The sequence below is a fragment of the Anoplophora glabripennis genome, unplaced genomic scaffold (assembly GCF_000390285.2).
Source record: "Anoplophora glabripennis isolate ALB-LARVAE unplaced genomic scaffold, Agla_2.0 scaffold333, whole genome shotgun sequence".
Classification (NCBI taxonomy): domain Eukaryota; kingdom Metazoa; phylum Arthropoda; class Insecta; order Coleoptera; family Cerambycidae; genus Anoplophora; species Anoplophora glabripennis.
In genome coordinates, this window is record NW_019416412.1 from 245,801 (window position 1) to 533,420 (window position 287,620).

Consider the following 287,620-nt stretch of genomic DNA (forward strand, 5'->3'; position numbering starts at 1 on the left):
GTCAATATTCCCTAATTAATCGAACTTTTGTACATCAAGTTGGAGATTTTGATAATTTTTTTCTCTAAAATGGTTGAATTTAGGACCCATGTCATGTAAGGTTTTTTTGTTTATTTTAATGTATTTTATCGTCTGTTAAAATTAAGGCAGACAAACTTCTAACAACCTGTATATTGTGAGAGAAAATAATTAAAATGTTTGTACCGTAGGGAAATTATGCCTGTTTAAGTTTATTTCTTTTTTTTTAGAAATGTACTGCTGTATTTATTGTTGTATGAAGAGTTTTATAAAGTTTTTGTTTTTACAAATGTTTTATGACCTACAGCCTTGATCGAGGTTATAGGATTATTATTTTTTTTAATGTAAATGTACAATTTTATTTTTATACAGTCATTTTATTTGTATATTCTTTATGTATATGTATATTTATTCCAATGTAAATTTTAGATAATGAGAATTATATTGTTATTTCCTTTTATTTGTTTTTCTTTTTATTTTTTTAATGTTTAAAAAATTGATGAATTCCGAACTGCTGCTCTCAAAATAATGCGGTTTTAAGTGTTTTTTTCTTTAACTCCCATATGGGCAGTAGAACTGATGGTAGAAAATTAATGAAAATTTAAATTAAAAAAAAACTGGGAAGTGTCATAAATATTTGATAGAAAGAAGATATGGAAAAGGATAAACTGAAACTTGTGAGACAACACATTTAATTTTATGAAAAAATTACTATTTTGAAAAATTGTTCTTATTTACAGTTGTCATTAGTTTTTCAGTAGTTACTTACACCATAAAGGAGGTAAGTATTATTTACCAGTTGAGGACGATTTTGCGCCCGAGCGGAGCTAGGGCTGGCAATAGAGTCCGAGACAGAGTTTTTGAAACTAGAACATCCTGAAACATATACAGGCCGAAGAACATTGGCAACGTTACAGGCTAATACAGGAGTTGATGTATTAGTAATCAAGAGACATGGTGGGTGGAAATCAGCCACAATTGCAGAAAGTTATGTTGCTGACAGTTTAAGTAACAAAAATGAAATAGCCAACAGGAATATAGTCTTTATGTCATTATTCTAAATTCAGGGTTTTCTGGGGACTAGTGTCCTTAAGTGTCATTAGTTTAGGAATTAGTAGGTACCCTGATTAGAGGTGTGCTAGAGAATACTTAATTAAATTTTTGATAACGTGACTCTTATGCACTCTTCAAGCAAAAACTTTGATCAAGAATGCCTTTTTTTCGTACTTTACAAAATAAGGTACTTATGTTTACTCTTACGCAAAATAATATTTTTGTGTTTTTGACCCACCCTGTACAACAAAATTGAAAATCATCGTGGTGATTCGTATTTTTTAAACAAGCAAAAACTTTTATCAAGAATGACTTTTTTTCGTATCTTTCACCTTTCGGTCCATTTGTCCTCTTGTAAACTCAATTCACGGACGTACTATATATACAGGTTCGGAAAGTCCCCATGGTTCATCGGCCGTTACGTGAGAGCGATAAAGCAAGTCATAGAAATCCGTGCGATAGACAAGGATGGTTACATTGAAGACGTTTCATAATCTGAATAGTCACTCCCACTTCTAACCCGAAACGGGTCTGGATATTTCAGATAACACTACGTAGAACTCTGTATATTTTATGTAGCTTTCAGAACATCTGTTATGAACAATTAACACTGTTCACGAAACACATTTTCGTAAATTTCAAGTAAAAAAATATGTATTTAATAAATAAAAATTTTGTAGTTTGAATCCGCCATTTGTAATTCGTGATGACAACATTGAGTTCCTCCACTCTCATTCATCTCTGTTCATTCCACATAAAGTTACTATTATTTTATTTATTAAATACATATTTTTTTTAGTTCAAATTTGGGAAAATGTGTTTCTTAAACAATGTTGATTGTTCATTACAGATGTTCTGAAAGCTACATAAAATATATAGAGTTCTACGTAGTGTTATCTGAAATATTCAGGATAGAATTTTGTAAAAATTTTTTCTCAAACACTGGGTTCGAGCGCACAAAAAAACCCTCAGATTCGTGTTCAGCACCATCGAAAATAGGTGGGTAGATAGAATTTTGTGAAAATTGGAGAGGGTGCCACTATAGTAAATAATTACCATTGGATTCATGGATCTAGTTCGTGTTTGTCTGATCCTGATTCAATGGTCATGATTCAAAGCTGAGATCAAAAGAAAATGGTTAATATCTGGATCTGCCATTACATTACATCTCGTACTAACTACTACCAACCCCTGAAACATATAAACACTAAATGGCGCCAAATTTGAATGAACAGAAATAACACCTACAACATTTTCAGTGGTTCTGCAGAGATGATAGTTGTAATTTTTTCTGAAATGTTATCTCTTCTTGGAAAACTGCATAAAAATAAGATGAGGAGTTATAACAAAACAACTATACTATTCTTAAATTTTATTGTAAATTTGTACAATGCACAATAAATAAACATAAATTACTAAGCAAAATGCAATATAAATCTTCCCAAAGTGTAAATTAGCTTTGTCACCATCCCAAAATTGGAAATACATTATTTTTATTCGAAAGACATTTAATAAATGCGGGGTAGCATTTATGAAATTTCTTTTTAAAAATATTCCCAATAAGCTTACAAAATGTAAAATTATGTACAAATCCTTAACACTAATTTAAAAAATACTTAATAAATAGGAATACATAAATAAATAAATAAATAAATAAATATTATTTTTAAACTTAACAACCAATTAAATAGAATTAACTACAAAACTACTTATAATACTAATAGGTATATGAAATCAGTTATAAATTATAAAAGTATTCCATTTTAAATATGGATAATGCAATTAACGTATTTACAGATAGTTAATAAAAATTATGAACTTATATTTTTTTCTAGTAAGTGAATTGAAGAAATTTGAGAATTTCGATATGTTTTTGCACCATTCACCGTTTTTCCTTAAAATTATGTAAAATTCTAAGTCATTCAAAATTTCCTCTCGCTTTTGGTGGATTAAAAATATCTTCACATAATTTGAAGATATGATGATGGAATAAACTGACTTAAGTCATTGCTATGTGTCATTTCCTTAATTTCGTTTGGTATTAAATCTGCGAGCAGGAAAATATTTACAGATGTTGCAATAAATTTTTGAACTATAATCACGCTTTGGCCATAATTGCAATTTCAATTACTGCGTTGTTGCTCTTCCAGTATATCCAGATTCAGAATATCTACTACTTTCCCTAACCAACTCATCGATATTTTTGTTATTACTAGCTGCTCCCAACAAAGCGGTGTGCAGCCTCGTTGCCAGCCAACACATAATGAAAGCAGACAAGAACAGCAAACAGCCCAAAATGGCGGCTATGACCAAAAATGTACTGCAGCTATTCTCCATTGTGGCGGTCCTGTGATAGAACTCTCCCGGCATCAGGACTGTATACTCCAAGTTGCCTTTAATCCTAGTAAACTGGGTTGAACTGTTGTAATGGTGCAAAGAATCTATATCCGACGCTTCGACAATTTCTATAACTTCAGCGTCACGCTTCCTTCTGCCGTGTCCAGAGGGTTCGAAAAGATCCAGGCAGAAGTCCGGCTGACAGTCGATTATGTCCATGCAGGCCTTGATCTGGGAGTGTATCCACAGGGTGGACCGCTCTTTCATGGTGCTGAGGAGGAAGGCCTCGAAGTCGAGGAAGACTTCATTGTGTCTCTCCCTGTAGCGCGCGGGTTGGTGGGGGATTATTGACGCAAAGTCTCGGTTTCGACACCTGAAAGACGATTGAACTGAATTAGTATTAGGAACAGAAACAGTTTATTTTATGTTAAAAGATACTCAACTAATTCAAATCAAATCAATAAATTTTCTTAAAATTATCAGCTGGTTAATTATGTAATTATTAATTATATTATGAGAAACAACTACTCTGCGAACTAAAGCCCCGTCCAGCATTGAATTGCACCAGCAATATCCAGAAATCATGTTACAGTTGACCCTTTGAGAGTTTGCGAAAGGATATAAGATTGCGATATTTGTAATTCTTCAGGTTTAATTTGGTTAAACAATTTCATGAGTTATCTTTAAAGGAAATTTTAATTGGTTGCCATGTCATTGGTTTTAACTTCTTCATGTTTCAAGAGAGATGTTATTCTCGTCTTCATCAAAGCTCTAAAACTTCAATACATTAGCCTACATCAACACAATATTTATCAAAGTGATATACAGGGTGACCAAATGAAAACGAAACAGAGCCATTTTCAGGAACTGCGTCAAGATTTTAGAAAAACGCTCAGACCCGTCGATTTTAGATTAAAGGGGGACATTCTTTGCTGGTATTGTTGACTCCACCACTTTCACCCCCAAGCAAGGGTAAGCATCATCCCAAAATATTTAAATGGTATTGGGGTTAAGTCATATTTCTTTTCAAAGCTCTTACAATTCTCTTTTCTTTACAACAGACTTTAAATTTTATAATTCCGCCCAATACTTATTAAGAATTTTGATTTTAAAGTTGAAACTTACTTACAAACAATTAGTAACGGTAAAAATGTCGGTCATTCGAGTTAAGTACGCCAATGGTATAAATTTAGTATTTCTTGCGTTACATTGGTTTTTGGCGATTTGTTATCACTTTCGTAAAAAAAAAAACAGAATTGTAAAAAACAGAAATGAATGCTATACACACACAATGAATGTAAAATTAGTGGATTTCAAATTATTTTCTAGTATCATTTGGAAGCGTTGGTTGGTAGTTTATTTAATTGTGTTTTTGAAAATTAAACACTACGGTTTATTCCATTGCGGAAAGGGTAGATATCATTTCGCTTTACTTTATGGACAATAAATGTGCGAATAGATCAGCTCAGCTATTTAATGAACAACATCAAGATCGACATGTCAGGAGGAAGTATGTTCTAGAGTTAGTAAAAAAATTTCAAGAGACAGGGAACGTAGCCAATAAAAAACGAGAAATTGAAAAACCTATAGTTAATGAAGCTAGTGAAGTTGCAGTTTTGAGACAAGTTCACTTTGATCCTACATTAAGTACGAGGCAGCTGGCATCTGTGTCTGGGATCAATCGAACTACATACAAACCATTTTGAAGAAGAATAAATTCCATCCATACAAAATACATCTAGTCCAGGAATTTCATGACGATGATTATGACCGCCGTTTGCAATTTTGCGAAATAATGAGTGAGCGAGCAGGGAACGATCCACAGTTCCTTTTTAAAATCTGTTTTTCTGATGAATGCAGTTTTTTCTTGAACGGGACGGTAAATCGTCACAATTGCCGCTATTGGTCCGATTCAAACCCAAGAGTTTTTCACGAGGTGCATACACAGCAACCGGAAAAATTAAATGGCTGGAATTTTTGGTGACCGGCTGGTGGGTCCTTTTTTCTACCTGGTCATTTGACTGGCCAAATGTATTTGCAATTACTGGAAGACGCTATTGACCCTGCCTTGACTGATATTATTGAAAATGTTCCAGAGTATGATGAAGATCATTTGATTTTTCAACAGGACGGTGCTCCTCCGCATTATGCGTTAATTGTCCGTCAGTATTTGTACCAACGTTTTCTACGGAATTGGATTGGGAGAAGAGGCAGCATTGAGTGGCCTCCACGATTACCGGATTTATCGCCCCTTGATTTCTTTTTGTGGAGATACCTAAAAAGTAGAATCTATAAAACACAGCCAGCGTCGCTGGAAGATTTGCGTCAAAGAATTGTCGACGAATTGTCGAATCACTCCGGAAATGCTTTGGAATGTGCGCGAACGTTTCGAACAAAATCTTTATTCTTGTATGGAAGCGGGCGGTTATCAGTTTGAACATTTAATCAACTAAGTAGTAAGTAAGCAACTAAACATAATTTAAATTTTAAAATGTAAATTTTTTTCAAAGTATTGGGCGGAATTATAAAATTTAAAGTCTGTTCTAAAGAGAATTGTAAGAGCATTCAAAAGAAATATTACTCAACCCAATGCCATTTAAATATTTTGGGGTGATGCTTACCCTTGCTTGGGGGGTGAAAGTGGCGGAGTCAAAAATACCAGCTAAGAATGTCCCCCTTTAATCTAAAATCGACGGGTCTGAGCGTTTTTCTGCATTCTTAACGCAGTTCCTGAAAATGGCTCTGTTTCGTTTTCATTTGGCCACGAATATGGAATCAGATTTTCATTGTTACATTTTGCATTTCTGCAACTGTGTTATCTTTTCTCAAAGATGTTGTTATTTATATTTTCAATTTAAGAAACTCCCAAATGTTTTTGGGGAATTTTTTGGGAACACATGCACAACATAAAACGAAAATTAGCTCATATCTCAACAGTAAGGGTAAAACTATGAATAGCAGACAAAATAAACTTTTTCTCATTGTTAATTCATTTTATCCCTACAAGATTGACATCAAAGTCCCGACAGAAATGTCCGATGAATTACCAATCACCATCAGGAATTCAATAAATCGAGTATAAATAAACCGAATCGAATCCGTTCCGCTTTAGAATGCAAATGCCCCACATTGATAACCAGAACACAATTCAATTTACAAATTGCACATATTTCCTCGCCTCCATGCAGGCTTTTTGCTCAACATAAATACTGCCGAGATCTAGGTGAGATCAAGGAATTGTAACTGTCGCACAGTCCACAGCCAGAGGAAGTGTCGAGTGGTCATTAACAACGCATGCTTAACAGGTTTAATTACGAAATGTAAATGTCCGGTTAAATTATGTCATATATTTAATTGCCGCTAAACGTATTTTCCTTGCACTGGTGAGGTACTTTCTTGACCAACGTGAACTACGGCAACGAACTCTGAGCAAAAGTAAGTTCAAATAAATTATTGTAAACTAGCTGGTTTGGCTAAAAATCAGTATATATTTAATTGTATACATTGGAAATCATGTACACAAAATAGTCTTTTCTTCATTTACATTCATTTGTTTCTATACAGCAGTAACATGTCTTTATACTCATTCTTACCATAATTACCATATGCGCATAGTATGTCTCAAACACCGCTACTATAGTGACATGGTACACCAATTTCCGTTACAAGTCAAGTCGCATAGAAAACAAAAACCAATTTTCTTTTGACATAATGCCACTAAATCAACACGACATATTATTATAGAGGTAATTTTTTTATGCATCTTTGTTTTATTACATTCAAAGGCAACACGTAATACCATTGTACATAGAATTCTAAAAAAGAGAAGAAAATAGGAAGTATAAAGTTTAAAGTTCAAGTATAGGAAATAGAATATCTAGTAATTGAACTTGCTTACCCATCCTTGACCAGCGCGACACTTCCAGCCATGTGGGGATCATCAGGATCGGGACTCACGGTGACCTCCATAAGCTTAACGAACTTCCAAGCGGAGTCGGGGCTAATCCTCGCCCGCAGCTGCAGCTTCGTGCCTATTGGGACGGCTTGGTCCACTGGCAGCTCGCTGCCGCTAGCATTGCTGATGCGCGTAGCTGGTGCCTCTTTGTAGAGGGCCACCTCGTACTCCAAGCGGCCAGGGGTCTCCTCCACCACACCCGATACTCTGGCACCGTGAGGACTGGGGGAAATAGCAAAGTTTAGACATATCTTAAAGGTTGTAAATAATATAATAGTCACTATAATTGCTCATCTTTGAATATAAGAAAATGTAAACAAAATAGGGAGGTGTACTGAGCAGCATCCAATGACATTGTCTTCTTATAACTGCGATAGACTGATATGTAAATCAACTATCTCATCAATTAAATTCGTCTTTAAAATTATCTAAACGCAACATTTTTATTTAAACTTCAACGACTTCCACATTTTCATAGATATAGTTTGTTAAGAAAATTTGGTCTCATACGATTCAAGGAAAAACCTTTAGAAGATATGACCTGGACTTGAAATTGCTGTTCTATCAACATCTTGACCAAGTGGAAGTGGCAAAATAACAAAAAAGAAAAAAATAATAAAATATGGGTGTAATATTTTGCAGAAATACATATTTGGAAGATATAATTAAGCATGTTTTATTATTTACTCCAATAGTTATTCATCTATGCTGATGTAGCCAATGAATAATGATGTAAAGACAGTCTTAATATAGTGGTAAGCTCATTTGAAAAAGCATGTTGGAACAAACTGAAAAATTACTTGCTGTTTCAGGTATATATTTGTTACAACCCATGTTTCAGTTCCAACAAGATAGATTTCATTTGCAAAATAAGAAATTTGACTCACAAAAAGATGAAATTAATTTGAGAGGTTAAATTTGGATAATGAATAAAACATTGTTCCTTTATATACATACACGATTTTACAAATATACTTTTACACCAATTCTGCAAAGAGAAAAATAATTTGGTTATTTATAATAACTGTGCATAGGATTTGAAATGTACTGTTTCGGAATTCATAACCACAACCAAAAAAATTCGGTTCCTTTTGTCACAAGCGGGTAATTACATTTAAAAAATGTTAGATTTCAAACCCGAGCATCCATTCTTCCATAACGAAAGAATCAGACCTAACGGACCTTGCAAAAATAGACCTAGTTTATAGCTGTATTTATGAATGTGAACCATTATTAAGTCATCTGCGGCCGGACCTACTACTAATAACAGTCAAATCTCGACATTTCGTGACGCTGTACACCAAAAATTAAAAAAGTAAATTATGCTACTTTCTTTTTATACCCACCTAATGAAATAATGTCCCATCATCGCTTATATTTACGTGCTTACAAGATTTTGGATGTGATTTAAATTTTGTTATTAAAAGTTAAATTGTTACTTACAAACTTCCGGCAAAACCAGCCGCCTTGTTTTCGATGACAGTAGGCTCGGGAGGCTTGCACATTATTATAAGCTCTTGGTCAGACTGCATTACGACACCAGGAAACTGTGGGAACCAGACCCGAACGTGGACAAAACCCTAGAAGCAAAAGAAGTGAACCAGAATTGTCTCTGGAGTTTGTTGAAAGCAATACAAGAACTACAACCTTCAGTACAAGCCTTTGGACAAAGAACAAAGCATTACAAATTTGAAAACAAAACATTTTAATTAAACATATTTGGCTTGAACCTACGTTAGTACGTTAACAAATTGTTTTCTCCGTGTACACTTTAACTTTTTTAAATAAAACAGTTGTGACATTAATACAGTACATTTTCGCTTGGCTGATCAAAATTTTATCTAGTCGTGTTCATTTCGTATAGAGCTTTAGCTTAACCTATTTGATACTTCACGTTCTCGTAGAAACGCGTAAGATTTACATAAAGATAACGAAACGGTTTTAATTTTATGTCTTAGGAAAAGCGAGGAACTAATTTTGTGTTCGGTATCGCTAAACAAGCGGTTTTTTTCTGCAGTTCTGCAGATACTCCGCTGCTTATATGGCTGTGAATGGTAGGAGTCGTATAGCTTCTCGATATAATACTTCGATAACAGGGAATTGCTGGAGAAATATGTGGTTACGCTTGAAAGGATAGGCCGGTAAAAGACATCTAAATGTATCTCTATGAGGTGACAATGTAAATGGTTGATTTTAGAGATAAATTTCAAATGGACATTTACTTTACCCTGACATAATAATATATTTCGGACAACGAAGAACATTTGTTTGGCATTATAGTCAAATCGAATTAGTATAAAATTATTAGTAGACATTTTTTTGCACTTTATAACGGGGAAGGATATGAAGAATGATAATATTTAGAAACTAACTAAATACCTGTATATTACTCAGAGTCAGGCAGAAGCCGCTCGAGAATTCGCTCTTTTTACATTAAATTGTACTTAGAAGTTAAATAAATGAAATATTAGATCGAAAAACAATATTACTCAACGAATAGTCGTTATTATTTCAACGAAACACTAATTTCTTCAGAGGTACATATATTTGTTTCATTTACTATTTATTTATCTTTACATTATTACTGTTTTTGTTGTAGATTAACTAATACATATTACTTACGTTTCGTTTTAACACCCCACATCTGGAGAAATCCGAGATTCTCAGATTGTACTTCAATCCAGACGGATCAGAAGTGTCAGGCCGTATCTGGCAGGATAGGTCGCTTTCAGGATCAACACCCCTGTCGTCCGCGAACAGGGGATGTCCTTTAAAACCGTCGGGTTTCCTCAGCTTCGCCACAATCGAATCCCTTGTCCCCGCGTTGCTGCTGATGGCGAACGTGCACTGAATCTCCGTGACTACAAAAGGAATTTCCTGTTAGATGTCGTTCACTGTGAAATTGTTTTTTTTATGGGCCCAGTTTTTTAAGCAGGCGAGGAGCGTGACATTAAGTGAACGGCAAAAAGATGGTCTATTATGGTGTATAATTGGGTCAATATGATATGCTTTAAAAGTCTGGAAAAGTGTTATTAAGGACAGTTTTTGAGAATAATTATTGGTAAAAAATGAACGAATTGACGAATTACTTTTTCCTCGTAAGGAACTTGATACAGTTAACTTATATGTTTCAGTAACAATCCTTATATTAATTAAAAAGGAGTTTTTCATATGCCGACTTCCATTTTGGAAACGTTTTCTTTTGAAAGTCTACTAAAAATTACTGTTATAGACAATAGGATATAGAATCGATATTTTGGCGAAGGAGCCGGTGAAAATATGACTAAAAATAAATGCGCTTTTATTTATTTATATCATAGTTAATAAATTACCAAACCTTATAATTACTTTACTAAAACGCCTCATTCAATCAAGAACACTGTACTATGAGAGCTAGGGGAAATAAAGCTTTTAATTAATGGTGTTAATGATGAAACTTCTCTGCGGACTAATGCCTCAACAAACAGTATCTAGTAAACCGCTCACCATTGAATATGCAGCACACTCTGTATGTTGTATCTCACTTATACTCACACCATAGTGGACATATGTTAAATCATACGTCAGTTGTCCCTCCTGTGGCAAAGTTGTGATTACTAATTAGTTCTAAATCGATATGTATGTCTGCTGGTTATGCACAATATCGTTAATTAAAAAATATCTTCTGATACCTTCCTCCTTTCTTTGAATTAACGTTGCAATTTGTAAATGACTAATATCAGTTAACACTAGGGAGGAACAGATTATTAGTTGTCCAAGCCTATTAGAAGCCACCAAGTAAAACAACCGTTCCCTGATTGAAGATGCCTCTCACCACATAATAATGGCACACGATAGGAACTTGTTTATTATTGCTTTCGGTGTTCACGGTGCGTGTTCTTCCCGGTTACGCATATAATTTCACATGTAATAACCAAGTTCAGGGCGATCTCAATCTTCGAGGTTGTTATTAACATTTGTTGTCAGCTGTTACACTTTAGTTATCCTGCGTTTACTAACTGGTTTTGGATCATGAATCTACGAATGCAGAGATTTGGTATTTTTTATTAATAATGTTACATTACTTTTATATAAATAAAATCAATTAAATGTATCTATATATTTCCAATATTTGCATTGCTAGTCAAGGTAAAACAATTAAAAAATTTTATTATCACATTAAGCAACAAACGACTGTTGTTTCTACAACTTTATGCCTAAAACAAAAGATGTTTTTATAGCACATTATTCAAGACACTGCATTACACTTCTTTCTGGCTTTAAACTGAAGACAACCGACATTGTCCTAAGTATTATTAATATTATTACGTCATTTAAGTGTTCGCTTGAACTTCAGATTAACCCAAGACGTTATTTCCTCACTCCTGTCACTGTGTTGTCACAGAGAACTCGAAAAGATCTGTGTTATGCTAATAGCGGCCTTAACGGATGCCTTGAGTAGGTTACGTACCTACACGCGATATATTTCTTGTTGCATTTTATATTAGTGTCTAATTCAATTCTCGGTATGTTAAATTACAAGGTTGGATGGCGGATTAGTGAAAGAATGCACAAAAACACCTACCGAATCTAGATCAGGAACATTAAGCTGCAGAAAGAGAATGTATCCGAGATATTAAGGTGACGCGTTGGGGATAGAAAATTGTTTTCAGTTATTCTTCTGTGAGTTTTGTCGTTAACTGTATACGCCTAAGGTATTTAGATCACTTATGATGGTGATGAGAAAAATATACCACTATAGAAAAGTTTACAATAAATTTTTGTCAATTTAAGGACTTTACTAGAAACTCTTTCTGTTGCTTTCCAGTGGTTAAATAAAGAAATTTCTGGTTAATAGTAAAATAAACAAATGTTCTTACCTTCGTAATCTTGCGCTGCAACTATGCTCTGAAACAAAAGGAACCGTTAATAGCTACTTTCAAACCAGATGAAATTATTACAAAATACGCCTTAGCCTTAATGGTGAAGATTAATAATACATATCCTCGTTTTATTTGTGATTAATTATCTACTTTTCGTTGGGCAATAATTTATCGTTACATGATTTGTTTAATTAATCAATTACATGATGAGGATGAGAAATTCTTAACAACGACATAAAAGACAGATAATTCAACGGCAACAAAAAAAAAATAAAAAGGATTGAAGCTCGTTTTTGATTTCAGAGAAGTATCTAGAGCAAGTAACTGTCCTCCAAATTAATAAAATTTTGTTAAACTGACGTTTCAGTAAATGAAAGTTTCTTTTGATTACATTAAATAAGCAATGTCATTTAATGTAACCAAAAAAAGTGTTTCCATGTTTCCACAAATATTTTTTTAAGTACCTAGTCAATGAAAAGGTGCACATTTTTACAGAAAAATATAAAATATTTGAAGAATTTCTTGACAGTGATAGAGCTTTTTGAGAAATAGAGCTTTTAAAATTGTCGGAACATATTTAATATGAATGAATATATCTATTCCAATAAGTTGAAGAAAATCAGTAAAAGACTACCTGTCTTATTGGACACGTTTGTAACTTGCATTTACATAAAATTTTCTTCGGAGCTATGAGTACCATGTCCACGCACTTGGAAAATTACATCCATTTGAATGGATCGATTAAGTCGGAGCAAAAATCACGATAAGATTGTTAGTAACAGTTTTAATAGGAGCTGATTTTCCACGGCGACTATGCGAAAAACCACTTCCATGAAGTATGATTTCACGTGGTTTACGAGGATACAGAGTACATAAAAATACGTAAATGCAAGTAGGTAGGTGCAGAAATAAAAAAGTAAAAAAAAAATGATTTGATTTTTTCAATCAATTGATGATTGAATATAATTAAAAATGGAAACGGCGCTTTATAAAATTAATATTTCTAAAATATTTTTAATTGGTTATTATGAATAATTGTATAATATTTTCTGCCTAAGGGATTTTTTACAAATTAATTTGTCAATATCTATCTGCATTGAGATATAGAGATAAACCATATTCACTTGAGCTCTGAGAATAGGATGCGCAGTGGCAAAGTAGAGAAGTGGGGTTACCTTCTGTCTACATTTTCATCCCTTTCTACATCAAGCGTGATTCTTTTTGATTTGCGCGAAATTTGCCCTGTTGTGTATGTTAACAACTTAACAAGAAATAAAAAAGGAATTATAGATTATTTTCTATAGCTTTGTTGACAATAACTAGGTATTTATTTAAATAATTCGTGTTAGTTAAGCGTATATTTGAAGAATTTAAAAAAACCTTATTTAAAGTCTCGAATTTATTTAGCTTTTTCGTTAAATGTTCCTAACTATTGTGGTTTCTATAATAAACTCCATTTACCGTATTCATGTCCAATCTTCAATACAATACCACTAATTAAATTCTGAATAAAATGTAGTCCATAGCATAATGTTGGTGATTTCATTGTATAAAATGTGGAATAATAGAAACTGACGAGCGTAACAGATACTGTGGTTTTCTGTATACTGTATACCAGATGCCCAGGTGGTTCAATAGTTAGAATATTTATGAAAATTAAGACCACTGAAGACTGTATATTCAGATTCTGTCCTCGATTTCCTAATTAGATACTGTATTTGAAACTACTTTCCATAAATTCTTTTAATCCAATTTAATCAGGATGATTCAACTGTGAATTGCGAGAGTAAGACGGTAAGTTTAGTAGCCGGATTGATTTGTCGTTACCAGTTCGGTGAATAGCTCATGTTTCAGGAATACAAGTCAATGTGATATTTTTAATTTAAACACTATATCTCGAAACCAGTGACTTTATATCCTTGTATTGTTAAGGTTTTTTGGTTTAAGACCCAAAGAAAACTCTTCTGAAGTTACTACATAGATTTAGAAAACACCTTGTGTATTCATGTCTTTATCTAGATGGTTTGCAAATATCAAAGCAATATTTCAGAACTATAATAATTTGTTTCACTTCTGAAGACACAGCAGTGTCACATAAATCCTTAAAAAAAAATAGGAAAGGGCTCCTTAAGAATTTTGTCCGGCAACGTTTCCTTAATCCTGCCCTGATCCTTTGTAACCCCATCAGCATTAGTTTAGAAAGGAAACAAATATTACTCGACATTTTATTTTTTTTAATGCAAATGAGTTTAGTTAACGATCCTTACGATAATTAAACTGGTAAACGTTAAGTACCTAGTTAATTACGTGCAAGTTCAATAAATTTTTGAAACGTTTCCTGGGTTTTTCAACACATCTTTTAACATCATTGAGGACTCATTGCAAATATGTAGGTATAAAAATAAACTCTCCTCCGGGGCTTCATCTACTGACTTCCTACGCTGGTTCACTTTAACATCGAACGAGCTGCTGAGCAAATTATAGTTATTTCCATGGAAAACAGAGCAGATAAACACAATAAGAAACTGATAGCGTCCGCGAATAGAGCACTTCCTTATTAATTTCATAATTTAATACAATTATGCTAACTTTTAAACAAATAGTAATTAATGCAGAGATAATTGCTTAATCTAGAGATGATTTTTTAATGTGAGTTGTATTTCTAAGATAAGTTAAATATTCATAAGTTTCATATTAAAATATTCATATATCTAGCAGCAAAATTATTTATAAAATAAATACATATACTACAGATTAAATATTTCAGCAGCAAATATGTATAAACTAATTTGGAAATTGTAGTTACTGTAATTTCTATGCTACTTATTTCAACTTGTTTTTAATAAGTAGTTCTATTGAATATATTTATAAGGAAAAGCAGAAATTAGTTATCAAAAATCTTTTAAGATAGCGATAAAAAAAATTCTCGCAATTCCTTGAGATCCTTGAGCAGAAATATTCGATGTTTATCTCACGATCTAAATAACTACAGTGACGTTGCAACTTGTAATAAAAATATTTTCCTTTCAATTGCTTTTTAATGAATTATCAGTGACACAACTTAATGAATGATCTGTACCTTTTAAGCAAGTAATTAATATTTCACGATTCAATAAATTAACGATAATTACGGTGGGAAAACAATAAGACGTATTATTATATAAGTTTAATGTTAATTATCTTGCACTATAAATGACCACTCCTTAGAGAAAAATCGTCTCAGTGGTAAATACCACATTACCGTAAACTTTAAGAAAGAACAATAAGGACTATAAGAGCAAGAAGAAAAATACAAAGAGTTAAATACATTTCTTACAACTTTTCTTGCAAAAAAGGATTATAATTTTGGATCAGTTAAGGGTTATTTTTATGAAAATAGCTTGACGTTTCGAAAATCATTTTGTTTTCGTCTTCTAAACTGACAACTTTTCATTTTTAGTTATTTTTACCAGTCGAGAATTAAATCTAAGTATTGAAACCTCTGTTAAAACAGTAAAACCATACTGTTATCGAATAAATATTATCGAATTGGAACGTAATATGAACTGCTTCATATATTACGCTTTGATTGTCCATTCCTTTAGGTTGGCATGTGCACAACGCAGCTAGAAATTTATTTGATTGTGTCCAAGTTCCAGTTATCGTCATGGTCATAAACCGTATAGCTCCATTACACTCAATGCGGAAAGGGAAAGACGCGACAATAAATTTTCTTTTTTTTTGTGATAATGAGATGTTTATTGTCTTGACATGGAAGCCTATAGGTGGCAAAAGTTGGACAATGAAAAGCATAGAATTGTTGGTTATAGACTACAAGCCCATCGGAAATTTTCAAGGGGTCATTTGACCCAGCACGAATTACTTATAAATCAATACTACCACATATAACAACACCGTTAGAAACTATGCCGCCAATTCTTGTTGGTGTAGGTGAGTACAAAGGTAAGCTAAACCTGTCCACCAAGGGGGGTGGTTTTTGGGAAAACATTTTTGTACGGTATTTCTAAAGTATGTATATAGGTTATGCAAAAAAATTAACCTCGACCTAATGCCGTACAAAAATAGCAATACCGGAAGCCAGGAAATTTTTTGATTCCAGCATAAACCTAAAATTATTTTAGTGGTATAAAAATTACATTTTTCATGAATTATCTTGTATTGTATTGTATTGCTAAAAATGTAAGTACATGAGGCTGAGATCTTGCGTTTTTGTTGGTGTATGTGTAGGATAAACACCTATTTTTCTTAAATTAATACTTCTTAAACTGACCAAGACAACTTTCCGTAGAAAATAACGAATTCTTTCATTTTTAAGGACGTCATTAAGACCTCAGCGCATACCTTTCAAATTATTTAATAATAGGATTAACTCTTCCTCATTTTTGCTCGTTAAGACAACGGGGCACTCGTGCAAGACACTTCCCAGCCAAGAGAATTGTTCAGTAAATAACAACTTTTTCACTCGTCATAATCGCCAAGCGAGGCAGATCTGCCACCTGCTCCATATCAAACGGGGTGAAAGTAAATCCGTAACAAGAATCGCGATCCCTTGCGTATATAGCGAGAATATGGTCGATGGCGGTATCGGTGAACCATCCTCGAATAAGTTCTTTTTATGCCGAGTTACAGTTTACTTTTACTGTTACGTAAGACGACTAGTTTTCAATTAGTGACATTATTTTATAGTTGACATTACAGTTTCACGTCTCACAGACATCGCAGACCGTTTGTTCCTTGTATTATCATTGTAATAGGGGGATTAATAATCTTATTTACCGATACTCTAGCTTTTTATTGCTTCATTAAATATTAAAAGATATTCCACATAGTCTGCAAGCTGTACCGGTTGATAAAATAAATAGATGTCGGCCGTAGTTTACGAACTGTTCATGCACAGGTACTACTTGAAGCGAATTTTTTAAATTACTAGAAGGACAAAGCTCAGGGAACATACTATAACCCTTTCTCCGTGTATTAACAGCAACAAGCAGTCGCGGCTCAGTAAATGTGATAAATGATACCATTGTGAACGCCTTTACTGAAGGCTAAGGACAAAAATTGAAGCAGAGGCCGATCCTCGTTACGATAAAGGATCGCAGTAGATTTACCTTTGATTTTGCACCCATTCCTAACTGTAACGCGAAACTGGTGCTATAGATTTAGAATAATTGGATGGAAAAGTTATTACGTTCAGTTCTTGAGCTGGCCTCATTCAGATATTGCATAGTTGCAATGGAGATGATGATTTGAATTATGTATATGGAGCGCATTTAAATCACCAGCGGACTCCAAATTTGGTTCGTTCAATTTATTCCTTTGAGGTTACGCCAGTTTCTGCATAGAATGGCATAACCATGTATTAAAAATACTTATATCGATTAAGATAAGAATCTCTGAATTTAGCAAAAATTAAGATATGGCAATAGTGAGGACATTAAACTTGTTGCACTTGTTTTAAAGACTTGCACTGTATTGTAATACAGGGTAGCCAAATGAATACGAAACAGAGCCATTTTCAGGAACTGCGTCAATTTGTAGAAACACGTTCAGACCCGTCGATTTTAGATTAAAGGGGGACATTCTTTGCTGGTATTTTTGACTCCGCCACTTTCACCCAAGCAAGGGTAAGCATCACCCCAAAATATTTCAATGGCATTGGGGGTTGAGTAATATTTCTTTTGAAAGCTCTTACAATTCTCTTTACAACAGACTTTAAATTTTATAATTCCGCCCAATACTTTGAAAAAAAATTACATTTTAAAATTTAAATTATGTTTAGTTGCTTACTTACTACTTAGTTGATTAAATGTTCAAACTGATGACCGCCCGCTTCCATACAAGAATAAAGATTTTGTTCAAAACATTCGCGCACATTCCGAAGCATTTCCGGAGTGATTCGACGGCATTCGTGGTTTATAGATTTCAAGAAAAAACTACATTCATCAGAAAAACAGATGTTAAAAAGGAACTGTGGATCGTTCCCTGCTCGGTCACTCATTATTTCGCAAAATTGCAAACGGCGGTCATAATCATTCTCATGAAGTTTGTGGGCTAAATGTATTTTGTATGGATGGAATTTATTCTTCTTCAAAATGGTTTGTTTGCTAGTTCGATTGATCCCAGACACAGATGGATGTAGGATCAAGATGAATTTGTCCCAAAAGTGCAACTTCACTAGCTTCATTAGCTATAGGTTTTTCAATTTCTCGTTTTTTATTGGCTACGTTCCTTGTCTCTTGAAATTTTTTTACTAACTCTAGAACATACTTCCACCTGACATGTCGTTCTTGATGTTGTTCATTAAATAGCTGAGCTGTTCTATTCGCACATTTATTGTTCATAAAGTAAAGCGAAATGATATCTACCCTTTCCGCAATGGAATAAATCATAGTGTTTAATTTTCAAAAACACAATTAAATAAACTACCAACCAACGCTTCCAAATAATATCAGAAAATAATTTGGAATCCAGTAATTTTACGTTCGTTGTGTGTGTATAGCATTCATTTTTGTTTTTTACAATTGTGTTTTTTTACGAAAGTGATAACAAATCGCCAGAAACCAATGTAACGCAAGAAATACTAAATTTATACGATTGGCGTACTTAACTCGAATGACTGACATTTTTACCGTTACTAATTGTTTGTACATAAGTTTCAAATTTAAAATCAAAATTCTTAACAAGTATTGGGCGGAATTATAAATTTTAAGGTCTGTTGTGAAGAGAATTGTAAGAGCTTTCAAAAGAAATATTACTCCACCCCCAATGCCATTTAAATATTTTGGGCTTACCCTTGCTTGGGGGTGAAAGTGGAGGAGTCAAAAATTTCAGCAAAGAATGTTCCCCTTTAATCCTTTATTCTAAAATCGACGGGTCTAAGCGTTTTTCTGCAATTTTGACGCAGTTCCTGAAAATGGCTCTGTTTCGTTTTCATTTGGCCACCCCGTATATTATATCATTAGGCAAATTTTTAAACGGAGTTTGATTAGGTATGTCCAAATATTTTTTATTAAACTGACCAAAGTGGCCTATTGGATTTTGTCGAAGAAATGTATGATACTATATAGTTAAAACGTCCAATCTTCTTAATTATATACCAACATCGAATCTCCAAGGTGTTGACTAGATTCGAGACTTGGTGAAATCCGAACCAAACCGATGATTAACCCTTTCTTAATACTTGAAAAGAGGCAGCCTCATCACCATACACTTATCAGGCTTGTGTATATATTAGAATTCACCACGACTGGCCTAGACACCGAATAAAATTAAACGTATCGTAATTATTATGGAACAAAATAACAACATATGTTTGCGTCAGCTGTTGACAGAATTTAACGTTTTTAGGTCAGGTCGGGTAAAGATTTAAATTAATTCGACACAAAGCACGATATTACAGTAATTATTCCAACGGTTCTTTTTAAATATTGCCTATTATTTTCGGTTTTGAAACGTAACCGGTTAGAATGCCATAAATCCGCAAATAGCTTAGCGATTTATATACGAGTTTAGACACGAGATGTGTATCTTTGGCTAGACTTAATAATTTAAGTACCCACTTGAATATGTGTGACGTGTAATATGTCGGCAAGTAAGATAATCTTCTCTATTTATAGCAAATTCCATAACCTGACATAAAATTAAAAAAAAATATTTTAAAGAGCCATAAATCCCAATAACATATTTTATTATTTCCTTTTTCTGGTACAATATGGGCTAAAAAGTCAATTAGGTACTTTAAAACTTCACGGAATATCATTTGATATTACAAGGATTATATCAGTCCATTTTATATAACCCTATAAAGGATGTATTTTTCAGAGAAATCAATTATTTCTTACAGAAAAAAAATTTTCGTGGAAATTTTTGGATATAAAAAAAATATGTATGTTGTCTGTTGTTGATCTTATTTAATTTTTGAGATGCGACATGTGTTAAAAGCAATATGATCTAATAGTAGTGTAGATGGCGCTTGTTTTTTTATCGAATTGACACGGTTGTGGGTATGCGGAATTTTTAATTTCCACTGTACAAAATATGGAAATGTTCTCTAGATTTATAGTTATGTATTTCTAATTAATCATTAATTAAACTGTCAACAGAATCAGTAATGGTTCTATAAAGAAACAGTGAGGAAACAGTTCTTTTTATAAAGAATTTATGCTATATGTGATAAAGTTAGGATTAATGGATTATAGTTCAAAACATTTAAAAAATATGTTTAAAGTTGCCACCAATTTTTCGCAGCGTTCATTCTTTGGTTAAAACTATGCCATCTCCATTTTGTTCAGTCTAACAGTGTTTGGAAACGAGTTCCCAACAAGGTAAAGATATTAAGGCACAATATATAAATTTTTTAATGCTTACTGTTTGAAAATGAACACCTTTCCCACTTTATTGCCTGGAATGAATGAATTGTTTTAAATTAAAATACGCTTGTCTTTATATTGCAACGCTCAACAAGGAAATTCCTTTATAGCAAGTTTCAATTAAGGATGTCTATTAATACATATTTTATATATTTTTGTTTATCTGTGAGAGAAAAACGTTTTTGCTGGAATTTACACGAATCATTTTGAAACCATTTTATTAAAAAAAAAATTTCCTAGAAGAAAATACTATTTTCTATAAAATACGCGACTTCCGATTTAAAGCGACTTACCAAATGCAGCAAGACAATGCAGAGAGAACAAAACAAGTCAGTCCTTAACCTCGGGAAGCGGTCGCACATCTTCAGCCACTCAAAACATCAACAACTCGATCCAAAAAAAAGCCACTACCGCACAACCTCGACCGGAGCGCCAAACCGTCACACTTCTTCAGAGAGACGAGACGAAGGCTACTACGATGCCACCAGCACCTGTCGGTTCAGTCAATGAGAGGCGATCCTCCACTTCTGTCAAAGAACTGAAGCAGCGGGCTGTTCCGCGTGTCTGCCGAAGCCGTTCCGCCCCGCCACGCTAGAGCCTCTGGCGGTACTGTTATGTGCGGTGTCGAGAGAAGCCCATTTGGCCGATATGCTACTGTATACAAGGCTGGAAGAAGTTGGAGAAGGAAGCACACCAAAATCTTTCTTAAAGATCTCCGACAAGACATCCTCCAGGTCCATGTAGATTGGTGCAGCGATTGTGATCCCATGATCGTAACATTTAAGAGGGTTTGAGAATTGTTAAATGCAGAACATCAAATTGCTATGAAGATTTTGGTAGAAATTGGATTATTCGACAGGTAGGTAGGTACTTTCTTGTTTGTACTAAATTCAACAATTCTGCCCTTGTTGCCAAAGATGGCCTGCTTCACTTTTTGTCCATGGAGAGCGCATTATCCATGACAATCAATGCATTATGTTCTGGTCAAACCTTGGAGGCTAACTTAAGGTTATGATTAAGCAATCAATTGTGTTTTCAACAAGCCCAACTTCATTGAAATCGGTTTACGTAATCCATAGTTATCTTACTTTTTGTCATATGAAATAATTTCCACCCCCCTTCCTTTATTTTTTAAGATTGAGAAAAATTTTTCCTACAAAAATTTTGAAGAATGAGCAGATCTCGAAAACATTAAGTTGTATCTATCCTTCCATTTGATTTTTTAAAAATAAAGCAGCTTTTTACTTTTATTTTAGAAAGGCGACCTCTAGCGGCCAAAGTTAGAAGTTAAAAATAATTTTATTGAATTTTTAGTGGCCACATTAGTCATAAATTTTTTTCCTCGAAATCTATAGGATAAATAGTTTAATGGGACACCCGGTATAATTAAATGCATTAAATTTATTTGGCAACAAAGCTATCGCTACAACTGCCTCCTATTACCCAGTAGAAGAGTTACCACCCTAAATTTTACTGCTGGATGCCGGCTAACAAGACCCTGCATCCATTTTAGGTTGCCAATTTCCAGCATTAAAACGCGGTCTGTGGCGAAAGCTATATTGTCTGTGTAAATACTTAAAGATTACCCATTATAGATTTTAAAAAGAAACGAAAAACTCTTTAATTTGCTTTGCTTTATGGTTAAAGTTATCGGGCAAACAAAAGTACTACATATATTTTACTTCAGTGGAATTGTATCAACATATTTAAAGGATAATCACTAGTATAAACATGAATGTTATTTTATTGATCGATTTTCAAGAAAGAAGAATGAAAAACCTACAAAAATTCCGTAACAAACAGATAACATCTTGAAGATGCTATTTCCATATAAAAACACCCATTATGGTACAAATAGATAAAAATTCCACACTATTAAACATATCGACACAACTATGTTTCGTCTTTAATTTAATATAACTAAAAAAAAATAAATTGGTCTTCTTCAAGATAGACACTGTGACAATGCCAATAAGCAACGGATACATCTGCTGTCCATCAGAAAGATACATCAGAAGGAATTGTGAAAAAAAAGATGATAATGATTTCATTAATCAAAGAGGGATTTGACAGACACATCTTTCTATTTCATTGAAAGTAGTTAATTATGTTATTCATGAATCGGTACTGACATCATTAGAAAGTCTGTAAAAAACTGGTATTAGGTGCATAAACTTTGACTGACCCGGTAAGCAAGAAATGCGATTACAAGCGAGAAAACCGAGACCGCCTCCATTTGCTACCGCATCAGCGAACTAAACCTATCATTTAGATCTGTCTCCGATAACGGAAAATGGCATTAGGCCTTAATTCGAGACCCCAATCCGGCAAGTCAGAGACCTAAATAGCCGCCAATAAGTATCGATTTCGACATTGAAACACACATTTCAGGCGAATTTATGTCTACAGCTTTCTCCATCTAATTAGAATTTGCCTGGGAATACTGTCGAGATAAACTTTGCCCGCACGGGACGACGGCATGGGGGACGTGTTTGCATAAAATTGCATTTTACTGGACGTTATCTGAAGCAATTATTAGTAGTGGTGTACGAGGTGGCCAACAAAACGTGAGAAAAAATGAAAAATTTGTACTCGGACCAATTCCAATCAAAACTTTTGTGTTATTTCCGTAAAAGTGACAGTTTATGATTAAAATCAAAGAAGCTTTCTGAGTTTTCTGAAGTCGCACGTAATGTTCTTTTGTAGATTTAGTACTTAGGTCATTTCCAATCAAAACGTATGTGCTATTTACATAGAACTGACTATTTATGATGAAAGTCCAATAGTAGGTAGCAGCATCATCACCTATAAACAGAATTTAATTTTTCTTCAGAATCTTATTTTTTCAGACGACACAGTAAGGGGAATCCCATTTTTCGTGTATTCTAGAATAAACGAAACAGTTTAGTCAAAGATAACAAATCGCGACGAAAAATATTATTAATTCCGTTTTAATATTGCAGAGATCAAATAATATATTTCAAAGTGACGCAACTACAGGAATTTTTGCAGGCTTCTATACCTGAATTTAATTTAATGAGAAATAAAAGACGTTGTAGGATGACATTTTCGATAGAGTACATCCTGAAAATCTTTCAATACAGCAGAAAATGAATGATGATACTGGATTCCAAAAATGTTTTTATGCAAATGCTTACATACAGTTTTCATATACATGTTTCTGTCACGGACAATAGTATGCAGATCTGGACCAGGCTTTAAATAACATCTGCTAGCAAGAATAACTGATTTTACCTAATATTAAGGTAACATTTAATGAAATCATTAGATGTCATTATTAAGCCAATGTTTATTGAAATGCTCTGTAGCTTGCAATACATCTAGGAGTAAAATTTTCCTTAAATCAGTCCTTGGCCTTATTATATATTGCTAATTTTAAATAAACTTTTGCATTTATACTGTCTGAAAATTTATTATCAATAAATAGCCAGCTAATTTATCATTCTCAGTCAAGTTCAATTAAGTCGAGCTTCAATCTGAGGTAAAAAATAGTGGAGAGAAGACTAATATGCAATAATATATTACATCCCTAACAAAGATAGACAGTCGACACCAGCTTATTCATTCTGATGAGAGTTGTCAGCCACGAGAGAGGTAAATGGCGTACGAAATTGCAATGTACTCACGGAGTTTATTAACACAATTAAGCTGAGAAGCGGGTTAAGTGGATTCCAGGCGATTAAAAAAAATTCTAGCGATGTTTTTGCTGACTTTCTGTTTCGAACGGTACACGGCGGAATTTTTATATATGTACACGACACGGCATATTTGTAATTTAAATTTATTTTACAATTGTGGCACGATGCAGTTGATAAACATTGCTAGGAGTCCTAGTGAGAACACCATAATAAATGGTGCCTACCTTTCATATTATGTAAATTATGGACGAAACAGCGTTGAATTGCGACAGGTGAAATATACGTCTATTTATTTAATGAGGAACTGGAAAGCTCGTTCTTTGGATTGAGGCTGGGTTTTGACTGTATGTAATACGGAAAATGCATCAGTGTCTAAGGAGTTTGTCGACTTTGATTTAGTCTATTTGAAGAACCTAACTTTATTTGGACTACAATACTGATACTGTATATAACTTTTCAAATATTCGGGATATACCAGAACTTTTTAAATTACACGCTAATGGAGATAGATATTTAATGTAACCACATGTTCTTGGGTTGTTGATATCTCATTTAGTGATATTATTTGAGTGCAATGTCCCCCACCATACCTCAACTGCACCTCTCCCACTCGCTCCTACGAGTTAAAAGTGTTGAGTTTACTGGAATTAAAAATAAATTGCATGACCGACTTACGCGTCTCTGAAATTAACTGTGGATTGATCTACATATCCGATTTCGAACTTCGTGATTAATAAAACGCTTTGGAAGTGCTTAATTATTTACATATGTATGTGCGCGCTCTGCCTACGTATACGTATATTTATTCATATGATAATCTGTAACGGGCATGGCACATACTTCATTGAAATTTATTGTAACTGCGTAAAGATGAACGGAATTCCATCTTATGTCATATACTCTATGTATTATGATACCACTCAAAGCTCATTTCTGTAATTGTCTTTTCTTCTTTTTCGATTTTTGTACAAACTTTTATTTCATTAGTCTTAAAGAATTTATCAAACGACCCTCGTATTTTTACATTAACTAAAAAACCCGCATTTTATAGTTTTTAAAAATTAACACTTTACCGTAAGAGATAAATAAGACATAAGTTAGACATAAACTTCTGTATTAATATTATAATAATAGCTAGGTGTGTAGGTACAGCGTTTTTTCACGTAAAATACCACTCCTCAATAAACTGTGTAAAAACGTTTTCTCTGCACAATTACGACTTGTTAGCTTCTGTAAGTAACAATACACATGGTCACAAAAACTTGTACTATCTGTCGAAACATAGAAGTATCATAATAGAATAATATCCACAAAATTAGATTTTCAGAAAAATCGCTCCCAAAACATACGCCTATATAAAGTTAACATTTTAAATCAGAAATCGGACTGTACTTTAGCGAAGATTTTTGATGCGCTGAATCAGAATCCTCATCTCAGAATTACTCCATCACAGTTTTAGATATATCTTAATCTAAAAGTATAGTTTTTAGCAGTATTTGTGAGGAAAATTACTCCATGATGTAAATACCGTGTTTGTCGCACTTTTATATTCGGATATCTTGAAAATCTGACTTGACGAAGTAATTTTGATGTCGGCTTCAGAATCTGCGTGTCGAAAATTTTCAAAACTGGTTCTTAATAGGCCATACTGTATATAGATATTTAATCTAGTTGAACTTTCTGTATAAACATTAATTTTCTTTTGAGTACAGAAATACCAATGTGTTAAAAACCGTAGTAAAAAAAAACATTTGTAGATTATCACGGTGAGTAATTACGTTAGAGTGAATTTTGCGAGGACGCTTCTTTGCCAAATTTTATCACGTTCTGGTCTAGTTCATCACAATAAATTTATTTGGTAACGATGTGTTTGTCACGAGTGCAGTTAAGGACATGAAGAATAACTGTGCATACCGTATTAATGTCAGTATTTTACATCAATTTAACTTTCACATTTCTGAAGTCTCAAATATAATGAAAGAAATAAACCGCTTGTTTAATTGCCATTCACGAAAATGTCGAATTAATGAAAACTGTAAATTCATTTATTTCAACCTTAATTATGTTGCCGAGGTAATTTATTTTAATTCTAGTTTAATAAACGGAAATAAATAGATAAATAGCAAATATTTAAAATGCAGGCATTGAGTAAATAAAGGAAAAAATATTCGATTTTACATAAGAATACGTATTATTTACTGATTAAATATCTTCTTCCTTTAAAAATCAATCTTCTATCTTTTGTACAAAGATCAGCACTAGATTCGTCCACTTTCTGTAAACCATATATGACTTTTTCCAACCAGTTCATTATACACACAAAAGTGTACCCATACGAGAAATATGCTATTAATAGATATTCAATTTTTTTCTCTTGGAACATTTTTTTCTTACAAAGACACAATTCCTCGCCCGAAAGTATTCCACATAATTTTAAAGTTGTTTATCGAAGCTGTAACTGTACAACGATCCAGATTCACTCAAAGATGCACCAGTGTATTCTTCGGAGAAGCTTTTTGTTAATTGAAAAACCATTCGTTTGTTCCCAACAATGAGTCCCAAGTGGCCACAAATGAGGCAGCAGATTAAGATAAACTATGGCACATTAATTCTCAATTGGATGCTGATGCACGAGCGATAAGTCACCAATAGATGTTATCAGAAGTATTTTAATTTTCATTAAACGCAATGTCAAATGACGACTCATTTCTCGGGCAGCTGTTAACCGTTATGCTCGGGGTATATGGGTCAGATTGACGCTGTAAACAAATTTAATATAGCGATAGAGGTTTTGATAAAAAAGTGAATTTGGAAAGAACACCCCAGTGATTTTCGTTAAGAAGAAACAAAAAAAAAGGGTAGAATTTCTTGACAAACGATTCATAAGTCTCTATTGAACCACTGAAGACAGTACAATTCAGTTTTTAAGTAGCATTTATCAAAATTGGGAACAGTTCACGAAAATTAAAGTGGTAGCCGTCATTGATCAAAAGTTAAGCAGTGGCGTCGGAAATAGAAAAGGGGTTTCGGGGGGGTTTACTGTAAAAAAGTTACTAAAAGTAACAAAACATCTCTTAAAGATTTGGATAAATAATTTTCAATTAAAATATTTTATAATTCTTTCTCTATAAAAAATTTAAATGTGACGCAAATGGGAATCAGTATAAAAATGGATGAATGAATAATAATTATACAAATGTCAAATTCAACCACCTTTCCATTTTTTTTGTGAGAGATTCATTTTTTTATTCATAAATGAATGTATTAATATAATTATAATCGTTGGGAAAAAAAGCAGACGCAGACTAATTCGTCTTTGTCTGGCAGGATTTTCCCACTATTTAAATCATAATGTGACCTTTCAGGTACGATTTTCTGCTGCATAGACACATTTAAGTTATAATTAGAACGATTTTGGAGCTATAACGGACAGCCAAATTAACATATTCTATTGTTATAAAAGTTCGTTACTTTTAAGAATAACAGTATATTAATTTGGCAAGTTGTAAAAATAAGTGCAGAAAATTAATTATTTCAAAGTTATTTCTTCACTTATTTCCATTTTATTATACTATACACACAAAATTCAAGATAATTATTTTTTCCCTTAATAGATCTATTACAGAGATGAGTTTTTTTGGTTCTTTTATTTGACTTTGAATGTAAAAGTTACAAAAACAAATTAATTAATTAAACATAACATTTTCTGAATATAAATCCTCACAATTTATAAGTAAGCAGCGAATAGAAATATTAATTTTCAAATAAAAAAATTGGTTTCCTTAAGAAAAAAGTAATACGGTTCTGGCTTGCAATCTAAAGGCAGATACGAAACATTTTCAAAATTGTAAAAATGTTAAAAAATTAAAAAAAAAACTATTTTATCTGATTTTTTTACTTATATCTTGGAACCTATGCATTTCGGAAGAATATTGAAGGGGAAAAAAGTTCCAGAATTGAATTTTGCATAATACACTGTGTTAGAAATGTTTAAATTTATTACCAATGTTGCAAAATGGCAATAATTGATGAAAAAAGTCAAAATAAGTTTTTTTTTTGGATAATTTTTTAAAAATATTTTAATTGCTTTGAGGGCATTCTAATTTTGGTAAAAAAACTCGGTTCTATAGTTTTCCCAAAATAATTTTTTGAAAAAATTTTTTCGAATTTTGAAAATGTTTCACAGCCTCAAATAAAGAATCTAGATATTTGAAAATTTTTTCACATAGAAAGAACCGCTCAACCTTTCAAATGGTTTTTGAAAAATTGAAATCGGTTGATTAGGAAGGCCACAGTAAATTTTTAAACTTAACACTCTTTTTTTTATTTTAAAAAAAATTTTGTTTTAATCTGTTTAAACAAAAATGATTTAAATAATTGTAATAATTATAACTAAATACATTCAAATTCAGAGTGTTGAAATATATACGTAAACAAATTTTTTCATTGAAAAATTGTACAAGTTATAGGGTAAAATATACAGTATATGTATTTAATGCATAAATAATAAACTTTATTTAAACAAAATATGTGTAAATTAGACAGTTGGCATTACGATATTCGAATTCCTTGGCTCGCGAGACATCGGATTAAAAAGAAGATCGAAATTGGTCCATTAGAAGCCGAGATAATGCAATTTTTTTCGTACCTTCGCATTTTGAACCTCCGAATTCAGTCTCGGAGCGAAAGCCCCCTCCCCCACTTTTCGTGTTTTGGGTCACTTTTAGCAGCAGCTTTTTCGCTGATTTATCGATGTAGCCTATGCGAAAAAATTTTGAAAATTTGCAAATTTTTTTCAAAATTTTTTTCAAATTTTTTTTTGGCGAAAACTATCTAACCGATTTTAATGAAATTTGGTATGTTGCCTTATTATCCTCTAAAGTTTTTTTCACCAAAATTAGAATGCCCTCGGAGCAATTAAAATATTTTTAAAAAATTATTGCCTCAAAACAGATCCGCCCTGGTCTATGGGCTTTCCTTAAAAATCTAAAAAAATGCCGGGACAGATACCTGAATCGTACCACTATTCAAAAGTGTTTCATTAGCCACCATTTTCTCAGGAATTAATGATAGCGTACTCCTTACAATTAACTGATGTAGATCGAATAATCATTTTTATTTATTCGGTATAGTAATAATGTGTTGTTACTTCCGATATTGGTTTACGGTCAGACAACCAACAATTAACTTTATCTTGACCATAAACATGTTGCGCGTAAACTCCAATTATCTCTTCATGGTATCGGGAGTGAGGCCTTCAATTTTCCGGAAGCAAACCGAACAGGTGCAATACTCTTAAATGAACTAAAATATCGGTGCAGAACTAATGAATATTTATAACAAAAATCGCCTTATTCTATGATTTGCGTGCTAGGCTGTGTTGGAAACTGTACTTGTACCGTAAAATGTATTATATCAGGCTGGTCGTGTACTGGGTAATGGTGTGTTATAATTAATTAATATGTAATTATATATTCACGATGTGAATGAGCTAATATAATGGCTGAGAATGGAGAGTAGATAACATTTTCTCGTCTGAAATGACAACAATAAGAGAATCGAAGAACTATCAGTGTCGCGACCTAAAAACTTAACGCCCAGTATAAGACAATATAAATCGTAACAGTTTTTGTTAATATTATTTCATTTAAGGCCTTGTCATATAACTTTTAATCAAACAGATGTCCTCTGTATTTAGTTTTTTTAATATCTAGTATATTTTGTACTACTACTACTACTACTTACTCTGTTTCAGCGTAATATAGAATACTTGATCAGGAACCTGAACACGTGTTCTATGTAATTCAAATCCGTTGCAGGAATTCTAGTCAGCTACGCATATAAATATATTCCGGAAATAAAAAAACAGTACATTGTTCTAAATATATATTTTTTTCGGTGAATATAAATTATGACGAAATTGTAGTTCTTATTTTCTTAACGCTGGTGTATTATATTTACCGTTTTGTTATTATTTATGTACTTTTTTATGTTGTGCATTCAGAATTTGAAATTTATTGGGCGCACGTTATCATACTAATGAAAATTTTAATTTCACTGTCGGAACAACGTAAATAAGGAATAAGGGCGGTAAACGGTAAAGTATTTTTCTTCTTGCGTTTATCACTCTGACATTAGATATATATAGAGTGTCCCTGAAAAGGATGGACAACGCTTGACCACAGGTTCCTTGGATGAATATAAGACTATTTAGCCTAACTTACCTATATACAAAAGTGCACGCCTACTGAGATATAGCCTTCTAAATATAGAATAGATAACCTAGTTTTAATCAAATAATGTGAATACTATATTTCTTAGAAACTTCAAATTTGGTACACATATTTTTTTATATAAGGGCAATGTAAATAAAGAATTTGGTGAGAATACATATGGATATTCTCTTTCTAGTGCCTGTGCGCCACTGGCTATCCCGTAACATTTTTATGTTTAAGCCAGGAACGACAAAATTTATATTTTTAAAAATTAGCACTATTTTAGAAGATTTTTTGCCTTTTACAAAATTTTGATGTCGTTTATGGATTTCGAGTAAAATTGGCATTTTTTATACATTAAATATAGGCACAAATTAATAATAATTTATAACTGCAGCCTCAAAGCAGTGAATAATAATGAAAAAACTTCACTTAAAGAAAACAAAATTAACTACACATGTTTTAGTCTTAGTATTATCAATCAATAAATCAAAAAATCAATATCAACTAATAATACAAGAAAGTAACATTTTAAATAAATCTAAATTGATATTTGTAATCACATTAAAATAATCTTACGTGTGCTTTCCTTGTTCTTGAACGCAGGCATTAATTTTTTTCTTAGGAAATTAAAATGAATTTTATCCAATAATTGTGCATTACCTCTCATAACATTAATTTCATTCTGTATTATTTCCCATAATTCGTTTCTGTATTTACTGAAAAGCTATAAACTGTGGTCCTCCCCAAAGGAAATAATGACATGGGTTTAGGTCCGGAGATCGAGACGGCTATTTTAAAAGGGCATTATTTCCTCTACCTATCCACCTGTTAGGGTAGTGCTCATCTAAGTATTGTCTTACCGATAAGGCAAAATGAGGAGAGCCCCATCATGCATGAAAGTCGTATTCATTCGTTATTGGTAACTCTTCAGGCAGATAAGGTAATCTCGTTTGGAGAAATTCCAAGTAATTTCCTGCGTGCAATGTAGCAGGTAATATAACAGGACCACAGGGTATAATACTAACCCAAACATTAACCTTAAATACTTGTTGGAATCATTTTTTACAGTTTCCATGCGGATTTTCATTACAATATACATGTTCATTAAGTGAATTAAAAATATCCCTTCTTTTAAAAGCGGTTTCGTCCGTAAACAGGATTTTCTTGTGGATATTATCGTCTCTATTTCTGAGTTCCTGAATATTTTGACTTAAAGCAAGACGAGACGGAGGAACTATTGGTAGGTAAAAGTTATTGAACTCATTGAATGGAGTGATGGCTGTAATAATTGGTCTTTTAATAGTCTATTAACAAAACTTTTTGCAAAGCAAACAGGAGAAACCATATTCTTCTGAAACGCAGCAGCTTCATTGAATCATAGATATTGATGCGTTTTTATGTGCAGATAGATTGGAACTTCTGTCAACGCAGAGAAATAATTGCAAGGGCATATTAGTTCAAGGGAACAAGATACGTCAAAGGTCGAAATAACATATATACAAAAAAATTTATTGTATTTTCAAGATACAGAAGATATTAGATTACTAATAAAAGCAACAGCTTTGTACTTTTATCCAAAATTACTCAAATATTATGTTCCTTATACGCGGAATATTGGGACACCTTGTATATTATTAACTTTTTTCTTCCACGAATAAATATTGCTCTCTGTTTTTCTCTCTTTCTCTGTAATGTATACGGTCGACTTGGTTACTTGGTTCTGTCATTTATTTACAACTTGTAGCAAGTATGTAGGTTGCGTTAGACAACTCACCGAGTAGGTACTACAAAAGGAAGTACACAACTAAACATAGACTACTCGTATCAGATCACCAAGACCGCAGTGACTGTTTTGTTTCTTGTTAAATAGTTGACAAGTGTTTTTCCAATTCATTTTCAAATTAGAGTATAATTGTACTACGTACTATGTGCTTTTGTAAGCTTAACAATTGTTCTTTCATTTAAAATGTGAAAGGACTTGAAATGAATGAATTCTATTCATAAATTGTATATTAAGGTTTGTTTACAGTATCTTCATGTTTAGTGTCAAAATTACATCTACAAAAAGCAATTACTAAAAGTAATTGTTTACTTTCAGTCGACTGACTATTTGTAGCTGTTAGCAATGATACGACAAATGTTGCGTTAAAAATGTCTCAAATACACATACAGGGTGAGTCCGGAAAATCGCAACATGGCATAACAGCAGTTGAGTTTTTTCTTATTATTTTGACGTGGACAATCCATTCCTGAAACATTTCTAACAAATGATTTAAATACTCGTACTTTTAGATTAAGTATGTCTTTTTCATCTTTAGGCATTAATTTATTTTATTGGTTGCTGGTTACGACTCCAATGTGCGCCCAGTATATAAGTAAGATCGTTTTGTATAAATAAAATTAACATTTAAAATACAATAAAAAAAAACTCCAAAATAAGACATAATTGCAGTAATTTGTGGATGCTAATTGAATCATCAATTAGAATGTGTCTTCAACTGCAGATCTTTAAATTTGTTAACATTTTTGTTGCTTGTTTACAATCTGCATTAATTTAAATAATTTTTATTTGGAAAGGATCGCCATCAATAAAAATATACAGTCTACAAGAGTGTTACCAAGGAGAGAATATAAATGTGTATTTAAAAAATGTTATCTGTTAGCATCTTATTTAAATCTATTGCATCAGAATTTCATTATACACATAATATTTCAATCCAAAAATTCTAACGTTTCTTAATTCCTTATCTAATTCACTAGATTTTTTTTATAACAACAATATTCGCCCGACACAATTCTCTTTGTTTACCAATTGCAGATAAAATCGGATGCCAAGGAATCCGCTTTAGTCTTTAATGATCCTGGCATGACTTGGACATCGTACCGACAGTAATTGGTCATTATTTTGACAACTTAATCTTATGCTTGCGTAATCCTTAATAACTTAACGAGTTTTGGTCATATTAGGTAGCCGATCTGGACGAGTAATATTGAATTTAATTGGAGATGTGTCGTAATAAAATTAATTTTTGAAAATTGATTGACCAGTCGTAAATATAACAAGATTTATTAAAATTTTCTTTTGTTAGCGTTTTAGGAAGCATAACCAAAAGTTTTAGGAGGAATTTTAAAACTCTGAAGTGTGATTTCTGATAAAATCAGTTTAATTTAGTCAAAACTTTTTCAGTTATTATATTTAATACAAAATTAAATTAATTAACTGCGGCAATTTGTAACTATTTTATCACCTAACTCAATTCAGCCCTTCAGATGCCTTCTTTTTGATCAAAAATGTTCATAGTCTATGAACATTTCTATGAGAAAAAGTACAAATCCAAATGTAAACATTAAAATGCACATATTGGAAATTCTATTGCAAATAGCCAAAATTGTATATTGCAACGCTAAAACTATTAAATTACTGTGCCACAATTAACCTTATTTTAGCTGAATCAAGCAGATTTGTTTCTCGGTTATATTTTTAAACGTCGACGTCGGTGATGACGAGCATTGTCCCATACAATCAACAAAAGGATTTATTTAGTAATATGTACAGAGAAATTTATTAACAAATAATTTGAATAAGTGAAAAACTTTGAAGGAATATTGAAGTCGGAATATACAACATAACACGAAGGAGACAATTTCTAAGTAATTGAGAAAAAGCTTTAAAATACGGTCAATCTGTTTTGCTATCAAAATTATTTAGATAAGGTACATTTCCATTTTCTGAATAATTGCCCAATTACGGTCACAATTGGAAATAAATCGATGATGCTCCGAAAAAATACCACGCTTTCTGCTCTTCAAAGACATTCTCACAGCCACATAGTGATTCACTGAAACGATAACCGCGAACTATTCGAATTATCTCAGCAATAGACAAATCAACAAAGTATAACTGTTTACGATTATTTACTCCAATTAATTAGATGAATGAACCCAGATACACGAAAAGCAGATTGTCAAAGACAATGTAAAATTTTGGGAGTATTATAGCTGAAGACTGTCGGTGCATAACTATATCGGCCTACATGTCCATTCCTCGAAACTAAAGAGTGCCACAAGCATTAGCGTAGCGTTTCTTTGGTTTTTAGAGGAGTTTAATGAAAAAAAAATGTAATAAATTTTATTCTTAGACCTGTATCACCCTGTAACTTTTTTATTAACATTTTCAAACACGTGTTTGAAGGGAACCTTTTGTTTAAAATAACATTTCCTATCCCCTATTTCAATTTTATACCACATTTGAGAATCTTCCCCTATACTCTATAGTGTCAATGATGGAATGAAAAAACTATCTTTTACCTATGAAAATCAAAGAAAACGGTAGATTCAAGTGTTTTCTGTCTTTCGTACTTTAAATTCCCATAAAAACAATTTTTATAATTAGAAAAGTGTTATAACGTGACATCTTAAAAGTTTTTTCAATTTTACAGTTAGGTACTTTATTTTTCAATTCTCACTTAATTCACAATTAACATTAAATTATTAACGGTGTACCATTGACTTAAATTTCATTACCCTGTGACGACTATGTTTATTAACAATTTAACTGTATACATCCTTAAATGCCCGCTGCTGCAGCGTTATAGCGATAAATTACACTCGACAATAACATTCGAAATAAAATATTCAAAAAAATTAGCATTATTCGTATAACTTCATGTCTTGGTTTCTTATTCTCATTAACTGGGTTAGCAGGAGTAAATTAAATGAGGTCTCTTAAGTGATGCATATGTAAGTTTAATGTTAAGTGATGCAAAAAGTTTACCTATGATATAATCGGCTGGAAATATTACATGATTACCATATAAGAATACTTAGAAATAATTATCACTACCGTATTATTATTAAATATAAATTTTCTATTTATATGTAAATATCATGGAAATTATTTTGTTATGTAAATTAAATGAGTGATTCTGCAAAAGGTATTTTGTAAATTCAGGTTTGTTTAATTGATATTAAGAAGATATTTTATTATTTAATGCTGTGATGCTTCGAATGCGAAATGTTGAACACCAAAAAGCTGAAGATTTGCCAAGATTCGCGCCTTAGAAAAAGAAAAAAACATTTTATATGAAGTATTTACATGAAATGGGATCATACTTAGGAAGGTTGGGATGCTCACATAAAGCAAGGGAAACAATCAAAACAAGACTAACTCGAAATACCGATGTACAGACTTGTCAAAGAAAAATCTTTTTCGTATCTTGCTTAAATTTCTGTTACTATAAAAGCTTAAGCAATAATTCACTCAATATCTGCTCAGGAATTGCAATGTTTATTTTATTGCTCAGTTATCGTTATCGGAGTTCTTATCCATACATAGTGAAAATGATTTGCACTGAAAGTGGAAAGCTCAGTGAACTATGCTTGGCGGAAATATAACTTGCAGGCTTCGTTCTGAGCTCAAGATAGAACGCATTGTGCATAATTTTTCTGGACCGAGTTCAACCGCATGAAATATCGACCTGAATTTCCACTGAACTTGTGTCTCGTAATCTATTTCAGCTATAAATAGACATTTAAGACTATAATAAGCTTAGATATTTAGCTGTGTCATTCTATCTGCAATTAAAGATCATTTCAAAAAGCCATGTATGTACAGCAATTAATTTATTTGGTCGTTCTAAATAGTTTTACATGCACCGCTGCATAAAATCTAGATGGATTTCTAATTTCTTCATTTTAACAAAAAAAAAAAGAGTTCTTTAGTCTTTAGTGGAACAAAAAACCACTTGTTTTTTTGAACATTTTAAGGATTCTGAGAACATTTGTACTGAAATCAGAATAAGTGAAAGTAAAACAGTAAGAAAAGTGGATATGTAAATAACTTAAATAATAAGCTACAATTCTGACATTCTTTTCTGCATAAAAACCATGCAAAAATGTAAAAAGTTCATGTAAAGTTCCACAATTTTTGTCAGTGTGCGTATTCTTTAGCGTCAAAAATGTGTTTGCTTTGTTACCTACTTAACTAACCATTTTTTTTAAGTACTGGCTTTGAAACAGCAAGAAAGCTAACAACTTAAAAATTGCCAGCAAGATTTATATCTAAACGTGACTGGATAACGGAGTGAAGAATTTTATTTCATTCGTTTTAATAATAAATAATAACTTGACTTTCAACTCCTCGCGAATATACCTACACATTTTCGTAGCAGGATTTAAATCGCAAGTTAAGAACTTTTAAGTAGGTCTTAAATTTTACAATCTCTATATTTATGTACAGTTGATTCGATTTTTGTTCATAAATACACTTTAAATTCAATTTCATGGAAAAATTCTTATTTTTGAAAATAGTAACATATTTAAGTAGATATCTGGTAAGTTTTAAAACGACTAACAGTTATTTAAAACCAAAAAATAATTATCCGGCTCTCGTCGATAAGACTAGATTACATGAAAAAATAATAATTCTACAAAATGCTAATGTGGCCACTATATCTACGGTAGTTTAAACATTACTTTCTTCTTGTGTAATAGTCAACCAGTAATACACTATCAATGCTTTGAAGGTTGATGTTTTAATATTCAGATGAATGTTTTCTTAAAATTTTAAGAAAAAATACCTCTGTTTATAAATTCAAAATAAATTAACGTTTTCTCATCGTGTTTTCAATAACTGGCATTATTTAAATTTAACGAAACTTACCAGATTATATTTTTTATCATACTTTTCAAGAGAAATGCGTTTAAAAAAATTATGACGTCATAGAAATTAACACAGGTCGTTCATGGTTGCATCATTAAAACATGCTTAGAAACAAAATGCGGTGGGGACTTTATGGCGGTATTTTTCATTCTATTAAACGTCAACTGTCAAATATGAGGAAAAGAAATATACAACATAAAAATATATTTTGGAGTTAATTGAATAAACAAGATATTGTTAGCATGGACAGTGCAACACAAGAAATATATTTTCAGAAAATACAAGAATTAATCCAAGATGATGATAAAATTGTGAGTAGTAAATTTTGGTTAAATTAATCTCGTATGTTATACATTTTCAGGTAACTGTATCTTCTCTGGCAGCAGATCTTGGTGTTTCTATTCATAATTCACGCAATTTAATTTCCAAATATGTTGAAGACCAACGAAAGTTGAAGCCAGACGAACTAGCAGTTACATATGTTGTATCGGGAACACTGAAAGAGAACGCAAGAAAAGGTGTTTTTATGGTTAAAGAGGTTGATTTAAAAGAAAAGAAGAACATATTTGAGGCTAACCTGTGTGAAGTAATTTATAGCGTTCAGAAAAACAAAAATGTGGACTTTAATATTATCGCTCTTGTGGATATGTTTAATTCGACTAAAATAAGAGAAACAGCACTGTAAGTAACAACGATTTGCATTCAGAACCCTGTATTATTCCTAACGTTTTTTACACAGACATGGTTCGATTGTGAGTAAAAACTGTACTAAACGTACACTGAAATTTAGAAAATTGCCTTCTCCGGCTCCTCCTATTCTTAAAGGAAAATCTTCCTTCTTCGTACCGAAGGTTGAAGCAAGTGCATCGTCAGAAAAGTCAACAGTATCTCCTAAGACTGAACAAAAGGTTGGTACTTAGAATTCAATAAATCTTTACTAATTAATTTTAATCAATTTGTAGAGTAAAGCTTCAGGGGCGATAGCAGATTTATTTAAAGCAGCCGCATCGAAACCCAAAAATGGTAAGGGTTCCGTTTCTAAACCGAATAAACCTGCTGATAAACCCAGAGGTCTGTCAGGATTTCTTAATAACGGTGCATTAAAATCGTCGAAAGAGAGCAATAAAAAAGATAAAATAAAAATCGAAAGTAGTTCTAGTAATGCTGAAATTCAAACTAGTTCTAAAGAAGAAATTTGGGATGTTATAGACGATTCCAGTGAGGAACTCGTAACAATTAAGGAGGAAAGTAAAGTGTCGAAAAAAGATCATACAGTTAAGAATGGAGAAAGAAAGAATAATAGTCAAGAGAAACCGAAGAAGGCAAATAAAAGGCGGAGGGATAAAAGTAGGGAATTGCCCTCAAAGAAGAGGAAAAGGATAATAGAGAGGAACAGTTCCGATAGTGATGGTAAATATTTTTTGTATTTAGTTTGTTAGTTACTGGGATTTTTCTTTACCTACCATTTTTTTTTAAACATAAGTGTCAAAACTTGAAGAATATTGTGCATTAAATTTGTCTTTCAAAAATAATAAAAAAAAATTTTATATCACTGAGTTGAGACTTAATTTTTTCATGTATTTTTTTTTTCAACATTTTCATATATTTAGAAAAGATTTATGTCGGGTTTCACAATAAAAAGTATCGTTTAATGTTGCTTAAATAAAGAAGCTGTCTGGTCCATGGTCTGGCTTAGCTGAAAAAATTTTTTATGTGGACTCCGAAAAAAAAAATTGCAAAATTTTTTTGTCACGCTATTTCTTAAAATTGCATGATAACCGTAGCTCTTAAAAATTTTCAAACCGAAAGATCTAAAATCTAGGATCTTAGATTTTTTTTTAATTCCCGATACGACCATTTTTCACCTAATTACAGTCCCTTAACCCTTTTGACCCTTTAATTGTTTGCATTAGTGTAGAAGAAATTAACGACATTTTTAGATATGTTCGAAAAAGACAACGATGAAGACATCATAGAGAGGTCCGATGAAGAACCTGAACGAATACCTTCGCCAGTCGTGCAGAAACCAATCGTGCCTAAAAATAAAAGGAGAAAAGCCGTCACAAGAAATTACGAAGATGAAGAGGGCTTCATTGGTAAGAATCCGTTATTAAACTGACTGCCAACATTTAATTTCTTGATTTTGAAAGATTTTGCATTGTGGAGCAAAGAAAAGAATTCCAATTTTTTAACGTTTAACCATTCTTGTTACTGTCGTAGTATAAAAATTTATACTACACGTCCAGTAATTTGTTATGGAAGTTTTTATAAAATTTAAATTTTTTTTATAGTTACAAAGACAGAATACGTGTATGAAACTGCTTCGGAAGATGAAAATGTAGAACCTGAACCAGTGAAGCAAGAGAAAAAGGAAGAAAAACCGATTATAAAATCAAAAGCTGCGGATAAGAAGAAACCCGTGAAAAACCAGGCAACTTTAATGAGTTTCTTCACAAAAAAATAGCGAAGACGAAGAATTTTACTGCGTATTTGTATTTTTAATGATTATGAAATTTACGTAATAATAAAAAGGATTTTCGAGGTGAAAATAGTGAATACTTTTCTGTAATTGTAAATAAAATTTAAATATACCGATACTGCCCTTTTTTTAATACACACACATCAGGCCATTTTTAAATAAATAAATCAGAAACGACACAAAAACTGATGCAGTTTAGAACACAATAAAATTTTTTTAAATGCAAATTTCAGGATTTTCACTCCGTCGGGATCAAAGTATTCAAATATTTGAACGACTTAATTATATTAATTTAACTACAAATACATAAAAAAAATTATAATTTTACTCCTTCATACAAACTAGGCGCGGCAGGTTTACCGAGTCCCATAACTATTTCAACGTTTGGCTTTTCACCATCTTCGGTAATCCTATATTTTGTTTTCCTGCTTATTCTATTATAAACAATTTCCAGTTTGAGCTCATCAGTGGCGTCACTTCCCTCAGCTTTCATATCTCTTAAAATTAATTCTTTCATGACTGGCGGAAATTCGAAGTATTTGGGGAAAATTTTGGTTTCATCCTTCACAACCGTTTTGCAAAACTTTTCCTCTTCGTCTTTAGGAATGAGTCTATAGTCTGCTTTGTAAGTTGCTGATTCCATAATGATTGGACTAGGAAATACCTTGCCACGAAAAGTTTTTTCCACCCAAACTCGCACTTTGCGAACGTTCTAAAATAATTCATAAATTAGTTTGTATATCCACTTACTTTTTCAAGTACTTACGTCGAATGAAACCGTCTCCGGATTGGGCAATGTTTCTACTTTCAGTATCTTAAAATATGATGGCTCGGGGTAGCGTTCATACATTCCTCTTGTAATTATTCTACCAATTCCAAAATTCTTTAAATTCCCCACAATTTCCCATAGCGTCTTGCCTTTAAAATCTGTAGTCCGACCAATGTACTTATAGGGCATTATAAAGTGATTCTTGTTATTTAAAAATAAAATATTGTATATAAAACGTTAGGTTATAATTTTTGTACAATAGAACAGTATTATTAAAGATGCTCGCTCCATGGTCTAATATACTGTCACAGATAGGGCATTTCTGTTGAACGGTAGATATTAACCAATGCTCATTTGCGACCAAATGACGACAATTCATCACATAGAGTGGTTAACAAATTCATGTAAGGTACTCTATGTCAAATACAGTTGTCATTTTTTAGTACGTTTCTAATTTTTTATCACTGCGAGCTGTTGCCCACAGCGAGTTGTTTCCTTTGTCTGTGATTGTGATACTTGATAACACTAGTATGAATTTAACGAATACAACCGACGTTAAGAGAATGCTTTCAGATTCAAAATTTACTTCGGAATCAAAGACAGAATTATGGCGCGTAATGCTAGAGGATGATGTTATTGATAAACAGGAAACCGAGGAATACATAAAAAAGAGAGATTTAGAAAAAGCTGTGTCAAGTATTGACGACACATTTTTAATAATTATAATTCTATTCTACAAATTTGCATTATAGATCCAGAGGTGGAGTATCTAAATGAAACCGTATTTCCATCACTGAAACGAGCCTTAATAGAAATGCTGTTGAAAGTGAAAGAGGATAATAGCTTTACTGTATGTACATAATTTTTTTCAATATCTTGATGTAACGATAAACATGTCAGAAGAAATTATAGTACATTGTTTAATGCTGATTTATTATATATATGTATTTGAAATTCTTTAACTTGTTTTTTCGTATTTGAATGTTATTTTGTTGTTTCGTCCATATTATAATTTTATTTTGAAATATTCATCAAGTGCCTATTACAAAATATTTTTCCGATACATTTCTTAGTAGCAAAATGAAATTCATACATTTTAAGCATCCTAATGGTACTTTAAATGGGCTGGATTATTTGAGTGAAGTTTTATATAACCGGAATCCAAATCATCCCGAAAGGGAATCCAACTGGACTTATATATTCGACATGCAGTGGGTGCAAGACTATTTAGATCAACAGTAATGGCTAAATTCTTGCGTAACTGGCATAGAGCAACCTGTAAAAGCTTTTGTTTTAGTCCGAGACCACGTTATCCCTTCCGTCTCATATGGACAAAGGATTTTGCAGCATTAAAGATACAGTCTTTCATGAGAGGTCATTGGGTCAGAAGTAGACCGGATGTTCAAGAGCTTCGACTGTTTTGGAAGGTGATTGTATTAATATTATAATTAATCGTGATTATTTCATATCTTTTAATTTAGTTTTTATCAAAAACACTGTATTTGCCATTTGCAATTTTTTAATTTTTTTCAGACGTTAAAATATGATACACCTTAGGGCAACTTTTTTGAAGCTGGCACTGGTATTATATGAATGCTGTATTTAGCGAAATATACATATTTTATATTATAAGCTATAGTTTTACTTCTTCAATAGAGCAAATAAAAGGAAGTTTCTTTTATATTTTTTTATTTCTAAGTACAAATAGTAGATAACAAATATGCTTTTTACAAGCTTGGTCTACTAAATGCTCCGAGTCTACTATCACAACAAGAATATAATAAAATTAAAATAGTGCTTATTATTTACAAAAATAAGTTAGGCTTATTCTAAATGACATAAATAAAATATAACCTAATAACTTCAGTCAAAAGTCATTAGCAAATATTGCCGTACACACAATCTCTTAAAATGAATATACTAAAAACGTTCTTGTTATTTGGCTACCACAGAGGAAGAGTTACTATTTAAAATTCTCCTCTTTTCGTGATACTAGTTTTTATGTACGGAGGTATCAATATCTCTGGGTGATTTGTTTTATCCAGTCGAGATAGTGAGCCACTTTAACATAGACTCCTGGCACGCCAACTTGTCCACAGCCAATACCCCAGCTGACGACACCAACGACTTGCCAGCTGCCTCCACGTTCACAAACCATAGGACCGCCTCCATCTCCTTTACAAGCATCTTTTCCCTCCTCTCCTCCAGCACAGATGAAGCCTGGGTGAAGTTTAAAGTCATACCCAAGCCTAGTCTGCTGAAGCTGTCTTTGACATACTGCGTGGTTGACTACTGGTACGTCCACCTCTTTGAGGATGTTTTGGTATTTTCCGTAGTCACCAAAAGCGTCTTTACCCCATCCGGTAGTCCAGCAACGGGTACCGGTGTAGTCATCGTGGAGTTGGGGAAGACACGCGGGGCTGATGTGAGGGTGTTTGGACCAGTCTACTGGCTTGTCCATTCGCAGGATGGCAATGTCGTTGTAGAGGGTACCGGCATAGAATTCTGGGTGGACATGGACCGACTGAATATCGCGTTCGATGTAAGGGTAAAATTCGACGTCGTGGTTTACATCCCATTCTCCCAGACGAACTCGTAAGTCGAAACCAGTGTAACTGTAACAAATGTAAATGAATCTACAAGTCGGAAGGGCAAGAAATAAAGTAAGAAAACGTAATTTAAGGTTTAATTTTACAGTTGTGATAAATACTGTATTTTACTTACGTTTTTACGCAATGTGCAGCAGTTATCACATGAAGAGGATCAATCAAAGTGCCTCCACAGACGTAAACACTTTCTTTAGGATCCTTTTTCAAGATGGCCACTTGCCAAGGGTATTCCCCAAATTCACTATCTCCATCGACATAAACTGGGTTCTTGATACGTCCGTTGATACCTTGAGCATGTCTTGAACCACATTGGCGGTTTGCCGATTGTGGTACTTGAGGGCGATAAGGTTTCCTGCAGCAAACATGTCTCGGTCCGCAGGTTTGAGGACGACCAAATGCTCCACTAAACTGACGCTAGAGAAAAGAAGAATGTAGAATTATTTCAAGGTGCTATGAAAGAAAGGCGAAGTAAAGTTCGGGATACTCTACCTTAGTAATTTTGCTTTTTACTGTCTGGTCTTGCGTAACGTCTCGTTTCTTTCTACTAGAAGGGAATTTTATCGGATTGGAAGGGGATGAAACTCTTAAGCTTTTACCACGCCTTGAATTGCTATGAGAACTGTACTCGAAATCGTTCGTACTTTGTCCGTAATCTAGATCATTGTCGTTACCATTTAAATTTCCATATAAGTTTTGACCATTGTCGTACTGTTGCTGGTATTGGTGTAATAAATTGTTACCAGCAACATAATCTGAATTATTTCGGGAATCTCGTACATAGAAGGAATTTTTATAGTCTATATCTCCATCGAAAGTACCTCCATAATTCAATGGGTCATCGAAATAGGAACCGTGTTCAGGATATTGATGATCTGGATAAGAATGGTGGCCTTGATCGTAATCATAGTTTCCATGATCAAATACAGGACCTGGAGGAAAAGACGGACCATCGTATTCGACATGGCTAGGGTGATGATCCTGATACGATTCGTGAGGATAATGATGGGAAGGATGATGAGTATGGTAGTGATAAGGGCGATGGCCCTTGTGGATATGATAGTGTTTATGTTTATTAAATATGACTGCCTTTTTATAAGATAAAAGGTCTTCAAACTTATGAACAAGATAGTTATTTGGAGTGACGTGCAAATTGACGAATGGTTTTATCTCTTTGTTACCATAATCGTCTTTTGTAACTTGAATGGATACCAAGGGATTTACAGAAACCAGCCCTAGGTTTATACCCGCGCCTCCGATGGCGCCATTGTAAGGATTGACGTGGGGATTGGGACCGTAAGGATTGATGGGATATCCACCGCCTCCTTGTTGGGGTAAGCCAAAGGAAATGCCTAAAGTGGGTTTGATTTTCTTCATGTCAAGAGATCCGTATTGGCGCTGCAAAAATTTCACCGTGTTTACTAATACTGGTCTTAATTTACCTAAACCATCACCTGGAGGAAGGACCTTTGTTATCTACAGTAGCTCGCTTAGTGATTTAGTCAAAGAGGCGGTGGTAACATGTCATACAAGTATAGTAGGGCACAGGGAAGTTGTATTTGTGGTTTCTTTAGTCGGATGCTAACTAGTCACCTTTATTTCTTTTTTGCCGTAGTCAAAGCGAATTGCATGGTTTTATAGTATATTTGACTTTGTTCGTAAAGTAATTAAATGGTAACCTATTTTTCATTCTTATTTAGTGCCAGATTTTTCCTCACAATTCTCTACGAACATAGCTTTTGTCAATACAGGCACAAAATAAATAATTTTCTTTTGTTAATCTTTAAATTACGTTAAATATCCATTGTTAGTTCATAACATAACATCACATCAAGTTAAAGGTTAATACTTTAGTATAATTAGTTTTAAAAAACAACTATGGAATATATTAGCTGATGTATATATGAAATATTTACTCAATTCATAAATTCCATGGTTATCAAGTTCCTAAAAAAATTAAAAATACTTACAGCTTCAGGTTTGGCACTGGTATTCTCCGTTGTCTTATCATTAGGTGCTTCGCGTTTGCTGATTTTCTTTCCTTCCGTATCTGTCGTCTGGCTGTCCGTCGCGTTGAAATTCGCTCCTTTTGGAATCCTTACAATTGTCATAGTACCATTTCCATCTGTAATAACTCTCTCTTCTTCAACGGCAGCTTCTATATCACTCTTCAAGCTTCTGGGATCTAGAGGTAAGTACAGATCATCTTTACGACCGATAATGTCATGAGAAGGGCATTGGTTGTAGGGTACACAAATGCAATCGAAGTTTTCGGTTCTAGCAGATTCGACTCCTTGATACTTGTCAGCATAGTTAGATTGAAGGTAGTTATTGTTAATGGAATTGACGTTAAGTTCCTTCTTGTACAATCCTGAGGAACCATAGGAACCTATTGACGTTCCAAAGTTTTCTGACACTGGTTTAATGGAATCGAAGGAATTAACGCCAAATGAAGAGGATCCTCCATAGTTTGCTATGCTTTGACCTCCATAGGAACTACCAGTTAAACCTCCTACTGTTGGTCCAAATGCTCCTGATGTTCCTCCAATGGTAAAACCGCTGCCGGGACTATCGAAATTGCCACCAAAGTTTCCTGAAGAAATTGGGATGAAATCTGGTTTACTAAAGGATTCTGAATTGCCTTCAAAGGATCCTGAGTTGCCTCCAAATGAACCTGAAACACCTCCAAACGATCCTGAACTGCCACCAAATGATCCTGAACTTCCTCCAAATGATCCTGAACTACCTCCAAATGATCCTAAACTGCCACCAAAGGATCCCGAGTTGCTACCGAAGGAATTTGATAATGATTCTGAGGCGGATGAAACTGCAGCAGCTGCAATCGGTATTGGATTCTTTTCTCCATTGAGATTATGATGGTAATGATGGTGGACGTGCTCTAAAAGACCTGCTCCAGGTCCAGCAGTTGATGCTCCGCTAGCTGTAGCTGCACCGCCTTGAGCGTTGACTGTTATTTCAACTCTTTTATCTTTATGATGTCCCGTCTGGAAAGCACCTTGTTCGAATTTGTAAGGGCCTTCAGGAGCAAGGGGTGGGATGAAATCCCCTGGTGCAAAACCTGGAGGTTTCGACAGATACTCAGGCCCTTCGAAATATTCTCCGTTAAGGGTTGGTTTGCCATAAAATGGTTTACTTGGAGGTCCTGGAGGGCCATAGTGGCGACGAGGTGGTTTGCCTTGTGGACCAAATTTATTTAGCGGTGGTCCGAATTTTCCGGGTGGTCCTCCTGGGCGGGATGGGTAGTGTACAGGTTGGGGTGGGCCGTAACCTCCCCTGACTCCTTTCACAGGAATGGTTGGGATAGGTTTGCCCACGGGGTTTATCGCCACGGGTTGTGCGTAGACGAGTTCTTCGGGAGCGATGAATGGACGTTTTCCTTCTATGTGTTCATCACACTGGAATACAAATAAATTGATAAATTCAGTAACACAATTATCGTCGGGAATAATATGCAACAAGTTCTTGGTGTAGATACGATAGTAGCTAGAGGGTTAATAGATTTATTTCGAGAATGAACTGCAAAACGTTAATTCAATTCTAGCTTTTGTTAGGAAATGAAGATGATAAGTTACAGAAAACAATGATTTAAATCTACAAGTGACCAAAGAAGATTTAAAAATATCTTAGGAAGGTTATTGAATTGGAATTATTAGAATTTAAAGATTTGGCGAAGCTCTTTTATTATCTTGTTTCAATATCCTACCTGCATAAGACCTAGTGAGCACAACTTCTCCTTGATAATGTTCCTTGCTTCTCCATCATCGCCTTTTTGTAGAGCGTCTTGGATTGTTGGATCGCTATAGACTTCTCCAAATCCATCCAGAGCCCTACCCTGCCTGGTGGAAGTTAAAATTTCGTCCACGACTTTCTCGACGTCGGTTTCGTTAAGTTGCACTGGGCTTTCTACGTATTCACTGGCAGAAGGCTGATATTCCTCAAAATTATTCAATTCTTTCTGATCAGGTTGTTGAGCGATTTGATCATTGTTGTCGCCATTCCACGACCAGTGTTTGTCTTCGCCCTGCGTGCTATGCAGAAATAGAATTACCGCTAAGGCAACGGTGTACTTCATTTCTGAAACAACAAAATATGTAAAATTGCTGTTGCCCGGGATATAAACATCTATTTGTAAAGATATTATTTAATTAAATTCTATTACCACTAAAGTTCTTTTATAAGTCAATCGACTTTCTTTTTCGATTAATTATTATAGACACCTACCTAAATATAATTGTGTAGACATTTAAACTTTTAATACTAATTTACATCATTCATTATATTTCCCTCCGAGTGGACATAAGAAAGCGATATTGATCATGTCAAAAAAGTGAAATTGCCCAACTCCTCCAGTTTGTAATATTTAATAGCCAATTCCAAGAAATTGCAAGAGTAAGTAGGCCAAGCTACTTTTACTTTCTACACACTTTCTTCGAATGTTTTTGTTTTCGAAGTAACAGCCTGTGGTCCATATGATGTCATATTTTATTATATATTCGGTTGGTAATTCAAGATTAGCATATTTGTTTACGTAATGTAAATTAGAATTTATTAGTTGTTGAAATTTCTTCACTTTAACTTTCTTTTAGTTGTATCTCCAGTATAAAGTAAATATTAGAGTGGAATAATTGTTTATATTTTAAAACATTTCAGTGTTAAAATAATTAAAATATTAAAAACTTTTTTGCGTATCTACTTTTGCGAATAAATTGATAATATAAGGTGTTCGGAAAATGTAGCCAAAAAAACCGAGGTGATTTTATTCGGTAAGAATACTATTTAATACAAGATTCCAAAGTACTTTTTCAAAGACTTAATGTTAGCTAAGCTACGTAATAACGTATTGTAAAACTGCAAATAAAAAAGTTATGAACAACTTTCTAATCAATAAAGACTTTTAAATCATTCAGTCTACAAAATTTTGATAATTTTTACCCTAGTTTTGAATAGTGGCTACTGATATAGTAACGCTCCTATCATTTACGACTTCGTTGCAACATTTGGTTGCTTCTCCATTACACTGTAAACATTGCATCTCGTTCTTTTAATGTTAATGAACCAATGGCCGTGACCGTATCTCTCAAGACAAGAACAACATCGTGAAAGTGAATAGAAAAGTGGACTGTTGTGTTTGTCATACACATAAAATTAAACCATGAACTGTTCACTTTCACTCAATTTTATTGGAGCCATTTGCATACAAAAGATGTCTTAACTGCAACAATTAAACGAATTAACTTGTCTAAATGGGTAGAAATTGTTGTGAAATGTGTCGAGCCCACCTTCTATTGTTCGATGGTTTAAAGAGAGCAAGACTTTTTTGTTTGGGATGCTTGAGGGCGTAGTTTACAACTATTCAGCTCTATTTAAAATTAAGAAAATTAGGGTTACTATAGAAGACTTGAAGAATAGAGAGCAAAAAAAAAATAACATGTAAGATTATATATTGGATCATATTTGACGGAAACCACATATTTGATTAGAGGAAAGGAAAGTGTTCGAAGCGAATTCCATTTATTTTTAAGAAATAAGATCTTTCCTAAAGATTACACAGTTTTAAACGAATTACCTGAATAAAGAGGTAGTAATTCTTGCACAAAAGTAGTAAACAGTTTAGATGAAATCGAAAATACTGATGTTTCAATAGATTTATATACAGTGCGTTTCATTTCAAACGAATACAGAGCCATGCTTCTTTGACAAGGGAGATAGAGAAAAAATATTTTGACTGTTGCTTAAAGGCCATCTTTGTGCACTTTCAGGTACCAAAGTATGTACTCTCGAGCTATGACGTCACGCAGAGTGAAGAAACAAAATGGCCGATAAGAATAAAGTAATATCATCGATGGAGTAATAATTTCACAATAAAATTATGAATATTGATAAGTCTTCACAAGATGTGCAATATATTGACAGTCGTAACTTTGGAAAACGTTATGCGAAGTGTGTTTGAATGACGGGTATTGAACTCCAAATCCAATAGCTCTATGTTACTCTATTTTCTTCAACGATTCCTATCCACTCTATTTTCCAATAATTTTAATATTTTACGTACTTTACTTCTACATTTAATCAGAAAATTGTCCGCCATTTTGAAAATAAACTGTCTAGTCTACTGATATTAGATCAAAATAAATAAACTAAAAGCATTATGTGTTTATAAAGCACCATAAAATAGAGGTATATATTGACTTTATGTACAGCTGCATAATATCAATAAAAAGCAATCTTCTTAAGACATATTAATATGCCATTAGAGAAATATGTTGTATTCCTAATATGTCGCTGAAATGTAGTAGATTTATTAAGAAAATATAAATTATATCGGAAACATTCTTAAATTGAATTTCTTTCATTTGTATCAGCAGTAAATTGATATACATATAATTTATCCAGAGTAATTTTGGTTTTGAATTCATTGTTATAAAAAAATATCTGTCAATTTATTACTTGCGACATGTAAACGCATCTTTTACTTGATGCCTGTGGATAACTGATACGGTCTAATAAAAAAGCAAATATATAATTTCATGAACTGCGGCTATGCTATACTATTTACGAACATTTTTCATATAAATAGAGCATATCTAGCTAAAGAGCTATAATTAGTTGCATCAAATTTCTACTCTAATTAATGCAATAATTTGGTAACACCAATTCAATTAATATAAAAATCTTAAGAAAAATACAGTTTGTTTTAATGGTGGAAACTAATTTTTTAATTTTACAATAATCCAATGCCAGAAAAACTTTTTTTTTGTGACTTATTTTTTTTTTACTTGTGTTATCCTAAACTTTATATAATTTATAAACTAATTACAAAAAAGGTACCAACCTAATATTTTATAATCACTGGTTGGAAGGGCACTGATCACTGTCTAAATGAAGAGCTATTTTTCACTGTTATATGGTTATATAGATTCCCTCCACTGTATCGTGGGTTGTCACTTTCTACCAAACGCAAGTAAAGTTTGGATCTGCAGGTGATGAACTCACTGCCATTGCCGGTGTAAGTAGTGTTTATATATCGCCTTCTTCAGGAGTTGTGACGTCAGGAGGGGTTGCAAAAGAGATTTTCTGAATCAACGGGAGCATAAAACGGATCTTAGATGCGATTTCAGTTATGCAATTGGGCTTTTGGCTGGTCTGTTGGTTGTTCAATTTTTCTTTTTTGCTCTTAGCTTATTGGGTTATTGGAATAGGATAAGGATAATGCGGTTTTGATAACGAAATTCTTTAAAATTTCTGGCTTGACTAACAGTATGTAGGTTTTTGTTTAGTAGATTGGATGACTGGACCCAAATGAATAGATTAGTAGATATTTTTTTATTGAAATAAAATTTTAGGTCCGCGTTTACATGAATGCCAATACTGTAAAACATTGAAGAACTATATTACTACACCTGGACTGCTGGAAACTTAGTCTTTTTTTGAGCTTAAACAATTCATAATCATGATTAAAATGGAAAAAAAAATTGAGTTTATTCACATTTTTACCGCAAATAACAACGATAAAAAACGACATTTTGAAACGAACTTGTAAAAAGCCATAAACAAGATTAGATAAAAAAGAAGTGTTTTTCTGCCTAACAATATTTTGTTCTCTTTTACTAAATTTGTTTTTAAAATACATTCATTATCAGCTCTTGTATTATTTACTATTCTTTAGAAAAAATGTTTGAATATATTTGATTTAGCTTGATACCTAGAGTAAAAAATACGACAACCGATAGTGCTTTTCTTTCAAAGTTTGATTTTCAAATTAATTAAAGCATTGTGGATATATTTAGCAATAAAGAAACAAACGGGATTCTCCTAATATCTTATTTGGAAACTCACAGATATATTGTTTCGAAAAAACATGCCCTTATAAATAATCAAAAATGCGAAAACTTGTTTTCCTGCCATAATAACTAGATATATACTAAGGAAAGTTTAGGACGTTCATATACAGGGTGTTCTAGGATTTGAGACAAAAACAGGGGAATAAGAGGTAAAGTCAAAATAATTTTGGGACTTACGGGCTTCTAAAGATATTTTGTTTTAAATTAATTTGTTACTATGTAATTATTGATAACAAACTACTCTTACCAGAAATTATATCAAAATTCTCAATTTCTATAAATAATATATTCTATATTTCAATAGAAGAAAATTAATTATAACTATTAATTTCAAAATAATGGCTATTAAAAGAATCTTAATATATATTTCTTTAAGTTTGAATACTTAAAAACAAAATTTTCTTGACGTTCAATATTATTGACTTGGAACAAAATAAATATTTTTAAGATTTTTTTATTTATATTTGTAACTAAATCGTTAATTTTTAAAAAAAATCTGCATATCAATCCGCTTTAGTTGAAAAATAAGTTAAAGCAGAAAAAATTGTGTTTTAGACTGTGTGTTACAAATATAAATTAAAATGAATAATGAGTAGCTTGTCTTATAGGCTAAATGTTGAGGCACCATTTCAAATTAATTTAAACTGTTGTTAAACATTAAAAATACAACAAACTGTTTAGTATTAAACTTTCTACATTCAAATGCTAGAGAATGTGCTATATCGTTATTTAATGAAAGGTAAATAATTCTAGTATCAAATTCCGATTCTTTTGTGTACCCTACTACCTCTACCGTAAAAAAATATATCCCTCATATTCCAATTTATTTAACATGCAAAAAAAATCTATATTTATTTCCCATAATTTACTATTTTGTTCTGTTGCTATCTGGAACACTTACATTTTACAATTTGAAATACCTAGAACAATTTGAAGTCTTTCTTACTAGAAAATTTAGAAAAATGTTTTCGCAGAATGATCATGTAGGTCAAAGACACTAGTATTGTTTGGGTTTTTTATATTACATAATAAAAGTTCTGTAGTGAACGACTTCAGACTTACAAATGAATGAAAATTTGGGGCAGGGAATACCTACCTGTCTTTGGTATGAGTAAGAAATGTCTTCGAAGGCTACCACACCTATATGTCAATACAAAATAATTGAATTCATTCAAAGTAAACATGTTTGTACAATAGTTTGTTGTAACTTACTTATTATTTGTGAAAATCGGTTATTAACTAAATTATGTAACAGATTAATATCAGAGATTTTAGTTAGTATAAAAAAATTTAACTGCTGTAAAAATTATTCTGAAAATAATTTGTATTACTTATACAATAAACATTTTTTATAAATATTTAAAAATGCTAAAGCTTTTACTCATACACAATCTAACTTCTCAATAATTTCGAGACAATCTAACTTCTCAATAATTTCGAGAGAAATGCCCAGAACTAAAAAACAATTAAACTTTTAGCCCCATAAGTAGGGTCCACAACTAAATAATTACATTTTGCTAATACTCGAATATGATGAATAAAAGACAATGAACAACAGAATATCTACATTAATTCAAGTATTGTTTTTACTATAACTACAAGTAATTGTAGTAATACCCACTACTTCTAATTCTTAAAACTTAAAATGAATGATTTGTGGTTTGTACCATGTCCATTGTGAAATTGGAATTTTGATATAAACACTAAAACATTCTTCACAAACTTAATTTATTCTTCTACTGGCTTGGGAATCCCTAATGGTTAGCGCTGCAACAGTTACATAACAAGTAAAAGAACAACTAGCGGCAACAGGTCGAGCTAGTATTGCTTTCCTTAGCTTTATGTACACGGTGACGCGCTATACAGCCGTCCTATTCAAAATTTGCTATTAAAAAAACTAATTCCATCATTTCAAAACTATAAATTCGTTACATATGTAGCTAGGTATTGTAGTAATTACAGTTTTGTATTTTTTCTGCTTGTTTTGTGCGTTGCATTCTATATTATGGGAAAAGCAAAAGTTATTTTTACATGCCGATATTAAATATACCTTTGTTGCTATAATGTTCCTTCAAAAAGGATGTAAAGATTAAAGTCAATAGAATTTATTAGACTACAAAATCTTTTTGTATAACATAGAAATCCTGAAATATGTAGAAGGTCTTGTTAAATATAGGCAGTCCTTAGACAGTAACGGTTATGTAATACTTTTGTAACAAAATTTATCGATATTAAAAAAATAGTGAAAGTTATATTATGGGTTCTTTATATGGATACACTATGTCTTTAATTTGTCAAAATATTCTGGTAACAGCGAATGATCTTTACATTTAACGTATTTAATCATTATTACACCCCAAACACACAACTAGTATATCTAAAACATTAAAAAAATTTGGATATCTTAAAATAAATTACTCCAAATAAAGGCATAGTATAAAATCAGAGTATAAAATATGCTCATTATTGCTCATGTTTATTTATTTATTTATTTTAAGTCCAAATATGGTCTCTAAGGACCATTAAATATACGAACACATCAAATATTACATGAAATCTGACGTCTGTAGTAGAATTTTTGTCGATGTAAACCCGTATCCTCACGACATTGCACGACATGACACCAAAATATGTCGCCTCGTTGTTGCATCAGTAAAAAATTTTTATGATATAAAGAAATTTTTAGTGGTAATACGTGTTATAGTTTCTTTCATGCTATATAGTGCCTTGAGCTACTTCATTTTTTAGATACACAGTTGCAACATTGACATTACATGTCGTTTGAATGTTGTGTTGATGTCGATCTGATGTAGGATCCATGTAGCTTCACGGAAATACGATGTAAGAGTCTAAAAATTAAATAGTTTTACTGAAACACACCGATCTAGTTTGTATACAAGGAGGAACTTGATGACTTTTTCAATAAATAATGTCGAGATTTCTTAACTCTAGGTAAAGTTACCTGAAGAACGCCCTAATACGGGTGAAATTATTGAATTTATATAACACCATCACATCAGTATGGAAAAGAAGAATCACGCTGTATGTACACGAGACGAAGAACGAAAGAGAAAGTGGTTGCAAATGGGTTCTTATGTGACTGGGATTCCCGTGTGGAGTACCACTTAGGTGCAGTAATAAAGGAACTGTTTTTTTTAAATGTCTGATATATTTATTTACTTCTATACCTAACGTAATCTAAGGAAATTGAAACGTGATGTTTTCATTAAAAAATAATTGTTTTACGCAAATACAACTTCGTTTTTTGGGTATATATTTTCAATACAAACATCGAAATTGCTTTTAACAGTTCGCTTTTTAGTATGCAATTTTGAAAAATTTAGGCATACCTATAAAACATGTATTTTGTCTACTTTCAAATATAATGAGAAGTATATAAATATATGAATGTTAGCACTAGCCATACTATATTTTTTAATTTGTATTGTTATTGTGGCAAAATGCTTGAAAATTAGAACAATTTAAGAAGTGTTATAAACTTTTAGACAATATCTTAATAATAATGGGTATAATGAACCTAATTGAAAATAAGGTATAATAATATCACGTATGGAATATTATTGGTGAATTTAAAGACAATATTATTCCCTCGTGATTCGATACTTGAGGTATAGTTTTGTGTGGGATTTATTGTACGCAAGAGGATGTGAAAGAGAAGTGATTCAAAAGTTATACGGAACTTCCTTTCCTAATACTTTCAAATATCATCAGATTTACCGCTGTTCATCCATTTAGCATTAATGTTCTAAATGAATATATCTATATCTAGGTATAATTTGTCATATACATATATTTCCTAATATATATTTTAATGGATATAAAAGTATATTCAAAATGCGACTATTTCCACCTCTTCAAATTTTAAACAAACAACAATGTAGGAAATAGGGATGGAAAGCTTCACAAAAAAATGTTTTAGTCGCTCGTCTCAGAAAAAAATCGGATCTGTTTCAATAGATTTCTGTACCATATTTTATTCTGCCATATTTTGAATTTAATATGAACACTATACCTATATTCCAAATAAAAATAAATTGTTAACGTTTTTTTGCCTATGTTTATCTATTTCTGTAATTAAAGTTCCATTTTGTAATATTGAAATAGTCAAACAAAATAAAAACTACGACATAATTCGAATTTATGAAAATTGTAACAGATATGATTTGGTAGGTCGATTGGTTAAGTCGCAAACAAGTGTTAATATAGTAGCAACAATGTTATAATCATCCAAATTCACTTTCGTTAGTGCCGTAATTTTCTTAGGAATCTAGTCACGCATGGCGTGACGTATCCGATTATGATAGCTGGCCTTAGGGGAGACTTAACAATTTTTTTTATCCAGTGGCGGAGGAGGATTGATTTTTTCTTGCAATCAAAATAATAAGAGAGTTAAATTGTACTGAAATATCTGAAGTTATATTTTTGTCCTTTTAAATATTATTTTTATGCATACACTGAAAGAAATTATAATGTTAAAAATTTTGTCACCGCCGTTCTTGGTGGTGAAAATTTTAAATATTTGGAATTATTCAAATTTCGTGGTTGAAAACAAACATAGGTATTGTATTTTCGCAACCGAGACAGATACATTAACCAAATTTGAACAAGACATAGTTAATAACAATGCGAAACATCATCTTGCTGTTAAATATGTTGTCACAGCGTTTTTTGGTGGTGAAAATTCTAAATATTTGGAATTATTATTATTATTTTAGTGAAAAATACTCATTCCGTAAATGACATATGTACATGTAATTAGGTACTCATATTTTCTTTCAATTAAATAACCCAACCTTTGACCGGTGTGGTCCACCCTATTTCTACGCCCATGCTGAGGCTGTTACGAAGAATAATTTCTTCTCCGCTTCTTGCGCGTGTGGCCATAGCTACGCGGGGAATAAAGTTCTTGTATTTCAATCACTTTCTCCCGGAGCCGGATCTACGTTTGAACTCTGATGCACTCTGTGGCGCACTCACCGAAAGAAATGTTTTCGTTTTACGCTCCAACGATCCTATTGTACAAGCTATACTCCCCTGATGAATCATTTAATTAATATCTGAGTGTATAAATTTCAGTATTAGTTAACCGTCATCCAAATACTAAGAATAAATCTACAGGCAGAGTAGAAAAGATCTAATTGAATAATATTAGCATTTTCGTAATATGCTCGTTCGGTTCTTCTCTTTTTGATTCATTATAAACATTTTAATTTCTTTCCTATTAGTTTGGGTTATTATGCCATTAGCAGGGAAGAATAAAAATCAGTGGAAAATAATTGACTATACAAACTAACAACAAATGACAGTATTTTCGTGTAAGACTAAAAATATCAACAAATTTTCTTTTAAGTCATCGCATCGTGGCAAATTGAGGACAAACATTACATTTTAATTTATTTCATCAATCCGTTTACAAGATTACAAGACAAAAACAATGTTTTACGAAAATTTTAACAATATAATATTATTATAATATTACGTACAATGACATATTAGTTTCCACAGTCATAAAAATGGGGGGAAGATTGTTTACAGGCTGGTTAATTGTATAATTTTTACGTAAATTCATGTTTTTCGTTTATAGCTTTTTTCCGTTCATTTCCACGAGAAAGCAGTAAAGTACTTTTTTTTTCGTCTTCAAAAGACCTACAAAACTAGCCCTCTAACGTAAAAAAATATTGTTAGATCAAAAGTTATATACAGAAGAAGTTTATATATGACTTTATGAAATCTAACATGAAAAAAATAAGTGCGATTGTGGAAGATGCTTGGGATCGTCCAGACTAATAATTAGTTAATTTGTTTATAAGGCCATAACTTGTAAACTTACCGATTCCAGATTTCGTGTGAGTTATTAGACAGTGATAAGGAATGAGAGGATGCGATGCCAAAACGTTCTGGTAATAATAACGCGGTTTATAAATTCAAAAGTCATAAATACACTTCTTCTGTTTATAACTTTTGGTCTAATCAATATTTTTTGACGCTCGAGGGCTAGTTTTGCAGGCCTTTTGAAAATAAAAAAAAGTACTTCATTGTTTTCTCGTGGAAATGAACGGAAAAAAGTTATAAGCAAAAAACGTGATTTTACGTAAAAATTATACAATTAACCAGCCTGTAAACAATCCTCCCCCATTTTTATGACTGTGGAAACTAATATTAATTGTACATAATATTTGGCATAAATTTTGTGTACCTAAAATCCATCTCTTGAAAAGAAAGAAATATCAATGAGACTAATTTATTATTTATGTCCCAGCGCATTCGCCATTTATTAGAATAGAGATTTCAATGAAGGGTAAAGACAGGAAATTTTCAAATTTCTTTTTAAAAATTAAGTTTAGACATAGTGTCACTAGTATTTGCTAATCTAATTTAGAATGTGTTCTAGCTGCTGTATTAAGTTTATATGAACAAGAAACAGTTACAAAATCGGGTTATCAGAAATATTGAACTTTAGTAAGCCAATTCTTATGCAACCATTAATACGACTGAGGCTATGGATTAGTCTAACAGACAAATTAGTCAAAACTAATGCATTATTTTGATATCCAAACATAGCTAATACAATGCAAAACATCGCCTTGCTGTTAAAAATGTTGTCACAGCCGTTCTTGGTTAATTTCGAAATATTTGGATTTATTCAATTTTCGTGGCTGAAAACATACCTACATAAGTATAGAATTTTAGTTAGACCCTGAATATATTAAATATGTTCCCTTAATACCTAATTGTATATCAAATAAGGTAGTAGTTAGAAAGTTGGCAACCATTATTGTGCATAGGTTTAAAATGTGTTGCATATGTATGTAGCTGTATTTAATGATCCTTCATCTACTATAGGTATAGGCATGTGTTCTGTTTTAGATGTAACAAAAGTACAAATTGCAAGAGATGTTCTTGAAATTTATGAAATTTACAATAGACCACGAAAGGAATATGTCGATAATTTTAAATATAAGATATATTCTCTTTAACTTTTTTTAACTACATTGCAATTCGAAATATGTTTTTATACATATCGAAGGAACAGGAAAGCCTTCTATTGTTTTTATTATGAATTTTTCTGCTTTTTTACCTCTTTTCTAAGAGTCATTGCTTTGTTTTCCTTTCCACTTTTCTGTGTAATTTTATAAAAAATTCATTTTTTTTAACTTTCACTTTTGATTAACCTCTTTCCAAATCCTGTATATGATTTGCTACAAAATAATATAAAAAACTTTCTTTGTATTTTAAGATATAATAAAGGTTTTTAGCAAATTCAGAATTAATAATAATAATTACTATGTTAAAGCGGATATTGGCAAATCAATATAACAATTATTATCTAAAATGAAAACTAAAATTTTTGGTAACTTTGATATCCACTAACTTCTAAATGAAGCAATTTGGGTTATAGGTAAGTTTAGTTAAAATTACTATGCCAAGAATCTGTAATAGTTCCATATACATGGAATAATGAGACACCCTGTATTATTGTATTCCCGAGACTTTTTTCAAATAGGTGCCTATATAGATTTATATTTTTTTTTATATATAAATTAATGTTATTAGCTGTTGAAATATCTACATGCAAGGAGACGAAAATTAAATACTATTAATACAAGTAGGTACCTTTCTTACTATTTTTACTAAGTTATGAAGTTCAGTCGTGATAAAACTATTTTGAAATGCTAAATTCTTATATATTAATTTTTTTTATAATTGATAATTAATCCAAGGTTCATATTCACCAATCAATTACTAAAAAACTAAACAACTGCAATTGCTGTGTTATTTTAATTTTTTTAGGTTTATATAGAAGTCAGGTACATGTGAAGCTTGGTCACGTCCACTGTACAAATATTAATAATTTGAATAAAAAAAGTTGTTACTACAAATCACTTCAAGAGTGTTACGAAATAATTCGACCACTGTGTTCATTCAATTCTCGATACCGGACTACCTGACCTAGGAAAATAATATGACGTGCACAAATTTAGCAATCCGCAATTAAGTACTCGTTACCGCATAAAAAGCAATCAGACCCACCCAGTACGAACGTTTAATAATCTTGCACAAAAGCGTCTACATGTGTAAGGTCGTATTTTTTTTTCGCCACAAATAAGGAGATTTGGTACCGGGTTCAAACGGGTTCTACTCTTGATAATGTTTTGTCAAGATCGACCTTGCCCAAAAGAGTAGTAGATGCCACACCCCGCTCGATGTGAGGTTGAATTCGGCATAAGATGTGATTATAATGGTGCAAATATATTTTTAGTAGCCTATTTGAATATCATAACCATAATCACCATGAATAGTAATAACCACTTATTTGTATAATAAATAAAACTAATCATTTCAGTAAATTATATTGCCTCGAAATAAACAATTATTTGTTTATTGTATCTTAGTTAGCTGTCTAGTTATCTAAATATATGAGTTGAGCAAAAATTGTATTAAAATTATGATAAAAACCCAACAAAAAATTAAATACTCTCTTGACAATGCATTAAAAAAAACTTCTTGTACATTTCAATCCACTATTTGTGACAGAATTCTAAATTTCATGATAAAAGTTCTGATGATTTCGATCTGCCTCACTATTTCGTAGAAATTTGGATATTTTCAAAACACTCCTTACGTCCTTTTTTATTAAGCTCATTCGAAAGCATGAGTGTTGTTTTAAATAAGTAGCACAACTACTTTACCATATATTTAGCTAATAACTTGCGCTATATTTCAAGTTAAATCAACAAGGTTAAAATTTCGCACAGAAGATTTATTTATCGTAAATGCGGTACCTCGAAATTGTTGTCAAAACTGACTACAAGGTAACAATATGCATTTATTTAAATTGCCAATATGTTTTGGAATATGAAGCCAGTTTTATACAGAGCCGACAAAGTAAAGAGACATACGTGTTCATACATTATTGCCTTAGTTATTTGTTAATATTTAAAGACAATTTTACAAATTTTTGAATATGAAATCTATATTTTCATGACGAATACATTTTGATAAATTTGTTATACATATTAATCGGGCTGGTGTGCATTAGATAAGAAAATTACAGTAGCATTCTCAATCCTTTAAGAGAAAAACATTTATAAATACTTAAATTTGTTATATTATTATATTTTATTTAGGTCATAATTTTTATATTATAAGCCTACTGCGCCCTATTATCCTGCTCGTATTCTGACCAAAGGTCTCATGATTACTGTTCAATTAGATGCTAAATATCTGTGTCAATACCGCCGACTACTTTGCAGAACCAATGAATTTCTCAAGGTTTACCACATAAATTAAAAATTTCTGCACGAAAGAATATAAGGTATCAATTTACAATTAACAATACACCCAAACCGCAGCTAAGTGTAATATCTCAGGAATCGAGATATTTCGATTGAGCCTCAGGTTCTATAAGTTTTTAAAATGGTACTATTTTTAGATTACAAAATGAACTTTGTTTTAAATTATTTAAAATTTAAATTTTAAAAACTTCAGCTTTACTACATTCGAAGAGCGTGAAGTAAACAAATCAGACTTTCAATTCCCAACGGTATCTATTTCACAAAATTTTGTTGCTTTATATTTCAAAATAATTAAGTTAAAACTACAGATTACGCTATACAATGTACTAATTTTGTTATGACTAAACTGAGACCGATCAATAGAAACATTTGTCAGTCAGGCTTTGATTTATATAAAACTAGGTACCTAATACGTTTTTTTATTTTTGAACAAGCTTAAAATGGTGCAGTAATTGTATCCAGAAGGATATTTTGAGAGTTTTTATAGAACATAAATATCACTTTTCAATAAATAATTTTCATATTTCCTTTTTTCGGCATTAAGATTGAATTTTAATTATACCTATATGAAACAACAAATTTAGAAAAGCAGAGTTTTACTAAGCGAATATACTCCTAGTTTTTGAGTACGAGCGAGCTCAGCGAGCGGCTCATTTAAAAGCTACATGAGTTTGGTAAAATTCTTTTTTTACGATAAGCTGTTGATATTACCATATATAAGAATTTTCTCGGAAATCCATATGTTTAAAAAATGGGAACAACTTCCATCAAACCTGGCAATTCTTCTTCGAGAAAATGCCGGTAATTATGTATTTAACATCTCATGAAGAAAATAGGGTCCAATTAAATAATCACCGCATATTCCAACCCATACGTCAACGGAAAACTGCCCCTGGTGACGGGATTGCGTGTGGGTTTTCTTCAGCCCAAATATGATTGTTGTGGAAGTTTTGGATGGCGTTTCTGGAAAAATTGGGTTCATCGGTGAATAAAATTTCAGTGTCAAATAATGGATTTTCATTCAGTTTATGAAGAAACCATTGGCAAAAGTTTATCCGTAATGGAAAGTCGCGAGGTAATAGAGCTTGAACCCGTTGGATATGGTAGGGATATAATAAAAAGTCATGGAGAATTTTCCAAATAAGAACATGTACATTCAAATTTTTCCCAATTTTCTTGTACTTAATGGATCTTCCTCAATTGAATTCAAAACCGCTATCTCAATTTCTGGAGTTCTTACAGTACGGTGTACTCCTTTTAGATGATTGTCTGGTTAAAACTTCCCTTTTCGCACAATCTTCTATGAATGTTTGAAAATGTTCGCGCGTCCGAAATATTTCTATTTGGAAAGCAGTCTTCATACAAGCGTCTGGCTTCCAGTGCGTTACCATCAGCAAGCCCATACATGTACCTAGTGCATGTCAGCAAACTCAGAATTCGTATATTGTACCATGTTTTTTATATAATATTGTTAATGTTAATGACTTTAATACGTGACAACTAGACTGGGTAGACAACTGTCAAAACTGTTTATGTTTACAAAACAACATCTGCTTTTTACCTACTAGATCGTTTTTAATTCTTATTAGTATCTAATTTCATAACAGCGTACAAATGAATGAATTTTATTTTTTATGCGAAAAACGTACGCCAAACGAAAAAATTCAAGACACCACATTTGCTCAGAAAGGAATGAGAATTTCAAAAATGGTTTTTACTTTAAGAAGAAGCAGTGGCGTAACATCTTTTTCTTCAAAAATATTCAATACAAAATCTGTACCACTGGCAAAAATAATAAAATTGTTTGTACATCAGAAAATGCATCTTGATGAATAGAAGGCGTGTACCAAATTTGAAAAAATACCAAAGTTATCATAAAAAAATGTTTTTTCATAAAACTTTAGCACCCTGTAGTTCAAAAATTAAGTCTTAGGAGATAATATGTTCATATCAAGTTTTTTTCTTAAAATGGACCCAAGAATAACCTCCTTAAATATTAGCACGTTATTAAGAAACACCCTGTATATCACTAGAATTTGAAAATCTGAAAGTAGTAGTAGGTACTTAGAACGTAGTAGAAGTAAATACTATAGAGTTGCAACTGATAATCTAAAAATCTCTACCATGTTTCTTTTAAATTTTTTTAAAAACATTTAGTCCGGACGGTATCCGTTTCAAAGAGTCCATATTTGGGTGAATCGTATATCCACTGAGATTTTTGCATTTTTGGCTTTCAAATAGGTATCACTGGAAATAAAAATTTTTCTATACGCATAAAAAAAACGTGGGCTTAACTTTTGACGGCACAATTTGTTAAAAAATTTGAAAAATGTCATATTTAATTGTATCTTTTCAAGAGTTGATTTTAGGGGAAAATTTAAGAGGAAAAAAATGTTTGTAATTAAATTTTACAAAATGTGACTAGGTACAAATCGAACGAATCATGATTACTATTGTAAAAATCGAAAAAATCGCCAAAAATTGGGTTAAAAACATTATTTTTTAGGAAATTTTTTTGGGGTCTTTAAGTTGGGTATAAGACCTTCATACTTGGCTGAAGAAAAGTTCATGTTATGTAGAATCATCACCCCAAATTTCATCAAAATCGGTTCGATAGATTTTGCATAATAATTTTGCAATCGCGATTTAAAAAAAAAAATTGCAAATTTTCAAAATTTTGCACAGCAAAAACCAAGGCCCTTAGATACTTGAAAATTTAATCACATATAGAATGGTTCTCGAGCTTTCAAACGCTTTTTGAAAAATTCGAATCCGTCAATTAGGAGTGCTCTGGCGCTTGTTTAAACATACATACACCAAAATAGATACCGCTTGGTCTAATTGGAAAAATGTATTTTTGAATTTTATCACAATGTAACTTTTTTACGGGACGTTTTTAGATCTGTTTTAAGAAACTTTTTAGTTACAAAGGAAAAGGGAAGGAAACAAAACATGAGCTAATTATAAAAATTATATTACAAATGTAGGAACAAAAATTTTGAATCCAGATACAACAGACCAGACAACATAATTTGTCTAATGCTCTCACTGCTTTGCTCCTACGTTCTCACAGCTTGTTCAGTCTTGTCTAATGATGAGCTAAAAATCCATGTCCGACCAGGGCGGGGGCGGCGTAAGCGGCGACGACAGGGGCGGCGGCAAGAACGGGGGCGGCGTGGACAACTGGTGCGGCGTGGACAACTGGGGCTACTAGGGCGGCACTGTGCACGATAGAGCTGCTCTGATGGCTGATGGAGGTCGGTACGGAGCCCACGACGGCGGCGCTGTAGACCGTGGGGGCCAGCAGTCCTGGACGGGCTGCGGCTAAAGCAAGGAGAGCGGACAACACCACCAATTTGAACATCTTGCGTCGGTAGGTCTGTGTTGTGCTGTAGACAAACTAAGACTGATGACTTATGGACTAAGTTTTTTCTCTTTTATAGGTAGGCGAACGCGTGAGGCACTCGATTAATCTTCGATTTCGTGACGTGAGGGATACGGGAAATGAGACATAAAAATTCTGGCCTTGTCCAGGTTGACGCTGAATTGGCGATCGGGTGGAGAAGCAGAAGCCCTTGACATGAGTGGCCTGCAAAAATGTAAGGCGGATCAAGGGATCTGTCGCGTATTTTTTAAAATTTCAAGGGAATTATTTAAACGTTAAATGTTATTAATAGTGAGTAAAGTCTAAGAAAATATAAAGTAATTAGACATATACCTACTGCATTCTACAGGATGTAACATATCAACGTGCCAGAAAACGAAAATCCAAATCTAATGATATATTCAATTTGTTTTATTAACCTGGTAAGGTATAATAAAACTGCAGATATGGCATTAATTTTATAAAAAATACTCTTTCCCTATAATACACTACAAGCCCATCGGAAATTTTCAAGGGGTCATTTGACCCAGCATGAATTACTTATAAATCAATACTACCACATATAACAACAACTTTAGAAACTATGCCGTCAATTCTTGTACAGAATTTCTAGAGTATATAGGTTATACAAAAAAAAATGAACTTCGACCTAATTCCGTACAAAAATAGCAATACCGGAAGCCAGAAAAATTTTGGTCCGGGATTTGGTGATTTATTACAGTACGGCATTTACATAGATAAATTTTTAAGCCACGCCGTACATACTTGCTGATACAGGGGTTAGGAATACAGGGTGCAACCTTCTATTTGTAAGTAGCGTATGGTGGGTGATTTGAACAAACATCAAATTCACTAATTTTAATTCTATTTTGTAAAACAATAACATTTTTGGCAATGCCGTACATTTTTCATGAAACGTGTGCTTACTATAGGAAAATTAATTTCCCTCTGAAAAGTAGGATTTCACTGTGAAAAATTTTTGTACGGCATTAATATATTTTGCTAATACTGACAACAATAATCAACAAAAACAAAATGCCGTACAAAAAAAATTGTTCTAAATGGCTTGAAATATATTTTTGCAAATAAGTATTACTTGCAAGAATTGATTTTATTTTTACTACTATTTTCTCCTTAATACAAATTAGTTACTACTGTACGGCCTTTCTATAATCTATAAGACTTACAATATAATATAGAGATATTTTTCAGGAATGCCGTACATATTTGTTGTTACAGCAGTGAGAAACCCCTATATTCTGATTCTTATGGTTTCCGATCATTGAAAAATTGTCGGTATTGTTGCTAAAACATTATTTAATGGTAAAATAATAAAGTACTAAATATGCCGTTAAAAAGCGATATAAAAATTATTAATTTTATAAATTTGAAAAGCTTATATATTAATATTTTTTTCACAAGAACATAAGTAATATTTTTTCAAAATTCAAAAATTTATTATTAAAAAATCAATAAAAAATATGCATTCGAATATTTTTTAAAAAAATTTGGAATTAATTTTATTTTAAAATTAAAATTACCTCTTCGAGATTCTAGCTGGCCATCGAAACATCTTCTTTCTTTGTCTCTTTTTTCTTTTCGGTGTGTAAATTTTTATGTGGTTTTATTCATGTTTATAACCAACAATCTTAAAGTTGTTTTTGTAACAAATGCACTTTTAAATTATTTTTACTAATTTTAAATATATATTGTATGTTAATAGCTTCATCACAATTTTTGCATAAATAAATTGTTCAAACAAAAGCTGCAAATATGCAAATGCCAGGGTACTGTTGCCTCAAATCATATATTATATCACTGTTTTAAATGTAAGTATTTATATAGGAATTATCATGAATATTGAGTTAAAATTAATTGTTTATTATTATATTTATTTAAAAATAATACTTTCTTGCACGTCATAAAATTTCAAAATTTCTCAAAATATTTTCTCGATTCTCCAAACACAATTTTTTTTTAACTTAAAGACAATGCTATCATAATTTTTACGTTATAAATTAAATTTCCTTGAAATTAGGAAGACCTAAAAATGTAGTAAAAATTTAATGAAAAATATTATCTGCTATGTAAAACCACTAGTTAAAAATGTACGGCATTGTTTTTTTTTTTATTTTTTTACTTATGAAAAACCAATTACAGCCAGAATATTTTGAATATAACATTTTTAGTTTATAACAAGGAATTTTCAAAATATTGTAAATTTTCACAATTTATTTATTTGTTTTTTCATTCGAATTTTTAATTTGTACCATTAATTATAACCGGCCATGATTTGGTACGATAGTTTTTGGTTATATTTTATCAAAAAAAGTGGTTGCCGTACAGGCATTAATGATCTTATCGAAAAAAATAAAACTCAATTCCAAAAGGTAATTGTTTATAAACTTATGCATTAACCATAATTTGAAGACGGCATAGTTGCTAAGACTTATTTGGAGAGTTAAATAATCCTGTGGAATCGATGCCGTACATTTTTCAATGACTTGAAACAAGGGAGCTAAAATAGAGGGTTGCGCACTGCATTTCTAACCCCTGTATCAGCAGATACGTACGGCGTCACTAAAAAAGTTATCTACGTATCAATCCGAAACTTGCATCATAAATGCCGTACCGTAGTAAATCACCAAAAACCGGGCCAAAATTTTCAGAAAATCAAAAATTTTCCTGGCTTCCGGTAATTTTTGTACGGCATTAGGTCGAGGTTCATTTTTTTTTGTATACAAAAATATTTTGCCGAAAACCACCCCCCCTTATTGGTTATAAGTAATTCATGTTTGGTCAAATGACCCCTTGAAAATTTCCGATGGGCTTATAGTCTATAATTGACCAATTAAATGTTGATCAAATAACACAAACATTTTTTCACAGTTTTCATTTTCCTTTCTTTACACTTTTGGAAAAATTAGTAGTTACCGACCTTTGGTATGACAAATATCATTCAAAAACTGTTTATTATTAAAATTATTCAAATCGTTCACTGGAACAATAGAAAGCTTATTAAAATTATGACAATAACCTGAAACGCGACCGAGATGAGAGTGAAACCACCACAAGTTGAAGGTTAAGGTTACAAACGAGAACGAGAGTTAGGAAAGTAGGTGTAACATCATCGTGAAGACATCAATCACAATTGAGATTATGACACGATACTTCTGGTGTTTCGTAACGATTCGAACATTGCTTGTGTAGTTAACAGTCGCAGTAAGAAGTGAATGTAAAAGTGAAAAACGTGGCGAAAATACGCGTGATGGTTATTTAAATTTGAAAATGTAGTTTGTAATCGTTACATAAAATCGATTCTTGTCTAGATATATGTATATGAAGATAAAGAATGTCATGTCTAAACAAACTTTGGTTGAGTATTTCTGAAAAAATAATCATAGTAATTAAGAAATATAACGTATATTAATTTTAAAATTTAGGATAAAATTGAATTTAACGAATTTTATTGTATTCTCAGATATAAAGCACGCAGATAAGGGCGCTTTTCTAAAAAATAGTTCTTTCTTTAATATATCTCTTTCTTTTCTACTAAGCAATGAAATATACGTAAATTCTTAATTTGGGTGAGGTTTTGTATTCGTTCTACTTATATTTTTGTTTTAAATATGACAAATTAATTATAGAAGTTTATGTTGAAATGCATATTAGGTATAGACATACATAGTCAATAGCCTTTTTGAATATTCTTGTTGCCAATAATGTATATCGTTGTTGTTTATAACTTCAATTATATTTAAAATGTCTGATCTTGAAATTACACTGATTTTCCTGCATTTCAAGCCTCGGAAGACCCATCCAGTTTAGGTAGAATTTTTTAATTTTCTGTAATTTTGTTACGGCTTATCAAGGTTTTTTAATTTTCATAAAAACATTGAAATTAACATAATTATATCAAGTGATTAGTTAAATTGATTTTTATCTAATTTCGTTTCGGGGTAAGAACACAACATTCACAAAGTTGACGATTACTACATTTTTCTCTCGATCGAAAGGTTTTTTGGAAAGTGGTTCAGCATTTCGAAATATTGAAATAATCGTGCATGTACACAATTTGTTTTCTTTTTATTTAATCGTTACGCTTTGTGAGCAGCAAGTGAATAATTTTGAATAAGATACTCGGTCCGATTTTAAAATTCACCGTTTTGGTTGGTGCTCTCGATAGAAGCAGTCGCATTGCACACGATTATTGTGACATTAAACAGACTTCCTTACAAAATCGGAATACTTATATCCATTTTGATGTCAGGCCGACACAATAAATGTGCCATTCATATCCTAGAAGGAGATAGATACTAATCTCTCATTGAACATTTCACCAAATCAGATGGTTTACTGCGACGTAAGTGGGTCGCCGGTTTTCGAAACAGCACAGGGTGGAATACATAAAAAATGTCTTCAAAATTCATTATAATCTAGTGGCATAGAATATAAAACGATTTTGAAGAATTAAGGGTTAAACCAATGTTAAATGTATCTAATAGAAAATAATATCTAACCTCTACTTTCATTTAAACAAATATGCAATTTTCTACTTTTACTTGTTTTATATTTATAGAGTATATTGTTAAGTGGATCACCCCGTATATAAACATCGTACATTAATAATTGTTTACGTGACATTCTCTACACATATGCATAATGTATGTATTGACGTTTTTACGGTGAAATGTCTCAAGGTATCTACATATTTCGACAATACGAAACGGACGATCACTTCACGCAACCAACATCGTCATCCACTATTTGTACAAATAAGTACATATCCTTTTCCATGAGCTATACAATTCTGGTTATGATAGACGCCGTATACGACTTTCACCCATTTTCATTGCATTGCCTAACTCGAGTGTATTATCATTGTTACGCTTTAGTGAACTAATTAATATAAGACATACACAAGTTATAGACTATTTGCTGCAAATTGTACATTTGCAGGAAGTTTTAATAACGAAAGCCTAAATTCGCGATATTTAACAGTTCAGTGCCTCAAAGAAATAAATAGTATCTGGTTGCACAGCTACAATGTTACCTTGACTAAGTTGTAGGAATGCAATTATAATTCTCAGATTGAGAGATTCAGAAGCTGTAAAGTTTACTTTTAAATTCAATTATTATTAGTCAGAGACAATCTAATTTAGATATAAGAAGCATTTATTTATTATTTTTATGTAAATAAATATTTTACTGTGCTGAAAATTGACACAGAAGTATCATAACACGTTTTGATTTCAATAAAAAGTAGTTCAAATATTAAACAAATGATTTTACTTTAAAAAGTCCAAAATAATACATTGTAAATACAACTTTTAGTAAAAGCAACTGCATATGTACATAAACTAAATAATATAGTCAATAGGTATTACTATTTGTTTAGAACATTTAACACATTTTTCAAGAAAATTTTCTCAAACGTAGGCTAAATATTGTTAGGTCATTATTACAACACGTCTTTTCTAAAAATAAACAAATGGCTGTGCTTCAAGGTTCTCTGCTGCTTTGTGGTACTTGAAAGGATTCATGATTTCAAAGCTACATAAGTATACAACTCTTTTGTGTCCGGAACAGACTCTATTACAAAATAGATACATAGTATCGTGAACCACAAAGTTAAATAATGATTTAGGTACTATTGTTAGAGCAAATGTAGTTTTGAGAGAAATAACGTCGTGCAATAAGCTACGAGTGCTTTCATCTAAAAAAAAAAAAACCGTCAAGAGAAATGCTGTACTTCAAAATTTAATTATCATGTATCCAAGCAGATAGAAATGAAAACCAAAACTCATCGAAAATTCTCTGAATATCTTTCTTGATGAGCAGCACTAATACAAAGAGAAATTATGTGAGATTATATTATGTTGGTATTAAAAACAGAAAAGTAAATAGTAATTGCCAACATGTCTTACAACAATTCTGTTATTCTTCATTCACATCTCTACCAAACGAAACAAATGTAAGAGACACTGAGAGAGACGTAGTCGAAATTATATAACTCGGATAATATCCGAGTAAAAATATTAGTCTTAGTCAACATTTTTGTGATTTATCAATTTAACAATTTTTGAAATTAGTAGCGTTGTATAGTAATGTTAATGAATATACATTGTGATAGTTGTATTTTGTAAAAAATAGTTTGGATTTCTTGAGATTTATAATAACCGCTAAACCAAAACAGTATGTTAGCTGCACCACATTGTTTGTATTTCTGTGAAGTGCGGAACAAAAAAAACGTTTTATTAAAGCGTGACAACACGATTACCATGACTAAGCAAAGTACATGCGTTCGCCTTGAACTCACGTGTAGGTTGCAGGATATCAGTCACGCGCACAAGGAAGCAAAATACATCCCGATTAATTGAATCAACAGAGAGACGAAATGCAGTTCTGAATTTATGTAATAGGAAATACTATGTTTCAATTTGTGGACGTTTGGGTTTTATGCCTTATTGTGGCATCTTTACTTTCTCGTTATTTATTGAACTATTTCACGGTTAATCTAAAATTGCACAGCAAAATTAATCACAGTGAGGAAGGTCCTGTCTTTACAGCAACTTTGTAGAACCTGAGTAAAACTTCTTCGCAAAAGAAGATATTGCAAGGGAATGAGATCATTATAAGAATTAGCAAAAATTATTTAAATTTTCAATTGAATTTCACAGTTTCACAGGAACTTTTTATCGTTAAATGACCATGGTCAATAATTTAAATTTGTTGACCAAAACGAGTCAGTTCAAGATTGTTATTAAGAACGAACAGTGACCAGTTTACGTCTGCATTAAATCATGTTTCTACAGTGCGAAAATATATAATTTCATTTTAATTTTTGGAAAGGTTATATACTAGTATTCCCAATACACATCCATTATTCAATTCATTGTAAAATTTTAATGGATTATTACTGTCACGTTAATTGTATTGAGTAAAGAGAGTACATATTTACGTCCTTGAACTCACGTACATGCTACCGGAAATCAAATGGACTAGGAAGTAAAATTTGAAACGGTGATTTGCAGAGAACAAATTGAATTGCATTTTGTATCTTCCTATGAAATCGGAAATTCCAGAAAAATCTCTAGTACGTTCAATGGAGTTTCTAGGTACTTTTAAAAGAGAAATAATATACAGCGTATCCCACTAGTGCGGGAAAGTCCAATATCTATGTTAAAATGAGGAATATATGGATTTTTCTTTTTACTCTGTTGCAAAAGTTCTCGGAATGTACAAATTAAAAATATATTCAACTATACAGGGTGTTCCACTTTTCCTGGCCAGACACCAACTTTGGTTTTTTAAATGGAAACAAACATTTTTTATGTTTTTTTCGGATTCGACATCAGAAATAAAGAGTACTTTGTGTAGAATAGTTCTATTCAAATATTCGCGGTTTTTGAGATATCTCGCTTGAAAGGTTTTTCTAGTCGATATTGGCTGCTTACATTTTCTGATACTGGCAGGTTATACTAATAGCTACTAAGCCCATTTTTTTATCAGATGTTCAGTAAGGATGACTCTTCCGAATCATGCTCCAAAAACTGGACTGCGTTATACAGGGTGACCAAAATATCATGTCAAAATTGCCAATTGAAAAATTGAAAAATCTCGAATTTTTTAAATGCAAAACCCTGTATATTTTCATACCATGAGATGCAGAATTAAATTCTCTACAACTTTGCTATACCTGCTCCTATACCAAAATTCATTAGTTTTTCAAGAAATCTCATTTCTATGAAAAAATGCGAAATTTACAAATAGCTTATATGTAAAATAACGTAGTAATCTCCTGTGAAAATATAATATGGAAAATTTTCGATTCACATAAGGTTTAATAGAAAAGCGACAGTAATAATTGTAAAATGAATTACTCTAAAGAAGAATTAGTAAATATGGTGTACGCCGTAGGAGAAGCTCATGATAACTGTTTATTGGCAAGTCGTATTTACCAAGCTAACAATCCAGATTTACAAAGATATCCTCGTACAAAGTGTTTTGTAAAACTGAAGGAGAAGTTTGAAAGAACAACAAATGCAAATTATGAGAAGACAACAAGAACACACGCATGCAGTAATCAGGATAGTCAAATTGACATTGTTATTAGTATTATTAGAAATTAGTATTTCCAAAAGTGTGGTTAATTGAACGTTAAAGAAAAACAACTTCCACCCCTATCATTCTGAGCATTACCAATTCTTAACACAGCAAGATTTTCAGAAGCGAGTACAGTTTTGTCAGTGGGCAACTATAAAGCTACAACAAGATGAAACTTTTTTTTCAAAGTGTTATTTACTGACGAGTCTTCCTTTGCCAATACTAGATTAATAAGACAAGACGATCATCAACACCGCTTTAAAGTCAACGTTTGGGCGGGAATATGCGGAGAATATGTACGGAAATCATGAGAAACCATTTCTGTCTGTTCCAATTATTTTTTATATTATGACACCTGCACAAATCTTAAAATTTACTTTTTTAATTTAAAAAATAAATTGAACATATTTCACTATTAGAGTAATTCGTCAGAGATATGTATTGTATTATCGTACATATTAATTATATGCATTATTTTCATGATTATTTTGTTCCTCCGAAATAATGAGTCAACATATATTTCTATCAATGTAATACCTAAAGATTCATATTAGTGACTGCATTATTTGTTTATTATAAGTATATTTATACTTGACACTTAATAAAAACCACGAAAATGCATTCTATTCTAATGTATTTGTAGATCTTTGCATTTTAAGAGATTGTGGCTAAGTTAAAGAACTTGGGAATAACTATGAAAGTCAGGAATTGTTCAGATTATCCTCCTTTATTATTGCTATTTTTAAATAATCTATAGATTTGAAAAACTGTAATATTAACGAAGATGTAGTTGAAATAAAACCAACTTTGTATTAAATATATTTTTTATAATTTGAAAAATGCCATATGGACATAAACAAATGGTACTTTCGAAGAGTATTTCACAAAAGTCCGTTCGTCCTTTCCTGGACCAAAGAAACGGAAGTTCTTTATCCAAAAGGTGTTGATACACGGGTTTCCCCAACAGACGTCTTCTCAACGCCTCCTAAGCCTGCCCTCACGACCTCCGTTCTTTGTTCTGAGACAGTTGAACTAGCCACTCCTGGAGCAGCTATACGTCCTACAACACCAGCTCTCAATTGACCCATAGGAGCCTGGTCTTCCATAGTCTTCACCACTTCAACAGCGTCCCCTAAAGGAGTTTCAACTTGCTTTTCGACTACGGTTTCGCTCCCTGCCACGTTAGGTCCAATGGTTTCCTTATTCTCTTCAACTACCGTTTCGTTTGATTTAGGTGCTGATTTCTCGTCTACTAACATTCCCATCGTCCTAGTCCCGTAGACACCGGTCATCACAGTTCCCACGCCCATTCCTGGCATCATGCCTCCTCCGTAGACGCCGGGGCTGACGACAGACGTTCTTCTCACACTGACGGTGCTCGTGGAAGTGCCCATTCCGCCGTAACCCATGCCACCGGGATATATTGGGCTGGCGACCACCGCTGCTACGGCGACTTGTAGAACGACAATTTTGAACATTTTGATGATGTTGGAAGTCACTGTGGTTGATTTGACCGATGAGCGAAAACTGGTGATGAGTTTGGAAGATGAGAGCTTTTATATTTGATCCTAATGCAGGATGTGTAGGGAATAATAGGCGTATTTTCTGAAAATGCATCGGTGTGTGAAAATTACTAGTAACGATCGAACTTGACTGGTTGTGCGAAACGCATGGGTTGACCTTACATCAACGGACAGATTACTTAACTTTAGGGGATTCCTCGTCACGAAATTATGTGGTAATGGTATTAGTTTATTTTTTCTTATACATGAAAAAATTAAAATTTCAAATTTACCAAGACTTTAATATACGAAACCAGCAATATTTGTCATTTTTGATGTTGTTTTACTTAAAAAGTAGAATTTGAACTAAGCAGTGTCTCTGTTAGACCTTACAGGGTAAGTCAGATTTAAGTTAGGTTGTTTCAGTGCGTGGTAGTGCTTTTGAACATAAATACTTTTTGTATAAATTTCCAAAAATGGTGCCTCTTTGAGACGTTAAAATTTTATTGCAAAAGATCGTTAATAAACAATTTTAAAGAAAGCAAAAATATAATATTTTTCTTTTTACCCTTTTAATAAAATAATTTAGACACACTGTAGATATATTCATTATTAATAAACTTTATTGTACTTAAATTTTCAAGTTTTAACTAAATTATTTTATTAAAAAAGAAATGCAAATCAAAAAATCTTATTTTTTGCTTTCTTTAAAATTGTTTATTAACGATTTTTTGCATACAATTTTCTTTTACATTTTTTAAATAAACCATTTTGATGATAAATTCAATTCTCTACAAAATTTTTCCTATTCGTGCTATATTAAAAAACTACAAAAGTGCTTTTTCACCCCTATCTTCAATTTCAACCCTCTAATTTAATAGCACCACGCAGTTTTTTAATTTTTGATGACCTTTCGAACAAGTAATGTGATGAAAATCCTTGAACGACTTATTTCCTTACTTTTTCGCAAAAAATGAGAATTAAAACGTATAAGAGTAAACGCGACGAAAATCGAAAAATAGGCTAATTTCATCTAATATATCAGTCAATTTTCATCCAAAAATACTTTACAATCTCTTGTTTTGAAGGAAGTTTTATCTACTTTTTTTTCTATGAAGCAATGCTTATACCTATCTTTACTCAAAAAAAAACTAGAGGCAAAAAAGTAAAAAAAAATCAGAAAATCAAATTTTTCGCATTTTTTCAAATTGTTTATTAACGATTTTTTTGCTAAAAATTTTGCTTTTAAATTTTTTAAATAAGCTATTTCGATGGGAAATTCAATTCTTTAAATAATTTTTACTATGAACTATAGCAAAATTTTGCTTCGTTTTCGAGCTACAATTAAAAAGTTGAAAGGGGTGCATTTTCACCCCTATCTCCAATTTCGACCCTCTAATTTAATAGCACTCCGCGGTTTTTGCATCTAAAATGACCATTTGAACGATTCATGTAATAAAATATCTTGAACGTTATAGTTCTTTTTAAAATCATATATTCAATAGCCTATATTAATATTTTTGGAAAGCAGCAAAATAATTGCGAAACAAATATTCATCCAGATATTAGTTTGTGCGGGAAATATGTTCGCTCTCAGTTGCTATTCGGCAAAAATTGTTTTTTCATATAGAGAAAGCATGTGCTAGGTGTGTATTAACTTTTTATAATATAGGATTGTTATGCAAAATATATTTTTACTTATGTGATAATTATCCACTTCCTTAATTTTAAATAAAACAATAATACATACTGCTTCCTTTTATACAGGGTATATTTAAATCAATGAAAGGAATGTTATTTTGACCACATCAGCTCAGATGTGGTTAAAATAACAATCTTTGGCTCAATCTTAATTTAAAATTGCTTAATTTGCTTATAAGGTGTTTTCGTTCAGTTTTCTAGTTGTTCAAAAACTTGTAACTGCATTTCTAACGAAGATATGTATACTTATTCCAATTATCATACTTTGACTTCTACGTTTTCAGTTCTACACTAAACTGCAAGGCAAGGTTTGTGGAACATACCGAATTTGTTTGCATTTATTTATGTTGTAGTTGGAAAAATGTACAAAATTAGCGGATTTTTCTTTAACTTTGGGAAAAGGCGCAGTTTTTGAAAAATGTTTATACGAAAAACCTTGTTTAAAATAATTAAAACGCTAATTCGTCTTTGATTAAAAATTTTTCATTATACCTCCTTCAACTTTATAGATTTTCCGAAAATAAATCAATGGAAGTTACATAATGTACGAGTACACATTTCTTTACAGTATGACATAGCAGATTTACAACTATTTTTGGTAATTTGGTCAAACATCCTGTGTTTTGTGTTACACATTAATGAATAATCTAGTGGAATTTCCACTGTATTGGATATCCCCGATAATTTCGTTCTAGTAGTATATTGTGCCAACATTAAGTAAATAAAAAATGTAACTTCTTGCTAAAAAAGTAGTACCTATATTTATTTTTATCTATAATTTCATTTACAAGTAAATTAATATAATGCATTTTTAATTTTCTGTGACTGTAGCAAGTTTACATCTATATGTGTGGTAAGTATATTAATTATAAAATTTTATTTTAAACTAAAGTAATCATTTATGCCTAATTTATTGTCACTGATTTAACAATAGGTACAATTAAATTTTGTGTATACCTACTAAATGTGCATTTCGGTTGTTTCCCATGATGAGGAAATTAACTGTTCCAATATAATCTTTAAATTTGTGAACAATATGTATCAAAAATGTATATATGGAACATGTCAATGGAAACGAAACATTGGAAGGCAATAATCTTCATTCTTAATACACTTTGTAGCTGTTAAATTCCGTCTGTGTAGAATTTATTTGCAGTTGTTTTTAATAAAAGAAATAATAGAACATACTTTTACAAATATGCTTGGTCTGCTGTCTAATTCAAACGTAATATAACAAGGAAAACTAATTCAGGAACGACAGATCGTGACCTAGCAAGGTCGATAGACAAAATTCGTCTTAAGGAATTGTACCACAGCGTGCAATCATTACGTCACATCTCAAATTTTCAATGTCTCGAATGTTTATTCAACTAAGTATATAAAGACAGTCGAATTTGTAATAAAATATCAGTTTCTTTCAGTCAGTTTTACAACTCGCAACACAGACCTACTTAAAGATGTACAAGTTGGTGGTGTTGTCCGCTCTCGTAGCCGTCATCATGGCCAAACCCAGTGGAGTCGCATACTCCGGCCTGGCTTACTCTGCTCCTGCTGTTCTTTCAGCTGCGGTAGTGCCATCTGCCGTCAGCTCTTCCTACAGAACCGACATCCACAGCAGCCCCTTGGTTGCCACTTATGCCGCCCCTGCCATAGTCGCTGCTCCCGTCGTCCAAAAAACTATCCTCGCCGCTCCCGTAGCTGTACCAGCTGCCGTCAGCTCTACCTACAGGAAGGATATAATAACTCCATCAATCACCGCTTACGCTGCCGCTCCAGTGTTGGCTGCTCCAGTGGTCCACAAAACCGTTGTAGCCGCCCCTGTTGCCATTCCCGCCGCTGTCAGCAGTTCCTACAGGAGCGACGTCATCGAGAGCAAACCTGTAGTCAGCGCTATCAGTTACGGTGCCTATGCTCCAGCTGTCAAGGCCTGGTGAAGAGAGGGCTGATTGAACTGTGACCATATCTGTATATAAAATTGTGCTATTTATTATTAAAACACAAAAAAATATTTATTTATATATTTGTTTTCTTTATTTAATTTGTTTTAGAAGAGAGAACAGTAAGTCACACGATGATATAGAGCTTAACAGCATTTTATAGAAAATTTATTCATGTTCGTATTTGTTGAAAATATCAGTCTTACAAGATTTATTCATTATTTTTACACTGAAAATCATTGTATAGAGGGATCTATATGTACAGTGTGAGTTTTTTTCGGTGTTTAGTGTAGGAATCTGGGAAAGTAGCAGAGATACAAAAAAGAGTAAATGAGGAAAGATGTGCAGTTTTATGAACCTTATTAAATGTTACTTCTATTTTTTAAAATAATAATAATAATAATAATAATAATATTTATTTTACAAAAAAAATTTTGCAGTGTTATTAAGACAGTGTGATCAAATTGTTCGTGTGCACTTTCGTTTTCAAGTTATAACATAAACCTCAAGTTTTTTAAATGTAAACCATATGAGCTAGAAGCTTATGCTTTCCAACGATATATTTGGTATGGTCATTTTGAAAAATGGGAGAACTGCAGCTGTTTGGCTATTGGGATGTCTATCTATCGACATGCTTTAAGTGTGGATGGGATATAACCTAGACAGTAAATGGCGTATCTTATATGTCATTACTGACACAAAGCATTACCTTGTACCTACTGACAAAGAGTGATCTACTTAATAAGTTCGAAACCGAACTATATCTAGTAATGCTGAAGAATGAACTTTGTAGTTGTTTACTAGATATTAGGGGTGTAATTCAATGCTGAATGGGACATGTAGCTCGCAGAGTAGCTGTTACTCACAATATTATTAGTTAAAAAGCTTATTTTGCTTAGTGTGACAATAGTTATCCTTGTATAGAACCTACAGATTGGTAGGTCGCTCTTTGCCAGGAGGTACAAAGTAAAGCTTTGTTTCAGTAAGCATTGTGTCGCAATGGCATTTAAAATATGATATATTTTTGAGATTATGTACACAAGAATAGCTTTTCTCAAAAAAATGTTAAAATATATTTTACTCTGTGGATCCATGGGTCTGTAGCATTGGTTTTTGCAAATAGTTATTTTTATTTTCATTGAATTATATTTTGTGTACAATTTTATTGATCAGAAATGAAGGCACAAAAGAACTAAATTTATTTTCTTTATATCTATTGAAGTAAAACAAGTATATCTTACTTATTTTGGAGATAAGGACTGAACCAAAACAAGGACGTCTCTGGAATAAGTGAAACACATTCTCTTCGAAGGTTGCGGTAGCAAGCAACACGTTACGAAGTTTTTAATCATAAAATCCGTGATATAAATAGTTAAATGGACTGACGGAAACAGATACCAAACGCTAAAAATGTTTATCGGCTACAAATAATTCAAAATAATAGACTTTCTTAACCAATAATAATAATAATTAACCTTGTCTCCTGAATCACAATTTATTTATCACAACCCACGTTTATTTAGTTAAGTATATGGTATAAGCATTAATAAAATTACGGTAAGTAGATACCTATTCTACTAATAGATTCTTTAGTACTAGGAATTAATTTAATACCGAAGTCTAGAAGGAAATAAGTCTCTAAAAATTCCCGTGTATTAAATTTCGTTGAAATGCCTTAAAAAATATTGAGGTTATTATCTTAAAAGAATGGAAATAAAAGATATTTGTTATTTTAAGAATGCAAATTTTTTTTAGATAACTTGACCAAAATTGGTCTATTATCATTCACTTCTGTAAACCCTGTAGATTTAAACTGTTAATCAATTATCTACTAGCATTATTAAAAATATTAAGACTGCTTTTTATTTCATGAAATTGTTTGTTTTAAAGATTAGAGATCTAATGCAGTGATTAGTGAATCTATAATAAAATAAACTCTCTTATTTATATATACATTTTAATGAAACGTTAATTTAGATCAATCAGAATTATATAATTCAATATTCAATCCATAATAGAGTCAATTTCCATTACTTCACAAAGTAATCAGCAAAACATAATAGAAATAGGTTTAACCTATTACAGATGAATCCGTTTTTATGGTTATTAATAATTATCCATAAATAGTTGCAATTTGGTTTTTATATATCTCAGTCAATAGATCTGAAACTAATTTATTTAATGGCAAAATTCAGAAAGAACTGTTGGCAATTGTCAAAATTACAAAATGTATCGTTTTGTTTTTTCAAATATCTTGACAATCTTATGTATCAGATCTCAGATAGGCTGCGTCTTTTTATAAACAGTATTGGGAAATTAGCCTGCAATATTTTACTTGACTATTCTACACATCAGGTAAGAGAAAATTTATATAAACTTAGTCCATGAAATGTCTCCTAAAAGGGCTATAGGTCCTTAAAGATGAACTTTTCTCTTCTTTCCTTTTTCCAGTTACCTTTAAAACTGACATGAATCAAAATTAGCAAGTGGTTATAGAATGCGTCGGACAGATTTTATGTTTGCTTACAAAGTACATCATGTAATGAAAACGACAACTAAAGGTTTTATTAAACCGCTTTCAAATAAACGTCATTCATATTTGTGTTTTGTAAATATCGTTATCTGAAAAGTTGATAAATATGACTGTAAAAACAATATTTCAACTTGTTGACTATATTTTAAGTAATCAATCAAAAGCGAGGGGGCTGAATACAATTTAGGGTAAGGTCATCTAAAAATTAAGGTCAAGTTGAATCAACTTTCGATTTTATTCCATTCTCAAATTTTAGTATCACAAAATTTTATGAACAATCTGATAAAGATAATGCTGCAGTTGTTCATAACTAAACAATCTATGATATACAGGATGTTCGCAAATTTCACCGACAACGTTTGACTGCATATTCACGACGATAAATAAATACGATCTACGAAAAGAAAGTTAAATAAAAATTCCTAAAGACACTACAATAATGACATTACCTGACAGCCACAGCAATCAATATTTTGTTTTCATCACCTACTGAACTCAAAGTTTTAAATCTGTGACACCGCTACGCAAACCGAAACATACAGACCTGCAAATAATGCCATTTTTCTCAAGAATGGCTTTCTGTAGGCGATTTTCTCAGGAGACAATTTTTTTTTTTAATAAAACGACCTTTTCAATATTGCGCCATAATAGTCCAAATAAATGTGTCAAATTTTAACGCGATCGGCAAAAGGGTTCTGAAGTTATTAATTAAATTAGTTTTATTTTTGACAACTTTGAAGGCATGTAACTCAAAAACCAAATATTTTTTATTTAACTTTTTTTTTCGTAGATCGTTTTATATATCGTCCTGAATATACAGTCAAACATTGTCGGTGAAATTTGCGGACACCCTGTATAAAAATAACTAATTTAATTAGTGAAGGAAATTAACAAAATTAAATAAACATTTAACCAAATCAACAGAAAACCAAATTTACAGGATATTGGATGACCTTTTTGGCACAATTTCATTAGTTTTTGAGTGAAAAAATACACAATAAAGAAAGCACAAACCAGAAACTTACAGGAAATACCAAATAACTGAAACAATTATAGGTGATTTTTTATACTTTTTAATAATAAATAGCACGCATTTCTTTATATACAGATTTGGATTCAGTTCTATCAGTCCTCTCTTCACCAGGCCTTGATAGCTGGAGCATAGACACCGTAGCTGATAGCGCTGACCACAGGTTTGCTCTCGATGACGTCGCTCCTGTAGGAACTGCTGACAGCGGCGGGAATGGCAACAGGGGCGGCTACAACGGCTTTTTGCACCACTGGAGCGGTCAACACTGGTGTGGCAGCGTAAGCGGTGATTGATGGAGTTATGATGTCCTTCCTGTACGTAGAGCTGACGGCAGCTGGTACAGCTACGGGAGCGGCGACGATGGTTTTTTGGACGACGGGAGCAGCGACTACAGCAGGGGCGGCATAAGTGGCAACCAAGGGGCTGCTGTGGATGTCGGTTCTGTAGGATGAGCTGACGGCAGAAGGCACTACTGCAGCTGAAAAAACAGCAGGAGCAGAGTAAGCCAGGCTGGAGTATGCCACTCCACTGGGTTTAGCCACGGCGACGGCTACGAGAGCGGACAACACCACCAACTTGTACATTTTTAAAGGAGGTCTGTGTTGCGAGTTGTAAAACTGACTGACAAAAACTGATAATTTGTTACAGTCTTTAATGCGTTTTTATACAATGATGAAAGTACTGGAGACATTGAAATTTTACTCTTATGACGTAAATTAAAGAGGTGATACAGTTTCTTAATATATTTTAGTCATTGTCCTTGCTAGAATACCTCGTAATTATCTTGTATCACATAGAATAAATATATGTTAACTAGTTAAATTTTTTTTTTACTATTTACTAATTCTTTTTAGCAATTACTATATAATTTAGAAGTCTACATACAGGGCGTTTACTAAAGAATGAGCCATGCTTTAAGGTTAGCTTCCTTGGATGAAAATAAGGTGATTTAAATCAACTTACCTTAGTACCAATTTATTTATAATTTGGGTAATTTTACTTAAATTTTGGAAAAGTAGGTTAATAAACACGAATATCTGTTGCAATATGCAACAAGAATACGTTTTAAAACAAATCGAATGCTGTTTTAAAATAACTAATCATTTTCCAAAAATATCGATCCCTAAAAAAATCTGAAGGAAACAATGTAGTGACAAGGGTGCTCAGAACGTCCTGTATATTTATCGCAAAAAACAAGCAGATATTCCTGTTCATAACACACAATATTACCATTAAGATATTTGTAGTAAATTATAAGGCGTCAAATAATTAGAGATTTTCATGTAAGATAATAATAAATTAACGTTAACTAAACATTCTGTTGTTGTACTGGATATTTAAAAAGTATTGCATCAAGTGAATCCATTCCCCAGAAATGTATTCGTCTGAAATTCAAAGTTATTGTCTACAGTACGTTTATTAAGATGAAATACTTTTGAAACTAGAAACGCAATAATTTTTTTAAAAAATACTTATAATGCTCAATATTATATTACCAAATTAAGCCTACAAATTGTTACTGTAAGAGAAAAATAATTTCATATTTATTTCTATTATTTTGAAAACGTTCACTTTGGTCTTTGTAAAAGTTTTTGAATAAAAAAAATTGAAATTCTGCCGTTATTTTCGGGTTGTCATCATATTTAACCTCAAAAATAAACTAATTAAAATAGAAATAACAAACATAAGAGCGAAGCGTTTATGAAATAATAGTTATAATGTTATTTTTAACAAAATATATATTATTATGCAGTACTTTTAATAAACAGAATATAAAATTATCTGCAAATGATATCGTAATATATTACGATTCAGTTAATCTACTTCCATAAGCTACAAAATAGTATCATTAGTTTTCATTTTCTTAGCAACAATTTCAAAATTTAAATTTCCATTAATATCATTCAACCATCGATAGTATTACACACAACGATACATTCCAATTAACTTAAAAGAATACTGTTGCTCTTGAGTAGTGCGAAGACAAGGTCATCGACTAAAATGTTCGGTAAGAAATTGTATCGGTTCGTGTAATTACTACGTCATACACGTGTATGATTCTATTTTCAATGTCTTGAATGTATCCGCTATTATATAAAAAGACAGTCAAAATTCCGACCTAGTATCAGTTTCTGTCAGTCAGTTTAACAACTCGCAACACAGACCTCCTTAAAAATGTACAAGTTGGTGGTGTTGTCCGCTCTCGTAGCCGTCGTCGTGGCCAAACCCAGTGGAGTAGCGTACTCCGGCCTGGCTTACTCTGCTCCTGCTGTGCTTTCAGCTGCGGTAGTGCCATCTGCCGTCAGCTCCTCCTACAGGACCGACATCCACAGCAGCCCCTTGGTTGCCACTTATGCCGCCCCTGCTGTAGTCGCTGCTCCCGTCGTCCAAAAAACCATCGTCGCCGCTCCCGTAGCTGTACCAGCTGCCGTCAGCTCTACCTACAGGAAGGATATCATCACTCCATCAATCACCGCTTACGCTGCCGCTCCAGTGTTGGCTCCAGTGGTGCAAAAAGCCGTTGTAGCCGCCCCTGTTGCCATTCCCGCCGCTGTCAGCAGTTCCTACAGGAGCGACGTCATCGAGAGCAAACCTGTGGTCAGCGCTATCAGCTACGGTGCCTATGCTCCAGCTATCAAGGCCTGGTGAAGAGAGGACTGATAGAACTGAATCCAAATCTGTATATAAAGAAATGCGTGCTATTTATTATTAAAAAAAAATGTTTGCGATACGTGTTTAATTATTTTCTTTATACTTAGGGCCCCTGAACCGTACAGTGTATAAATATAATTCCAATTTAAGTTCCTAAAGATATTGAAGTAAGGAATACTTTTCGTGAATATTAAAAAATATTAAAATCAATGGCCATATCGCCAATATGCCAAAGTAAGTCGATATTTTATTAAAAAGTGAAATAATTACATGATCATATTTCACATGTGGAACCACCATAATGCCACATATTTTCACTTAATGCAGGATAAGGTTAAGACAAGCAAATTCAGATATCTTAAAAATTCAAGAAAGAATGTTGTTAATTGTTAATCCAGATAATACATTTAGGATTTCTATATTTTCAAAACACAAAGTCTTGTACAAGTGAGCTAGTATTTGTTGGGAAAAGTCTAAAGTTTGTTGAATATTTCTGAATTATTTGTCATTATTCGATTTCGTATGCCACCGAAGCAATGTTAATTTATCAAAGATGATTTCAAAATCTAATTATGTCGGAATACGTTACTACATTTGGTGTCCCACAGGGTTCCTGTCTTGGGCCCTTACTGTGTCTCATTTTTATAAACCACATAGTTAATTTCATTGACAGTGACTGCCTTCTGTATGCTGACCATCTGAAGCTGTTTTTACAAATTAATTCTTCTCAAGATGCAATTACTGTAAACTTTACTTGACAAACTTAATATAGTTAAAAAATTATTCCGAAAATATGTATAGCTATAATTGACTGTGCAAAACATACATACAATAAGTATGAATTTTTCAATTTATTATCTTTGATTCTATTTAGTAAAAATCAAATTTTACGTTAATATAAAGATGTTAAGTTTCTTCAAATTAATTCTAAAAGTTTATGCTAAATATGTAAATAATTTCGTAGACAAGCTTGTTAATAATTAGAATTAGAATTGAATTGAATTTTTGAAATATATATTTTTTTCTTTTCCACATTACGCCGCTAGTAAATACTTATTTTTTTCTGGGCTTCTTCAGCTTACTTTGAAATTTATCTTTGTCATATCATACATCTTAAATTATTTATTACATTTATAAATTATTTTATACCAATATTTCCAACTCAGTCGCGTTTTTTTAAAAGAATTAATGAGATTCAATGAACAAATTCAATTTATTGTATGATATACCAATTCTTTTTGCTTCTTTTTCAGAATGTATGATCACCTTTTTTTTGTTATTTTTATTTGACATACTTTTTAATAAAACAGATATAGTAGTAAATAGGGTTTTACTAAATAATAACAGAGAACCATCGTAGATGGAATGGAAGCTATTTGTAGGAGTCACTGTGAGCTGTGGAACCTGCTGAGGGTAAAAGATAGATGGTAGCAATAGAAAAGGTAATAACGATAAAATAACCTTATATATAGTCAACAATAATTAATTTATGAAAAATGTGGTATACTATTATCTTGTACTCAAACATAAGACATAAGAATTTCCATTTTATGTGACCAGTTGATTTAAATGAATAATCAAGAATAATCAAATTCCAGGAAGTACTTTAGCACTCTTTATTAATTAAATATATTTAATTTTAATTAATCACTATTTGATAAACTAGAGTGGTTTCAAAAATTCTCATTTATTTTTCTGGATTACTTCCGCATTGTTATTTTGGAAGAAATAAAAGCTTTTCTATACCAAATTGTACCAATGTATAAAAAGAATGAAGTTAAAACAATTTTTTGATGGTCTATACCCTATTAAAGAAGAAAATTGTACTAAAACAACTAGAATTGAATTATTTTCATTGAATAAACATACTCTTATATAACACTTAGCTTAGAAACATTGACGGTCTGCTAGCGCAGTTCATGCTAAAAAATTGTGCAAAGAAAGATGATTCCAATGCGCTATTGGAAAGCTATTGTTACGTCCTAAGTCGTACAAGAGGGTAACCTATAGTTAAATCACAAGCTTTGTTTTATTGTTTAATTGAATAGGAAGAAATCCTGAAATAAAAAAAGTTATACTTACCGGCTCTAGCTTTGGCTTCGAAGAACCTAGAGATGTTCACATGTTACACCCTAAAATCCACGTTTCGACAGTTCAGCTGCATTGATTTTTTTGGTAATTTGCCGACAAATTGGCAACGAATGAAAATGACTGTTATTGGAATATACAGCATGGATTTTTTTACTTTTTAATAAAACTGAATATAATTTGATAAGGCTTATATATTTCAGTAATTTCTATTTCAAAATTGTGCATATTATATATTTTTTTCAAATTTATGACATTATATCAGAAAAAAAGTTGTTATATAGCGAGGTCGAATAATTTTTTTGGACCTGTTCTTCATTTAATGACTAACTACGATGCCGCTCTATTGAAATTGTGACTCAAGCCGTTATTAAGTCATCTTTGCAGAATGCGTACCATATGAATTATAAACTCTTATTAAATAATTCATTTAAGCAAATCAACTGTTAACAAGTGCAATTTATAACTCGTTAAATATAAATTTATTATAGTAAACGGCATAATATATCAGAGATGAGAATATAATGTTCACTAAATTATTCATTACAACACTCTTGTGAGTGTGTAATCATAATTTTAATGAATCGTTGTGTTTCCAGTACGACTACTGAACGTTACACCGTAGAATTTTGTAATAACTTACACTTATCGAACCAGATTGCATTCTTTCTTATGGTAATTGACTCGGGCGTGGACCAGGAAATTCAAAATATCAGCAACTCGTTTCGAAGAGAATCGTTAAACAAATGGAGCAACACACACAAAATATCCAGCCCAAGGTCAAGGATCCGTGACAATTTCGTTAATGGATCTCATTCGCATGCTAAAGTCGTCGTCGAAAAGCAAAAAGGTGAACCTGATACAGATTCGTCGGCCCACACCTAGCCTTAAATTTGTATAAAAAGCACAACCGAAAAGTAATTATTATCAGTTTTCGTCAGTCAGTCTCAGACTCGCAACACAGACCTCTTCCAAGATGTACAAGTTGGTGGTGTTGTCCGCTCTCGTAGCCGTCGCCGTGGCTAAGCCCAGTGGCGTAGCATACTCCGCCCCCGCGGTGGTCGCCGCTTCAGTAGTGCCAACAGCGGTCAGTTCTTCCTACAGAACCGACGTCGTCAGCAGCCCAGTAGTCGCCACATACTCAGCCCCTGCTGTCGTCGCCGCCCCCGTCGTCCAAAAATCCGTGGTTGCTGCCGTACCAGCTGCCGTAAGCTCTTCCTACAGAACTGACATCATCAACCCGTCAATCACCACCTACTCCGCAGCTGCCCCAGTAGTAGCCGCTCCCGTAGTGCAGAAGACCGTCGTATCTGCCGCCCCTGTAGTACAGAAATCTGTAGTAGCCGCTCCCGTAGCTGTCCCAGCTGCCGTCAGCAGTTCTTACAGAACTGACATCGTCAGCCAACCCGTCGTGTCCGCTTACGCTGCACCAGCTCTGTCGTACGCTGCTCCTGCTGTGTCTTACGCTGCTCCCGCCGTGTCTTACGCTGCCCCCGCTGTGTCTTACGCTGCTCCTGCTGTCTCCTACGCAGCTCACGGTCTTGCTTACAACGCTCCTGCTGTTGCCTACGCCGCCAGCGCACCCATCGTTAAAGCGTGGTAGAGAGGACTGACGAATTGCTCTTTTAACTTCACTTATTTATTTGTAAATAAATGAAATTATGAAAAAGTTGTTGTTTTACTGAGTATTAAAATTTGCAGTCTAAAGTATAAACATAAAAAATATGTTTTTCAAACAAGCTAATTGAAAAAAGGTACAAATTCTAGGCAAGTCCATTACTATGAGAATTTACAGAAAGTAAATATTTTTTACATTTCTCTATTTCCATTGTATTTTTCGAAGTATTGAATATTTACAAATGAAATTTGATTTCTTTCTAATACACCCAGCAATTCTTCAGATAATTAGTTGAAATTTTCCTCTACAGGGTGTCCCATTAATATTGCGAAACAAATCAGAGGGAGTTTCCTTCACCAAAAATAAGAAAGAACGTTCCTATAAACCTATGTCCGAAAATGCTTCGCTTTGGAGATACAGGGTGTTGAAATTTAGAGAAAATACAAGGTTTTTACTAATATCTGGAGAACCCTAATTCCGATTTTTTTGAAATTTGGTACGTTTGTTTATAAAAACGGTAGACGTCTTCTGACGTAATTTGATTTATTTTATCTATTCCAGCGGTGTCCGGGGACTCACTCCTGTTGATATTAATAAGTAAACATATGAGACGTCACTGTTTTTTCTTAGGTGTCATATTTTTTTCTAATTATGCGATTAAAAATACAACTTTTTTGTCTCTTTACTTTTTTCGATTTCTTGCTTCGTTTTCGAGCAAAAAATTAATAGCTTAAGTGTGTGATTTTAATAAATACTTGAACTGTGTAGTTGTCAATTCCTGCTTGTCAAAATGAATTACACAAATAGCAAAACGTGCGATAAGCATTTTCTTTATGGCCTTGCCAATGGTAATGCATTAGCCGCCAGGCACTTCTATGAGCAGAAATACCCTAATCGTATAATTCCTCATCATACTATATTCACCAATCTTCATCAACGTCTTAGTGAAACTGGAAGTTTTCGAAAACTTACCGCAGGAAACGGGCAACCCCGCACAGAAATAACCCTACAACTGGAGGAAGATGTACCTACTTACCTAAGAAAAAGCAGTGACTTCTCATATGTTTACTTATTAATATGAACAGGAGTGAGTCCCCGGACGTCGCGCCGGAATAGATAAAATAAATCAAATTACGTCAGAAGACGTCTACCGTTTATCACAAAAATGAATGATACTGAAAGAGCAGCATGGCTAAGTTTCAAGAAAGTCACTCAGAATTACTTGGGGAATCAGAAGAGTGAGGATTACCAGGATTTAGTTGAGGAATTGTAGAAAATTTCCAAACAATTGTCTGATGAACTTGAAATTGCATTTACTAGAAACTTATCTTCATTACTTTCCGGAGAAGCTAAAATTAGTTAATTTAGCATATTTGTTCCAGTTTCAAATCGTACCAGCAACCCAGCAACTTGATGAAATAAAATATTGTTTCTCGGAAGTTCCAGTTATGATTTGAAATTCTAATACTAAACTAATACATACATGTAAGTTGTACTCGGTATATTAAATAAGTAACATCTAATACTAAATAAATAATTGTAGACACTAATCGTAAGTAGAGCATTATTTGCCTTTAATTCTTTCAGGGTTATTAAGTATATATGTTTTTACGTAAAAGTCTCCAAATAGAGCAATCATAAACATATTTTGGGGGACATAAAATATAGGTACTAAACTTGGAAAGTGGCAGTCCGTCTTAAATAATAATCTTCCGTAAATCAAAATATTTGCAGCAAATTGCACCTAAAAGAAAAATGTATATAAATAGTAGCTAAATTATGTAAGTTAAGTTTTGAAGACTAACCAATCCTTATCGTGTTTTAAACATTTTTTGTTAATATTTTCATAGTCATGGTGACTTACCAGCTGCAGTTGTGTGAGTACTTTTTTCACTGTTAGGTACGTCTTCCATTTGCTGTCTAGAGTTGACATTAGATAATAAAAGTACATGACCGAATGAACTATGACGTTTAAAAATCCTGTCCAAAAAAGTTCACCACCTGGCATGAATTTTGCTGCAATAAAGGAACCTAGTGCAACCGCACAATGATGGTAGACATGAAGAAAAGTAACCTGTCTCGTATTTTTTCTCAGAACGATGAGTATCTAAAAAAAGTTTGTACTAGTGATTGCAATTGATATTAAAACTATATTTGTCTTATTTTAATAAATATTATAAGTTCTCAAAGTTTACTAGACTACTTTTTTTATAGTGATGCATTTTTATTTCTTATATTTCAAAGTAGTTTGTTAAAAACAACCTCTTACTTTGTCTATTTACTTTTTTAATATTTGAATTTTCGGTATGATAAAATCTGCACTAAAAAAATGTTTCAGAAATGCCACAGGCACCTAAACAGAATAAATATTTCCTGAAAAACTTCTAGAAAAATATATAATTACTCTATTTTTTTTTCGATAGAGTACATAAGCTAACTTACTGTGTCCAATAGGTCGAATAACTTTAAGAGATAATAGAAATAAGTCAGCCTTATAAACTCTTTTCCTTTTGACGACAGAGTATAGTCGATAACATTGCAGTTAAGGTTCATGTGACTTAGTGCTTGGCATCCCTAAAAAGTCAGAGAAAAAGGGACATTTTAATAGAATTTCTCTCTCAAACTAAATAGCACACTTGCCATAAACAGCATTAGTAAATTAAACACAATTTGCGAAAAATTGTACAATGCCAGAATTGATTTCAGTTGAAAAGGTTCCTTGTCCTTCATTAACCTAGGACCCATTGAAAGTACGAAATAAACATACATTGTCAAAATACCGACAGGTATCAATGGGGATGATAGGAGACCATAATCCTGCACTCGAGTATCTAAAATGAATAAAAATGTAATCGTGACGTACATATCTTTATTTATTGTAGAAATTACATTTATTTTCTATTACCAAAATTTGTAACAGAGCTAGCAAATCACCCTGTCTATACATTTCCGGTGTCTTCCAAATATTTCCTTTTAAGTACAACAGTTAAACTCAGATTTAAATACGTAAAAATTAGGTAGTATGCTTTGTTTGAGTGGTAAACTATTTTTACGGAATATTCATTATCGTATTATTTTACCCAGCATGATTATTCATGTTATGGAAAATTAATTTAATTTCAAAACAATGGAATATTTGATTTACACACGCCTTTTGGTGAACATATATATCGGTAATATTACTAAAATATGCCGTTTGAGAAAATTTGAATAATTGTTATTGCATTCGACCAACTAAAATATTTGGTCAAACTTTAATAACTTGTTTCTGTAAATATCTGGGGTGTTTTGGAAATGGATACCACAAATGTAGGTACTGTCAGTACATCCAAAATTAAGTCTTTTCTACAGCCTATGAGCTTATATATCTTATTTCATATTTGGGATATGAAACGTCAAAGAAAATTCTTTATAATCAAATTTTAGCCATATCCTTGGAAAGATATGGCCACAATTTGATTTTAGGAATCATCTTTGGCCTTTCTATCTCAGAACTAGGAGACGATTGGTCCATAGGGAAAAATCCACTTATTTTTTAATGTTCAACCATCCAATGAATATAGCAATTCTGGTACATTTTTCTAAAATGCTCCGTATAGACCCTATGTTTCGTTTTCGAGGTACAGATTGGTCAAAATTACTAAAAAAATGCGATTTATTTGAAGCTACAAACAACAATTGACGAATAATGTCAGAAATAACAAATCATGACACTTTTAGCAATAATTGTTATGCCATTTTGCCGTTTATAACGCAAATGATTAACCCTAATGACATGCACCAACAATATATGTTTTTGTAAAGTACTTTGTGATTTATTACATCAGCAAATTTAATGTGAAATATAAGTATTGCAAGAAAAAAATGGGAGAAAAATTACTAAATCTGTTCCACTCTACCTATACCAGTGTCGAACATGGAATGTAATTTTGTGAAAAAGAGAAAAAAAAACATAAGTAATTAAGCTCAAATTAAAAGATAAAAAGTTTATAAAGGAAGTTTATTTTGTATCTAAAAATATTCGAACGTTTAAGTTAAAGCTACAAATTTTCTAACTTACCGTCTGACTTTATAATTTATTAATTGTAACAAACTTACCTGCTATTTCATCAAATAGCCAGAAATATCCTGTATACATCCTTTTCAACACCAAAGCCATTTTGAACAAACAAAATGCAAAACAATTTTTTTCAACTTATTTATACTGTGTAATTTACATTTATTACAATAAATCCATTGTCATTTCACCGGGTTGACTGCTCTTGATGTAATGTCAAAATGGTTGGTGTATAATAATCTTTCCATTTGGAAACCATTATACATAATTATTTACAACAGCAATCTGCTTAAAAAATTGTAGTCACCACACAAAAACTTTAATCACTAACTAATAGTGTTGTATTTAGTACAATCATTGAAGTACTACAGTGAATATGATAGATGATACATTTAAGGATATTTTTTATGAAGACAATCAATTAAATTTGAAGATTTATTTCTATTGAAAATAGAAGATTAAGGTATGAACACAAAAATACACTTCGATATATACATAATACACATAATAAATATATTTGCCATAGTAGTACCTGAGTACATTTCTTACCTAGTCTAGAAAGGAGGTGTGTAACAAAAAACTTTCTATATTCTTTAAATACTTGTATATCTTTGAGTTTTAAAATTCTGTTCTTATATTTAATAAAAGAATCACGTGCAAAATCCGACTGTCCTTTACAATATCATTCCTTTTTTAAATAATTATAAGAGCTTATAAATAATAAAAATTAGCATCTGTAAATGTGCATGAATTTTTAATTATTGAACGAGCTCGTTATGCGTTGACGGAGGAGGTGGTAAACAAGATTTCTTCACTTCTTTATTAGGTAAAATTAGCGTACATTTTTCTTTTTGTTTTATTACTATATCGTAATTATATTGATTATTTTTTGACGTTTCTTAAAACCAATGAAATGCTTCTTTATTTGTCACAAGGGTAAGTTTCAACCAATTATGTCATTATTATAGTGGGAATAAATCTCTTGTGATTATTCTCGGCAATAATCACTGTGGCTTTTATTTGCGTAGCAAGTGTCAGATAGTTGTCAAAATAATTACCTAATTGTGTCAACGCGATATATAAAATGGGTGAAAATCATCGGTTTAGTACCTTTTCTGATGCAGAAATAACAAAAAAGATTGTAGAAACTACTTCGAAAAATACTCTAATAAGTAATCAGTCTATATGGAGACAATTTAAGACCTTGACCAAAGAAAGAAATTATATTCTGGATCAATCTACTACAACAGCTACTCTGGCATTGATTTTGAAAAATTGGGCTTATAACATGAAAAGAAAAGACGGAAATGATTATAAAGAAGCAGTAATAAAGACAATGTGGAATAAAACGGCAAAATTAGTTCAAGAACTTTACTTTAATAAGTATAACAGGTCCTTTGATCCTTTCCATGATATAGAATTCAAAAATGCTTGAAATACAAGAGATGCAAAAAGAAAAATTTTACAAAAATATCCTGAAAAGCACAAACAAAGTTCTGTGGCACTTTCTAATACAGAATTGTTGCAAATTTTTAACTATTGGGACGAAGATACACCTTGTGTCTAGTTCATTATTTTAAAAAAGAAACCGACATAATAAGATTAAATACTGGCCGCATTGAATACAATCCCATCTTTACAAAAACTGCACAGGATGGACAAAGGGGCGCTAATAGTAAATGGTTGACTCCAAACATAAATAACCCAGATATTTGCCCTGTTCGTCTTTTTGAAAAACTAATGGGTAAACGTGAAGAAAATATTAAAACCGAACGCTTGTTTCTTACTCCAAATCCGGCTTGGCAAACTCATGGTTCTTGGTATAAAAACGTTCCTGTGGGAATAAATTCCATTTCAAAATGGATGAAAGAATCCGCAGAAAAAGTAGGTCTAGACACAGTTACTAAAAAAATAACTAACCATTCTGCCAGATCAAGTGCAGTAAGTAACCTTTCAAAAGCTGGTGTAGGAGAACAAGAACTAATCAAGGTCACTGGTCATAATTCTGCAAGTTCGATTAAACCATACTTACAATTGAACCAAGAATATCATTCAAATATAATAAATAATCTTAGAGAAAATACGCAGGAGGAAACACTTAATATAACAAGCAATTCCAAATCCTCAATAAATAATGGCTCTCGAAATATTTTTAATAATTGCGTTTTTCATTGTACTAATTTAAATTGTTAATTCTTTTAATATATTCACAATGTGTCAACGATATTTTCGTATATTGTAATAATTAATTAAATTAAATTTTTCAATAGTTTTATGATAGTTTTATTGATCTTTTTTATTGTGAAAATTTGTGAAAATCAAAAAATAATCTAGTCAAAAATAACTCGCGAGTTCCATAAATTAGAAAATAATTTGACAGATTTTGTTCAAACTTGTTGCCATTTGGAAATAGCCACTCGAGCCCTGCGGGCTCTCGTGACTATTGCCTGGCAACAAGTTTTCAAAAAATCTGTCAAATTATTTTCAATTTATTCTCTCTTGTTATATTATTACTGAAAAAAGAATATTTAAAGTAAATAAATAATTCACATCCTTAATGACGTAATTTCACAAAACCAGTTCGTTTTCATGTACTAAGTTTGATATAAAAAAAAAATTAAATCTCATTGCCACTTTGGAAAATAAATAAATAAATAAATAATACAATTAATATATCTCATAACTTTTAAATTATTGTAGAAAACTACTACTCAAGACTTTTAGAGAAAGACAAATTATTTTAAAAAAATTCTTAAGAATTCTAAAAGATATTTCGTTTCAAGTAGAAGAATATTTTCTAAGACATAAAGAAAAGAAAGTCAAAATATTTATTTAAAAAAAACTTTTTGTGGGATAAACAAGAACATAAATTTCATTACATTCTTCAAATTAGTACACATACACACATGCATTAAAATAAGCAGTTACTAAATTGTATACAATTAGGTTATATAGATTTAAAGTACTTCTTTAGTTAACTGTTACTTCTTTTCTTCCAGAGTTGCTGAGTATGTAAGTTTTTATGTAGAAATCCCCAAATAGAGCCAACATAAAAATATTTTGAGGAACGTACAAGTATGATGCTATACTTGGGAAAGGACAACTTATAAAAAACAGTCTTCCGTACATTACTATGTTTGCTACGAATTGTATCTGAGGGAAAAAATGCAATTAGGTTTTCATAAATCTAGAATAAGTCCCTAATTATTTGTTTGAGGCGTAACTTTTTTTGTCTTGCAATAAAGGATCCGAATCATTATCAAAATATGACCAATTTAATTTTTATCACTAGCCGCCAATAATGGTCGGTCGGAGAAAAAATTGCATAAGACTGTTTTTTCGCAAACTGTAAGGGTTTCCCTAATTCACTTCTGTTATTCTGAATATTTTCTTATAAATTGGAATAAACAATTTTTATATTAAATTTTGAAGCCACAAACAAAGAATAGGTACTGTTTGAGTTATGCTCGACGCGAAGAGAGCTTACCAGCTGTATCTGCGTAAGAAACTTCTTGAATAACAAGTTTTTCTTCCATTGACTGTCTATGGATGCTAGTAGATAGTAAAGGTACATGATCGAGTGAACAATAACATTAAAAACACCTGTCCACACTATTTCACCTCCTGGGAAGAATTTCAATGTTATAAAAGTAGCTAATATCATACCACAGTGATGGTAAACGTGAAGGAAAGTAATCTGTCTTGTATTTTTCTTGAGGACCATGAAAACCTATAAAAAGTGAAAAGTTATGTGATTCATTATGGAAATTTTTAGAGAGTAAAGTATCAAATCAGACTATATTATTGCTTAAGATAACTTCTTTTTTGAGAGACAACTAAAAAATAACAATATAACAAAAGGAGTACCATCGGGTATCTACTCAAAGAGTGTCACTTTCTCTCATTCCGTAGTTAAAAATAAAAGATTACAGTAAAAATCAACATTTGACCTTGAACTGACCTTGACCTTTGACCTTGAGGTCACTGTCACATTCGGATACAGAATTTTGCTCTTTCCAGTTCCGGCGGTTGAAAAGGAGGGTCGACATTTAAAAAAAACCGACTTGACCTTGACATAACCTTGAACTTTGACCTTCAGCTCAAGATCAAGGTTACCATCGGATGTGCCGTTTCGTTTATATTTGCCTTACCCTCGTAAATAGACATCGCATGCTATAGTACAATACAGGATGTTCCATTTAAAATAGGGAATTTGAGTATCGGGCAGCTGATTGAGAACACATGTTAAACATATTTTTCTAGAACTAATGATAACCGGGATAAAGAAGAATATCAGACGGAGGACACATCCTGTACATCAAACTTACCGTATCTGTTAAGTCGAATATTTTTAGAAGATGAAAGTTATGGGCCAACCCCAAAACTCGTTTCGCTTCGGGTGACTGGGAATAGTCTACGAGATTACATCGTAAGTTCATTCGGAACACATCTTGCATAGCCTAAAAATGTTTTAAAAATATTAATGTTATAAATAATAGGTCGATTAACACACACGGTGGCAGATACTAATATCAAAATTATTGTATCTTATAGTTAGAATTCGGGTGAAGAATAAGACTCCAAAAGTGTCTATTAAGTAACAACCATAATTATTATTTTATTGATGCCGCTGAGTGTTTTTAAGGAGTTTAGACTACAAGCCCTTCGGAAATTTTCAAGGGGTCGTTTGACCCAGCATGAATTACTTATAAAACAATACTACCACATATAACAATAACTTTAGAAACTATGCCGTCGTCAATTCTTGTTGGTAAAGGTGAGTACACAAGTAAGCTAAACCTGTCCACCAAGGGGGGGATGGTTTTCGGCAAAACATTTTTGTACGGCATTTCTNGGGGGGGGGGGGGGGGGGGGGTCGGCAATTCTAAAGTATATAGGTTGTACAAAAAAACCAATGAACCTCGACCTAATGCCGTACAAAAGTAGCAATACCGAAAGCCAGGAACATTTTTGATTTTCTGAAAATTTTGGCCCGGATTTTGGTGACGCTGTACTTGCTGATACAGGGGTTGGGAATACAAGGTGCAACCCTCTATTTGTACGTAATGACATTTTTGGCCATGCCGTACATTTTTCATGAAACATGTGCTTACTATAGGAAAATTAATTTGGACAGGTTTAGCTTACCTGTGTACTCACCTGTACCAACAAGAATTGACGGCATAGTTTCTAAAGTTATTGTTATATGTGGTAGTATTGATTTTTCAGTAATTCATGCTGAGTCAAACGACCCCTTGAACATTTTCGGTAGGCTTGTAGTCTGGTTGTATTACCATCACTTACCACATATAGTAAGATTAAATTTGCAATGACTTGAGATAAATTATAAATTATAAGAACGGATTTCAGTCGAAATGGTTTTCTGTTCGCCATGAATTTAGGACCCGCCACATATATAAAGTATAAATAACTTGCTATAAAAATTATTGGCACAATTGGGGATGACCCTAAGACATATTCCCTTGCTCTTGGATCTGAAACAGGAGGAGAAAAAAGTTAATAAAAATTAAGAAATATATGTTATGGGGATATTTTAAAATTAAAGTGCACATGCCTGTTTTTTCAACGTCATCATCTTCAGCGGGTCATAATTGAAGGTGTATCATATTCTGTTAAAAAGTGTATGAAAAAAATGTGTGTGGCTCTGTAATTATTAACGACCAGATTATCTAAAGTTGCTTCTTTATTTCGCACATAAACATCTAAATAACTCACCTGATAATTCATCAAACAGGAAAAAATATCCTTTATATAATTTCTTTAGCACCAATGCCATCTTAAAAAGGAACAATAATGGTTAATACTTAATACGAGTACATATTGCGTCAACTTATACTTTAAAGTTAGAATACATTTCAATAAATAAATATGAAATTTTGGAATCTTTTAAATTACAGAGTGTTAACAACAAATAAATACTTTTTGTTAGTTAACATTTAGGTCAATTCGTAGGTAATTCAATAAAATTTATCAGAAACTGTAAGGTGTTAACATCAATGGAACGTCCATTTTTAAGTAAGCACGAGTAGATAGAAAAGAGTAGTTTAAGAAAATTCAAATATGCTTTCATATTTTAAAGCATACTACAAATAATTAATATACACATATGTACAATGTACAATAAGTAAATGTTCATTACTTTTCCAGAGATAAAACTAGAAGCTAGTAGTAGTTTTATATGTTTCCCACGTGCACGAAAATAGTAATGCAATTGCTTAATGTAATAAACACTCGAACTTACTACACATTCATAATAATAATTATTAAATTCAACAACATCATAAAAACAAAGACGTACTGATATGCCAAAGATTATTAATTATGTCACGAAATACGGTGGAACTTATTTTAATTAGGTAAATACTATGTATTAGTTATTAAAATTTAAGTGTAATGTAAAGTGTGGTGAATTTGTGCTAATAGTTTAGACAGAAGCAAATTTTTTAAATTCCTTTGTGTTAGCACTAAAACCATAATTTGTTGGTAGACCACCATGAACCTTGTTAACCTATAAATTATGCATTGATATTCCTTTGATAAATAGTTCCAAAAGGAACAGTGAAGGGGTCCATTTTGTCTAACCACGAATATCTTACACAATTATTTATTAGCACTGTGATACATGCCAAGTCGTTAACGTTTCGAAGACTCATCTATTTGTAATGTAAAAAATGTTTTGTAGTTTTTAATTTTTTTAACACTGTTTTTTAATATATATTTCAGACGGTAATTTTAATAAGGCACATTCGTACGAACAGTTTTTTTATTTTTATTAATTATCCACATAACAGTTTCCGAAATCTTAATATTACCACGGATGTCCAGAATAAGCAACGACAGGCGAGGCAGCGTAAGCGACAGGGGCAGCTACGATTGTCTTGTGAACTAAAGGAACTGCTACTATGGGTTTGCTGATTATATCCGCCCTGCAAAAAGTAAGTAAATAAATAAATATATACCATTTAAGTCTGTTATAAGTTACAGAAACTTTAGAAGTAATAAGAAATATAATGAAAATGTCGGTCTGTCTAAATTATTTAAGAAAAGTAAATTGATGATGGTTGCTAAAAGAAAAACGAAACGTTGCATTGGAAATTTGATTATACAGAGTGTCCCTAAAGGTAGGGAATTAAGTCAACTAACCTATATACAAAAGTCAACGCCTATGAAGATATAACATAAATGTGGAACAAAATAACATTTTCTAAAACGGTTTGAGCTAGAAACTTCTCGGAATTCTATTTTAATTTGTATGTAACCGAGAATATGTAAAAAATGGATGAACCTTATCCCCTTGAGCATTCCGTAACATTATAAAAACTAGTTTTTAAAGGTTTTTAAGTCTTCTGTTTATATCTGATTTAGTGAAATATATAAATAAAGTTTCTATAAATATAGTTTTATATTTCTGAAAGAGCCCTTAGAAAACATTTTTTTTGAGTGTATAATTATCATAACAATTTACAGGAACGGACCCTGTACCTTAATATATTTGAGGTGAAAGACTTTTTCAATTGAAATAAATTCATAGCAGAAATCAAAATTTTAACCGATTTTTTACTGAATACATTTATACCGAATACATTTAAACTGAATACATTTATACTGAATACATTTTAAGACTGATTTTATACCGAGTGAAGTAGGAGTAAGTAGAAAAGATTTCGAATAGTTCCTCAAATAAACAAGGAAAACAATAAATTCAAAATAATGCTACATATATACTAAACACATACTGTATAAAATTGCGCAAAACAATGGAAACTGCACGTATTAATTTTTTATTGTGATTTTACGAATCGTCGAATAATTAAAACTAAACAGTCTTCCAACTGTTTTAGTTACCTGTAAGAGTGGCTAACAGCGGCGGGCACTGCGATAGGAGCAGCTACTACGGGAGCAGCGATTGCTGAATACCCCAAACCTCCGTGGAGGAAACCAGGTTTGCCCAGGGCTAGGGCAACTACGGTGAACAACACCACCAATCTGAACATTTTCAAGAGGTCTGTGCTGCTTCGGTATAACTGATGATTAGACATCTTCGGCCTTCTTTTATATTGATGCCAATGTAGTAGAAGGAAATACATCGCGATGGGTGAAGAATGGCGAGGTTAACGCTGGCTGCAATATCGCTTTCAGAGAGGAATTGTTTCCTCAGCCTTGATATGTCTACCAGAAATGTAGCAATGTTGGTCGGGAATATTGTACATGTACATATGTGTTTTTCTACTCGTTTACTAATTTTAAATGAAACTCATTTATAGCTACCTAAAAATACTGACAAATTGAGATGTGTGGCATGTACAGGAATTAATATCATACGCATACAGGGTGTTCCAATATTCCGTGGAATTAAGCCAATTCTACTAAACTTACTTAGTAGTCTACTATTCAGTTTTACTTACTACAATAGGAATCTGGTTATAGGTAAGGTTTTTTTCGTTTCATTTAATAATATTAACGGATATAAGCTAGTTTGTAGGAAACACTAATTTCATAAACGATTCCTGGTTCCAGAAAATTTAAAATTGAATTAGTTGAAAATAAGAGTGCTTTTGCTTCACTTTTTTTGTATGGAGTGAATATATATTTTATAGGTTCTCTATTACCTCACGAAAATTAATATTGCACAATTTTTTAGGTATTTTTTCTAATTTTGTTAATGACATTTACAGTAGAGGACAAGATACCTAAATCTATTAGCAAATAATTTCTAATACAAGTGTATAATGAATTTATTAAATACTATTAATGAGTCTAATATCAATTCATTTAAGGCAATTAACTACAGTTAAGTAGTAAAAAATTAAGTAACATTTCCTAATTAGGCGGTAATATATTGGCATATTTCATTTTCCATTGCCAAGGTCTTGCTACTACATAGGTACACATATTTCACATTAAATTTACTGCTTCGTCACTTTGCAATCCAATATTCAATTTCCTGCAACAAATTTATCAACTCAATGTCATTACTGTGAAATCCTCTTCAATGGTTAATTTATTCATGGTATCAGAACAAACTACATGGGTTTCATTCAGCCCAGTATACCTGACCGTTTTCATAGGCAATGATGTAGTAAAAAAATGTATTAGTTCGCTTCAGTTGGTTGTTTTTGCCTGAGAATAAATTTAGTGGTTGTATATACAGGGTGGTCCCGAGGTAATGGACCAAAATTCATGGGTAGATTCCCTAAGTAAAAATATTGCGATTTAGCCGAACTTACCTTAGTCCAAAAGTTGATAGTTAAAAAGATACAGGGTGTTAAATGTAAAATATTATTTCAGTTTTTTTTTTTAATTTATTCCTTAACAAATGCAAATATCCTCTCAAAATTTTGGGGATTGGAGTTCTTTGAGTAGAGGAATTGAAATCTGTTCACATTTTGGTTAAAGTTCATAGAGGGGTTCATAAAGACATAACTTTTTTGTACTTTAAGGTATCTCATCTTTGGTAACAAATTCTTATTTTTTAACTTTTTTTACATAAAAAAGGTATACTTTATTAGAGTAGCTATCTCGCACCGTTTTCGAGATATTTGGCTTTGAAGCTTCCAACGCTGTTGCATTAAATTACAATTAAGTACCTACAGGTATTATTAATTTAGCGATAAAGTTTCTTAAGTAGGATTTGGACGAAAATCAAATAATTCACGTCTTCCACTTCTCTTATTGCTGTCATTTGTATGCTAATTTCTATTAAGTATTATTCGTATCTAATTAAAATTACATCTTAGCTTACAAATTCAATTGTATACTCGTATACATAAATGTGAGCATAGAATGCCGAGGTTTTCGTTTTTGGAGTTACATGAAATCAGTTGTTTATGGAGAAACTATAAACACTTGAGAAGAACTTCAGTAGCAGGTTTTAAATGCTGCAAAGTCATTTCGCATTAAGGATTTATACTTTAAAATAAGACAATCTTTTAATAAACGTGTTGATAAATGTATTGTTAGTTGTTAGTATGTAAGTTAGAGGTGAACATTTTGAGCAAATATTGTCAAAAAGACATATTTTTTACTAAAGTTTACTATTTTACTTTGCATTACAATTTTTAATTCTAAATAAACCCTAGTTTTTGACATTTCTAAATTATTTTAATTATTTCAACTATTAGCATTGGAAGTTTCAAAGCCAAATATCTAGGAAACGGTGCGAGACAGGTACTTTCATAAAGTCTACCTTTTTTGTGTAAAAAAAGTTGGAAAATAAGAATTTGATACCAAAGATGAGATACCTTTAAGTACAAAAAAGTTATGTCGTTTCCAACACCTTCAGTCTACAGCAGCTAGCGCCCTCTATGAACTATAACCAAAATGTGAACAAATTTCATTTCCTCTATCCAAAGAACCCCAAACCCCAAAATTTTGTGTAGATATGTGCTTTTATTAAGAGATAAATGGAAATAAACTAAAATAATATTTTACATTTAACACTCTGTATCTCTTTAATGATCAAATTTGGGTTTAAGGTAAGTTCGGCTAAATCGCAATAATTTTGCTTCAGGAATTTACCCATGAATTTTGGCCCATTAACTCGGGTCCACCCTGTATACCACACAATTCTAAAAATTTTAATAAACAGCAAAATGTATTCATAAATAATATGTGTTTATAATCATTTGTATCAATTATAAATAAACTAAAATAATATTTTACATTTAACACTCTGTATCTCTTTAACGATCAACTTTGGATTAAGGTAAGTTCGGTTAAATCGCAATATTTTTGCTTCGGGAATCTACCCATGAATTTTGGCCCATTACCTCGGGACCACCCTGTATACCACACAATTCTAAAAATTTTAATAGACAGCAAAATGTGTTCATAAATAATATGTGTTTATAATCATTTGTATCAATTATAAATAAACTAAAATAATATTTTACATTTAACACTCTGTATCTCTTTAATGATCAACTTTTGGATTAAGGTAAGTTCGGCTAAATCGCAATAATTTTGCTTCAGGAATTTACCCATGAATTTTGGCCCATTACCTCGGGTCCACCCTGTATACCACACAATTCTAAAAATTTTAATAAACAGCAAAATGTGTTCATAAATAGTATGTGTTTATAATCATTTGTATCAATTATATTTATCAATTATAATTTACGACAATTAAATTATTCATTGTCGTTTGATTATTTGTGTTTGTTTGTATGTGTTAGGGCTAAGGAGAAGCTATTTATAAAATGGAACATGTAATATGACACCAAGATATACGAAAAATGATTTTAATTAATTCTTTCAGTCTCAACATACAAAATAATAGACAAACAGTCAGCAATCACAGTTAATACAGAATATTTTACAAGAATTTAATTCATTCACATTTCTGTAATGCATCTGGAAATAAATAAGTTAGGGAATCACAATAAGTTGAAGTTTAAAAGTCATTCATGGACTACCGGTGATGATCACAATCGGGTCCGTGGATGTGAACAGGAATGAATTTTTCATGCCCATGACCACCTATGTGGTCGAACATTGGTTTGTGCCAAAAGAAATCAAATCCGTGATCATGATCGCGATGTCCGTGGTCGTGTCCATATTCATGTCCATGTTTATGTCCGCCATGCCCATGTTTATGAATATCATGTCCATGTTTGTGGAAATCATGCCCATGCTTATGTTTATGGACGTCGTGACCGTGCCTCCCTCCATCTTTATCTTTATGATTAGTCTCGCTATCACCCTTATGGCCTTTTTCATTATGATTCCCATTCGCATCTGCATCCTTGTCTACCCCTTCGTGAATGTGGACGTCATGTTCATGATGGTCCCCTTTACCATCTTTGTGAACATCATGGTCATGATGGTCCCCTTTACCATCTTTGTGAACATCATGGTCATGATGGTCCCCTTTACCATCTTTGTGAACATCATGGTCATGATGGTCCCCTTTACCATCTTTGTGAACATCATGGTCATGATGGTCCCCTTTACCATCTTTGTGAACATCATGGTCATGATGGTCCCCTTTACCATCTTTGTGAACATCATGGTCATGATGGTCCCCTTTACCATCTTTGTGAACATCATGGTCATGATGGTCCCCTTTACCATCTTTGTGAACATCATGGTCATGATGGTCCCCTTTACCATCTTTGTGAACATCATGGTCATGATGGTCCCCTTTACCATCTTTGTGAACGTCATGTTCATGACTTTTCCCCTCACCATCCTTCTGAACATTATGTTCATGATGGTCCCCATCACCAGCTTTGTGAACGTCATGTTCATGATGGTCCCCTTTACCATCCTTGTGAACATCATGGTCATGATGGTCCCCCTCACCATCTTGGTGAACGTCGTGTTCATGACTTTCCCCCTCACCATCCTTGTGAACATCATGTTCATGATGGTCCCCTTCATCGTTTTTGGGAACGTCGTGTTTATGGTTGTCACCATCTGAAGGAACATCTTGTTTGTCGCCATCATCTTCAGGAACATCGTTGCTGCTACCCCCACTTTCACTGTCAGTACTCACACTCGTATCTACATCTGCCGTTATGACCGTACCCCCACCCGCTTCCGCATTTGAATTTATATCAATGGATATTGTAGGACCCTGGTCGGTTTCCGAATCACTATTTCCAGATGTAGACAGGGTAGGTCCCTGATCATCATTAGGGACTGTATCGGTCTTTGATTGACCGTCATCAGAAGTGTGGATGGTGGGGCCTTGATTATCTTTAGGAATGGGAATGTGTTCTTCAGGCTCTGTATGTACGGTATGTCCGTGGCCATCGTGGTCAGTATGATCCTTATGAGGAGCAGGAACTGTATATACCGTATGTCCATCACCATCATGAGGAATAGGAACTGTATGTACGGTATGACTATGACCGTCATCAGGAACTGGTGCTGTATGTCCAAGGTCATCTTGGGGAACTAATATGGTATGTACGGTATGACCATCGCCATCGCTGGGCGTCGGGATAGAATGTCCGTTGCTGACTGTATATATTGTGTGACTGTGACCTCCCCCAGATGTAGAAATTCCAGGTCCACGTCCACCAGATATATAAATAGTGCGTACATTAGCATCTTCGGTAGAATGAACAGTATGTTGCCCTCCTTCTGGTGCGATAACAGTATATACATGTCCATCTACAGTAGAATAAACTGTACGTCCTTGAGCGGTTTCAATTTTATACACTGCGTGTTCCTGTCCGCTTGGTGAAGCACTGGGATTAGGTCCTGATGTATACACAGTAGTTCTGACTTGATCGTCCCCAACTGTGTACACAGTTGGACCCTGCCCATGTTCAGGTGAGACACCATGACCAGTCTCAGGTACAATAATATGATGACCTTGGTCACCATGACCAGTCTCAGGTACAATAATAGGATGACCTTGGTTTCCTGCAACTGTATATACAGTAACACTGTTTCCCCCATGTGTAGAAGCAGGAGGTCTATAGATTGTAGTACGTCCTTGGTCATCCCGGGATATATAAATAGTATGACCGTGGCCATCGTCAAAGGTTTGAACAGGGTGTCCATGCACGTTTCCAGGAGCAGGAGCAATATGTACATGACCATCGGGCGTTGTATAAAAATTAGGTCCCTCACTTCTCAGTCTGTAAACAATGTGTCCATGTTTATCTCTAACCGCATAGACAGTATGTCCCTGGCCATCCTCTGCTGTGTAAATTGGGCGTCCATCACTACCGTACGAGTAAATAACATACACTTTCGTCCCAGCATCGCCATAAACCCTCCGCGTGTTGCCTTCAGCGTAAACACTATCGTCTGTGTGACCGTAGAGGGTGTACACATTCCCGTCCGAATGGGCGATCACTGTATGGCCATTTCCGGGGCTGTGGTACGTTGGAGAGTTCGTCACGGGTACAACAACCGTCTTGACGAACACTGGGGTAGTTACAGTTTTGGTAACGACGGGTTCAACAACGGTTTTTGTACCGACGGGCACAGCGTAGGCAACTTGCCTGGCAGGCATAACTACTTTGGTGGCGTAACGAGATACCACGGAGTGGACTCTAACTGGTTCCACGTGGATTGGCGCTGTGAAGACGAGTGATAGTAGACGGGATAGAAGCAGAACACAAGCAAACATTTTAACACTACGACTTTTTTGATGATACTGTCGGATCTACAGATAAGGATTTTATCTTATATACGCAATTAGTATCTGGTTTTTTACTTGTGTGGGATTTAAAGAACCGGCCTTGAATATCTTATTGTTTTTAAATAATTGTCTGAAGATGAACAAATACAACTGTTCTGCTCTATTGGGCGGTTCAAATAATGGTAATTATAAGTATAAAGCTCTGACGCCCATGGCGATGCCTTATTGTTGTATTAAGTAGCAATTAAAAATGACACTGTTCTAACGCGTTTACTTAGAAGGACTTAATTATTGTAGTTTTAGGTATAGGTGTAATTCCCCCAAAATTCCATTGTAACAAAGGAAAAGCATTACATTGAACTGAACTGAAATCTGAGTCATAACAGGAACAGCTTCGTTTAGTAGCTGTAGCTATACATATAGAGTATATAGAGAGAATTGAAATTTTTATTTTGAAATTTGTATTAGGACATTATTTGAGGTTATAAACAAATTTATTTCATAAAAATGTTGTGCAAAATAATAAATAATGGTACTTCTCTCTTGAGTATTTTCGCGTTATTTTAATTTATAAGTACCCTGTATATCTAATCTGAGATGTTTGTATGACAGTCTCATTTTTTCGAGAGGTAAAACTTTTTATAAAGAGTGACATTTTTCGATAAAGTCAAAAACAAAAGAGTTTCTCCTCTTGTTAACTCCATCCGTGGACACACTGTATATACATTATTAATAAACTCTATTGTACTTAAATTCTCAAGTTTTTATCAAATTATTTTATTAAAAAAGTAAAAAAAATCAAAAAATCTTACTTTTTGCTTTCTTTAAAATTGTTTATTAACGATTTTTTGCTTAAAATTTTCCTTTTACATTTTTTAAACAAGCCATTTCAATGAGAAATTCAATTCTCTACAAAATTTTTCCTATGAACTATACCGAAATTTTGCTTCGTTTTCGTGCTATATTTAGAAAACTGCAAAAGTGCTTTTTCACCCCTAATTTCAATTTCAACCCTCTAATTTAAAGCATTCCGCAGTTTTTTAACTTTTAATTATCCTTCGAACAAGACATGTGATGAAAATCCTTGAACGTCTTATTTCCTTCCTTTTTTACAAAAAAAGGGAATTAAAACGTATAAGGCTAAACGCGACGAAAATCGAAAAAGTTTGAGCGGCCATATATCAGTCAATTTTCATCCAAAAATATTTTACAACCTCTTGTTTTGAAGAAAATTTTCTCTACTGTTTTTTCTATGAAGCAATGCCTATACCTATCTTTACCTAAAAAAAAACTAGAGGCAAAAAGGTAAAAAAAAATCAGAAAATCGAATTTTGCTTTTTTTCAAATTGTTTATTAACGATTCTTTTTGCATAAAATTTTCCATTTAAATTTTTTAAATAAGCTATTTCTATGGGAAATTCAATTCTCTACAAAATTTTTCCAATGAACCATACCGAAGTTTTGCTTCGTTTTCGAGCTAGAATTAAAAAACTGAAATGGGTGCATTTTCACCCCTATCTCCAATTTCCACCCTCTAATTTAATAGGACTCCGTGGTTTTTTCATCTAAGATAACCATTTGAACGATTCATGTAATAAAATATCTTGAACGTCGTAGTTCCTTTTAAAATCCTGTATTCAATATTATCTCCTTGCAATAATGTTAAATATGTGTACCTACTCTAAATATGAAAATAAATTTCTTTGTTTCACCTTAGTTAAGGGTGACGAAAATTCTTAGGAAACTATAAAACGCATATCGCGAACGTGTTCTGTGCTATTTCACATATTGCAACACATAATTATGTAGAAGACATAATTAATATAACCGAAACATTTAATTCTGCAATATTTTAATAATCTAGAAGTTGCGTAGCAAGGCCTGCGGACATGCGATATACTCAGTATGCGTGTTTAAATTATGTTTTATGGAATATAATAAAAGCGCAAATGCTACACGAATTAATTGCATGTTCCTTAATTTTTTTTCACTTTTGATGGCTAAGAATTGTATTAGGGATTATTTTAAATAAAAAAATACCTTTTATCATTGGTTGACTTATTTATACATATACCAGTTCATAGAATTTATACTTTTTGTTAGTTAAACAACTAGCTCAAGTTTCATCAATCCATGTAAAATATGTATCTTCAGAGATATTCGAAAAAATGTGACGAAAGATCCTTGTTAGATTCATTAAGACCTTTTAGCCTAAAATAATTGAAGCAACTCGCTCCAGAACGGACTTCAAATACATCCCAAATTAGAAAAATACTGAGCTCATTTCCCATATTTAGCAAAATCTGAAATACGAATTTGTTAATACAAATAGTCCTTCGAGTATTTTTTATAATGCTAAACCTGAAGCCACGACAATTTCAATCTAGTTTCTAGGGTAAACGCATTACAGTACATTATTAGTAACATCGAAGTTATAATTACAACTATTAATTCAATTTATATTAATGACAGGAAAACTATAAAATGCAATGGCACAATTTATTCGATCAAACGGTAATGTGGAAGATATAGAGAAAACAAGAGAAAAATGTTTAAGTTCGTAGTTCTTTTTGCCGTATTTTGTTTAGTTAACGGTGCTCCAAGTCCTGTTCCAGGTCCAAAAGCAGCTCCAAGTTACCTTCACGGATATCCCAGCTACGCTGTAAGTGTTCATAAGCCTTACATCGGCACTTACGGATATTCTTTATTAGACTACCCACTTTTGTATAAATACGGTCACTATGGTCATGGATATGGGTATGGATATGGCTACCCATGGTGGTAAACCGAGTATGGAGTGCACTGGAGTATTTTACAGGAAGAATAATGGTTTGTGGCGGCATATTTAGTTTGTATGTTGTACTGTAGTTAAAAATATTTTTGTTATTTTATAACATCAAATACAAAGTAGAAAAAGTTATACTTTTTTTAATTGAATCCGTATGATCTTTTATTTTTTTTGTAGATAAATTTGGATTAATATATTTATTAAATTATATTAAAAATATTACTTGTACTTAGAAAGAGAAGATGAGTTAATGAAAAAGGAAAATATATCCTAGAATGAATACAATGAATTGAAAAGATAAAACTGTAAATTAATTACAGACAAAAATCTAGACATCTACAGCGATATTTGTTAATCATTTCTACTTATTTTAGAATAAATTATACAATAGAAAATAGAGCAAAATATTAAACAAATTGAATTAAACTGAGAAAACCTCAAATTGACAGTTTGAGATTCTCTATAAAGTTTTGTATTAGGAATTTTAGTTTTCGAGAAATAATAGAATATTAAAATTTTTAAAAATTTGATATACAGGGTGAGTCAGAAAGAATGGGACAACAATAAGCTGGAGATACTAGACACTAAAATATTATGTTTGAGCTCACCATGCCTTATACGAATGTCGCTGGTTTAAGAAATACAGGGTGTTCAAGGTTTAAATTTTATTTTGAAATTTCTCAATAATTGAGAAAGTTTTAATACCATGACTCTAAAAAATTGTAGTATTGAGTTTTTTGGTGTGAGAATTACGAATTTGAAGCTTATTTTGACGTTGCTTCTAGAGGGCGCTAGTTTCGCTATATTATTTAGGTAAGTCAAAACATATTTTTTTATCTGTTGAGCTATGCTCAAGAAAAGTTAAAAATCTAAAAGAACATTCAATTCTATAAACAAATGTACTCTTGTTTAGGTCGCCTAACTTTATCGGTTTCTAAGTTATTTGCATTTAAAAGTTTCTATGTATGATTTTTTATTCTCAATTATTGATAATAGTAATAATAACAAACCTTAAATCAAATGCTGGAAGTGTCCACCACTTACCTCAATATATACGCTCTCTTAAATGTCTCTGAATATTAAACAAAATGTCTCTATTATTTTTAAATGCATTCGCGGCTACTTATATTTTCTGCCGCAACAACATAATTAATTTCTTCACGATACACCGCATCCTTCAAGTTTGACCATACTGAGAAGTCCAGAGGGTTTATGTCTGGACTTCTCAGTGGCCAACAAAATTCACTACCACGGCCAATCCACCGATGAGGAAAATGTTCATTTAAATACTGGCGTACTGGCAAGGCAAAATGTGGTTGTGCATAAACCACATACACACAGAAGCTCCTTTAAATTTTGTTGAAGAAAGTTTAAATAATGAGCTCCATTTAAATTGGGTGGTAATTCAAAAGGTCCTATGAAAAAACCAGAAATTAAACCTCACCAAATATTCACCATAAACTCATGCTGAAAATGTCTGTCTTTTACATCATGCGGATTTTCGGAATCCCACAAATGATTGTTCTTCCAATTGTTCTTTCAACTGAAAACTCCCCGTCTAGTAAGTGTCGCCCCATCGGTAAATAGAATCTTACTGAGGAAATCTGGGTTTTCCATTTGCATATTTTGTACAAACAGAGCAAATTGTAGGCAAGCTGGTAAATCTTGAAGCAATAACTGCTGAACCGGAGTATAATGATATGGATGGAGCATTTCTTTTTTCAAAATTCTACAAATGGACGATTGGCTTACCCCCGTTGCCGCACTTAACCGATGAGTACTCATATCGGAATTTTCCGAAACACGAATTAAAATTCCCTCTTCTTCATCGACTGTGATAGATTTTGGAGTACCATGGCTACTTTTTGGTCAAAAGGATCCTGATTCGCCTAAGCGGTTGTAAAGATTTCTGAATAGTTTATAATTAGGTTGTAATTTATTTGGGTACATTGTGCATATCTTTGGGCGGCCGCATGTCCATTAAAATTAGCCTGGGCAAAAACACAAATCATATCACGCATCTCACTGTTTGAAAAATTATTATGTCGTGGCATTTTTTTATCACTATCTAATAATTTTGCACGAATAATAAATCACACGCACGCAAATTATGCTAATATTTATTGACATGAAAATATGATACAAGCCTATTTAGAAAAGAAATAGCAATATCAACGCCTGAAAGAAAACCACCACAAAATACATTGAAACTTTTAAATGGAAATAACTCTGAAACCGATAAAGTTAGGTGACCTAAACAGGAGTACATTTTTTATGTAGAATTGAACGTTCTTTTAGATTTTTGACTTTTTTAAGTATAAAAAACTTTTTGACTTTTTAACATATGTTTTGATTTACCTAAATAATACGGCCAAATTAGCGCTCTCTAGGAGCAACATCAAAATAAGCTCCAAATTCAATACTACCAATTTTCATAGTCTTAAACCTTGAACACCCTGTATTTCTTAAACCAGCGACATTCGTATAAGGCATGATGAGCTCAAACATAATACTTTGATGTCTAGTATCTCCAGCTTATTGTTGACGCATTATTTCAGTATATTTAGAAATATGTCCTGATCACATGCTATTAATATTTAAATGTAAAACTGAGTTAGGTATTCACGCAATTGGGATGGCCAGATGTGACCGACAAATAACCCTGAATTCTTCTTAAAATAATGAGCTCGATTACCGAAAAATGTTAACGCTCCCTGAACAGACACAATGCAGTTCAAGCTTGTGACAAATTGGAATTATTTTATGTTCTAAGTATTTTCTACAAATGTAGGTATATAAGCGGCTGTGGTTCTTACCTTGTGTTATTTTATAACCTTTGGTCCAAATAGTAATAGCATTAATATTACTGTACTTAAATTGAAGTAAAAATATAATGACGCATAATATTGAGGAATACAAATATTAAGGACAAATCTAAAATGTTTTTTGCTCATTTTGTATAAACATTGAATCAATTTATTTCAATATATAGACAGTTCAGTTTTATTTATTTTTCATACTTTAAAATCATTAAATCTGTTAACTATTTAGATTTGATTGAATTTATCCTGTGTCACGCAATTTTAAAATTAATTAATGTCTGTATTAATTGAAATTAATTTTATTTCAATTTTTCTAACTCAAATATTTGATAAAATCAAAAAATGCCAACTTACTCATTCCTATCACTAATTTTACTTGATCTGCGAGATTAAAAAACGAATGTTTCCACAATAATATTTATTGTTTAAATATTTGAATTAATGTAGCGAATCAACTGTCAGTTGTTACATTTTTGTACATGAAAAATAATCACAATTTAATTGATAGAGAACACAAGGAAGCTGATTACCAACCATGACCATATCCAATACTTCCATAACCATGTCCCAAACCGTATCCATGTCCCAGTCCAGCTCCTAGGCCATACCCATGCCCACCATAACTGGCAACCACTGGAGCGGCATAACTGACGGTTTTAGCGATGACAGGGGTGGCTACGATGGCAGGAGCGGCGTAGGTCTTGATGATGGGGGTGCTGTGGATCAAGTCGACCCTGGAACTGTAGCTAGTGGCGGCCGGTAAGGCGTAACCTCCGTGAAGGAAACCTGGTGCTGGGGCACTGGCAGCGAGGCACACCAAAGCGGACAAAACTACCAACTTGAACATTTTTTTTAGTTTTATGTGTTTACTTGGCTTAAAACAAAACTTGAATATACTTCTTGGAAAAAAGAGATCGCTTTTATAGCGATCTGTTGTATGCAGGAATATTTACGCAACCTACCCCCTCTAATAATTGTCTAAAATCTCGCAACTTAGTGAGGCCTTTGTTGTGGGAAAATTTGCCACCGATCTCGTTACGAACGGCCAGCTGAAGGTCGTCGGTCCTCAAGTATGTAGAACGAAATTGTTAATTATGTTATTAAAAAGAAACTTAGGTTTTGTGGACTTATTTACAGGCCTATACGCTAAGTAGCGTGCAACGACGGAGTATGGTATGTTTTTCTTAGACAGCGACTTTTTCCATTCATTTTAAATTATAAAAAAGTCGCTACGAGTTTACAATAGAACTGCAGCTTTTTTTATAACACTCCTGAAATTTTTATGAAAATATTTCCAGACATAAATAAATATGACAAAAATGTATAGAGATGTTAATGCATAAGTGGAAGAAATAAAAAAGTGATTCCTCAAATATAAAGAGGTCATATAAAAAACCTTTCCCTTCAAATTGAGAGGGAAAAGTCCAATATTTATTTTCATTTCTTAAGTGTGGAGATAGTTACACAAATAATAGGTGGTTGTTTTGTATAAAGATGGATACTGGTATTCTACTTATAATTAAGGTTTGTTCCAATTTACTTGCATTCATTTTAATGTACTATTATTTTAATAAAAGCCTCCCCACACTATTTTATTTATTTGCTCAAAAACTATATTTACCTACGTAAGAAATAGTACATATCAAATTTATTTCAAACAAATTATCTGAAACATTTTTAAAATACCATGTTGACAATGAAATAAAGTTATGCAAAAAATTGCTTGTAGGGGTGGCTTCTCCTATCCCTTGCAAATGAAGCGCAAGTAAATACCTTTTCAATAGTCGGAAAAGTGCACTTAATTTTATTATTGTAGCTTGCTTCATATTTAAGGAAAAATTTATATTTTTTTCTTCCTGTGGAAAGATAGCTCCAGATAATAAGTAAAAATAAGTAAATATTATTTTGTACTGTAGCGGATCATTTTTTTATACAATTATTACAAAATACCTACAAATCTGTTAGTAAGAAGTGATTTGTGCTCGACACACTATTATGTCAAAGTTTGTGTGAGAATATTATGAAATATTAGCACCATATGTCTGGATAATTAAATTTAATAAGAATAGAAACATTTTACATAAAATGTATGTTACATGTTAAATGAAAATGTTTTTATATAACACATTTCTTCATACAGTGAAACGTAGAATATTAAATATGTCCTTACTTTTTTGGTAGCAGTTCAAATTGTATAAAATTATAAACAAATGGTGTTAAATTTCAGGTTGCATTGTTGTATCTGATTTATTACTGTGAACATTTTATCAGTGGTTGCAACTTTTATATATTATTGTGTTTATCAGACGAAAATTTAGACAAACGAATTTCGTCACTGTTGGAATACAATTCTTAATTTGGTTTTTAATTTTTACATATTTCATAAAAAGTGGTGAACAGATATTTCCTTTTTTTTGGAACAGTCCTTGAAATCTACATTGATTAAAACTCCTATGAGACATCTTTATTAAATTAAACATACATTTTCGTGTACCGTTGTTATTTCCTCCTCTCTTCAGACTAATCCAACACCGACACCGATTAGTAATGTTAAATGTAGCAAAGGAGTCATAGGTAGTAAATATCTCACAATTACTGCAATTTCCTTTGAATAAATGCAATATCCACAATGTTGCAAAACGCCGCTGACAATAAAGAAAGTCACCGGGCATTTGTCAAATTAGTGGCAATTTTTGCTCTCCAAAATGTTGTTAATTAAACTTAATAACCATTTTTATTTTCATCGCAATTGAAGACACCGTAGTTAATACGTTAATAAAATCAAAAGTTACAAGTACTTAAATTTGTTTCATTTATTAGAATTTCTGAACAATTGTTCACATTTCAAATAAGTAAGTCAAAATAAACCTTGCGCAATTACCATACTTATACATTGCATTTTTTAAAAACTGCTTACTCATGAGAATCCCTAAAACGCAAATCTATATTAATAATTGTTTTAATATATCGCCCGAAAAAACTATTATCCGGTTGAAAGGCTGTCTTTAATTATTACGTGAATAAGTTGCTTATATATTAAATTTATTTTTTGTGAAAATTATTCTTGACACAATTGTCTGTAGATCTAAAATGGCAAGCAAGTTTTATAGAGTTGATGAAAATATATTAAACTCAAAATACTTATTTACTAAGTGCCTTGGGTAAAATTTTTGCTGAATGACGTCATAAAAATATGAAGTTATTTAATTTGATATAATAATAAAATAATGTAGGCTTTTCTTTTAAAATTTTTATTTCCAGTGTCAATAATAGTGACCTTTTAAAGGAATACAAAGTTTATAAAATGTAAAATTCGGCAGAGTTCATAAACAAAGTTAATTTAAATCATAATATGTTAATAATATTAGGTGTACAAATATTTTAAATACAATTTGAACCTTGAAATAGAATATTGGTGATTGTAATTATACTCACATATGCATTCATACATGCAGAATCTTAATTTTGCTAAATGATTCACCTAACTTTTATAATAATCGCAGATTTTGTCTGCTAAACTCAATAAGTTCTACGTTATCCAAAATAAACGAGATGGAACTATTTCTAATTGTTCCTAATAGATAAGTCGAAAAAAGTGCATAGCAAATTAGTAACTTTTAGATAAACCGAGATATTAAACTAAATAGGAATCTTTACTTAAAAAAAGAATAGCAAAAAAACACGAATTTGCACTGTTGAAAGCGGTAATATGAATTCAAACAGAACATTGCGTTAGAATAATTAAAGCATAACAAAATCGATAGCTTAGGTAATATCTAAAGAACGATTGAGATCCCCTGAACAAATATGTGCACGTTTCTATTATTCTTTTATTAATTTAATTAGGAAATAAATAGTACACCTCTTATTGCAATAATTCCTGATACGTAATCGATTACGTGGTGCAATATTTTGAACTACACGCAACATTAGAATGTGTAATAAAATTTTACTTTAAATAAAACAGCAATGACAAAAATAACTAGCTACATTTTCTACCTACCTCATTTTTAGGCGTAACCACAGAATTATTTACTTTAGTTTTAAGGACATTATTAACGATTTGTCATAGTTCTACAACTTTAGAAATACTATTTTAGCAGTTACCGAAATTTTCACAGCTATTAGATAAGGTTGTTTAACGTAAATATTATGGTTACTTTATCGGTGATTTTAACATATATTTTACTAGTGGTATTTTATGTTTACTAAGACTTATTTAGTAACCCGTATTATTTTTACGAATATTGAGCTTGTTATAATTTATAATTAATGATTAACAGTTGCAGTATCGCATAATATTTATGGATATTTAATTGTTGCTTCAAAGGAGTAAAAATGCCAAAATAATCAATAGGGGGTGATTAGTTCTATGGGATTTCTAAATAATTCAGGAAATGTCGCACCAGGATAAGTGATTAATAAAATATTTTTAAATATGCGTCATATAGTTATTGAAAAAATCCCCTTTGGGAAATTTAAAAATGTTTAAGCGACAATTCACGTTTAATATGGAATAGTTAACGTTTACCTTTTTGTATTTGTCAGGTCAAGCGGAAAATATAGATATTTGACAGACAGAACAATTCCGGAAAGTGAAGAAAGGAATTTTATGTAACGCATTGCTATTTTGTAAAATGAATTTATTTATACATTCATTTTTATCTAATAATTATACCTACAATTTACATTGTGAATATTAGTAATAGTTATAAGTAAATTATTAGTCCGTTCTTCAGTTTATCTCACTTACTAGTTTTTAAATTATTTAAAAAAATTAAAAATATTTTTTTTAAGTTTAACACCCTGTATCTTTTTAACGAAGCGTCCTAAATAAAAACTTTACTTATAGGAAAGACACCCCTTAAAATTCACCAAAGAATACAAGGTTTCATTTTTGGTCACCATTGTTACAAATGTAATTTACCTTACTATCTCATTTGGTTATTATTTTGTTATGTTGTTGATTATCTTTTTCTAATTTTCGTTTATGTTTAATAAACAATATGAAAAGTTTGCGTTTATTTTTGAATTGGGGAAGTATTGACTATTAATGTGAAAATCTAGCTAAACTACACAGTAGAATTAAATTTTGTCTTTCATTGTACAATTTTATGTCAATCTGAAGAACAGCAACAACAGAGGCATTTCAAGAATACCTGAAAGATTAGAATTGCTACAAATTAACGGAAATCAGGCTATTTCGGTTCGGTTCGAACTTAACAATTAAGCAAATCGGCAAAACCAAGCGATCATCTCAATTTTTAACAGTCGGTTACATAACTATAAATAATTTGTTCTTCGTTATGGTGCATTTTTTCCGCAATTACATTAGTCTACTGTAATACTGACCTTAAGTGAGCGTTTAGTTAATTAAATGATAATTATTACGTATCTTTCAAAGCACTGGTCAGTTTGGTCTTTGTTTTCATCCACTTGCCAAATCTAAAACAATGGAAACAATTTGCGAATAATGTCACTACTGTTAATCTACAGTGCGTGAAATTTCGTTTTTTTTTCTTAGGTTTTAAATATGTAAATCTCAGGGACAGACGTATGATAGCCTAATATAAATAGAAAAAATAAGCGTTTCTAGTTATTTTCCTCACACCAAGTTCAGGATGTGTAACACATTTTTGCTCTTCGTGGTAATAGGTGTCGTTAGAGGTGTCCCGGTGTATTTATACGGGGGTTATGGTACGTCAGCAGCCACCAGTTATAGTGAAAGAATTGATTTGTACGGAAAATCGCCTTCAACCACACCTTTGATAACTAAACCAATTGTGCCTGTTGTGACTAAACCATTTACTTCACCTGCGGCTGTTTCTTACTCGTATACTGCTCACGGGCTTCCACATGGATACGCTTTGGGGCCCTTAAGATACAGACCAGGTTTAAGACGCGGATATGTGTATTATGGATGCCCTTATTAATAGTGCAGTGTTGTTGTGTCAATAAACTACCTTGAGTTAGTCTGACATTTTTTCTATACCTAAGCGCAGAAAGTTTAAAAATTGTATTTTCAGTTATGCACAATTTGTAAGCCAGATTTGTATGTCCTAATATTTAGTCAATTATTCTTTTTTGATAGAGAATGATCGAATATAATAAAATGCGACATACCTGTTAATTATAAGAATTAGTTGAAAATAAATGAAAAAAAAAAATTACCCTATTAGAAGCATAATAGAATAAACAAGTATATTTTTGATAGAAAAAATTTACATATATAGATTACCCCACTAAAGTCTGTTTAAACTTAAACTTTCTTATTACAAAAATATGTAGATTTAAGTAGCAGCAGAAAAAATATATGAAAATCATGAAAACCAAATATATTCAGTTCTACGGTATTAGCATATAAAAAAATAAAAACATTTCCTTCGTATATGAATAAGTTTTCAATAGTAAATGTATTAATAATATCTGAATGTAGCACACCTCAATTACTTTGTAATTACTATGTAAAATCAAACAGTTGTACTCAGTAATCGAAAGTAAGGATTAAGTATAGTTCTTAGTAGTAATTAATAATATACTAATTCTTAATTATACAATATCCACACATTGCAATTAGTACCTTCCTTGTAATTCTTCCACATGATGAAGTAATAAATTATTTCCTGCCGATCTTATTTTTCCTTTGCAAGGTCTCCTTGAATCACGTTTACTACATCTGAGGGGATTACTATTGACATAAACAGTGAGCTATTGCATTTCCATCCACTCATGGTTAATGTGTCTTCAACTTCTTTGAAATTATAGCTATTATAAGATACATGTTTTATAAATATTCAAATGTTAGTGGAAGGTCAGGAATTTGTTTGAGAATTTCTAGATTTAAGCTAATCGGTAACTAAAGCTCAACCTGTTAGAGTCGACAGTAAAATTGCATAAATGCGAATTCATCTTGGAATTATTATTATCTGAAAGTATCACGACATACAGGGTGAACCATAATTAGGTAGATACATATAAACAATTTAGGGTCAAATTTGGAACTTTAGAGTATAATAAAACAACACACCAAATTTCATTAAAATCGGTTCGACAGTTTGCGCAAAATAATTTTTTGAAAATAATAAAAAAAATTTCGAATTTTCAAAATGTTGCACAGCCTCAAATAAAGCATCTAGATACTTGAACATTTTTTCAAATAGAAAAGCCCGCTCAACCTTTCAAATGGTTTTTGAAAAATTGAAATCGGTGATTACGACGGTTACAGTAAATTTTTAAAGTTAACACTCTTTTTTTTAATTTTTAAACAATTAGATTACATTTATCAATTCGCAATTTAGTTTTTACTGACAAACCGACTTTCGTCCGTCCGAACAACTTGCCGAAAAAGGTTCTGATCAACAGTTTCTATATTTCCTACANTATCTGTATTTAACAATAAAATTAATTTCGAAATAAATTTTTTTTTATTAATTTGTTTAAAGAAATATTATTTAAATAATTGTAATAATTATAACTAAGTATATTCAAATTCGGAGTGTTGAAATATATATGTAAACAAATTTTTTCATTGAAAAAATGCAATAACAGGATAAAATATACATGCATAAATAATAAACTCTATTTATAACAAAATATGTGCAAATTAGACAGTTACAGGCATTACAATATTCGAATTCCTTGGCTCGCGAGACAACAGATTAAAAAAAAAATTAAAATTGGTCCATTAGAAGCCGAGATAATGCAATTTTTTTCGTACCTTCGCAATCTCCGAATTCCAGTCTCGGAGCCCCCTCTCCCACTTTTCATGCTTTTCCGCTGAGATATCTATGTTGCCGATAACTTACGGATAAGATAAGACAAGCTTAGAACCCGGAAAAATGAAGCCACTAGATTAAAGATTAGAACCAATAAACGGAATTTAACTTTTTTTTAATAGAGTGTATTTCCGAGTACTTTAAAATTATAATTTTTGAAAAAAACTAAATTGCGAATTGATAAATGTAATCTAATTGTTTAAAAATAAAAAATAAGACTGTTAACTTTAAAAATTTACTGTGATCGTCCTAATCAACCGACTTCAATTTCTCAAAAATCATTTGAAAGGTTGAGTGGTCTTTTCTATGTGAAAAAATTTTCAAGTATTTAGATACTTTATTTGAGGTTGTGCAACATTTTGAAAATTAGAAAATTTTTTTCAAAGGTTTTTAAAAAAAAATATTTTATGAAAACCATCTAACCGATTTTAATGAAATTTGGTGTTGTTTTATTATAATCTAGTTTTTTTTTTACCAGAATTACAATGCCCTAGGAGCAATTACAATATTTTAAAGAAATTCTCCAAAATACTTGATTATTTTGCCCTTTTTTTCATCAATTATAGCTATTTTGCAACATTGGTAATAAACTTAAACATTTTTAACTTACAGTATATTGTGCAAAATTCAATTAAAATTTTTTTTTCCTTTTCAATATTCTTCCAAAATGCACAGGTTCCAAAATATAAGTAAAAAACTAGGTATTTTTTAAAAATTTTTTAAGTATTTTTTGTAATTTTGAAAATGTTCCGGACTTCGCCCAGATCTAGGGATCTGCACTTTTATTATGTGAGTTGTACTGAAGGTAATCCAGAAAAAATTTGCTGCCCCCCTCTCACATCCACCTCAAAACAGGTCCGCTCTGGTCTACTAACTTAGCACTAGGGCGATTTCAGTAGGATTTAAGTGACTCATTGAAGTGTTTTTGAATATGGTTAGGGTGAGTTGAGTATAAGTGTGAATGGAACTTTTGTGAGATTTATGAATCTTAATCAGAGAAATTAAAAGACCATATCTCAATCAATAAAAAGTTCATGTAGGACTATCATTACAACCAAATACTTAAGACGAACAAAATTATTTTACAACAAGAGTAAAATGTCAGAAAATTTAAAAAATTAACCAAAATGCAAGAGCAAAAGTTTCTGTAAATGGTTCTTCCCTTTGCATTTAGGAACTTTGATACCTATTTTAAAAGTGAGATATATGTTTTGTAAATCAACTTTGTTGATACACTTTCCTTTTGTAAAAAACGTTGTTTATACTTCTTTTTTTTGCATTAGATGATTCTAATGATAGACTTCAATATTTAGTACCCAATTGCGATATCTTTATCCAAAATGAATATGTGACCAGTTTTGCATTACAATGTATGGCAGATAGGGTATCACGTTGTATATTTGAAATAGGTACACATGAAGGTGCACAAAATGAAAAATCAGTTACCTACTTATCCACAAACCTAAGGTTTCACTCGGAACTAATCCATTTTGTTTCCACGCTTCACTTAGCCTTTCGTATTTCACCAATTTAACTTTACATCATCCTATACAAATAGCCAAGACAGCAGACTTGCCGCTGCAAAAGTATCAGTGACACACAAACCGTCAAACAGCGAGAAAGAACCCGGTCAACAAATTCATGTTTCCAATTAAACTTTTTGCAATTTTGCGGTCATAGTCCGTACGTGCATAGACCATAACATTTTTTCCTACAAATATTGTACTCCGTGTAGGCCAATGAATTATCTCACATAATTACATGGCGAATTATCTAATTAAAAATCTATAAATTGAAAGGGACAGTTTTAAAGTTTTAGTTCAGCCGCAACCTCAACAGAAAAACGTTGGTCGTGGGAAAATGTACAAGCTAGTCGTCGTGTTGTTCACGTTAAACAGTGTCGTGGTGTGCAATTCTCTAACAGAGGATTACGAACCAGCTGCTAGCAATTTTGCTCCGGTAGATGGGAATCGGTACGAGTTCGGTATCACCAAGAAATTTGGGTACAATAAGAGGATCGTAGCTACTTATCTCGGAGCAGTGCCACAGGAAGCTTCTGAGTCTTATGTTAGTTATATCATCCATCCCATAGACAAAGGGGGTCCTGTATATAACAGGAAGGAGGCTGACGCCATTTCGGCAAGGCGCCCAACAGTTATTCAAGAAACAGCCGAATCGACAAATCAATTCAAGTCTCCAATCGTAGTTGAGGAAGCTCAACCAGTAGATCCCAAGAATGAATATGTAGGCGTCCGTCAATTGGCCAACAAGATAGATGGGGATTCTGTTAGAACGTGGTTTACCATAGAAGAACCGAAACGTAAAAATGTCCTCGACGAGGAAATCCAAGATATATACCTAGAATGGTTTGAAAAAGAAGGACCGAAGTCTACTACTGCTGAGGGGCGTTGGAAGGACTTAAAAAACAATTTTAATACGTTTTACGATGACGACATCAGCAAGGTCTTTGGTAATGAAGCTGTAAGTAACAAGTATACAGAAGGTAGAAATAAAAAAAATGATGATCTTGACTGGTTTTCTGATGCACCCTTTAAGTACGAAGACAAAAGTGACGATGACAGTGAAGAAAAAGACTCTTTAAAGGATTACTACGTATACGAACCTAAGAACGATTTTAGACGTAATTTCAATTTTGATGATAACGATTACGGTTACAGATGGTGGCATGAATGGTGAAGTTAAGTTATTTATATAAAATACATGCAACATTTTATAATATGTGAGCATATAATTTTTGTGAATATATTTTATTCTCATACCAAATGTTTGCCAAATCTATTTAAGGTAAAATTAGTATGAAAATAATTTATTAAAATATTATTGTGAAAATATTGCTTGTCTGGAGAAAATAACTTTAAATTTTTGTCACGAAATAAATGTTTACAGTTTTTACATTTCCCTTTTATTTCTGTTTTAATTTTATTAAATTTGTAACTCGCACAAAACATTTAATAGAAACTAATATTCGCCAATATTATCGAAATAGTCCGTTTTATAAAATGGGATTAAATTAAATAATTACAAAGTTACAACACTGTAAATAATTTACATGGAACAGATCTATTACATAATTAACATTATGGATTTTAACAAAATCCGTCAACCTGCAAATTACTTTCTTAGAGGCTCCATACAATTCGTTCATACTCGACTGTATTACCTGTTAAGTTAAATTATTCTGAACAAAGGTGTTGCAAAACAGAAATGTAACGGCGAAAACCGATAGGCAAATAGATCAGTTTTCTCTCATACACCACGGTTTTGTAACAATTTCACTCGGAATAATTTTACCCCGTGGGTAAATTCGTCGGCAATGAATGAAGTGTACGGACCCCTCAGAGGTCAAAGACACAAAAATTGACTATACAAACAGTTTTTGAATAGAAAATTAAATAGGTATTCGATGAGGCTGTAAAAATAAATGTTTTGTGAAATATTGCTTGCATTTTTAAAATCTTTTTTTACTATTACATATAAATTGTTCTTTGAAGTTTGAAGAACCGGAAACCTATTAGGTTAGTCATTACTCAATTGATATGATCTTCCTCTTCATTTTTTTTCTAACAGTACATGTTTTACAGTCACAACATCGTTTTTACAGTTTGTTGACAGTTTAATGGAGGTGCTATTAGAATTGTTGGTTATATCCTTGAATATAGATCGATTGTTTAAGTCTTTTATTAAATAATATACTTTCTAGTTACCCAAGGTAATTATTTTTAACCGGAAAAACCTGTATTTGAGCTCCTGACTTTTTCAATTTTAGTTTTTACGGTGAAATTGCAATGGATCGTTAAATTAGTAAAACAACGCAAACGTAACCTGGATTATTTTTTAAATCTATAACTAGTAAATGTATTATGTATTATATATTTTTTCATTCGATGGAATGGATTTTTTGGGGGACCTAGTGTCTTCTTTGATATAAGAAGGCACAATAGTTTTAAAAGAGTTGTATTTTGTGTTCATTTCATCACTGGTTCTATAGCTATGCTAACATTACAATAGCCCTTAACACTGTCTATCTGTCATTCATTCTGACAGAAAGAGTAGCTTGTACGTCAAATCCAAATTCTGTTGTCAAAATAAACCACTCACAACTATACAATAGTCATTATACATAAATATTTTGTATAACATTAGAAAAAAAAGTTTGTCCGACAAAAATGGCTCGAGCAATTCCTTACAACGCTTCTCCTCAGATAGAAGCAGATCGACGGCTCTTACAATTCAACAACTATGAAGAGTATCTGGATTCATTAAACACCAACCAAGACGACTGTTATCTGGGCAGCATAGAAGTTCGCCGAATCATAGCGGAACTGGGTTATAGGAGTTCAGGTGAGACACTTAGCAGAGAGCAGTTTGAGAAGAGGCTAGCCGCCGTCCTGTTGTACTTGTATCCTCCCTATAAACCCTACGAGTTGTCTAGTGAAGGTATCAAAGAAGGCGATCCACTTCAGTTGGAATTAGCTCTAAGGGAAAGATCGAATAGAGTGGGGATACTGTCGACGATTGTGTTCCTAAGGCATTACAATAAAAACGGTTTCGAAATCTCAGGGTATATCGATTATAGCGAAAAATTGCGCAAGGAAGACTGCAAACCCTTTTTCAAAGGTAAGTGGAGGTAAGGAAATATCAATGCGAGCTTTCCCACAAACTTAACCATATATTAAGTAATTAAGTGGGTGGCGATCGAAATCTAATGAACCAATTGTCTTTAAATTTAATAGACCGTGTAGTCTAATCGTTCCCAATTACCAAATTTTAATCCAATCCATACGTTCAGTGGCGTGCAACCATTACCACCGCTGCGCTGTTAAGAAACTGATGTTGACAAATATTGTTGCTTAGAATGTCAAATACTTTTACCTAAAAAAATTGCCTGAAAATCGTTAATAGCCATGCTTTTTTTTTGTCCGTAGAGCGACTGACTACATCTATCAACTTTTATAACAAAAAACAAAAAAAAAGTGCAGGAAATCAAATTCAACCTGTCAGCTAAAATATGAGTATTATAGTGATCGTAATTTGAAAATTTAATGAATTTTTTTATCAAAAATGTTGCCTTAAACTTTAAATGATGACATTTATATTCATATTTTCTTCTAGAAATTTTGTGTAGTATTCGACACAATTCTTATCATTTCCAAATTCCAAAGTTTTAACTTCAGATTCGTAATCAGCAACCGAGAAAACCAGAAGGACCAGGCAAATTTAATCGTAATTTTTTTACGTATTCAGTCAGTGATTCACAGAAAGAGAAAATACAACAACCATTTTAAATACTTCTTGTTTTATAGGCACTAAGAAAATTATACCAAAACAGACAGATCTAGGGTTCTACCATTGGAGAGCTGGAAAGGTTGTTTCTAACGATTCTCTCAATTACAAAGTATCAATGCATCCAACCAAAGGCCTCATTTTCCAAAATAGGTTCGATAGAAAGGTTATAAATCCTGCACCAGATGCTAATCCTGGTGCCAACACGACAAGAAAAAGGATTTATACGAATTTGTATGAACTGGCCATACTTTTCGATCATGTAGTGAGGCAAAGAATTTAAGGTTTTATATTTTAACAAGAATATATGGTTAATCTGTTTAAAATACAAGAGGAAAATTAAAACCTATTCCAAGAAATTCGTCACAGAATAAATAAAAATTTCAGTTGTTATGTGATGCACTAGTGTGCGAATTTTGGGGTTTCCAAATATTTTTACAACTAATTTTTTGATTTAAATTCTATGGCCTCCTCATTCAAACATCAGTCAAATCTAGTAGTAGTAGTAGTCAAACAATTTTAGATAATCTAAGTATATACTCTAACGATAAACTTCTATTATTCAATGAAACTATACGCAAGATATAGTTCTTATGGTAGGACAATATTAGTCAAAAATTAATTATGTAGTTTCAGTAAGTCAAATAAATCTATAACAGAAATTATTAACTGTTTTTTTTTCCATAATAATGGCCATAAATAAACGTAAATCGTTGGTTTTATATAAAAATGTTTTATCTCAACGACGGAAACGTAAAGAATTTTTTAATTTCTATAGTCCGTATCGGATAAAGTATGTATGTTATGAAATTTACTGGTTCATATAAAGCTTTTTAAAATTTTGTGTATTATACATTGGCGGTTGTTCACTCATGCAAAACTTAACCGGACTGACACTGCAAATTCCAGGCTATTGATTATAGAATTTTAAAAGGTATTTAGATATTTTATTACATGAATCGTTCAAATGGTCATTTTAGATGAAAAAAAACGCGGAGTGCTATTAAAATAGAGGGTGGAAATTGGAGATAAGGGTGAAAATGCACCCCTTTCAGTTTTTTAATTGTAGCTCGAAAACGAAGCAAAATTTTGTTATAGTTCATTATTTAGAGAATTGAATTTTCCATCGAAATAGCTTGTTTAAAAAATTTAAAAGGAAAATTTTATGCAAAAAATCGTTAATAAACAATTTGAAAAAAGCAAAAAATTGTTTTTGATTTTTTTACTTTTTTGCCTCTAGTTTTTTTTTTGGTACGTTTATTAAAATTATCTATGTCATAATTGCACTTATTATTAGTTCTCTGTTAATGTAAAATTAAAAATTCTCTGCTCCAATAAATTCCTATTAAAATTACGTGTGCTCTTCTTAGTTCTGGTGGTGTCAATTTCATAAATATCTTAGCACACCAGAAGATATTTTAGTCGAATGTTATGCTAACAGTGACACTATTAGAACTATAAACCACATCACACCTGAGTGTAATATTAAGATATCATACTTGACTTTATTAAGTGAAAAAGCCTTGACATTTATAAAAAATGTCTAGATTTAATTTTGGGAAAATATAATATGTACTAATTAACAAATATATATGTACTAAATAAATCACATATATTTTTTTCCTAAGATCGCGAACGAATGTCTCGAAGAATTGTAACTGTCTTTCCGTTCGTTTAGTAGATTTGTTCTTTAATTAAAAAAAAAATGAATTCTGCTAGTGGACAACCTTTTTCTGATTTTATTCTTACTAGTTTTATGTTGCAGAGATGCTTCTTGAATCGACAGTGTCCTGTTCTCTCTCTGTCTCATCTGTCTGAATCTTATACTCAGCATTTCGTTAGTCCTATTTTACACTAAAATTACCAATCAGAAAAGCATGTGACCTATGAATTGGTAGTAGTCCAATTAGCAAGCAACGACGATTCACATTTCTAGTGGAAGTCAAAACTTCCTGACTCCAGCATCTGAATTATTTTGATACTAGATATGACACCTACATGATCAATTTTGCTATGCGTATTAGTTGTATTTTCTGTACAAATTAATTATGCATTCGTGCCTGGTGCTATTAAATTATTACCATATGAGCCCTAAAATTCTTGACAGTGAACGAGCGGAATGTGTAGAATTTAATTTAAATAATGTAAATAAACGCACAATGTAATTGAGCTTAGCATTCTTGACCTGAGAAATATAACATTAGCGATTCAAATTCGTAATACTATGTAAGTTACGACTTATTTATATTTTTTTTCGGTCACTGTTTCCGTTTCCTCACCAAGCAAACGTAGCTACAAGTTCACGTATCATCGCCGTGAAGGGAAAGCCTGAATTGAGTATAAAAAAATTAAAATTGATAACTAAGTGATGTGGTAAAGTGCCACTTTAGTAATATAAACGATTTTGAACTTAGTCAAATTGCATATTATCAGTCAAAACGCGAAAAAATAATTGTTAATATTATTACTCTAATAGAATGTAAATTGCAGTTGTAAGTGATTATTATTGAAACGTGAATCACCCGAGGTAATTAATATTTCGCAAGCCAATTTATCACACGTCGCTAAATAAACGTTTCGTTTTCGAGAGCTAAAAATTTCGACGTGCCGCAACTTCAGTCCGTTCCGTGGGTAGACATAACTACTACTCGACTTGCAGCGATTTTTTCAAAGCGAGATCAAATCTGGTTACCGTACCACCTCGACATACGATACCAACAATTATCCTATCTACGATTAGATCCTTGCAGTCGTTAAGGTCGGCATCGAAGCGATTTTATTACAAATTTACCACAACCGCCATAAAGGCAACTATAAATTACATCCAAAATGCTGCTGGATTATCAGTCTTTCTTCAGTTTTCCACGCAAGATGTTGAAGTTAGTCCTTTTGTCAGCTATACTAGCCATCTGTGCAGCTCGTCCTGGAAACCTAGGCATCGGTCTTGGAGGCCATGGAGGTTTAGCATTGGGCGGTTATGCCGCCCCTGCTCTGGCGGTGCCTGCCGCCGTCAGTTCCGTTTACAGAACTGACATTGTAAGGCCTGTAGCAGCCGTCGTCCGCACCGCTGTGGCAGCACCAGTAGCCGTCACCGCCCCTGCTGTGGCTTTTGGAGGGCATGGTTTGGGAATTGGAGGTCTTGGGGTGGGAGGATTGGGTCTGGGTTTAGGACACGGCTGGTAATTTTGTATTGCAAATTATTCCTGTTTCCAACAATTTACTTTTTTTAATAATGCTACCAGTTACTGCCCTTACAATTATTATTGAATTTTGAAAGGGACATCAACATTTTCGTGAATGTTTAATATGATATAAAAATATAGTTAAACCCTTTTGAGACACTTCAGTACTGACATTCTAGTAATAATTTACTTTTATGAAAAATAACGTATCTTTGTAAAAACTGTGTACATATATCTACAATTATGTAAATATTTCCTCTACTGTAAACAAAAGTATAATTTTGCAAAGGAATAAATATATATATTTTTTAAAAAACATATTTTGTATGCTTCTGAAAATACTAACCTGTTATTTCTGTCCCTAATTTCTCATTTACTATGACGAATGATTGTGAATTTTGTAATGTTTGCAAAAGCAGAATATTTGAATCATTATTGAACAAGCTAAATAAAATAAGTCCCATGATTGGGCCTTGTGGTGTACCATACATCTCTGTTACCTTATACCTGTTAACATTACTTATCTGGTAACATTGTACTTAAGCACTTAGGTAGCTTTATATAAACTTAGGAAAGTTCCCTTTTTTCCATCTAATTCCTTAAATATGAATTGAAGTTATGCATTCAATAATATTTGGTGTAGATCCTATTTAATCCCGAATTATCTTATTAGTATGTTACACTCGATACAGTTCTATAATTAGACACTGCTGTGTTTTACTCTTTTTTAAAAGTGTTTCAATTATAGTCTTTTTAAATATTTTCTGAGCTTAGTAATATTTCTTCAGTTTCTCAGAACTCAAAAAATTTATTTGCACTAGCAAAATGGTTGTTAAATGTAACTATATTCATGGCAAGAACGCTTTGTTCTGATTTTAATTTTGTAATGGTTATATTTTATTTTTTTTCCAATATTTTACAATATTCTACAAATTTATTGAATTATTTTTATTACAATTAGTTTAGTTGTTCGCTTTTAAAGTGTATTAGTGTAATCATGAATTTAATTCTCTCTCTTACTTATATTTTACAAGACCTTTTGTAATTTTACGCTTTCGAGATTTTTATGTTTGATAAGTAAATGGCTAGTTGATCTTTCAATATTATTATCTTCAGTTTCAATAAAACATACATATTATACATTAATTTTTGTAGAAGTCGCTCTAATCTGCATTTTTAATATCATATAATTATATTACAATTTCACATCATAATAGCCATATGTTTTGTAACTTTATTCGATTTTAAATTTTCAATTTGTTGATTCATATAAATATCTATTACAGGTTATTCACTCATTATATTTAAATATTCGTCTAGGCATTGATTTAATGCTAATGTTATTATCCCTCACTATTATATTATAATCAACGCATATGTTAAGTTCATTGTTCAAATAATTGCTATTCAACTCAAAATTGTTGAATATTTGTCGCTAAAGACGATATAGAAAAATTATTAAAAATGATTTGTTAGGCAATTAATTAATATAACAAATTATGGAGCTAGAGGATATACTACATTGTATGCTAGGTCTATTTCACTGGAAATGCCACATTCTAAATTTTATTGCATCCGTTAAACAGTTTTTGTAACAGAGAATTCGGTGAAACATCAATTTAGGTATTGTTTTTTTTGGATTGTAAATATCAAAATGAGATGAAAAATTAAAAACCACAATAAATCAGTTGGATTAAATTATAGCGAAAGACGACACCAACTTTGTTATTTTAAATGGGACACCCTATATATTATTGCATTTTCGGATTCTACGTGAAACTTGAGGGCCACTTTATTCAATATTCCCTATACCTAGGAATTACAGAATTTGAGAAATTAATATTTAAAGAAAAAAATTGACAGATGCAAGGGTCCGTAGAGATGTTAGTAACTCTTTTCAGAAGCGTGATATCACCTGAATGTTTGGTACCTGTAAAGGGCATAAGTAACACTAAATTATGGTATATCAACAAATTAAAACATTTAATACCAGGTGTTTCATTTTTGCTGTTACATTTTGATAACTTCAAACGGCTATAACTTTGTTAACTTAAATGGAACACCCTTTATTTTTTTACTCTGTCGTATGTAGATTGAAATTTCCTTTCAAGCCATATAAGCATTGTTAGGGTTGCCATTACTACTTTTAGAGATATTTGCAATTTTCTATTTTTTGGACACTTTTTTTCATATCAGACCTGTGGTCAAATTGGCTATGACCAGAAACACTCCAAAAACAATTGAAATAACTTGACATTTGTCAAGTTAGTGTCAAATTATAGTTGTGTCTGAATAGTTTTTGCTGAAAATTTGAATAAAAATACCTGGGGGTTGTTTAAATTATGCCAATGAAGATTATTTTAATTTGTTTGTTATTTGTGGAAAATGTGACAAAGTAATTTCAGGAACATGTAGAGAAATTGCATAAATTTTTCCATACCAAGCAGGAATTTACGGTGATGTTATCCATTACATTTGTAATAATATATCGTATTATTACAACCACAACGAGGACATATCATTGAAAAACTGTCTGCCAAGTGATTTGTTTTGGTTTACTTCAAGATTCAAATGAATTATGTACATATGAGATACCCTATGCCCCAAGGACTGTGTAGCTGTATTTTCAGAAACCTCTTAAGTTAAAAATCAGGAAAATCAGGATATCCTTCTAATATCCCACTGCATATGTCACACACTGTTTGCGTTATATGTAATTCATGGGAGATTTGGGGAGTTATCTTTCGGAAATGCGAGGAATATCGCATTCTTACAAATTAGCATATTTAGGGACACACGGTTTGTATTAAGAATTGTCTGTAGCATACTCTGAGGACATCTGAATTTCATTACTGACGCATCTGCTTCTGTAGGATATGCAAGTATGTTCTATACTTACAAATCAAGATATGTTACCAAAATTTCTCATAAGGCTACTTGAATATTATAATATATCCTGTACGTAGATGGATATTGTAATTTTTTATTTTTAATTAAATATGATTTTTTAAGTTATAAAACTAACAAACTGTATCTTAAAAAACGAATTATTTGCAGGCGTTCATTAAAACATTTGCTTTTATTTGATTAGAGAAATTTCTTTGGGATTTTGTCGGTAGAAGAGTGTGACATCCTCAACGAAGTATTTGTTTACTATTTATTTGAACAAAATTAGAAACTTTTTGGAATTTATTTAATTTGAAGTAAAACTGTATTCGTATATCCTCTCCTAAATTCCCAGGGCATTGTGCATGTATTGAAGACAGTATTATAAAATCAAACTTTTTGATATATTATACAGACTCAAATGTTGTAGTCACACCCTGTAAAACGTAACTCGATAAAGCATAAAACTTTTCTACGGCATTTCAAACCTGCACTCTGTTATACAATGCAAGTCAAAATGGCTACAATTAATAGTCAACACGGCGCTAGGAGCAAAACGGGGCAAAAATAAGGTCACACTTCAACAAACCGATCAGGTTTCATGTTTCTACCACTTCCGTCATAAGCGTTCAATTGACTTGACTATAAATACAATCCAAAAGCGCATGCATATCAGTCTCAGTTTTCCACCCTTCAGCTACACATACCTCGAATCAAACCAGGATGTTCAAACTAGCAGTATTCTCCGCCCTCGTCGCCGTCTGCGTCGCTCGACCGGGACTCCTTGGTGCAGGCGTGGGCTTAGGAGGACTTGGACATGGAATTGGAATAGCCGCAGCACCTCTCGCAGTCGCCGCCCCCATTGCCGTCTCTTCCGGAATTAGCCACCAGTCTAGGCTGGACATTAGAACACCAGTCGCTGTGGCAGCCGCCCCTATTGCTTTGGCCGCCGCCCCGGTTGCTCTTGCCGCCCCTGCTGTCGCCCTTGGTGGACATGGGCTAGGATTGGGGGGGATTGGTTTGGGAGGTATTGGATTGGGAGGTGTTGGTTTGGGACTGGGATTGGGACATGGAGGACTTGCGTTGGGTCATTAGGTCTTAGATCTAATGTGAAATTTCGTTGAATATCACTCACCTTGCATTGTACAGTTGCCATTTATTTAGTGTAAGATAATAAAAATTGATTTCATTCATTTTTTGTTCTATTCTATGTGGCGTGGTAAGCAGGGCTGCCAACAACGGGGATTATCCCACTTTAACCGTTTCTTTTAAGTCAGTCCAGTCGAAGAGATTTGTGAAGAAGTGAAGAAAATGAATATTTTCCATTTAAAAACTACAAAATTTACATCGGCATTGCATATTTTGTAGTATATCCGGACTAGTGACCACAGAACAAAGAATTCTGTGCTCTGCCATTGCAGGTAGGTATTTTTTCTTTCACCTACATTAAAAGCGTTTCCTACATATTGTCCCTTTTGTACCTTTTTTTCTTCCCGGTAGTAACCTCCAGTATGTTTTTAAGATATTTGACTGTAATCTGCAAAAATCTATTTATTTACGTACCTAATCCCTTCGTTCCAAGGAAGATGAGTTAATAACAGTATGATTTTATTATCTGAATAAAACAAACTTGAGTTCGTTGCCATCATATGACCCCAGTTTCATATAAATAAACATAATAAATAAATTGTCAGCCGTCTTGGTCCATTTTATTGCCAACCGTTTCGATCAAATGTGGACGTAACTTTAGGTACGAATATTTTTGCACGGTGTTTTCCCACCAGTTGACGAGAAATCGATAAATATGCGACTAAACTGCCGTTAGCAAAAACCGCCCTTGTGAATGGGGGATATATATTAAATTATTTACTTTTTTATTCCTAAATGATTCTTAAATATGTTTAATGAGAAACATATACAGGGTGGTTCAGAAAGACCTCCCGTAAATTCAGGGGGGTAATAGTACGACAAAAAATAAGAATTTTTTGTCTTATGAACTATATGACTATCTCCTCTTGTTTTCGAGATACAGAGCGACAAAATAAAAAATTTTAAATAGAATTTTTACGAAAATTTTCAAACGGTGCGAAATATTTTTATGAAATTTGGTACGCCGGGGTTTTTAATGACGCCAAATACGCTAGTCTAATAATTATTATTATTATTATTTATTATTGGAGCCCGAATGGTAAAAAATGTAACCTTAAAAAATTTGAACCTAAAATGTAATAGGAATGTAGTGTAACTAGCGCCCTCTATGAAATATCAAAAAAATTATTAGACCAGCGTATTTGGCGTCCTTAAAAACTCCGAAATACCAAATTTCATAAAAATATTTCTTATCGTTTGGAAATTTTCGTAAAAATTCTATTTAAAAACTTTTATTTTGTCGCTCTGTATCTCGAAAACAAGAGGAGATAGACATATAGTTCATAAGACAAAAAATTCTTATTTTTTGTCGTACTATCACCTCCTGAATTTACGGGAGGTTTTTCTGAAACACCCTGTATATACTTATATTTTATAAAATATTAATATATCTGAAACGAATATCTATATCTTCTAATTTATTTAAAATAAAGTCTATACCTAATTTCTCATCTGACTTAGTGGAAAACTTGGTGCCATGCTTTTACTGTTGCTAAAATTGTGTTGTTAAAATTTAGCCACGTGCCCAAAATGAATTAATTGAATTGATGCAAACAAGGCAAATTAGATACATATCAGTTTCAAATAAAATGAAAGTGGGTTTTGTGCCTATTTATTTAGAAATAAAAGAATTTCACCACTCTGTTCTGTTACGCGAATTTAGTATGTAATTTAGTTTATTTATTACCACTGTCTTTCGACCATAGTAAAATCATTACGTTTTTCATGTTTAAATCTTAAGTTATTCTAGTGTCAATCGAAAAAAGAAAGAAAACATGGGAAATTAATTTTTTTTATATATTTTACTTAATTTCCAATAATCTTGTGTAGAATGACTATAGTTAAATAATAGTATATTAATCATATTACATATTTTTAGTATCTACTACATAATAAGTACGGAGGTGAAAATGATTTCATTACATTACTGCAGGTGGTTCCGTAGTGTAGCGGTTATCACGTCTGCTTCACACGCAGAAGGTCCCCGGTTCGAACCCGGGCGGAGCCAACATACTTTTTTTTTTATTAATTAATTTATTTTTTGGATGTATATGTTACTGTAATGAAATAAAAGGTAATACAAAATTTTAAAGATGAAAAAAGTGGTAGATAATGGGGATATCTGAAAATTAAATTTTTTCTATGTATTTACGATTATATGAAAATGTAATTAATTAATTTCCATCGTCAACGATGTACAATTTTTATCATATATACAGGATGTTGCGAAAACAGCTACAACGGCACTTACGTGGGCACATAATAATCCGAGAAAAAACTGTGGGTTTAGTGTTGCAGTAATTGAATAAAAAAATAAAGAAAAATAAAAAAATAAAGAAAAAATATGTGGGACATGCCCATTGTCGATAAAGAACACGTTGTGTTTATAGTCAACATATCATATGCACATTTTAATGAATAGTAGGTATTATTGCAGAAAATAGTTGTTAATGTAATATACAGTATGTACTTAGAATATGAACACAGCAAATAAAAGAAACTCTCAGAACAGTGAGCAAATAAAATATGTAAGCCTTATGTAAATAAAATAAATTAGGCATACGCGTTTAAAAACATGAATGAAACTATTCCACATTGAATACCTGTCAACATTTTCTTAGGTTTAGCTGATTGTGAGACAAGTTTATTATTTCTTGAAGTTTCACGAGGAACTCAGAGTAAATAATATTATGTACCTAAACGTTTATACTGAAAAACTATCTTTGTAAGATATATATATATTTTTTTTGATAGAACAAATTTGTGTTGAATATTTTCTATTTTATTTTATAGCGAATGCAACTGTAATATGTAAATATTGAACTGAGAAATTTGCGTAAAAATCAATGAGGCAAATAAGAGAAACCGTAAAATTTAAAGATAGTTGCATAATTAAACTATACAAAACTGTACCTTTTCCATGTTGCCTTTCAGTTTTATATTCACCCAAAAATTAAAAATACTTATTAAGCAAAAGTCATTCCTTGTGTTATTGTTTGAATTTTTATGTAGGTACAGTGTGTCCCGTATTTCAGGTTAACACCACTGGAAATGTGAGAAGGCTGTGGACTTTCCGCAAGCCAATTTTTTTACAAATAGTACCCTGATGGGAGGTTATATTGTTCTAATCATTTTATTGATATAACAAAAGCCTGGCCTACTACGATTTAGGGGGTAAATTATTAAATTTTTTTATCAAAAAGATAATATTACCAAGCTATTCAACACCCATCAAAATACCCATGTACCAAATTTGAACGACAAATGTCTATGGAGTGTTTTTTTTATGTGGTGCCAAACTTCGAAAATTATAATAAGCAGGTCAAAGATTGCCGTGAAAGTGAAAACAAGTACCAATCGGACAAAGAAAATATACAGACACTATAAATTTAACACAATTTGCGGTCACAGTAAAAATAATTTTCGTACAAAAAATGTAGGTAATGAATTATAAATATTAAGTTGTTAAACAAAGATCACTTTGAAAATGCTGAGTCGTACAGAAAAATCGAAAGTGAGCTTTTTTCTTCCAAATTGAATTAAGAATCCAAAACTGATATTTATTTTATGTAAAAGCAGTGGCGTACCAATTTTTTCTTCAGAAATATCCAGTAACGTGCTAATACTGACGCCACTGGCAAAACTAAAAATAATGTTTTTCATTCAAAACGTGCTCTCTCGATGGTAGTTAATGTCTACAAAATTTCATTGAAATACCTTTAGCCGTTTGACAACAATTAATAAATTTGATTTTATTAAATCAAACTTTAACACCCTGTATTTCCTTAACGAACATTTTTCGAATATAGTTTATATATCAAACTCATATAATTTTTTTAATCCCTATCGGTCCCTGAAGTTTCCGCATCGGAAACAGGACCACCCTGTATATTCGATTAATTTTGAAGATGATTAAAATTCATATTTCGCCTTTGAAAATATGAAAAATATTGAAATTTTGAAATTGCGAGTTTTCCTTTTTCATTTGTACGAGTATAACTAATGTAATATTGTTGTACTTTCACTTTTCGTGTTCAAAAGAAGCCGTGAAAATATTTGCGATGGTTTTTAATAACTGGTTCCGTAGTGTAGCGGTTATCACGTCTGCTTTACACGCAGAAGGTCCCCGGTTCGATCCCGGGCGGAACCACTTTTTTTTTTTAAATACAGATTTAAAGAATAACCAACCTCATAGTAATCCTCTTCGTTAGGTATTATTTTTTACGTGAAAATGATTATTTTATTAATCATTACAAATTTTGATTTATTTGATAAAAAAAAAGAATGAAATGTTTAATGGAGTTCAGGAACCCCTGGAGAAATTAATATATGGTCAAATTCATGTCAGTCACCTCATGAAAGTAAGAGTAAACCTAAAGGATCAGTTCATACTACGTCTTACACAACCAACATACGATATATCCTGAGAAGATCGCCTTACATCCTTTATTAAATTACTACATTCTAATATCAGGATAACTATAAATTCTCATCCCAACCCACCAACGTCAGTCAGTAGCTGTACTTGCTTCGTCCTCATCAAGACATCTCAGAAAAAATGATCCAGTTCGTCATATTCTCCATTTTGTTGGCCGCAAGCACTGCCACCCCAGGAAATCTGGGACTAGGCTATGGTGCAGGATTTGGAGGCGCAGGAATCGTTGGAGCAGGACTTGGAGGAGGCGCAGGAAGGTATGGAGGAGTAAACGCCGCGAACCAGGTATCTGTAGCTGCAGTTGCGACTCCATTTGTAGCAGCTGTACCTGTAACTCCCGTAGCCGCTGCTCCAGCACCCGTGGCGACCAGTTCTCAAGCCAGAGTTGACGTAGTTCATCCCACTCAAGTGGTCACCCGAGTAACCGCTGCTGTACCTGTAGCTCCTGTAGCTATAGCTGTTGGTGGGTATGGAGGCACAGGGGGAAATGGTGGAGCTGGAAGTCTTGGAGTTCTTGGTGGATATGGAGGTGTAGGTGGTTATGGAGGAGCTGCTGGATACGGAGGTGCAAGTGGTTTTGTAGGACAGGGTGGAGCCGGTGGCTATGGAGGACAGGCTGGAGCAGGTGGTTATGGAGGACAGGCTGGAGCCGGTGGATATGGTGGACGCGGTTACTAATGTAATATGTCATGCAGATGTTGGTGTACAATATATAGAAGTTAATTTTCATCCTAGTTAAATTTAACCTAGTAACTTATAACCACTGCAAATTGTATATACTAAATGTATAAAACTATACCAAAATAAAGTAATGAAATAATCTCCGAGCGTTATTTCTGTTTTATTGATAAAAACAAGCGATTAGTTATTTCTAATATAGCAATAAAGTGATAAGAATTAAATTCTTACAGGCCAATATAACAATAATTTGGAGATCGTAAAACTGGAATAGCTATTATGGTTGTTGAAGGATACGAAGGAAAATGCAGGTGCAGGAATTAATGGAGATAGCACCCCTGGAGGTGTTGAGGTGTTGATTAAGCTCGAGGAATTGGAACTCCAATACAGTCACAAGAAATTAAATACGGACAGTTCTCTTTATAATGTTTTCAGTAAAAGGTAAATCAGTTGCTTATAGGTTTTTCCAACGGCAGTGGAGAACTGCATTATCTGATTTATCTGCACAGATACACCTGGACAAGGTTATTGTATTTTAGAAGTAAATCGGCAACTTTACAGTACACATGCTCCAGTCAATCTATTAGGTCTAGGAGCATATGTAGCCTGTTGCTTCTGGCAAAAAGTACTCACATAATGTTATGAAAACAGTGCCTGATTCTTGTTGGAACAAACCTTATGAATTTACTTTTATCACATAACTTAATCCTTTAATTTTGCATTATTTTGTCAGTGTCATATATTTAAAGAAAGGTAAATATTTTTGCATAACGCAAAGTGATCTAAAACCAGTTATTTAAATCGCAAAGAAGCTGTCTAATTGTATATGCAGTGTACCACTTTGATTAGTCAGCCAATATCTGAAAACACACAGGTACGTATTTTTTCAACAACTGGTTCCGTAGTGTAGCGCTGTAGAAACGCAAGTCGTCATAATGGGAAGGAGTACAACAATAAAAGAACAGCGACCAGTCTCACAAAAATTTATCAAGGAATTTATTAACAATTATGTCATTCTTCAAACTGCTTGATATTCAAATGTATGACATACTTCTGGTTTGAGCAACGTATGCAATTAGCGCAACACTAAAATCATAGCCACAAGCTAAACCACGTTCGAATTTTATTAAAATAGAGTGTTGAATCAATTAAAGATCAGCTGCAGACAATAATTGTGACGTCACGCTCTACTACGTTCGCAACCACCGTTTTTTTAATAAGTAAACAATATTTTAACGCAACATTTCAGAGATGATAACATCATTTATTTCCTTGTTGAATCTGTTCAGTAATAATTGTCTGCAATTAACAGTATTTATGCAAGTGACAACTGCACCATTGTAGTGTATCGCAATGTTGCTTTACGATGCGAAAAGATACAGCAACAATGTCTTGTTGTTCTTAACCCAGTTCCCTGTTAAAACATTTTAAATAGTTTGGCCTTGGTTGTGACGAAAATGTTGTGAAAATCGTATCCGGACAGTTATGAATTCATAACTGTTGTGAAGTCATGGACAACGTTAAAAGTGGAATAATTACTTGGCTTGCTCCTTACAGAATTGTATGAAATCAAGATATCGCCAGTCTTTAAAGTGATATTATTTTGCAATCAATAAAACACCTAACAATAATATTTATTATAAAATGCATTTATTTACAAAGTCATTTGGTAACAGGGGTAAAAAAATAAATAAGTATATGTACATAATCGTAATCTACAGCAACCGAAAGTATAACATTGTTATTAACAAAAACATCTTGATCCTAGTAGTGGCCGTAAGCTGACGGGGAAGCAAGAAGGGGACTCTTCAGCAAAGCAGGACCAGCAGCATATGAGTAGGCGGGGGCAGCTACAATTGGAGCTTTAATCAGTGGGGCGGCATACGCCACGGGGGCAGCTTTTATAACGGGAGCAGCGGCAACTACCGGAACAGCGGCACCAGAAATCTGAAAAAATAAAGACAATAAGTGATTTATCTTGCGCGAAGGTCATAGGGCGCTACTTAAAAGCTCCAGAAAAAGTATTGGAACTTTAAAAATACTGAAAATCCTGCTCTATTTCAATATGTTGCGCTTGCTTGGTCTGAAATTGGAAATGCAAATTTGAATTCAAACTATATCGCTCTGATCGATGCATAATTGCATAAAATTACAGAGAAGCGCAATTACATTGTTTAGATGCAAGATTGCAGTCTACTGCTACGTAATGTACACTTGTGGCAGTTTACATACCGTTAGAAATAAATAGTCGACTATCTACTATGCTAATTTCTATTCTACCGCCTTGAATGAATATTAAAATTAACATACTACTACTATATTAAAGCTTATATAGCTTGAAGGAAATACACGGTGTTGGAGTTGTAAAAAAAGTTGATTTTTTGTTTATATCTCAGGAATCTATTAGAGAAGAGATCTATCTGCTCCCGAAGTTTCCTCCATAAAATTCGAACTACCCTGTATATCGTAAACACTTTTGTTCGATAAAATTAGACATATTTCTGAATTAATTAAGATAAAATTAAACACAACACCAATAATCGCAGAATACAAGGTCTCTGTTAATTATTATTTCGACAAAATAATTAAACCCAACATTTATCTCAAAGATAAAAGTAGCCATAAAATGTTTAATAATAAAATAAATAGATATATTTAATAAACGGTCTTACCTTATAAACATTTTGATAGGAAATGGCCACGGGGACAGCCGTTTTAATGGCTATAGGCGCTACGTGGGCTACAGGCGATACATGGGCTACGGGGGCTGCTAATACAGGGGCGGAGTAGGCAATTGGGCTGCCCAGAAGTCCAGCATTGGCAGCGGTGATAAATAAAGTCAATCCTACTAGCTACAGTTATAAAACAAATTAATGTAAACAATGTTTTAACCAGGAAAATATATAGGTGTTAGATCTACTGAAATGAAAACACCCTGTAAACTGGTTGTAGTTTTTTGTCAAATAAAAATAATACTGTTCCTATATGAGTGAACTCAAGAATAACTAAGAAAAGTAGTTTATTTATTTGTCACTTTAAAGAAAAACAGGAAGCGGAAGAATTGTTTTCTTATGAAACTTAAATGAATTAAAAAGTGGAGATCACGTCCTCTGTAGTAAGTATTGTATTAATACAAACAAATTTACATATATATTCGCTATTTTTTAATATAACTCACTAGCCAAATTTCCTTAAGTTGTCTTAATAAATGTTAAAACCTATTTGCTATTGCGATACTTACAGTTCCGAACATCTTTATTTTTTGCTTCGTTAGCTTCAGTCGAATGAAGACCAGAGGGTGGAAGCAGTGTTTTTATACTAAACTTTGTGAGTAATAAGACGCTGACAACAGTTCTGGGTCATGGTTGTGATGAAACCACGTGTATAGTACTTTCATTGAATGTTGTAGTTACGTTAACGATGATTTAATAAATCACAGCAAGGAATGTTGTTACAGTTTTGTTTAGTGAAGATACAATGATAGTAATTACCATTAATATTATGGTTTTTGCTCCAAATGTTGATTAGAAATAAATGAAGAAGATAATATCTTTGCAACTTTTTTTTATGACTTATATGTTAGGTATGTTTTATGCGAATAAATTCACATCATCTAATTAAATTTGGAATCCTTTCATACCCAGAAAAAAGGGAATAAATAGAGCTTTTATGTGTCAACGACGGTAAACTGTAATCAATGCAATATAGCCCTGCTTTAACCGTAATTTATCTCTTTTGTAACTATCACAGATAACTTATGTATCCGAGAATACCATACGTTTCCATTTAGTTGGACATTAATTAAATAGCTGATCTACTTCTAGATCAAGAATTTAGAGTAAGTAAAGTGACTTGTTCTGTAATATACATACATGATTAGCTGGTTCTCTGCATTAAAAATAAATATCTCGAATGCCTCTCTAAATACAAATGAGAACAAAACCAAATAATTAATTACAGAAAAATTAGTGACTCAATAGTAAATTCCGTATTCATATGTTACAAGCAATAATTGAAATGCTAAGCTAAAGTATCAGCTTCTACTAATTGTAAGATGTAAAAATTCAATTTTGACGAAGAAGAAAATAGGCGATTTTTTAAATGTAGGTACCTAGTAGAGCAATATAAACCATATGAATAATTGAGGCCATGGCATATTATCTTTATTTGACTTTGTTTGGGAGAACTATATAAATTTGTTGGCAAAGTATTTTGCAGACGGACAAGTACTGTCGTTCTAAGTATTTGTCTCTCTAAATAATTTAGCAATAATCCTTATTTGCATTAATTTTAGCATACTCAAAATAATATTTCGTTTTTGTATGGAAAAATAGTTTTTTTTAATGGACTTTTTTTATGTTTCTTACATAATTTTTGGAATTAAATAATTTTTAATTATTTCTGTTGTAAGATCATTGATGGGATTTGGTTAGACACTATATATGCATTATTCAAAAGTGTAATGTACCTTGAAGTGCAGACACTTAGTAAATTGTTATAGTAATTGTTCTAACAGTAAGATAGACATGTAAAAAATTAAATAATTACAATATTAGCTTGTTAAGTTTTCTATGTAGATACTGTAACTCAATGCCGTCGTAGATAGTATAATTTAATTAAAATATCAGATAAACTATGTTGCAATATGATTTTTTAAATTCAGTATTGCAATTGTACGACTTTTCTGAATTATTTCTTGCAAATAATTAGTGCATATATTTTCAAAAAGTTTTTAAAAAAGCCCAACATATTTAAATGGTACCGTAGTGGATAAATCAAAATTATTTTATTTCCTATTTATTTTATTTAAATGAAAATAAATTATCAAACATAACGTTGCTCATCTCATTAACTGCTTCCTCATTTTACCAAGCTTTTCCGATCCCTCCAAGACCAACTCCTCCAAGACCAACTCCTCCAATTCCTCCAAGTCCAACTCCTCCAAGACCAACTCCTCCAATTCCTCCAAGTCCAACTCCTCCAAGACCTCTACCTACAGTCATACACAGCATTATTAGATCTGCTAATTTTTCGTGTAAAATATCTATGCTTAAGAATAGAAACAGAAAATCCTTACCAATTCCAACACCAACACCGATAGGAGCGACACCAACAGCGACAGGGCTTGCCACAGCTACGGGCGCAGCTACTCTAGCAACAACGGGAGTGGGGTGCAAACTGATCTGGTTGTTGTTCTGGTAGGAAACAGCTCCATGTGCTACAGCTACGGGAGCTGCCACCGCGACGCCCCTACCTATACCTCCTAGACCGATGCCTCCCAGTTCTCCCAGGCCTCCAACGCCTACCACGCCAGAGGAGATTAGGCCGGCCTTGGCGAAGCACACCAACGTAGCGAGTACGATCTGGAAAAAAATGTTTATAGCAGTATTTTTTAAATCATTTCTTGTAGAAAGTGAGAGCACCATTGCATGATTCTCATCATTTTTTTAGAGTTTGAGTACCATATACATATATGTCGACGCAAAATAATCAGTACCTACTATTTATTTATTTATTTATTCCAAAAGTGTGGCTTGCAGAGCAATTACAATGAACAAATGTAATAAGTACATAACTAAGTATATAAAAAATGAAAATGTCTTAAAAACAAAGAGATTTTCAAATAATATGTTCTACAGTATATAAACACTATTGAATACAGTAGACAATTACAAAATTGCAGATAAAAATTATTAAAACTGGTAGTTACCGAAGTATTTAATTCTTTATATTTTAAATTAACTCTATAAGAACAGTTAATTTTACATCTAAAAAAAATAATACAAGTGATAAATCTACTAAAATCTAACATGGTAAATAAATTTAATAAGAATAAACACTGAATACGAGAAGGCTTACCAGCTTGAACATGATGGATGGTTTGGTTAATCCGTTTGCACTAAAGTGATACAGAATATTAATATTTTCTTGTGAATTTATTTTGTTATATATACCCTCGAAGCCCCACTGAAATTCTAACAAGTCAAATTATAATCTAATAACTCATTGAATTAATTTCAAAAGTGGAACAAGGGCCACTGCAATTACTATGTCATATTTTTAAATTTTATAAATACTGTAGACCTGTTGAAGTATTCTGGTCTCTAATAACAGTAATAATATGTATTGAATTTATCTGCACTGACAGTTATCTAATTGGTATCTATATAAATAATATTTTATTCAAGAAAACTGCATAAATTTTGCAGCAAAACACGCATGTTACAATATATTTCAAATTATCATGGAAACATGTGCCAAAACGAACAAATAATTTGACAAATCGAAATATAAATTATTTGATGAATAATCCTACAGAAAAATAATATTTTTTGTATTAAAATGAACAAACTCCACCGTTTAGAAGATTCTGTATACGCAGTTGTGAATTGCATTGCGTCAGCTTTTAACACAAATATCTTGTATTAAATTTATTTAATGTTGACAATAATTGTAAAAGGCAATATCAGGTACACTATTATTTAATTATTATTACAGAAAACAAAAAAATTGCCTAAAAAATTTGTCGACATAAATAAATGAGATAACAACCAGTAATATATGCAGATTGCAAAGGTGATTATGTATTTTGTGATGTACCTATCAATGGACTATTATGCAGGTACTATTTTTTAAAAGATTATTATCATTGTTAAAAAAACCTAATATTAATTACTTAAAATGACAACAAGTATAATCCTTCACTTTTATGGCCTACGCCTTCTGGTACATGCAAGCGCAGAAATTGTTGTACTTCTTGTACCCCTACAATTTAAAAAAAGTTAAAGATTATAAAAAAGGTGGATGTAATGCAGTTTTATTAAAAATAATAGTTTAATAAGTAAATTGTTATATGATACACATGTTAAGTATTTTGCCAAATTGCAAAAACAAGCATTTTCCTTAATTAATTAATTAATTAATTGCTATCTATTCTATTTTATTTTTTTTTTGGTTTGGAATAGTTGGTGATTCAAGGTTTGAGATGATGGATAGTTCTTATTTGTCTCACTGTTTGCAGTAAATTATTCGTAGACGTTTAAGAGATATAATAATTTGTTAATAATGTTAAATAATGAAAATTAATGTAAATACATAAGTAATATACAGTTCAATGTTTATTTTTTGAAATGTCGTACTATTTATGTTAGGTATGATTCATAATCTGTAGAATATCTATTTCTTTGATTTGGAAGGAAAAACCATGACCTACTGCTATTTTCTCGTAATGAGTTCCGTTTGCAATTTAGGTAACATTTTTTTTTCTAAGATGATACGGTGTATAAACAAAAAAATATTGAACTTTTTCATTATGTTTATTTAAATTTTGAATTATGGGAAAATTAAATTAATAATTTTTGAAAATTTTTATATAACCTCAAAATTTATGACACCCTGTATAGAGTATCAATGTCATTTCAATTGTTATAATTACTTAAATTTTAAATTCACTTGAAAATTAAGTATCTATAAGTTTTTGATAAAACTTATAAAAACTTTATTAAAAAGTAAAGTAAGATTTGCTTCAAATAAAATACTTCTCCTTTATAAATCTAGAGGTTTTTACAGTAGAGGAATCAACAGACAAATGACAATTTAATAAAAATTTGTACAATCCTGCTGTCGTTTTATTGGTTCTCAAAAATACGCAAGACTTACACAAATTCACACAAGAAATAATCAAGAGCGTTAAGTCTGGTAACTGAGTAGGGTACCTAATCTGCTACATCAAATACGATCAACAGGGCATTTTATTGAAAATATTATTCGAAATTTTTTCTGTTGCGTCACCTAAAATCATGCGTTTGTGATACTGAGATCCAAACCTTATTCTCAAAAAAAGTTTTCTTCGTAATTTCAACATGTTGTGACAAACTTGTTTTATTATATCAGCCTACCCAGACAATTAAGTTGTATCGAGTTTTGATAAAAAGGAATAGGTTTAGTATTTATAAAAGTTACCATGACATCATAGTTCAAAACCAATTCAAATATAAAGTAAAATTATTAAAAATCTCATCAAATAAAAATGAATATCTCTTGGCATTTTTCGCAATAATTATTCTATTCTCTTTCACGCTCAATATTCTTGATATCTCTGTGTTCTATTTACCTGTTACTAGAAGCTGTAGGTAATATAGTCAGATCGCCTTTTGTATTTCATTCTGTTTGTACATTAATTTATTAAAATAAGGGCATAAATAAATCGAGACTATTTTTTTTACAAATTTATTGTGTTACAGTAAATCTAAAGAAATAAATAATCCTTGTTGCTCATTTCATACGCTCACAGCTTCTCCAATTTCGATTTAGTGCAAGCCATAGGCCAAACCTTTTCCTATAAAGATAAGTTCAATTAGTTCATAATAATATTAATTGTATTTGAGAATTATTGCTTAAATTTACTACTGTAAGAATTTTTATGAAACATTAGGTCATCACAGAACAATAAATAAAACAAGTGTTTGTACATTCCTTAATTAAGATTGGCAGCTTCTTCTATCTGTATATATTTTTGAAATATTCTGAAATTGAATTGAAACGTGCAATATCTTTGAATGTAACTGCTTGGGGATTGAAATTAAAAATTTCCTAAATTTCTCTGTAGGGCTTTTGGATCATATTCATCCGATTATTGGTTCAAGGTAGAAACGACAAGAAAATTACTGCTGTGATCAGATTCTGGCTGTATATTCCAATCTTTTCTATCTCAAATAACATTAGAAGGAACTGATCAGCTGTTTTAACTAATTTAGAAATTGACATGAAAGAAATAGTGAACTAAATGTCGTAAAAATATTGTAAACTTTAACGATGATTGATACAGATAAGACTTTATATCTACTTCCTGTCCCCATGAGAAGTTTTAAAGTTAGCCAAACATTTACAAGACTTTGGAGTTCAAATACTTCCGAAAATCTTTGCTTGATTCCACAACTTACCAAAACCAAGACCAAGACCGACAGGAGCAACCGCGACTGGCGCGGCCACCTTGGTGAACACGGGAGCCGCTACGGCAACGGGGGCGGCTACTTTAGTAACAACAGCGGTTGGGTTCAAGCTGATGGAGTTCGAATTTTGGTAGGAGGTAGCGCCATGAGCTACGGCGATGGCAGGCGCAGCTACTGCAACTGGAGCCACGTGAGCAGCGACAGCCACTGGGGCGGCGGCTACCACTCCATGGCCAATGCCGATGCCGCCGATGAGACCGGCACGGGCAGTGGTGGCGAGAAGGGCGAAAAGGCACTGAAATTAAAAAAATACAGGTTCTAAAGTATTCTGTAACAATTCCTTTAAATTTTAGGAAAATTGAAGAAGAATTGAAATTCTGTAAATGTGTAAATATATTCAGTTTACTCTATTTCCGTATTCAGCAATACTTATAAATTATTTAATGTCAATCATGCTGCGACGTTTTTCCTCGTTAAGTGAGAAGAATTTTTAGTTTCCGAAACAATGCCTTATGAAAACCGTCCTAAACCTTAGTAAATTTCAGAAATATTAATATTAAAAATTACGTAAATTTATATTGACTTGCTCTTTTAGTACCTAATCATTAAATGAAAATGTAAATACATATTTTTATCAGACTTAAAAATCGTTGAACGTCAATTATTTGTGTTGATTGGGTTTTAACACCCAACCAAGTTTGACTGTGAACTTAATTATGTGTTAGCCAAAGTATACTCATCTTCTGAACCTGAAAACGTGTCTAATAAACAAATATGTTTACAAACTTGCTGAATATTTTCATGTAAAATGATTTTAAACTTTATTTTATTGTTTGTTCATATTTACTGTACTTGTAATACTATATTCGTGTTAGTTTATGTTTTGTATTTCATTACTTCTGATTGATCTTATACAGTATGCAAAAAATATATTAAAATACAATAAAGGTTATTATTATTAGTACAATTACTATTATCAATAAAAAAATATATAAGAGAATAAATCATAGTTACTAGAACCAAATTTATTTTGTTGTTTCTGACACGACCAATATAAATATTCATTTTGTGTACTATTTTTAAAGATGTAATCATTTGACATCAATATTAACGCCTTCAGTTAATCATTGACTTTATTGTTTCAATACAAAGTTTCTAATTTTTAAATAAGTTATGGCATATGCAATGTTCGAATCAAACATAAGTTAAATATTTCCAAATTCCTCGCAATACATTGTGGTACCTCTATTCCAAACCCAAAAAGATGGCTTAACTTACCAATCTGAACATTTTGAAGTATGTAAGTCGATCGTTCTACACTGTGGATAGAATGATGCCGACTTACTACCCAAGTGATTTTATAGCAATCTAGTCAGCCCCACTAAAAATGCAATAATCCCAATAATCTAAAATTAATAAAACTGGAGCAAGCCAGTCACAATTACACCATTAGCTTTTAAAAATATTATCGGACGTATATTGCTGCCACTGCATTACAATGAAGAATTGTACCACATTGCAAGGAGGTATACATGGTGGTCTCAATACGACAGTGTTTCAAGCTTATAGAAATGTGCAACAAAGTAATCGTTTGTTCGATAAGATAAAACCTAAATATCTATTATAGGCTTCGCAAGTATTTTTTTATTCCCATTATTTGTTAATGTGTTGCACCAAGATCAACGACATCCAAGTTTATCTTAAACAAAATGTATATATTCTGAAAACACCACTGGTATAGTATTTCCGAAGTCAGTTGAACATGTAGGTATAAAAACGCCTAGCAATAAAATTTAATACGTTTCATAGACGTCTCTAAAAATGTTTTCTGCTAGAGGTAAAAAAATTATAATAATTTGTATATAATGTGTACAAAATTTCTACTATATGTTCATTTGACCAACAACATATTTTAATTATTTATGCCATCAAACAATTTTATTATATTGATGATAAATTTCGTTTTGTTCCATTTCAAAAGGTCTCCAAAATGCCATGTTGTGATAATATTTTTGTTGACAACTGAATTTATAGCTAAGTGGCTCAGTGCGGCTGTGTTCGTGCCGCGTTTCCCCGCGCGCTCATTCTTCAACTGGGCGACTAGACCTGTATATGGGTATGAGATCGGAAAGACTATACGAAGGTGCTCCATATTTTTTTTGCGTACCCTAAAATTTAGTAGAAGTAAAGATTCACTATGAAAAGAAATGATCTAACAGTGTTTAGGAAAACGCGTAAATAGTTTGAGTTTAGTCCACCCTGTAGACAGCACATAGCCATACAATTTCAGAATGAAAGAGATTTTATCTAGTGCTAGTACCTCCGCTTAAGTTTACTTGACCGATATTCAATTTTTGCCGTCCTCTCCATCATATGACTCGTAGTGGGTTAACTATCAGTCCTAGACAAAGACATTGCAAAATTGTAGCAGTTGTTTTTGGGAAGTGATGAACGATCTGTATTAAGGACTGGTAGTAGTAGTAACGAGATGCTTTTATTTTGTTATTTATTATTAAAAGTTTATTGGAATCCATGAAATAAATGTAATACGTTGGACGAGGCCTTAATCCGCGGAGCAGTAGTTTTTCTATCGTTTGTTTTTAGTTAATAGTTTGTCTTTGATTGATGAATCTAGAAAAGTAAATGACTTCATTCAACTTATTCACTAATAATTTTCACAATAAAAGACACAAAACTAAGGTAGAACTAATGATTATCTAAAATTAAACTAACAATTTTTCTGTTTACTATAAAAAGACGAAACAAAAAAGAGAACGATGTCATTTACCGCCACTTCTTTTTAAAACAAAATAACGAATAAATAAAAAAAATAACAGAACACTTGAAAATTATTTTTCCTAATTTAAATTGAACACACACTTTGGCTTTGTCTTTGTTTAAATGTTAAACGTTACAGAGGTAGTACATTTACCAAATCTTTATAAGACAAGCTCTAATTACTTAACCCACGCAGGTTTATAAACGTACATTTAATAGCTGTTTAGATCAAAAAACAAGATACATACACCGATTCACGAGTGGAACCAAGTTTTGTTTTATTGCAATGAGGAAATATGAGTTGAATACTAGGAGCTTAACACAGTTTAATCACTTTGGACTCACCTAGGCGTACTATTTAAATTAACACGCTTGGTTTGACTCCATTCGAGGCATTTCTATGTAGTCGGCTCTACGAAAAGTAATTGGCCACTAGGTCTCTGCACTGTGCTGGAATTTTGTGAGACATTTAAGAACTAATTGTCTATTTAATGGGTATTACATTTAACAGGAATTGGGTGCAGCGTGTGAAAATGCACTTCCTTGTAACTTGTAAGTATGTTTGAACTTAATTTTAACTGGAAAAGAGTCGAATGGTATTCAAAAAGTTATACATATTTATAATATGGCTTGAGAATGCAACAAATATTATGTTAAAGAGACGAGTACAAAAGTTACATTAAAAAGCAAGAATGTGATAATAGACCAGGGCGGATCTGTTTTGAGGTGGATGTGCGAGGGGACAAGCAATTTTTTTCTAGATTCCTAGATCTGTGCGAGGTCCGGAAGATTTTGAAAATTGCAAAAGTGTATAAAAAAATTTAAAAAATACCTATTTTATCTAAGTTTTTTGCTTATATCTTGGAACCTATGCATTTTGGAAGAATATTGGAGAGGAAAAAAGTTTTAGAATTGAATTTTGCACAATATACTGTAAGCTAAAAATGTTTAAATTTATTACCGATGTTGCAAAATAGCAATAATTGATGAAAAAAGGCAAAATAATCAAGTTTTTGGGATAATTTTTTAAAAATATTTTAATTAAGCCGAGGGTATTCCAATTTTGGTAAAAAAAATAGAAGTATAATAAAACAACACACGAAATTTCATTAAAATCGGTTCTATAGTTTTCGCAAAATAATTTTTTGAAAAAAATTTTCTAATTTTCAAAATGTTTCACATAGAAAAGACCGATCAACCTTTCAAATGGTTTTTGAAAAATTTAAATAGGTAATTTAGGACGGCCACAGTATTTTTTTTTATTTTTAAACAATTAAATTTCATTTATCAATTTGCAATTTAGTTTTTTTTCAAAAATTATAGTTTTAAAATACTGTCGCTCGCACGCGCGAAAAGTGACTCAAAACACGAAAAGTGAGGGAAGGGGCTTTCGCTCCGAGACTGAATTCGGAGGTTCAAAATGCGAAGGTAAGAAAAAAATTCCATTATCTTGGCTTCTAAAGGACCAATTTCGATCTTTTCTTTTTAATCCGATGTCTCGCGAGTCAAGCCAAGCCATTCGAATATCGTAATGCGAACTGTCTAATTTGCATATATTTTGTTATAAACAAAGTTTATTGCATTTTTTCAATGAAAAAAATTTGTTTACGTATATATTTCAACACTGAATATGAATATATTTCGGCATAATTATTACAATTAAATAATTTTTATTTAAACAAATTAAAAACAAATTATTTGAAATATTTGTTTTTTAAAAGAAGCGTCTTTCCGAGTACTTTAAAATTATAATATTTGAAAAAACTAAATTGCAAATTGATAAATGTAATATAAATGTTTAAATTAAAAAAAGGAATAACTTTAAAAATTTACTGTGGCTGTCCTAATTAACCGATTTCAAATTTTCAAAAACCATTTGAAAGGTTGAGCAGTCTTTTCTAAGTGAAAAAATTTCAAGTATCTAGATGCCTTATTTGAGGCTGTGCAACATTTTGAAAATTTGAAAAAATTTTTAAAAATTTTTTCCAAAAAATTATTTTGCGAAAACTATCGAACCGAGTTTAATGAATTTTGGTGTGTTGTTTTATTATACTCTAAAGTTGTTTTTACCAAAATTAGAATGCCCTCGGAGCAATAAAAATATTTTAAAAAATTATCCAAAAAACTTGATTATTTTGCTTTTTTTTTCATCAATTATTGCTATTTTGCAACATCTGTAATACATGTAAACATTTTTAACATACAGTATATTACGCAAAATTCAATTCTAAAACTTTTTCCTCTTCAATAATCTTCCAAAATGCATAGGTTCCAAGATATAAGTAAAAAACTTGGTATTTTTTAAAAATTTTTGAACATTTTTACAATTTTGAAAACGTTCCGAACCTCGCCCATATCTTGGGATCAACACTTTTATTATGTGAGTTGTATTGAAGGTATTCCAGCAAAAAATAGCTTGCCCTCTTTTATATCCAAGAAGTGGCATTTTTCGACAGAATAAAAAATACGATCATACTTCGACAAACGGTCAATGGGTTAAAATTTTAGGCAAAGGAAATAGTTCTGTTAAAAGAATATAAATAATACAGTGTTTAAAATTACTTTGTAAAGATATACACCTGTCTGTTTCAACTTCAAAATTACTGTCAGCAAGCACTTAGTGATTCAGTAAGTAAATTAGTCTTTCGTGGGTTCTGTGTTGCAACCAAAACAACTTTCTGTCTAATATAGTCATTTACAGTAAATCACCATGCTGTTTAATTACTACTGGCATATTCACCTACATAAGGATAATTTTAATATTGGACTTTTTATAGAGCATATATTTTATTTCGATACATAATTAATTGTTAATTTTATTTAACATTTTGTTTAGAAATCATGTTCTGGCAAGTAACATAGGCAGTACAAACAATTAGTAAGTAGTAATAATAATTTGTGATTACTTTTAAATGCCAGTTTTTATTCCAGTGATTTCAAGAGAAACACTTACAGTTAGAACACAAGGTTTTATCGTATCAAAATTTAATATTATAGAAAAAAATGGAACGTTTTATTCAGTAATATAATGAAGTTATTTGTCACACATTTATAAGCATAACAAAAAGATGGAATTTAATAATAAATAAAGAAGTGTTTTTCCACTGAAAGAAAAAAATACGTAATAATATGGTTGTAACACCTATAGTTAATTCGAGTGACAATATATTAAATAAATATTGCATAGTTTTTTGTCAATGCTTCTGATTTATTTCTTTTCGAGCTTCTCTACTGAAAGGGTAATTGAAATAGTCAATTTATGTGAATTTTGGGTGTACCTACTTACAAAAAATGTACAAGGTTCTTCTTACATCTCTAGATAAGATTGAACATTGTCTAAGAATGTTAAATGTCATGTTTTCATTGTTATGTATATAGCTATTAAATAATACTTAATTAAATATACTTTTTTTTTTAATTCAATTAGTTTTTTTATCATTTTGATAGAAACGTAGATTTTTACAATGATTACACAATTATAATTACAATTTTGATCACTCTATGACTGTGAAGATATTTTTTGCGAAGCTGAATAAGTGACAAAGAAAATATAACAACTTAATTCACGAGTATCAAATAATTTTTATAAGTTTTTTGTATAATTGATTAGCCCTGGTCCAGTGCTCACATAATAATAGTTTTATGATATATTTGCTGAAAATTGTCAGAAAGACAGCAGGCCTTTGATGAAACAAAATTGTAGAAAACTTTTCATTTGTAATTTTAACATACAGAGTGACCCAGTTTTATTCTATACAATGTACCCATCAAATAATGTTTTTTTGGACTGGGCCAATTTTGAACCTGCTGCTAAAAATTGTCGGTTGTTCAAGGGAAATTTCATTGCCCAATTTATTAGTATTACAAGAGAACGAAGCTTTTTGTTTTTGCTAGAAGAAATTCAAATAAAAAACATAATTATTTTCCAGCTTTTTATTAATTTTAACGGCCAAATGTCGAACACCAAACAAAAACGAAAACAACAATTTCATCCCTAACTCTAAACGGCTGCTCATCCCTAGTTAAAAGCCTAATGAAGTCCTAGACCGATTCCTCCATGTCCGATTCCAATGGCGACGGGAGCGGCGTGGGCGACAGCGATGGGAGCGGCGGCGACGGCGTGAGTTGCTACCACCGGGACGGGGTGGAGTGAGATTTGGTTGTTGTTTTGGTAAGATGTGGCACCTGGGGCTACTGCCACGGCAACACCATGACCGCCCAAACCGATGAGTCCGGCATTGGCAACGCAGACGATCGTAGCGAGAACTAACTGAGATAAAAAAATAAAAATAAGTACGTACACTTTTTTGTACCTCTGAAAAGTTAAATAGAACTTTTAATTCATGAAAGTATGGTCAAAGCAATCCCTGTTAAATCAAAATAGAAAGCTCCTACATCTAACTATATGTCACTACACCATTCTTTTGTTATTTGCGAACATACAAAACTTGGGAAAGGTGCTCATATTTTCATTTTTCCTTAATACTAGCCATATAGCATGTCCTGATTTATACGTGTACCAATAAGTCATTAAGATGAAGGGCAAAAAAATCATATGTATATTTGAACTTTTGCTTTTGCTTATTATTTAATGACTTATAAATAAGGACACTCTGTAGATATTATAAAGGATAAAATACTTACAATTTTGAACATTTTGGCGTTGGTTTACAGTTCGTGATGCAAGCAAGTATCAGTGTAATAGATCGAATGACAATTTGGATAAACCGATACTATTTTATAGGGGTTTGCCCCACCCTAATGTGGTACAAGGGCCCCTTTCAATACTCCAAACCGCTAAAATGCAAAAGATATTATCTATTTGATATGTGTATACTTCACGGCATTGTTAAACGATACCCTGAGCGTTACATAAGAGTGAATAAGAGGCAGTGCACGTAAATGCAGTCAGTAGTGGAATTCATGAAAATACGGGTTGTTAATGAATTTTCTGTATGTCGTTTGAATCTAGTTTATTCATAATTCGGTAAGATTAATGCTAATTAGATACTTATTGATTTAATGTGGAAAGGCTGCGGAATCACGGCCAACTATTGCGGTTCTTTTTATCCTGGCGGCAAGTCATGAACGTTGAACGAATTGTTGAGACGAAAATTTTTCAAACAAATACTTCGTGTTTGTCTATTTATTTAAATATCTATGCCCCAACTTGTCTTTACTTGATGATTTTGATGTTTTGTTTAATGCTAGTTAGGATAGGATTTTGCTACATTTTTTTACTTAGCTTTTACAGTCTGAATAGTTAATTAGCTTTTGTTTTTTTTTCCGTCAAATTAATGATGGCAATAATTGTTTGAAGTAAGACGAGCAGAGAATAATTTATGATTAAGCAGCATACAGGGTGATTTCTAAGTTGGGTCTTACTTTGTAACAGCATGTGGAACACATCAGAACAAGATTTCTTTTTCAAATTATATTTTTTATTTAATTTTTATTTAAGCAAGTATAGCGATGTTTATGTCTTTTTCTGTCAATAATTTTACTTCCTCATCTTGTATGCTCTTGTAATTTCCCAGGTTCACGGTAATAATTAGCTGAAATGTTATTGATTTATGACGAGTGTCGCCAAAGTGCGAATGCTGCATCCCAGCTATACGCTGAATGTTTTTCTTACAGGTTTGCCAGTAACCACGACTTATTCAGGTTGTGCAAAGGGGCAGAAATATATCACACAGCAATATGGGATGAAGTCAAGTTCAAGGCAGAACCAGGATAAATGTTGTTTCCGAAATAAATATAGTAAGATATAAAAAATTATATTTGAAAAAAAATTATTCATTTTAGCGAGTTTTAAACTCTAAGAAGGTGCCTAATGACTTAAGAAGCACCCGGTATATTAACGGTCAACTATCCGTATTCTCTTGTCATCGTACATACATGTAAAGTTGTTCCTAACAGTGTCTAGCCGGTTTGCAATTTAGTTTACAAATTCCGCAACGGAGATCACTGAAGCGTTACAATGAGAGTATTATGTTCTCTGTAGTAATATAGCACACAAATAAACTAGCAACTGTCCCAACACACTATAGAAAGTGTTAGGAACAATTTTTACGAGATGTTGGAAATGAGTTCCAAATTGTACTGTAATTACCAAGTGCTGCAAGCTTATGCCGAGTTGCATTAGATTTTGTTTAATTAAGTAGTAGGTATTTAGTGCACGGAACCAAAATTAATTCGTTTTACGTCAATTTTGTTTGTATTATTTTTTGAATTTATAGGTTTACTGTTTGGAAAAATTATTGATCTTATTTATTAATGTATTAACCTTCAAATAAAATAAGATGTAAGGAACATTGAACAGTTACTGTCGGTGTAATAACTAATCCTAATCGATAATAATTAAAACACCTTGAAATTTATCTGATTTATGGATGGGAAACTGTCTCATTTGCGTAGATAATTGTGTCACCTAGATAAGATAAATCGTAGCGATTTTTAACTACACAGTTAAAGCATTACATTTTATACTGCCAGTTACACTTGTAACAATATATTTGTACGGATCAAACTGTACATGATTATTCGACATGTGGACAGGAAATCGTTTGGTTTGCACAGAAAATTTTGTTGGGTGGATAAAATAAATTTCGGCAATTATTGATAATTGCACAGTTAACGCTACAATTTATCTTCATTTGTATAGTTAACACAAAAAATAATAGACCACTAGAACAAGCTGTTAAATAATAAAGATAAAGTTTACGTATGAAACATTCTTTTGGCCAATTTGATTTCTAATTCTAATTGATGGAGGTATTTTTTTCGATAACCTGCGCATTCACCATTTCTTAGAAAGCCCATATTAAAACTGTTTTAAATATTTACTAAATTATATGAATTAAGATTTACTCTTTAAATTCTTAGTATGAATGATTAGTAGACGGTAAAAAGACTTAAATGTTTTAATAATAAACTCTGCATAAACTTTATAATTTTTTAAGCTTGTCCTTTCATAGCCATATCTGTATGTATACTCTCATTGTAGAACATTTGTTTAAAGTAACAAAAAACTTTAAGAAGTTCTTATCCCAATGCTAATTTGACTGTCAGATGTTGTACAGAAACTTACGAGAACTGATACCATCCAAGGAAATCAACGGGATTGTCAACAAAAATGCCCCTAATTTAATTGTGGCACAAGCAAAGCCCCATTATTTTCACCAAAAAAATTGTGCTTTACTTGCGTTTTTGTAACTATCCCTGGACAAAATGACTGAATTTTAGTATCGCTTAAAAATTTAAATTCAAATGTCAATTCATTCTAATCAAATTCTAATAATTTCATATTTAAGTTCCTTTCATTAAATTACGTTTATTAAATGATTCTATGTTACTGATTAAATACTGCGAGAATTTTATCCAGCGGTACATTTTATAATAATCGAATTTGTTGGCAAACACCCAACAAGTCCACTTTTCCTCAAATTTACGCCGCTACAGCAGGCCTCTACCGTTAGCAATTGCGCTGGCGTGATGTATGGAAGGCGGACGGAGTTGGTTGTAAATTTTAAGTGCACTTGTTCTACTTTCACCAAGTGCAGCAGCTGACCGTGACGAACACGCCTTTCGGTCACTTGGCTATGTAATGAAGTGACATAACAGGACAAGCACCGAACTGTTGAACGATACGGCTGTTGCGGTGCCTTTATTCCATTTTAATTACTTATTTATTCGTTTGTTTGTTTGTTTGTTTATTTGTTTGTTTGTTTGTTTGTTTGTTTGTTTGTTTGTTTGTTTGTTTGTTTGTTTGTTTGTTTGTTTGGTGTCTTCACCTAATGCTGCTCAATTTCCGAATATCAACGAATATATCAACAAACTAGGAAGACATCCAGGAAAGAGTAGTAATTTCAAATTCCATAAGGAGTTTTGTGGGGAAAATTACACCGTGTTTTTTACACATTTGGGTTGGGATATCTGGACTGTGCCCCAAAGTGCTGATTTGTTCATTTCTCTACTCTGCTGTTCTTCAAATATCACTTGTGCTTTTTTAATCTCACATGACGTATCTAGACGTTTGTCCAATGTATACATTTTCTCGAGATGCTGTAATAGTAGGGTCTTGGAGCAGATAGCTCTTGGAGCTAATTTTGGGAAAGGTTGTTCCTATGTCCCTGTGGTATTGCAGATGGTATTACTATCGTGTTTCCTTAAGATATGATCTATCTTGTCAGGTACATCCACATAGGGCAGATAGATCGCTGCCAGATATTCTTTTTCTCCTTTCCTCAGGTGTCCTTCTGAAGGCTAGTCTAATACTAAATTCTCATTCTTATCTTATGTGACTAGCTTTCGATTAAGTTCTTCCTCAGCATTTTTGACACCCTGTGTAAAATTTAATATACACGTTTTTGCAATGACACTTAAAAATTAAACAGCCTTAGTAAATATCCTCCACTGCATATTTTACATTATCCTTTACTTCAATTAGTATCAAAGGAGGAACTAATCATTGAAATGTATCTACGTCTCGAGACAAGTCATTTAAAGACATTGCAGAAATCTCGGTTCGTTTCTGGCCTAGATCTCTACATTAAGCGTATTTGCTGTGACATAAATTAGCCATTTACATCGTTACCACCCGTTTAGAAACATATTTTTTGCAAAATGTAATAACCGTAATTGCCAAGTGCCATTGAGCAAACGTTTGTAGTTCTGAGTCATGGCAACTCGTATCAGAATAGGTACTAAAAATGACTGGCTGGATTTTCTACCGATATCTGAAACTGTAGCAAGGACAACAGCTGGTCTACTAGGGTTTAACCTAAAGCTAAATGTACAAAATGAGTGAATAGGACACTCTCTTGACAGCCGAATGTTTATGTGCGAAGATTCTTTGTAAAGGAATTATGAGATTATGCAAAATATCTTCATTTAACTGATAATTCATTAATTGTCTCAATATTTTTATGCAACTCACCTACGTAGATATCACTATAATTGGAGGACGTGGATGTAATAAAAATATTTATTTCCGAAATGATCATTCATAAAAAATTACCATTGTGAAATTGTTCGTACGAGACGAAGGTTGCCAGTAATTACAAACGAGTGGGCTGTGATAATAGTCGTGTAATGGTTTAATAAATCTCTAATAACCACCTGGCAAATGATGGTTATTGTTATTGATTCGTAATGAAACAATATGTGACTTGAGAAACATGCCTAATACATTGTTAAAAAGGTAGTAATATTATTTATCTAATGCAAATGTTTTGGTTGTAGTTTAAGGATAAATACTGCTATTGATTGTACTTTGTAAAAATTCTGGGAATTAATTTATTTTCAACCAGATATACTATTCACTTTTTAGAATTTATCGTCGAAGCCATTTTGGAACTAAATTTCTTGACTTAAATAATTTTCTTACATCGGTAAACTTTTTCTACATGTCACAGTCACTAAGTTTCACTATTTCAATCGTGAACTATTAAGAAATCATAGGTACAGGGTGTCGTTTTAATTAAAAATTAGGGTCGTGGGCCTGTAGGTATAAATATGAGATTTCAAAAAATGTCAAAGAAAAAATGGCGTTAAATCGCGTGACTGGGCGATTAATGAAGCCATCAAGATGAAAAAGAACCTCATTGCTGAAAATGATTTTGTTCAGAAAAGTTAAATCACTATTATATTTTGTACGAAATTTGCTGTACCTACTGCCAAACCTTCATTATTTTTAAAATATTGCTCAACAATAAATATCTTTTTTTTTGTTGGCAACGCTGTACTGCACAAATAGTGCAAAATTCAAATCTTACGTGAATTTTGGGACAATCGATTTCATAGTGAAATTATTGTAATTTTTCTTCTTTCTTTTTCGATTAGAACTTGCTATTACTTTTTTGTTTAATTACACTAATACATTTTTGTACTTTTTGCTTAAGTATTTCCCGTCTAACTAAAACTTTATACTAGACAAAATTTAAAGGGTTTCTATTATTTGATTAACGCTGTTCACTTCCATAAAAGTGGAAAAATCTGTCCAAATAGATACCCTTCAAGGTAATTATTTTAAAAGCGATAATAAAACAAGTTTAAATCATGTATACAACTATACATTTACACAAATAACAACCGCAATGAAAGTATTTCAGGTTCTAGTTGCACAACTGCTCATTTTTGTGTCTAGAAACCCAATTAAATCATGGTTTTAAAGTCTTAACGTTTGTATGTAGGTTTTTGCCTTCATTATGCAAATTCGGAACTACTCTTTGTTGGCATAGATATATAAGCTATGTGGGAGATAACATATTTTTGGAGTTAAGTATTATTTTTTAACAATAAATATAATTAATTCGTTGTTATTTGAGGGTAAAATAACTGAAATTACCAAAGGATAGAAAAACTGCTCAAAATTATTTGGGACACCCAGGAAAAATTGGCCAATTACTGCAAAATTATTAAAAATTGACAGATTTAATAATACGGCCATAGAATTTTTGAATCCAATATGATCAACAGGACCAGCTCTATCCCCGAATTTAAATCTCACTCAGCACTTTTGAGTGAGATTCTACCATTGATGCAGCCAAAAATTATAAATGGTTCTTCTGAAATCCTTTAATTTGTTAGCATTTTACAATAACTTCGAGTGTTTTTTGTTGTATTTTTTGATCGTCCAATTTCAAACTATGGGTAGCAGTAATACTAAAAACGCATTACTATTTTTTTAGAAAATATATGCCTTTTACTTAACAAAGTTTTCATTTTGTACAGGATGTAACTGCGATGTAGAGATAAATTTTCAGGGGTGGCAATTTTCTTCAAATTAAAAAAATAGCATTCTTTCACTCCACCGATTTTTGAAGGAATAGGCAATGAAAATTTTCCTCAATGTTTCATTGTACACCGTGAAGAGCACGACCGCAAGCTACAATACATAGAAATGGCCTAATAAAACACACTTAAACGTCATGAAACTTTTATTATAACAGTATTTCATTTACATGCATATTGCTACCTTCTTTCTTTCGCAAATAGCGCAATATGTACGTAACAAAATACTACACGCCGTCACTATTTACAACATTAAAGCTATTTTAAATTGATCACATGTCGATGGCTTCTGAACAAAGGCCTGACCATAAGAAAAATGTTTGAAAATTTATCAGCTAAAAATATGGAGTTGGTACCTATTTTACAAATTTTGCTAGCTTTTATAATTTTTCAAACATTATCATTATGCTGCCTCCCACCTACTCTTATTCTTCTACCCTATGAGCGGTGCTGGTAGGGCGCTGTAAGGGAGAGCAGGAGCGTATGGAAGGGCACTGTACGCAGCAGCGACGGGAGCGAATCCAGGGGCGGCGGCTACTAGGGGGGCTGCGGCGTAAGGGGCGGCGATAGCGTGGTTGATGACGTGCGCGTTATAGGACGAGGCGTAGGGAACAGAGTAGGCGGCAGGGATTGCTGCTGGGACTGCAGGAATGAGGCCTCCCAAGCAGCAGGATACGGCCATGACGGTGAAGAAAGCAATCATCTGTAAAATAATGCGGTAGTTAGTAACTAGGGTTTCTGGTCGAGACTTCTCGAAGCGAGAATTCCCGGGAAATCTGGCCCTACTCGAGACGAGAAAAAAGTGTCGAGAAATCGAGAAATTTAAAAATCACGCGCTTCTTAAGTTCTTGACGAGTTCGTTTCGTTCATGCGTTCAATTCGTTTCTTGACAAATAACTGAACGGTTAAAGTGGTTTCTGTACCAACTCATGATTTATTTATTTTAAGTTTTTAAGGCTTTAGTTCACTTTGATGATTCTTTTTTTAATGTACAGGGTGATTCACTATATTTTATATTTTAATAATAGGCGAGATAATATTAAAAAATGAAATGATGTTTTTTTATTAAGAAAATAAGACATAATTGTTAGACCTCTTTCAGGCATTTCTGCGTTTTTTCCAATTACGGAAGGATTTAGATTTAGTTATAATATATTTTGACATATCGGACATTGTCCAAAATGCGTGTAAGTATTTTAAGTAAATCTCACTAATTAGACCGTGTGAGGCCAATTACTCAAGGACAATCTTATATATGGTAGGTCGTGACAGTGACAGGTAGTAATGTCATGATAACATTGTTATTGTTTGACAGTTTGTATTAGTATTTAATTAAAATTAAAATAAACTATGGAGATTATCTTAACTACTCTATCTTAATTCCTATAATATTTAAATTTTCTACTTCTGTGTAACCCATTTTAAATAAATAATAATACAAACTGTCAAACAATAACAATATTGTCATAATATTACCTGTCACTGTCACGGCCTACCATATAACATTGTCCATGAGTAAATAAGCCCCTCACGGACTAATTAGTGCGATTTAGTTAAAATACTTATACCCATTTTGGACTATATCAATGTTCGATATGTCAAAATATATTGCAAATAAATCTAAATCCTTACGTAATTGGAAAAAAGGCAGAAATGCCCGAAAAACGTCCAACAATTACAAAATATTTTATTTTCTTAATAAAAAACGTTCTTTTCGTTTTTTAATATTATCTCGCTTATTGTTAGAGATGGACCCAACAAACCATATATGACTGTGCTCGACAGGGAACGTTCTATCCAAATGTGTAAAAATATACAGGGTGTTCCATTTAAATTAACAAAGTTAACATCCGCGGCCATTTTGTTTGAACTTCATTTGTTTTTCTACTATCATATTCGAAAATTTCATAAAAAATCGTGCAACTTTTGTATTTCACATTTTTTTATAACTCTTAAAACAAAAAAGTTAAAGGGGGGTCAAAATATAGTGAATCACCCTGTACCTAGTTATAAGTCTGTGTAGAAATTTTATTATAAGCAGATACCTAATGTTGAAGTGATAAATTAATAGGAAGAACGCTTCTGTATCTTTAAATTAAAGCTTGTTTTTTTTTAAGATTTCTTCGGTTAAATTCCTTATTTACTATTTATTTAATTAAAAGACTGCATGATTAATGATTATTAATAATTATTATTGGAAGAAAACTACGATTCAAAAACATTGAAATAAACATAAGTATATTGAAAGTGTTTAATAAAAAAACAAGTTAAAGGTTTTTAAGAAGAAACTCAAAGTTTAATTTAGTTTTGTTAGTAGAAGTAGAAACATAAGTAATTAATAAAAATACTGAATAAATAATAAATGTTAATGATGATTGTTAAGTATAATAGCATGTTTATATTTCGCATTGCAATACTAAAATTATGAGTTTTTTAAGTTTTAGAAATTTCTCGAGAATTCGAGAATTTCCGGGAATTCCTAGTCGAGAATTCTCGAGACCCGAGAAAAAAAATAGGCCGAGAAATCAGAAACCCTATTAGTAACGTTCCTCAATATACAGGGTGTAAATAAATAAGTGCAAGACAGTTAAGGAGGTCAACGAAAGAAAAAAGGGAATACTTTTATATAAAATGTATTTTTTTTATAACTAAAACTACCTGCATCAAACTACTAATTTTCCAACAAAACTAAACATTCGGCACATACAATACATTTAAATTTTGTAAAAAAACAAAGAATAAGTACAAGATTAATAATGTCGAGCGCTTATATGTATTAAAACAGTAAGGTTTCAATAAATTTGACAAACTGTGTTTTTACTTACCAAAATTTTTGAAGCCATTTTGCTTGATCAATTGTTTAACTGACTATGCGTTTATCATAACAAGGGCCGTATATATAGTGAAATTGGACAATTTTCGGCGGTGGGGGTCGAATTTTACGAATAATTCGTGGCTGTATCGATCTTGATTAATAATGAAGATTGCACGATTTTTATTACTCTTACCTTGTTGACTAGAATAACGATGAGTTTGATTAGTAGGCTGTTGAGGTTCTTAGTCTAGATACCGAAAGTAAAAGTTTCTAGTTTGCATACATGGTAGTGACATGAAATTTCATTAGGTACCTATAGAAATTAATTTAGGGGATTTTCGCCTGTACTTTAAGTCATCTCCTCTTCAATAACAGTTATTGACTAAATTATGACCAAATAAAAGCATAAATATTTAGTAGCATCTAGAAGGCTTGTAAACATTACTTTAATTACAATAATAAATTATTTTTAGTTCATTTGACATTTAATTTATTAAATTATATTAGAACCGTTGCTTATATTTTTCAAAATATGCTTCATTCTCGTTTACCAAAATTAGCAGTATAAAAAGGTTTAAACATAATTTTTTTTTAAGAAAAAGACAACATTTTACTAAACCTAATTGAAAATGTAGCTTTAAAAACAATTAAAGTAAGTCTGTTTGACTTGAAAAATACCTTTTACTGAGAGTTATTTACCAAAATCAAGGTTTTAAACTTTCCATAAACGTTGGAAGTCGGAGGAAGCATCTTTTTTCTAGAAAAAATTGGAGCATTTTCGCTTTTTGAAGAAGCTTTTTAATAAGTAAGTGTTTTTCTAGTGTTTTTATTTTGGGCTTCTCCAATTTTTCTGTTTTTTAAACTTTTGCTTCGGAAAAACAGCTTTCCGAATCGTTGAATATCAAATAAAAATTTAAATTACCATATATCTGGATAGAAAATAAAAACCCACCTTATTAATCCATTATTAAACAATGATATTTTTTTGCAAAATATCACATCTACGTAACTGTCTCGAAAAAAGTTTAATGTAGAATACTAAAACTTAGGCAGGTGTCTAAACGAAATAAAGATACAAATTCAATGAATTTACATACAAATATATCAATCAGTGGCGGTAATAATGGAAGATATCGTCATTAAGAACCCTAGAATTTCGACACCACTGAGTATCTTAGATAATTGATTGCTTGCTAATTATATCTGAAAGAAAAGTGGTCTATTTTCCAATCGGTGACGTAGATATTTTGAATTTTTCAAATCAATTGGTCAATAATTAAAACAAAAAATCTAGTCCTAAGTAGCTTACTTCTATACAGTTGAATATATTCATAAAAACTTTAGAAATTTTTTTTCTTCAAAATCAGTTTTAAACTGCATTTACAGTAAAAAAAGAATTATATAGATTTCTTTATCAAATGAACAATTTTGGAATTATTTTTGTTTCATTTAACTGCAACAATTATTCTAGATTTAAGAAAAGTGTAACTAGAAACTGAGTCGGTTTAGTTCAACTTTTTTACATCTTGCCAGCTAACTGCGAAAGTTTGATATCCTTGAAAAATTCCAACACCCTGTACACCTAAAATTAAGGAGTCGAGGACTTATGTCTACAGCAACTTCTTTTCCTTGAACTGATCTAGAAAATCATTCCCTAACCTAAAATTAAGGAGTTGAGGACTTATGTCTACAGCAACTTTTTTTTCCTTGAACTGATCTAGAAAATCATTCCCTTTATTATCAGACCGTATTTAAAGAGCCATAAAAATATTTTCTTTGAATAAACAGAAGAAAACTTAAATGGAAAAATAAAATTAAAATACTCGTAATTGATACTCATTAATATTAACTTATTTTCTCAGTATAATTTTAAATTGAACTAAATTTAATGGACATCATCTCAATACAATAATAATGTCCATTTTTTTGTGTGTGTTAGGTACCACATGCGTTAATTTTTTAAATCACTTAGTACGAATCACGTTACAAAATAAAACCAGATATGTAACTATAAATAAGAATTTATTAACAAAATAAATTAAACAGTAACATAAATACATATAAAAATAAAACAATAACTGTTCAAATTTTTTCAGTACTTCACTATGTTTATCAGTCGTGTAACAGTACGTCCGGGACGACTAAAAGTACGCACCGAACTTTTACGTTTATACAAAGCTCTTGCTTGCCCAACAGAAACATCAGCAGGCGTACTGTCAGAAGGAGATGTGTCAAGATCACCAGCTACTTGATAACCTACAGCGCCGTAGTCTCCAGATTGAGCCGAGTAAGAAGGCAAAGAAGACAACGAAACACTAGCGGGCACTCCCGAAATAGCAGGTGCTAAAGCTTCCCCAGTGTAACGAACTGGGTAGAAAGAATTTGGTGGTGTTACAAAGCCTGACGCGTATGTTGAAGGAAGAAGGACAGGCTGCTGTTGATAGCCTAGCGTGTAAGGTCCTGCAGGACTTAGTGAAGGAAATGTAGTTGCTGCTAAGTTTGGGTCTAAGTACTGACAGTTACTGGTGTCCATGATGGAAAATGTTAGTAGGATCAAAGAAGATATCTGTAAAATAAGTGCAGTAATTAGCAAACGACAACGATAGTTCGAAATACTATTTTTTCTATTATAATGTATCTTACCTGAAACGTCATGTTTTTGGTGCGAATTTCAACCAACGATTGACTAACAATGACCAAAAACTGGGTTTTATAGTTGTTAGAAGCTGTCCCCGAATGTTTTAGAAAATGTTGTAGTTTTTATTTATGCCTTTGTATTCCTCCAAATAATTCATTGGCCTGTATGAGTTGAATACGTTAGTATTACCAAGTGAATGTAAAGAGAAAGAAAGCTAAAAGAAAGTTTATTACAATACTGCGATATATTTTAGGAAAAGTTTCAAACTTGTGTTAAAGGTACATACAGAGTTATTTATACAAAGCCTTTTTGGCATTTTTATATAATAATGACTTTGAGCAGAAAATTGTAGAAGAAAAGATTGTATTCCTTTTATCTCTAAAAAATATTAGAAGACATAAATTATTTCTGAATTTGGAACGTTATAAATAAATTTTCATAAATGGATTTTATTTTTTTAAGCTGGTTATTACTTCTAACATATATCAAAACATTTTAACATTTTTAATCTCATAATTGCATTAAAAAGGAAACAACATTCTACATCAATTTTATTATTTTCTTATACGCTTGATTAAATTGAATTCTATTCGAACAACTGAATTATTAATATTTATATTGGTTTTTTTAATTTTTTTATGTTTTGATCATATTATATGGCAAAAATAATGACTTGAAAATAATTTTTAAAAATAAAAAATGTTACTTTGTTAATTATTTTTTCATTTATTTACTGTTCACTTTCACAACTGTTAAAAAAATTTAAAAAATTAATGTTTGCGACAAAAGGTATCAATCATAGGTTATTTTTATGAAAATAGTTTTACCTAATCAAAAATCTCATATTGAAAAAAAAAACAGACAAATAGAAAATACAAAATCCACATGACTATACAGGCTATTACAAATTCGCTACTCACTACAGAGATCTCGGAAACGGTAAGAGATACGAAGTAGCTTAAATGGGGGCAAAGTTGCATAATCAGGGGACCAACATTATGCCTCTAAAAAAAATCAAGGTTAACATAATTAGTTTTCGAAATATTTGAAAAAAAACGAAATTTTGGAAATTTTTTGTTTAATTTCAGTCTTGTTTAAGGTGATACTGAAAAAAGAAGAAAACTTTCTAATGGCAACATTTTGCCTTCTATCGAATAGCATAATCAATTTTTATATGTAACCACCATCAGCTTCAATTTTTTAAATACGACCCTGGAAATTTTATCATATTTATTGCAAACCTTCCAGATTCAGACGTTTTGTCTCGAAAAATTCATCTTCAATGTATTCGTTCCTATCTAAAATGTTTTATTTAGATTTTTATGTTCCTAGGTGTCGTTAGACCCTGTGAAATCCACCTAGTTATTTAAACTATTACCATCACATGTTACATACAATATTATTAGTTTTAATCTCCATCACCTGGTCGTATATAATTCGATAAGTTGTTGCTTCAAAATTAAAACATTATATTTTAATTTTATTATGACAAATTAATTCTTGAAAATGTATATGAACAATCAAAACGCCAAATGAGTATTATACTTTAAAAATTTCAGTAAATGTTCGAAATCATTTTCGTTTTGGCAAAAGTTGAACATGATGATCGACGTAATATTATCGGAATTTATTATACCTCTAACCACAACTGTGAAAGAGCATGTCAGATGTATTTGTATGAATATCCTGAAAAAAATTAAATCGGAATTTGTTTGAATTTTGAGCACTCGAGAAGCCTAGAAATAACTATGGGCACGGGATTAAAACTCTAATAATGTTTGATTGTACTGTAGTAGTCTTAATTTTATAGAGGCATAATGTTGGTACCCTGATTACGCAACTTTGCCCCAATTTAATCCAGTTCATATCTTATATCTTTGTAACAGCCTATATGTCCTGCACGTCAAAAAATTGTTTATGTTTCGAAAATCAATCTGTTTCGTCTTCTAAACTGACAATAACTTTTCGTTTTTAAATATTTTTGACAGTTTAAATTGGTTCGTTTTTGCTTAGTTCCATTATGACGTTTATTTTATTGTTATTTACTACATATTGTGGAGAAATCCAAGTTCATAGAATAATTCTACAAAATAATCGTAGCCCTTTTAAATTACCTGTTAACGGTATTATCATACAAAATAAGGTTTATTGCATTCACAAGATATGCTAAAAATGCATTTTGTTGAATTTTGAACATAATTTTTTGGGCGCGTATTTGTCAAAAAGCCCGTCTAGTATTCGTTATTTCAAAAACTGTTTGGGACATTATTTTTATTTTCTAAACTCTATCGCCACTCAGGTTCTTTCTTTAAAGTTACTTATATTTTTGATCATATTTTGTCCAACATTATTCTAATTTTTTTAGATTAAATCGCTATTATGTAAATTAAAGCGACAAAGAGAGTAAATAAATTGTAATTTAACCAAACTTACCGATATACAAACCCCTGAGGAGTTATTAGCCCCCAAAATGAGGCCCTAAATTTCGAAAAAAATTATTATCTCTGCAACACTTTACCGCAGAAGAACCAAAGAAGACCAGTAATAAACCTATATCATTTACCAAATTTGGTTCTTCTGCAGTAAAGTGTTGCAGAGATATTAATTTTTTTCGATATTTTGGGCCCCACTTTGGGGGCTAGTAACTCCTCAGTGCAACTTTGTATATAGGTAAGTTTGGTTAAATTACAATATTTTGGACACCCCTACATCCTGCCCTGTGTCGGTTCTTATGCGGGACACCCTGTATATTTTGTCGAAATTAAAATAATCATTAAAAATTAATTCGTTTAATATGTTCAGTCAATGCTTACAAAAAAAATAAATGTTTTAAGAAAAGGTAAATTAAATAATCCTAATTCTAAAATTTATCCTAACCATGGGCCTGCTGCATATGGAGAACCCAGCGCTGGCACTAACCCTGGCGCGACAGCATGGACAGATCTAGCAAACGGAGCTGGCAGTAAGGGCGCAGGAGCCGCTACCGGAGCAACAGCAGGAGCTACAGCTGGAGCTGCAGCGGAATAAAACGGAGCACCTGGATACGCTGCAGGGTATACTGGAGCAGGAGCAGGTACGATCGCTGGACCACTCAGAACTCCCGCTGCATAAGGTGCTGCGTAAACATTAAGTCCTCTTGTAAATGTGCTAACTTGTGCTGCGAAAGGGCGGACATTTTGCGGAGCCACTAGGCTATATCTCACTGCAGGAACGGCTAAGGGAGCAGCTACAGCAGGACCTAGGACGCTGCCGTGAATCTCTAGTATATTAACCAAAAGAAAAACAGCATAGACCTGGAAAAGTAATTGTTAAATCAGTTCGATTATTATTTGATTCATTTTTTTGTACTTACTTTAAGGGGCACCATTGTAATGTATGTTTATTAAGTGTCCTGACGAATGAGACGAGACAACTGGTAGTGGAGAATTATAGAAAATGTATTTATACACAGCTATCGGTATTCTTCTCCAGTGTATTTCGACACTGAAAAGAAATGTGAAATTGATGCGTCTGCACGTATTCCTTGTGTCCAGCGTAAACGTGACTGTTTTTCGTAGCGTAAGTACTTCCGCTTATGGTGTTGTGATGTATTGATTGATTCATAGATTTATATAACAGTAGCAAAAAAGTTTTATTGCTTAATAAGATGTACCTAAGCCCTTGACCTACTTTTGAGGATATGAGTATCATCAGTTTTTTTAGCTGGATTTCTTTAGAAATTAACTATATAGAAAGTACAATTTTTTAAAATATTTACTCCGAGCTAGATCCAAAGATAAATCATTTATTTTACTACATTACACTTAGAAAAGAATTAGAGTTAGGTAGCAAGCATCTACAATCTACATTCTGATAGAATAAAACAAAACAGTCCTCCTTTCTTATGAACAAAATCCGAAAACACTTTTTCTGCTATATCTTCTACAAAAAATTTGGACTTGATTTGATATATTAGTTTTTCAATGGCAATAAAACACTTTTTCATAATGCAAAGTCCTGAAACTCTACACCATTTCTTGATTTTATGTCAAATTTTCCATAAAACAATATATTTTTCCTTAACTCTGAATCAAATTATATAAAAACTATTTGGTTAGGGCCTTTTGCATAAAAAATATTTCTAATTGCAATATTTCAATAATATAAAAAGAAAACATAATGGAAAAGAAGCTCTTTCAATAGATCTACATACATACACTTTTTATTAACAATTCAAATAATGCTCTACCTACTTTATAAATGTATTCAAATAAAACTTTAAAAGTGATGTGTTTAAGAAATTCTCAATAGATAACTATAACATTCAATTTATCTTTGCATTCATCAAAATACATATGTAGAGATAATTACGTTAAAAAAATAGATAGTTTAAATATACCTTTTATTGAATGCTATATCTAATATTTCGTTATTTTTTTCTTTATAAATCATTTTAACGTTTTTTTTTACATAACTGTTTCTGTTATTTATAATTACTAACAAATATGTTAGATATGCTAATGTAATATGGAATCCAGGCTATGGAAATCACAAAACAGCTTAGAAAAGGTTCAAAGGCAATTTCTTAGATACCTAAGTTTCAAATCTGACAATATCTCTCCCCCTCGCAGAATTATTACTATTGGCCAGATTTCAACTTAATGATTTAGCTCAAACAAGGCTTTATTTTTCTATTTTGTTTCTGTCTAAACTTGTGGTAAGTGATTGTACGGAATTACTACAATATTCAAGTATTAATATTTTGGGGTTTAGAACTCGCTATAATTTTTTATTGTATTTGAAAACCCAATTTGCTCCAATAAATGTTATATGTTCCAAATTTAGTAAAATTTCGACACGTAATTTAAGTACTATTTTCAATACATTCACTATTGCAATAATATAATACCATCCCTTTACATATTCTTTTTGTTTATAAACATACTGCTCCATTTCTAATACGTATGTTTCCGGAAAATTGTGTAAGTATTTCATTTGTAATGCATTTTTATTCCAAGCTCTTTACATTTAGTTCAGATTAATTGGCCTTTTCATTTTGGAAAATCACTTAAATGGAGTATCAGTACCTGAATTTTTTAGAAAATGAATTCGCTTAAGGCAATATTCGAAGGATACATTTCCCGAACGCCAGATGATTCGATTTTGGACCACCAGATCTTCCAGACCTCATACTATTAAACAGATCAGACGGAGGAAATCGGCTAATTCGACCGAAATACTACATTCGATATAAAAGAAAGGCACCAATAACTCAGCAGAGTACCGAGCCTTCTTCGTAGACGAATGAAAACAAATAAAAATCGTGTTGGATATGAACTTTATCGCATTTTTTCACTCCTTATCCGTATAAAAACGCGCTTAGGTGATTTGTTGGCTGAAAAACCATGTCAAAAGAGTTCTTAGATTCATATAACAGTGTTTTATTTATCACATATTTACAAATTAACTACAAGTCTGTAACAAATTAATTAAAGTAGAGGTGCTACAATTCCTGGAGCAGCAAAGTAAGGCGCCGCCAAAGCTGGGGCTGCAACCCTGTAACTTGCGGCAAGGTATGGAGAAGGAGCTACAAATGGAGCAGGATATGGGGCGGGAGCCAGGTATGGGGCTGGAGCAACAACTGGAGCTACTGGAGCCACTAGAGCGTTGTAGTTGCGAGCTACCACCTGGGAACTTTGAGCTGTAACCACTGCGGGAGCTACTGCAGGAGCAACTGCTAGAGGAGCGGCTGCGAAAACGCTGGGTTTAGGTGCTGCCAAAGCACCGGTTACCGCGAGGACGGAAAGAATGATCTGAAAAAGTAACAAACATATATTTAGGAAATATTATAATAAAGATTTTTGTGTTAAATGTGATAAAAACAATACAAAAATTTGAAATCTAAATATACGAAGAAAAAGAATAACAAATATTATTAAACTTTCATTTTAATTTTATGTAAGAGACTAATATAAACACTATCAAAAGATTGAGAATTATATTAAAATAAAAATTTAATGATTGCAAAGATAATATACTCACAAACTTGAACATTTTGACTTTCTTTGGTGATGTCTTTGACTGATTGATATCTATTGTCCCGTGATAAAGCTTATTTATATTTGTTACCCCTTCCAGCAGGTCGAATCGTTAATTGTAGGTCAGTTCGATGGTATTAAATAACGAATCCTTAATTTAGGATGCTTTTTGTATTCCAAGCACATCTTCATCGTAAAATGTAGTATGTATATCGATTATTACATTGGTTATCTATTATTCTGTGTGCATTGTTATTATATAACAGTGTCTGCTTTGCCAAATTTGTAAGAATGGGTATCGTCTTCAAAAATATGTAGGCAGGTATTTGGAATGCAATAGATAACGCATCACATCAACCATGTCGAGGCAATCATAATAAAATCTGAATCCGAATTTTGAATGTGCATATTTTCCTACAAAAATTCATCAGAATATATAGAAGTTACAATAGATACAATTATTTATGTTTAATCTATGAATACATATTTCATTAGTTGTTAACACATATACTGCTTCGAAATAAATTAAATATATTGTCTGAAAATAATTATCTGTGGATTTTTGTAGTAATATTTTTTACGTAAATAAAATATAAATTGTACAGGGTGTTTTGGAAAAATAAATCTACTAAAAATATAATAGATAGAACATGAAAAAAGGTAAGACGCTTTTTCCTGAGAACCGTCATCTTTTGTTTTCCAAAAAATAATTGCACTGAAATTTGGTACAAATAAGTTTCTGTGTAGACTAAATAGGTCAGTGTTTTAACCATCCGCTAGATGTCGCTAGCTGTGATCTTTTCCAGTGACATTTTTTAACATGAATATTTTGAGAATAGATATTTTTACTGCGTATGTCGTATATTATAACAGAAAATTTCGTATTACAAAAAAAGTAGTTTTGTTAAAGTCACTGTGATCTCACTGCATCTGAAAAAAAAAACAACTGATTATCTCAAAGTTAGTCAACTTCTAATCCTTAATATACAGGAATTTAATTTGAAAAAATCATCTTTGACGCTCTGTATCTTAAAATCACAAGACGTTGGGTACATGGTTCATAAGAAAAAATGGTCTCAATTTTTCATGTTCCAACTACTGAATATATGGTAACTTTTCACAAAACACCCTGTATAAGTCATTTTTTATCAGCTTGTCAGTATACCTAAGTAAGCTGTCAACTATTCAAATGATGAATTCGTGAATATATTCAATGGCAAAATGAATGACAATTATTTTGACAAACGTTGGTATTTTACATGGACTGACAACAGGCCATACTCAAGTCAGCTGGTATATTACGTAGAAAATTGATATAGTTTTGAAAACCAAAGAAGACATTTTTGCCTAGAAAATCTGTGAAATATCAACAATATGTATTGTGACTAATGATATTCTAGTAATATGTTTGTTAAAAAACAAGCTCTGATTCATTTTTATGGCGCAGATATATATTTTCTAGTTTTGTTTTAATTAACAATGTGATAAAATAAAAATAAAACTAAATTATTTTGGAAAGATATTAAAGATATACAAGGTGTCCCAATATTATGTGTAAATGGAACTTTATTAAGACATAATTGAATACAGTATTAGCCCCAATCCAAGACATCTATAAATAAAAAATCAGACTTATTAGTATTACTCCTTACTACTAATATACATAAGAATGTTCATCCTTGAGTATTCAATACATATTTTATAGTACTCAAATAATTATTTCATATAATCCACATTCCTTAACCATATTCTCGGAAAAAACCCAAGTTACTCACTTGTCTGTTAAAAAAAAAACAGAGTTATGAAGCAGGAAGTTAATATTATTATTGTATTAGTGTATGATTTCATAAATGACATAAAAAGTCTTTGTTATACTTAGAAGAAATAAAGATATGAAAATGGTAAAAGTTGATCCCTTCCAATCAGAATCTTATTGTTTTGTTGATCAGTCGTAGACTTTTACACTTACAAATTATCTCACAGTTCAGTTTAGTCAACCAAAATAAATAAAAGATGTCAATTATATCCTGTTTTTTATTTCTCAATTTGCTAGAAGCACTTACAACTTATATAAACAAAGAAATCTTTAAATTGATGGTTTTGAGATATATTTCTATATACTACATTTCACACGTATTTTATAGTGCCTTGAAGTACGCTGAAACTAATATTGCTATATAAGGAATGACAGAAACACAAAACGTAAATCAAAACATCTTTATTGTACAAAATTTTCATCCAGCATTCATAGAATCGCAAAGTCGATAGTGCATAGTTCAAATTCCAGTACTTAAATCCTTAAAGAGCAGCAACATATGGAGCAGACAACAACGGTGAAGCTACGTAGGGCGACGCTACATAGGGCGACGCGTAGGGCGACGCCAGGTAGGGGGAAGCGAGATATGGAGATGCGAGGTATGGGGAAGCCACATAGGGTGCAGCTAGAGATTGCGCCACCAACAAGGGTTTTGCCTTTGGAGCAGCGGATGCAGAGAAGACTGCGAAGATGGCGAAAATTGCAATCTGAAAAATACATTTAACATGTTTCAGTATATTCACAGTATAAACCAAAAACAATTATTTTTATGAAACCATAATGTTACAAATATCGTTAATAATGTAATGAGATATATTTCAATATTTTGCATGTACAGGGTGTCCGGAAGCGAATGTATCATACTGTAAAGGTGATTCCTTTTCCTTTCTCTTGAGCCAAACATGGATATGAGCTTATTTTTTTTATCTCAAACGTAGATATCGGTAAGTATACTTTACTTTACCTGGAATGGTGCATTTTACCGACATGCAATAAGTATACATTTTTTATATTAAATGATTGAAGAAGTGATTGAGTGTATTAAAGAAAATAAAAACAAAAGACTGTCTAGATATTTCCAGTGACCTATATGTTTTACGTAAAAAAATAAGCACATGTTCATATTTAGCTATCACAAAAGTTCTTGCTTATCAAGTTTCGTTGAAATATCTATACGGAGTTATCTTCAAAAAATTAAGTAACAAATGTCCTTGCAACATATTTTTCGTTATTAGAGGAACCATATTGTATTAAGAATAATTGAGAAAACAGTAACTATAATGGAGAATATTTAAATGTTTTTAAAACATATTTTGTTAACTTCAAATACTTTACGATATTGTGAAATTTATATATAAAAATCTCACTTTTATAGTTCTCCAATAAAATAACAATTTTTGAGACTAGTCAATTTTGAAAAATATTTTTTTTTATCAAAAATCTCTAAAATTCACTAAAAAATAGGTACAAGAAATGATACTTACAAATTTGAACATTTTGGTGGATGCAGCAGACTGATTGATATTTTTTGATTTAACTTTATTTTTATATAAGATTTCCCCCACTTAATTTATTGAGTTATTCTGTAAATAGTATTTTAAGGTTACATATTTGTATGCAGTGTAAGCCCCGACAAATTTGTACATTTAATTTGTACACAAATACCTGATGGCTTGGTATCACGATTTGATATCACGTACCCTTATGCAATATTAATGGGATGTGTTAAGATCTTGCACTGGTTGGAATCTGTTTTATTTTCTAAATAATCCATCTACGAGGCCATTCTATTTTAAAGCTTAAATTTAGAACAATATTAGTAACTTGATTTACCTACGCCTTTTTATAATAATCTAGAATTAAATCGTGCACTAGTGCCTATATTGTTAGTGCTAACGCTAATATTGTTCAAAAAGGTTCCTAAAATGAAAAGGAAGAAGAACAACATTTACCTGTTTTTTAATAAAATGAGCTGAAACTTTTTTCTGAGTTTTCTTATTCTATTTTTGTCGTAAAACAGAATATCTATTTAAAATTCAGTTGCTAACCCGCATTTAGTCAACGCAATATTTATCATGAAGTATTTGAACTCAAAATACCATAATTTAAAATGTATTAGGATTCTTGTATGTGGTATAATGCGAAAATAATTCCATATGTGGTGCAAATAATTCATTATTTGACTTGTATATAACGGAAATGTACACTAATTTATTCAAAGTCGTACTAACGGACAACAGTTTTAAAATATGTTGTCAGAGATTTTCATTGTTTCAATTTTATTCTGTCATATTGGACTTGTTCATCAAGACAAATTAGTAAGTACACTTATTTACAATAAATAATATTAGAACTAAAAATCGTAAAATACAAGTATCTCAAACTTTGCTTGATGACAAAACATTTTAAAATAAAAAAAATATTCACGGAAATAAAGATATTGTAGTTCGTTTTCGATACATGTTAAAATTAAAAAAAAAAATCGCATTTATTTAAATATCTGACCTAGATTCATTAAAATTGTAATAATGACAACTAATTATGGAAAAAAACTTGTTGAGTTGATACACAAAGAAACAGGTGTTATTGTTGGTTTCCTTCGACTTTTAAAATTATCATATACAATTATTTAGGCCAAGTATATAGCAAAATATGGATATCCAGCTGAAACGCACAAAATAGTAACTGAAGACGGATACATTTTGAAAACCCATAGAATACCACACGGAAAAGCTTCTAGTAAAACAAATAACAAAGTAGTTTTATTAGTCCACGGAATCGCAGGGAGCGCTGAAAATTTCATTATACTGGGACCAAATGACGCGCTAGCATTTCTTCTGGCCGATAGAGGATTTGACGTCTGGTTGTTCAATGCCAGGGGAACTGTTCACTCTAGAAGACACGAAACTAGAAGTCCGAACTATTTTCAAGCATCTGGCTTTTGGAATTTCAAGTATTAAAGGCAGTTCTAAATGTTTTTTCAAATACATACAATAATTTTATTTCAGTCTACACGAGATTGGTGTATACGATCTTCCAGCTAATATCGATTACATTTTAGAAAGTACCAATAATACTTTCATATTTTATGTAGGACACTCACAAGCGGGAGCCTCATATGTCATTTTGACATCGGAAAAACCAGAATACAACCAGAAAATCAGAGCTGCAGCATTGCTTGCCCCCGCTGTGTTGATGCAGTACACAGAAAGTAATTTATCCAAATTTTTGTTTAGATTCTATAAACTCTGGGAAGTAAATGGTTCTTATATTAATATTTGCTCACATTCATTCACAGTTATATTTTTAGAGGCTTGTTAGTATGTTTAGTTACTACGAGTTAATTGTCCCAAACAATTCGATATTCAACAGAGTTCTCAAATGGTTCTGTACGTCTTCAAGTGACTTTATGGATGCTTGCAGTGATATATTATCTTTCATTGGAGGACGGGAGTCAGGTCTCATTAATATTGTAAGTAAAATAAATATAAATGTGGAAATTATTGTTCGGATTCTTCGGTTTAGAGGTTAAAACATGTAATTTTGATTTTAGTCGTTAATACCTACTATTGTGGATTGTTCACCTTCAGGGTTTTCAGTTTACCAAGTCCTTCATTTTGGGCAAATTATAAAAAGTGGTAAGTTTTGTAAGAGACGAAAAAATCCTAGGATAACTATTGTAACTATCGCCATCTTTCCGACAGTATCCGTATTATAGAACTATTGAAATACATTCCTTATACCCTGAAAAAAACTTGCATAACTGATACAGTGAAGAGATATTATTTCTAGCTTCCTTGAATTTTCTTAAACTCTCGACAAAAAATTGCTTGATTTTGCCACATTCTTGGTTGCAATACGGCATAACTCTTCAATTTACAGGTTATTTTAGGAGATACGACTATGAAAAGAGCACAAATTTAATAAAATATAACAACACATTCCCACCAGAATACAACATAAACAATTCTGTGGTGCCAGTGGCCCTCTTCATGGCCAATGGCGATAATCTCATATCCATGAAGGTAATACGTTTTTTGGCAAAATGTATTACTTTAACTAAATTACTAATAACACACTAATATGCACTTCAACAATTCAACATTCCAGTGCTTACACATAATGTCACTAGAAAGGCCTGCTTTAGTTAGAAACTTTAAGTAGAGGCCTTAGATTATAGCTAAGATCTTGGAGTTGGTTATTTTTGGCACAATCGTCTCTAATCTTGGAAAACTTCAGCAACAAGCTTATTTTATATATTATATAAAATATCCCATCCCATTTGACTATTAATATCATAAGAAATATTATGAAAACTTTATTTTAGTCTATATATGAACTGTCGAAGCTTCTTCCAAATGTTGCGATGATCTATGAAGTACCGCACGAAAATTTTAATCATATTGACTACTTATTTGCCCACAATGCTAAAGACTTGATCTATGAACCTGTGTATGACTTTATAATGCAATTTATGGACAACTAAGAATAAATATACCGTTAATTTTATACACTTGATCATTTTATTTCGTTAGTTAGATGAACATGTCTACCATCTTTTTAAAATAATTTGGCAATTTAACTTTAATTAGTAATTTTGATAAACCTTCTTAAATACGGTTGGTATTCAGTTCGAAATTTGTAAACAACAAAATAATATATTCAGTTTATAGTTTTATTATTTATTTACGAACATTTCATTGAAATCGTACAAATACATTTAAAGGGCGACGATTGGGGAGGCGTATGGGGAAGCCAGATAAGGTGAAGCCAAGTAGGGCGATGCTACATAGGGTGAAGCTAAGTAAGGGGCGGCTAAGCCAGGAGCAGCTACGAGGGGAGCGGCTACTGCGTTACGAATGAAGGATTGCGAGCTGGTAGCGGTTACGACGGCTGGCGCGACACCGGGGGCAACCGCTAGGGGTGCAGCGGCTAGTATGCCTGGCTTTGGGTCAGCTGCAGCAGAGGCGCAGGCAATGGCAAGAGCGAAGATGGCTACCTGTAAATAGATAATTGTGTAAATAAAAAATGTAATACCATGCTCTTGAGGCAATGATTTTGTGGAAGCAACTACCCTGCGGACTACAGCCGCAGTACACACGTATACTTTTAAGTATACATTTCTGAAAGCGAATGAGACATTTGTTTAATAGTTTCCTATGGACAGATTGCCTCAGTGACACACCAGAAGGAATGATAAAAGCTTCATTGAAGTAATAAAAGAAAATCATATTAAACTGTGGATATATTTTCTAATATACCTACGGTTCCACCTTCTGGGTATGTCACTGGGTTTGTAATTTGACAATATCATAAAAATTCGATTCGTATTTCGTACTATTTTTTTAAATATAGTCTTAATATTTCAGTTGATTGCTGTTACATTTGTTTCTACTTACGAATTTGTACATGGTTGTAATTTGTTTGAACCTCTGTGGGTCGACGAATTGAACTGATAAAGAAGTACTGTATTTTTTCTTTATATATAATGAGTTTGATTTAGTATTATCATTCAAATCACAGGGTGGCCAGATGCAGATATGTATAAGGTTGAGTATAATTTGTATGCTGCGCGTTTTCATCAGTTCGATTACAATTTGGACGTTTATGAGTTGATAGGAGATGTTACATAACTCGTACTTGACATTTTTGCGAAATATCTGCTTAAACGTATGTTTACTAAATAGGTGCAGATATTTTGAAATCCGAAATTTTAAAAATTCGTGAATTAGTTGTTTTTTAAATGTATGCCCGTTACTTACTTTCCACTGTTGATAGGACTTGACTTTAGAAACTTACACATGACTCACCACTGATCTGTTTCTAAGTCTTGGGCAAAAATAAGAAAGAACGATAAAATTTTATTTTATACCACAGTGTAATAGTGACGTTGCAAAACACTTTCAGGGTCAAACCCTGAAGACTTAGTCTATTATCGAAAAAAAGTTTTGTCTCCAGAATTTATTTCGCACAATGAATGCACTGGTTACGGTTAAAAGTACAAAAACTTTTCAGATCCCTTTTGATTCGCACGCTACTGGTTAGTTTTTATCATTTTTTTACATATCGGTAAGTAGTATGAGAGAAATGACAAGTTTCAAGTTTATGTCTTCAATTGCTGTTGGGTAATTGATCAAACTATGTTTCCACCTTGTGTATATCTTAAAACCTATTTTTTTCTCAGTTTGAGTATTTCATCACCCGTGTACAGAGATATTACACTTTGAATAGAAGTGGGAAGTACATTAAAAATATTCATCCTACATCTTGACCATAAATGTACCTACTCATATTTTTTCATAATCAGAGGCGGCCTTAGGGGGTGCCAACAACCCAAGTAAAAAAAAGTTTATATTTAAAACTTTATTTTATCCTTGGCTATTAGTTATATAAGTATATGACAATAAAATAAAGTTTGTTAATTTATAGTAAATATATTAATATTTAATAAGTAGTAAAAATTTGTCGTCTTTGTATTTGTTAACTTTTAAAAATCTCTTAAAACTCAAAATTTATAGCTTTTGCATTTCTCTTAAATCATCAGAAATATCTACTCGCACATTCGATTTACGAACATTTCACAAAAATGAAGGGCCTCGCAAAGATCTGCCGCCCGGCGCCTCGCAATGCTTAAGGCCGCCCCTGTTCATAATTAAAAGCTTTAAAATAATGGTAACATTTGTAACCAGGTTAAATGTTAAAGAAATTGGTAACAGAAGTAAAACCGATACAATTATTAATACAACATTTTAGATTACCTCTACAGGGTGTTTTTTAGTGACATACCCCTTATAACTCTTATACGGGTTGTCTGTATATTATAAAATATTTAAAATATATATATTATTGTAATCTTGGGGAGTGTTCTATCCAAATAAGTAAAAATATGAATTATTGTATTCCATTTAAAGTTTCCTGTTATATCTGAGAAATAGCAATCTACAACAATACAGTTCATCGTCGTCAGAGGGATCTTAACCTTTTATTCTACGATGGCGAGTTTGACATCGGTTAGACAATCCGTATAGAAGTTACAGGAAGTGTGTCAGTTAAATATACACTCTGTATATTGATAAAAATATCTACTAAAATAGAATTATATCGGCTACATAGAAGAACTTTATTTATGACTTTTGAATTAAACATATATAAACTGCGTTATTATTTATTACCAGAACATTTTGGCATCGCATCCTCTCATTCTTTATCACTGTCACTCACACGAAATCTGGAATCGGTAAGTTGAATAGTTTACAAGTTATGACCTTATAAACAAATTAACTAATTATTAGTCTGGACGATCCTGAGCATCTTCCACAATCGCACTGATTTTTTTCATTGTAGATTTCATAATAATACATTGAAATCTATATATTTTTTTTAAATTTCAAAGCAACCTGGAAAATTTTTTATTTTTTAGACTTTTTAATATATAGTTATATATTATTGCATATTCGGAAAGCTTATAAAAAGAGCTTTAAGTTAAAAAAAATCGTCAAGATTCGTTGAAAAACAATGTTACAGACTGTCAAATATTTTATTTTCAAGCGAATTTCGCTTTTTTAACGGCAGGACTATGAATATTATTGTCCTTTTTTTCGGACTCGCTGTCGTTCGCTTTCCCCACCCTTCCGCCGCGCCACAACTCGCCGAAAAATCAAGCGACCCACTGACTTTTGACAATATTTCTTATGCACTTAACATACTTCTACAAACAAAATATTTTTATCTGGGAAAGTACTCGGGTTGCCGGTTATGACAGTGTTATTTTTGCCGCTACCAACCTAATTTGTTTAACAATAGGCCGTCAACTTTGACAGTCTGTAGCTCCGTTATTTTTCAACGAATCTTGACGATTTTTCTTTTTTACTTAAAGCTTTTTTCATAAGCTTTCCAAATATGTAATAATATATAACTATATCACGCGCATGCGTCGTATATTTCATTTTGCAACTAAGGCTAAAAAATAAAAAAACTTTCCAGGTTGCAAATTTGAAATTAAAAAAAAAATTATAGATTTCAATGTATTATTATGAAATCTACCATGAAATTCAGCTTGCCGAAACAAAAAGTCGCGAAATTGTAATTTCCCAGCTCTTTTTCCTGGCCTAAATACTGATCTTTTGAGAGGAATGTAATTTTTTCATTAACTAACAAATTTTAATTTAACAAACCATAGCCAAGAACTTATGATGTAATATGTATTACTATTATTCATATTCTCTATTTTCTCTAAAATTCCTGTACAAAGAGACTTTTTTAATGCGCTAGTTAATTTTTGCCTAATTTTGCGTTATCATTACAATTTTTCTTGACAATTTGCTATTCAATGTTAATTTGTTTAAGAAAAACATGTATGATTTTTTGTATTTGTACAACCAGACTATACAAATTTACTAATCTTCGAAGCTCCCTAGATGCGTGTTTCTTTAGAATAGGTTCCGTCTGATCGGTAGACTAGACAGCAGGTTGTGTTCTTGGGCAAACTATGTGACATCACAATGCGTTCTAGATCACATGACAAAATTTAAATTGGATTGTATAATTCATAATGTAAATGAAAAACAAAGGTACCAATCAAAACGAATTTTTATTCCTTAAACACTACGTGTACAATTTCAAGAAACTTCAACCCACTACCAACGGGGCTGATAGATAGGGTGAGGCAAGATATGGGGAAGCCAGATATGGCGAGGCAATATACGGATTGGCGATGGCTGGAGCAGCAACAGCGGGGGCGGCGACGAGTGGGGCAGCTAACGCGTTATAGTTACGGGCGATCACCTGCGAACTTGTAGCAGTAACCACAGCAGGAGCTACGGCGAGAGGAGCAGCGGCCAAAATGCCTGGTTTAGCTTCACCGGAGACAGCGATGATGGCTGATGCAGAGAGGATCAAAATCTGTGGAAGAATGTTTGCTAATAATTAACCTCTTAACTATTTTAACGAGAGAAATCTTTCCTTAAATTTGTTCCACTCTAGTTTCTCATAAAAGCCAATCATGGCCTTTGTTTTTTTGCAATACATTGTACCTTAAACTTTTTTCGTTCAACTAAAACATTTACTTCCTTTAAAGGATAAGTACACTCAGTTTTGAAAAATAATCACACAAGTGATTAATTAATTATGTAATTCTTCTTTAAAAAATAAGTCCCAGTTGGGTAATAGTAGTTAATAAACCCCGACTTACCTTTTTTTTTTCAAAAAATTTATTTAAAGTGAGACAATTGTTTTCTATTTTGTGTTTGTTATTTATAATGGTTAGTTTAATAAATAATTAATACTACTGTAATAAAAAGAAACGAAATTTGACTTGTTATAACTACATATAAACATTTTTATCTCTACTTACAAATTTAAACATTTTGGAGTTTTCTCAAGGTGGTTGCTTGTTCAAAACTGCCGTTGTACCTATCAGTAGAAGTCTTTACCATCTTTTTATATTTTACACCCCCACTTTGAAAAATATTGTCAAATTGCTCTTGCAATTCCATGTATATAAATTAAAGGACACTCGAAATGATTTGTATTCAGGGTGGTGCTTTGATTTGTTAAGGAATTTGTACATCTCTCGGCATTATCTAATCTACGAGCATACCTCCATACTTTCAAAATTTGGGTCATCAGATTCGACAGAGTGCGTAATTAGCGTTGCCGACTGTACACGGTGTTCAATGCTCTTCTGTAGAAATCGTAGGTCTGTTTGTTTTTAATAGTCGGTAGTCGAAATGTAAACTTTTTTTGCGATGAAAAAATAACCAAAATATGTAAAGGTAGGTAGGTACCTATTTAACATGAAGAGAAAGAATCAGATCATAAAAGTAGTTTCAACAGCTGTGTTGAAATGCTCATTGTATGGTTTAATAAAATGATAATTGATAAACAAGGAAGAATAAATCAGCTTAGATCAATTTACTTTGATATAATTTTTTTCTTAAATAATTACAGACTCAAAAAACTTTTACTGGTTAATTGTTTTTGATGAATGTATTTTGTTAAATATTTTAATGAAATTTGGAAGAGGAAGGAGACAGTAAAAGCTGAAAATGGAATGAACTATTAATCTTGTTCCACAAAACTATCTACATTCAGAAAGCTAACTAATTTTATTAGGTGTTGACTTTCGAACCAGGCATAAAAAAGTTTATCAAAGGTACACGTTTATCAAAAATGGTGAAGTTTATAACCAGATACTCTTAAATACTCGGTTTTTTCGTAACACAACTGCAGTACAAACTAGAAATAAGTTTTTCTCTGAAGTGATGTCTTTACAGTTCAAAAATCGTGTGGTGTATTAATTGCAATTAGCCAATACGTGTATGTAGAAGATATAATTTGTTATTATAGTTAAGCATAGAGTTAATAATTATCTTCTACTTTAAGAGGTCTCTATAGGCAACCAGCAATACATTTTTATAAATTTTATTACACAGTTTGTCTAAATATGAATTAAGGCACAAATAACAGACTTTCCTCCATTCTAACGCAGATTTTCTATAAAATGGACTTTGTTTGAAACTCAATTTACTTTTTGTTGCCAAGAAATTTGTAATTTGTTGGCGGTGGCGTCGTAAATTACAAATTTCTTTACACCAAAAAGTTATTTGAGTTTCAAACCAAGTCCATTTCATAGAAAATCTGCGTTAGAATGGAGGAAAGTCTGTTATTTGGACACTGATTCATATTTCGACAAATTGTGTGTAAAATCTATAAAAATGTATTGTTGGTTGCCTATTTGCTATAGAGCCCTCTTAATAATTTGCGTTTTGTCTCTAAAGTCTTGCACCTTTGATTCCATGGTTGCAAATGCACTAGGGGCGACTAAATCCTGTTCGGAATCTTCAACATTTTGTGCAAGTTTTGTTGTTTATGGTTCAATTAACTCTATTTAGACAAAGTTCATTTGGTAAACGTGCTGTTAGTCGTTGAACCCGCTCTATTATTTACTAAATATAGATTTGGCGGTTTCAAAAGGTGGTTAATTTTATTAAAATGGGTTCTTTTCTTTCTAGTAGATGTCTCTTGTGAAAATATGTTAGTTTATCATGTTTCAAGAGCCCCCTCAAAAAAACCAGCTCAAAAAAATTTTTTTAAAGCTCACTCATAATTATTTTAACTTTCAAAGTAGTGTACCTACGTTTTCGAGCGACCTCTAAAAATAAATACCAACGAACAAATTTTTTTTTTTTTAGTTTGATGAACAAAAGAATAGAAATAAATCACGAGACATTTAAATTTTAAAAAATTACAAGTAGCAAGTAAATTTTGCCTCGAGAAATTTTTTAAGTGTCTCGTGATTTATTTCTATTGTTTTGTTAATCAAATTCAATAAAAAAAATTATTGATTCATTCATATTTATTTTTAGGAATCGCTCGAAAACATTTTAGGTACACTACTTTTAAAGTTAAAATAATTATGAGTGACCTTTAGAAATTAAAATATCGATTTGAAATTTTCAAAATCGAGAATTTTTCCAACCTAGAAAATAATAAAATGAGAAAAAAAAAAATAAAAAAATCAATATTCCACGAATTTGGAAATTTTTAAAAATCTTGAGCGACCTCTTAAAATATGATAAACATATTTTCACAAGACACAAAAAAAAAATGGTCGTTTTTTTGGGGCCACCCTAATGTAAATATTACAACTACAACCTTTTGAGATATTTTATTTAATTATTATACTTACCATTCATTGTTTCCCCAACATTTACCAAAAATGGTTAACCAAGAACTTTATTTTTGGCAGTCTAGACTTATATTTGATGCAATATCCGTCATTAACCCATAAAGATGTTACATGGTAACGATGGCAAGTGGGTTTAAATGAGAGCCAAAGTAGCTTTTAAAATATATTTTAAAAATGGTCCCCACAAGATAACATTCCACTGACCTAATACAAAACCATTTACAACAATTAATATATTTATGGAATAACACAGCTATGTACATTTTAAAAATACAATATGGTCAACATAAAAGTAAATTAGGTAAGAAAAATTAATAAACTGTCAAAGTATACATAACTAGATAAAGAATTTATGTATTTTTTATTTTATAAAAAATATAAATAACTACACCACATGAATCTTACTAAGAAAAAATATACACCCTGTATGTGTTTACGATATAAAACACAATACGATTTAAAACGGATTAGGTTTGTACATACCTAAACATTGAAATATCAAATTTAAGCATAATTGCTTATTTACAATGTACCTTATTAAGGAATATATGATTGATCACCTAGGGAATACGAAAAAAAAAGAAACTCAAAAAGAGAAAATAACACAAATAGTAACTAATAACAAAATACTAAATGTAAGATTTTATAGGTGCAAAAATCATTGTTGACAAATCAGAATCTGCATGAAAATATTTAAAAAAAAGGAGGCGCAATTTTAGTAAAGTTCAAAATATGTATGGAAATGTGGTATGTGAAGGATAAACTTTAATCGACTAAACTGTATTAAATTCACATAATTTCCTATTTACAAAAAAAAAAAATTATTAATTTTTCGATTATTGGTTTATTTCTCAGCAATGACTTTAAAAATACACATTTTTCTACAGTTGTGAATCGAGGAAGCAGCAATTTATTGCTGAAATAAAAACATAACTGACATTGTGATATATTTTTAGTAGTACATTAATTTTGATGCTGTATAATAAAATATCAAAAATGAGGAATGTATTTCTTTCCAAATTTAAGATCCCTTTTAATTAATTAAATATAACTGGTTCATATTAATATGAATACTTAGTGATATCTGTAAAAAAAATTAAACTGGAAATTTTGCCTCGCAGATCAATGATTCAACACCTAGATCAATTAAGGTCAGATATCACGAATTTTCAAAAAATAACCGATTCGCGCCAAATTTGGTATAAGAGGGTTTTCGGGGTCAGTGATCACGGATCCGAGATCAATTTTGCAAAATTGAAGATGGCGGATCCAAGATGACTGTAACCAAAAATATTACAGAATGAATTTCGCAATTCTGTTTTTTGAGGTTAGAAAATTCGCACTGAGAAAAATAACTGTATACTTACCTATAAAAAAAAATTTTTGTCATTAGTAATGTCCGATTGTAACAAGAATTGTATTTCAAATGAAAATATTATGACATTCTAAAATTAGTTAATTTTAAAAATTATCATTATTTTTAGATGCCAACAGACTAGAATAAATTAATAAACATAAAGACGCCTATTTTAAGAAATTTCGACAACGATTTTTGCACCACTAAAGGAACGCACAGTAGAAAAGGCTGCGCATATTTTACCTAATGCAGGGCGTATACCAAATTTTCACAAAAAAATTCCTTGATATTTTCAAACAGATTTGAATTTGGTAAATTTACCACTTTGCACAAAAAAAGTGAGTTCTTTATCGGTTCCCACTTGTCAATAGCCACCAGTTCAGTTCTCAATTGTGTCTCACGACTGTTTCGAAAATTATACAGTTGCCGCCATAAAGATTGTACAGCCTTCATAAATGATTACAAGCCACGTCACCAGTAATTTTATTTTCTTCACATTGGCAACTAAATTTCGGTAAAATTAAAAATGATCAAGATTGGCATAATTTTTTACGAGATTTTATTCAGCAAATCAGCGATTGCATTATCTTGATTGTTGACGCAACGCAATCGGGGACACATGATTTTAGAAACTTGGGAGATGTTTGCTTGAAGGAAATTTTAATAAGCCGAAATTTAAAAAAATATATTTTTCAAAAAATCAAAATAAACAGATCATATGACGAGTAGATCCTAGCCAATAATTCTCATATTTGTTGAAAAATGTAGGAATTATTTTTAATTTTGGCAGATTAAATTTTTTTTCTGAGAATGGGTTTCTTGCTGACATTTTACATTTATTAACAGGTACTGGGGTGGCCGATTATATTCGTCCAGGGCGCATAATTTAGAAATACAACCCTGAGTATATCAGTTAAGAGGGGTCTACAGCAACACACATTTTTATAGATTTTATTACACAGTTTGTCTAAATATGAATCAATGCCCAAATAACAGACTTTCCTCCATTTTAACGCAGATTTTCTATAAAATGGGGTTAGTTTGAAACTCAAATTACTTTTTGTTGTAAAGAAATTTGTAATTTGCCAGTTTTGAACATCGTAAATTACAAATTTCTTTACCACAAAAAGTAATTTGAGTTTCAAACCAAGTCCATTTTATAGAAAATCTGCGTTACAATGGAGGAAAGTCTGTTATTTGTACAAAGATTCATATTTAGACAAACTGCATAATAAAATCTATAAAAATATATCACCGTCTTAAGAAACGCAGATTAATTGCAATTGGAATTAAAAAATTAGATATATTCCGTTACTTTCAAGTTGGTATATACCCTGCCAATGCCCTAAAAATAGATTTACCCTAAAATTACCACGTTAAAACTATACCTACAAAAAATGAGTACCCGTTAAATAATTTTTAAAGAACATTTTAAATGCAAAAAACAAACTTTTTAAAATAAATTAACAAAACAAAACTAGTTACGTTGAATTGCATTGCATTTTCGATTTATGTCTATTTTTCGGTGAAGCATTTTAACAAAATAATGTAAAATACCGTAACACCCAGCATCCACCGCTTTGTAAAGGATTTCGGGGAGACTAAGACTAAAAAAATTTAAATTATCACAACTTAAAACCATAATAAAATTAAAAAAAAAAATATACATATAAACTCAAACCTAACAAAATTTTCTTTTCTTTTATATTTTGGAGTTTTTTTGTCCATTTTTCGGCATAAACAAATATTTTGCGGCAGGTACGCCTTTTTTAAAAAAAATATTTAATTAAAATTATTTTCTTTCACCTTTTTACTTATAAATGCGGCACAATATGAATCGTTACTACATTTTTTAATTTATAAGTAAAAATATTATAACAATTTTCGTGTAAAATAACGTCGTTAATTGTCCACGACTGAATATGGAAGAACCGTTATCCGAACTGAAAGAAGTTATCCAAGAAAAAATATTTTACTTCGTGTAAATTGAGGTATTTCAGGTTTTCCTCTGTCCTGTATTAAACGATCAACTTGCTAATAATATGGCGTCCCCTCCCCCGCACTTTCGACTCATAAACCATATTAGAATTCCACATTTCTTATATCAAATCTTTGAAAAAAATTAAAACCCCGGTGTTAAAACAACAATAAAAAAAATACAATGAAACAAAATGCAAAAAAATGTTAGGAATACACGATGAAAAACAATTGGAAGACTTTAACCTACGATTGTTACCATTTAACCTTATCGCAAAAATATATTATTAAAAATATGAATTATTTGCGAATATGAGACACTATAAGGCCATAAATTTTCATTGGATAGGTTAAACAATTTGATTAAAGTTTTTTTACACAATTTTTTTCGGATTTTTCATTTTTGGCACACATTTTAAAGATTGCTAATCGTTACGGATCTAAGTTAAATGTTTTACTTTCCTTGTGATGGAATGCATGTTAAATTGCAGCAGTCAGGCAATGAAAATTCCCCCGCAAAGGCTGCCTGTGACATTACGTCTTCGATTATGGATTTGAGTATGTATGATATCCCGCAGGTGCTTTGCACCCATCATAATACGATAGTCAACTATTTAAGTCTTTTTTTTTATAGATTATGAGATCTTGTCTCTTAGCACATGTCTGGGGTTGTAATCACATGTACCTGACACGACAGTCTTAGCCTGTACCGTGCAGGAATAAATAAGCTAAATTACTGACGTTTCTAGTTGTCCCTACGTGCTTTCTTTTTGCTCTTCTTCGCCGCCTTGGCTTCTGTCCATACATCTGCGAATAAATATTAATGAATGATCGAAAATGTTATTTAAAAAAATCTAAAATATTGTCATACATTAATTTTATTTATTTACTTTATCTGTAATAACGATAATTGAAAATGATAAATAATAAAGGAGTCAAGCTTAAAACGGAAGCATAAAAACAAAACAAGGGAGTCAAGATATCGAGATGTGGTTCTCAAAATAGAACAGAAATGCTTCAATCATTTTTTCCGCATCAGAAATAGGAGAAACCCCAAAAAGTGTTGAAATTGGCCGTACACTCAAAATAATAGCAACATGCAGAAATTAAGTACAAAAAACTTACCACCAAGTTCATCAAACACCGGGGCAGCTTCCTTAGACTGAGCCTTACGTGCAGGTGCACTCTCAGTTTTTTCAATCTTCTTTTCGCTTTTAACAGTTTCTTTAACTGTTTCTTTCTCCTGTGACTCTGCAGGAGGAGCCACAGGTTCTTCAACTACTTCCTTTTTAGCCTTCTTTTCCTTCTTCTTGTCCTTCTTTTCTTCCACAACAACTACCGGTTCTTCAATTACAAGATTTTCCTCTTTTTTAGTCACTTTTTCGATGGTTATTTCCTCTTTAATGTCTCTATCTAACTCACGTAGCTCTTTGTTGACGACTTCTTTAACAAGTTTTTCGATCTCTACCTTGTCTACTTTGTCGGAAGCTTTCTTTGGTTTCTTTTCTTTTTTAGCTGGTGACTGTTCTTTCTTCTTTTTGTCAGATTTCAGTGGCACTGTTTCCCAGTCGCCTTCATCAAAATCGACTGGTTTTACCGTCGCCTTCTTATTGTTTTTCTTACTTTTAGCTTCTTCAATGATATTGCTCTTTATGACTTCATTTTTCTTGGTCTTTTCCACTTGCTTGTTATCTAATTTTTTCTCTTTTTTCTCTTGTTTTGGTTCTGGTGCCTCTTTGTTTGGCGACCTCTTAGGCTCCTTTGCTGGGGACTTATCATGTCTCGCTTCTCCAGTAGAAACATGACCGTTTGCAGAAGATTTCTGCATAAAAACAAATTATGGAGTAAAATTTATAAGAGTAGGTTACAGCAGCAATAAATAAAATTTCTAGGTGTTTTAATTAAGCGTGAAATGAAATTTACTTTCTCTTATCTGGACCATAAATAGCCTATATAGAAATTTATTATGTATGTTTCATTAAAGTTTAGTGATTCAGTTTCAAAATTTTGTACTTCAATTCATAATAATGTAACACATTTATAATAAACAATCTTATCATTAAACATTATCAATATGTTTTCAGACATATTCAAAACAAATACCTACTTATCACTGTTCAATATGGACATTGCATAGATAGTAATACCAATGTGCGTTAATTTTATAACTAATTTTGTAACTGTCTGAATAGTGAATTTTTCTGGATTATTATTCATTACAAATATAATTATGTCAGCTAATTATGTACAATAAGTTGCTTAAAGCAAACCGTATGATGGCATATATCATGTAATTTAAATTTGAATTATACAATTAATTACAAAACAATTTTTAGACGAGCTTGTATTATAAATAACTACATAGTATAAAATAATTTCAGATTTCTGCAGCTGCTATGGCCATTTATTTTCAGCAGCAGGAAGTTAATGAGACTTGGCAAATGCTCTTTGAAGTTTGGCTGATTGTAAAGCTCTTTATGTTTAATTAGAGAAAATATACATTAGAAATATAAAAACTATATAATACCAAATATAAAAACCATACATTGTTTATTCATATTTAAATATATAAAAACAGCAGCAATGATAATAAAACATAAAGTAGGTACCTAGTACCTTACTTAATTTATCTATGTATTTTATTAAGTACTTTCATAATGATATCCTTCCACATACCTAATTAAAATAAGATGTGTCATTATACTTAAATTTTCACGATTACAAAGAAGCCAATAATTAGATAAGTTAGATGAAAACTTGTAGTGCAAATAATATAATTTCACACAATTTTGTATACTTAATCCATGTTAAATATAATTTTTGTTTTAACCTTATCTTTGCGATATAAGGTGGAATTGGTTATTTCTCATTCAGAAAAAACTCTGCTAAGTGTTTGCCACATAGGCACTACTACAACATAAACAAACAATATACAAATAGCTGTCTTTTTTATATTTATAAGTGTAATTATTAAGTGAGCTCGACGTCAGTGTGCATTTATCCACAATCCCAAAAATTTCGTTCAAAATAATTCAAGACTAAAAAGAGAAAGCCGTAGTAAACATATGTTGTACAAAACAAAAGAAATATAATTAGGTAAAATGAAATGTTTTCAGATCAAAATTACTTGGCTATTTATAAACAAGAATTTAATTTACCTTTTCTTTTATTTTCCGTTTTTTTCCAGTCGACTTCCTGTCGTCGCTTGAGAGTTTATTGAAAGGTGGTTGTTCTGGTGATTTAAATCCAAAAGTAAAAACTAAAATCGCCCCAAAAATTACCAAAGCCGTTGGTATGTAAAGCACATACTGATTTGAAAGCTCTCGAATAATTTCCATGGTTTTTTCACTGTACAAATCCACAAAATGCAACGATCAGTACATTTAGTTGCTCTTACTAAACAGACACGACACAAGTGCAATTTTTTTGGTGACGCGGCCGTGACGTAAACAATATTCATATGTTTTGTTCCCTGCTTGTGCGCCACGTATTTGCGCAACGTGAAGTTTTGCGGGTGCGCGTAATTTAGTATTTTCGTTACATGATGTTGCCGATTACGTTGCCAACTGTGGCATTTTCATACCAATCCTCAAATTAACTTTCTATTCGTTTACATTTAAAACAATATGAAGTTTCTTGTATCTTGTGGAAATATTAACACCTTAATTTTTTGCGAGAAATTCCAAAGCTATGGTTCCTTTCTAAATACAACTTTGTTTTTTTCGTTGGCAAACTTATTCGAATAATCAGCCAATCGGAACAAAGTATCTTAAAATTCTTTGTCGGTGTCCAATCTGGTAGATATAAGATCCATGTTTTTTTTATGCACTTAACTCTATATTCCTCATATAGAGTTCAGTGATCGCACAAATGTAATTTGACATTACTAATGTCAATTTGTCAATTGTCAAACAATGTCAAAAAGCCTCTGAAGTTCGGTTTTGATGTGTTTTCAAAATTATTAGATTTCAATTTTCTAATAACAGCGATTTGTGCCTAATGAATTTATACTTAAAACCTGTAACTATTGAATTTAACATTCGTTTTGTTCAAAATGAATCCCTTAACCAATATGAAAAATGTTATAAAACTGAGCGAACAAGAACTGCAAACAAATAATAAAACTTCTTGGCATGACCAGTACAAGAATAGTGCATGGGTTTTTGTAGGCGGACTGCCATATGACTTGTCTGAAGGAGATATTATTTGTATATTTTCTCAGTACGGTGAGGTAGTAAACATTAATTTGATACGCTCGAAAGACACAGGAAAATCAAAAGGTTTTTGTTTTCTATGTTACGAAGATCAGAGATCTACTGTCTTAGCAGTCGATAATTTTAACGGAATTAAAGTGATGAATCGGACCATTAGGGTGGATCATGTTTCTGATTACAAGGTTCCTAAAGAACACAAAAATACAGAGGAAGAAACTAAAAAATTATATGTAGAAGGATGTGCACCTCAAATTAATGTGCGGAGAATACCATCTCCCCCAACAGACTTTAGAGAAACTATCGCCGATCAAATTGAAGCTGATATAAAGCTGCCTGCTAGGTTACCTATTTACCCAATACGAGAGAAATCTGAAGAGATGGTAGATATTAAGAAAGAAAAATTAGAAGTCAAGGGAAAGGAGCAAATTAAAAAGGAGAAAAAGAAAAGAAAGCAAAAGAAGGAATACAGATCTTCCAGTGATGATTCAAGTTCCGAGGATAAAAAGAAAAAAAAATCCAAAAAAAGAAAGTGAGCCATTAAAATTACTATTCATTATAATTTTTCATAACATAAATATTTGTTAAGTAGGTCATAGAATGTAAATAGACGCTTTATTATGTAAAATATGAAATTTTTCTATGGAACTAATTTATTAATAATGTTCAGGTTGAGATGAAAAAATAAACAATTTTGAAGATTTATATTTTATTTATCGAGAGTCCTTCAGTTTTTTTACAAGATCACAATACAAACATTACAGACTTAAACATGACTAGACGTTTGTTACACTTATAAAGACTTTTCAAAGTATTCATTTCAGATAGACGAGTAGATAAGTGCAAATAACAAAAATTAATATCAATGCGTTGAACTGTGGAAACAAATACATAGAAAAAGAATACCAAAAGAGACTTGAATTTCAACTTGGTGTAAATTAAATAAATAAACTAATTTAAATGGAAGTAGATCTACTTGTGAGCAGAAATATCGATAACATTTTATCCTTTCATTTTTTTTGCACAAAACTATTTTTCAAATAATTCAAATCAGTTTGTTTTCAAACTGATTGTAAAAAAACTTTTTATTATTCGTTATTCGTTACGCAAACGATCATTTGGCGTGTAAGACAAAAGAGAAAAAATAAACACAAGATACATACAAATACGTTCAAGTAGTAATCGCTTTATCTTAACAAATCAGTAACAGAAAAGCAATAACAGAATTTTCAACAAACAATTAAAATAAACTATACGCAGCTCTGTTTTTCAACAAATAAACCTAGAATATCACAAATATGAGGTACATAAATAATTCGAGCAATATCTTTGGTCTTCGACTGAGCAAACGAAACAGTTTTAACCTTAAATATAATAGAGATTTCCTCAAAATGAAACTATACTAAAAATTTGTTCTCGCATATAACAATAAATTACATATCATTTCGTAACTACTAAAATGCAAAGCTGTAGTGAAAACGGCTTTTATTAAACTAGGAGCTAAACCTTTAAAGAAACCCGGTACACCCTCCACTTTATATATTCTCACCAAGCAATCGGTCAATCCTTTACACTGAAAATGAACACCCCCAAAAACTGCCCTGCCTTCCTCAAAACCTTGTATCTGCAATCGTTTCTTTGCTAGATCGAAGGGATATATAAATGTTTTTGCGCATAATCCTGCTAAACTACCTGCTACTAAGCTACTCGATAAAGTAGTGTGAGTCGAGTGGACGAACGTTTTGTACAAGTCATCGAAGATCTTGTAGCACATGAATTGGGCACCAGCATGAGGTCCGATTTGTATTACAGTAGGCCACAAACCTCTGAAAAGTACCATTGGCCCCTCATTCCTACAAATGTTCTGACCAGCGTGTAGAATACCCTCATAGACTTTTTTTTGTTCACTCTGCGCTACTAGTCGTGTCCGTATTACATCAAATGGAAAAGAAACTACGGTGGCGGTACAACCTGCAAATTTTAAAGTAGTAAAAATAATATCGCATTAGATTACCATATATCTGCAACAATAACTCATACCACATTGTTATGTAACAGTTAATATTCATGCTAATATCTATACATCGACTGCACTTAAAAATAATTTCAATTATACCTGCTGCACTTCCACAGACAAAATTCACAATAGGAGATGTATGTGCAGGCAAATTCAATTGGTATGCCTTTTTTGACAGAACCTCGAAAGTCCAAAACTGTACAATTCCATAAATAATTGAAAGCCATTGTGCTGGTATATGACCCTTCCAAAATGCCTTGATTCCTTCTTCTCGACTAATTAAATACACTGCTTGAAAGATTGAACGATACTTTGAAACAGCCTTATGTGATATGGGCTCAACTTGCAGCTGAAATCTAATTTTTAAAACATCTAAGGGTTGACAAGTTGCACGAGTTATACATCCTGACGCTCCCCCTGCAAAAGCAAAGTCGAACTGAGTTAATTTTTCATGTTGTTTATCGAAGCCAACCATTGTTTACGGCAGTTAATTCTCCATAAACTGAAACAAAATTATATTTTAAGTTTTCTAAGGTCGTCTCTTATATTGAAACTTATGAACCTGTGTACCTCATGAGAAGTTGTGTAATATTATTTGAACGATTTTTGTGTATAAAGTAAATATTTTGCTTTGCGATACTCTTAGATATTAAAACAAACTAAATGTATGCTCTATACAAGGAACTGTCTCCACTTTCATACAGAAAAAATCCATTTTTAAACATAAACTTTGTATCTTTCCATAGTGCATGTCTATAAAAATTAAAAAATTTACACGAATTATAAAACGTCCACTATTTTACTTTAGTCTAACCTCTAGCCAGTGTTTCTTTGCTCTTTTGGGATTTTGATACAATGAAATTGAAATTTATATTTATTTACCGAAAACAAATAACAACTAGTTGGTGAATTTTGAGGAGCGAGAGTTGGTCATTCTGGCGTGGTTTATGTGACGTATATCCCCATTCTAACCTATATAACCTATTTTGTCTTAATGTTAATTGAAAAGCAGTAATTTAATTTACATGCAAAATGGTATGTAAAGACACTCTTAAGATAAAAAATTTGCCAAAAGAGTTATCAGAGGCTCAAAAAGAAGATTTCGCACGTCATTTTGGAGCCTCAAAAGTGAAAGTAATAACATCTCGAGTGAAAGAAAAATCTGTTGTATATGCGAAATTTGAATCTGAAGAATTAGCTAAGAATGTTTTACTTAGATTACACCAAATAAATGTTCTAAATTGCAGACTTTGTGTAGAATATGCAGAAAATGATATTCTTCAAGGTAAATCGCAACTGAAAAAGGTTGAAGAAAGTGACATTAGTAATAAAAAATCTTTTAAGACATTTGTAAGCAAATTGACTGCTTTTAATGAGTCTGTTGGTTTCCATCAGCCTCCTCCTTCTCATCTAAAGTATCTCTACCCCAAACCAAACAGAGCTACGATAAATAACATTGCTCATGCCTTAGCTACTATACCTAGATTTTATACGCAAGTATTGCATCTAATGAATAAGATGAACTTACCTCCACCATTTGTTGTTGAATCCCCACCGGTAAGAACTATAACACCGTCGCAACATCCTGTAGTACAAAGGCCGGTAGAAAAAGTGCCAACTCCAGAGATAAAGCCTGCAGAGAGTTCCTCGGAATCGGAACTGGAGAGCGATGAAGACAGCTTTAGGAATCGAGAATACACTCCTCTGAAAAGGAAAGCTCCACAGAAACAAGTTGTTAAAAGACCGAAATTTAATAAACCTCCAGTTGTACAAGTCACGAGTTCTGTACCTAAATCTGCAGAGAAAACAGAGAATGTGTTTGATAAGGTTTGTTGTATTTTGAATTTTAAAGAATACTTTAAATTTTGTGTATTAATACATAAAAAAATATTTTAGGTGGACGTTCAAGTTCATAAGAAAATTGAGGTAAAGGTTACGTCAAACGTGCTAGATCAGCCCAAAACAAATCAACAGGGAACTGAAAAAGTTGGCTCGTTTGGAATATTATTGCCTTTAGAGAAGCCTGACGCGACCAAAGAAGCTTCACCAATTCCCGAAAAACCACCCGAAGAAGAAAGAACTTCAATTACAACTGAAGAACTAGCAGCTAACCGAATATCTCATAAAGATCTTGGTGTTTTACCAGTTTTCAAGAACTATCATGCAGGTGCGCCGACATGTCGGTTGTACATTAAAAACTGTGCGAAAACTGTAGTTACGAAAGATCTCGAATATATATTCAATAGGTATAGAGTTCCAGAAGGTGAAACACCTAGTCAGTTTGATATTCGCCTGATGCAAGAGGGAAGGATGAAAGGTCAAGCTTTTGTAACTCTAGACAGCGTAGAACTTGCTCATAAAGCCTTAAAAGAGACCAACGGGTATATTTTGAAAGATAAGCCTTTGGTAGTTGTTTTTGCTAGATCTGCTGCGCAGAAGAAATAACAATGTTTTTGTATCTGTAATAATAGTTATTTTTTAAATGTTCTCATTTTTTTTTATAAGAAATCAATTATTTTAGAACATGAAATTATTACACAAATATATTTCTCTTCTTTAATATTCAGTGCAGGAAAATTAATAGAAAAATATACAGAGGTTTTGAGAGACGTGGCACATTTATTTTAAATTACTATTTGTATACAGCACTTTATAAAGGGGATTTTATGTCCTAGAAAAAAAGTAAAAAAAAAACTGAAAAATATAAACATTTATTTATTTACTTTCTAGTTTACAATATATACACATTGTATATTTCACACAATCATAGAATGTACATGGTAAGACAAATTTCATCTTTGGTTTGTAAATAGCGTGGGTTTTATTTTAAATTGAGCATTATTAGGTATATGTTTTTCTACGTTTTCATATTGTAATTTGATAGTTAGCCTATTGGTTATTTATTCTTTTATTCATTTTTTTTTAATAGCCTTTCTATTTATATTTTAATTTCTTAAATAAAGTAATACAAACACTTTTCTTGTTGTAAAGATAGAGTAAATGTACTGTAGGCTTTTATTTCTATTTAAATATGAGCGCCCTTTGTCGGTAGTACTATGAAAGAAGAAGAAGAGAAAAGAGGTTAGAGTTTGTTCGTGTTCCCTGGTCTTGGTTCATGTATTATAGTTGACAGTAGAACTGAAAGGTAAGATTTCAGGTCAGGGAGACTAGACAAGGAGCACGAACTTATACGGGAAAATTGACAAAATTTGTCCCCTCCTCTATTTACTCTCAAATTTGATAAGATATTTATTTACATGGTGTTCGTGTTCTTCGTGTAGTCTCCGAGTTTGAGGTGATCCCCTTTTGAAAAACAAAAATCTTAAAATTCTTTAGCAAGTCAGTCTGTAGTTTTATTCTCAATGAAGTTTATTTGTGCAATAAAAAATCGATGCTTAAACGTTATAATCCACCTACCACATACATTCTCGCCACACAACACACAATATATGATTCGTATCTACATATCTACAATAAATATCGTGCATCCTCTCAACCGTAGGACACCGTGTATCCCATATGCCTCATCAGTGTCTCCTTGATAGCGGGCTGCAGTTCTTTTTGCATATACGTAGTCAGAAGTGATCGGATACCTTTGAGGAAAATATCTTCCATCTCCCTGGATAGCTCTTCGTCTTCTTCCCGAAAATTTCTCCTGTGCTCGCGAAGTCTCGGCTCACACCCATAGGCGTACACCGAAATGAAACCGGGCTCGACGAAGTGGGAATCGGTCCGTACGTTGAATTGCCCCCTATCGTGACGGATTGGTTCGGTGTGAAACCTGAAAATAAAAAAATATTAGGACGCATAGAAGTTGCTTCCTGTAGTAGTATCGTCAGTTAAAAATTACTTGATTTGATGAATTTTTTTATGAAACGCACGTGTGACGTCATGCCACTCGTTAGTCGACACACTTGGCTGTGTACCACATGCATCATATGATATCTATTTAAGGAAAATAAATTTAAACGATTAAACCCACAAAGCATTTATATATGATAAAACCTATTTAAGAAAAAAGTTATTTCAAATTTTGATAACGAACCGGCTATAATTGTGGACCCTGCTGTTAAGAAGGGAATAAGCGGTTAATATTAAAGCTGAATTAATTATTATTATTTGAAAAATCCTAAGTACTACCTTTTAAACTTTAGCGTTCTAAGAAACTCCTATAATTTTAAGTTTGTTTTTGAAATTTAATCACACAAATATGACGAAAAAGTTGCTGATGTTTGGTATTCAGAACACAGAACTTAAGTTGTTTTAAAACTTTCCAAAATCCTAACAGGCGTTCCCCAAGGATGGAGAAGGGACGCGTTCTGCCATTATGCTAATTCTTTGAACAATGACGACAAGGCAAACCAAGGTACTGTTTAATTAAGGAACCCCTCGTATATGCATAAAATCTTAAGCTCGACATTCGCAAACATAATTAGAGATCTAAATATAAGATGAAGGGGCAAACTGTGAGTTATGATTCTGGTGATTGATGAAGGTATATAGTCGAATTCAATGGCAATTCGGTTTAGATAAGCTCTTTAAAATTTAATAGCACTTTCTGTATCTTACTTAACAACACTATTTACTGCAATATTCAACGAAATTATTTTTCAAACTCTCAAATTTTTTGGTTAAATTTCACATCAATAACCAGGAGTCTTTTAAATTTGTTTGTTTATGTTTTTATTCCATTCTTTGGCATTTCGTTTGACTTGAATTCATTCAATAAATTCATATATAATGAATTCACGGCGAAAGCGATAAAAACATTTGATTAATTTAATTAATGGATGCACAGTTAAATAGGCAATTACAATTGCCATCTCGTTCATACAAGAATATGTTTTACAGAATTCTGTCACCTCATTTGAAGTAATTATACGTGTTCTTGAAGGTGTTAAGAGAATTTTAAACTCTTCTAATTTAAAGAAAATGTTTATGAGCTTTCACGTAACTAAGGCTATAATCTATGTAGTTAACATTTGAATATTTATCTTACGTTCCCATTAACTCACCAGTTTAATTCAATTTTGGATGTTCCAATTTGCAAATTAATAAGACCCTATCCTATTAGATAATATCCTAGTCGCTGCCCCATGAATTTTATGGTGGTTTAAATGTTGAATTAAAAGATATAATTACATGAGAATGTCTGAATCCTGATACTCTACTTGTGTTTCATTAGATTACTATAAATACACTTCTTACTAGGTCAGTAAAGTGTTCTTTTTCAGTCAACGATGTTGTATGTAGACAGATAAGGCTGAACGATGAAAATTATTACCTTCTAGCTCTGCTAAATGCTTCAGGGGTTTGTTTTTGAACTAGGTACTATTACTAGGTTTCACCCAACGCAAGAAAAAGAGGTTGAGAAAGTGAATTAAAATTAGTTGTTCTCTCGACGTTATCAAAATTAAAATATACCTATGTGTACAAATATACCTACTATATCCGTTGTTTGAAAATTGTGTTGGTATTTAATTGCAAGTGTAAACATAACCTTCAACTCGCGTTTATAGTAAACTCCAGGTGGTTAATCGAGTGCGAAGTTTAGAATTATTAAAAGAAAGCCACGGATGTCAGCATTTAGCACAGTTTTGAGAACGGACAATTTTGGGTTACCGGAAATTGCACTTTAACAATGACTTTGCGAAACTCTACCCATAGAATTCAGTCCGCACTGTTAACTTGGGGGAACTTGAAAAAGTTCTCGCGCCTAATTTCTAAGAACCGAAACAATCGATTCTGTTGGGCAGAGTTGCACGCCATTGAAATGTGTTTTGCAAGACTGTTGCTTGCAAAGATAAAGAAAAAAGTAAAAAGGAACAACAATAATTTGATGATTTTTTCAGCGCTTCATAATTTCTTGAAATTTGCATTCAGATTTTCAATGTTTTCAAAGGAAGTTAATAGTAAGATTGACAGAACAACCTCTTTGTCTTGTTTTGTTGAACAATAATTAATGTTTCTTGCTTATATTTAAACTAAACCATTAACTTTCTATAAAAAATAACTCACAAGTGTTATGGTTGTAATCCAGAAGTATATTTTTATTATACATAAACATGTATTTCAATAACATGTTTTAGTAGATTTAACTGATCCGAGTACACTTACCTTTTGAGAAAAAATATATCGAAAAAGAATTTGATTCCTACTATTAAAGTAATTATGTGAAGACTACAGATTAATAGCCACTTCCTTAATTATATTTGCTTACCCTATTCCTGCCTTCCTGAGTCGCAAAATCATGTTGCAGGACTCCTCGGGGTTGGGGGTGACGGGCTCCCTCTGCAAATCCAGCTCGTTGAACAGATTTACTCTGCCGCTAATTGTGAGATCACTAAATAAGAGCCTGGTCTCCAGACTGGAGTTCCTGGGATTGAATCTGCATTTATCGACGCGAACCTACATTGCAATTTAACTGACGCTTATTTACTTGGTTTACACACTTAGTGAATATAATACAAACGAAACTAGAAAATAAATTTACATGCAAATGAAGAGATGCAGGAACAGATAACGAATGGAAAAGAACAAGTGAAGAATTGAGAAACAAACAGTGGTTATAATGTCCTGTATTGCATTACAATGGAGAAGAACAAGTAAGTAATATACGCCAAAAATGTTATATCAAAGGAAGTCAATTGAAAAAAAATTGACTCAGGAAAAGTCGCCATGCTGAAAAATAGGAGAAATTGAGAGAGAAGGATTGAAAGAAATAAAACAAAATATTGTCCAAAGTAGAATCTCTGTGTAGCTGTTGTGTATAGAATGAACTTAATCACACACAGTAAAAGTACTAATTCATAGATAACAACAGTTCAATATGTATTTATTACATCAGTCCTTAAGCCATTAAAACTATTTCACTAAGTTAGGAATTCTGCTGAAATTTGAATGAATAAATTTTGACTTCAACAGGCCTTATGCACCTAATCATTGCAAAAAACTTACCCAACTATTCGAAGGCGGCAGTCTCACTCTCATGTCCGTCACGTACATGTCGTAGGGGGCGCTACGGAGTTGTTGGTGCAGCGAATATCCATTGAGGTTAAGGGTTTTCTGCTTGGCTATTTGTCGCCGTCGAATCTGGTCCAAAGCAGTCTCCAGCCTTTCAGAACAACGATGGGTGAAGCGCTCCCTTTCTTCAGGGTAAATGTTGTTGCCGTGCTCTGGAAGGTAGGGGTACGTGGGGTGGGAAAATTTGTCGTTCTGTCGAGGGGGAGCGTCTTCTGAAAAAATATTATTAGTTGATAAATTTTTTATGCCCAATTGGATTGTAAATGCATCTTTGGGTTTTTAAGGACAGTGGGAATCCTAAGTGTCACACCGTGTTTATGAGTAAATCATAATGTGGCACGGACATACCTCAATAATTAAATCCAAGTCTTTTGTGTTAGTAGGTAATAATAATAATATGCCTTTATTTTCATATGAACTGCTACTGCTAGGTACTGCTACTTTTTTATATCAAATACCATAACTTTAACATTACTAATGTGATTTATTTGGATCCAATCTCAAAATTGATATGTTTTACTAACGCAGATTTACTGCTGTGGCAAACTGCAAGCTTTAGCACATTTATCACTTGACATATGTGTAGCATAACGTTTGTAAGCAATTATTTGTCTAGTATGATAATTAATTTAATACTATATAATCTTAAAGTTGTATTTACCGTAATAATGGGTTAATGCTGCTTGTTATAGTACAGTATGATTCCAATTTGTGATCGTTTTATGTACGGGATCATCCACGTTATATCCTACCCCCTTATCTTTGTCATTTTCGTGTTTAGAACAAAAATGTATGGGCCAAAGGGAATTTTCTTGCAATATCAAAACAGTACTTAGAAAACCTGTTACGTTTTCTTTAAACAGAATACTTCATATTTGATATAAGGTGTGATCTATCTCTAACAATAAGAAAGATATTGCCAAATGAATATGGTAACAATAAATCCTTTAAACATATTTCGGTTACTATTAAAGGTAGACCCATCAAGCCTTGTACCACTGTAATGTTAAAGAAGGGCTCTATTCAAATATGTAAAGATATACAGGATGTTTTGGTTTTCTTATACTTTCGAAATGCAACACTGAATTGTTCTTCTAAGTGAGTTTCACAAGAAAATTGCTAATAAGTTTGGCTCATACCAGTTTTTTCTAAGTATGAGAGTAAAAAAGATGAGAAGGGTAGACAAACAAATTAAATCTACAATAGTAATATCCTTTTAACTTTTCAATAATACCGGTTTTTATGTTTCGAAAATTGATAACTATGATCATTCTTGAAACACGTAGCTGCAATAAAAAAGTTATGAGCCATTCCTGTTCTATCGAAGTTTGAATTGAGGAAATGTTATAATAATAATCATTCATTTAAGTAACCAATGGTTGAAATTTTAGTATCTACGATCGTTAAATGCTGGCATCTCGTAAGAATTGATCTTTGTTTCAGAAATTCCAGAACACTCCTCCAACGAACTCCATTATAAATGCTTTCCTTTTATAATCCTTAAGGACGCTAACTCACTAGTGGCTTAAAATTTCTTGTTTAAACAGTCAAAACGCGCCACTCCAAGAGTATTTCTAATTAACCCACTTTTCATAGGAATATGGATTTTGTCACGAGTAGGTTGAACAATTTTAAGGTTCGCTTAAGCGGACGAGACACCATTAATGTCAAGCCCATGAAAATTGCGAACCGACGTATTGAATTGAATTAGCGACATCAAAACAAGAAATGTTTAATTGAATTTGTTGACTTTTGAACAGAAACTGCTGTAATTCGATTTTTTACAGAAAATTCGCAATGTGTGTGGTAATTCTAGCTGACTGTTCCATTTATTCGAGTTTATTCTCGTATCGAACTGTACCAGTTGTGATCTTGGCGACATCGAGTAGATAACATGTCCGATGTTGCAATGTGGATCATCTGATACGAGCTATTCAGTGTCATTAGATCCATATTTCATAAAATCGGCGTAAATTGCAGGCGGCGGTGGAGACTTTCACCTTTAATCGTCTTATAAATTGTTTGAAAATGTATATAAAGTAATTGTACGTCTACCGTTTTTCTTGGAGCGTGGAAATAATTGCAAACGAAAAATGCACGACAATTGTAGTAGTTGTCTCTTCTGAACAATGCATAATTTCAATGATTCAGTAAACTTATAATATGACAATTATAATTTTTTGAAAACCTTGTTAAAATAAGTGCAGCTACGTAGGTATGTTACAGTAAATAATAATTGATTTTCATTTTACATCTTCAGTTTATAAACTTTAAAAAAAAAATAGTACATCTACACGATACTCCAGATTGTTAATTTTACATTAATAGCGTCGTATTCATCAATATCTTATTTCTAAATTAACGTAAAACATGTTTGTATCAGTGCTCTACAAATGTATTTTATTATCAACGTATTAGGGAACGACAAGTGATACATTTGTTTTATTTTTGTATGAAAGTAGAACGGTTGTCTATTTAAAAAAATGCAGTGCTCTTAAACCCATTGTTTCAGGTAGGTAAAATTGCAGCGGAAATTTGTTGTAAACGATTCAAGAAACGACTCAGTTTAGAATAATTGGGCTGAGGAATCTATTGTAGCATCAAACATCAAGAAAGTTGACACTAATGGCTTAGTGGCAGTATTTGAGGTAATTTAAAAATATCTGACAGTTGTATTTCACAGATTTCAACTTTATTAGTTTTAGTAGAATAGAAAATGATGATTGTTCCGAAGTGTTTCATTGACCAACTTTATTAAAGAAATAACTAATATATAGTAAAGACTATTTTTTTTGGCTTTATTTAGAACAATTCCAAAAATATTTTCATTTGAGTCTGCATATCTGCAAGTCCAAGAAAGACATCAAAACATTGTCGAATGAAAAATATTTCATAGAATAATATTTTTATTAGATCGAAAATTGTTTCAAAAATATTTCTGCGAACCCCAGACTTACATGAAACCCCATTTTAAAAATTCAGCTTGCAGGACAGCTTGCTCGGATACAGTTGCAAAAATCACGTTGGCCCGCATGAAAAATAAAACTGTTTTTTTCAGCAAACACACATCTGGGAATTTTTTTATTAAGCCGAAGCCAAACTGCTTGTTATATTTAACCAATCGAAATGAAAGCTACCTATAATTTACCAAAGGTTCAGTATGGGATGCTGGACTTAAGTTTACAAATATATGTGTTTTTGCCACATGTATACCTCTTTTTTCTGTTGAAGTGTCTGCGGTCAGCTAATATTCCAGTTCCAAGATTTATGTGATATCCGTGGAGATAAGGGAGGATGATGTAGGAGTCAGTGTTTTTTAACAACACACGTATAGTATAAAGAAGTACGGTAACATATATTTAAAAATTCGCAAAAACGTCAATTTATTTTAAGTAAAATTTAGCTGAAAAATATAAGAAAACAAGGGCAATTAACAATTATTGTTAAAAATGTCTATATTTATTTTATTTTTTATGTATTTTATTTATGACTAATTTTTATAATGTACCTGTTTATTATATTGTTCACAGAGAAATTATGTATTACAATTTCAGTTACAGACTGTAATCTATCACTGGACTTGGTCTGTAGATTACATAATTTGGATGGAAAAATAAATTATATATAAAAAGACAATTTATAAAGAATATTTTCATTAATACGAGGAAATATTTCATTGGTGAATCATCTTTTTAGAGTGAATATTGTTTTATATACTCTATATTCTTAATATTAAACTACAGGCGTTGTATAATATGTAAAGATTTATATTTTTAAAGAAAATGGGAATATACATTCGCTAAAACATGACTGAAGTGAAATTCTGAATATTCTGAATATAAGTTATCTGCATGTGGGCTTTGCACTGATCAATTAATTTCTATATGGCCCATATAATATGGGTAATAATCTATAGATTAATGGAAAGTGTTAATAGTTTAAGTATCTCCTCGCTATGTAGGGGTTAGTTCTGTTGTACATTAACTCCAGATTAAACAAAAATACTTAAAAAGAATTTTATTTCTTTAAAATTCTGTTGAATAATGTGCAATACAGATGCAACAAAAATTGAAGTTTCTGTAAAATGTTTCGTTAATAAAAATCAGGAAATTATTCTTTTAGTTATTTCAATAATATACACTGTCATCATCTCTTGAATATGTCTTTACTTTCATATAATTTCAGTTACAGTAATTAATTACACACAATTAGATCGTGAAACATTAGGTTCAAAAGAGTGAACAAAAATGACGCTGTGTGATGGACTACTTGTCTAAAAGAATGCATGAAATTTTGGGATTATTTACAGTTTTACAATGCGACTGATTTCACAGTATATGTATTATGAATACAATACGTGACTCGACAACTTTTTACTTATTAAGTAACAATTTGGGTACTTCGCTGAATTTATACAGATCTGTAAAATAGTTGTTAAGGTCGATGATTCCTTTCCTTATTTACTACAGTTTATTTTACCACTATAGGACGCCATACAGAAACCTGAGTCTAATTATTGAACTGTACGTCCAATAAAACATTCTCAATTTGCCTTATCGAGTCTAACGTTTTCCAAATGCAAGAAATTTTAGAAGAAAAGTCATAGAAAGAAAAAACCCAGCAAGAGATCAAAACAAATATTAAAAAAGGGGCATAGCATGTTCAACTGATATAGTTTTGAGAATATTTATAGCTTTGAAAGAGACGGTTGACTTGACATTATGTTTGTGTTATTAGAACTATGTTTTGCCAAAATGCTGATTTACGAGCGTTTGAAAAAAAAAATTACTTAGGTACACTACGTTTCTGTGATCATCATCATGTTTCTAAATACCACTAGTTTTTTTACTCTTTGTAATCTTGTTTCCGATACCAAATCTCTATAGAAGTAATCGCTTCATACGATTATTTCATTAAAAGCCCTCATAGAATTTCTGTCAGTCAGATATAAGCGAGAATTAGGCTTCTTCGACAATATTATCCTTCAGCTAAATTCAATAGAAGGGTAACAAATTGCTCTCAGTATATGTTCCAATAGGGTTTGACCCAGATAGATGCTATAGAATCAATTTACAAGCAATTGATAGTTGTTTATGGACGGGAGAGTAGAGTTTCGCCGATTCAAGTGAAGTTGTGTCGCATTAAAAATTGAATCGTGTCGTCACGTTGATCGGTTAATGATTACCGGACGGGCTTATCTAGAGCAAGGGTTTTTTTTGCGACGTTCGATGTAAATAATAATTGAAAAACGTAGCTACAGTTAGAGGATGTTCGTCATGTAAATATTCTTTATTTTCAAATTTACATTCTTGCCCAATAGCCCAGTTACTGTAGCTGAAAATATAGTAATACCTCCGAATTTTTTATAACTGCATCAATTTTTCTCAAAATTTAGAATTAGGCTCATCTTGCCCTCCACTTCAAAACTTTTATATGCGCTAGATGTGCTTTTTGTTCTTAAGGGGTGAAAACCACCCCTTATTGGAAAAAAGAAAAAATATAAATTTAAGCATTTTATGTAATCAAATCTATTTTATTTATGCAGTATGAGTAATTTCATGTGCTATTTAACATGAAACTTAATGTATCCCAAATTTTCAACCCGGAAAAACCTTTAAAAACCACCCCTTTGGATGAAAATAATATAAACAATTTTTTTTCAACTTGAAACGTTTCAATCAGGCATTTTTATCAATTAAAATAGATTTCTTGATTAAAAAATCTTTTTTATCGATAGCAACTTTTCAACCCTTGAAAAATACACCTTCTTTCGAAAATAAAATGAAAAAATATTATTGAAAGAGTAGAAACATTTTAAATGTGCATTCGTATTAAATAAACATTTATTCCCTTCTTATAAAATAATTTTGATTTTGAAATATGTATATATACAAAAAAGGTCTAAATGCTTCTAAATTCTGGTTTGACCTAAATTTTCCTAAAATTATCACCTATACACATATTTATTTTTTCGACGATAACTTTCTTACTTTTTAAGATTTTTAATCGCACAAAGGCTCATTTTGCAGAGAATTGTAAGGGCTACGTGACCTATTGAGTTTCAAGGGCTCGAAAAAGGTGGTTCTCTCATTCATATGATAACTTAAAATGGCGATATCTCGATTAATATTAATTGTAGAGAATAAAAAAACCGAGATCTTCAGCAAAAATAAAGCTACATTTTTTTACTCTTGTATTTTTTTCGTACATCCTTTAATTTTTAAGTTACAGCGTAAAAATCGAATTTTTTTTCAAAAATTTGAAAAATTTACAGTTTCAAAAATTAAATTTTTTTTCGAAATCATGCTTTGTAAGTGAGCCAAAGAATCAGAACATATTCTTAGAACACAAATAAAGAAATCTGTAAATGGATTGCATTTAATTTTAATTCTGTCGCCAAAGGCACTGATTTGTTTATTAATTTTTTTATTACAAAAAATGAGACATGTTATTTCGATCATATTTCCGTTAATTTTGATTCTAAAGACTTTTAAAACAGCTCATTTTAAAGGTTTTTCAAAGTATTTTAAAAAAGGTTCAAATAGTTTTTTTCCTAATATTTATGGTTTTGGCGTTATTTAACGCTAACTGGTTCCAATTTAGTTTTTAGCATATTTTAAAATCCATAACTCGGTTTATATTGTAATTAGACAAAAACAAAATTATGCCGTTAGATTTCTTTTTTTATTATCTTTCTTTTTGTTCATTACAACTTTTTCGTTAAATCCAATGGTTTCAGAGTTATTTGCAAAAAACTGTCCAAAAACAAATACTTTTTCAGTAAAAAATCAACGTTTTCAATGACGAATTACTCGGAAAGTATTGGATTATCCAAAAAACTTTATATAACATTTGTTACTTAAAACTTACTCCTCTATCGATTCCTGTGGTTATTTTGGGCGTAAAAATTTCCACCCCCAAGAAGGGGTGGGAACCACTCCCAGGGCAAAAGCACACTTCGGCACTATATAAGTTTTGTTCCTTGAGGCATTCTCCACATTCAGTCAAAATTTTACGTCAATCGGTTCAGTTATAAAGAATTCGGAGGTAAAAATCCTGAGTAACTGGACTACCATGGAATTTGTTGAAGGAATTAATATTTAAATAAGTAAATAAATAATTAAAAATTTAAAACTGCTGATGCTAAAAAAATTTAAACCACAGATCTGAAAAATAGACAGTTGAAGCTTCAATTTCCTTTGGTTTTTATTCTCTCTACGACCATTTCCCTCCAGGTTACAGCTCTTTGAAAATCACCCAAAAATTTGGGATTTTTTTAATATCCCTTAATTTCTGTGCCTCGTGTATTTTATAGAAAATTGAATTTCCATACTTCTCTAAAAAAATTATATAAATTTTTAGAATTATATTCAACATAAATAACTTCCAAGCTTAAAAAACTCTGGTCGATATAATTATCCGTCGCATTTCATACGATATAAGTAAATTTACATAATTTCGTTACAAATTTACATAAAACTGAGGATTTCGATATAATTTGCATATCTTAAATGTAATGCTTGGTTTCGTAGATGTACTATAGTGCATTACGTCCAATTAAGGTTTTGAGAGGGTCTATTCTGTAAGAATTAGATTAAGTGTTGTCAGTTTCAGTTTTCTTAATAATTAGGTACTTCCATTTCAATATTAACTCAAAAATAATGTAAATATTTTATGATAAAGTTAGGTTAGGTCTGAGAAAAGAATCACTTTTGAAATGTACTTAGTTAGACATTGTATTTGAAATGATCATCATTTCTTCAAAAGATATTGATTTTGAAAATTTCAGTACCTTATTTTAGAAAAGTGAAGGCTCGAGTTTAAAATGTTTGTAGAATTTTGATAGCAGTTATTTTGTATATTTATGCAGTAACTATACTATAATAGTTTAACCAACCAATTCAAAACTCTGGCGATTTTTTTCGGAATACCTGTCTCTTTGTCCATAAGCGTTCCTTTGACTTATCCATTACTCGCCGTGATTCAAAGTCAGGAGATCAATAAATTTAAAAAAAAAAATCAGTTACATGCTATAATCATTGAGAAAAATGTAATCAGCATGCCTATACCTACGCCACTGGTTTGAGTTTTTTTTTTCAGGTATTGTGCACACAAAATTTAATCAAATTGAGAGAAATATTTATATAAACAGATAGTATTTCAAGAGCAGTTATTTTATATATTTAAACAAATTTAATTTCTAAAATGTAGAACAGTCCAAACAACTCGCATTAAATTCAAAACTGAGGCGAAATTTTTGAGACTACTTCGTTTTTTGTTGTCTTTATTTATATTTATTATTATTTTCAATTACTAAGAAATGAAACTATGTGAAAAAGTGAAAGAATTATTTAAATAAATGATGCCAGCAATAATTAATTTTAATGCGATTCAGTAAACATATTTAATAACTATTATCCTTGAATCCTGGTATGTTAATATTCTTTTAAATCGCCCATTACTCACCATGAGAGTCGCTCAGCGTAGCTGTGTCCTCGGGTAGGATCCCTGTCACTAAATCCGACAGACTTAGCGCCCAAAGAAACAACATCCACGTCTGTACACACATCACAAGTTTTTTTAAGTCGACCGGTAGCGGCACAGTGACAGAACCTGAACTGAATGGACACTCAGAAGGAAGACACTGTCAATCTGTCGCTTCGTACGCGGTAATCAGAGCGTATTTTTTTCAAATCTACGACGAACTCTCACTCTCTCTCCAATGTGAACTGGAGGCCTTCTTCAGAGAGCGAGCAAATAATAGGGCTCCTTACCCACGAAACCAGGTCGATTTGCTATTGTCGGAGGCGTGAGTCGAGACTGTTTGACTTCTAGAAGTTCGCTGGATGTATTTGAGTGAAATACGGGAAAACGAGCCTGCGGGGGGCATAAAGTTGACGCGTGCCAAAGTTAAGCGACCGTGGAGGTTGCTGAAGAAAGGTGCATGACAGGGCGGTCCACTAAATTTTTTGGGGTGTATAACTAACATTATTTGACTGCATTACCTAAGAAAATACTGACGGAGTGCCTATAAACCTCATTGCAATATTTTATTACAAATTTTTTATATGAAACAAATTATTTATTTAAAAATTTTTGTTGGGTAGACTGATTTATTGCCCAACTTTTTCACCTCTTGTAATTTTTCGATAAAACCGATAGTTTTCTAGTAAAAAAATTAGATGCGTCATCGTTCACTAAAGGGGTAATTGCGAAAATTTGTAAAAATAAAGTAGACGGATGTCATAACAAATAAATTGTCATTTATCATATTAATAAATTTACACTTTTTGTCAATAAGCTGGGAATTTAATAATAACATTAAGAACAATTTGCTATTAATTAATGAAAAATGTTTGATAACTTTTGACTATGGGACATGTATTAGGTAAAGTTATCTATCTGAAATAAAATTAAATACAAACGAAATACAAGAAATGTAAAATTAAATTTAAAGAATAATCTCGAAATAATTGCCATTTTTCTGCAAGCATAACCTGCTAACACGTCTGTTGACAAACAGTTCTTGGTTATTGCGAAGGTCATCTGCTACCTGAAATATTCTTAAGCGTAGTTCTTCTAAGGAGGCAACAGGAGTGGCATAAACAATACTTTTTATGTGTCCCCACAAAAAGAAATCCATAGGCGTTAGGTCAGGTGAACGCGCAGGCCAACAAATAGGGGCATCACGTCCACGACCAATCCAGCGATTTGGGTAATTTAAATTTTTAACGTTTCTCTAACGGCAAGTGTACCATGTGCAGGCGTCCCATCGTGCATATACCACATCACCTGACGTGTAGCGAGGGGTACATCCTCAAGTAATGTTGGAAGATTTTCGTTAAAAAATCTAAGATAAAAATTAAAGTGTGAATTTCAATCCACTCCTTTAAGAAGGTATATCGCCTCAGGGGTCCAACTTTCATATAATGTATTTTTACTTCAATCCTCTTATTTGTTGCTCTACATTCACTGGTATCGTTTTTGCTACTTCGTTTAAAAACACCCTGTATAACCTTAAAAACAAGTACCTCCTTAATTTGAGTTAATTTAAATATGTATTTATTTTTATATATATTTTATATATTTATATTTTATATTTATATGTATTTATTTATATATGTATTTAAATATGTATAAAGTAGGTAGAAAATGACATTTAACTTTAGAATATGACACTTTTTAAAGATCACCCTAATATTAGATATTGCTTAGTTATTTGTCATTACATTATAAATTGTAACAAGTGTATATAAACCTGAAGATATTTAGATTGTTCAGTTACTTCCGTTGTGACACCATTAGAATTATGTCACAATGGATTAATTATTATAACCTAAGGCAACAAGTTCTGTACGATTTTTTATTTTGCGAAACAATACAATTATTGTAGTTTTTTTTCATTCAATAATTATAGACTTACTTGTTACTGTAATTTTAATAACACCTTACTCGAATTTTAACGAAGAAAGCTAATGATAAAGTCATAGATTTTCTAGTTAGTCAAAAAAATTATTCATTACACGCAGGTAATATTACTTTAACTACAGTTTCAAGTATTGTATTCAATTTCAATTCAAAATAGTGAATCAAGAAGTAACAGCAAGGGTAGATATACGTTAACTAGAATTTTTTACTGAAAGACCTGACAAAAAAATTGTGAGATTAATCTTACCAGAGATGTCTATTTTCGCGACAAAATTTCTTCGTTAGTCAGCAGTCTGTAGATTTGTACCAATGTATGTTTAGTTTGCTGCGTTTTTAAACACCCAGTGACGACGTATTCATTACTTACTTTCTCTGAAATGGCATACCATACATTTTGGTATAATAGCAGTAGAATAATAGGATCATAATTACTTTTTTTGGTTTTTGAAAGAAATATGCATTCACGTTACTTATATTTTTAGTTCTTTCCCGTTTGGAATCGCAATAGTAAATTCTTTTTTCTTCTGTCAACTACCGATATGAGATGCGTAGGTACATGAAACTCAATTGTTAATGTAACTTCATATATTTAATATTTTTTGTCTCTTACACATCTCAGTCATTTTCCTCCATTTTGATTCACTGTACTATCATTTTGTTTTTAATTTTTCTCTTAGTTTCTCTTAGCAGTATTGTTTAACCTCTAGATATTAATAAATTGTAGTGTTCGTTTGTATAAGCACATAATTGGTTCTTCCGTCGGTTAACCGGCTACAAATAATTCATAGCAGAACATCCCCTATGGTGAGTGTCTCATAATGACGTACTAAAAAATACATTACGTCGTATAATAACAGGCGCCCGCTCTATGCTGACGCCGTTGATGTATCTCTGCAAAAATTTGAAATGGGGGCAATTTGGAAACAATACAAACTATCTCTATATATATATATATCCGTTGCTTTCATGGACTTTAATGGTTACATTTTTGTCAAATGAGATTGGGGAAATTGGAGAAAAATCTCTAAATATACTACAACTACTACTAATAACAAAAGTTGTGATACATTATATATATTTTTTACATTAAAATTAATTAACGCTTGCTAGAAATAGGTAGGGAGAATATAAATATATTGTTTAACCCTTTAATGCTTTGTGAACTCTCAAATCGTCCTTTAAAATGGTACTCTTTATTTTATTATGAAAAAATTTATAAGTAAATCTATAATAAATCAAAATTTAAATGCCGTACATTTTTTTTAAAGCCAAACCTGTATCCTCTTAGGGGCTCAAATTTTAGAAAAATATGCTTTATAAATGGATTCTGTTGAATATTTTTCGATTATTGACTTAACAATTAATTTTTCTTACACAACTCCATGGGCGTCCCCAGAAAATTCGAGAGGAGAGGGGCAAACAATTCAATTTTCAACATATGACGAACTGGTTGAAAAAGAATATATTTAAAATCGGCAAAAGCGATTCAGTTGCAGTGTTAAGGAATTAAAATTTAAAAAATATACATTAGCGAAATTCTCAGCTGTTTAATTGAGATTAAGAGGCCTGATTAAGAACTGAATGTGTTTTATAAAGAAACCGCCTGTATCTAAACACCAACAAAGAATACCGCCATTTTTTCCAGTCTGTAACTTAATTTTGAATCTCCTTCGCGTAATTACTTTTTTTTCATCCCATTCGACCTGCTCTCACTTTATGTAACAGAAATATGTAGGTGAGATATTATATACGGGTGGAAGGCTAATCTTCCACATCTCCTGAATTTGGCTGTAACGTTGCATAAGCCATATTGATTTGATCAGTTTGTGTACGACAATAATTGTATTCGTTCCAATGTCACAATTTCCGCTGACCTTTGTTAGAATGCAGACACATTTTAGTATCGAGTTGGACCAACAAGCCAGTGATGGGCACCATGTTTAAAAATATTATTTTTTTGATAACTGAAAATGTATTCGTACATGATCATACATCATAATGTTTATTCGATGAAAACCAAAAAGCAAAAAATGTGCTGAAATGCAATTGTAATATTTTTTAGTCATCATTTCACATTTTACTTCGAATTCAAAATATTGTAGTTTTGAAATATTTATATAGATTACGATTACTATTTGAAGGCAATAAATATTTAAAAAAATTACTCCTTCTGTAGAAACAAAATTAAGTATTTTCAACAATGGCAGGTAAAAGTAATACAAATTAACACATTATTTTCACCTGAATCGTTAATTAAATATAGTAATTAAATACAATATAATAGTGGAATTGCATCACATGGTATGTTGAAACGATAATATATACATACCTAGTGTTTGTTACTAGAGAGAAACAATAACCTATATTAAAATTTCTAATACAGACACTTTTACATTGTATTTTATTTAATATAGTGCTTAATAAATACTAAAAGGCATTCTAACGCAATTTGTTCTCGTCTTGTCATTAAAAATACCTAAAATAATTTTCAGAATGAAGTATTTCTATAGTTTCTAAATTCAAAAGGTAAGAAAAGATGCTGATAGAAACAGGTTACTGGAACTGAATTAAATGGTGTTATCAATATATCCATACCGTACACCAAACATAACAAGAATATACAGATGGATTTCAAGTAACTATTCTGAACAGACCAAATGAAAGTTATGGAAATATCATCATTTGGGTAATGTAATGTTGATAGTATTTAAATTTATAGAAATATAGGCATATCTACAACTTCTCATACATGTTAAGGAGTCGATATTGTTTTCCCCTAAATTTGTGACACATATACAGTAAAAGTTCTGTTAGTGACCACCTGTGTCAAGCAACCTATGTACCCATTTTGGACCCACCAAATAAAGACCTTTCTCTTAAACGACCGCGGGCACTATTCTACCGGATTTTCCAATACACAACAATACCAAAACTTCTCTCATTAAAGGGCAATAAAGTACCCTCATAAATGTAGGTAGAACATTATTTCATGATAGTGGGTCCACAATATTTGTTTCTTAATCTCAGGCAGTCTGGTTTAAATTTTAGTTCTATTTTGGATTCTTAGGTGTTAATATAAATATAGGTAAATCAATAATACTAAAAGTTCAATTCATCAACAAATTTACACAGTTCTAGACAGCAAACTCTGCAGTTTCGCAATTTTCTCACTTATCAAGAACTGCTGCGTGTTGAAAATAATGCCCGGTTCATAACTCCACGGAAGTTCAGTAGCACTCCAGTCAGGTATTGACCCTTCGTAAGAAATAAGACGTTTTTTTGCTAGGAAATTTCCCGAATATTACACCTAGTCGTTGTACCGAGCAACTGGGGTGTAATAGCTCGTTACGTTTCAAAAGGACGCCATTGTCTAGGAGGAAGGCAGCGAACCCAGTAGTAACACTGCCGAGTTTGAGATAGCGGGGGGAAATTATCTGGATCCGCTCGGGATATCGTGGAAATAGGTGAGACGGGATGGAATTTCAGGAAATTATTTCCTAGCCTGAGCGAGAGTGGAATTTCGATGTAAAAAAGGAGAATTGAAACATCGTTTTTATTTTAATATACCCAACGGGCATAAAACTCCCTTAAAGGATATGTGGTGTTATGTAAAGAAAATGATTGCAAATTTTTATTTAAGAGAATACAAAAAAATCAAAAAACATCTCATATAAGGGCGACTTTAATGGAATATCGGTACGGACAAAAAGAAACAAAGCGGATTATAAAAATCATAAAACACAATCTAAAAGCAGTAGTCAATATTGGATTAGAAAGTTCAGTTACTTTTTTATTGATTGTTACATTTTCTTTAATGATAATAGAATAGCATTTCCACATATACAACTTTTCCAGTGCACAGAGCAATTAAGTTTAAACAATCCACAGTTACAACACATTCACCTGCGCTAGACGTTAACAGCTTGGTTTTAATTACGATCTGTTTGTGTCTAAATGGAGGTTCTTATTTAACGTGATGAATTTCGTACATTTCTGTCTGTTTGCGGTTCTATGACACCATCTCTACGTATGCGTTTATTACTGTTTGGTTTGTTCGTAACATGGCTCCCAATAACTCATAGTTTTCAGGGACATGAAAATGTATAGAGGAACGGAATCCGAGCGTTTAATAATGACAACTTTTTAGAGCACTACTTAAATGTGTGCAGATTCTTCAGTGCTGCTGTTTTTGCATCCAGTAATAAAGGCAGTATCTGTACAAACGCTAAATAGGCGATGCTTGGAAAAAGGAATGCATTCGTGAAAAAATATCGCAATCTTCAGGAATTTGATTCAATTAAAACAATAACTCTATCTGAATATCAATATATTTTTTAATTCAATATTTTTCATTGGAAAATACCTCTCCATTTCTTTTTTACTAACTAGACAGAACATTCTTGTAATCTCGAATATTGCCAGTTACTGTTTATGTAAGATTTGTTAAATAAGTGTTCCCATGAATTGCAATTATATCTGAACTTCATTAACACACGCAAAAGAGAAAGGAAGCAAAATTTGACTATAATGTTAATGCGAATTTAAACCATTCCATTAAACTTTCACCTCTGTTTCATAAAAGTGTACTATACACGACTTTTACAAGATTGTTCGAATCAGTTTTATCCTCGCCGAAATTCGTTCACCAGAAATAATAAAATTTATCTAGAGGTAAGTTATTTCAAGATGACCTAAGGCCTCCATCAATTAATATGTGAATTCTTGAGGTTACTAACAATAACCAAACAATTTTGGAAAATAGTTTAATTATTTATTAAATGAGTCGCACACAAAATTTCTCTTTTTAGTAAATATTTACAGTATGTAAAAACATTTCTCTGGTCCTTCAAACGACAGTGAATCTATAACAAACTATTAACATTATTACGTCAAGTACTCTGGAAGTAAGATATGGAGTTCCACAAGGTTTGGTCTTGGATCCGGTATATGAGGGCCCTAGTATCAAAGGCGGCAATCTCCACTTTTTGACGAAATCGAGTTAAATACATGATATTTTTCAGTTTTTCGCGCTCTATCTAAATATATGGTTTGCGATTATCAAAAGCGGCTGTATCCCATTACAAAACTGCATTAAAACATCACCTGAGAATCAAATCCGGCAATCTCCATTACCTGCTTAGAATCAGAGTCGGCAATATCCGTTTTGGCCAATCAGATGGCTCACAGCGAACATATGACGTGACGTGACACGACTTGCTGTTTCAGATAGTTAGGAATTTATTATTATTTAGTTCGTTTTTTTTATTTTTGATTATACGTTTTGTTGAATTAATTTTAATACTTTATTCTTTTGTCTGTAAGTCCATTCCAAAATACTTGATATTTATTTTACAACTCATTTTAGTGCAACCTTTGGTAACAAATCTTGCAAAATCCAACTGTTGGTATCAAACACGGCATTCTCCATTTATTTTTGTACATTTTTTCAGAAAATATAAAAAATTTAGGTACATTAACCTTAAAATCTAATGTAGTATAGCATTTTCTTTCATCGGAAACTATGCTTCCTTTGAATTAAGCAGTAATAAGAGTGTAGAAGTTTTTTGCGCTTTAACAAAAAGTGGAAATGGTGGAGATTGCCGCCTTTGATACTACGGCTCTCATATATTTCAATGTATGTAAATAATTTAAACATTTTTGACAGTAACGTCTTAAGAATACTTTTCGCAGATGATACCACTGCTTCTGTTGCAATCTTAGCAATAATTAAAAAAAAAATCACAATTAACATAATTATCCAAGACTGAGACAATGACATTTCTCCTTTGCAACTTGAATGACGTAAGTAATCTTGAAAAGAGCGACCGAAAAAAGCCTAATTTTTCGCCCCTTTGTGAGACCTCGTAAATTTACTCCAAATGTGTGCCAAAAGATAGTCTATGATGAGACTTGAATCGTCTATAAGTTTTAGCTTGAGGCTACATTTCGTTTTCGAGTTTCAGTTGATTAAAGTTGTTATTTTTACATGGATTGTTGGATCGAGGTTACACCGCTAAAAAAAATCGCTTCTACTTCACATGTGGCATATGTATTCCGAAGTACTTTTTCGCGCTGAGCACGAATTTGCTATTAGAATTGCTTCATCATCCTTCGATCTTCATGAAATTATTGAAATGCTTCAGAAAAATGAAGAATTTCGAAGATTCCAGGATTAATTCTTTGACTTCCAAATGACCTGTAGTCATAGAGATTAACGAACCTTTGATTTTAAATCAGCGACTTTGAAAACCCTATAACAACCCATGCAAAAAGGACAACTTTAATAAACCGTAACTTGAAAACAAAATGCAGCCTCAAGCTAAAATTTATAGACGATTGATGAAGTCTCATCATAGACTATCTTTTGGCACACATTTGGAGTAAATTTATGAGGTCTCACAAAGGGGCGAAAATTTCGGTCGCTTTTTACGGAATTCATTTCAATTCTAAGCTATCATTCTGGTTATATCATCTGAATCATCGTCTGATTATATTCGTAAAAAAATTCTAAACTTCTCTATCTTCTTCAAAGATTAAACAAAAATTTTCTAACCGACCTTAGAAACTCCGTATCGCTGCCTGATTCATTTTGTTATAGCTTATCTTATATTATATCTAATTCATTCAAGTATTTTGAAAAATATGTATTTTTATTGTATCTGTTATTGTAAATGTAATTAATTATTATTTTTCTTTCCTTACGACGTATGCAAACCCTTCTTTGTATAGCATGAAGTTGAAACAAACAAATAAATAAATAAATAAAAGCCAATGAATAGAAAAGGCTGCTAACTGACGATTTTACTATAAAAGTACTAGCGAAAAGTTATGTTGTACAAATTGTTTAAATTCATGGATTATGGTTTTTTCTTTTCTTATGTATTGTATTTTTTAACGGAACAATTTTTTAAGGAATGCAACAAATAAATATTGTCAGACAATATCGTGGTTCAGAAACTATATTTAGAGTTCATTAGTGTTTTAATTGCAACATTGAATATTTCTTTAAGATGCTCGACACTGAATTGTTAAACACTGTGAACACCCCCTCCAGTTTTTCAATCTCGGTGAAATCCAAAAGATTCGAATCTACTAAGAATTGTTCGCACTTTTCTTTCACGTAATTGCTGTCCTTTTCTAAAGGAATCCTTTTTATATCGTAAAGTATCTGACGACACTGTTTCTGAGCATCGATTTTGAAAATCGCAAATTTTTCGAAAACATCGTCTTCAATTTTGTGTTCCTTCGCATCTGCCAAGGAGGATTTAATTTTCTTGTCGCTCAATCGGAACTCTCCCATCGTTACTACCAACTTCTTAGTCTTACCCGTGGATTTTTCGGTAGCTGTTACGTTTAGTATACCGTCTTCATCTAGGTGGAAATCTATAGAACATGTTATGTCTCCTGCACGTTTTTTAGGCAGATCTGTTACCTCGAAATCTCCCAGTTTATTATTATAAAGGGCAATTTTTCTTTCACCTTCATAGATGGAAAATTTTATGGTTGTCTGATCGTTAACTGTTGTTATGCATTCACGGTGCCCTTCGGCTGGCAGAGGAGAATTTCTAGGTATAAAGAAACCCATTCGTCCACCAGCTGAGTTTATGCCGAGAGACATAGGAGTTACTTCTGTCACCTTGTATTTTTCCAAGTCCTGGTGGTCTCTCATGAGGTACGCTGCGTATATGCTAGCCCCAGCGGCCACAGCTTCATCCGGATTTAAGTCCGTCCTGACTTTCTCAGGTCCAAAGTAAGATTTCAACAACTCTTTAATTCTGGGTATCCTGGTGGACCCTCCCACTAAAACGACTTCATTTATCAGCGATTTAGATACACCGGAATCTATCAGGCATAAATCCACTATGTTCTCTACGCATTTAAAGATGCCTTTGCTAATCTCTTCGAACTCCATCCGGGTCATAGATATATCAAGATCTGTCTTTCCGTCGTATCTATCTATAGTATATGTAAACTCTTTTCTGGTTGACAAGTTTTTCTTTAAATTGACGCACATGTTGTGTAATCTACGATCGAACTTCCTTGTTAAAAAATTGTTTTTGTGGTTTTTCAAATCCAACTTGCTATAGAAATGTTGAAATAAGATTTCATCGATATCTCTGCCACCGAGTAATGTGTCCCCATATACAGCTTTTACTTCGAAGATGCTATTTTTTACTTTTATCAAAGACACATCTAAGGTTCCTCCTCCGAAATCAAAAGTTAATATGTTTGAATCATTTTTTTGCTTGTCAGAAACGTAATGGATAGCAGCAGCTGTCGGTTCTGTTATCAGCTTTAACACATTAAACCCTGCTAGCTCTGCGGCTCGTTTGGTGGCTTTTCTTTGAGCATTGCTGAAGTAGGCAGGCACGGATATAACAGCATCAGTAACATCATCTCCCAAGTAATCACTTGCCGCATATTTCAGATATTTGAAAACTTCTGCGCTAACTTCTTCCGGTTTCTTAGTGACTCTTCTGTTGGAGATTTCTATTTCAAAAACCACTTCGTCATTGGGTCCTCTAACTAGCGAAAAATTTTGTTGGTTGTTCCTAATGTAGCTTAAAACGAAATCGTCATCGTATTGTCTCCCGATGAAACGTTTAGAATCTGAAAAATTAAATTAAAGATATCTGTTTAATATGTATTGATTTATTACCTAGAAGACAATTGCTGGGACACTGAGGTGATAACTCTTCTGCTATTCGACCAACTGAAACTTCTCCGTTCTTAGGATCGAAATACACAACAGAAGGAGTAAGGTGATCTCCTTCTGGATTTGGAATCAGTTCAGCTCTTCCGCTTCTAAAGACTGATACACAGGAAAAGGTAGTCCCAAGGTCGATTCCAACGATTGGACGAGTGGACATCTAAAATAAGTTCACAAAACTAAAATTTATGGTGAAACATGTATAGAAATATATAGAGTGTCTCCAGCTTATCTAGGTGTATAGAACGATCAAAATTAAATCGAAAAACCCCCTAAGAAAGCTATGACTTTATTAATTAACACTCTGCATTTCATATATTTTTCAATCATTTTCACATTGTTTTTCTTGTAGAGCATATGGTAGAAACAATACTTGTAATGAGTTACAAGGAAAGGATAACACTTACCTTATTTATCCGCTAAATTTAAAATTTTCTAGAGTAGTTTAACTTGACAGAAACATCCAGTGTCACAAAATAAGATTAACTAAATTAAACATACGATAACAGTTTGTTAATTTACAGATCAGTAATCTTATTTCTTATCATTTGGTATTACATACATTTGTAATGTACTTTTTTATCTGCAATTTAGATAACACTACGTTTATCGTTTACCAATTAGTGGAACACAGCAATTATTTTTATTGTAAGAGAGCGGATAGCAGAAAAAGGTAAGGCAAAGCGTATTAAAAAGATACATACCCGTGTCACCTTTTCCGTGGGTAAAATCTTGTTTTAATAATCGACAATATCTTTAGTATTCGTTAGTGCTACAAAAGATCTTGAGAGGATTAGAAGACGTGTAATTTATTCCTAAATCACATAATTTGATGATAAAAATTGTTATTGGGGATTCACAAACGCGATTAGGTATATCGCAGGTTATCTGTATAATTTCTGGAAAAGTAGATAAATTATTTTATCATATATTGCAATATTTAAAATAATTTTAAAATCCACCATAATTTGCAGCAATTTAAAAAGAAATAAAAGTCTTGTTACAACTAACTGAATACACAATAGAGAGAATAGAGTTAGATGTTTATTTCATACATAGATTTCTGGTTTTTGAATTTATTTAAATTCTCTTTAAAGTAGAATAAAAAATACGGAAGCTAATAATAAAACAAGTTCCCAATCAGAACCAATATAAGAATCAAGAAGTGGTATTTGGATGAAGTTTATGTCCAGTTATATATACCTAACATATATTACTCACAACACCAATTTAATAATGTTTATTGTTCCCCGATCCCGACACTAACTTGTTCTGCTCTTGAGGACATGCTATACATAACTGCGAATATATGAAAATAATTGTCCACATTGATTTACTGTGTAGATTTCTCGATACAGTAATTCGCTCTTACTGTGTCTCTGATCTGTTAAAAGATACGCATTTTTTGTCCAGCTAACTGTTTCTTGTCATTTATTATGTCGTTAACAGCATGTGTGACCTGAAGGATGTAAAAATATAACTGTTACATATTTTATAAAATATTATGAAGTCGAAAGCATAACCCATAAACTGGACAGAACACAAAACTTAAGAATTATTTCTGATGACTTACAGAGAAGAGTTCTCATCGTTTTGAACCTGTTTAATTGAAAATAAGACAAAACTCTTGGAAATTTTTCTTTCCATCCTGAAACTTTTAATATCCAAAACGATGCATTATATAAAAATACAATGTATTGCCTGTAACTATTTATTTGCGGCATTTTTTTACAATATTCTGTGGAAAAATGCTGATTTCAATGTAATTTTAAGCTGAGACATAGAGGCGTTTTGTATAATAAAATATAAAGCAAATCTAATAAAACTCTACTTATGAAATAAAAGAACCTTACTAGGATTTGCGAAATAAGTTAAATCTGTTGATAGATAAACAGTATAACGATTAACAATATTATTGGTTGCATAAGTTAAATGCTTAATAAACAAGCATTTCTTTTATAAACAAGGCTTTTAAAAATGTATTAAACTGGTACATGTAATCATTACCAGTTTGATTAAAAAACAATGAAAAATTTGACCTACAAATTCTACGTTATTTGAAAAAGATAAAAGTAAAACATATTGATACCAATAGACGTAAATACCGGCTATGTTTCTAAACGATTAACATTATTCTATTATTTTTACAGGTATCTGCACCAACGGTTGCATAAAGCTGGTAAGGCAAAAATATGTTAAAGTAAAAGCTTATATTTATATGTCACTGCAGTCACATACATTTTTTATCTTTTCCAGCAAATTGGTGTGGCAAATTACTAATTAGAAAAATGTATTTTTTCTTAAACATTGAATTTTTACGAATTTATCTTTGGTAGTAACAAGAAACGTTGCAACTGGGGTGTATGAAAAACTCTAACCCATTCGTTATAAATTACCTTGGAGATTTGTAAAATTTCTCGCTATTCAAAAGTCTACTTTTCCTCAAGTGACAGGCTGTAAATTATCCTGACCTGGAAAAAAAGAATGATGAAAAAGCTCGGAAATATAAAGGTTGTACATTTTATACTACTAAGCTGACAATAGTTATCCATATTTCTTTTTATATTCAACAGATTTTGCGGAATGAATGTCAAATATGACATCAAGACGAATTCTGTGGGACACTAGTTCATCGTGCAATGTTCATATTAAATATCAAAATAAATTTAGTGTGATTTTGAAGGGGTCTTCGAGGTAGATGATGCATCAATTAAGTCGAAAATATCAGGAAACGTATTTTTAAAAGCGAGAATTTCAAAAGATTTCAGTTTTGTAGTGATCGGTAGAGGGTAGTGGTTGTACTTTATTGGTGAAGTAAATATGACGTAAATTTCTTTACTTTACCCCCAAAAAAATGTTCAGTGTGGTATGTGATACCAATTTGATTTATTAAAAACGGTTAGATTTTTTCATTTTCAATCAATAAAACTTTTTATTCAAAGTTAAGCAGATTTCCATTATTTTTTTTCCTAAATTGTATAGAATAAAAATTGTAATTATATATGGTCAATATAGTGTAACTAGTATCCTTTCTCGATGAGCCAAAATATTATTTTTGAAGTATTTATAATGAAATTTGGATTTTTGGTTTTAGAAATATCTCTAGAAATAGATTTTTTCTTAGTATGATACTTTTTGAGAAGGAGTAACACCTGATTAAGACTTGTTTCACTTTATTTTGTCAACAGAATCTTACATTGGAGCTGACATTTATAAATGTAAAACCCCCGGCGCATTCGCCATATCTTTAAATTTTTTAATCTAATTCAATTATATACAAATATTTTTTTCAGATAATAATTGAGCATCTTAATTCGCATTTAAACTAATTTTAATTCATCGTACGATAAAAAGGAGATTATGGATGAATTACAAATTGTTAGTTTCTGCTCCATGCGATAACAATACTTAGAATTTGTAAAATTATGTTTTATTTCGGATATATGTATTTCAAATTACTGTTGATTTGTGATATTTTTCAGTTCCATTTTTTATACCGCATACGTTTCTTTCTGATAAAAATTTCTTCCATATTTAGTTGAATGCACGGTGATCTGGGTATATGATAATTCTAGCTCCTTATTAGACAGCTGGTATTTTATATTCTGTATATTTCAATAAATATTGACAATGAGTAAAAGTGTAAAAGGAGAACTGTAGTCCTTTTCATATAGATTTAAATATAAAAATCTATAGAGATACTTCACCTGTTGCGTTTTTGAGGATCGACTGGAATTTAAATTTAAACAAAATGATCTTCCCTAATATGAACAAAAAACAATGAATGTAAAGATTATCAAAGTTTATTTTTATTTACATACATTTAAATATACCAACATATCAGAATAGTGTGCTCAGAATATGATGACACAATAATGTGCTCTAGATTGGATTTTTCTTCAGTTTGACTCTTATACTCTTCTAAAAGTATGCACCCATCGACAACTAACGTCTTTCGTTCATTTAAATAATAATTAGTTTATTTTTGTTTTCTAAAAAAGTTGTTGCCTTTTGAGAATATCTTTACAAATATTCATGATATCTAGTAAGTACTTCACTCAATAATATGAATTTATTTACTTTATTTATTTTAAGAGATTTATTGGCAAAGAAAATGCTAACACGCCATTTGCGGTCTCAAATGCATATATGTATGAAGATAATGCAGACCATTGCAATGAATTATTTTATTTAGGTCACATACCTACTATTTTCTAACCACATTTTATCATTGACAATGGCAGTGGATTACCGTAACTAGCATTATCCCTAGGCTATTAAAATATGAATGGAAATGGCAGTCTCGTTAGCGATTTACGAGAGATATTTTAATGACAAAGCAAAATCCTTTATTATCTATAAAAACTGAAACAAAACCATTTACTCTACTTTAAATCTTAACAATGTATTCTTTAAAATAAACTCGCTATTACATATGAATTATCTTTTTCTCTAAAGACAGTCAACCCAATAAAGTTAGAAGATTGTTATAGCAATTTAAAATATATTATTTTATTGTTTACTAAATTTAAAAATAAAATTTCCTTAAGTAACGAAGGAAATTGGACATGTTATGTGACATGAAAACATTTCATAGCAAATGTGACAGATATATTACTGCTGTTGTCGCCAAGAAGGAGACCCTATTTTCATTAGAGTAAAGCACACTACCAACAAAAAGAATATAGCAAAAAAAGACTCTTTCTCTATGTTTTAGGTAAAAAATAAACATATGCTCATTTTTGACTACCTCAAAAAACATCGTATAGTAAATTTCATTTCCGGCCAATCTTGTACATTTTCAATTACTTACCCTGGATCTAGCTTTGTTTCGTTCTTAGTCATATCCAGAGAGAATCTAACAATGTAGTACCTTCATGCGACAGGAATGGTCAGAAAACAAATTGCCAATTTGTTCATGTCAACCAAGAAGACAGTTCTTTTTTAATTCAAACTCTCTATATGGAATACCATAAATTTTCCTGTAGACAAACTAATTTAAAGTTTTTCGCGAACTCTATTATAAAGTTGATGTAATCGTCGCCGTGACCGGTCCATACTTTGTTAAATGTCTTAACTTGCTCTGCAGCGGGTTTCTAGCAGTAAATTTACATTAAAATATGATGTATGGTGTAAATTTGGTTTATTTTTACGAGATGATTTATATGGCTCAGCTTAACCAGGTTAGAATATCGAAGAACAATGAAGCTTGCATTCGGTCTACAGAGTGAGCGTAAATTTTCCCAACTAAAAAATTTGAGTTCCAAAAAAGTGTTTTTAATTTTAGATGAGCAATTTTTTAAAATATTTCAGTGTTTATTTGCAACATATACTAAATAATATATACCTTGTAAACTCACTAATTGAATTATCCAGAACAAGGGTGTACATTTATTTAGACTGGTGCCAACCCACATCAAAACAGGTGAAGGAAATTTAATTAAAATGTCCCCTAATTGTAAAGATGAAGGATGTTCTGTAATTGGCAAAGGAATTACAACGCGACGTTTTCGGATTACACAATTATTATATCACTTAAATGTAAGCCAAGACCAAAGGGTTAGAATAATTGTACAAATTCTAATGAATCTTCTGCGAATAACAGAGAACTAACCACTAATTTGGTAGCTGATTAATATTTGATTTAGTAGATCCTGTTTTGCGGGCTGAAGTTTCTTGAGATGAATAAGCTCTTCTACTCCTCTTTGTTCCTCGGTCGAATATTATACTAATTCTTTGCTTCATTTGAGACTGAGAAAAACTTTAAATGAAAGTAATTTTTTTAATTGTAGGTATATCACATTGAGTTTTACCTATTTGTGTGCGTTTAAGTTCATACAGTGTGTTGCGTTTTATAACTAGCCATCCCTATGTATATTTCAAAGTCATGAATAACTTCTATAATTTTTTGGTGTAAAAAATACACATCACTAATTTTTTGGGGAATACGAGTAATCAGTTTCTTATTCTGATCAATTGTGACAATTGTGTTAAAAATATTCTAAAGCTGAGAAATCGCTATAAAACTTCTCTAAATCAAATATCTATTATTTCTTATGATAACCAAGATATAAGTTGATGTATTTGGGCCACACTATATGATACAAAACATAAAATATGTTTATATAAATACTACTATACACAACTTGTAATTATGTAAACGATAAAATTGCTTCGAGGCGCCTTTTTATGGACTTACAACTGCGTTTATTTGTTTACATTATTTTTTTACCACAAGCGCATTACATGCGAAACCGATACAGAATCTAGTTGATGAAATTACGTACCAGTCATCACTAGGCAGTGTCTCTTATTCGTCTAGACATCAGACGCTTTATCTTGCTCCAAAGCACTTGAGGAACCTAATGTACGTTTTTTTACTTAACGGTTTATTACTTTATTGTTGTTTATACTACAGCGGAATGGGTGTTGATAGGCAAACGTTCTGAAGTCTCGAGGGTCGTAGAAGATAAGCACGTCTAGGCTTAATAATAATTATAAAATATTACTAAAGGCTAGAGCATAACCGTATCGTCAGTTCTAGCAGTTCTACGGTTTTTTTGGTAGGTACATATTTCAATAATTATGCATACTCGAAACTTTTGCTGTTTAAAATAATATAATCTTTATGAAACGACTAAAACTAATCACCAATTCAGTTACAACGTCCAGAGAATGGAAAATTAAATAACCCGACCTTTCTACTTTTATACGCCTTGTAAAGTTGTGGGCGAGATGAAAAGAAAAACAAACGCTGAAATTTAAACTGCTAGCTGTAAAAGAACGAAGTTTTGACCTGGAATGCTATCTGAACATTATCAAAAACCGACAAGTAAAGCCTGCTCTTTCGCAACACGGCACTTTAGAGAGCATAAAGTTGTGCCGTTCGCAGATTGCTTATACCGCACTTTTATGTAACTCGAGTTTCATGCAAAGTGCAAGAGTAGCATTTAGCTGACTTGAAATATTGCACCTCTGTGTATATTTATATTTGCATATTCATTCTATCCGTTATGCACTTTAATTTGGAATTAAACTAATAAATTACTACGTTTGTGGCATTTCTATAATGAACTCTTAATCACTAATTTGGTCAATAACTCTTTTCTCTGCGTTTTCTATTATTCCTGGAAATATTAACATTTATTTTGTGTTAAACCGTTTCTCGAGACTGTGAAAGTTTACAGCTTTAACTTAATTAATTGCGACTAATTCGTTGGCACTAATTAAGATAACTAGATATATTGCCGGAACGATTTTCTTGTCGTTTAATAAAAAACATGAAATAAACTAACTTTCACGTCATATGGAACATTGAAATTAGAGCAGTGATCGAAAGTCTTGATCAGATAAACGTTTTATGCACATGGTGCGTACAATAATTCGAGGATTTCTCAGGATTAACTTACAAATGTTTTTTTTAACAACACATAGGTGCTTTCATTTGAGTGTAAACATTATTGTTGGTTCCTCAGATGTGCAGTTAAGGTTATATTACCGGTTTGGTCTGTTTTAAAATAATATTTCCTCCATCGAAATGACCCAGTCACAGAAGACATACATCCGTTGTGTAGATAAATTATACTATTCACTACTTATATCACTTTTTCGTCGTGTTTTAAGTTTTGTGAGAAATTACCAATAACTCTATGTTTTACATTCTTTTATAATACCGTTCTCCTACAGTTACAACTGTTCCTTCGGTGTACCAGCCGTTGCGTGCTAGAAATGGAAAGAGTAATAGTTTGATTGAAGCAATTTAATTCGTTTAATTGCCTGCAAAGTAAGTTTCGATACACAGCGGTAAGGTACCAAGTTATACGACTGCTGCTGGGTGATATGTGGGTCAATCATTATTGGAAAGGGACCAATTAGTTGCATTTCCTTTGCAGGAGAAATGTTGCCTTCAACGACAGACACGAGATAATTTTTTCAGATGGAGGTTCTTTTTCATTACGTCGGAACAATTAGAAAAAAACTGACACATATTTTTTATTACATTATTAAATTAAATTAACGTATGAAGCACGAGAAAAATTAATTTATATAGTAGGACAAAATACCGTCACATTAGCAATAACTTTTAAAATGTGGCGCCAAATTGGATCTAAAAACAAGAATCTTAGAGCTTCAAAATGCTTTTTTTTAATTCCCGATAAGACCATTTTTCACCTAAATACAGTCTGTCAAAAATCACCGAAAAATTTCGGAAATTCTTTTAACCCTTTAATTGTTCGCATTAGTGTATAACATTAGACATAATTTGAAGCCATATTTTGTAAGCAGTGGTACGGTATGGTAACAGTTTATGTCTGCTATGATGAACCTGCAACTGAAACCGTTTTTCTGCCTAATTAGCTGTGCCGCTTAGGGCGCAACGACGTGGTAGACGTTTTTATTTATGCATCCTGCTTAGTTAACGCCACACTTAGAGGAGCGCGCGTCCAATTTTTCCGTCTAGATCGAGGTAACGGGACCAATTAGCTATGGCACGCGCTACGGCAGCGGTTGCAACTCAGGAAACACCGGAAAAGCAACCGCTTCGACGAGCACAATACAAAGAGCGGCATCAGGTGGATGCATTAGATGCCCATTTTAGTGCAGCAACAGTTTATGCAGTGGCGTACGTAGCGTGTACGAGATTGCGGTGAGTCAAGTGGATTCTGTGTTTCTGCAAACATTGTTTAGAGATTTAGAGATGATAAAGTTAATTTTCAAATAGCGTGTGTTCTCTTTTTCGACAAAGTCGCTTTATTTGGTAACATGTCCACCAATTGTCCTTTAAAAGAAGTTTTTCAAACACTAAATTGTTATTTATCATATTAATAAATTGGCACTTTCTGTCAACCAATAATTAGTAACAATTGATTAATTTATTATCAGAATAAATATGGCCAATAATATTTATACCAATGACGAATGTGTAGACATGCTCCAAGTGTTTTTCGAATCCAGAAAAAATAAAATAAAAACCGACCGATTCCTCATAGACAAACATTGGCCTCGGTGAAAAGAAGGCTTCGCGAAACTGGTAAAATTCAGCCCAATCGTGAGGGTGCCGGAAGAAGGCGTAATGTCCGAACTGTTGAAACTGTGGAAACTATACTGGAACACCTAGAATAAGACTGTGGTACAAGCACAAGTCAGGTGTCCAGGTAACTGCAAGTTTCTCACAGTCTTGTGTGGAATGTAGTTCATGAAAATATTTTATACCCTTTTCACCATCAACTCATGCAAGAATTGAATGACCCTGATTTACCTAACCGGATGGTGGATTTTTATCAATGGTTCATTCATATTTCCAGGCATGACTTAAATTTCTTAATGAATATACTTTTCACCGATGAAGCAAATTTTCCTAGAGTAGGTGCAGTAAACATTCATAATGTTCATTCATGGTCGGAAGAAAATACTCATGGAATATTTGTTTCAAGATGTCAACATAATTTTAGTTTGAACGTTTGGATGGGAATTGTAGGAAATACTCAAGTAGGTCCTTTTATTCTTCCACACAGTTTTCGCACGTTCACCTGACTTAACGCCTATGGATTTCTTTTTATGGAGACACATAAAAAGTATTGTTTATGCCACTCCTGTTGCCTCCTTAGAAGAACCACGCTTAAGAATATTTCAGGCAGCAGATGCGAGGGCATTATAACTTCAACAGACGTATTAGGTTATGCTTGCAGCAAAATGGAAATTATTTCGGGAATATTAAAAAAAAATTAAAATATGTTATTTGATAGAATAATTCCAGATTCCAATTGCTCAGCATTTCAATGGACCACCAGGTATATTCTTATATGTTTGAGCAGAGATTCTGCTACAATATATTAAACTGAAGGTTTATGGATCATGGTTCTACTCTTAATAAAAAGTATTCCATAAGGATAATGTGTCAAACGGATCCAGATACGAACAAATCTTGGTGTTGGGAAACGATCCATCAATTTCTACACCAATCTATTATTCGCATGTATTATAAAATCTATAGAGACGTTTTCACGTAAAATATACAAATAGTAAATGTAATTGTGTTGTCAATAATTTTGATAGAACCACAGGTTCCAACAAGTACATATTTTGTGCAGAAACATTATCCAAGCGTATACTATCTCCGTCTAAGTTAGTATTGCAATACTCATGCCATCGCCATAAACTGGATTAGTACGGTCAGCGGAGATATATTGTTGTTGCTTCGTTATTAAGGGAGAGTTATGGTTATTATGGAAAGAGATGGGCTATTTACTTGCTCTACCTGTCGTATTATGTTGCCCTGGTCCTAATTAAGTTTAATGGCAACAGTTAACGATATAATATTCTATTTCCTGGATAAAGGGGAGGAAATTTATCGGTGAAATAACTCTCGATTTCAGCGATATGTCTGCTGTACAATATTTTAAAATACAATGCTACACTCCCAAAAATATCGGTTGTGTCGCGATACATTATTATCATACTTCAGAAACAAATAGTAGTTTTCAAATCATAATCTACGGAGAAGAACAGTGTTATCATTAATGGTCTACTTCTTCGTCTTACTTGACTAGCGAATTAAATTTAATACCTGCTGCGTCTAACGGATTCCGTGACCTGGGGCCACTTTTGGAATTCTACATACAAGCTTCATCACGAGATCAACAACTGGGTTACCGTGATAGTTATACTCTAACAAGCAGATCTTCTGTTGTCCACCTGCATCGGTATAATCGGAAATTCTTCGACCATTATGATCACTTTCGGCACGCATTTGAGCTTTGATAGAAATGACGAGGCATGTGGGGTTATTTTAATTTTGAATGATGTTTATGAAGACAGTTTGGAAGTGTTTTACAGAAATTTATGTATTGAACATTCTGTTTTATGAAATTAGTGGTTCTTAAAGAATGTAGAATTTGATTATATATGCTGATTTTTATTTAGATATGAACCAGGTTACGCATATTTGTGACAGAACCTGTTTTGGACCTTTATTTTTGAAATATATAAATAAAATGTATTTTATAGTGTTTCCCAAGACAGAATGGATAATTGTTTTTATACTTTAAGTAATCTATTTAAAAACTATTGTATATAAATGCTATCTCTTCTCGATCCAAGGTGATAAAATTATAACCAATTACACTTGAAGCAAAAATAAGCCTAACAAAAGTCTAATTACTCTTGCCAGCTCAGATACAGAGTGCTTTCTTAAAAATGGGACATAACTTAATGGAAGATTCCAGAGATCAAAATTTACAGAATTCGCTATCAAGCAAACATCTGACACATTGGAAATGAAAACACATTATCACTGCTATTCAAACATGCATGCGTATTTAAAAGAGATCACTACAGAAGTCATTTTAATGACACTTGTATTTTAATGCAGGTATTATATACTCGTATGCATATAATGTCCTTTATAATTTCTCTTAAATTTTTTCGATCTTAGTTCGATTTTATTTTGTTTTATATTAAAGTTACTAAGAATGTTGTGTACCAATTACAATTTCTTTTGGTGGCAGTGACGTTAAAAAATATGTTATTTATTTTAAAATATACCGAAAAAAGTATGTAGGTGATTGTTACTTAATACTGAGACTACCTACTATTTTAGAAATATTGCAATAATTCCTGCCCACATTATTAAGATTGATGTAGCCACAAATATTACAGAAGGTTATAGAGTTAATCATTTAATATCACGTTTTAATCTACTTAAAATGAAGTGTTTGTTTGTGTATTCAAACGTCCATTTGAATATTGTAGATTTTAACGCTTTGATTTATGGTGTGGTTATTATTATTTTTAACTTTAATTACTTAATTTTAACTACTGTTGCTTTTGGTTATTCTCAGTCTAAATTTTTCCATCCCCAAAGTGGGAAAACCTTAAATGAAATTTATTTTCATCAAAAAAATATTATTTTTTCAAAAATGTGAGCGAACAAACATTAATAGAGTATTAAAAACTTATTTATGGCCTAAAATATTGCATCTACTTCATAATGTTTATTATTATATTCATTGGAAGTGTTACGGAGTCATTCGATGATAATAATTGCCTATATGCAAGTCAACTGTTGTTCATCTTCATGCTCCAGCAATTGCAATACTTGCTCGTCTACCGGACTTCACCGTAATCATCCTTTTAATAAAACTAATTGTGCGCGTGGCTCTATTAACATCAGGAAGGTAACATAATTATCACTTACCGGACATCCGAGTGAAACAGGATACAAAGTGGTTATCTCTATTGTAAATACCACAAGATACATAATTGCAGGTGCTGCATTCAATGGTTTGTTTTTTTAGGAGCTGAAAACCAATTCTGTAATTTGATTAGTTGGATGGTTATAATAATAATATATCTCAAAACTCAAAACTTTTTGAAGGTCTTGGAAATAAAGAATAAAATACTGTTAGGTATTGGCAATGCAAAAATTAACTACACCTATTGTCTGTATATTTTCTTGAAATATAAAAAAACGTATCATTTGTTCGTATCAATGCATTTATTTCTTGTAACTTGAAAATTGAAAATTAATGTAATAGAAGCATTTTTATTTAAATTAAAATATAATACGCAGACAACTTTTCTATTAGCATCTGCTGCGAAGAAATTTTGTTAGTGAAGAAGTTAAAATTTAATTGTTCACAAAGATATTACACCAATTACATAATTATCAAATACTGTTTTCGCAAAATTGCTTCTTAAGCTTAGACACTGTTTGTTTCCTATTTAGTCCATGCCCATAGAATATCCCTTATATATCACTGAAATATATACAGTACGCGCCTAAAGTATGGAATAAATTCAGTAAAAACGAAACAAATTTTTTTTGGGAAAAATCCTCGAACAGGTCGATTTTTAATTTAAAATATACACATTTTAGCATCAAAGGCGATTTTCAACCGTCATTTGTTTTCGAGTAATGACGTCGTCGACATTTTTTTTAAATAGCAACCCCATATTTTTCTTCTTGATTCTGAAAGATCGTTTCATTGTCGATCCGACAGTATTACATAGGAAAGTTTTCGAGTAAATGATGATTGAATGTTAGAAAACCTAAATCAATGAAAATAAAGCAAAAACGTTATCAAACTTAGTTTTTCGAAATGCCTGAAGATTTTTATGGATCACGTAGGTGTAAATCTTTACAAAGTGTCATACCGACTTTCTAAGTATTGTAAGCGATATAAAAATTATTGTTGAAATTAAAGTATTATGGCACATTTAACTGTCACACAAAGAATTGAAATTTTAATTCTTATCTAATGCGGGGATAAGACTAGAAGGCAGCAGGAAGTTTGCGATTTATTTAATGAAAAACATCCAGATCGCCGTATCAGCCAATCAACAGTCAGTAAGATAGAATCTAAATTTAGAGAAACTGGCAATGTTGTAGATATTCGAAAACCTCGACGTCCAAGCGTTAGTGAAGATCACAAACAGAACATTTTGATAAGTATGGTAGATAATCCTTATAATACCTCGAGGTTGGTTGCATTAAACAACGAAATTAGACCACAGTGTATCCTGAGGTAGGAAAAATATCATCCCTATAAAATTCAACTTGTGCAGGAACTCAATGAAGACGATCCCGACCGCCGCTTACACTTTTGTAAAATTATGATGGATTTATATAAAGTAAATAGAGATTTACACCGGCAAATACTTTTTTCAGAAGCCACGTTTTGTCTCAATGGTACAGTGAACCGTCAAACTTGCAGGTATTGGAGTCGGGAAAATCCTCATTGGATGGCAGAGACACATACCCAACACCCATAGAAATTAAATGTGTGGGCTGGAATAGTCGACAACAGAATAGTAGGGCCTTTCTTCTTTGAAGGATACCCTTACAGGAGAAAGATATTTAGTTTTTACAAAATGACCTTGTTCCAGCGCATGCAGTAATTTTTCCTAACGATAATGACCCTGATATTCCTGATGACACCATATGGTTTCAGCAAAACGGTGCACATCCGCACTATGCGCGCCCTGTTCGAGATTTTCTGGACAATTGTTTTCCTAGGACGTGGATCGGCAGACGTGGACCGATGGAATGGCCCGCGAGATTCCCAGATTTTATACCCCTGGACTATTTCTTATGGGGCTACTTAAAATCCAAATTGTACGTTAATAGACCACATAATTTAGAAGAACTCCAAAATGGTATTATAGATGAAATACAAAGAGTTACCCCAAAAATAATTCATAATGTGCAAGAAGAATTTAGGTAGAAAACTTAATGAATTGTGTTTGCTTGACATAGGAATTGTTATTTTTTTAATGAATAAAATTTACGTTTTCTAACATTCAATCGTCATTTAATCGAAAACTTTCATATGTAAGATGGCAACATTTTAATACTGTCGGATCGACAATGAAACGATCTTTCAGAATCAAGAAAAAAAATAGGGTATTGATATTTAAAAATAAAATATCGATGACGTCGTTACTCGAAAAGAAATGACGGTTGAAAATCGCCTTTTATGCTAAAATATGTATTTTTTAAATTAAAAATCGACCTGTTCGAGGATTTTTCCCAAAATAAATTATTTCGTTTTTACTGAATTTTTTCCATAGTTTAAGCGCGTATTGTATATATATTTTTTAGATATTTCGAATACAGAAATTGTCATCCTGTGCCACGCCTTTACTTAACATTTGTAATTTTCTTGTACCCTAACAATAAAGTTGAATGTGTGTTTTATTTGGGCCACTTTGTTTGAAGAGAACTACAACATCCTGAATGAAATGTCTCCATTACTAAGATTAGACCACTAGATGCTTTCGGAACATCTGGCTTTTAATTCCCCTCCCCGACCGACTTCCGACTTACTATGTGTGATAAGAAGCGATTACAATATTTCAGAGCCGCTCACGTTTCTTGTTGGGAAAGAACTGCATCTGGAAGTATTTATCATCCGGCGGAGAAGCTGTTTCTCTCGCTGCAGATAAAGCCATCGAAATTTCTCTTTTACTCCGCCGACCGCTGCGTCCATAATTTACTTAATAGATGCCAATAAAAATTAGTGTACTAACGTAACATAAATTGTATGTGCTTATATTTATAGCAGTGTAATCCTAATCAAATAAGTACTTTGCTTAAATATGGACACTTTCCAAAATGTTCCCACAATTTTTTTTAATATCGATTCTTTTACTGTGGCTTAATAATTATTTTTCAGTAAACCTCACGTTGCTAACTTCACTTACAAACTTAATATTAGCACTTCTGTTCAATTTTTCAGGTGTTTTTTCGTCAAACAAAGGAATCAACTCTGTCGTCGTTCATTTATTATGTATTTCTCGATATCGTAGAACACGCTGTATGTCAAGAGCCCTTCGGTGGGATTTGGGTAAAACTTTAATTAATAATGCAACGATATCGATCTGCAGTTTTATACGAAGACATGTTGCTATGCCTTGACAAATAATATGCTCGGAAAATGGCAAGTCATCTCTCAAAACATGTTTTCATAAATTCATAACGATCAATTTATGGCTAAGGGAGCGAGTAAACAGCTCGGTATCGTGTGATACAAAGGAATTGTGGAATATGTCCTTTCAAACTCAAGCCAGACATTCACAGTGAGAGATATACGCCAAGTGCAATAAAATATTCATTCCTTGTAGTTGTTGTTTGATAAAAGAACGGGGGAAATTAATAGGCAATTAAATTACTTGGCTTGGACACCATCTGGATCCTACGAAACACTTTGTACACAAATGTCATGCATTATGATTAGTGCTAAGTAAATACGCTACAGGAAACTGGTTTCTTCTTGACAATGTTAATATTTATCTTGAGTGTATCATACATCCAATCAGCTATTTATGTCATACTGACGTTCTAACTAATAACTTCGAAGCCGGTCTATGTCTGGCGATTCTGCTGACTAATGACCTTAGCTGTTAACGGAACTGTAGTCCGCGGAGTAGTTATATCTCACAATATCAACTAACAGTTAAAAAGTGTTTGAATAATGCGTAAACAGTAGCAATTAATAAATATGGAAAACGAGCAGACTTTTACTTTCCATTGAAACATACAAAAATAGGCAAATAAAATATCTAGAGGCAAGCCGCCCACCCTTATATATTACATATTTTTCAACCTGCTTCACAATGAGATGCTGTGCGACAAAATTACAGCTGTGGGTTGACCTTAATTACATATGTGGCGATTAATGAGTCTTAATCTTAATCTTGTTTGTATAACGCGGCAGTCCAAATGTAGCAACTGGATCTCAAATGTGGGATGTAAATATGCAAGTCACTGCCCTCTAGAGATTTAAATGCTGTAAATATTTTTAATGAGACAAAGCTCGTATGTGCTTTTGTTGTTAGGATATTTAAATTAAAATATATGCAAGTATACTAGGGTAAGTCTAAGCCCAATTTAATTATACACGTACTGTTAGGCAAGATCTTAGGCATATTGAGATTAGAAATTCTTTGACCTGAAACAAACAAATTATAGAACTGTTTCCTACAAATTCTATTTGAACGGTCATTTCCATGGGTTTTTCTAGCAGTTTTTAAAGACTAGACGTAGAATTTGTATACTGTAAGTTTTTATAACAAGATAATTAAGAACAACAGACAAAAGTACGTACAATTCCTAGAATGGTCATTGCAGATATTTATTGCAGCTATAAACGTCTACCCAAGTTTATAACAGAATATGAAATTCTCATATTACAGAGATATGTTGGTTATGTTTCCGGTGATAATCTATTATAATCCAAACAGTTAATTTTGCCATTTAGTAATTCCACGGCTAATTATTTCAGCCATTGTAGATCTAACTTCTTGGACCAAGCAAGCGTATGGGGCATACCGTCGATAAATTTTCAGCTCCATACAAGGTGTTCGCGGTAGAACTGCCATATTCAATACGTAATAGAATAGAAAAAAATAAACACAAAAGTAAAACAAGTCCACTGTAATTCCACAAACTAAAAATATTAAAACTATTTAATTCGTAACAGAAAATCATTTTCGCTTGAACATTTCGTTCAGTTTTTGTTACAACATTTAAGAAAATCGTATTATTGAATACTGTATTCGAATAACGTTTACATTCCATGTTCATAGTAACATCTAATTCTATGCACTGTAAAAGTTGTTTTAATGACTCCATGTATACATATAATAGCATTTAATGGTTGAGCAAAGCGTATTTCTTGAAATGCGATGCCATTGTTTATTTGGAGCATTTAATCCTATTTCTACTGACTTGGTATGTAAATTGGAAATAAGGAAGAGGAATGAATGTTTATTTGTCGACTCTATTTAAATCTCACTGATTTAATGACAGATCGTTTCATTACAATACCTATAAAGAGAGACTATAGCTATAAAATTGACTGAAAATAAAAAACGAAGTATCGTTTTATATTTGGAGTAACCTGATGTTCGTAAAAGTGCAATTTAGAAAGTAGAAGTGACTTTGTTGTAAAAATCAATACGTCTGCTGAATTTTGCCGAGTAATTCTGCTTTGAGATCATACATGACGATATAGCTGTTCAAAGTACGCTTACTTTTCGAAATGTTTTTATTAGAAGAAAATGATTCAGATAGTTCCATTTTTTATGGTCTATAAGACATAGTTTTAAATCAAATAAGTAATATTTTAAATATTTCATTGTGCGATAAATCTGTCAACCAATAGCGAAGATCCTGGAGGAACATTTCTAAGATTTAAAAGATGTACCTTTTTTCTTAGAAACACCAACCGGAGTTAAATGCACTTAACTAATTCATAAAATACCCAGTGGTGTTGAAATTATAGGTTTTCAGTGAAGGTATATTTAAGAGGTTCGTATATCAACTCCAATTTTTTGATATATTTATTATGAACATTTTTTCTTATTTATTTACCGGATACTTACTTGAAACTCAGTCACTATCACCATTTTCTTACAGCAAGTAAATCAGTTTGACACATAATTTTCTGTAATGTGTCAAATGCACAACGAAGTGTTTATTTAAGTGTTTTCAAGCTGGGAAAATTTATGAGGGACAACATTCTTACTCATGCGAGAAGGAAAAAATAATAACTAAATTTCTTTTTCAATATTTCAGTTCCGTAACAGTCACCACCTCCAGAATTCACAGACCAAGCTGTTTCCTCATTTCTAACTGTTCCTATACCGACATTCAAGATGTCAGAAGAGGTCAGCGAAGAAGAAGTATCCCTGCCTGATCAGTTGCCCATAATAACGGAAAGTTGCTCCACAGAGTCGGACGAGCCACTACATAAGGTCCACTCGCTGAGAGGGTCAACAATTAAACAACGAAGATCCACAAAACTAAACGACGTTCTGAAGCCGAAACAGTCGATCATCCCCAGATATTTCACTTCAAGCAAAACGGCCACTGACAACATTGCCAGAGATTTCAAGAAGGAAATATCTCCTTTTGAATACCCCAGGGATATAGAGTTGTTTGCGCACGCAGTTATGACCAAAGCCTGGAGGGATGACAAGAGGATTCGGGAGTTGCAGAACAAGGTTCATAATAGACCGAACTATAGAGGCAGACAGAAGAGAGATTCGTTGAATCGACTTTATGTGGAGAAACCTGTTATAACAGAAGGGAAGACGGTGCTCAATATGGATCCAAATTATTACACTGTAGTTGGAGGCAAGTACAAGTGGTTGAATTGAAACTCCAGAAACTTTTTCCGTGCGTTTGCATCTTTGTCAGTTAATTATTTTGTAGTAGTATCATTTAATCAAGACTCTATTAAAGTAAGACATATATATCAAATTTCACCCTCAGTGGCTTTTATGGTTGACTTTAAACGTTTCAGGTAGGCCTATTCGTAACAAACTAGACATCAGGGAGTACATCCAAACAGTTAGGGAATCCCTGAGGACGAAAATTGTGACTGGTTTCAGAGAAGATGACATACTGCTGATAGACGAAGAGTTGAAGCTAGAACAAAAAGTAATAGACACTATAAGAGAAAACTTACAGCAATATATAAACATTTTCGAGCAATTTTTAATCATCGACCACAGGACGGCTATGAATCTTTTACAGCAGTCCGAAACATCGGCAACTGCGGGGTATGCTAAATACATGGAGCACAATGCAGTGGCTAAGAAATTTGCAAACCTGCACTCTTCCCTGTACAATGTGGAACAGAAATGGAAGCAGTGCAAAACTTACCAGAAATTTTTGTACGCCGTCAGTCCTCTGACGTGGAGGATGGAGCAGGACTGTCCGAAAAATAGAAGAACCAGTATTTACATGTTGCAGCAGAGACCTGGGGATGCGTCCGACATATATGCGAATTACCGATTGTCTCTCGCAGAAAGAGGCTTATCGTTGCAAGATATTATACAGGAATTCAGAGAGGAGATTGCTGGCGAAAAGGATGCGGCGTTATATTTTACTGAGCCGGAGCAGCTGCTGGATGTTCTTAAATTCATTGAAATGCAAAATCTCAACTCGTTACTTCACTCTGAAGGGCTGGCTGTGCCATTGGAGAACGTCAAGGAGGGCATGAAAACAGCGGTGACGTTATTCGATAACCAAATAAAAAAATTAGAAGAAATCATTGAACAGTTGGAAGGGGGTATATCGTAAGTATCACTGAGGGACTGGGATGTGGTCAAACAAAAGTTTCGTCTATGTCCTTCTTAGCAACGAAAAAGGACCCCGCACAAACCTTATGGAAAATGGCTTTCGGTCAAAATGGCTAAAATTGAAATATGATATAGCTCTCACCTTCCTGAGCAAAAGTTGTCGTGGGCCCAAAGCGATCCTATGTGTAGGTTTAAAGATATGTATAGAGCTTTGAAGCTAACGGTTTCATAGCACGGTGCTGATGAAGTGCAGGATAGGTGTATGTATATCTCCCTTTCTCCGTATATACAGGGTGAATCAGTTTTTTGAAAACAAACTTTAACAGGAGATAGAACACATGTTTCTAAAAAGAAAAGTTTCTATAAACATATGTCGTAGAAGGCTTCGTTTCCGAGATGGGGTGTTGAATACGAGTATAATTATTTTTTCCCGAATTTTCATTATAACATAAACGAATGCTTAGATTTTTTTCATGTTTCGGGGATAATGCCTATTAATTAAGGGGCATAAAACAAGCGATAAGAATGTTCAAAAACTTGCACAGTGGCGGAGTGGAGGGGGTGCTCAAACCCTTTCTTAAACGGAACTTCTACGCCAATGACTATTTTAAAAAAAAACTGTTATTTTCATTATCTACATACAGTTTAACAAAAATAATGTCCCTTCTTCTGTTTTTAAATTCCTGTGCGTTTCCGAGTTATTTTGATTTTTATTGTTTGATGTGATACTAAATTAATTTATTTATTATCAATTATGGGCTAAATATTTAATTCTTTCAACGAAACCTACCGAAATATAGTTTGTTAAGGATTCTAAAAAGCTGAAATCTCTTATTCTTTATCTCTTTCTAATGTAGTCAAAATAAATGTTTGTTATATCAAGCCATACTCAAATATAAGACTTTTATAAGTTGAAATCTGTTTAATACGCTAATTTTAACAATCCTTATATTTATTATGTGCTGCGTAAATACTAATGTACTGCAACTAAATTACAAAAAAAAAACATTGAATGAACATTGATGTTAATGTTTATGAAGAAATTTTTTGAATTTATAACAATACTTAATTAACAACTTCTTACAACTTTTTGGCAACTGCACAATAATGTATTGTATGTATGTAATGTAACAGATATCAACTTATAAAAGTCTTGTATTTGAGTATGGCTTGATATAATAAATATTTATTTTGACTACATTGGAAAGAGATAAAGAATAAGAGATTTCGGCGTTTTAAAATCCTTAACAAACCATATTTAGGTAGGTTTCGTTGAAAGAATTAATACCCCAGTCATTATAGACATGAAAGAGCCTGTTTCGGGAAAAAAATACTATTAGAAGTTTCTCTACGGAATATTGTTCGGAAACCTGTTATAAATAAAATATCAAAAAATCAACTCGAGGCTAGTTGGGAAACTTTGTTTTAACAGTGGTCAAAGTTATGGAAAAGTGGTTTTTTGACTCACGTAAAAAAGCTATTATTCATAGCGAAAAAAAGTTTATACAAAAAAGGTAGGTATTAAATAAGCCTATAAAATGAAAAAAGTCCGATTAAATTCCGATAATTTGTTTATGCACAAGAGCTCAAAAATGGTCGAAAATTGCCGTTTTTTTCAATTGCTAATAATTAATGCAATTTTCATCGCAGACACTTGTAATTCAGGATTTTTTAAGCTTTTTGCACCCTTAATAAGTGGTAAAAATTTCAGCCCAAAAACTTCATTAGCTTGGCGTTGGCGGAATTTGTTATCTAAGAAGATGCTATTTTCAATTCATTTTTCCCAAGCTCACAGGCGTTGTAGGGTTTCGATCATTAGTTGTTTTTGTACCTAAATAGTTGTATTGACATAGGCATTTACTGAGAATTTAGTTTTTCAAATTTAATTTGTTTAAAATTGACTGAAAAAATGTTAATATTTATTAAATTGTTAAGATAGGTAATTATTATAAAATAAAATAGTAACCTCTTTACTTTAGTTTTCTTCGAATTTAAAAAAAAATCGTTGTTGTAAGTTGATTAGAAGCTGAGATAATTTTTTTTATTTATTTAATCGCAGTGACCTTAATTATTAATATTAAGAGCCGAAATTTGGAGAGAGTATACATTAAGAGCTATATTTTCATGTCCTACATTAACATTAAGGTGAATTCAACTATTTAATTTCGAAAAAGAAGATAGCGGCGATGCGTTCTATTACTTGGTCTAGCGAACGAGTGGGGAAGGCGAGGCTTAGCATGCGCGCTTAACGATGTAATAAATATTAACATTTTTTCAGTCATTTTTAAACAAATTAAATTTGAAAAATTAAATTATCAGTAAATGCATATGTCAATACAACTATTTAGGTACAAAAACAACTAATGATCGAAACCCTACAACGCCTGTGAGCTTGGGAAAAATGAATTGAAAATAGCATCTTCTTAGATAACAAATTCCGCCAACGCCAAGCTAATGAAGTTTTTGGGCTGAAATTTTTACCACTTATTAAGGGTGCAAAAAGCTTAAAAAATCCTGAATTACAAGTGTCTGCGATGAAAATTGCATTAATTATTAGCAATTGAAAAAAGCGGACAATTTCGACCATTTTTGAGCTCTTGCGCATAAACAAATTATCGGAATTTAATCGGACTTGTCTTATTTTACAGATTTATTTAATACCTACCTTTTTTGTATAAACCTTTTTTTCTCTATGAATAACAGTTTTTTTACGCCAGTCAAAAAACAACTTTCCCATGATTTTGACCATTGTTTTAACTAAGTTTCCCAACTAGTCTCGAGTTGATTTTTTGATATTTTGTTTATAACATGTTTCTGAACAATATTCCGCAGAGAAACTTCTAATAGTATTTTTCTCCTGAAAAAAGCTATAATGGTTGTCCTATAAATATTTAGCCGATAATTGATAATAAATAAATTACTTAATTTAGTACCACAACAAACACTAAAAATCAAAATATCTCGGAAACGCACAGGAATTTCGAGACAGAAGAATGGACATTATTTTTGTTAAACTATATGTAGATAATGAAAATAACAGTTTTTTTTAAAATAGTCATTGGCGTAGAAGTTCTGTTTAAGAAAGAGGTTGAGCACACTCCGCCACTGTGCAAGTTTTTGAACATTTTTATCGCTTGTTTTATGCCCTTAATTAATAGACATTATCTTCCAAACATGAAAAAATCTAAGCATTCGTTTATAAGTTATAATGAATATTTGAGGAAAAAAAATATATTCAACACCCCGTATCTCGGAAACGAAGCCTTCTACGACATATGTTTATAGGAACTTTTCTTTTTAAAAAACACATAGGATCGCCTTGGGCCCATGATAACTTTTGCTTAGGAAGGTGAGAGCTACATCATATTTAAATTTCAGCCATTTTGATCGAAAGCCATTTTCCATAAAGTTTGTGCGGGGTCCTTTATTTTTTAACAAATTCGCGGAAATATAAAAAAAATTTAATTAATTATTAATGTCTTAGATGGGAGGAACAACGCGTAATATACCTCGAGGAACTTGCAGTGAAGCTAATCAAAACGGAGTTGAAAAACGTGATTATAGACGAAAGTATTCTTAATTTGCACGTTTTTGTTGAGGATATCTATGAAGCTATATTGGGACCGAATGACGCAAACCTCAGCCTCTGGGAAATGATGAAGGCCGTTGAGGAAAGCTATAGACATGAACTGCTCTTGATGGACAAGGTAGCACAATGTTACTTGAACCAGTACAACTTAGTCCAAATCCAAATAGTAATTCTTTATTTTAAATGTATCCTGTTGTTCTGAAGTTAAAATAAATACACATAAAACTGAAATTACAGGTGCCTAGCGTACAAGTTGCGCAGCTGGAAGGCAGCTACTATAAAGAAGAAATGTTGGTGATGAAATTGGCGGAAAGGGCTAGCAAACAACACGACGAATTGGAGAAAATCACTGTGAACTTGAACAAGGCTTACACGCCTCCAGCAGGAACTGCTTTTATAAGAAGTAATAGTCTTTTTCTTTCACGAAGCCGCAGATAATACAGGGTGTAACTAAATAAGTGTAAAACATTTAAGGGGGTGATTCCTCATCGAAAAAAAGATAGGATCTTTCATATAAAGAAACTTCATTGGAGCATCCCTTGTTAAGATACAGCCCCTTAAAGGGGGTACATAAAATTTGTTTAACAATTTTTTTCACAAGCACTAAACAAGTTACAATATTGAAATTAACCTGACATTTTCTACTACCAAAAAGACACTTAGCCAGTAATTTATTTGGTTTACCCCATGGTAGTAAGGGGTGGAAAACGCAACCCCTAAAATTTATTTCCAACGTAATTTTTTGTCTTATTATTTTTTTACCATTTAAAAAATTATTTCCGATAGCCTGTTTCATTCTAAAAAAAAATGTCTCTTGAATTTTTTGCCCAAATTAAACCAGTTCGCAGTAAAAAATTATTTTACGAACAACTACAGAGATACATCGTCATAAATGCGGACTGGATTTACTGTTATTTTGTAGTTACTACCTGCATTAAATGATTAAAGGGGAATAATCAAAACTAATTTAATAATAACAAAACATACAACATGTAGAAATCATAGTAAATGTTCAATATGTCTACCTTCAGACATTACGCATGCGTCTAGACGTCGGCGCATTGAGCCACGTATTCGCTCAAATATTCCTGGAGTCTCTCTAATTACCCTGCACGCATCGATAATGCGGTTTCTTAAGTCCTCTACATCGCGAACAGGAGTACGATAAACCAAATGCTGCAAATGGCCCCAAGTAGACAAATCCAGAGGATTGAGATCCGGGGATCGAGCGGGCCAATTCTGTGGTCCTCCTCGACCTATCCACTGATTTGCATATGTTTCAGTTAAATGCTGACGTGCTACTTGACTAAAATGGGCGGGAGCCCCATCATGCATAAAAACCATATCCCTTCTGACGCCCAAAGGAACTTCCTCCAGCAGTACGGGGGGATGCACTTTTCTTAAAAATTGAACGTATGCCTCACCATTTAATCGAGGAGGTAGAAAATGAGGCCCAATTAAATAATCCCCAATAACTCCGACCCACACCTTAAGAGAAAACTGTTCTTGATGGTTAGTTTCGACAATAGCGTGATGGTTTTCATCAGCCCATATGTGGTAATTATGAAAATTAATAATCTTGTCCCGAGAAAAACTACATTCGTCTGTGAATTCGATCGTCTTCAGAAAGTCACGATTTCTTCTAATCATTTCCAGCATCCAATTGCAAAATTCAAGACGGTTCGGAAAGTCTCGCGGTAACAGTGCCTGTACTCGTTGCAGATGGTAAGGGTATAAGAGATGTTCCTTTAAAATTCGAAATACCGTCATATGATCAACATTTAGCTGGAAAGCAATCTTTCTAGTACTGGTAGTAGGTTGTTCTTCTATCAAATTAAGTACTGCTGCCTCAAGCTGTGGTGTTCTTACTTCTCGATGGCGACCACAATCCTGCGTTCTTTTGTTGAATGAACCATATTCACGTAATCGTTGATGAAGTCAGACAAATATTCTATGTGAAGGATGCTGCCGTTGAGGATACATTTCAGCATATCTTGTAGAAGCTTCTAACCCATTCCCCTGCGACAGACCGTAAACGTAATGCATATCAGCCATTTCCTCATTTGTGTATGCCATTTTAATAACAAGTGAATTATTAAAGTAACAAATTAAGAACAGAACAATACACAATTAGTATTACTTCAATTTCAAAAATTTACAAACTGACAGCTTGATTCCAATTTAATTGTCAGTATCGCTAATGGCGGCCTACTAGATAAATTAGTTTCGTATTTTCGTTTTATGGCGATATGTATCTTGTTCGTAAAATAATTTTTTGCTGCGAACTGGTTTAATTTGGGCAAAAAATTCAAGAGACATTTTTTTTTAGAATGAAACAGGCTATCGGAAATAAATTTTTAAATGGTAAAAAAATAATAAGACAAAAAATTACGTTGGAAATAAATTTTAGGGGTTGCGTTTTCCACCCCTTACAACCATGGGGTAAACCAAATAAATTACTGGCTAAGTGTCTTTTTGGTAGTAGAAAATGTCAGGTTAATTTCAATATTGTAACAAAAAAATTGTTAAACAAATAAATTGTTAAACAAATTTTATGTACCCCCTTTACGGGGCTGTATCTTAACAAGGGATGCTCCAATGAAGTTTCTTTATATGAAAGATCCTATCTTTTTTTCGATGAGCGTTTTACACTTATTTAGTTACACCCTGTATAGTGGTAGTAGAATAAAATAGTTAAATACGATTTTAATTCTATTCGTCTTCGTTTTACATTGAACTGAACAGTTAAAGCCAGATACAAAGTCTATAATGAAACTGAAACGGGAAGAGACAAAAACAAATCGAAAATCAAGAATGGAAAATTTTCAGATTGTTTTTCTTTGTTGAGTTATTCAAAAAACTAAAGTAGTGAAAATCCAATTTTTTCGTCCCAAAACTGAGGTATATGCTTATGGGGACCAAGACAAATAATTTATAACCAACAGTAGGTAAGTATAGTTTCCGATTATCGGTTGTACCTGGGTGTAAAGAATAATTTTAACCCGAAAAGGACAGAGAAAACATTTTAATAATAAAACAATTTTATAAAATGGAGAGGAAAAAAACCATAACGTCCTTAAATAAATAGAAAATGTTTTTACAAAAGGTGCTCAAATAAGTTGCCTTCTACTCTAAGACAAAGATAGGCATGATTCAACATTGAAGCTTGAACCCTTTGTAGCATCTGTTGGTCTATTAATGCTACAGGAGCGTGTATACAGGCTACTACATTTTCTGGATTTACACAGGTTTGCTGTAAATATTTTCTTTTAAATAACCCCAAAAAATCTAGGGGATTCAGATCTAACGACCTAAGAGGCCATGCTATGGATCCACCTCTTCTAATTCATCTGTCTGGGAAGTTTTGATTCAGATAATTTCATACTCACAAACCATAATGTGATGGAGCTCCATCATGTTGAAACCAATAATTTAGTCTAACTGCAAACGGAACGTCATCCAGCAATGGCAATAGTAAGTTTTCATTTAAAAACATACAGTTGCAGTAAATATCGCTGTGAACTACATAATTATTTAATAACCCAGCCCAAATGTTTATTTCTAGTTTTTTAAAATAATTTTTTGGAATAACTCAACAAAGAAAAACAATCTTAAAATTTTCCATTCTTGATTTTCGATTTGTTTTTGTCCCCTTAATCAAAACCCAGAAGGACGGGCGTCACTTTTGGGACACCCTGTATTTATGACCTTGACGACACTAATCAAATCAACACTAGAGTAATACTATAGTATAGTGACAGTTAATAAGTAACAAAATCAATTTAATTTTTAGGGCCTAAGAACAGAAGCCCCCCACTAAAACAGCCCCTCAAGGAAGAGGAACCACCCCTTCATTTAACTGCAGAAGAAGGAGAATTCCTTGAATTTTTTACAGAGTTCTGTGAATATACAGATAATCCTGGCAACTACGGAATTCAACGCTTTTCACAAGATGCGACAAATAATAAAACAAAAAAGCTCGCGGAGGAAGCAGCTAAAAATGTGACTTTTGAGTGAGTTAACCAATCAGATACACATTGTAACCAAATAATTTAAATAAAATTGATATAACTAAATGCCCATTTAAGTACTTTTTTAATAAATCATACACGCTGCTACATTTCAGGAATTTATCGAGTTTAGTTTCAACAGTTCATTATTAATAAGCAACATAGTAAATAACATATTAGTCCAGTCATTGAAACCCGGTCGATAGCCGCACGGTTTAAGGCGTCAGTACTTCGATGTGTCGATCTGCCCGGGTTTCGAATCCCGCGGCCGGTAGACTGTAGAGTAGCTATACTTGTACGGAGGATTGGCACTCTATGTGTAGGTATGGTAGGGTGGAAGAATGTTGGCTTGGGTCAATGTGAGAGATTGACACCGGTTGGCATTTGACCAATCCCCTAATTAATGAAGTTTTCCAGGTTTCCCTCATTCCTGCACTGAATGGTGGTTAGCGCCTACCAACATAACTCGTTCCTGGACGCAAATGCGGCCTGAGTAATAATAATATGCCGCCTCCTCTCTCGCACAAGTCTCCGACTTCTGGGCTAATTTTCGTAGTTAGAATGAGGAGTAGAGATATTATTATTATTATTGAAGGCAAAATACGGCGTTACTGTATAATTTTCCCAAACAGCACCGATTTGCACCAAAATTTGGATTTACGTTCTACTTACCCTCTACTTCAAAGTTGACACAGTGCCGGGGGTTCCTTTTTATTTTTTTAGGGGTGAAAACTACCCCTATTCGAAAATAATTATAGAGTTGTAGATTCGAGCGTGTAATATGTTGAAATCATCTTTAAATAAATAATTATGATGAAAAACCACCCCCTATTACAGTAATCATTAATCATTAAAAAATAATGTTGAAAAATATTATTCAGCAACTTGGAATAATTTAATCATATAGTGACATTAAATTAAAATTTCTTTACTGTTTCAGTTTTTTATTATTTATTTATAAGATTCAACCCTTATAAAAACCTTGCAAAAAAATCGAACAATTATAGTTAAAAATTTTTGGTTCAAAATATAATACAATCTTTTTATTATTTAAAATGTAATGTATTTATTTTATCAAACCTTAAAAAAAACCCTGCTGATTAAAATTTGCAATCAAAAATAGGGAAAATAAGAATTATATTTTTATATGGATTTTAATTTTTTTATTTTTATAACGAAACTTTTTTTTATTGCAAAAGTTTTTAGGTAAAAAACTTACATCTTCACTCGCGAATAAGTCGAAAAGTATTGACGTTCAGAACAAATTTTATAGAACGAAAGTTGTTTAGAATTAGTCAATATATCCATTCCCGGAGTTATTTTCAACGAAACATTTTTCACCCCCAGGGTAAAAGCAACACCCGGTGCAAGGTCAACTTTGAAGTAGAGGGTAAATAGAACCTAAATCCAAATTTTTATGAAAATCGGTGTTGTTTGGCAAAATTATAAGGGAAAATGGTCAATTGACTGGACTATATGCAGGAAGTTGACTTCTGAACTGCAAACATCGTCGCTTCGCGATTAAACAGTTTACCATGGTGATATGGATAAAACTCCCGCTGTTCTATTTTCAGTAGGCGGCACTCGCGCTGTGACGTCTGTAATGTCTGAGCAATTCTCTTCAGAATACCCCGTCCTTTCAACATCTACTCCACCAGATCAACTTCCTATAAAAGATGAGAGTTCAGTCATACCACAGAATGACCCACCACCACTGGTACCGTGGAAAGCCGTAGTGAAACATAAGAAACCTATAAAGCAGATACTGAAAACCAAACATCCCGTGAAAAAGAGGTATTTGACCGCTGGCGTGGCAGTGAATGAAAAAAATGCCAGACATTTGGAAAAAGAACGGTCGCCGTTTTCCTATCCCAAAGACATGGAGATATTTGCTCATAGTGTTATGACTAAGGCATGGAGAAACGACAGAAGAATTGAAGAGTTGCAAGATAAATACTTCAATAGGACCAGCTACAAGGAAAAACAGAAGTTGGACTTGCTGAAGCGACTGTACGTGGAGGAAACTCCTGCGGAGGGCATGAGAACTGTTACTGATATTAACCCGAACTATTTCAAAATAATTCAGGGTAAGTTCTATTAGTAACCATAGTAATCTATCTTTACGTTTATTAGGATATTTCAATCATCAAAATAATAATAATAATAATAATTAGATAAATATTTACAAAATATGTCTATGGCATCTATTTACTGCAGGTAGACCCATTCCAGAGAAGCTAGACATAAGGGAATACATCGAAACAGTTCGAGACTCTCTGCGGACAAAAATTGTAATTGGGTACCGCGAAGACGACATAGCACTGATAGATGAAACACTACTACTGGAACAAACCATAATAGACGTCGTCAAAGAAAATTTACAATCTTATGTAGACACATTCGAAAACTTCTTGCTCGAAGACCATTCCTCTGCGATGAGGCTTTTGCGAGAATCGGACGAGGTGTCCAAAATCACATTCAACAAGTACCTCGAGCACAACGCAGTTGCCCAAAAGCATGCCGCCCTAAACTCTTCATTATTTAATGTAGAGGACAAATGGAGGATGTGCAAAACTTACCAGAAATTCTTGTACGCCGTCAGCCCCTTGTCGTGGAAAACGGAGCAGAAATTGAGCCAACGTAGGACCAGCATCTATAAGCCGCAGGACCCTACTGACGAATTCATGGCTGGGCTCTACCGAAAGTCAATTTTAACAAAGGGAATCTCTCTGCAGGACATTGTAGATGAGTTTATGGAAGAGACTGTTGATGACGCGCCTCCGCTGCTCTATTTTACTAAGCCTGAGGAGCTCATGGACGTTTTCAGGTTCATGGAAATGCAGAATCTGAATTCCTTGTTACACACCGAACAGTTGGCTCGGCCATTGGAGGGCATAAAGGATAATATGAAGTCAGCTGTGAAAGCATTCGATAAGGAAATCAAGAACTTGCAAGAAATTGTTGACGTTTTGGAGGGAGGGATATTGTAAGTATCATTTCACTGAAGCCACTATTGATGAATCTACGATTAAACGATTAATAACAGTTAGGATAAGCAAAATGCCAGTTTTTGGTTGTTGCTTTTTGTGCGAATTTATACTGTCCAAATGTATTTTTTGTAAAGTTTGGTTTATCGCTTTACAAAAGTAGATATTTTAAAGAAGTAGATGTCGCTTAGCTATTTAATAAACTTGCAATATCTCGTAAACCAATTCTTAGAAAGAGCCATGATAATAATAATCCTCTTTTCTTGGTTTTAACTATTTTTTACAAATGTAGGGCATATTTTTATAAGCTTTTTGGGAATACTCAATACTGTATAGTTCTAGTTTCAAGATATAGAAATCTGTGTAATAATAATACCCTAAGACATGCCTATGTACCAACTAATTCCTTGTTGGATGAATTTAGGTGGGAAGAAAACCGCGTCAAATATCTGGAGGAACTTGCAACAAATCTCATCGAAAACGAATTCAAGAACCTAATAGTAGAAGAGGATGTTCTCAACTTGCAAGTGATAGTCGAGGATGTTTATGAGAATAGAATAGGTCCAAATGATGCAAACATCAACATTGTAGAAATGATGAAAGCGGTCGAGGAGTTATACAGACGGGAACTGCTCTTCTTCGATATGGTATATAATTTGTATAATTGTTTACTATATTACTTCTTGTTGGTGTTAAGATAAAATAATTTTACAAATTATTGGTACACATTTCATCCAGCTACGTCTTTATAAAAGAACTTAAGTAATGAGATGTGTACAAACAAATATCCAGTTTGATTGTTGCTGCCGTAAGAAATAATTTTTGTAGATACCTAGTAAAGAACTGGCATCATTGGAAGGCTCTTACTATGAGGAAGAGATTATGATGATGAGATTGGCGGAAAGAGCAGCTAAACAGTATGATGAATTGGAAAGAATTACGAATAACATAAGAAGAGCATATGATCCTCCAGAGCAAAGAAGAACGCAAAGAGGTAAGGTTTTAAATGAAGATAGGATGTAAACAAAATTAGGAAATAAATAGTGGTTTCTTATCGCCTTTGAATTTTGATCAATAAATTTTTCAGAACTGAAAAAGCGGACTCCTCCAGTAAACCCCCCAAAGAGAGTACAACCGCCTCCACGCTCTTTGACTGAAAGGGAAAAGGATTATCTGGAATATTTCACCCAGTTCTGTTTTTTCAAGGACGATCCTAAGGAGTATGGAATAGACACATCTTCAGATTCAGTAGAGAAGAAGCTATCGATAATACCTAAAAAGTCGTCTTTGGAAAATAGTTTGGAGGATACCTAGATGCTATTTAAAAAAAAATATATTTTAATTTATATTTTTTTTTGTAGGTTTATATGTACTTTATTTATATTTATGTTCATTTTTTTAAATAAAATATAGAACTAACTCCAGATTATTTTATTTGCTGCATAAAACTAATGAAAATATAGCTACATGAATATAATAATATAGATTTGTTTTATTTGTACATTACTATCACCAGCAAAATTACATTTTTGACATTTTGCTTAATGAAGTTTGGTGAATTACATGATAGTCATTGCTTTATATTGTTTCTTTATTGTCTGCCTATCTGTTTATATAATGAGGGCGGCTTTTTGATAAACGAGTAGAATAATTCTTGATTTTTATAACGGCTATCAATTATTATTATCTTCTAACACATCTCATATTCAACAAGCTACTAATTATCTAATAAATAATATGCCATTATTATGAAATTAATCTGTTGTACTGTTATTTAAATAGGTTCCGTTCAGGAAGATTATTTGTGATAAACAGTTCATTTTTACAGTAAATTTTCCAACAACTACAACTTTAAGCTGACTTACAAACTTTGGTGCTCTTTGACTAAAATTAACATAAACGTACTAGGAATCAATGAAGCATTTTGAAAATGATTTGTTGATGTTACTTTATCATAGTGACCTCGACAAAAATTATCTTGACCCCATAAGTGACGGTAAATTGAAAAACTGTAATAAAGAAGGTTTTCGAGAAAATTGAATTTTTTTTTATTACAATGTAACAATACTGAACAAGAAAAACTAATCAAAGAACGTTGTGATGTTCATCTTCAGACGTGAAAAAATATTGTTACAGATCTGTAACGAGTTACAAATACTTGTATAGTAAGCAAAAAAGAAAAAATTGTAAACAAACAATATTTGTAAATAGTAATAATAACAGTGCTTATATTCTCACAGCGTTTAATTAGAGTCATCTGACTCTTCTAGATAGGATTATGTGTATTCCGTTGAGATGCTGTCATAAACCCTGATAGATAGTCGTTCCTTAGAGGTTAACGATCAGTACAACAAACAATAGACCGATTTCGTAACATGTTTAACCGTTATACATTGGACATGCAACAGTTTGGTCATTCAATCCATACATTATTCATAATAAAAGATACATTTACAATTGAATGAAATTTACAACACTTTTCTCATTCAAATATATCCTCGCTAGTCGTATATTTCGAATAATGTACACTAGCTATCGATTCAAATTTATATGGATAGGTATTTATGTTCTTCGGAGCCATTCAACGATCACTTGTTATGAAATATGTGTGTTTCTGTCTGATGTATATTACGATCACAAATTGAACTCTGTATATGATACACATATGTATTTTCCGAAAGGATGGAGGAAAGTAAGATGTTTTTTTTATATTCACTGTTACAACTATTCAGTTGTCAAATATTGTTTGAAAACTTAAGTATTATTTATTACAATGTTTTTCTTAATTCTAAAGGGTTGACGTTTGAACGCACCCTAGGCTCGGTCCGTAGAGGTCCTATAGTGCTCTTTCTGTTGAATTATGAAATTTTGCCTCTTCGAAAAACTCATTTTGTGATGGTGGCTACCTCGAAAGGGTTATTGACATGTAACTAAGTTTAATGATTTATGGTGTTATGATACATCAGTCCGAATTTCGTACTATTTGGGAATGGGGAACTTTGAGAAAATTTTGAAACATCGTTGAAATTTGGTGGGATTTGGTCCTCGTGAATGGTTTTGGAATTATTCTTGAACTGAATTGGAAACTGGATTTTCAGTATTTGACTACGACAGTACAGTTCATACATAACCTCAATGATTAAAAATTGGGCTCGAAACAAATATTAATAATCAAAACTGAATTTAATTATTACAATACAAAATTGGACTGTGTAATATATTAAGTCTCAGTACCTATGTTGAGAGATACCAATAAAACCAATCTAACTAAATTGATGTAACCACTCTAGTTTGAAGAGGAATATTGTAGACTGTTTTATTTAAAACGAATTCATGTAATTCAAACAGGTTCGCATTGATATATGAAAAAAAATAGTGTATTGTTGTTTAAATGGAAATAGAACCAACAACCTATTATTTAGGTAAAGATGGCAATCTAAAAATCAATTACGTTTTTTGCTATTTGCTTATTTGGAAACAGAGCAGGTCTTGAATAAAAAATTGTATCAATTTACAATTCCATTTGAAAACTGCTTACTTTTACATGAACTTTTGTTCATTTTCTACGATACAAGAGACGTTTGTGTTGTGAAACCTACAACTTAATCCCTCTCTTGGCACACATCGACGAGCAAGCCTTTATTAGCACTACACACAATGGAGCTGCTTCTCGGGGGTGTAGTTCGTGCTGGAAAATTCTATTCGTATTTGAGTAGGGTTTAGATACTGGTATGCAGTGCAAATAAACGTTTGTTTTTGCAACAGAGGCGTTTGTAGTTATTAGAAATAGTATCTGTAAGATCTGTTCTGTCGGTATGTGGTTCAATTTTAGAAGTTACGTTCATATTATTTATACGAAAATTTAATATTATATCCATCACCTGAACTTTAATTTCCTTCTCCTTCTTTCCTACATTTCCTAAAGTAAATTAATTTTATTCAGTTATAGATAGGTACGTATTTTTTGGATGGTAGGCAGATTAATATATAAATGTTAGATTCTTAGGGGCGCCATAAGTATATTTTTAATGGTCTCTTGAATTACGTTAATTTTAATTGATTTACGGTTATTATTTACGGCTAGTCCTATCAAAATGTATATAAAAAACTTGTAACTACTATTTTTTTTTGTGAAAATGAAATGAAAAATGTTCTTGCTCATATCAGGTATTTTTTAGCGATGATAATGTTATTTATATTTTACATACTGAAAACTATTACTTTTTTTACATACTGATAACTTTAGGAAAAAAATGATATTTGATTTTCTACTTAGAACTTAAGGTTTGTCATAGTATTGCTGGCATAATGCCAAAGGGTTTCAGTAGGTTAAAAATTATAATAACAAATTAAGAAAAGGTGTATTTTCTTTTAAATTATTTGGAGAGGTTTCTGTATTATTCAGTGCCATACTTAGGGCTCTAAAAATTCATAAGAACATGTTTTTAAATTTGTTTAAAAAGTATAATCAAAATTATCATTAACATACAATGCAAAACATTTTAAAGTATAAATGGTTGTTATTACACTACACGTACATTATAAAAAAGTTATGAATTTTGCAACTTTAGTGATTAGATCGTATCTAGGTGTGAGTAAATCTAATCAACAATAGTATGAGACTGTCCTATTTATTCACAGACATTTATCGATACTTCTAGGCATATCTATTTAAATAAGTATGATTGATGGTTTCGGCATAATTGATTTGTTAATAGATATTACGTAAATAATTCACTTTAGATATTGCGCTGACATACTTAATTTTTATAAATTAAGGTATGTGTATCAAAGTAAGAAACGTTCCTATAACTAACTACATATATTACAGTTTTATCAAGTAACGTTTCGCTAAAAAATAGAGATATGATGCACTTTTCTATTCAATCAAAGGTAGAGGCAAATAATAAACAACCATTACTTTAACATATTTTTCTATTTAAATAAAGCAAGATGTTTTAAAAAGCAATAAGGTCTTTGTTCAGTTCAGCATAACATTTCCTAACATAAATTTCAGAACATGTGCACGATAAGACAAGTGTTCTAGTAAAAAGCGATTTGTTTTTAGATGATACTTATTAATTCAAATTACTTTAAAGTATTTTCCTCTTCGAATATGACTAAATTTCATAGTCTGCTAATGGAAAAACTCACCCAAGGTTTTGATCCATAACCAACATTCAAATATCTCGAATGATCATTCAAATGGACTGTTTGCACTGTCTACATACAATTTTACAAAATTCAACATAAATTTTTGAACGGGACATACTATGGCGAGTCCTGTTGAAATTTGAAAACTCATGTTTTTTTTCCAATTTCCCAAGCTTCAGAAAAGTATGTACATTGTAATATGATTTGTATCCCAATATGTCAATGTTATCAATACTAAACTATTCAGAATTCCTGAATTCCTACATATCTTCGCATACACGTATTTTGAATGTACAAAAGGACTTTTAGGGAGATAACAGTCTATCATAAGAATTATTTTTTTATATTCGCATTTAAATTGTTATCGACTGACGACTTTTTCGTTATTTTGGGTACGTCTAGTTTGTCAAAATTTGATATCCAATGAAGAAAAAAAAAAAATCTGTAGCCTAAAGGAAGTTGGTACTGGTTTGTAAGGAAAACAAAGGCCTTACATGTGCCTAGGTATATGTAATATACTTGTAATACACTTACAAGAAATGTAGTGGATTGCTTAATAAATAGGTGAATTATAAATAGAAACAGTTTTGTATCGGGGGGCGTAGCTCAGATGGTAGAGCGCTCGCTTAGCATGCGAGAGGTACCGGGATCGATGCCCGGCGCCTCCAACTTTTTTATTTTGTTTTTGAACACACATATATGTAATTTTTTTTTAATAAATTTTGCCATTTACTAGAATTATTTTTTTATCTAAATAATATAGAGTAGTTGAAATTAATGTATGATCCATTTTTTTATTAAAAGTTTCGACATGAATTAAATTCATAGGATTGTATTTTAATTGCCATTTTCAAATTCATCTCTTGAAATTCCTTCTGTACAATTTCCATCGCTCTAATTAGCGATGATATTTAAGAGGACAAAGTTAAATCAACTGGTGGTTTCAGTTAATTAACATATTTGGTTTGATTTATTCAATTCAATTGAGAGAGAAAATATTTATTTCACAATATGACCCTCTGCGGCAGGCACAAAACAAGAGACTGTAAAACTGCTGTGTTTACATTCGGAATATTTTCCGAGGAAAATTTTCCAGGGAGTAATTAAAATTAAACAACTGCGTGCGGTGATTAAAGACCACAGTCAGAAACTATATTCGACCTAAAGCCTTAATTAAATTAAACGACTCCATTGCCTCTCTTTTAATTCTGCTTTATTCTCCCGTAATTATAGAGCTGTGTTAAAAAATTTTACTCTTTCATCTTCTCTCAGGGTAGTAGAGCTTTCGTGATGCAGGTACGTAATCAGAGGTGCTCCTGGATGATCCATGATCCAACTAAAATCCCTGTAATGCACGTAAACCCTAATTTTTGTTCATTTAATTTGCCAAAATTTTTTTAAATACAGGTGTTTTACATATAAGTATAGGTCGTAATTCTAAAACACAAGATGATTTTCAAGGGAGGGAACACCCCACTTTTAGTACAAATAATATTAGTTCTAAATCATCGAAATTTGAAAATAAAACACTACACCAACCTGATACCACAGAGTGATTTTCAGGAAGAAATTTTTGCGATACAAGAAAGTTTTATAAAATCCTGTTATAGTTTATTGTTAAAAATAATGATAAATATATGATTCTACTCTCATGGTTTATATTTAGTTTATAACATAAATATTATATAAAAAATTTAGGGGTAGTGATAATGATCTTGGCAATATTGTGCGGTTGCTACTTTCCAGCCCCCATTTCAGGGCCCTTTTCCATATTTCAAATTTCTTCAAAGCCCATCCTTTCCCCCTGAATGTTACAATATATTATTTTAAACACGTACTTCCAGAGAAACTTCTTTCACTGTTGCTTTCATAAAAACACGGTTATCAAAAGATCCAAGCTTCGAAGCTTTTATGATATTAAAACTGTCAAGTCCGAATAAAAATATATTTCCAGAATAAAATGGGATAATAACAAGTTTTTGTCTTCTTGTCTTCTCCTCGTTCAGAATCTGTTAGCGATATAAATTTATTTTCTTTCCAATATCCAAAGCAATTTCCTTTTGACAGAATATCGTTGACTTACTACTTGGAAAAGTGTTGCTAATATTTGTACGAGCATCTTTAAGTTTATTTACTTTTTCCAAGTACAAGATTTTTAATTTCGTCAGTTATTGCATTTACTTGTAGAGAATGAGATATAAAATCGATTACATTTAAGGAAGCAAATCATAAAAAGTTTGCAAAGACAAAACCAAAGTCAAAAAAAGAGGAGAAATAACGATACATAAAAAATTCGCTGTAAAGAAAACAGCGAGTCTTTACCGAGATTTTTCTGCTCCACAACGCGCTCTTGTGAAACTTCCAACAGCTTCTGTAAAACCTATTTTGCAGATAGTTCGCAGACGTGACCTTTCGTAGTTTGCCGGTATTGTTCCTGCTTCCGGTGTTCCGATCTGCAGGACATCCGCTTTTTAACAATAGTAATTTACAGTGAGTGCTCTGCTGAATACCACTATGAATGGAATCGTTCAGGTAGATATTAGCCTATTTATTGTCGCGGCTGACCCCACAAGTCTTTTATGTTTAGGGAGGTATTCACGCGGTGATATAGTTGGAAGGATTTTACATATTGAAAGCTTTAATGTTCTCTCCATTTTTTTGAAAAAAATTAAATATCTCGAAAACAGTTAATTTTAGGAGTAGGAAAACTTCATAAAAGTCCACCTAAAATAACACGTAGAATCCAAAATTGCCATAATATATAGGGTGTTCCATTTAAAATATGCAAGTTGATGGCGACTTCCGGTATAATCGGAAGTGGTACGTAGACGTCATTATTTTAGTTGAGAAAGGCATGCCCGAAAACCCGGTATCCCAAGTTTTCAAAATTCAAATCGAAGTAGTCTCTGAAATAACTCTAATGGGCCATCACCGTACGACACCCTGTATATGACAAGATTCGTGCCAGAAAATAACACTCTTTAGAGGACTTTATTTGAGCACTCTGTACTTTCCTTCTTTGTCCGACTTGACTTGTCATTTTCCTCGGAGTAACTTCTAAACTACAAACTGAAATTCCAAGCTATCACCACATCCACTTAATCCCATTAATATTTAAAGCTGCTTACATCTTGTGACACGAACAGTAACTCTAATTGCGGTAATGACTGTACACCGTCTAGTGTAGACCTTGAGTTGGCAGAAATTCAGTCGACAATCCATTAAATTACAAAGTGGGTATTATGCCTGTGATATGAGATAGGACTCGTTTCTATTGTATTGTAATAAACAAGTAGGCTCGTATAGCGTTTAACTTTGTTGCCTCCTCTGCTTTGCTGGTTTGTTATTTGTACGTGGCTAAATTAGATGAAATTGTTCCCACTCATTTGTTACGTTTTGCTGATGTCAAAGCATTCTATTTAGATGGTATTTTTCCTAATCAATTAAGATCGCACTAAGCTTTGATTCCATACATTTACTGGCATATTCTACAAAGTTGGGTCAATAGTTCTTTGTAAATCAGAATTTGACATCAAAATTGGTTTTGGTACTAGGGTTTAAGAGGAAAACAAAGGACGAAAAGCTAATTAATGGTTGGATATCCTAATGATATATTTAGAACAGGTTTGTTCTATCTGGGATCTTCTTTTAATGTACTAGACATTTCAATCAATATAAAGCAGCTAAATAATGTGACATTATGAAATCGTGTTGTTTCATTAATACGCAGGAGAATGAAGATGCAACAGGAAAGGAATAACGTATAATTCAATGAGAAAGTGGCCATACTTCTCTGTAATGTCGAAATTGTCGTTTTCTGTTCTAAACTCGATGTCAAACAACTGCCACGGCTGTTAATCTGGAATTAAGTCGGGTGGATAACGACGTTACAAGTGATTATGGATTGACATTTATACGCTTAGACTGCCGCACGAAATAAACTTTCTACTCTTTAAATGATTAGGTACCTGCGTCTTATTATATCTTCGAGATGCAAATAAAATCAAAATAACCGTGGAAGAAAGTGTGCCAGCAGGTTACACTTGATAAGATCACGTAAAGGGGAAAAGCTTCAAAATGTATTGAATAGAAAACGTGGAATAGACGAAAAATATTTTCTGTTATACAGTGTGTTCAACTTTTCCCAGCCAAATGCTTTAATTTAATTTAAACTTTAGTTTTTTAATTGTAACTATACGTTTCTTGTATACATTATAGTTTTTATGAGAAAAATTAGGGGTATTTTATGTATAACAGTCATATGCTAAAGATCATAGTTAGAGAATTAAATTCTCTATTACTTTTACAGTTTTTGTTATATTTAAAGTAAATAGTTTTTCGTAAAATATCGTTTTTATGGAGAAATTGCAATTTTTATGTTCGTGGTAGGTGCCTATCAAATGTCGACCTATCACAATTTAGCTCTTTGCAGTTAGAGTTAGGTAAAGTAAAATTCATCTCAAATGTCAAAACAATTAGTGAAGAAGCTAAAATTTCTAAAAGCACAGTTCTTTAAGAAAAAATAAGACCTTTACCACGTCCAGTACCAATTTTGTCACAGGAAGGGCATCAAGAAAATTTCAAAGTACTTTTTACTGACTACTTTTGGCATGTAGATCTTAAGAAATCCTATAACATCGAAAAAAGAAAACTTCGTCTATCTCACTTTTTCACCTACATTTTGCACTTTGCATATCACCATTTTGTTAAACATTTCTAGTAAACGTATAATAAAAAATACGTACAAGCATTTCAGAACAGTGGAAGTTTATCGTTATTTGTTTTAAAAAATTTATTCTACATTTGTGATGGTGCAAATGATATAATTTTCCCAACAAAAATTAATTTTTCGCAAATGAACGCCTTAGAGATATATTCATAGAATTTCAACAACTTTCTTTTTATCTGAGAATCCTTAGAAGTAACGTTAATTAAAATAACAAGTAACTTCAGTAAAAAGTACTAATCATCCCTAAATGAAGAAAAAAAAAATGGTAATTTATCCAAGCAAAAGGGAAACAAAATACCCGCTATTCAAATCCCTTTTGCACCGTGCTGCTTCCGTTTTTCATTAGCGGTGCCTCCTTTGCGGTCGTAAATACGCCCCAAATAAATTAGCTTCTTAAAATATTTTTTTTGTTATATACACGGTGTCTCAAATGAGAGGAAACTGAAAATAGAATGACTCCTGTCTGATTTTTGTTCGATACAACTAATGCTTCTTAATTCCAAGAGCCTTACGTAAATAGAAATTATACAGGGTGTTTAAACAGATATGGTGCCAAATTAAACAGGAAATAGGCAATTTCAACCAAAAATTTTCTATGAATATTGGTCCAAGAACGGATGATAAAATGCGATCAGCAATTTGGATTTTTAATTTTTGGTAGTTCGATGGAGGAATTCTTTACTTCAGAAAAAAAAATGATAACAAAATGTGCTTTTAACAGTTTATTTGCCTGCGACATTTCTGCTAATCGTTTTTGAACCCATATTTATAGGAAGTCTTTTGCTTAAAATAATAACTATTGCATAATGTTATGGTTTGGCACTATGTTTTAGGTACACCCTGTATGACTTTAATTACGTAAGAATGTGTAGCTTGATTACAGATTGAAATGATACTAGAAATGTTTAAGTTTTGTTAAATGCAAACTAACTTGTGACAAATTTAAACATAAACTACCTACCTTTTCCGTACTATAAAAATGCAGAAAAATGTAAAATTATATATTTCATTTGAATATTTTTTTCATTTAAATATTTATTTAATAAATAAAAGTAATTAAAAATTAACCTACAATTTTGTTGGTTGTTGGTCTTTATTTTTTTAAAGAATAGTATATTCAAAATAAAGTTAGGCCACCTTATATATTCGGATCCAATTCGTCATCCTATTTAGACTGGAAACAACAAAATAAATCCGTTACTAAGCCCTCTTAGGGTAAAACCTCCCTCAATTCCAAAAATATAGAAACGTTAATTTCAGCTTGTCGCCCCAAAGCGCAGAATAAATTTTCATTCATTTTCCTCGCTTGGCTTGATTAAGAATGGAAAAATCCGTTTTATCTGCTTCTCATTAAAAGTAAGACAATTTGTAACGTGAAAAATTTTATACAATATAAATTGTATACGAATATTCATACGTATAAGAAGATTCATTTTCTTTGATTTTCCTTGCTGTTCTACTGCAGTTTTTCCATATCGTTTTGGATATAGTTTTGGAAAATACTCATAGATAATTTCTCGACATTTTGATATTATATATAATTGAGAAAAATATATTCTATGTGTGCATAATATACTCGTGTATATGTCCGATGTAGAATATGGTTGCAGGAACACTATTAGGCTCAATATTATAAACATCGGGTGCTACAAAACATTTTTTCGTTATCTTCTAAAAGTTAACTAATTCTTGTAATGAAGTTTGATATAAAGAAACCCTTGTTTTCCAATTCATATAACTTCTAACTATATAAATTCATTATCGACAATTTTTTTTACAATAGCATTAGCAATGTTCGATATATTTTTCAAATAATTAAAAAGCATCAATAGTAAACACAATTTAATTTTATAATTTATTCATTTAATCAAAAATATTAGTTTAGTAATTGAAATAAAATATTTACTACCTTTTAATTAAATTTTGCTATATAACCATAACACATTTAATATTTTCCACGAATTTTATTACAACAATTAACTATAAACTAGCCATCATTTCCTTCTTTCATCATCCATCATCTCCAAATTTTATGTTTGGCTTTATTGTTCATAATTTCCTCTGGTCTTTTTATCAATTTGTAATTTCTCTAGTCGACGTCTGCTTTATTGCCATAGATGCGGGTAGTAAAAGTAGACAGACGACGTGTATGGGAATATATTCTAGAGACATAAATTAGGCACTATAAATTATTGACTGTTATTGGTATCTGTCAAATCAGATATATATTTGTGTTACGATAGTGACTAGTGCCCATAAAATATATCAAAAAGATAAGTAAAATTGTCTGATAGATGTAAGCCTGGTTGGTGGTTTAGTAAATGATAAAACTTAATTTAGAAAAGGGTTCAGAACAGAGCGATTAATAATTATAAGTAAAGAGTAGTTAGTTATTTTTACGTCACTAAAAGTACTAAAAAATCCTGTTACGCTTCAGTAAGCAACCGGATTGACCAAAATAATGCAACCTCATTCCTCAACGTTCAAAAAGCCTCTGTACCTAATCTGTTAATACCTAGCATGAAATCCAGATTTAATGGATTTAAAATCCGTATCTATCACAAACCGAGTGTAGGGGATAACATTTTTATTATTATTCAATTTAAGAATTAATACAAGACATTGGTTATGGTGGATGGTTGGCGGACAACTTCTGCGCCTTATTTTTCTCATATCAAGATATCAGGAAGTTTTTGTTGGTATTCTATTATGGACGATCCGATAAAAAATAATTAAAAATTGGAATGTGCGCAATTGAATATATACTTGTTTACTTTATACTAGTTTAGTTTAGCTTCAGCAAGCTGCCATTATGTTGTTGTATTATTTGGCTTCTTGTCTTGAAAAGAGTACCTACTAAACACAGGTACTAGTGCTATCTTGGTAAGGAAGAGTTGCTTTAAGTTATTTTTATGTACACTAATTAATGTTAATATACATTACATCAACAGTCTTATTTAAGAAAGTTCCTAGCCTTTACTTGTACTGCCCTATTAGCTCTCGCTAAGATAGTCTCATCCTCAAGCAATTATGTCACTGAAGGATTCTCCAACAACGCACTAGATTCATCATGGACTGGTGGCTGATTGGAGTCACGTTAACCTTTTTCCATTGCAGCTCCTTCTAGCTCGTTTAGGAGATATTGAAGGGATCTAGACTTGATGATGTCAAGAATAGGAGATTTTGTTGTTTTTTCCTATTCACTTCATTTAAGATCCAATGGCTATAATCTTCATCTGGAATACATGAATTCCCAGACTAAGAGATCTTGAACTCTTTCTTTAACGTCGTCTATTTCAACTTCAGCTTCCATGTCTGTCTTTAAGTCGCCCATATCCCACACTACCCTACCAGGGATCTTTTCTCCCAGTTTTTTCAATCTGTTATTAGAACTTGTCAGACGTTTTTTTGGAAATTGTACTCTACGATACGTGAATCGTTGGTATACCTAAAATCGGACTCCTTTATTTCAATATACAGCTTTTGGTATATCTCATTATCTGAGAATTTCACGTTCGTTTTTAATTGTCTAACTTCCCACGAAAGAAAAAATTTGCTTTAATTAAATAAAAAAAACAGCTTAGTCCCCACCGCTTCGGAAAATATATTTAACCAACTCATTAGAAACATGGCTTAAACTAATGGTTCTTCTGTGTATACAACTGGTTCATTAGGGATATGAAGTATCAGATATCCTTCAAGTTCAACACACTTTAGTCTACAAATAAGGAAGTATCTACCTTAAAGTTTTGGGAAACCCTAAAGTCAATATCGTGATAAAAGGAGAAGCCGGATATTTACGAGATTAAGTGTAATAAGTTTAATTAAAAGTCGTCGGATGGAAAGAGGGGCTCATCCTATTATCAGACAGATATTAATCAGATTTTGTGGCCCGTTTAGATTTTCACTAAATGGGAAAACTAAATATGACCCCGAGAGCTGTTACTACTCTCAATTTTATCAGATCAAAAAATAGGGCTATTTCATTCGATGTTTAAATGTAGTAAATATAATAAATCGTAAAAATACACAAGTGTATAAGTAAAGTTTGAAAGTTTCGCGAACTTTTACTTGAATGGTTTCAGTTTTTAATCAATTGCAAATGACACTTTTTGACGTAGTTATTGCATAACAAATTTATGTTCGTTTTGAACAACGAAGTAGGTATTAGGTTAAAAAGAAATAAAAAAATTTATAACCTGTTTACTGGCAGCAGCAAGTGCTACATAAAATTTAACGTTCTTCGAGGCATGGATACACCTTATACGTTAATTAAAAGTGGAGATAAAATTTCTACCACCTAATTTTATCTTGGAAAGGCGGCTTACTTATCTCTCACATCTGCAGAAATAAAACACGTACAACATCTGCCAATACCGAACCTACAAGAGAAAATGGAACAGTTATTTTTTCATCAAGTTGTCATCGTGGACATTGCATGTTAATCTCGACGTCTGAGTCGCCTGAAATTTTTATTAGAAAGGGGAACATAAAAAAGCAGTAAAATGGAGTGTACGCTAGGGGCGAACACTCGCTTTGAAATTGTTCTGTTCAAGTAAACGAAACTTTCATTACGAGACTGTATTCAAAAGCGACAACATTTGAGGATGAAAGTAACAACAAGACATATTCTTAGATATATAGATATATAGAGATATATAGAGATATATTCTCGGTGAAACACCTGAAAAATAAGACTGTAAAATATAAACAAATAATTTGATAATAACATCTTGAAATAATTTCTGTGCGTGCATTAATTACTTTAGACAATTAACTCAATCAAATATTCTTAGTTAATGTTAAGTGAGGTTAATTTATCTTTGTCATATTATACCTAAAGATGTACGAGAAGGCAAACAATACAAGAATTTCTGAACAATAAAATGGAACATAAGTGTCCGTATTCAAAATGATTTACATATACATGGTGTCCCATAATTAGTGTGCAATACTTTAGCAGTAGATTCTACGAACAAAAATAAGATTATTAAATTATTATTAAAATTCTGCATTTTTTCATTGGATTTTACTTAATATACAATACAGCACCGTAAAGTGAAAGCAAACATTTTATTTAATAATCTATCAGATTAATTCAAGTAAACTAACTTTTGTTTGCATGGCCTACCTATTCATGTAATCCTTTTCCATTCTTGAAATTATGTAATAAAACTTTAAAATCGATTTTTCTCGAAAACGAAGCTTTTTATCGAAGTAAATCAATAGTATTTTTTTTGTGAAAAACTCATATCTATCACTGTTTGATGTTTAAATTTGAAAATATTGACATGCAAAAAATTGGTGGCGCATTTTACCCGCGAGCCCCCCTGCCTGAGATACCCCTGACTAAAATTTTTAAACAGTTTTCGTGTAGTTCTTTAGAACATTCATTGAGTGTCCAACACACCAAAATTCATAATGATACGTTAACTGGTCTTGGAAATATTTTGAAAAATATGATCTTCTGAGACCCCTTTTAGGGGGGCGTAGCTCCCTTAGAAATAAGCAATTTTCGACCCTTGTTTATAGGAAAAAATAATCTTATTTTTGATTGTCGAATCTACTGCTGAGGTATTGCACACTAATTACGGGACACCTTGTATACACTCGCTATAAGAACGTGTATAGAAACATATTAATTTTAACTCGAATAAATGGTGGGAATAATAACTTAATTTAGTAGGGAAAGGACCACATCAGCAACACGATAACTGAAATTAAAGCAAAATGTGAAACATTAGGGCCCTTTAGGACTATATCCTGCTATATTTAATATTTACAACATTTGGAATCGGAGTACGAAAACAATAATGCGTCCGAAACAATATTAATTCCCTCGTTTACATGACCATTTCCACCAACTTGCTGATTATTGAACGTAAATAACTGCTGTAATGTGGAATGAAACCAGTATTTACCAGGAGGTACTTCAATATACATTATTTTAACACTCATACAATTGAACTGGATGTAACTTGACACCATTGCATTTCAAATGAAAAAGTGTATCGTTTAAATTAATGAATACTTAAAAGAGCTCGGTGGCTTTGAAAATATTGGACGATTCATTTAATTTATGCATTGGTCGTGAAAAATTGCGCCCCTTCGAATAGAATGAATAGAAAGTATTTAGTCGCCGTACGAACTGAATCGTCATCAGCATGTCAATAATACAGGAACTTCAAAAGTTTTCTCAATTAAAAGCAGTGTGGTACATAACAATTATTTTTCAGTAACGTCCATTAAAAGATGTTTTAATTACTTACTTCATGCTCTGCTGCTTTGTGTCCATATGGGATAATATACTGTCTTTTCATAAACATATTACTATAAGGAGGTAACTGATTTCTGCTTAGTAGCAGTTGCCCTTCAGTTTTTTTTAAATGATTCTGCAAAGGAAACTTCACCTCAACAGCTGTTGGTATTTTTACTGTGTTTTCTTGATATCACTGGATGTTTGACTGACTTCTTCATTAATGAGATTATCCACTTCCTTTATTCCTCCATCAAATGGTGATTCGTCTCGCGGTACCGTTTAAAGACAGTTTCAATAGTTTTCTGTAGTATGTACTCGTACTAGGTACACACCTTAACATAAATAACGTCGTATATTTTATGTGACATCAATCATCTTTTCGCAGGTACTCTATATAACAGAAAACTACATATTACAGGTCGGAAAACATACTGAAACGCCTATGTGCTGCTGCATTTCATTCAGCAGGCACTCCTCATAAAAACGGCTCTTTCACGGAGACCAACTGATGGTCGGGACGGGAAAATTGCGCGCATTAGAAAGCTTTTTATCTCGATTACCTACATTTTTTTTAACTTTTTGCGCTTGTATCTGCTAACATCGCGTGTAAAACAAACAATTTGACTTGCATTAATCCAGGTAATAAAGTAATCGCTCGTAAAAGATGTCATCAAAGGATATAATGTAGCAACTGTTATCTTATTAAATGATAAATAATAGAACACTTTACTGTAAAGCACCATATGTGCGCTTATGCGAACAGTCGGGTTCGAGGTGGTAAAGTAGGATATGAATATTTAGCAGCAATTACATGCAAGGTGGTCGTTTACACTGTGCATTAGCTTTTTAAATGTACATTGTATAGGACTGAAGACTATACAATATGTGGTGTTAATGGATTATCATGTTCATGTTGAATAATAAACATGTAGATACATCCCACGAGATTTACTGATATTTCTTTTCCATTGGTGCTAGAAGACAGTAATGTTTTATTATTAAAAATATTGTTTTATACTGAAACCATCTACGACGTTTTCTTTTACAACAATTTTTCCAAAGTTCGTCTTGTTTGAAAAGTTGGACGTTCTCAAATATAAGCAAGAAAAAGTTATCCCAACTTTATGCTTGCAAGAGAGAGATTCTTGTAGGGCTTTTTTAATCTTCTACTGCAGCCTCAAGGGGCGAGACAGTTATCTTTAAATACAAGGTGAGCCAGATTTAATGTATATCCGGGAGTTTTTGATAGTACTTATGAAAATAAATTACCGACATGTAAAAAAAATATATATACACAACTAAAGGGTCAAACGAATTTCCGAAATTTTTCGGAAATTTTTGACATAGGTACTGCATTTACGTGAAAAATGGTCGTATCGAGAATTGAAAAAAAAGCATTTTGAAGCTCTAAGATTCTAATTTTTAGATCTTTCGGTCGAAATTTTTTAAATACCTACCAAGAAATAGCGCAACAAATAAATTTTGAAAATTTTGCACAAAGTCCACGGAAAATTTTTTTTCAGTTAAGCCATTGCCTGGACCAGATAGCTTGTTTACTCAGCTTCAATTTCCTTTTTTTTTTAAATTTCAATACGACCATTTTTCATAGAAATATCGGACTTTTAATGGAAAAGGATCCTGCCGTAAGTATTGGGAAAATTTTTTTTTTCATCATTTATACGAATTAAAAAAAAACAGGAAAAAAAGGGTAATTTATGGTTATTTAGAAAATTGACGGTTAAATTAGAAATATTCACGAAATGACTAATGTTAAGCATGACATTTACAGTTCGATATACCCAGAAGAACCCTGTGAAGTTTCATCTCGATCTAGCGAACCATTTCTTTGTTTCAAGCAGTCAGTCAAGCTTTTGGAAAAAATTAAAGGGGCACGTTTTTGAGCTGAAACACTTCATAATAAAGATTAAAATGGAAAATTTTTTGAGGTTTTCTCGCATTAACACCGCCAATAACGTTTAAATTGATGAAAAAAAAAAGATTTCTTGTTTTTCAATGAAAAATGTTAGTTTTTCAAAACCTTTTTTTAAGAGATAAGGGACTGCACAAAAATTAATTAGAAATTTATTTCAAAAAACGGCATGAATCGGGGTCGAAATCTGGCTTGGGTCATCAATTTGAATTTTAATTTATTTAAAAGTTGATGAACAGAAGCATAGGAGGAAAAAGCCGAATCGTGCTGAAAACACTTGGATTTTCTTAATGTCCGAAAGGTTTTTCAAAAAAACAAAAAAAACTTCAATAATTTCAAAACATTTTTCGAAAATTTTTGGATTTTATTTTTCATCAATTTAAACGTTATTTGCGCTGAAAATGTGAGAAAACCTCAATAAATTTTTTTTTCTATTTTAATTATGATTATGAAGTGTTTAAGTTCAAAAACGTGATCCTTTAATTTTTTTCAAAACTTCGACTTCTGGGTATATCGAACTGTATAAGTCATGCTTAACATTAGTCATTTCGTGAATATTTCTAATTTAAATTTTTTAAAAAAGTCATAAATTACCTTTTTTCCTGTTTTTTAAAATTTGTGTAAAAAATGAAAAATAAAAAAAATCCGAAAAGTTGCGGCAGAATGTTATAGGAAATTTATTCCAGTTCTCGAAACTGTGCTTCAATTCTCTGTACGACCATTTGTCGCCGATATATCGATGACTGAAGACAAAAGGATCCTTTTCTATTAAAAGTCCGATATTTCGATGAAAAATGATCGTATCGAAATTTAAAAAAAGCAAATTGAAGCTGAACAAACAAGCTATCTGGTCCATGCAATGGCTTAGCTGAAAAAATTTTTTCCAAATCCGTGCTTTTTTTTAATTACCGATACGACCATTTTTCGCCGAAATACAGTCTGCCAAAAATCACGATAATCTTTTAATTGTTTGCATTAGTGTATAAATATTAAAGCTGAATATCTACGTCACTAGTTCAATTCCTAACAATTATAGGAGATCAGTGTGATGAAGCCTTAAAGAAAAGCTTCTATTTTCTGTTCATAGGCTCATTCAAGATAATCGCTTCCAATATGACTTATAAATCAAAGCGGTTATGTCATTTTATCCTCCTTTGCCATTACATTTACACATTGGCTGGCTCATATTTTTTTTTATGTTAAGAGCTACCCTAAGACTCATAAATTTGGATTTAACCTATGATGAGGCCGTAAATACGTGATTTGTATTATATATCTTTTATACAGAGCAAAGGACGGGGTGAATACTTGAAAGTTGTATGTAATGTGGATTACAACTTCGAGTAGTTCAATTTATTCTGTAAGTACTTTGTTATTAAACATTGTTGTGTTGTGTACCTGCTTATTTCTATTAATGATAACTTCCTTGCGATTTATGTGTTTAAATCCTAAAATAAATGGGCGATTATAAAGAACAAGCGTACAATTCTTATTATTCTTGACTTCAAATAATTCTTCCCCATTCTTTATTTTATTGGTACAATAAAGTACGCAGCAGATGGGATACTCCTTTGCTGCAATTGCTTTGCAACGGCATGCGGCAGGTAAATATCCCAGCATCTTGCTTTAACAGGACGAGCATGCTCCAGCCATTTATTTCTCGCAAAATAAAATATAATGTCCGCTATATGTCATCTAATTTGGTTTTATTCAAGTAAGTGTTTACGTTCTTTATGTGTCAATAATAAGGAACTACGAGCGCTCATAGTTGTTTTCAACAAACAAGCCTTTCTCAGGATATATCAATCACATGTATAGCACCTCTCGTGACAAAAGATTCAAACATTTTGTTGATATGGAAAAACGTCATTCAGTGACTGATTTGTAATTTCCTGACAAAACAATATATACGTCTACGATAGTGAGGAAAAATTTATATGCCTTTATCATTTATAAATAAATATACACTAATATTTTTTTCTAGTTGTTTAGATAGTGTTTTTAAATATGTGATAATAGTTCACATAGAATCAATCAAGTGTGCATTTGCTCTATGTTAAAAGGATTTTAGAAATACAGAATAAATTTTAAGAATGTTCACTTTCTTCTTGAGACTAGATGTGGATATATTTTCATAAGAAAACTTTTGTTGGAATGTACATTCCTCAGTAAACAAACTGATAATGTAAATATTTCTTATATTGTAGGTATATAATGATAATTTGAACAACTGAAAATTACTGGTTTACAGTTCCTGCAATAAACAGCTGTAAGATACTTATTGCAGGATGTTAAGAGTTATTCTTGATTAGAAACTATTAACTCTTTATATTCTGATCAAATTCATTATGTAATTCACTACCTGTAACACTCAAAGTTATATTAAATTCACTTCAGATGCAAAATATAACAAATAATCATTCAGAAACACATAAAACTTTATTTTAACGTCCCTCTTCTCGGTGAATACTCATAAAAGCAGCTTTTCCCAACGACCATCTGCTGGCCGTAACGAAAAGTTACGCATATTAGAAAGTTTTTCAATTCTATTATCTATAACCTTTTCATTTTATTGTCTCTCTTCCGGACGTTTGTTAATATCGCACATAAAATTATTTAATAACTACGTAATAATAATATAGTATAAAGGCATAATTAAAGATCTAGTGTTATTTAATGTAGCTACTGCCAATAAAGTCATTTTGTTCTAAGTAATCAAATGCTTTTTTTAGGTGAAATACATTGAAACAGTCACAATACATAGAACCGAAAGAATTTTCACTAATAAATATTGAAGATAATAATAGACTTCTAGTTTTTTGTTTGATTTGACAGGAGTAAGCAATCTTGAAAACTCCAGTATTGTAATATTCGATATTAGATAATAGAACAATTATTGGGATACTATTGGTAGATCTAATTAGAATTATCGAACTGTACACCAATCGTTTTTTGTAAGCAAAATTCTTCATTCAAAATTTTAATCACTGGTTCAGACACCGAGGGGTATTGAAATGGTTGCGTGCTTTCGTGCCATTATCGACAGAATCGATGGTGAATAACTTCAAGCGTTGGCGTTATTCGATTACCATTTACCGTAAACGATACAATTTGGAAAGGTGGATATTTATAGAAAATATTTCGGAAATCTGCATGTAAGGATGAAATGATTGCTTATTTATACGTGGAAATGAATCTATTTGACATCCAGTCAACTGTGAAATGGGAAAAGAGGTAAACGGATTAAATTTAAAGAAGCAGAAAAAAGTAAAGTTATATAAAACTATTTAGCGATGTATAGAATGCTAAAAAACTACTAACAAATTATATCAAGTTGTTTCAGTAACTGAACAATTGATTTAAATATTAACATTTTCATTTTATTCGACCTACCGTCATGGTCTTACGAAATAGAATTTTGACGATAAAAAAACGAAGCTAAAGTTATTGGTTTTTTAAAAGAAGAGGAAGAAGCAAGCGAGACATATTTTGCTTGGATTCAGTATTAATTCTGTGTAAACATTATTCAGGTAAAATTTAATATTGGACTTAAAAGCTGAAAGGTTTTTTCGGCTTCACTTTATTTTAAGACAATGGCAGACCCTTTAAAATTTATAAATAGATTTTAAATCTGTTTCAACCCTTTTAGTTTGCCCCTGGAGCAAAGAGGGTGATGTCACTGTAATTTAAATATAGACTCAGAGAGTTCTCCCAGAAAATTTTAACCTGTTAAGGATATAATCAATAAAGAATGATCAAATTCAAAATTCGTGTAATAATTGTTGAGGAACTAATTTAACAAAGCAAAGTATGGATCCTATTCATTAAATTACAGAACGACAGTCTGCTTGCTCAATCAGAGGTAATTTTTTTTATAAAATTGAGAAATTAATATTTTCGTTTTAGATCGCAGAAGTATTAGCGAAATAATTGGAGAGTTATATTCTTCAACACATAATTAAGTGTTAATAATTACCGATAATTAAACATATAAGTAAGTTTTTTTACATGAAGGTGAAATTGATACTTTTTAATTCATTAACAGTATCTATTGGCATAATTAAATAATGATATACATATGTACTTTTTTAAATTATGCGATTTATGTAATTTATTTTCATCAAGTTTCACATGACCTATTTCTTTATTCTTCCCTATTTCCCTTTCCGCCTGCCAAGGCTGTTTCCGAAATGTTTATATATTCCATTGTTTCCATTTTCCATGTCCTATATCCGCTGACCTCCTTTTCCGTTCTTAAATATTTCGTGCTCCAATTGATTTTTAAAAATTGCCAAAAACGTTCACATCTAAAATAAGTTATTATGGCATACGGAATGAACGAAATTATAAACAAATTTTTTTCTGATCAATCGTATTAACAATTATGTTCACTGATTGAGTAAACTCCTACATGATTTACACAGTATTTTTATATCATTATATATCTTTCAAAGTTTTCATTTTAACTTGAAGCTCTATCCTTGTGTAAAATTACACCATAAGTTATTTTATGTTTGCTGGATTATTATTCTCTGGGGAAATTGCATTATTGACTGAAAATATAGATCCCTTGCTTAACTACATAAGCTTAATATAAATTTATTATGAAAGTTTAGAATTGCAGTCCCCCTCGAGAATGAAAGTTAAACCAATTAATCATTTGAGTAAATTTATATGGAAATACAATTCAGCAGACCAAACAATGTGCAAATTGTATGCGAGATTCAGGTCAACAGGGGATATACGACATTGCCGACCGCTGCCCTAAAAAAATATTTATCTATGAACGCCCTTTGTCCCCTTTATTTGGGGTTTGTGTCTTTTAATTTGTTGAAAGTGAATACTGAAAAGCCTGGTTTACGTAAAGGGAGATAATAGAATTTTCCGTGTGTTAAAACTGAAATATGTATCCACATTTATAATAAATTTTATAAACTACCTAAATGTTTTGCACTCTAGTAAAACTCACTCTATTATGAAAATCAAACACTTTTTATGCTAGTACTGCGTAACACTCTCAAAAAAAAACTATTTGTTATTGGAGTGACATTGTATCAAACAACTAAATTGATACCAACTGTTACCACCAGGCACAAAGCTGTCAATCTGCGTTCGAAAACAGGATAATAAAAATATGTGCGTGATCAATTTCAATTCCAGAGAAAATTGACAATGATATACTGTTTTTCTTTCCGAGTATAGCGTGTGCGTACGTTTCGCATAAATTAAATTTATATAGAAACCTGGTCTGCCGAGTTGTTATAAAAATAAATAAAATATACATTTTTCAACAACGTTTTGTTCATTTACGTCCAAAAAAAGTACAAGAACGTCTTTGAACGATTGCATTATTTAGCAGTTTCGGTATATTAGGTTCCAGTATTAATTACATTATAACATAGGCCCACAGAAAAAATTCATATACTTTTTAACAGAGTATGACCCGCTGGAGACGATGGAGTCATCAGAAATACTCCATTACGTCAGGATATTTTCCCTAACCTCAAAAAAACAGTTCAGAATCAGTGGAGGTCAAAATAAAAACTTTTTATTCCTGCACTTTTTTCTCTCAAATGGCTATAACTATATCTAGTCTTTTTTTAAAACAATTTTGAGAATTAAAATGCCTATAACTTCTCAAAAATGTATTTTGGAGAAAAAAGTGCGAGAATAAGAAGTTATTTTAATCCAATTTACACGCTTTGGACATGAAGAAAAAACAATCTAAAGGAACAAATAGTACTGTACTTTTCGATATATTTATGTCAAAATTATTAACTATTATTATACATGTAATGCAATAAGCCATATATAAAAAGTGAAGAAAGAACTATATTTATTTTTACTTCTTTAGGAACTGCTTTTAGGAAATTTATATTCCAAATACTATGAACAACGAAGTTCCCTGGTAAGTAAATAGTTCATTAAACGCACTACAAATACCCCTAGCCTCCGTTAAGTGTCAGGGTTGCTTGTAAATCGATACAGCAGGACATTGACCACCGCCATCCACAAATCGGTCGATAATTCAATGCCAGGAATGTCCAATTTAACATTTATTGTCATGACAAATTCGATTCAATTCATTTGTTTACTGTTACAAGCTTTATGGGAGCGAAGTTGATGTAATATTGCAACGTATAAGCACAGTTTCCATGTCAGATAGTATACTCAAAGTTCCGCGGCGTCATCGACTACGAAGTCAATGCCAAAAGGTATTTTTAGCGTCGGATTCGAACGAGTTAATTGCGAAGGTCTTTGTCACGACCTACAGTGCCGTCCCTAGGCTTTTGTGCCGCAAAGAATACATTAACTTGCGGATCAATACCGCTCACAGAAGTCTCAGCCGTTTATCCGATCCGATCGGATTCAACTATTGGAGGTTGGATAAAAAGATCGTTCCCGCAAGGGTTGCTTCCAAGTTTTTGATGAAAAGTACAAGGTGCTTGGAACTTTTTGAATTTCTAATGAATATCATCAATAGCACAATCTACTTTGTAGCTTAAAGCTTTTTTCAGTATGGCAAACAAAGGAGAAAGGGCCCGCTTTTGTTCAGTTTCCAGTTAAAAAGTTTTATCTATATCGACCCCATTTCCTTTAACGTAATTAATCTATATTCTGAAAAATGCGGAATCGTTACAGTCTCCAGAGCGTTGCTTAGTGCTCCACTGGCTTTTAAAGCCGCTGCCTTCAGGCCCTTCGATTACGTTTAATGGGCACTTCCTGTAGTGCAGCAGCACTCACAATGGCCCTATAGCGGAATGGGCTTGTCGATCATGAAAAGCTGCCGGGAAACAATAATAAACAAAATCCATTCAGGGAAAATCGGCAGCGATATCTGTTCGTTGATGAACGAAAATAATACTGTTGAAATTATCGGTTAAATATCAATTTCTTTTAAATTAATTTAGGGAATAATATATATACGAGAAGATTTTTTGTATGTGACAATAAGTTTTCCCGAAAAACGATTCTATCAAAGCAACAACAGGATGGTGGAGATAACTTTGTAATTTAAAATAATATGTTTTCTAAGTGAACAATTCTAATGTTTTTATCAATTTAAAACTAATAGTCCAGACACTGAAGACGAAAATAAGGTAAAAGCTCCCAATTTTTTCGAATAGCATGGATTTTCCTGAAAATTGGCATACAAGCTCATCTGACCCCCCACTTCAAAAGTTATATTGTCTAGATGTGTGTTTTTTTCTATTTGGGGTGAAGACTACCCTTGTACGAAAAAAAAAAAAAACGAAAATCGCAGATTTACGTATTTTAAAGATTCAATTCATGTTCAAATATGTTGGATAAAGTTCCTTTCATCTTTTTTAATATGATTTATGAAATTTAATTACTTTTCAACCCTTAAAAATCCTTAAAAACTACCCTTCCATGGCCAAAAAATAGAAACAAATTTTTAACAGTTTAAAATATTCTTTTGGTGCATTCACAATGTATTGCATTTCTTTTGTTATTCATTAGAAAGCTTACGACTCATTAAAAGTTGCAACCCTTAAAAACCTTATAATAAAATAAACAAAAAAATATTATTGAAAGCTTGAGATGTTTTAATGGATGCATATGTTGAATTATAAACTTTCAAATCATCTATGATTTATTGCAACTTTTCAGCCACCCAAAAAACCCTTTTGGAAGACCTACCTCTCATAAAAAACCCTACCCCTTATAGATAAATTTCCTAAAAACTATATGTGAGTATGATGATATAATTATTTTTTTTTAATTTTATTGAATTTATTTATAAATTTATTTTATAAATTTTTATATACATTATAAATGGATACGTGTGTGTATGTACATTATTAAAATACTTACTCAAATTAGTTCACAAGTAAATCAACTGAAGAACCTCTATGCGCAACATTAGCAGCTAATGGGGGATAAACTGTTCATCCTGTTCCTGCTCCTCTATATACAATTCTTCACCAAAATAGACAAAAATGATAGTAATTTACCCGCTCCGAAAATTTTACCGAAAAAATGTGATCAATTTTTTTACCATAACTTTTGTAATTTTAAAGTTATAAATTTACTCAAAAACCCAGTTGGTAGGGAATTTAAACCACTTTAAGTTATGTGATTTGCAGTTTTTTTGAGCCTTTCGTTTTTTAGATTTGTAAGCTAAAAGGGCTCGGGAAAGACAGTCTTGGAGCTTACTTTTGAGTTTCTAACGGTCATAATTCTGTCAAATTTTGTACTACAAAAATTTTAGAAAAGCAAATTGTTCAGTAAGAAAAAACCCACAATTTCTTATGCTATCTTTTTTTTATAACTTTGTTAGTTTTTGAAATATTTTTAAAAGAAGCGATTTTTTAAAAAATTGAAAAAATTTATTCAAAAGTAAATGAAATATTTTTTTTAATTTAGGCCTCTAAAATCGTTCAAATTCCCAGAATCTACTGTTAATACACAAATAAAGTAAATTGCAGAAGGAATACATTTAATTTTTTTCCATCAAGTCATTAATTTTAATACCGATTTTTTTTTCTCAAAAATTAAGACAATTATTTTATTTTGATTGTAACTTCATTAGTTTTCATGCTAACGACTTTTACCACAACTCAATTTAAAGGTCTTTTCAAGAACTTTAATAAGTGTCATATAAGTTTTCCTCGGAAAACCTTTATTTTTTCCGCTACAGGACGTTGAACGTTTCGATTATAGCTATTTTCGAAATTGACTTCAAATTCTGTGAGTCATAACTCGGGTTTTGTACCACCTACAAAAATAAAAAAAGCAGTCTCTTTGCTACCTTAATTACCTTCATTTTTGCTTATGATAATTTTTTTGATAAAACTTGTAGTTTTTGTGGTATTCGCGAAAAATGGCTCAAAAACATGCATTTCTTGGGTTAAAAACGAACATGTTTAGGCGCAAATAACTCAAAAAGTATTGACTGTACAAAAAATTCTTATAGAACATTTTTTCATTAGAATTCGTCCCTCTATCGAATCGAGAGGTTATTTTTAATAAAAAATTCCCACCCTCCAGAAGGGGTGGCATCCACCCCTAGGGCAAAAGCGCACATCGGCACTATATAAATTTTGTTTCTTGGGCTATTCCTTAGCTACAGTTTAAATTTCACGTCAATCCATTCCATCCGAAAAAATTGGTAGCCAAAATACTTCAGCGACTGGACTAAAGTGAAATATGTTCTTGTAAAATATTATTTTTGAAGATATCTTATAAAATAAAAAAGAAACCTGCATCGATATTCTTTTTCCAGTTTTAGTAGTATTGTGTTTCCTGCAGAATTGGACAATCTAAAACTCTCCTGTACCTTCCAGAACCCTTGAAGGATGGCAGGAAACCTAACGAAGCGTCCCTCGAGACGGCTGAATAAAAAATATGTTAGTCGATAGTTCAATGGCGATGAAGCTGTTAAAGGTATCGTTCTCCTTTGGAATTTATATTCCTCGCTGTTTTTATAGGTTACCCGAATAACTTATGGGGTTGTTCGGGAATAGTTTCCGTATAATCGATGTGATGCATCATTTAGTTGATTTTTTTTGACATGGTAATTCATAGTGATCTTGGAAATGTTAGAGTAAGTGTTATAATTTGCTTCCAGTTGTCCAAAGTTTTAAATAGTTTTATACCACATGGCAGCCACCATATAATTTCCGATCTCTAGTAATAACTAACTGAAATATACCATTATATACAATTATATAAATCTATAAATTCTATTATGTTAATTTTATGGTGCTTCCAAAAATAATACAGTCACTCCTGGTAGTAGGTAATCATGTATTTTTGTTATTTAATCAATAATCTGCACCGTTTTCTTTGTTTTGTGGTGTATATTTGTGGACAAGGCAAAGTTATACCTATTATTAGAATTATTATAGTGGTCTAAATTCAAATTATGTCACATGATTAATGTGAAACGTAAAACACAAGTATTAATGTCCCCCAAATAAGCAGACTTGCATAATTCCGACATGCTATCCGTCCTAATTCCTATGTTAATTAAATTTATTTCAGTCGTTTTTCAGATAACTTGAAACATTTGCGTGGAACAAATTATACCCTATAAATTCGTATTAAAAACATAATCACTAATCAGACAGATTTATGTCTACCTACTATTTTCTGGCGACATGAAGAGATTTCGTAATTTATTTTTACCACCATAAATTCCAGTAATTTCTTGTCGGATTATACTTTTTAATCCATTATTTTTATCTTGGAAAAGGAATGACTATAATATAATATTAAATATCTTCATAAGTCTGGTTGCGGTACAAATTACAACTAAGAGATATGATTCGTCATTATCAGTATTTAAATATTGGTAATGACAGTAATACTCTCATAAGAACTGTTCAATAGACCACATAATTCTACGCAAAAATTTTAATTATTTATGACACAAGAAATACAATTTTAATGAGAATTTGAAAACGGTATACAATGTTGAAGGAAGGTATCTGAGCCAAATTAGACAGGCACAAAGGGTCCTCAGGAAATTGTATTATATTATACCATTTAAAAATATTACTTTCTCTCTTATGAGAAAATTTTCTTTAAGAATTAATGACGCTATAAGAGAAACTGTCACGTTTTGTACTGGATGTACTCAACATAATTTAGCTCTTGGTTATTATTTCTCAGTCTTATTATTATCAGTCCAACTTCTTAACTGAAATCACAAGAACAGTGTGAAAAATCTAGAACCTAGATGACGGGAGTAGTGTTTGGTGTCCATCTTAAAAAAGTACAGCTGAAACTTTAATTCATGATTATATATGGCCTGTGGTGTAGCATAAAGATAAATACTGTAGCTACTATATAGTAAAACGCTTTAAAAAACTTGACAAAAACAAATATTCAACGATTGCTGGTATTTAAATGAGTTGGATGAGATTCCATAGTAACTTCTTTGTTGGTTCCATTTGAGAAGCTACAAAGGCGTTCCTCATAAAAAATCTACGCTAAATCGTAGAGAAACTGAATTCCATTTCAAATTATCTCGTTTGCATCTTTACGTGTCCCACCTACTACCATTGTTTTCACTTTCTACAGCCTGCACCACATCTGCCTGCACCTGCATGAATCTTACGGGCCCGCATATATATTTTAAGAAACGGTTGTTTAATCTCAGGAATGATCAGCTTCGTCGCCTGGAGATCCACATGGATGTAACAAAAGTTTATCCTTCTGTTTATTTATGTATGCCTGCTTCTGTCTACCCGCATGTGCTCTAAAAAAAACAACATTTTATTGATCTGTACAGATACGGCATGACCCACTTTAGGTGTTAAACAATGCAAGGGGTTAATTTACCGGAATCGGAGTTCGTACGTAGGACATTATTTAAAAATACTGGGAGATCCAGTTTAATATTTCTGAAGGAGTTGTTGTAGCCTGTGGTGGTGCTACAAAGAAGAGGAATTAACCTGAACCCCGAAATTTTTATATGGATTATCTGATTGATGTCAAATTTGACAGCTAATACAACAGGACATGATCGAACCGTTGCATTGTTGTCAGATTGTCAATTTTTCAGATGCGTGCATGCACAATAATGGATAACGTTGTTCTACTTCACATGTTCCGTGATTGCGCATTAAGTATTGCAGTAATATTTAATTCAAGAGATATTTGTGTTTGAAATTATATGATAAGTTTCAATCATTAGTATTACATGTTTCACATTAAATTGTATTTAGTTTCTCTCAATNAGTCTTATTATTATCAGTCCAACTTCTTAACTGAAATCACAAGAACAGTGTGAAAAATCTAGAACCTAGATGATAGGAGTTGTGTTTGATGTTTATCTTAAAAAAGTACAGCTGAAACTTTAATTCATGATTATATATGGCCTGTGGTGTAGCATAAAGATAAATACTGTAGCTACTATATAGTAAAACGCTTTAAAAAACTTGACAAAAACAAATATTCAACGATTGCTGGTATTTAAATGAGTTGGATGAGATTCCATAGTAACTTCTTTGTTGGTTCCATTTGAGAAGCTACAAAGGCGTTCCTCATAAAAAATCTACGCTAAATCGTAGAGAAACTGAATTCCATTTCAAATTATCTCGTTTGCATCTTTACGTGTCCCACCTACTACCATTGTTTTCACTTTCTACAGCCTGCACCACATCTGCCTGCACCTGCATGAATCTTACGGGCCCGCATATATATTTTAAGAAACGGTTGTTTAATCTCAGGAATGATCAGCTTCGTCGCCTGGAGATCCACATGGATGTAACAAAAGTTTATCCTTCTGTTTATTTATGTATGCCTGCTTCTGTCTACCCGCATGTGCTCTAAAAAAAACAACATTTTATTGATCTGTACAGATACGGCATGACCCACTTTAGGTCTTAAACAATGCAAGGGGTTAATTTACCGGAATCGGAGTTCGTACGTAGGACATTATTTAAAAATACTGGGAGACCAGTTGAAAATTTCTGAAGGAGTTGGTCCTCCGCCTGTGGTGGTGCTACAAAGAAGAGGAATTAACCTGAACCCCGAAATTTCTATTATGGATTATTTGATTGATGTCAAATTTGACAGCTAATACAACAGGATATGATTGAACCGTTGCATTGTTGTCAGATTGTCAATTTTTCAGATGCGTGCATGCACAATAATGGATAACGTTGTTCTACTTCACATGTTCCGTGATTGCGCATTAAGTATTGCAGTAATATTTAATTCCAGAGATATTTGTGTTTGAAATTATATGATAAGTTTCAATCATTAGTATTACATGTTTCACATTAAATTGTATTTAGTTTCTCTCAATAAATGTATTTGTATAACTATTGGATATGCACTGATCAGTCCCATATTTTAAGTCAACTGAAGACATAACTAAAATAATTATAGAAAAATTAACGTGATTATTTTAGCTATTCATGTTCGAATATGTATTTATTCATTTTCCAGTGAGAGTTGTGATTGATGGTCTTTTGTATTATAATAGAAAACGCGGTGTTCCTTAGACATTACATAAATGTATATAAATGGATTCAATGGGCTTAAATGGTGTGTTACATGACTAAAGGTACAGGTTTTCGTTTTGTAATCTACATGAAACTACTGCGATAGTATACCTACAAGGAGAGAAAGTTGCATTTGGGCGTTGCAGCTATATTCGTACGTAGTATTTATCCCTATAATTGATATTTAATAGCCGTCATAATTGGTAATTTAGTCACTTGATTATACTTGTATTTTAAGACAACAAAACTGCAAATTAGGTCGTCGTTCTTAGGTGTTTGTTTTTCTATTATCCTATTAAAAAACAATAAAGTTTTATGGCAAATTGGCAACGACACCACTTAAAACACGTTTTGTTATTATTATGAAATAATATAACGAGCGTTCAAATTAAAACGTCGAAGTTGGCTCTGACACATTGGACGTAGGGAGTAGCTTATAGCGACCAACTTAACCTCATTTCTCAACGAGCTGTATAGCAGCTGTCAGTTTCAATAACGTTAATGACTATATAACTTTATTTTAAAGAATAATCGTGATAACAATAACAAACAATTAAAGGAGCTGCGGAAAGTGTCCCCCTCCTTGTTATAACAATAAATTAAAGCAGCTGCTGAAAGTGTCCCCCTCCTTGTTCCAAGCACTTTTCACACCTGTTCCTCAAAGAATTAAAGACATTTTCTAAGATGCTCGGGGTATTGTTAATTTCACGAATCTTGTCTATAAGTCGAGCCTGCAGATGGTTTAAATCAGGAATAGGCAGTTCAAAAATAGTGTTTTTAAGGTAAGGCCACAAAAAGAAATCACACGGCGTAATATCACATGACCTCGGTGGAAATTCATGTTCAGCATTGAGACTTATTAGTCGATTTTGGAAAACTTCCCTCAACATATTCATCGTCTCGCCTGCCGTATGTGCCCTTGCGCCATCTTGTTGAAAGTAAAAGTTTGTAATTTCGTTTTCTTCCAGCTGGTTAACAAAAGGAGCGATAATTTCTTCTCTATACCTTTGCGCAGTAAGAGTACCATTAAAAAAAATAGGTCCATAAATCCTCCTTCGATTGAGAGCACACCAAACTCCAATTTTTTGAGCGTGTAGAGGGCCCTCGACAAAAAAGTTATCTGGTTTTTCAGAAGACCACATTCTCATATTCTGTGAGTTTACGTAACCACTTAAATGAAACCAGGCTTCATCAGAAAAAAAGGTGATATTATGAAGTTCACCGTAGTTGTTTAAAAACCATTCACAAAATACAGCCCGTCGCGGAAAATCAACTTCATGAAGTTCTTGCTGACAAGTTAAACGATAGGAGAACAAACGCAAATCTTTTTTTAACACTGTGTGGCAGGTACCGACTGATACTCCCACCATTTGTGATAAAACACGTACAGAAGTTCTTGGCGCATTTTCCATTATTTGTTGGACATTTTCTTTTAATTCTTCAGTCCGCTTTTTAGGTCGGCCGCTTCCTTCTTTTCTTGTTACACTGCCCGTTTCACGAAAAACATTAACACAACGCTGAACTGCACTTTGAAAAATTTTGTACTCAACAACGCCGGGAAATTGATTTTGAAATTCTATGAAACATTCCTCAATAGAATACTTCCATATTCCATCAATCTTGCGTCCATTTCTAAAGTAGGACTCTATGATAAACACTTTTTGTTCTTGAGAAAACACCATTTTAAACGCTTTTTAAAACGAAAATATTCAAATTGATAGCGGCGATATAGCGCTTTGACAGATGACGTTTAAGTTCATTTGCTATACGCTACGCCCTACGTCCAAATTTTCAGAACCAACTTGACCACGTTTTTATTTGAATGCTCGTTATAAGAAACTATTTCTTTAACATTTGACCTGTTTATTGTGGCATAGTTTATATTTTCTATAAAACAGGATTTGCAACCAAATTTGTGAAGAAAATAGACTAAAAACTAACTAACTTTAATAAATGAATAAACCAAAACCAGAGGAAACTTATCTGTGATTTAAAAATAGATTGAACGAGAGTTTGAAAAACTTCCAAATCTCTTTTTTCAATAAAGAGCTCATAGAAGATATTTTAAATTATTTTTAGAATGTTTTAGAAAGCCAAGAACGGAAATATGAACTAGTTGAATAAGTTTTTACAGTAATTTTCTCAAACCACTGCATCAGGAAGTTGAAATTACTGATATAAATTACTCTTGATAAATTTTTAATTGGAGTGTACTGATTGGAAAAGCTCTATATCGACTGAAATTCCCTACTGAGGTTGGTTAGTGGTGGGAAGGCAACAAGTTTTCTATCCCAATACTTTTAAGGAAATAAGGGAATAGCAGTGTTCAACGAAGATAAACCGCCTAAAAGCTGTTATCTACTTTCACCGAGTATTGCCATTAGTTATTTATTGAGCACTCACTGTATGGTATACGAGATATGCTGGACTGTGTTAAAAGTAAATATTGTGAAGTTAAATTTGTCAGGTAAATCAAAAGCAGGATCATTTATTAAGCGACTGTATGTTTTTCATCAACATTTCCTGGACTTTTCTTTCAAGTTAAGGACTCTGAGGGTAAAACCTAATAATATGTCTACATCTAGTTATAACGACCTGCTCATGTCTCATCAGTGCAGTAATCTGCAACCACGTTACTATCCTTTTTAATCATATGTTACTAACGAGGAATAATTTCTACTGAAAAAACTGACATGAAGAACCTTTTCTAGAACGTCTAGAACGACGTTCACTTGCAATGTTTTCTTATCCTGAATCAGAATTTTGTGCTACTATTTTACACTTTAAAATGTGCAGTTTATAAAAACGCAGCCAGACCACATTTTCGTGCAAACGTGAAAATTTTCAAATGAATAATTCAAATGGCATTTCCATACGGACATTATATATTCATTCCACCCGGTGTAACATTATACTTTCCTCTCCGTATGGAGTTTTAAAAGATTCACTTTCGTATTATACAAATTGGCAACTATCCATTATTTATTATCCGCAGATAAAATAAAACGCGTAATAATCTTAAATGCTCGCTATATCATTGTGCGACAAAAACGGAAATGCAGAGGTGTAAGAAAAGGTTTGGACAACGGTTTGGAATAACAGGTGACACCTACACTTGGTTTAAAAACTGTATATATTTCGTTAAGGACATTTGACGGGGCAATGGGCAATGGTACAAAGCAATGTGTAACAATGTCTGAGTTTGCCGTTAGATTATTCCAAAAAATGTGGGTCTATTCTTCTTGAAAGTAGCTTGGAATTTACATGTCTCAACTGAAGTCTGTTACTAGGCGAAAAGTTATTACCCCTTGGATATGTTAAAAATTACGCAATTAGATATTTAAATACGTCGTCTTAAATAAATAATATAATCCTGTTTCTGAGATTTGATAAATTACATTCGTATTAAAATATCTCTGTGTCAGATATATAAATATGAATATGTATATCGGAACTGTTTAGCATAGTGATTATAGAAAGTAAGTTGAAAAAATTACTTACCTAGTAACAAAAGTTTAATCTGTGTTGAGACTTTTCCAAGATTGGTTGCAAGTGATGTTTTACACTGAGACAACATATCAAAAAAGATTATTTCGCAGGAAATAACTATTTTCCTGATATCAGTAAAAACTGTAAGCTTTGAAAAACTTGAAGTTCATGGTTTATTCCTCTTCATAGTTTCGATTCATTTTATTCGCAAAAGAGATTTACTGATAAGTTTTGGAAAGAAAAATATAGATATTCGTACTATAATTTAAAAAAGAGCATATTTTACATCGAATTAAAAATTTTTAACAAGAAAGTTTTGCTGATATACTTGAACTATGTCTACTTGAATTCTTTTTCATCAATTAGTTCATCATTGTTTTATGAAACCAGTTTAGATAATAATCAAAGAGTAAAGTCAAACAAATTAAAAAAATGTTATGAATCAAACAATATTCTTCGATACTAGAATTGATAGAAATGATGTAACTAAATATAATTAATACAAAAATACATACCTGATATATGGAAATTGTTAAATAATGCAATCAATCAAAGAAATAAATATCCTGTATTCTTGTTGTCATATTGCCACCCTTAACAAAAACGTGAAGACTAATAACAATAAATGGATTTTTAAAAATACATTATAGACATTTAGAACAGTTATCGCAATTTTTTTCTCAAGAAATAGTGTTGTTCAGTCCAATAATTGTAACAAACAATTTTTTTTTCAAGTATGTGTGTAATATACCCCCGATTTTTACCCCATTTGCAATTTACTCACAGGCCACTGTTCAAATTGTTAAAGTCATAAAACGAACGACTGAAAAATTGTTTTATCTTTCTCATAACGACTTTCTGTGTAAGTGAGGCCTTAGAGTTACCTGATATCTGAGCATCCCGCAATGGCCGACGGCCAAGTAGCTTGTTTTGTCAGATGATATTACGCTTTACGATTCTTCATCGCCTCAGGCGATTACGTTCCCTTATATGGTCCATTAAATTGCGGCATGTATACAATTTCAGCGCAGGTATGGGGATTACGGAGGTGGCAAGGGTCTCATCCAGGTATTCTTGGTATTTTTGAATTTAATTAAGGGAGAAGTAAGCCACCACCGCATCGACAACTTTTCACATAATTTGCCCTCGCAGTGCTCTGTAACTTCTGTGTATTTTGCAGTAAATGGCTGGTCTAAGTTCTCTTGGGTCATTTATTTGGACAATCGGTTATTGGGACCGGAGGTTTAAAATTTCTGAAATAATTGAGCGTCTGAAAAAAAACGGTTTATTTTCCAGAATAAGCAAAAAAAACAAAAAAAAATTAAACTTTTTTGTTATCAACATCGTTGCCTTAGTTTAGATGTCGTTGTTATTGCTGTTATTGATCTTGCTGATGTTGCCGCTTCTGTTGTTGTTGTTGTTGTTGTTGTTGCCGTAGTAATAGTAGTAGTTGCACGAGTAGTTGTTGTTGTCGTTGTTATTGACTCTATTGATAACAACAGCAAGAGAAACAGTAACAGCTACAACAACAACACCAGCAGCAGCAAGAACAACGACTGTAATAACATGTACAACAGCAGCAGCAGCAACAGTGATAACTAAAGCACACTCCTTTAAACTATAATTAATTCCTAAGTAGTCAGAGATTCCTTACTATAGTAGTCAAAGCATTCCTTGCGTACTTGGTAGATCGCTTCGTATCCCCCTTACGCGTACTGTCGACTAAGGAAACCAGTTCAAGTAACAAGACTTAAGAGCGTTATCAACATCGTTGCCTTAGATTAGATGTCGTTGTTATTGCTGTTACTGATCTTGCTAGTGCTGCTGCTCTGTTGTTGCCGTTGTCGTTGCTGTTGAAGTAGTAGTAGTAGTTGTTGTTGTAGTTATCGCTGCTGTTATTGTCGTTGTTATTAACGCTATTGATCTACAACAGTAACAGTAACAGCTACAACAACAACAATAAAAACAACAACAACAACAACAACAACACCAGCAGCAGCAGCAACAGCAGGAACAACGACAGTAATAACATGTACAACATCAACAGCAGCAGCAGCAACAGTGACAACTAAAACCATACTAAATGTCCAAAATTGAAAAACGCCCTGTCTTTCTTCTTTGAAGCACAGAAAGATGACTAATGACAATAACTACAGTCTTGCTGCTTTTACATATTTAAAATTATTACATTTATTATATTTTTCTTTTCTTCAGATACTTATTCAATATGTAATCATATTTTTTAGCAAATAATTAATATTGTGCAATAGAGAATGTAAACTGGGAAGATGTACTTAGAATTCTGTGCTAGCAGCAAATGAATCTTCTTAGACATACTTTAAATTATATTCTACATGATTTAATACCATATTTGGAACGTGACTTCTTACTAATATCGTGCGAATAGGAAATTAACTATCATTGCTCCCAGATGGAGTTGGTTAAAATAATAGCGAGTAAGAAACATGCATTGCATTCTTAGGAAGCGCCTTAGGTATATTCGGTTTGTTTTTTCTTAACTAGCAATGATTGCTTGTATGGTTTATTCAACCGCAGAATCCAATTCCCATCTGTTTCTGAGAAACATAAGTGGTTTCACAAAAAATACCTTAATGTAAACTATATGAATGCAAATGACGAGAACTTAACTTCAGTGGATATTGGACTAGAACTTCCTGGAATTTGTAGATTTTACTTAGTTTAATGTTTACTTGAAAAATACAGAAGCAATTTGTAAATACAACTTGTGTGATCTTCAAACTTACTTTTTGATTATGAAGGTAGGAGTCGTTTTATTTTTACTCTTTATTAAACCCGAGAAACAACTATTATTGGATTACATTATACCAATATTTAATATAGAATTTCACTTATAGAATTATTACTGTTTGTTATATGCGGTCCATTTATTAGTCCAATATGTATTTTACCTTCAGCTGTCAATCGAGCACGATAGAAGTCAATAATCTATTTATTTTCATTAATAAAACCACCTAACGGTTTATTTTTGTGTCTTCAACATTTATTTGTTGAAACAAACAAATGGTGGTCAATAAAGAACAAGCGTTTCTACGACTCTTATTAGCCTTAACTTCAAAATAATTATTTCCCATTCGTTGTTTTATCGGTACAATAATAGCCTGCAGAGGCGAAACTTCTTTGTCGATGACCTTATACGGTGCCAGGTAGATATCACCAGCATCTTGCTTTAATAGGAGATGCATTATGCACTAGCGATCGTTCCACTTTGGGTGTAGGTGGTTATGCAAATGGTGCGAATCTTTATTAGATTCGAAGTTTGCTTGGACTGTCGGAGGCTTCCATGCAAGAAGGTATGTATAAATATTATCCAATTGTAGCTTTAATTTAGGTATTCATTAAAATCTAGAGAATGAATATGATAATATTATTGGGGTACTGCTTTATCAATCTTTGTACCATAACAAAAGAGGATGATTCGGAATATTTCATTCATTAAATATTAACCAACTGGGTAGATTTGTTTAGCAGTTTTGAAAATTTAGGTTAATTTAATTTGGTTAAAATTGTGTATAAATAGAAACAGCGTAAAACGCGCTTATTTCAATTTAATTTTTATGTAACAGGATATTTTTAAATATTAGACAACTTGTTTGATGACCTAATGATAGATATTTCTCTGACCTTCCGATTTTGGTACAAAATATTAACAAGACGCCAGATATTGAGAAATAATGATAATTATTGTCAAACAGTACAATGTGCGATTTTCTTCAGAAAATAGTGGT

The 287,620-nt window shown here is 32.1% G+C and overlaps 33 protein-coding genes and 3 non-coding genes across 38 annotated transcripts; 16 read left to right on the plus strand and 20 right to left on the minus strand.

Annotated features, from left to right (window-relative positions):
• Nucleotides 1-2,807: 2,807 nt before the first annotated feature.
• On the minus strand, nt 2,808-21,118 carry LOC108913263. Its single transcript, XM_018718790.1, has 6 exons — nt 20,888-21,118; nt 12,223-12,250; nt 9,986-10,224; nt 8,807-8,943; nt 7,307-7,585; nt 2,808-3,781 (listed from the first exon to the last, which is right to left on the minus strand). The coding sequence occupies exons 1-6, from the start codon at nt 20,954-20,956 to the stop codon at nt 3,199-3,201; spliced, it is 1,335 nt and encodes a 444-aa protein (XP_018574306.1). The 5' UTR covers nt 20,957-21,118; the 3' UTR covers nt 2,808-3,198.
• Nucleotides 21,119-37,285: 16,167 nt separating this feature from the next.
• On the plus strand, nt 37,286-39,725 carry LOC108913256 (DNA polymerase delta subunit 3). Its single transcript, XM_018718779.1, has 6 exons — nt 37,286-37,443; nt 37,494-37,813; nt 37,872-38,040; nt 38,095-38,542; nt 39,073-39,228; nt 39,424-39,725. Exons 1-6 carry the CDS (start codon nt 37,375-37,377, stop codon nt 39,594-39,596), a joined length of 1,335 nt encoding a protein of 444 aa, XP_018574295.1. The 5' UTR covers nt 37,286-37,374; the 3' UTR covers nt 39,597-39,725.
• A 154-nt stretch (nt 39,726-39,879) lies between these two features.
• LOC108913255 lies at nt 39,880-40,630 on the minus strand. The gene is made up of 2 exons (XM_018718778.1): nt 40,378-40,630; nt 39,880-40,323 (listed from the first exon to the last, which is right to left on the minus strand). The coding sequence occupies exons 1-2, from the start codon at nt 40,567-40,569 to the stop codon at nt 39,928-39,930; spliced, it is 588 nt and encodes a 195-aa protein (XP_018574294.1). The 5' UTR covers nt 40,570-40,630; the 3' UTR covers nt 39,880-39,927.
• Nucleotides 40,631-40,997: 367 nt separating this feature from the next.
• LOC108913236 (IQ domain-containing protein K-like) lies at nt 40,998-41,937 on the plus strand. The gene is made up of 5 exons (XM_018718755.1): nt 40,998-41,076; nt 41,133-41,230; nt 41,482-41,618; nt 41,678-41,807; nt 41,914-41,937. The coding sequence occupies exons 1-5, from the start codon at nt 40,998-41,000 to the stop codon at nt 41,935-41,937; spliced, it is 468 nt and encodes a 155-aa protein (XP_018574271.1).
• A 203-nt stretch (nt 41,938-42,140) lies between these two features.
• LOC108913237 lies at nt 42,141-47,079 on the minus strand. The gene is made up of 6 exons (XM_018718756.2): nt 46,711-47,079; nt 45,751-46,402; nt 44,957-45,618; nt 43,479-44,384; nt 43,105-43,403; nt 42,141-42,995 (listed from the first exon to the last, which is right to left on the minus strand). The coding sequence occupies exons 1-6, from the start codon at nt 47,077-47,079 to the stop codon at nt 42,395-42,397; spliced, it is 3,489 nt and encodes a 1,162-aa protein (XP_018574272.1). The 3' UTR covers nt 42,141-42,394.
• Nucleotides 47,080-63,153: 16,074 nt separating this feature from the next.
• On the minus strand, nt 63,154-63,559 carry LOC108913267 (cuticle protein 70, isoforms A and B-like). Its single transcript, XM_018718793.1, has one exon. The coding sequence runs from the start codon at nt 63,527-63,529 to the stop codon at nt 63,254-63,256; it is 276 nt and encodes a 91-aa protein (XP_018574309.1). The 5' UTR covers nt 63,530-63,559; the 3' UTR covers nt 63,154-63,253.
• Nucleotides 63,560-76,316: 12,757 nt separating this feature from the next.
• On the plus strand, nt 76,317-86,768 carry LOC108913238 (flocculation protein FLO11-like). Its single transcript, XM_018718757.2, has 5 exons — nt 76,317-76,789; nt 80,484-80,637; nt 82,523-83,004; nt 85,699-85,949; nt 86,041-86,768. Exons 1-5 carry the CDS (start codon nt 76,317-76,319, stop codon nt 86,700-86,702), a joined length of 2,022 nt encoding a protein of 673 aa, XP_018574273.2. The 3' UTR covers nt 86,703-86,768.
• Nucleotides 82,504-83,088, plus strand: LOC108913259 (cuticle protein 16.5-like). The gene has a single exon (XM_018718786.1). The coding sequence runs from the start codon at nt 82,535-82,537 to the stop codon at nt 83,006-83,008; it is 474 nt and encodes a 157-aa protein (XP_018574302.1). The 5' UTR covers nt 82,504-82,534; the 3' UTR covers nt 83,009-83,088.
• A 1,435-nt stretch (nt 86,769-88,203) lies between the features above and the next one.
• LOC108913265 (elongation of very long chain fatty acids protein AAEL008004-like) lies at nt 88,204-90,921 on the minus strand. The gene is made up of 5 exons (XM_018718792.1): nt 90,816-90,921; nt 89,358-89,548; nt 89,160-89,291; nt 88,582-88,824; nt 88,204-88,461 (listed from the first exon to the last, which is right to left on the minus strand). The coding sequence occupies exons 1-5, from the start codon at nt 90,874-90,876 to the stop codon at nt 88,282-88,284; spliced, it is 807 nt and encodes a 268-aa protein (XP_018574308.1). The 5' UTR covers nt 90,877-90,921; the 3' UTR covers nt 88,204-88,281.
• Nucleotides 90,922-93,588: 2,667 nt separating this feature from the next.
• Nucleotides 93,589-96,602, minus strand: LOC108913264 (elongation of very long chain fatty acids protein AAEL008004-like). The gene is made up of 5 exons (XM_018718791.1): nt 96,511-96,602; nt 96,079-96,269; nt 95,103-95,234; nt 94,262-94,504; nt 93,589-93,927 (listed from the first exon to the last, which is right to left on the minus strand). The coding sequence occupies exons 1-5, from the start codon at nt 96,569-96,571 to the stop codon at nt 93,745-93,747; spliced, it is 810 nt and encodes a 269-aa protein (XP_018574307.1). The 5' UTR covers nt 96,572-96,602; the 3' UTR covers nt 93,589-93,744.
• Nucleotides 96,603-97,544: 942 nt separating this feature from the next.
• LOC108913270 lies at nt 97,545-98,885 on the minus strand. Its single transcript, XM_018718797.1, has 2 exons — nt 98,641-98,885; nt 97,545-97,721 (listed from the first exon to the last, which is right to left on the minus strand). The coding sequence occupies exons 1-2, from the start codon at nt 98,880-98,882 to the stop codon at nt 97,604-97,606; spliced, it is 360 nt and encodes a 119-aa protein (XP_018574313.1). The 5' UTR covers nt 98,883-98,885; the 3' UTR covers nt 97,545-97,603.
• Nucleotides 98,886-111,032: 12,147 nt separating this feature from the next.
• Nucleotides 111,033-111,353, minus strand: LOC108913240 (cuticle protein 64-like). Its single transcript, XM_018718761.1, has one exon. The coding sequence runs from the start codon at nt 111,351-111,353 to the stop codon at nt 111,033-111,035; it is 321 nt and encodes a 106-aa protein (XP_018574277.1).
• An 11,115-nt stretch (nt 111,354-122,468) lies between these two features.
• Nucleotides 122,469-123,868, plus strand: LOC108913271 (uncharacterized protein C4orf22 homolog). Its single transcript, XM_018718798.1, has 2 exons — nt 122,469-122,919; nt 123,606-123,868. The coding sequence occupies exons 1-2, from the start codon at nt 122,469-122,471 to the stop codon at nt 123,866-123,868; spliced, it is 714 nt and encodes a 237-aa protein (XP_018574314.1).
• Nucleotides 123,869-126,456: 2,588 nt separating this feature from the next.
• On the plus strand, nt 126,457-126,768 carry LOC108913241 (cuticle protein 64-like). Its single transcript, XM_018718762.1, has one exon. It carries the CDS (start codon nt 126,457-126,459, stop codon nt 126,766-126,768), a length of 312 nt encoding a protein of 103 aa, XP_018574278.1.
• Nucleotides 126,769-130,365: 3,597 nt separating this feature from the next.
• On the plus strand, nt 130,366-130,748 carry LOC108913242 (cuticle protein 64-like). Its single transcript, XM_018718763.1, has one exon. It carries the CDS (start codon nt 130,377-130,379, stop codon nt 130,746-130,748), a length of 372 nt encoding a protein of 123 aa, XP_018574279.1. The 5' UTR covers nt 130,366-130,376.
• A 1,989-nt stretch (nt 130,749-132,737) lies between these two features.
• On the plus strand, nt 132,738-132,810 carry Trnav-cac. Its single transcript has one exon. It is a non-coding gene; the product is annotated as a tRNA-Val (tRNA).
• Nucleotides 132,811-134,879: 2,069 nt separating this feature from the next.
• Trnav-uac lies at nt 134,880-134,952 on the plus strand. Its single transcript has one exon. It is a non-coding gene; the product is annotated as a tRNA-Val (tRNA).
• A 408-nt stretch (nt 134,953-135,360) lies between these two features.
• On the plus strand, nt 135,361-135,915 carry LOC111691504 (PE-PGRS family protein PE_PGRS16-like). The gene has a single exon (XM_023454479.1). The coding sequence runs from the start codon at nt 135,361-135,363 to the stop codon at nt 135,913-135,915; it is 555 nt and encodes a 184-aa protein (XP_023310247.1).
• Nucleotides 135,916-137,679: 1,764 nt separating this feature from the next.
• On the minus strand, nt 137,680-139,168 carry LOC108913243 (cuticle protein 38-like). Its single transcript, XM_018718764.1, has 3 exons — nt 139,157-139,168; nt 138,588-138,767; nt 137,680-137,862 (listed from the first exon to the last, which is right to left on the minus strand). The coding sequence occupies exons 1-3, from the start codon at nt 139,166-139,168 to the stop codon at nt 137,680-137,682; spliced, it is 375 nt and encodes a 124-aa protein (XP_018574280.1).
• Nucleotides 139,169-140,668: 1,500 nt separating this feature from the next.
• Nucleotides 140,669-141,814, minus strand: LOC108913272 (60 kDa chaperonin 1-like). The gene is made up of 3 exons (XM_018718799.1): nt 141,775-141,814; nt 140,993-141,278; nt 140,669-140,908 (listed from the first exon to the last, which is right to left on the minus strand). The coding sequence occupies exons 1-3, from the start codon at nt 141,784-141,786 to the stop codon at nt 140,781-140,783; spliced, it is 426 nt and encodes a 141-aa protein (XP_018574315.1). The 5' UTR covers nt 141,787-141,814; the 3' UTR covers nt 140,669-140,780.
• A 2,352-nt stretch (nt 141,815-144,166) lies between these two features.
• LOC108913273 (cuticle protein 63-like) lies at nt 144,167-146,175 on the minus strand. Its single transcript, XM_018718800.1, has 3 exons — nt 146,145-146,175; nt 144,858-145,161; nt 144,167-144,253 (listed from the first exon to the last, which is right to left on the minus strand). The coding sequence occupies exons 1-3, from the start codon at nt 146,154-146,156 to the stop codon at nt 144,225-144,227; spliced, it is 345 nt and encodes a 114-aa protein (XP_018574316.1). The 5' UTR covers nt 146,157-146,175; the 3' UTR covers nt 144,167-144,224.
• A 5,387-nt stretch (nt 146,176-151,562) lies between these two features.
• LOC108913268 (larval/pupal cuticle protein H1C-like) lies at nt 151,563-152,349 on the minus strand. Its single transcript, XM_018718794.1, has 2 exons — nt 152,289-152,349; nt 151,563-151,914 (listed from the first exon to the last, which is right to left on the minus strand). Exons 1-2 carry the CDS (start codon nt 152,298-152,300, stop codon nt 151,675-151,677), a joined length of 252 nt encoding a protein of 83 aa, XP_018574310.1. The 5' UTR covers nt 152,301-152,349; the 3' UTR covers nt 151,563-151,674.
• A 6,292-nt stretch (nt 152,350-158,641) lies between these two features.
• LOC108913244 (calphotin-like) lies at nt 158,642-167,258 on the minus strand. Its single transcript, XM_018718765.2, has 3 exons — nt 167,244-167,258; nt 166,768-167,184; nt 158,642-158,997 (listed from the first exon to the last, which is right to left on the minus strand). The coding sequence occupies exons 1-3, from the start codon at nt 167,256-167,258 to the stop codon at nt 158,872-158,874; spliced, it is 558 nt and encodes a 185-aa protein (XP_018574281.2). The 3' UTR covers nt 158,642-158,871.
• Nucleotides 167,259-169,346: 2,088 nt separating this feature from the next.
• On the minus strand, nt 169,347-169,934 carry LOC111691503 (arabinogalactan protein 1-like). Its single transcript, XM_023454477.1, has 2 exons — nt 169,913-169,934; nt 169,347-169,683 (listed from the first exon to the last, which is right to left on the minus strand). The coding sequence occupies exons 1-2, from the start codon at nt 169,922-169,924 to the stop codon at nt 169,360-169,362; spliced, it is 336 nt and encodes a 111-aa protein (XP_023310245.1). The 5' UTR covers nt 169,925-169,934; the 3' UTR covers nt 169,347-169,359.
• A 2,177-nt stretch (nt 169,935-172,111) lies between these two features.
• On the minus strand, nt 172,112-173,266 carry LOC108913260 (proline-rich protein 27-like). The gene is made up of 2 exons (XM_018718787.1): nt 173,209-173,266; nt 172,112-172,431 (listed from the first exon to the last, which is right to left on the minus strand). Exons 1-2 carry the CDS (start codon nt 173,218-173,220, stop codon nt 172,207-172,209), a joined length of 237 nt encoding a protein of 78 aa, XP_018574303.1. The 5' UTR covers nt 173,221-173,266; the 3' UTR covers nt 172,112-172,206.
• A 986-nt stretch (nt 173,267-174,252) lies between these two features.
• On the plus strand, nt 174,253-176,210 carry LOC111691505 (lipase 3-like). Its single transcript, XM_023454481.1, has 5 exons — nt 174,253-174,312; nt 174,358-174,677; nt 174,733-174,935; nt 175,607-175,749; nt 176,052-176,210. The coding sequence occupies exons 1-5, from the start codon at nt 174,253-174,255 to the stop codon at nt 176,208-176,210; spliced, it is 885 nt and encodes a 294-aa protein (XP_023310249.1).
• A 168-nt stretch (nt 176,211-176,378) lies between these two features.
• Nucleotides 176,379-177,163, minus strand: LOC108913245. Its single transcript, XM_023454478.1, has 2 exons — nt 177,124-177,163; nt 176,379-176,723 (listed from the first exon to the last, which is right to left on the minus strand). The coding sequence occupies exons 1-2, from the start codon at nt 177,133-177,135 to the stop codon at nt 176,445-176,447; spliced, it is 291 nt and encodes a 96-aa protein (XP_023310246.1). The 5' UTR covers nt 177,136-177,163; the 3' UTR covers nt 176,379-176,444.
• Nucleotides 177,164-186,498: 9,335 nt separating this feature from the next.
• Nucleotides 186,499-190,176, minus strand: LOC108913252 (uncharacterized protein DDB_G0286299). Its single transcript, XM_018718774.1, has 3 exons — nt 189,906-190,176; nt 187,873-188,569; nt 186,499-187,554 (listed from the first exon to the last, which is right to left on the minus strand). Exons 1-3 carry the CDS (start codon nt 190,083-190,085, stop codon nt 187,493-187,495), a joined length of 939 nt encoding a protein of 312 aa, XP_018574290.1. The 5' UTR covers nt 190,086-190,176; the 3' UTR covers nt 186,499-187,492.
• Nucleotides 190,177-190,654: 478 nt separating this feature from the next.
• Nucleotides 190,655-191,628, plus strand: LOC108913261 (RNA-binding motif protein, X-linked 2). Its single transcript, XM_018718788.1, has one exon. The coding sequence runs from the start codon at nt 190,802-190,804 to the stop codon at nt 191,492-191,494; it is 693 nt and encodes a 230-aa protein (XP_018574304.1). The 5' UTR covers nt 190,655-190,801; the 3' UTR covers nt 191,495-191,628.
• A 341-nt stretch (nt 191,629-191,969) lies between these two features.
• Nucleotides 191,970-193,759, minus strand: LOC108913282 (mitochondrial thiamine pyrophosphate carrier). Of its 2 annotated transcripts, none has more exons than XM_018718814.1 (3): nt 193,546-193,759; nt 193,075-193,477; nt 191,970-192,929 (listed from the first exon to the last, which is right to left on the minus strand). In XM_018718814.1, exons 2-3 carry the CDS (start codon nt 193,448-193,450, stop codon nt 192,361-192,363), a joined length of 945 nt encoding a protein of 314 aa, XP_018574330.1. In that variant the 5' UTR covers nt 193,451-193,477; nt 193,546-193,759; the 3' UTR covers nt 191,970-192,360. The 2 variants fall into 2 exon arrangements, with proteins under 2 accessions (XP_018574330.1, XP_018574331.1); XM_018718815.1 differs by having other exon boundaries at nt 193,538-193,759.
• A 193-nt stretch (nt 193,760-193,952) lies between these two features.
• Nucleotides 193,953-195,458, plus strand: LOC108913281 (RNA-binding protein 40). Its single transcript, XM_018718813.1, has 2 exons — nt 193,953-194,802; nt 194,872-195,458. The coding sequence occupies exons 1-2, from the start codon at nt 194,008-194,010 to the stop codon at nt 195,418-195,420; spliced, it is 1,344 nt and encodes a 447-aa protein (XP_018574329.1). The 5' UTR covers nt 193,953-194,007; the 3' UTR covers nt 195,421-195,458.
• A 292-nt stretch (nt 195,459-195,750) lies between these two features.
• LOC108913246 lies at nt 195,751-208,567 on the minus strand. The gene is made up of 4 exons (XM_018718768.1): nt 208,465-208,567; nt 199,933-200,210; nt 199,196-199,383; nt 195,751-196,756 (listed from the first exon to the last, which is right to left on the minus strand). Exons 1-4 carry the CDS (start codon nt 208,565-208,567, stop codon nt 196,468-196,470), a joined length of 858 nt encoding a protein of 285 aa, XP_018574284.1. The 3' UTR covers nt 195,751-196,467.
• Nucleotides 208,568-217,369: 8,802 nt separating this feature from the next.
• Nucleotides 217,370-219,922, minus strand: LOC108913250 (heat shock 70 kDa protein). Of its 2 annotated transcripts, none has more exons than XM_018718773.2 (3): nt 219,841-219,922; nt 219,086-219,296; nt 217,370-219,036 (listed from the first exon to the last, which is right to left on the minus strand). In XM_018718773.2, the coding sequence occupies exons 2-3, from the start codon at nt 219,294-219,296 to the stop codon at nt 217,400-217,402; spliced, it is 1,848 nt and encodes a 615-aa protein (XP_018574289.1). In that variant the 5' UTR covers nt 219,841-219,922; the 3' UTR covers nt 217,370-217,399. The 2 variants fall into 2 exon arrangements, with proteins under 2 accessions (XP_018574289.1, XP_018574288.1); XM_018718772.1 differs by lacking the exon at nt 219,841-219,922 and adding an exon at nt 219,544-219,609.
• Nucleotides 219,923-237,295: 17,373 nt separating this feature from the next.
• LOC108913247 (cilia- and flagella-associated protein 100-like) lies at nt 237,296-246,332 on the plus strand. The gene is made up of 5 exons (XM_023454482.1): nt 237,296-237,780; nt 237,950-238,723; nt 242,211-242,433; nt 242,553-242,718; nt 246,109-246,332. Exons 1-5 carry the CDS (start codon nt 237,296-237,298, stop codon nt 246,330-246,332), a joined length of 1,872 nt encoding a protein of 623 aa, XP_023310250.1.
• Nucleotides 246,333-247,868: 1,536 nt separating this feature from the next.
• LOC108913248 (coiled-coil domain-containing protein 38) lies at nt 247,869-250,626 on the plus strand. The gene is made up of 5 exons (XM_018718770.1): nt 247,869-248,412; nt 248,543-249,311; nt 249,737-249,959; nt 250,141-250,306; nt 250,400-250,626. The coding sequence occupies exons 1-5, from the start codon at nt 247,869-247,871 to the stop codon at nt 250,624-250,626; spliced, it is 1,929 nt and encodes a 642-aa protein (XP_018574286.1).
• A 4,435-nt stretch (nt 250,627-255,061) lies between these two features.
• Nucleotides 255,062-255,134, plus strand: Trnaa-agc. The gene has a single exon. It is a non-coding gene; the product is annotated as a tRNA-Ala (tRNA).
• Nucleotides 255,135-287,620: the final 32,486 nt, after the last annotated feature.

What these genes read in the sequence shown, in the direction of transcription:
- LOC108913263 (XM_018718790.1), bottom strand. Translation starts at nt 20,956, where the DNA reads ATGTGCGACCGCTTCCCGAGGTTAAGGACTGACTTGTTTTGTTCTCTC. An exon ending in TGCAGCGCAAGATTACGAAG is followed by an intron (nt 10,225 to 12,222) that starts GTAAGAACATTT and finishes TTCCTTTTGTAG; the next exon opens with TCACGGAGATTCAGTGCACG. An exon ending in GTCGCGCTGGTCAAGGATGG is followed by an intron (nt 3,782 to 7,306) that starts GTAAGCAAGTTC and finishes ATCGTCTTTCAG; the next exon opens with GTGTCGAAACCGAGACTTTG.
- LOC108913256 (XM_018718779.1), top strand. Translation starts at nt 37,375, where the DNA reads ATGGACAGTGCAACACAAGAAATATATTTTCAGAAAATACAAGAATTA. An exon ending in TCCAAGATGATGATAAAATT is followed by an intron (nt 37,444 to 37,493) that starts GTGAGTAGTAAA and finishes ATACATTTTCAG; the next exon opens with GTAACTGTATCTTCTCTGGC. An exon ending in GAACAGTTCCGATAGTGATG is followed by an intron (nt 38,543 to 39,072) that starts GTAAATATTTTT and finishes CGACATTTTTAG; the next exon opens with ATATGTTCGAAAAAGACAAC.
- LOC108913255 (XM_018718778.1), bottom strand. Translation starts at nt 40,569, where the DNA reads ATGCCCTATAAGTACATTGGTCGGACTACAGATTTTAAAGGCAAGACG. An exon ending in CGGAGACGGTTTCATTCGAC is followed by an intron (nt 40,324 to 40,377) that starts GTAAGTACTTGA and finishes GAATTATTTTAG; the next exon opens with AACGTTCGCAAAGTGCGAGT.
- LOC108913236 (XM_018718755.1), top strand. Translation starts at nt 40,998, where the DNA reads ATGCTAGAGGATGATGTTATTGATAAACAGGAAACCGAGGAATACATA. An exon ending in AAGAGGATAATAGCTTTACT is followed by an intron (nt 41,231 to 41,481) that starts GTATGTACATAA and finishes ATACATTTTAAG; the next exon opens with CATCCTAATGGTACTTTAAA. An exon ending in CAAGACTATTTAGATCAACA is followed by an intron (nt 41,619 to 41,677) that starts GTAATGGCTAAA and finishes CTTTTGTTTTAG; the next exon opens with TCCGAGACCACGTTATCCCT.
- LOC108913237 (XM_018718756.2), bottom strand. Translation starts at nt 47,079, where the DNA reads ATGAAGTACACCGTTGCCTTAGCGGTAATTCTATTTCTGCATAGCACG. An exon ending in CCAGTGCCAAACCTGAAGCT is followed by an intron (nt 44,385 to 44,956) that starts GTAAGTATTTTT and finishes AAATTTTTGCAG; the next exon opens with CGCCAATACGGATCTCTTGA. An exon ending in GCTGCACATTGCGTAAAAAC is followed by an intron (nt 42,996 to 43,104) that starts GTAAGTAAAATA and finishes CATTTGTTACAG; the next exon opens with TTACACTGGTTTCGACTTAC.
- LOC108913267 (XM_018718793.1), bottom strand. Translation starts at nt 63,529, where the DNA reads ATGTTCAAATTGGTGGTGTTGTCCGCTCTCCTTGCTTTAGCCGCAGCC.
- LOC108913238 (XM_018718757.2), top strand. Translation starts at nt 76,317, where the DNA reads ATGTACAAGTTGGTGGTGTTGTCCGCTCTCGTAGCCGTCATCATGGCC. An exon ending in GTCAACACTGGTGTGGCAGC is followed by an intron (nt 80,638 to 82,522) that starts GTAAGCGGTGAT and finishes CTCGCAACACAG; the next exon opens with ACCTCCTTAAAAATGTACAA. An exon ending in CGTCGTCGAAAAGCAAAAAG is followed by an intron (nt 85,950 to 86,040) that starts GTGAACCTGATA and finishes AGTTTTCGTCAG; the next exon opens with TCAGTCTCAGACTCGCAACA.
- LOC108913259 (XM_018718786.1), top strand. Translation starts at nt 82,535, where the DNA reads ATGTACAAGTTGGTGGTGTTGTCCGCTCTCGTAGCCGTCGTCGTGGCC.
- LOC108913265 (XM_018718792.1), bottom strand. Translation starts at nt 90,876, where the DNA reads ATGGCTTTGGTGTTGAAAAGGATGTATACAGGATATTTCTGGCTATTT. An exon ending in TATTCGACCTATTGGACACA is followed by an intron (nt 88,825 to 89,159) that starts GTAAGTTAGCTT and finishes AACTTTTTTTAG; the next exon opens with ATACTCATCGTTCTGAGAAA. An exon ending in TACTCACACAACTGCAGCTG is followed by an intron (nt 88,462 to 88,581) that starts GTAAGTCACCAT and finishes TTTTTCTTTTAG; the next exon opens with GTGCAATTTGCTGCAAATAT.
- LOC108913264 (XM_018718791.1), bottom strand. Translation starts at nt 96,571, where the DNA reads ATGGCATTGGTGCTAAAGAAATTATATAAAGGATATTTTTTCCTGTTT. An exon ending in CCTGTTTGATGAATTATCAG is followed by an intron (nt 96,270 to 96,510) that starts GTGAGTTATTTA and finishes CTCCTGTTTCAG; the next exon opens with ATCCAAGAGCAAGGGAATAT. An exon ending in TATTCGACTTAACAGATACG is followed by an intron (nt 94,505 to 95,102) that starts GTAAGTTTGATG and finishes CACTTTTTATAG; the next exon opens with GTTTTCATGGTCCTCAAGAA.
- LOC108913270 (XM_018718797.1), bottom strand. Translation starts at nt 98,882, where the DNA reads ATGTATTTCCTTCTACTACATTGGCATCAATATAAAAGAAGGCCGAAG. An exon ending in GCTGTTAGCCACTCTTACAG is followed by an intron (nt 97,722 to 98,640) that starts GTAACTAAAACA and finishes TACTTTTTGCAG; the next exon opens with GGCGGATATAATCAGCAAAC.
- LOC108913240 (XM_018718761.1), bottom strand. Translation starts at nt 111,353, where the DNA reads ATGTTCAAGTTGGTAGTTTTGTCCGCTTTGGTGTGCCTCGCTGCCAGT.
- LOC108913271 (XM_018718798.1), top strand. Translation starts at nt 122,469, where the DNA reads ATGGCTCGAGCAATTCCTTACAACGCTTCTCCTCAGATAGAAGCAGAT. An exon ending in CTGCAAACCCTTTTTCAAAG is followed by an intron (nt 122,920 to 123,605) that starts GTAAGTGGAGGT and finishes CTTGTTTTATAG; the next exon opens with GCACTAAGAAAATTATACCA.
- LOC108913241 (XM_018718762.1), top strand. Translation starts at nt 126,457, where the DNA reads ATGTTGAAGTTAGTCCTTTTGTCAGCTATACTAGCCATCTGTGCAGCT.
- LOC108913242 (XM_018718763.1), top strand. Translation starts at nt 130,377, where the DNA reads ATGTTCAAACTAGCAGTATTCTCCGCCCTCGTCGCCGTCTGCGTCGCT.
- LOC111691504 (XM_023454479.1), top strand. Translation starts at nt 135,361, where the DNA reads ATGATCCAGTTCGTCATATTCTCCATTTTGTTGGCCGCAAGCACTGCC.
- LOC108913243 (XM_018718764.1), bottom strand. An exon ending in CCTATCAAAATGTTTATAAG is followed by an intron (nt 137,863 to 138,587) that starts GTAAGACCGTTT and finishes TTATTTTTTCAG; the next exon opens with ATTTCTGGTGCCGCTGTTCC.
- LOC108913272 (XM_018718799.1), bottom strand. An exon ending in CGGTGTTGGTGTTGGAATTG is followed by an intron (nt 140,909 to 140,992) that starts GTAAGGATTTTC and finishes GTATGACTGTAG; the next exon opens with GTAGAGGTCTTGGAGGAGTT.
- LOC108913273 (XM_018718800.1), bottom strand. An exon ending in CGGTCTTGGTCTTGGTTTTG is followed by an intron (nt 144,254 to 144,857) that starts GTAAGTTGTGGA and finishes TTATCTTTATAG; the next exon opens with GAAAAGGTTTGGCCTATGGC.
- LOC108913244 (XM_018718765.2), bottom strand. An exon ending in CATATGCAGCAGGCCCATGG is followed by an intron (nt 158,998 to 166,767) that starts TTAGGATAAATT and finishes GCTATCGCCGCC; the next exon opens with CCTTACGCCGCAGCCCCCCT.
- LOC111691505 (XM_023454481.1), top strand. Translation starts at nt 174,253, where the DNA reads ATGACAACTAATTATGGAAAAAAACTTGTTGAGTTGATACACAAAGAA. An exon ending in TCTGGCTTTTGGAATTTCAA is followed by an intron (nt 174,678 to 174,732) that starts GTATTAAAGGCA and finishes ATTTTATTTCAG; the next exon opens with TCTACACGAGATTGGTGTAT. An exon ending in ATAATCTCATATCCATGAAG is followed by an intron (nt 175,750 to 176,051) that starts GTAATACGTTTT and finishes ACTTTATTTTAG; the next exon opens with TCTATATATGAACTGTCGAA.
- LOC108913252 (XM_018718774.1), bottom strand. Translation starts at nt 190,085, where the DNA reads ATGGAAATTATTCGAGAGCTTTCAAATCAGTATGTGCTTTACATACCA. An exon ending in AACGGAAAATAAAAGAAAAG is followed by an intron (nt 188,570 to 189,905) that starts GTAAATTAAATT and finishes GTTTTTATGCAG; the next exon opens with AAATCTTCTGCAAACGGTCA. An exon ending in GGTGTTTGATGAACTTGGTG is followed by an intron (nt 187,555 to 187,872) that starts GTAAGTTTTTTG and finishes ATTTATTCGCAG; the next exon opens with ATGTATGGACAGAAGCCAAG.
- LOC108913261 (XM_018718788.1), top strand. Translation starts at nt 190,802, where the DNA reads ATGAATCCCTTAACCAATATGAAAAATGTTATAAAACTGAGCGAACAA.
- LOC108913282 (XM_018718814.1), bottom strand. Translation starts at nt 193,450, where the DNA reads ATGGTTGGCTTCGATAAACAACATGAAAAATTAACTCAGTTCGACTTT. An exon ending in TGTCTGTGGAAGTGCAGCAG is followed by an intron (nt 192,930 to 193,074) that starts GTATAATTGAAA and finishes TAAAATTTGCAG; the next exon opens with GTTGTACCGCCACCGTAGTT.
- LOC108913281 (XM_018718813.1), top strand. Translation starts at nt 194,008, where the DNA reads ATGGTATGTAAAGACACTCTTAAGATAAAAAATTTGCCAAAAGAGTTA. An exon ending in CAGAGAATGTGTTTGATAAG is followed by an intron (nt 194,803 to 194,871) that starts GTTTGTTGTATT and finishes AAAATATTTTAG; the next exon opens with GTGGACGTTCAAGTTCATAA.
- LOC108913246 (XM_018718768.1), bottom strand. Translation starts at nt 208,567, where the DNA reads ATGTGTGTACAGACGTGGATGTTGTTTCTTTGGGCGCTAAGTCTGTCG. An exon ending in TACGCTGAGCGACTCTCATG is followed by an intron (nt 200,211 to 208,464) that starts GTGAGTAATGGG and finishes ATATTTTTTCAG; the next exon opens with AAGACGCTCCCCCTCGACAG. An exon ending in TGCCGCCTTCGAATAGTTGG is followed by an intron (nt 199,384 to 199,932) that starts GTAAGTTTTTTG and finishes ATTGCAATGTAG; the next exon opens with GTTCGCGTCGATAAATGCAG.
- LOC108913250 (XM_018718773.2), bottom strand. Translation starts at nt 219,296, where the DNA reads ATGTCCACTCGTCCAATCGTTGGAATCGACCTTGGGACTACCTTTTCC. An exon ending in TCCCAGCAATTGTCTTCTAG is followed by an intron (nt 219,037 to 219,085) that starts GTAATAAATCAA and finishes TTAATTTTTCAG; the next exon opens with ATTCTAAACGTTTCATCGGG.
- LOC108913247 (XM_023454482.1), top strand. Translation starts at nt 237,296, where the DNA reads ATGTCAGAAGAGGTCAGCGAAGAAGAAGTATCCCTGCCTGATCAGTTG. An exon ending in TACACTGTAGTTGGAGGCAA is followed by an intron (nt 237,781 to 237,949) that starts GTACAAGTGGTT and finishes CGTTTCAGGTAG; the next exon opens with GCCTATTCGTAACAAACTAG. An exon ending in AGGAACTGCTTTTATAAGAA is followed by an intron (nt 242,719 to 246,108) that starts GTAATAGTCTTT and finishes TTTAATTTTTAG; the next exon opens with GGCCTAAGAACAGAAGCCCC.
- LOC108913248 (XM_018718770.1), top strand. Translation starts at nt 247,869, where the DNA reads ATGGATAAAACTCCCGCTGTTCTATTTTCAGTAGGCGGCACTCGCGCT. An exon ending in GTTTTGGAGGGAGGGATATT is followed by an intron (nt 249,312 to 249,736) that starts GTAAGTATCATT and finishes GGATGAATTTAG; the next exon opens with GTGGGAAGAAAACCGCGTCA. An exon ending in GCAAAGAAGAACGCAAAGAG is followed by an intron (nt 250,307 to 250,399) that starts GTAAGGTTTTAA and finishes TAAATTTTTCAG; the next exon opens with AACTGAAAAAGCGGACTCCT.